This window comes from Pristis pectinata, chromosome 10 (genome assembly GCF_009764475.1).
Source record: "Pristis pectinata isolate sPriPec2 chromosome 10, sPriPec2.1.pri, whole genome shotgun sequence".
NCBI lineage: Eukaryota > Metazoa > Chordata > Chondrichthyes > Rhinopristiformes > Pristidae > Pristis > Pristis pectinata.
The window spans coordinates 44,292,796-44,581,153 of NC_067414.1; the positions used below are offsets into that span (position 1 = coordinate 44,292,796).

Here is a 288,358-nt window from a genome sequence, read left to right on the forward strand (position 1 = left end):
ACTTAAGGTAACAATTGCATAAGAATCAATTATAACAAAGATCTGAGTTCATAAGCTGGAAGACAGGACAAAATATTTTGAATGTATTTTGAAAGAGACTGCACTTTGTCATTGTAATAAATGAACAATACAAGCTTTGTCCTCTGCACCAGTGAATAGCAAAAAGAATAAGATTGAAAAATATTTCATGGCCATCTCTGTTGATTGTTTCTCCACATAACATATGAAGCAATTAGCTCAGATTACATACAGAAGTTACGGGTCAAAAGGTGACCTCATTGATATGCTTATTAAAAATCAAATTCCATTACCATACTTCAGCTGAACGACAGAGAGAAACATTCTATTAAGCTCCAAGTAGACCATGAATTGTGCTTTTGCTTTTGATGTACTTCCAGAAAAGATTTGACATTTATGAAACATTTCACATTTCAGATGATATAAACCATATTTCCATGCTTGGAGCTGCACAAGCGTCTAAATAATATTTTCCCAATCTAAATGACAACAATGTTTGCAAAATGAGTACTTACCCATCATAACATTCACAATAGCAAATATAAATCACTCTATTGGTCAATTAGTAATGAAGGAATTTAAGTGGAGTGTGGTAAAATGCATATCACTGTGGGAAAAATACATTGCCAAATACTTGATCCTGTGTGGAAATTAATGTTTCAGTATTTAGCTTACGATATCATTGTGCCAAAGTTCATTTGCTCCACTTATGACAATATGTTAATAGTCATAATTGCTGAAGTATTCCTTTTAAACTAAAAACTTAGTTAAGCATGATGCATTATTCACATATGGGATCACAATTCTTTTCTAATAGTCCTACCTAGAATTTGTCAGATTCAAAATCCATTGCATATCATCTAATGCATGATCAATCACCTCACTTTTCATAAACCCTTTTAACTCATGGCAGTTTATATTTCTGAGAAAACACCCTATAAAAATGTCTTATTATCATAATAGCTCAGTGAGTTTATTGAATGAGTAGTTGAGTTATATAGACCAAAAGATTTCTGGATTCACTTCCCAACCTGATAAATTTATTGATCCTATTTGAAGAAACAATATAATGCTGTAATTAGTCTTAGTTTCTGTGAGATAAAAAAGAACAAAATTGGTAATGTTTCTTGCCTTAATTTAAACAGAAAGTTAACCAATTCTGATGAAAGGTCATCAACCTGAATTACTACTCTTACTTTCTCTGACCACAGTGCTTGTCCTATCTGCAAATTAGTTCCATATTGGCTCAAGTTTACAGCGCTTGCATCATTTGATTATGCTTCTTCTCTTCATCACAATCTGATAATTACTGCAGAAAGCATGGTTGAACATTATGAAGAACCAAAAGGACCTTGGTTGTGAAGATCCAAAGTTGAATGGCTCGCTTCAATCACATTCACATCTCACAATGAGCAGTGGCACTTGCCTCTGAACTGCTACCTGGTAGGTAAAGGAGTGCAAAGCAGAGGTCATTGAAGTAGCTAGAAAGGATGATCAACAATCTTAACAAATTAAAAACTGATGATGTCATTTGGCTCTCAGTATCTTGAGAATGAGTAAAATTAGAGGACTAAAAGGATGAGTTATAAAAACAGAATGCAGGAAATAACAGATCAGTGTGTGGAGAAAGAAAGAATGTTTCTGGTGGATGAAACATTAATTCAGATCAGATCAGATATTTTTATTGGTCACATGTACATCGAAACACACAGTGAAATGCATCTTTTGCGTGGAGTGTTCTGGGAGCAACCCGCAAGTGTCGCTATGCTTCCAGCGCCAACATAACATGCCCACAACTTCCTAACCTCTACGCCTTTGGAGTGTGGGAGGAAACCAAAGCACCTGGAGGAAACTCACGCAGACATGGGGAGAACGTACAAACTCCTTACAGACAGTGGCCGGATTTGAACCCGGGTCGATGGTGCTGTAAAGCGTCACACTAACCGCTACACTTTCGAGTTCCTGCTGCCTAATTTGTTCTTTCCTTCCAGCATTTCCTGGTGTTTGTTTCAGATTTCCATTGCCTGCAGGTTTTACTTTGGAGTTAATAGATGAGTTGCTGAGCTGTGATAACATTCTGGATCTGTGGATATACATTGATGAAGCAGCCAAGTTGTAAACAGTAATAAAGTCAAAATCAGAAAATGTTACGTCATCTTCAATGAATTTACACTGCTCAGATTAAGTTAAATGTGCTTCCTGTATGTACCATTTGTAAACAGAACCATCTATGTCTCTTATAAGTTCATTTCCAGAACTCACTGTCTCAGAGAAAGTTATTTACACTTCAATGATGTAGTAATGTGATTAATCTGACATTCAAACCACACCAATAAATGCCACGCAAAGTATTTAGATCAACAGTTTAAAACAAAATCAAGTTCCCTTTGAGACCTACTGTTAATAACGGAAGGTTATGAGGAGTTGTGGCTCAGTTTAAGAACAGAGAAATTATTTTAATGCCTCATGTAAGGGTGATCAGTTAGTCAGTTATTCTAAGCTGACTCATTCTCCCCTTTGGACAAACAAGTTTTGAGTTATGCTCCACTGAGCTGTTTACTTATTTCCATCTATCATTGAATTTTGCTGACAGAAGGGTAACAGGACAAAGGTCAAATTGAACACATTTTTAAATAACATATGTGATGAGATACAACTGAAGTACAAGGTGTTATTTCCCTCCAGAGTTTGCCACAATACAGCCTATATGCATGCAAGTTTATTCATGGATTCCTCTGTCCAGGTTTTCAGTACAAAGCCTAAGTTCTCAAGAAACCAACAAAACCGATCCATGTTGTCAAAAATTAATTTCAGAGCAATTACTTCTAAACCGACCGGCTTACCAGTTCCCAAAAAGAATACCTGCACATTTCATCCAGACATCCTGATAATTCACCCAATAAAAGGGACAGTTGCTGTACTCCGTCAAATTAAAACATGCAGAACAGGAAGACTATTCCGACTATTTAAGCTGGTTAGGCTTTAAATATTTTATTGAATTCTCACATCCTCACAAGCTTAATGCCAATTTAATAGGAAATCACCAACTGGACCAACATTCACAGTTGATTTCAATTGAGGCCATCTTGAAGTAACAACTAGGAAGGAAACCTTTCCATTGTTGCAAACTTTCAAAATTACTTGATATAGGAGAGTGACAATGATCAGATCTCCATGTAAGCATGGTTAGCAACCAAATGGTGTACACGTTCTTCTCCTATATTTTTTCTAAAATATTGTCGAAAGACTGCACTGAAATATCTTGGCTGCACTGTTGTTTGAAAATTTGGATACTTGGTCAATTAAATATTTTTTGAGTAAGTAACAGTTCAATCTAAATATACAATAGCTAGTTGCAAGAGGAAAAGATGAGCAGTGCAACTATTTGAGGTGTTTCACAAATCTGAGTATGTTTAATTTAGAAAAAAACATCTTGTACCTAATTACTGCAAAAGGTTTGTGTGATGTTAAACAACGTCAAGCCTCGTGGATATCAGAGCACAACAAAAGAGGCCCTTAGTTGTAACTGGTGGCCACAAATTGATTATCCCACTTAAAGGAAGCCGTTAAGCTTTCCAAACAAATCATTTCATAAGGCCATGACAGATCAAACCACTTTTGTTCTGTTTCTCACTTTTTGCAATATGGGACTATTTGATCTTGATTCAGAGCTTTCTATGTCCACAGGGCAATCTGTTCCAAATCAATCTCGGCAGATTGCAGTACATCAGAAAGAGAATATTGAAAATGCCTACAGGAATGGTAAACTGTGAAATATTCCAATTACTTTGTTCTCAAAATTCCATCAATTCATTAGCACTTAGGTTCTGGAATGGGAATATATTACACAATTTGTTAGCACACTCATAATTTGTATTTAGAGTTCATTGCAGTTCATCAAAGAAGTTGCTGCATCTCTCTTTAATCAACAAATACTCTCAATTGTTACTCCATTTCTGAAACATAGCTGTGTAAAACTGGAGATAAAATAACTGATGGAATGATCAAAGGTACACTTACTGCAGGCAGAGCTGTGTTAAATATCAAACTATGCTGAGAGCCTCTGGTTAAATATGCTTCAATTTATCTTTGGATGTTTATTGTCTCTGGCTTTACTAGCAATTTAATATTTTAAAAAATGACTTTCCACTTGTTTCTATGATTATTTTATTAGCTGTATAAAATGATAATCATGAGGCAGTCTCTTAATATAAAGTAGATGTCAGGAAACTTCAATTGTTTAACTTTTAAAAGAAGTTACCATCATTCCATTTTGAATTACAGTTGTTTGCTTATTTTTTAAACTGCAAAGTAGACCTTTTGTATGGAAGAGGCAGGTTTGTTTTATTGAGTTTCCCTAATTACACGGAAGCATCATTCAGGGACATTGGATGTATAGATCATTCTTAACCCTTAACCCTGAACACCAAATAAATGGTTACTGGCCTGCTGTGCAGGATCTTTAGGAAATGCTCAATAAAATGAGGAATTTTGAATACAATCAGCACTGCCTTGAAGTTCCCAATTATGTTTGATGTCTGCCCTCTTCTAAAGTTGAGTTTGAAATGGATAAATAACTTGTGTAAAGTCTTTTCTTGGGATAAAAGGAATCATGCCAATATGTTAGGAGCAGTATTTCACAGGAAAGACTTCAAGTACTTTTATTCCTTTAATGCTTTTGGTCATATTAATATATTCTGCATTGTTTAATGTGTATTTTCTTATAAAAAGTATGGTATATAAATGGCGTATTATGCAATCAAAGAACTTGCCAAAACAAATTATAAAATAATTGATGTTTAGGTCAATTCCTGGAGTTTCTTTCTTCAGTCCAATGTTTAAGTCCCAAATTCAATGAATTATACTAGATGAGTTATACTTAGTTCCAATAGTTGGCCAAGCATATGTAAAGTAACCCCATCTGCTCTATAGAAACATGGGTGGACATTAACATTGACCTGGTTTATTTAACTGCTCTTCTATTGATGATCTTTTGGTTTTACATATGGCAAAGGAATTAACTCAATGCTGTTGAATTTCCAAAAGATTTTAAGATTTCTTTATTAGTCATATGTACATCGAAACACACAGTGAAATGCATCTTTTGCACAGTGTTCTGGGGGCAGCCCACAAGTATCGACACACTTCCGGTGCCAACGTAGCATGCCCACAAATTCCTAACCCTTACATCTTTGGAATGTGGGAGGAAACCAGAGCACCTGGAGGAAACCCACACAGACACACGGGGAGAACGTACAAACTCCTCAAGTTACCACATTGGGTCTTGATGTAATAATCATGGCAGTGGCTTTCCAACCAGGTAATACATTGGAAAAGAGACACACCACATTTTTTTACAAGTAGAAGAAAAACTTTCCTTGTGTTATCAGGAGGACCAGGTATACATTTTTGCATTCAAAACTTCAGTGACGCAGTGTACCATGCCCACCAACTCATGAGACTCTCAGGCCTAGCAATGTCAAAAATAGAGAAGGATAATTCAAAATGGCATTCACAACCTGGAGTCCCATTGTTAGCATCATACCGAAGCCCAGCGTAACCTGCAGAAGGAATACATTATTTCACAAACTATCTCCCTACCCAACCCATCAAACACTCATCCCTGACTCCATGAGTTGGGGGAGGGGGACACAAGAAGAAGAAGAAGAAGAAGAAGAAGAAGAAGAAGAAGAAGAAGAAGAAGAAGAAAAACCTTCTCAAATAACCAAAGTTGAGAGCAGCCACCAACTTACATGTCTTTGGAATATGGGAGAGGACTGGAGTACCAGAGGGAAATCCATGTGGTCACAGAGAGAACATACAAACTCTATACAAGTAGCATCAGAGACCAGAATCAAACCTACTGTAAATCACTCTTAGTGTATGTGGGTGGTAGAAAAATTAGACAAGCTGTAAACGGGCATGTAGGAGTGAATAGGTTACGGGGAAATAAGTAGGGCATTTCTCGTGAGCTGGCATAGACTTGATGAATTAAATGGCCTCCTTCCAAGAAAACTATATTTTCATGGCAAGAACATTGGTTCAGACAATTGTCCACAAAAATTCAAACATGCAATAACTAATAACTTAGAAAATAATCAAAGCCTAGACCCCAAACCTTCCTGGACATCCAGCCATAAAATTCAGGACAAATGTGGATCTTTTTTTAAAATGAACAGTGGGAACATTCAAAGGCGAATAAGAAACAAGAGTCAGTACTGTACTACTGTGCCACAAATTCCTCAGTAAATGGCTTAATTCATTTCGTCATTCATTTCCATTCGATTTAATTTGAACCTTGGTGTCAATCCAGCAGAAACAAGAAGACCTTTCATTTTCCAACTTTTTATTAGGGTTTCTTGTGTCCTGTTTCTTCTGAATCCTTATTACTTTTTTGTTATTGGCAGCATCCTTCTATCACTTTATCAGATCGAGCCTTACACCGCATTAAGTAAGCCTTCTTAATTCCCTAATCACTGGTTCCGAAGTCAGTTTGATTTGTTAACATTAACAGGTTAGTTGTATTAACTTCCCTTCACATAAGGAAATGCAGTTTCTGAATGTGCCAGGAAGCTGTTTTGGCATGCTGTTGAGAAGTTACTCTGTGTGAAAATGTCAGTGTGTTATTGCAGTCATTTTAAATTCTTTGTCTTCACTGCATTAATGAGGATGTTAATATTTTAAACTATTTTTGGTAAAGTAACGGTAAAGGAACTTGATGAATATGAACAAGATTGCAATTATCTTCTGTTGTGGGAACTGCATACATTTGACTTTATCAATCATGCAACTTAGAATGTGCTGTGATATTACAGTTAGCAATATTGGAATTTTACTGAGTTCATCTGTTATTTAGCATGCAAAGCAATTTGTATCATATTTTAAAATTCAATAATGCATTCATTCCCAATCACATTTAACATGAATTAATGTAAAAGTAGTTGAATACATAAAATATGCACAAGGACCAATCTCCCATCCCAACAAATGCCTTTAAGCAAAATGTTTTGTTTCAATTCTTACATGGGTTAAGCATTAAGATGGCATTTATTGTCCATTATTTGCTTTCAGTAGGTGCTGAACTTCAAGAATCTTCTTGAATTATTGCACCCCGATCTGTTATCTGAGAAATTCCAGGATTGTGACCCAGTGATGAGGAAGAATCATCAATAAAGTAGCAGCACGGTTGTGTAGCAGTTAATATAATGCTATTACAGCGCCAGTGACCCGGGTTCAATTCCTGCCACTGTCTGTAAGGAGTTTGTATGTTCTCCCCATGTCTGTGTGGGTTTCCTCCAGGTGCTCCAGTTTCCTCCCACATTCCAAAGATGTACAGGTTAGAAGTTGTGGGCATGCTATGTTGGCGCCGGAAGCGTGGCGACACTTGCGGGCTGCCCCCAGAGCACTCTATGCAAAAAGACGCATTTCACTGTGTGTTTCAATGTACATGTGACTAATAAATAAGTAACTTAATCTTAATCTTAAAGTTCCATGTGAGGTTGATGAAGAACTTGGAGTGAAAAATGCAAATGGTGTTGTTCCTACGAACTGCCTCCCTTATCCTAGTATGTGGAAAATGTTGTAAAACTGGGAAATACTGTTAAGTAAATTTCAGACCATTACTGCAGTGATTTTTATCAATGGAATACACCACAGGCATAATGTCATGGTTGGAATGATGGGTGGTGGACAGAGGCTGCTTTGTGTGTTGTTGGAGGTAAGTGAAGAATTTTCATTCACACTCCTGTCTTTTGTCTTGTGGATGGTTGAAAGGCTTTGAGGATTTGATGGGTGTGGGTCAGGGTGAGGAGGTGAGGAGGGAGGATGGAAGGAAGAGTCATTTGCTGCAGAATGCCCAGCCTCCGATTTGGTCTTATAGTTAAGCTTTTGAGCCTTGGAAAGTCTCCCAGGCATTCCCTGGCACTCATACATGTTACTTGCCAATTATGTGCCAAGCCTGATTTTTTGTCAAGCTCTTCATGCATTGGGGTTGGACTACTTCATTATCTGAGTAAATAAGAAGTGTGCAATCATCAGTGTGGATCCCTATTTCTGATGTAGTATGACAGTGATTTTCACTGATGAAGTTGTGTCTGTTGAACCTAGCACACCGTCCTGATGGATTCCTACAGCAAAACCTTAGGATCAGAATGATAATTATCCAATAAACACAATTAATACTCTTTATACTTGTTTTCAAGCTGCATTGGACTTCTGGTGATGAAAGAAGAGGTGTGAAAATCTTAATTTATTCCCCCCTCACACACAGCCAAACCATATACTCCTTAAGTTTCTTTATTGCTTTAAGCCAATTTACTCAGCATAAAAACTTATCGAGATGAACGTTTCAAAATATGTTCTCCAGTTTTTCAAACTTTGAAAAAGCAGGAAAGCTGTTCCACCCAATCAGGCAACTGACTAAATGCAGGAAAATTAATGGAGTAGATAAAGTTAATTCTTCAAAACTACTTAATAGTTTCATAATGTTTACTTTCCATTTTGGACCTTAGTTATTTCAGTTGAGAGGAAAAAGGAATCACAACTGGATGTCAGAGAAATAGAAAAAGGGTGCACAAAACTCCTGTACTATAAAGACCATATTCTGTTGATAACTAGATTTAACAGACCTGAAAACATGTGCAAAATTTGTTAATATCCCCTGGACGAGATTTCCAACTTCCGAACAGTTGAATTTCTTTGGCATTTTGTAGACATATTTTTGGGCTGCAGTGTCAGTTTCTATGTGTATGATGATAATTTTTAGTGTTACCTTACAACACCTCTCAATACCAGACTGCAGTCTCTAAGTTGTCAGACGACTTGTCCGATATCCAGTACTGAGTGAGCAGAAGTTTCCTCCAAATTTTCAGCAGACTGAAGCCATTGTATTCAATCCCTGCCACAGCTCTGTTCTCTAACCACCAAATTCATCCTTCTTCCTGACAACTGCCAAAACCGAAATAGACTGTTTGGAACCTTGGTGTCATATAAGTCATATTCGTCATATTAGGGCAGGCATGGTAGTGTAGCGGTTAGCGTAATGCTAATACAGCGCCAGTGACCCGGGTTCAATTCTGGCTGCTGTCTGTAAGGAGTTTGTACATTCTCCCTGTGTCTGTGTGAGTTTCCTCTGGGTGCTCCGGTTTCCTCCCACATTCCAAAGACGTACGGGTTTGGAAGTTGTGGGCATGCTATGTTGACGCTGGAAGCATGGCGATACTTGCGAGCTGCCGCCAGAGCACTCTACGCAAAAGATGCATTTCACTGTGTGTTTTGATGTACATGTGACTGATAAAGATATCTTATCTTATATTTGACTCTGCGTGCTGAATTTCAGACCTTACTGGTCTAAATAATGACACTGAGATAATAATCAACTTTTACTAATGCTGAGGGCTCAATGACAATATTATTTAAAGATCCAGTCTCATTAAACCTACACTCATAGTCAGCCAAGCTGCTTTGCACCATTCTACACACTCACAGGTTACTCTACAGATGACTGTAGTGGATATTGAACCTTCTTACCCACTTCACTTTCTGCAACAAAAACTGATCTGCAATGGCCAGTTGTCCAGAGAAAAATTTCACTTTTTGGATGGCATGGGTTGCAGAAAAAAAGTCTCCTGGATATCAAAGGCTCCCACGGAGACCAGGCCACCTTCACTCTCAACCTACTGGCCTCAGGGTCATTTCAGTCTTCATTTGCCTCATGTCAAATCTGGATAATCCCTGACACATTAGGCAGACTGCACTGCAGGCAAGTGCAGTCTGTCCAGCTGGGTAACAGTGAAGGGGAGCTGGAAGTGAATGACATGGTCAGCCTTGTGTCGAAGACTAAAGACTGGTTGAAAAAGGACAGGGAAAGAAAGATTGCATTGGTTACAAACTTGCAGGCTGTCCTTAGTGATTTAGATAATTGTATGTACTGTAATACAGAGGTAATACAGATTTCTTTATTAGTCACATGTACATCGAAACACACAGTGAAATGCATCTTTTGCATAGAGTGTTCTGGGGGCAGCCCGCAAGTGTCGCCACACTTCTGGTGCCAACATAGCATGCCCACAATTTCCTAACCCGTATGTCTCTGGAATGTGGGAGGAAACCGAAGCACCCGGAGGAAACCCACGCAGACAAGGGGAGAACATACAAACTCCTTACAGACAGTGGCCGGAATTGAAGCCAGGTCACTGGCGCTGTGATAGCATCATGATAACTGCTACACTACAGTGCCTACCGGTGCTAAGAGAATGCAGCATCCTCACAGCTACGCAAGTCCATCTGCCCTGAAGTGGATTACTCAAAGAGCAGGGACATTCTCCTAGTGTCTTGGCCAACATTTATCCATCACCTGATATTATTTATACCAATTCTCTTTGTGGCACCCTGCCATGTGCAAAAAAGCTACTGCTTTTACCTATGTTGGAATGATGAACTCACTTCATTTGTACCGAACTATTAGTGAAGTGCTTAAGGATGGCCCAAATAATGCAAAAAACCCAAGCTTTCCTTTGCAAGTCAGCGTTTTGAATTTACATTAGAACACAAGCATTGCCAAAGTATATTAAAAGGAAATTCTTCACTTGAATTGTGCACACAATATTTTATAACATATAACACAAGAAATTCTACAGACGCTGGAATTTGGAGCAATACACAAAAAGTGCTGGAGGAACTCAGCAGGTCAGGCAGCATCCACGAAGGGAAATAAAAGTTGACATTTCGGGCCAAGAACCTTTATCAGGACTGGAAAGGAAGAGGGCAGAAGCCGGAATAAGAGGGAGGGGGAAGGGGGAGGAGCGGTGAATATTTTATAACATGATATTATTGCAAAAAAAAGGTTTGCTGACAAGTCTATTCAAACAAAAATATATTAATTATGTCAAAATGGATGACTCATCTGAATTAATTATTTTTTCTGGGAATATTTCCCATCACTTGATGGAAAAAGATTTTTCTCAAGTCTAGTTTTGCTCAAGGATTATGAGGTTGTTCGCTGCTCTAATTCATTTCCAACATTGTCAATAGAACAATGCAGCACAAGAACAGGCCCTTCAGCCCACAATGCTGTGCTGAACTAAATAAACAAGTAATCAAATGTCCAAATAAACTAATCCCTTCTGCCTACACAATGTCCATATCCTTCCATTTCCTGCACATTCATATCGTAAGACTTAGACCACATTCAGTCATGGGTTGATATATGACAAGCAACATTTACACTACAAAAGTGCCACGCAATGTTCATTTTCAAAAGAGCAAAGCACCCACTTTTGATATTTATTGGCATTACTATCGCTAAGACCCCACCATCAACATTCTGAGGCCATTATTGACCAAAAATTCAACTTTTCAGCCACGTATATACTGCGGATAAAAGAGCAGGTCAGAGATTGGGTATCCCCCCCCCATGGGTGGATAACAAGTCTAAATGACATTAACAGAAATTTAGGACTTCATCTCAGTTCCCACAGGTTTCTTGAGCTTTCTGATAATCATCATTGAAACCATGGTGGGAATACCGGAGTATTGGGCAGGGGCACCCAGAAGTCCTGTGTAAGTGAGGAAGGACACACCATATCATAATCTACTTACTCACCCACTCATCCCATCAGATACCTCCTGCTCCATCTGCGGAAGAGAGGACGGTTCTCCTATTGGCTTCTCCAGCCACCTCAGAACCCAAAGTAAACTGGAGTGGAAGCAAGTCAACCTCAATCCTAAGGGAGTGCCTAGGAAGAAAAAGAAGGGGGAGGAGGAAGAGGAGGACTGTGGAAACCGGGGAGGATGATAATGAATAGCAAGAGCTTTAGGAGCAGCAGCTGGCTGTTTTTCACATGCCCTGCAATCCTCAATGAGAGAGAATCAATTCAGAGAATGACACAAACCTTACCCTGGGTGTACAGTACTCGGAACTGATCCTCTCCCTTTGAGATTCTTTGCCTGAACAAGCCATGGAAGATGTGAGCTGCAAGATGTCTGGAGGACCACCTGGTCTTGAGCTTTCCTTTCATTTATGGAAGGAAATTAAAGGATTATCAACAAAAGAATGTCATAGAGGAATCATCCACTGAGTCAGTGTGGGTAGAAGTCAGAAAAAGGAAGGGAGCAATCACTCTATTGGGAGTATTCTACAGACCCACCAACAGCAGCAGAGATGCTAGGGAGCAGATCAGAAGGCAGATTTTGGAGAGGTGCAAAAATACCAGGATTGTTGTCATGGGTGATTTCAACTGCCTTCATATTAATTGGCACCTCCTTAGTGTAAAAGGGGATAGATGGGATGGAGTTTATCAGGTGTGTACAGGAAGGATTCCTGACACAGTATGTGGACAGGCTGACTAGAGGAGAGGCCATACTGGACCTGGCACTAGGCAATGAGCCTGATCAGGTTTCAGATCTCACGGTGGGAGAGCATTTTGGAGATAGTGACCATAACTCCTTGACCTTTACATAGCCTTGGACAGCAATAGGAGCAAACAATATGGGAAAGTATTTAACTAGGGGAGGGGGAATTATGATACTATTAGGCAGGAACTTGGGAGCATAAATTGGGAACAGAAATTCTTGGGGAAGTGCACAGCGGAAATGTGGAGCTTGTTTAAGGAATACTTGCGTGGGGCTCTGGATAGGTTCGTCCCATTGAGGAAGGCTAAGGATGATAGAGTGAAAGAACCGTGGTTGACACGAGATGTAGAATATCTTGTCAAGAAGAAGAAAGAAGCTTACCCGAGGTTTAGAAAGCATGGATCAGACAGGGCTCTGGAGAGTTACAAGGTAGCGAGGAGGGAGCTTAAGAATGGACTTAGGAGAGCTAGAAGGGGGCATGAGAAGCCCCTGGCAAGTAGGATAAAGGAAAACCCCAAGGCGTTCTACACATTTGTGAAGAATAAGCGGATGACTAGAGTCAGAGTAGGACTGATCAGGGATAAAAGAAGAAACTTGCCTGGAGTTGGAAGAGGTAGGGGAGTTCTTTAATGAATACTTTGCTTCAGTATTCACCAGTGACAGAGACCTCGACATTTGTGAGGATAATGTATGACAGGCTGTTATGCTAGGGCATGTTGACGTGAGGAAAGAGGATGTGCTGGAACTATTGAAAAACATTAGGATCGATAAGTCACGAGGGCCAGACGGGATATATCCAAGGTTATTACGGGAAGCGAGGGAAGAGATTGCTGCACCTTTGGTGACGACCTTTGCATCCTCACTGGCCACAGGAGTAGTGTCAGATGATTGGAGGGTGGAAAATGTTGTTCCTTTGTTTAAGAAAGGGAGTAGGGATAACCCTGGGAATTACAGACCAGTGAGGCTTACTTCAGAAGTGGGCAAATTACTGGAGAAGATTCTTAGAGACAGGATTTATGGGCATTTAGAGAAGCATGGGCTGATTAGGAACAGTCAGCATGGTTTTGTGAGGGGCAGTTCGTGCCTCATGAGCCTGATTGAATTCTTTGAGGATGTGACAAAGCACTTTGATGAAGGTAGAGCAGCGGATGTGGTGTACATGGATTTTAGTAAGGCGTTTGATAAGGTTCCTCATGGAAGGCTTATTCAGAAAGTCAGGAGGCATGGGATCCAGGGAAACTTGGCTGTGTGGAGTCAGAATTGGCTCACCCATAGAAGACAGAGGGTGGTGGTAGATGGAGCATATTCTGCCTGGAAGTCGGTGACCAATGGTGTTTCGTAGGGATCTGTTCTGGGACCCCTGCTATTTGTGATTTTTATATATGACTTGAATGAGGATGTGGAAGGCTGGGTTAGTAAGTCTGCTGATAATACAAAGGTTGGTCATGTGGTGGATAGTGTAGAAGGTGTTGTAGATTATAAGAGGATATTGATAGAATGCAGACCTGGGCTGAGAAGTGGCAGGTGGAGTTCAACCCGGATAAGTGTGAAGTGATACACTTTGGGAGATCGAATTTGAAGGTAGAATACAAGGTTAATGGCAGGACTCTTAGCAGTGTGGAGGAACAGAGGGATCTTGGGGTCCATATCCATAGATCCCTCAAGGTTGCCGCGAAGGTTGATAGGGTTGTTAAGAAGGCATATGGAGTGTTGGCCTTCATTAGTCGGGGTATTGAGTTCAAGAGCTGCGAGGTGATGTTGCAGCTCTATAGAACTCAGGTCAGACCACACTTGAAGTATTGTGCTCAGTTCTGGTTGCCTCACTATAGGAAGGATATGGAAGCTTTAGAGAGGGTGCAGAGGAGAGTTACCAGGATGTTGTCAGGATTGGAGAGCACGTCCTGTGAGGATAGGTTGAGTGAGCTAGGGCTTTTCTCTTTGGAGAGAAGGAGGATGACAGATGTCTTGATAGAGGTGTGCAAGATGATAAGTGACATATATTGAGTGGACAGTCAGAGACTTTTTCCCACGGTGACAATGGTTAACACAAGCGGATATAATTTTAAGGTGATTGAAGGAAGGTATAAGGGGGATGTCAGGGGTAAGTTTTTTACACAGAGAGTGGTGGGTGCGTGGAACGCACTGTCTGCAGAGGTTGTGGGGGCAGATACATTAGGGACATTTAGGAGACTCTTAGATAGACACATGGATGATAGAAAAATAGGGAGCTATGTGGGAAGGAAGGGTTAGATAGATCTTAGAGCAGGATAAGATGTCGGCACAGCATTGTGTGCTGAAGGGCCTGTACTGTGCTGTAGCGTTCTAACTTCTAACTCTAAGAAGTAACAGCATGTGTTGCTTGATGGACAGAGAACATTTGTTATATTATGAGGGAGAAGCACAACTTTAGACAAAACCTGGATAACATTTCTATGGAGGTCACACGGATGGAGAGTAGTTTGGGTTATCTGCAGAATATGTATGTGTGTGTGCAAGTGTGAGTGTCTCAGTGTGAATATATGCATGAGTATGAATATGTGCGTGTGATTGTGAATGCGTGTGAATGAGTATGTGTGTGTGAGTGTTTTTGCAAGTGTGTGTGTTCCCAGCAATCCTTTCATCCTGACACCTTATCCATCCAGCCAATGACTTCTGCCCATATCTAATGAGCTGACTGATCCCAAATACCTTGACATTCATGACACCTGATACTCCCGGTGATCAATAATACTACATCTATCTATTTCCCGATGCTCCTACTCCCACCAACTCCGGACCTGATCATGCCACAATGACTTTCCTCCATCAGTTCTCTCTCTACCCCATTGTCACACTCTGGACCGCTTGACTTTCTCTTTCAGAACCACAATGGTGGAGCTCGTGGAGGAAGGGCCTTTCTTTACACAAAGTGTATCTGGTTACATGGCTTCTTGTGCCTCTGCTGTGATGGAATTGAGGTGGGTGATGTCCCTTTCAGGAATTCTTTAATGTGCCTTTTTGGACACTTGAAAATTCAAGCCAACCATGTTTAAAACTTCAAATAGAAAAGCAATCTTCCATAAATGAAAACAACTTTGCATATCTTATTTAATTTTCTCTGTCATTAAATCTGTTTCTGTATTGTAAAATATCGGCAAGTTAGTTGTAATTGAAGGGAATCAGGTAATAGTCCAACATACAGTATAACTAGATATTATTTTCTTCTGAGTGGCATGCTGCACACACTAAGGCTCCTGTTCATAGTTTTCACAAAATACTCTGTGTGTTTATGGAAGAAATTTTTTTCTATCGATTTATTCCTGTGTGAAGTTCAATTTCATTGTATTACTGCTTGATTGAACAAATTTACTCCTGAAGAATTGTACAATAATTAATATTCTGCATCCTATTGGTCATTTCTCCTTCTTTCGTATGCTTGTGACCCTTTTCAAGTCCAAGCCTACTGTACGTTTTAGATTAATCTGCCAAACCCTGAAGGCATATGGGCAGGAAGCTGCTGTGGACTGTGGACTATTTGCAAAGTCTAGGTTTTGGATTTGAGAAGTAAACTGTGAGACAGAGGCAGCTGATGGAAATATGAGAGAGAGCTGAACATAAGAAACTAAAGCGGAATATAGGCTCAGTCTGTATCCTGATGAAATTCAGATAAGGTAAATGGGAACTGCTGTGTTTTCCTGCAATACAAATCTCTTTTGACAGAGTTTGTTCCAAGTACTGCCCAGCTGTATGTTGTTTAAGAGGAGCCTCTAGGGGAAAATCAGAGCAAAAGCTGGGAAAGGAAGTGAAAGCATTTTTTTAGGACGATCGTTAAGACTGCCTTAAAGTGGTACATCTGGCAATTGAAAGCAGGAGGTAGGAAAAACATCCACAGCTACAAGACAGGAGTAGCAAGCAGACTCCAGAGAGAGTCTGACAATAACCTGAAGAAAAGACTGTCAGGAGAAGAGGAGGAAATGGCTTGGATTTCACTCTGGCAGCGTGTTTTCTACCTTACTGTCTTTGGATTGCTTTACCCAGCCACTAGCTCTGGGGAAAGCAGTGGGCTTTCTATTAACACAGAAGATAATCTCACTGGGAAATCTACCATCTTTAGAGATCAGCATCCAGTGGATGTAGAGAATCAGTCTGAGAAGGTAACCAACTAATTTTACATAAAAAAGTTGTTAATATTAATGCTCCTTTCAGGTGAATATTATCACTATTTAAATGGTCTAACAAAAAATATCTCTATCAGATTTTTAAGAAGCAAATATAATTGAGAAAAGAAATCTATACTTCAAATTCCAGCTGCATACAACCCAGTAATTTAAATATAGTCAAGCTTTTTTATAAATGTCTGTGGTTGTTCTCAGTTTTTTCCTCTTTATTGTGTTAGTAAAAGGAAACTGTTGCTGACCTTTCCATTGCCTGTTCTCTCTCCTGCCTCTCCCACTGTGCCACATTCCTTGCCTATATATCAAATCACTTCAGTTTATCTGTAAGATTAATGACGTATGTATGTAGTTTTGGGGACAGTTTGGATCTGTTGAACTGCAGGTTAAGGATGAGGAGGAATTAGAAATCCCATCCATAATGAATAATTCGAATAATTCAATGAATAAGACATTAGAGTAGTAAATAAAAGGCAGAGATACTAAAAAATCCTATAAATTTATAACACAAAGAAGATGGGAAAATATAAAAGGACCGTGGAGATCAAATAAAGAAGGAAGGAGCTGAAGAATCATTAGTCAATCAGATAAGGAGAGAAAAAAATAATTCCAAAAATATCAAACTTGAGTCAAAAGCAAAACTACAAAGAAATGGTATTATGGAATTTTTTGAAGATGGAAAAAATGATGGAGCTTTTCCACTGGGGAGTAACTCACGGAAGTGTTTATCTTAAGATTTATTTCCCCTTCCAAATCAAAGGCATATGTGCCTGGATTCTTTTGATTTCCCATAAAATATGCAGTAATTTCTAACATAATGTAAGAAGGAGTTATTAAACATGTGGCTTTCTCGATATGTCAAATGATATCAACATCAGGAATTCTTCTCTGCAGCTTACTTGCTTTGCAGTGTAGGCAGAGACACATGGAAAGGGGGCGGCAATAAAGAGAAATAATGATCAGTGGGAGATGTAATAAAATCTCAGTCCGATGGGAGTTTCTCACTAGTCTGGAGAAAAACATATCACTGTTTCTTGTGAGAAAATGATTAGCAAACTATCTGAGCTATAGACATCTGTGGAATGTGCTACATACTTTTAGGGTCACAAAAAATGTTTTTAACATGACACAGGGACCACAGTCACTGAATTTAAACTTCTGAGCATGAGCACAAAGTCAGTCTTAAGTTGCTATATATTCCACTGAGGCAAGTGATCTGAATTCTTCAAGTAATTTCCATGTCTGACCCTCAATTAGAAAATTGAAGTCAGAAGAACGATGATTCTCTGATGAAACAAGAAAAGATAATATTGATAAAGTTGATGTGAAATCAAAATCTATGCTTTAAATGTGATGCAAATGTAAGTGCTTGTCTTGTTTGAGACTGAAAAATCTACCTTAGTGAAAGCATTTTTGCGCAATTCAAATTGCAGATGTGAAACTAATTTGTATTTTCTGATAACACAGAGTTTAATGCAACCAAATACTCCTGTACCAGTAAATAGACAAATTTGAAGCATAACACATAACCTTAGAAATTGAGTACTTACTTTAGTAATGTGCGTGGCTGCCTTTGACGCCCAATTTATTTAAGCAGGATTAGGCTCTGTTTAAGTTAGGAAATACAAACAATTGGGGGGATATAATGGTGACTGTACCCAACTCTCCACACCAAGTGTGTCCTTGTATTAGAAAAAGCACTTATGAAAAGTTGGTATTGGAATTGGTATTGGTTTATTAATGTCACTTGTACCGAGGTACAGTGAAAAGCTTGTCTTACAAACCGATCGTACAGGTCAGTTCATTACACAGTGCAGTTACATTGAGTCAGTACAGAGTGCATTGAGGTAGTACAGGTAAAAACAATAACAGTACAGAGTAAAGTGTCACAGCTACAGAGAAAGTGCAGTGCAATAAGGTGCAAGGTCACAACAAAGTAGATCGTGAGGTCATAGTCCATCTCATTGTATAAGGGAACTGTTCAATAGTCTTATCACAGTGAGGTAGAAGCTGTCCTTAAGCCTGGTGGTACGTTCCTTCAGGCTCCTGTATCTTCTACCCGATGGAAGAGGAGAGAAGGGAGAATGTCCCGGGTGGGTGGGGTCTATGATTATGCTGGCTGCTTCACCAAGACAGCGAGAGGTAAAGACAGAGAGGAGGGGAGGCTGGTGTCTGTAATGTGCTGGGCTGTGTCCACAACTCTCTGCAGTTTTTTGCGGTCCTGGGCAGAGCAGTTGCTGTACCAAGCCGTGATGTATCCAGATAGGATGCTTTCTATGGTGCATCAATAAAAGTTGGTGAGAGTCAAAGGGGACAAACCAAATTTCTTTAGCCTCCTGAGGAAGTAGAGGCACTGGTGAGCTTCCTTGGCCGTGGCTTCTATGTGATTTGACCAGGACAGGCTGTTGGTGATGTTCACTCCCAGGAACTTGAAGCTCTCAACCCTCTCGACCTCAGCACCATTGACGTAGACAGGTGCATGTACACCGCCCCCTTTCCTGAAGTCGATGACCAGCTCTTTCCTTTTGTTGACATTGAGGGAAAGGTTGTTGTCATGACACCATTCCACTAAGCTTTCTATCTCCTTCCTGTACTCATCACTGTTTGAGATACGGCCTACTACGGTGGTATCATCTGCAAACTTGTAGCTGGAGTTAGAGCAGAATCTGGCCACACAGTCATGAGTGTCCTTGCCTAAGTTCACCTCCCAAATAACATGATATGTAGTATCTTCAATTAAAATCTTTTCCTTTTACTTGCAAAATGGAGAAATTAGCAAAGTATGTTTGGATCTTTCTATGTTGGCAACCTGCAACCTTGTGGAAATGAAACCAATTAGAGTGGCCATGGCCGCCTTGTCAATTGTTTAGCGTAAAAGGTACTGATTATCCAATGCATCTGATTTCATTCAGACTAAAATGTGTCGTTACATTGGAGGCTTGTTGTGGTTAATTTCCAACATTGTAGAAATGATATCTTGTGGCATTTATTCCTATCAGAGATTTTTGGACTTTTCCAGCCAAACAAATTTGAGGTTTGTTTTTATTTATTGTCCTGTTAAACATTCACATCATTCTTTTTACTGTTATTACAGCAAATAAAGCTATGAAACATATCTTCCTTTATTTGATTTTGGACATAATTAACCCTGCACATTTGAATAAATTCTGAAGTTCACATGTCATTTAATTAGATTCAAATCCACATGATAGTAAGTGGATGGACAATATACAGAGGAGATCCAACTACAATCTCACTGACATATAAGCTAATATTGAGCTGCCTTTTTAAATCCACTGATGTTTCCTTGCTGCCCAAAACCATCCCAATACCAAATGGTAATGTCCAATGAATGGGTATCATCAGTAAATTCCAGACTGTGAAACAGGTGAAAAAGCTTTGACAACTGGCTAAGACACTCCACTGTTCTTAACCAGCTATCAAAGCTGTCAAGAATGTTCAATGCTTCTGAAAACTCCTATTATTTAGAAACATTCAAAAGCTATTAAAACAATGAAAACATTGTTTGATTTAGAAAAATATTTCAAACCCCAATTAAAATCACTAAAGCAAACATAATTAATGCAAAATACGTAAACTATTTTCTTACCTCACTCCCTTACAGTCATTCATTTCCATTCAACTGAACATTTTCATTGTTTGCAGTCTCACTGAGATGCCCCAGTATAAGTGTTGGAGAATTGCATTGGGTTTGTGCTCTGCCACAGGACTCCATGAGAAATCCCACACGGGGCACAGAAGGACAATCACTGGTGAGACTTGGTCAGCACATTTGGAACTTCCATGTTTGCTGGAAATCTTGAACTTGGTGGCCCTTTTGCTAAGAAATTATGTTAGCTTGCCATAAAACTAAGAATGTTTTAATTTATCCAGAATTCTTTATCATTATATTTTTTGATGTCAGAATTGACATCATCATTATATTTTTTATAATATAATTCATCAAAAATGTACACAATTTGATTTGTCCTATGGAACCTGATTTGACTTATCCCTTTTAAAAATGTATATTAAAACTAATTTGCAAAAATAATGTAGATAATAGAGCTACTGATGAAGACTATGAACTTTTCAGTCACTCTGGAACAGTGTATACCTGAAGCTCTAAAGTAAACTGAGTTTCATGTGGGGACATAACTCATTTAAGCTTTTGCCTTGAAAGCTTAACTTTAACCAATTAACAGAAATAAGGAAGAAACAAAATACTTGCATTCTGTAACATTTTCACAGCCTCCAGGCACCTCAAATGAAGTAATGATGTACTCTTGAGAATTAAAACTCTCTTATGTTGCAAATAACCAAGTTGGACTGGCTGGAGGTTAGTGTTAAATGCATAGTAAAATGCATTGTTAAAGGGTATGTATTGGGCTAACATTCGGAAGTGCTAAAATAACATTTTTCGAGGAAAGCAGCTGGATTTTGTAAGCTATAACTTGGACTTTGGAGTTAAGGCATGACCTTTATATGTTATTATTAACCATTAAATTATGTGATCATATGACATAACATAAATAGAAGTTTAATTAATCATTGGGATCTGGACAGACAGAGAACAATACGATAACCTATCATAAGTTGAAACTGGAAACTCAACAATTCTTCAGGTTTGTTCAAATTATATTGTTTCTTTTTCCTTTTTGAGATCCCCTACAGCTTATGAATTCCACGTTTCAGCTTGACTCGTTTTTACAGGTTGGAGGTATGCGGGACAGAAAAGAAGAGATTTAACAAGAAGGTTAAGATGGTACACTGACCTATTCACATATCAATCTCAATTGACTTCTCTCCCCATTCCCACAGAAACTATTTTGATTACCTTTGTCACCTTCCAACAGGACCACTCAACAGGATACCACACTTACTTTAGAATTAAAATGTCTCTTATTCATCTGAGAAACCTGGATGTCACCGATTGAGTTCTGATTGACATCACTATCCACTGTCCTGAGAGTATCTGTGGCTTTGATCTTTTTATTCTGACTTGGCTGGAAACAATGGTTAGCATTTTTGATGATGCTAATGAGGGTCAGATAAGGGATAGAACATTTTGGTTTAAAGTATAACTAGACCAGGCGGTAGAAGCTACAATAATATTGACATAAAATAAGTTCTGTGTTTAGTTTGTGGATTATGAAAAGAATACACAAATTAAGGGAATTTTTAATTTTGCTTTGTTAAAAGAAGATTATTTTGTGCAATGTCTACAAAATAATAATCTTATTTCAAGATATAACTTTTTTTAACCAGATGTTTCACTCTTTGCCCTTGGATGGGTCAATGTAATATACAATAAGAGGAAAAGCAATAACTTGAATGTATGTCATTCCATCTGTCTGATGCCACTTTATGGAATGATGATGGTCTGTAATAAAGTGACCAAATAGTTGCAATATTTAATTCCCAGAAAGTTAAAGTCCGTAGATAAAACAAAAACTGAAGGCTAACAAGGTGCAGAGCTTTATGTATGATAAACAGTTAGAGCCATAGAGTTATGCAGCATGGAAACAGGCCCTTCAGCCCAACTTGTTCATGCTGACTAAATTGTCTACTTGAACTAGTCCCATTTCCTCACATTCGGCCCATATTCCTCTAAACTATTCCTATCCATGTACCTATCTAAATTGCTTTTAAATGTTGTAATTGAACCTACCTCTACCACATCCTCTAGCAGCTCATTCTAGATACCCACCACCCTCTGTGTGAAAATGGTTCCCCTCAGATCCCTTGCAAATTTTTCCCCTCTCACCTTAAACCTTTGCTCTTTAGTTTTGGTCCCCTACCCTGAGGAAAAGACCTTATCTATGCCCCTCAAGATTTTATAAACCTCTATAAGATCACCTCTCAGCCTCCTACATTCTAGAGAAAAAAGTCACAACTTATCCGCTGTCTCCTTAAGCCCTCCAGTATGGGTAACATCTCTGAGAATTAATGACAAATTAATGCAAAAAAGTCATTATTTCACAGTCAGAGCACTGTATGCTGTTAAGGACAACTTATTATTAAAAACACACTTAAGCCATTAGGATAGAAGTGGGCGGCACGGTAGCATAGCAGTTAGCATAATGCTATTACAGCGCCAGCGACCTGGGTTCAATTCCCGCTGCTGCCTGTAAGGAGTTCATACGTTCTCCCCATTTCTGTGTGGGTTTCCTCCGGGTGCTCCGGTTTCCTCCCACTTTCCAAAGACGTACAGGTTAGGAGCTGTAGGCATGCTATGTTGGCACCGGAAGAGTGGCGGGCTGCCCCCCAGCACATTCTCAGTAACGCAAAAAGACGTATTTCACTGTGTGTTTCCATGTATATGTGACTAATAAATAAATATCTTAAAATAAGTTTATTAAGTGATATTTACTCAAAGAAAGCAATATATTACTAATTTATTCTACTTCCAAAATTTGGTTTTATCGAAAGTACTGTTAAACTTCTATTATTCATGGTCTTAAATACAAACAGCAAGGCATAAAAATGAAAATGTTATTTTCTTCCTTCTATTTATTTTGTAGCTAATTTTGTTAGTTGTTTGGCATCCTTTCCCTCAAGCGATTGTGTAATGTATTAAACCCCAGTTCAAAATTAAGCTGTGTACTGAGAGAAATACAAAAGTAGTTTAGCACAACCGGCCAGGGATTCTTTACTAGCCCTAGGAATCAATCAATATGCACTTGGCTGGAACCCAGCTCTTGAAGTTGCATGCCATCCTGATTTGGCCATATGTGATTGTTGGACTAATGTTCAGGAATAATTTAGCAAATGCCATTTTAGGAACACCATAACCACAAGGCTTGCAACCATTCAGATCGAAGTCCTGCTATGGCTTTCTTTGAGAGCAGTAATGAATTCAGCCTTGTAGGAATTATCCACATCATGAAGATAAATCTATTTTAAAAGGCATAGCCAGAACAGGATTATACAAATGATCACGGTTATTGTATTGAGGAGACACTTGGTTTACTAGAACTGTCTCCAATGGAGTAGAATTATTTTCAGGCTGTCATGATTTGAAATAAATGACCCTTTGTGTCCTGAAAACTTATATTTTTAAAGGACTTGGAGAAAATGATGATTCAGAAATGGAGGTTTGACTGTGATATGCTGGAGGCAGAATGCAATATTGCACAAAAGCTTTGTAATAAATATGCTCAGAAAAAGAACAGATGGTTAAATGAAAACAGAAGTCACCAGACCGCAACATCTAATTGTTTGATCAGCTTTCAAAGAAGTGAGGCTCCATAGTGTGAGCATGGGTTAATATTTACACAAATTAATAGTTGGGGTTTCTGCTACAATTTTCCAAATACTGAGTCCACAAACTCAACTGAAACATTTATGGGGAAGTTGCACATAGAAGCAAAAGACAATTCAACTATTTTTATGTATCTTTCAGCACACAGTTTAATTCTAAACTGGCAATGTCTAACTGCAACAAGAAAATCAGTCACAGTGAAGATACTGCGATAATTGCATTTTCATTCTGGAGGTTCTATATTTAACACTGGAAATAGCATATGTTTTACATTAGAGAGGACAGTTGCTTGAAGTAAAGCATTAGGAATTCTTTATATACTTTCCCATAAGCACATATATTTTACATTGCTGTCAGATGTGTTCATTGTGATAAAAGGAGAAAATGCTGGAAACATTCAGGAGGTCAGACAACATCTGTGGAAAGGCAAACAATAAACATTTTAGGTCAAAGAACCTCTATGCATTATTTAGTTCATAAATACTGATAATTTAAACCAACAGTGTCATGAAGGAAACAAATCACAATTACTACTAATGTTATTACCCATTTGATTATCTGGTGAATCAACCATGCATTCGATGCGTAGACTCATTCTTAGAACTTAACTTCACAATGTATTTGCAAATACAGGAAAACAAATGAAAATGATGACATGTGGAACAATTTTATTTTTTGAGTCACTGAAACTAAAAGTTGCTTTTAATATACAGGTTTCTCAGTAAGAACAATTATTCAAAGGAGATAATAAAATAAATCATACTATGCAATGATATTTGCAAACCTGTCTTCTCCAAGTGAGTCTGGTGAAGTTCACAGACATAAATGCTTGGAAGACTGACAGTCAACTGATCATCTCTCTCATATCCTAATAACAAAGGAGACCATAGGCTAAAACCTGATGTAGCCAAGTGGAATTGCAATGGAGTCTGAAGCAAGCTGTTGAAATCCAAATGAAAACCAGTTACTTTTTAATTCAGGAGAGAATTTATTGCTCATATACCTGGTGCCTATGCTTGCAAGTAACTACACATTAACAGAATTCTATCCAACAGCGATTTCACTCATACTATTTCAGGCACAGTAGTGTAGCAGTTAGCGTAACATTATTACAGCGCCAGAGACCCGGGTTCAATTCCAGGCACTGTCTGTAAAGAGTTTATATGTTCTCCCCGTGTCTGCATGGGTTTACTCTGGGTGCTCCGGTTTCCTCCCACATTCCAAAGATGTAAGGGTTAGAAAGCTGTGGGCATGCTATGTTGGCACCGGAAGCTTGGCGACACTTGCGAGATGCCCCCAGAACACTCGACGCAAAAGATGCATTTCACTGTGTTTCGATGTACATGTGACTAATAAAGAAATCTTATTTTATGTTATTTTGCAATACTATGTTATAGCTCTGCATTTGGTTCATGAAACCACTCTCAATAGTTTGACATTTCTGAAGACAAGATCAGTAGAACATCGTTATTTTCATTTTCATCTTGTTCCTTTCTTTTATCTCTTTTAAGACTACATCATAAGAAACAGGAACAGGTGTAGGCCATTCGTTCCTTTAAGTCTGCTCTGTTATTAAATAAGATCATGAGTGATCCTATTATCTTCAAATTCACTTTCTTGCCCTCTCTTCATACCTTCGATTGCCATAGTGATTAAAAGTCAATCTCCCTTAACTTTGAATATATTCAAAGATTGAGCTTCCACAGCTTTCTCTGGTAAAGAACTCCAAAGATGCACAGCCTTTTGAGGGAAGAAAATTTTCCCCATCTCATTTGTAAATATGTGCTCCCTTATTCTGAGACCATATCCTCGGGCCCTAGACTCTTGTCATAAAATGGAACCTTTTTTAAGCATTTACCCTTTCAAACCCCCTAGGACCTTACATGCTTGAATAAGATCACCTCTCATTCTTCTAAACTTCAATCAATACAGATCCAACCTGTTCAATCTGTCCTCATAACTAGAATCATCCCAGTGAAACTTCTCTGAAGTGGCCTCACTTTTGTCATGTACAATTACAGTAAGACTTCCCTACTTTTTTTTACTCCAACTCCCTTGAAATAAAAGCAAGCATTTTGTCAGCCTTCTCAATTACTTGTTGCACTTCAGTGTTTCATGTGCAGGGAACGTCCAAACCCATTTGTGTTGCAGCTTTCTGCATTTTTTTTTATATATAATTTCACCTTCCAAACTGAACAACTTCACGTTTTCCCACATTATACTTCACATTTTCCAAGTTTTTGTCCACTCACTCAATCTATCCTTAGGTCTCCATAAACCATTTGTATCCTCCTTGCAATTTACCTTCCCATATTCTTTTGTGTCATATGTAAATTTGGATACAGTACATTTCCTCAAAATCATTAATATATATTGTGGATGACTGTAGTGCCAGCACTGATCCCTATGACACCTCACTGGTTATAGGTTGCCGATCTGAAAATGACAACTTATCCTACTCGATGTTTCTTGCCAGTACTTTAATTCCCTATCCATGAGTTTTTATCAGGTGAAGTAACATTTCATGTGGAAACCTTTGAAAGCCTACTTTTATCAGATGTAAGTTCCCCTCTATGAGCCATTCTGACTCTGCTTGATCAGATTATGTTCTGCTATTACTTCCTTAATAATTGATTCCGAATATTATTTCAATAACAAACATTCGACAAACCAGCTTGCATTTACCATTTGTTTGCCTCCCACCCTTTTTGAATAAGGGTATCATATTGGCAATTGTGATACTTCCCCAGAATCTAAGGACTTTTTGGAAGATTGAAACCATTGCATTCAATATCTCTGTAGCCACTTGATTTAGGATCATCCAGGGGACTAATCAGCCTTTAGCCTCATTAGTTCGCCTATTGTTTTACCTGCTAATCTACCTGCCCAATCTACGTTAGCCAACTGTCTCCTCATTCTTTTGCAATTCCCTTATATAAATTTAATACAATTGTTTCAGATCCAGCTTTTTCAGTCTCAAGCTGAATGGTAAGATCTGTTGTGGTAAATTGGTAAATTGGTTTATTATTATCACATGTACTGAGGTACAGTGAAAGACTTGTCTTGCATTCTGTTCACACAAATCAATGTATTACAACAGTACATTGAGGTACCACAATGTAAAACAATAACAGAGTGCAGAATAAAGTGCTACAGTTATAGAGAAAGTGCAGTGCTGGTAGACAATAAGGTGAAGGTCATAACAAGGTTGATTGTGAGGTCAAGAGTCCATCTTATCGTACTAGGGAACCATTCAATAGTCATAACAGCAGGATAGAAGCTGTCCTTGAGCCTGGTGGTATGTATCTTCTGCCCGATGGGAGTGGGGAGAAGGGAGAATGTCTGGGTCTTTGATTATGTTGGCTGCTTTACCGAGGCAGCAAGAAGTGTAGACAGAGTCCATGCAGGGGAGGCTGGTTTCCGTGATATGTTGAGCTGCGTCCACAGCTCTCTGCAGTTTCTTGTGGTCATGGCAGAGCAGTTGCCATACCAAGCCATGATGCATCTGGATAGGATGCTTTCTATGGTACATCGAAAAATATTGGTGAGGGTCAACAGGGACATGCCAAACTTCTTCGGCCTCCTGAGGAAGTAGAGGCACTGGTGAGCTTTTTTGGCTGTGACATCAACTTGATTGGACCAGGACAGGATATCAATGATGTTCACTCCTGGGAACATGAAGGTCTCAACCCTCTCAACGTTAGCACTGTTGATGTGTACCACCCCCCTTTCTGAAGTCAATGACCAGCACTTTTGTCTTGCTGATATTGAGGGAAAGGTTGTTGTCATGACACCATGTCACTAGGCTCTCTATCTCCTTGAATATCTAAGATCATTCATTAAACCAGCCTAATTACACTTTACCAAATCCAAAACAGTCTGTTTCCTGGTTGGCTCTATAACACATTCCTCTGGAATCAATCCTGATGCATTTTAAGAAATATTTCTTGTAGCCATGATTTTTTATTTGATTAACCCAGCCTACATGAAGATTAAATTCACCCGTGATTAATGCACCACTCTTTCTACATGCTCCATTACTTTTTGATTTTTTTAAAATTTTATTATAGTGTGGCTACTGTTTAGGGGCCTACACACTACTCTTACCACTATCTTCTTCCCCATGTTTTTTTTTAATTCCATCAAAATGGGCTCTACATCTTTTGAGTCTAGATCACCTCTCTCACTGTACATAGAACATTATAGCACAGTATAGGCCCTTTGGCCCACGATGTTGTGCCAACAATATTTTATCTCTCACCATAAAGCTACGCCATGTGCTTTTTCTTTCCACATGACCTTCCTAGAAGTCAAATATCTCTAAATATTGAGTTCCAAGCTGTTTGCTTTTTTTCCACAACCATCCAAACAATTTCGTAACTGACACTGTGCAATTAATTCCCTTGATATATTTCTTGAACCTAACATCTAAAATATTTCAAAATTGTGGATATAAATTTTCACCAGTTACTGTAACTTCTAAAATCATTATTTTGTATCTTCTTAAGACTGGACTTCAAATGACCAAAATACTTTTTACCAAGAGTGTCTCCTGAAAATAAATGTTTCATTGTTCTTATCCCAACTCCTAAAATATCGTGCAACTCATTTTGAAAGAAATTATTTGCATGAATTCAGTACTGGAGCGTTAAAAAACTTTGCCCATGTTTTGTAACATGTCATTGTCAGAAGCTAGAACTGAGTGGAAAGCCTCACCAAAGGTCAAGCACTGAGGCACTGAAGTAGGTGTCAGGCACTGGACAGGGCAGCAGACAAATGTAGTCAGCAGCCAAGGAAATTCAGAAAAAAGAATACTAGTCAAACTGAAAGCAACTTCCTAGATTATGTTACAGAATGAATTACCACATCAAGCTTAGTTATAAAAAAAATCTCTGTGCCCTAAAATGTTGAATAGATTCAGTGGTTTATATTATATACAGGTAGCCTTTTCCATCAATTTGGAAGTGTAACCTGGAGCCTCCTTTGATAATCACACATTTCAAAGCAGATTTGGGACAACAATGGAAAATAATGCATTTTAATGGTTACGACCTCAAATTTGCAATAAAAGAATTTCACCTGAATCTCCTCCCATAAATGTTGCGGTATCCTTAAAGGCAAAGTTTAAGCATGTTGCATCATATTTTAATAGGATCAGGAGGAGTAAACCATCAACTTACTAACCCCTATTTCTTCTCAGCCACTCACATAATTACCACAATTAAATCAAAGATAGTTGGAGCTTCTGCATGGAATGACTGAGGTGGATATCGTGCCAGGGAGGTCACTTACTCTTCTGCTGTTGAAGATGAATTTCACTGACTGAATCTTGATCTTTGATGTATCTTAGGAGCTGACCCAGATATTGTTTTGATAATTTTGCATTGTACTCCTCAAAATCCTACTTTGAGCATTTATTTTGACATAATGAAAAGAAGGATGATAAATCTCAGAAACATAGTACAGCATAGGAAAAGCCTTTTGGCCCTCCATGTCTGTGCTGACTATGATGTTAAATTAAAACTAATCCAGAATCCATAAACATAACTGCTAGAACGTGTATCGTGTTCGATCATATAACCAATATATTCTTTTATCTTATTTAACATGTATATCTTTTTCAAGACCAAATGCGGCCCAATTAATCCTGCAACAGACACAATATCCACCTGAAGCTAATTGATGATAATCACTCTATGCAATAATCAGAGAAGCATTATTTTGCCAAGCTAAATATTGAACATCTAGACAATGACTTTACTTGTGTCACCTCCTACATTGCCACCATAACTCTGGTGAATATTTCATGGAAGTACACTTAAGCATGCTGTTCCTGTTAATTTCTGTTTTTGCCAAGGCTAAAGCTACAGTGGCAAAAATAGTAGACAAGTAGGAAGAATTGTAGTTTTATCTTCCATCAAGATAAAACCAGCTCAAGACAAGACTTTTTGCATGGTTACATATTGATCATTTGTTCTTGATTACTGATTTTTATTTGGCATGCAACATTCACACCACAGTGCCAAGCAATGCCCATTTCCAACAATACAGAGTGTATCCTCCTTCCCTTTTCATATGGTCATTTGATTTCCCCAACATCAACATCTTGAGGGTATTAACTAAACCAGTCTGATTAATACTGTGGCTACAAGGCTGGGTATCCTGTGATAAGTGGCTCACCTCGTGACACCCCAAATTCTTTCCATCACTTGCAAGGTACAAGCTGGGAGTGTAATGGAATTTTCCCCAATTGCCTGGATGAGTGCAGGACTAACAAGACTCAAGAAGCTGAACATCACTCATGACAAAGAAGCCCACTTGCTGTATAGTCAATTTACAACCATAAATATTCACTTCCTGGTGCACCATCTATGGAATGCATTTCAGCAACAAGCCAAGGTGCCATCATGAGAAAGGCACCAGGCATACTGAAACACTACAAACTGCACATTTCTATCTTTTTAAAAGACCAGTTTGACTTGCAAGCATATTGTCATTCCTTCATTATTGCTAGATCAAATTCCTGGAACACGTTAGCTAACAGTACTGAGGAAGCACCTTTACTGTGCAGACTGCAGCAACTCTCCACCATCCCCTCAAGGAATCATCACCATTTTCTCTAAGGAAATTAGGGAAGGACAATAAACTTTGGCTTTGCAGTAACACCAATGTCATATATGAAAAAACATATTTTTAATTGTAATTTTTCCCTGAAATTCTTTTTGTAAATATTTTATGTGGATGAATAATTGATCTTATTGGACTAATTTTTGTTTTCCGCAATTAATTCAACTTAACACAGTTAATTCAATTTATTCCCAGACAACATCTATTATTAGTGAAAGGATATTTTAACTCAGGATTTCTTTATTACTCAGAATTACCATAAACAAAATAAATAAAAATGGCTAAATTGTACAAAGTTCAAAAGTGAATAAATTGGAAAAAGCATTGGACATATTACATTTTTGATCAGTTTAGTTGGTTGGTGCCAGGCTAGGATTAAAAAAAAGTATAAATTTGTCATTGATGATTCTTTTTAATTAAATCTGAATCCAGTTTGCTGCTCTTTTTCAGAACTGCCCTGTAGGTTTCTACAGCACAGATAATGGAGTATGTCTGCCTTGCAACTGCCATGGACATTCAGAGCAGTGCCTTCCTGATTCTGGAATCTGCATTGTGAGTACTTGCAGCTTTTATGCATCTGATATTATTGTTAGATGTTTTTATCTGGATGGGTTTAACATTAGTCAGTTCCATATGACCAAAATGTATTTTATAAGTTCCTCTGGCTGCTTACCCTTTCTCCTTATTTATTTCATTTCCATCTCAGGCAGTTCTAATGACCATCAGAGTCATGTTTTGCCAGCTGCTTCTTTTCAGATTACACTCTCTGTAGATAATACATGGCTTTACTTCTAGACAAAAACAAGCTGGGAATGATTGCCGTCTACATGGATTGGTTGGACACATTTAAAATAGAACATTCCCTGCCAAATGGCCATGTTTAGTATGTTTTATTTTTGATGACATGTCAAACTGCTGGTAAACTCTGACTTAATTCTAAAGGGGAATAAGAGGGAAATGGTCAGTTCACATTTTCACATTAGTTGAATCTAAAGTTACTTCAGGCCCTGAACTGCAAAACTGTTTCTAATCATTGAAGTAAAGACTTAAAAATTAAGTGAAAATAAACCCTTTGTCTGCATCCAAGGAGTCAATTACTTGGGAAGTGATTTATGAGTTAAATCAATTCAAGAATTAATCAGCATTTTGTAATTCTGTCCCACTCCAACTGAGGGAAATAGATTTGATTGATTTTGACTTTTTCAGTCTGTGCTTTCTACTGCTGGAAATCTCTTACACTGTTAGGCATGTCTGTTGAGGCTATATATTACTCTCATAAAACAGGTGGTCTTTGTTCTAAGTGACCAAAAGCCAAGGCTAGACTTTCTTGCTGGGAAACTGTTGAAACACTCTCCTTGCGAAATCATATAAAACACATTATAGAGTTAGCATTTCCCCAAAAAGACTCTGATAAAGTAGCTGAGGTTACTGCAAAGTGGAGGTAAGAATCCAAATCACGAGCTAATAAGTATTCAACAGATGCTTATGTGCATTGATGCATATGATGCATAATGCAACATATGTAAACAGAGGAGCAAAAATATACAGACTGCCTGGAACTTGAAATTAATAGGGTTCAGTAATATGAAGTATCTACAGGACTACTTAAAAGATTAGGAATAAGATGCCAGAACAATAGGGAACTGAAGGTATGGTTGGAATTTTAAAAACATGGCACAATCCAAAGGTTGAAAAATATATATATATAATTTAAGGGTGTAGACAGTGTTATATAAAAGGAGTTAATGTATTCTGTATGGGGCCCCGAGTTGAAATGAACTTTCAAATATCCTAAAGATAGAAAAGTCAATACCAGGGGAATGAAATGCATCTGCAGGTCAATGTAAAAAGGAGGACAAAAATAAGAAGTGAGAAACAAAAGATTTTTATTGGAGAACTCCATCATCAAAACATAAACTGGAAAACCCAAGAGGTTAAGTGGAAAGGTAAATGAAAACATAAGAACATAAGAAATAGAAGCAGGACTTGGCCATTTGACCTCTCGTGCTTGCTCCACCATTCAATGAAATTGTGTTTGATCTTTTACCTCATTGCCACTTTCTTCCTCTAACTTCATGTCTCTAGATTCTCTTAATATTTAAGGTTGCTTAACTAGACTATGTGTTAAGGGAATAATGAGAGGCAGAAACAACTTGATCTGGTATTTATTAATGCCTCAGACATGTGCTGGAAATCTGTTCCCTCTGGGCAGACCACATCCTGAATATTATGCTCAGCCCTGTTTCCTAAGAAGTAAGCGAGACATTCAAGGACTGGACACATTCAAGGTTGAGCTCAATGAGGCCCTACCCCATCTGAGATGGACAAAGCTGGACATCGGAACTTCCAGAGCACTTTTTCTAAACTCCAAAACTTCACAATAGACAGAATGGTAGCCAGGCTGAATACATTGTCAGTGTGAAGAGAGTGAGTCAAATACCTTTGCTATCCTCAATTTGCATCCCTACACATCCTGTCCTGTGGCTGCTGAAAACAGATTATTTATATGTAATACAGATGGTGGTCACATATGTGTCACACCCAATATCAAATTTAATATAGATTATGTTATGAGTTTAAAACTGGTTCCTGTTCAAGTCAGCTGAGATTTGGGTTTGATTTGCAAGTTACTTTTGTTTTCTTTTGCCTTTGTGGTCTCAACTCTGAATATTTTTAAATTTAAATCTTTATAGACAGCAATAAAGTTTAAATGTGTATTTTAGGGTATGTACTTAGCACAGAAAGATTTAGAAGCAGGTCTCTAATCATATTGAAAGGGTGGCAATTAACAATGATATGTATTATTTCTGAAGCACAAACTGTCCTTTATTCCACTGTAAAGTGATTAAACTCTGTTGTTCATTTGCACCAAACACAATTCCTCACAAAAGTCAATATAACAATACATGAACATGTGAAGATTTGTGCTCAATTCTTCTGCTACACATACAGAACTGGACAAATTTGAAGAAGATCAGCAAGGACGTTTTTATTGAATCTTTTGGAACATTAGATTATATGTACAGTGTGGTATCTAATTATAGACTGCAGTAAAAACTATTCCTCCACCCACATGCAATTTTCGGCACTATTTGTGAACTAAAATAATATTTCATGTATGAAATTTATCATTTCCATTTGCATTTCTCCCCAGGACAGAAGAGTTAATAGTGTAACATAAATTAAATGCCTTAAAATAGCGTTGACTGCTCCAACATAGGAATGTTAAATGGGAAGTTTGAATCATTCTCCGATTGACAATGATATGCATCTAAGGTTGGACAAATGGTCACAGGCCTTGATAATCCATTATAAAATACAGATGCAAAATATCAGTTAGAGCCTTTTCTATCCGCAGTGAGCAGGTTTTCATCTCCATCAACTCTTCTCTACGTTAAAATTGTCTTGGCTTCCTCTTCTACTTCTGAGTCTACAATGAACAGGTTTGTTTTCTTGTGTTTCCAATATGAATCATAGTGTCTCCAATGTTCACATCTGAGGCAAATGCAGCATTTTAGAATAATCTACTTTATGTTGTTCCTTGACATCGGCCATAGTTAGCAGGGCTGTGCATGCACAAGTTAGTACAAGTTCAAGAGGGATACATTTCATGGGTGTTGGGATGGTTTATGTAGTATAACACATGGATTTCTGCTGGAATGGAGCACTGAAAACCTATTGATTTTCTCTTCTTCCCCATGGGCACAAAACTCCTTTCTACAAGACTGTTTAATGTTGTGTGCCCCCTAGCATACAGGTTCACAAAGCTTTGGGAGATTGTTATCACATTTCAGGATCTGGGCATCCTTAATTGCAGTGGCTTGCTAGGCCATTTAAAGTCCACCACATTTATGGATTCGGAGCCAGATGTAGCCCCAATTGAGTAAAGACAGCAGATATCCTCAACTATAGAGCGTTACTGAACCAGAGGAGGAGTTTACATAAATGCAGTGGTTTAATGTCATCACTAGTCTTTTCTTTAAATTCCAGATTGTAAACTGAATTCAAATTCCACAACAGGATTTGAACTCAGGACTTTGGATCATTAGACCAAGGCTATTAGTCTGGTGATTTAACTGATATATCAGCACCATAGCCACAGGAAGGTCAAAGGAGCACCGGCGGTCATAGTATTGCACAATATTGTTCCTTAGGTTGAATCATACTTTCTCTGTATCTTTCTCGCAATCACTCACTAAGCCATAGTGGGTAAGTTAAACCAACAAAGTGCTCTGTTAAACAAAGGAACTTGCAGCGTGCCAAAATGGTGTTTTTATTGTGTGCTCACTCCCCACAGGCAACCAGCTTCTGGCAGGTTCTGTACCAGAGCAATTACACAACACTGAACAGAGCATTTGCTACAAATGCATATGTTACAGAATTGTATTCATTTCAACAGCACCTCCTGGATATCAGTGTGTGGCCAGTCTCTAGTTGCTTTCAATTCCTAACCCAGGATACCAGCATCAATCATCATGTCACACTTCCTTGTTCCCATTGAGGACGGTTGGCTCAAAATAGACTAATCAGCAAATTTGGGACTTTGCTGACATTTGTGGCTTAAATGTACACTGAATAAAACTTCATAATTTGGTTGAAGTCATCCGTGATTTCTGTTCTAATAATATCTTAATTAATATGTTTTAGACACATCTTTATTTCCATTTTCTCAACTGCATGCTTGGTTTAATGTGATAATTATTGCCAGAAGAATCTCTGACTGCCTTGAGTTTGACAATCCAGGGAAGAATACTAGTAACATAAACTAGTATTTATTTCTTCTGCTGGTTTCTCAATCAATTCCAGTTACTATATTACCAACCTCCCTGTTTATTCTATCCTCCAATCCTCTCCAGAAAATTTATCATACAGACACCAAGAAGCTAAAGTCATTTATTATTCTTAAGCTATGGCTCTGAGCTCCATTAATCCTAACATCAACAGAGGCCTGAAGTATTGCGGACAGGTTTAAGACCTGTTAAGTCTACCAGAGGATCATTGCACCTAGTCATCCTTTAATCTATCCTTTTGCCATCTCAGCACTCAAGAGAATTTGTTAACCATCTTTTCCCTTGGAATATGGTCTCTAGTTGTTCATTAGGTAAATAGCAAGCAGAGCTTTGAGGCCTTGCTCAGTGGATAGTATATACTAGTAATTTCTGTCTGTAGCATTGTAATCAGCACAACTGATTGACAGGATCTCGTTCCTCAGCACAGATACACAGCATTTATGTTCCATTGAGAAATGGTTCTATTAGCTGCAGATTACAGTTGAAAGTGGGGTGGGTAGCATACCTGATCACTAGTGTGGATAATGAAGACTAAAAGTGGTATTAACAAAGCTCCTTCAAATATTATTGAATTTTAAGGCAAAATACTGTGGAGGTTGAAAATCTGAAATAAACACCAAGAATGCTAGAAATACCAAGTGGGCCAGGCAGCATCTGTGGAGGGAGAAAACAGGGATCATTTCAGATCAACTCAAATGTTAACTCTGTATGTTTCTTAAACAGATGATACCTGATGTTGAATTATTCCAACATTTTCTATTTTTGTTGTTGAAGTTTAAGGCCCTTGTGAACTTGCAATTATTGAAAATGATCCGTTGAAAATGATCCATTTTCAATACCTTATCATAAATGGACTGTAAAATTGCCCGATGAGAATAAAAGATGGTCAATAAAATTGAAAAAACAGTGGACTTACAATGCCTGCTTTTACATTATAAATAATTTACAAATTAACTGACAGCCTATAGAGAAAAACAGTGTCTGGCCAAAAAATGGACTTTGGTATCCTAATACAGTTATTTTATATTTAATACATTTAAGAGCCTGCTAAGTGATACCAGACAACCCTAAATTGGTATTTGGAAACCAAGCAGGAGCCTCTGATGATGTCATTTATTAATTCATATTATCCCCATTAGGTGGCAAGTTGTTTTCCTTTGGGCCATTATGGTTCTCTTGTCTAACGTCACATGCAATTGTTTTTTTTTTCCCAATCAACTTCATTTGAAAGAACAATCAGTTTATTATAAAACATGCAGGTTTTATTTTGGAAGTTTCAATAAACTATACTTCCTTACATGTAGTCAGATGCAAAATCTCTTAAAAATCTAAAAAAATTATTCAATAAACCAAATAATTGTGGATTATCTTTTATGTTGTTCTCCATATAACCAGAGAACACTGATTTGAAATCTCCGTGTACCAAGTGTCAGCTATCCACTGCACCTGTATCAGGAAAATGGAGCAAAAATTACATTTATTTTACTAAGTATAACTTTAAGTTGCTCATTTGTTGGAAACAATGAATTTTTAAACCCTGATCTGGAATACTCATACCATGCCAGACTTAATCAGTTAAAAAAATGGTTTGCAATTTTACAGCAGCTTTACAGCGTCTCAAAGTGCTTTATAACCAATGAACACTTGCATAGTTACAGATATAAGATTGGAAACAGAGCCACCTGTTTGCACATATCAATGTCACACAAACAACAGTGCAGTAATGTTAAGGAATATCTTGTTTTAACAATGTTGGTTGAGGGGTAGATATTTAACAGAATAACTCCCTGCTCTTCTTTAAATAGCGACATGAAAATTTTGAAGTCATAAGCAAATAAAAATTAAAAGCAGTAGTCGCCTATTTGGATCTTCAGACCTGCTCTGCTATTCATCAAAATCATCACTGATCTACCTGTGCTATTTTCCTGCACTTTCCCTGTATTCCTGTTAATGTTGAGAAATCTATCAATTCCTGTTTTGAATGAACTCGATGACTGAGCTTCCACAGCCCTCCAGAGAAGAGAATTCCATTCATTTACGATGATCTGCATGCAAAACTTTCTCCATCTCAGACCCAAATAGCGTCGTCTTTATTCTGAAGCTGTGACCTACTTACTACAACACAGTAGGAACCCATGCAGCCCATCAAGACCAACCAGCTCCTGGCAGAGAATCAGAATCAGGTTTATTACCACTGACCTAAATGTCAAGAAATGTGTTGTTTTGCGGCATCAATACAGTACAAAGATGTAAAGTTACTATAAATTACAAAATCAATAAATAATGCAGAAAGAAAGGAATAACGAGGTAGTGTTCATGGGTTCATGGACTGTTCAGAAATCTGATGACGGAGGGCAATAACCTGTTCCTAAGTCATTGAGTGTGGGTCTTCAGGTTCCTGCACCTCCTCCCCGATGGTAGTAATGAGAGGGAGGGCATGTCCTGGATGGTGAGGGTCCATAGTGATGGATGCCTCCTTCTTGAGACATCGTCTCTTGAAGGTGTCCTTGACGGCGGGGAGGGTTGTGCCCGTAATGGAGCTATCTGAGTCTACAACCCTCTGCAGCCTCTTGCAATCCTGCACATTGGAGCCTCCATACCAGGCTGTGATGCAACCAGTCAGAATGCTCTCCACCGTACATCTATAGAAATTTGCAAGAGTCCTTGGTGACATACCAAATCTCCTCAAACTCCTAAAGAAGTAGAGTTGCTGGTGTGCCTTCTTCATAATTACATTAATGTGTTGGGCCCAAGATAGATCCTCCGAGATGTTGACGCCCAGGAACTTGAAGCTGTTCCCTTTCCACTGCTAACCCCTCAATGAGGATTTGTGTGTTCTCCCGACTTCCCCTTCCTGAGATGCACAATCAATCCCTTGGTCTCCCACCTGTCTCACTCGCACTCCCTTTATCTTTCTGCAGCCTTAGGATTAATCTTTCCTATTTATTTATTTGTTTACTTATCTATTTATCAATCTATTTCTTATTTGTTTGTTTGTTTATTCTCTATCACTATCTCTCTCTGGCAGAAACCTATACATTCACATGGACAACACCCAAGTTTAGGATCAAGGCTGGATCTCTGGAGCTGAGGGAACGGCATTAATTACTGCACCACTATGCCACCCTAAATCTTAACTCCCCAGTAAGAAGTAACATTTTCTCTGTATCCAATCTATCGAGCCCTCACTGAGATCTCCTCTCATTCTTCTAAACAATAGAGAATACAGGCCTGGTCTACTCAATCTCTCCACATGTGGCAAATCCACTATCCCTGGACTCCTTCATGTGAACTTTCATTGGACTTCTTCAACGAGTAAATTTTTTAGGCAAGGAAACCAAAAATGTGCACAATACTTCAGATGCACTCTCACCAAGCCTTATATAATTGCAGTAAGACTTTTTTAATCCTGTATTTAAATCCTCTCATATTAGAGACCAACATACTACTTGCTTCCTATTTGGTTGCTGCATGTACATGCAGGCTTTCAATGTATTGTGAACAAAGACAACCAAGTTCCTTTGAAGATTAACATTACCCAATCTGTCACTATCTGAAAATTACCGTTTTTGTTTCGTGCACCAAAGTGAATAACTTCACTTTTTTTCCACATTATATTGCATCTGCCATATTCTTGTCCAGTCACTTGAAGCTTTTTTTTATATCTTCCTATTATATATTCACAATTATATATTCACAATTTCCACAATCCCACTTAGTTTTGTCTCATCAGCACACTTGGAAATATGACATTTGGTCTTCTAGGTCATATCACTGACAAAGATTGTGAATAGGTGGGACCAAAGGCTGCTAACCCGATAAATATCCATTTATTCCTGCTCTTCGTTTATTTACTTCATAACCATTTCTCAGTCCATGTCAGTATATAGTACCTAATCCCAAGCAACCCAACCTCCTTTCTGAGACTTTATTGAAAGCCTACTGAAAGTCTAAATACACCACATTCACTAGTTCCCCCTTTGTCTGTTCAACTTGTTACGCCTTCAAAGAACTCCAACTGGTCAAACATAATTTTCCTTTCATAAAATCATGCTGACTCTGCTCAAACTATTATTCTTTTTAAAGTGTTCTGCAATTACATCCTTCATTGTAAGTCTGAACTCTGAACATAAATGTAACTAGTGCCCCAGACGACAATCTCTTACAAAGAGATGGCTCCTCCTATTGTACAGCAAACTCTCAGTGCTCGGTGAAGTATCACTTCAGGTCCGTGTGCTTGAGTCTGTGGAGGAGAACTCAAACTCACAAACTTCTAACTTCCACTTACACTACATTAAATGCAGTGCTCTGAGATTCAGTATGTGCCAGCTTGAACCCGGAATTCAGTTAACAGCAGAAGCACATGATAGAATTAAGCTTAAAATACTTATATATAAAGCATTGTCAATATGATTATGAATAACAGACTTTACTAATGAAATGGTATCTGAACTGCTATATATTAATGCAGTAATAGGGTCATAGAAACTAACTTATCTCAGTTACACCACTGAATTGCAAAGAAGTATGTAGGTTTTGATTTATACTAAACTAGTCACTCATAAAAATGGGTCTTTTCAGTAGTAATAGGCACCATGCCAAATTTTCAGGAAGCTGTTTGAGGGAGATATTGTGTTCCTGGAGCCATAAGTCTGACGTTCATGAAAAAAGTCTGTTCTTCTTTCCTCTATTCTGATTATTAATTATGCTGAAAAAACAAAGCTAAGAACATATTTGCGGTAAAGTACATGGTATCTTAATTTTTTTAAAGTCACATGGGATCCACAGTCTAATGGTAAATGGGTCTAAAATCGGCTTGGTCATCGAAGATGGAGGGCATTAGAGGGATGTTTTTCTGACTGCAGGTCTGTGACCAGTGGTTTTCTGCAAGGATCAATACTGGGACCGCTGTTGTTTGTAATATATATTAAAGATCTGGATGAAAGTGGAGGTAGTCTGATTGGTAGGTTTGCAGATAACATGCAAACTGGTGAAATACGGATAGTTCATAAAGAAAGGTTGTTAAAGGATACAGCAGGATATAGATCAGCTGGAAATTTGGGCAGAAAAATGGCAGACGGGGTTTAATCTGGACAAGTATGAGATGATGCATTTTGGGAGGTCAAATGCAAGAGGGAAATACAGAGTAAATGGTCGGAGCATTGATGTACTGAGGGATCTTGGGGTGCAAGTCCACAGCTCCCCGAACGTGGCAACACAAATGGATAGCTTGCCTTCTTTGGTCAGGGGATTGAGTATAAAAGTAAGGAAGTTATGTTGCAGCTGTATAAAACTTTGGTTAGGCCACTTTTGGAGTATTGTGTGCAGTTCTGGTCACCACATTACAGGAAGGATGTGGAGGCTTTGGAGAGGGTGCAGAAGAGGTTCACCAGGATGGTGCCTGGATTGGAGTGCAATAGCTGTAAACTGAGTGGAGACCTGATGGAAGAATATTAAACTATGAGAGGCATAGGTAGGGTAGATAGTCAGAGTCTTTTTCGCAGGGTAGAAATGTCAAATATTAGAGGGTACAGGTTTAAGATGAGAAAGGGAAAGTTTCAGAGAGATTTGCGAGGCAAGTTTTTATACAGAGAATGCCAAGTGTCTGGAACACTCTGCCAGTGGAGGAGGTGGTGGAAGCACATATGATAACAACATTTAGGAGGCATTTAGACAGGCAGGGAATGCACAAATATAGACTACGTGCAGGCAGATGGGATCAGTTTAGTTTGGCATCATGGTCGGCACAGACATGGTGGACTGAAGGGCCTGTTCCTTCTGCAAGGATCCTGTGCTGCACATTTCTGTATTCTATGTTCTATTTTCCATGTTCTAAAATGTGTATCTTATTTTGTGACATTGAATTATCCTTAGAAATCTAGCTCACACTTCTAACAAGGAATAAGTTACAATACTGCAAGAAGCAAGAAATGGAATCAAACCAACATTTGTCTTTATTTAAATCATGGTAATTACCTCCTAGTATGTATTGTATACAAAGCAGTTAACTCCTTATTACAGGACTAGATAAATAAAGGACCCATTTTAGCCTAATCCAACAAAACATAATGTATATCACATCCAATATTGACCTCACATATTTCCCCCCCTCCCTCCCAATGACAAATAAATCAAGGACAATTTAAGAAATATCCAGACATGGACAAGCATATTCAGTGAAAAGCCAGCTGAGCAATCCATTGACAAAAGCTGGCCAGAACACAAAAAAGTTCTGTCACATCTTACTTTCCTCTGTCAAACTCATCCATTTATCTAGAGGCATTTAAAGATAATTCTTCATCTTTTTTACCTCTTTACCCAGTGTACCATCAACAACATCCTGGTGGTCATGATTGAAAGAAGCTCGGCTAATCTGGCTTTGTGAGCTGAAGCTACATGAGCAGATCAGAGGTCGAGTTCCATGCAGCAAATGGCTCTCCTCCTGCCACGCCAGAGCCTTTCCACCATCTACAAGGCACATGAATGTGATAGAATATTTTCCACTGACCTGGATGAATACAGCTCCAACACTTATGAAGTTCAGCAGTGTCTAAGACAAACCAACCCAATCAGTGCCCTATTCATGACCCTGTATATTTATTCCCTCCATCTCCAGCACACAGTGGCTGTGGTGTGTACCATCTATTATAAAATGCACTACAGTTACTCTCCAGGCTACTTTGACAGCAATTCCAAAGCCCCTGACCTCTACTTGAGCATCAGAAAAATGGAAACACCACAATTTGCCCATCATCTCCTACCCATCTGGTTCCACCTATCACCTACCAGCCTCTATTCCCCCCTCTTCCCCACTGCCCCCAACCCATTTGTTCGGCCATATACTGGCAACCTTTCCTCTTCTTTCTCAGTCCTGATACATGGTTGGTTAGCGTAATGATTTACAGCACCAGCGACATGGGTTCAATTCTGGCTGCTGTCTGTAAAGAGTTTGTACGTTCTCCCTGTGTCTGTGTGGGGTTCCACTGGGTACTCCGGTTTCCTCCCACGTTCCAAAAGCGTACAGGTTAGGAAGTTGTGGGCATGCTATGTTGGCACTGGAAGCGTGGTGACACTTGCGGGCTGCCCCAAGAACACTCTACGCAAAAGATGCATTTCACTTTGTGTTTTGATGTACATGTGACTAATAAAAGATATCTTATTTTATCTTATCTGTATGTTCCTCTTCAAGTCACTAATTGTCCTGATTTGGAAATACATCATTTTTCTTCATTGCTGTTTGGTCTAAATTCCTGGAATTCCCTATCCAACAGCACAGCAAACTTCTCTCAACCATGCAGGCCCATGGACGGGATGGGGCACTCTCACAGAAACATGGGAGTGCTTTGAAGGTGTGGTCTGCTTTGGTGATACTTAATAGCTGAGCAACGTCCAGGCTATGCAATCTGGTGTTGTCAACTAGTCATAAGAAGTCACCCCTTGATGCGAATCTCCATTGGGACCATCCACCCCCAGCACCTCCACCCAAACCTCCACTCCTCAATCTCATTGGGAACTGCAACAACTTGCACCACTCCAGCATTAGCTTCACTAATGCTAGCTGCACTCTGAGTGTCAAGAAATCACTACATTCATTCCACTTTATTTTGTTCATTTATTTATGATAATCTTGGCCTTGCTGTCAAGAACAGCACTTATTGCTCACCACTAATTACCCTTGAGAAACATGATGGTGACCTGCCATCTTGAATTGCTGCAGTCCTTTTGGTGAAGACAATACCTTCTCAGTTAGATAATCATTGTGTTATATGAAAAATTCCTGTGCCTTAAAGCATAATAAATGAGTAATGAATCTGAATACTATTTAGTATATTTTCCGTTTCTCTAATCAAATCAAGCACAGAATGTTCAATAATTTAGAAAATAGGAGTTCTAGAGAGGGGAATTTATCCCAGACTGGGATGACATCATGATTGGTGATGCTGTGAAATTGGGAGAGGAAGTGAAAGTGAAAGAAATTCTTGGATTTGTTGTTACCATGGAAATGTCTACAATAAATATTCACATCACCTACCTTGTTGAGATTATGGTTGTCATGGGAACATTACTTGTTTTGCATCTAATTTTACATTTACATGAAGTTGAAGGAAATATTGCTGCTGGAGTATGAAACGGATTCACCAGAAAAAAAAGCAAGCCTTCCAGGCTGAGTCCTGTGCTGAAAGTAGTCTTAGAATGGGATCTTTATAATGCAATGTTTTCCAACTGCCAAATTAGATTTCAGAACTTTGGAAATAAAAATCGTGTGAATAAAGGTTCTAATCTTGGACAACAGCAACATCGATTCAAAAGACTCAATTTTTAAAAACCCCTTAATGGCTCACAAACAGGCTTAATTATTGAAAAATAACAATTAATTCATTCTCAAGGTGTGGCCAATGATTTGCATGGCACACATTTCTTGCACCTAATGCAAAAGTTTACAGAATATATGCTCTAAAGTAGAGCATATATTCCGTAAACTTTTGCATTAAGTACTAGAAATGGGTGCCATGAATCAGAGTAAAATGACACTAAGAATCATACTATGATTTTTAATGGCGTTTTACTCTGATTTTAGATGAATTATTCCAAAACAAACCAATGCAGCTGTATGGAAACTCTAGGCAAATATATAAAGAGATATTAAAGCAAAGTACTATCAACAGCTTGTTTCATCTTCCTCACCCAAAGTAAAATGGAATTGCATTTTATTGGATGACATGTAAATCTGGGCCAGATCACGTTGGACTCAGCTCGTATCTCATGTCTGTAAACCCCAGACCTTATGCAGACCCTACACCGACACTAATTTTTTCTGGCCTTGAGAGTCCAATGAAACTTGAGACATCACTGCCATGGTGACCTTACAAAAAGGAGTGGTCCAGGAGCAGCAATTAGCTCTCAGATGTTGAAACCTGAGGCCTGGCCCACAGGTCACTTTTATGGTCTTTTAACAGCCTGTGCTGTTATAGGCCTTTTGCTCTATTTCTATAGGTTTTCACTAATCAGAAACATTTAAAAACAATTAAAACAGTCAGTAATACTAAAAAACAACCAAAGAATTTTAATTTAAACACTAAAATGATTTAGAAATATAGTTAACATGTAAAATAATTTAAAATATATAATAAATAAAATGAACAGGAAAGAAACCATGTACCTTCATTTACCTATTCTATCTAAGCTGGTGGCTGAGTGGTCCACAGTTAGTTTTTCTATGGAAACAGTGCCCACTGGCCTATGATCAACTGTCTTATGATCAACTGTCTCATGTCTAATCTAAGTAAAATATTAAAAATTATGAGAAGCCAATCTAATCTTTGTTGAATTGCAATTCACTTCTTGTTTTATGAAATTCTAGATTCATGAATTGGTACCACAGAAATTATTCACAATTTTGACTTTTTCACATTGAAGATTGAAAATGCTGTCCATTATATTTATCAATCTTGTCAATGACAAGATCAAGATTAAAAAAATTGGTCACTGTATTAACAAGAGACTATTTTCTACAGTGAATTCTGTCACTGTACTATGCAGTAGAATACTTATTGTCAGGCACTATCAAAAGACTTGATGAGAAAGTACCTACTTCATCATCAAATCAATCATCTGAAATAACTAGGTCATTTTTACAAGAATGAATTGTTGCAATGTTTTTAAAACTTTACGCTGTAATTTTTTTTTAATTAGTTCCCATAAGACTTGATATGGAAACCCGATTTTAGTCTTGAATGGTAAAATCGTACGAGGCCATCAGCCACCAGCTACTCTCACCTCATATACAGTTTCAAAGGAACTGAAAGTGCAGGGGTGAGAACCACCCATGGCCAATAAACTTGCACACATTTTGCACTGGAAACCAAATACCAATTTCCATCTTCCAACATTCGAACCAGCAACAAAAGAAACACACTGAGCATGATTCAGTGTTAAAAACTATTTTATTAATTACTACTTATGATAATACATAAAATAAAAGTAAAAATGTTAGCATGTTAGAATTCAAAAATGTTAAACCTCGGACGTTAACCCCAAAACTAAACTCTTCGTGTGTGTGTGACAAAGTCCCAAACTCCAAGTTCCGGAATGGTTCTTAAAGTTCAGTTCCACAAGCCATAAGGTGAAACATGAGCAAGGGCTTCTTCAACAACCACCGTTGTCTGAAGATAAGACGTAGACATAGAGAAACATAGAGAGAGTAAATACGAAATCCAAATGTTCCACGATGGAACCCCAGTGACACTTTAGTGTTTACTCGGTAGTGACTTCCTCACCCCGAAAAGCATCCGAATCGTGGTCGTCCACACACAAATACCTGTTTCCTTCTACAGGTCAACAACAAAGTGAACTCCACCGGATTACTTCCAACTTCCATACATGGATTTCAGTGGCAGACACAGTTATTGTTTCTCATCCATCGATAGAGAAAACTAGCAGGCTGGTGTCTCTCTCCCTTCTCTCTCTCTCCTTCTTCTTCTTCTTCTGACTTCTTCAACATCATTACGTCCTTTATCTTCTATTGATGTAAGCACGCCCCACACACACACACACACACACACACACACACACTCTCTATCTTAAAGGGACTTTCACTGAGTCCGTAACAAAGCCCAATAAGTTAATTAATTCAGAAGTGAAGACTTCCTTTATAAAACAACAAAAATAATTTCAAATTCTAAGCAAAATACTACACATGCAGTAGAGTGGAAGAAACAAAAGGGAAGTTGTGTGATGGGGTGGAGACCAGAAGAGATTAAATGAAAGATGTGATGGGAATGTCAGCTGAGAGAAGGTGGTTAAGATTAGTGGACAACAAATGGTATGCCTGATAGTGGACTCAATAGAATAAGAATGAATTCTATTGAATGAGTTCTACCAGAAGAACAGAGAGAAAAAATGATTTCTGGAAAGGTGAGAGACAGGATTGGAAAGGCTAATTACCTGAACCTGTTACTGTGATCATTCCTGAGGCTGTACTATATCTAAGTGGAAGATGAATAGCTGTCCCTTCATCTTACATTGAGCTTTGTTAGAACAGTGTAGGAGGTCAAAGACAGAGAGATCACAAAAGGAGTGGGATGGAAAATTAATGTAGCAGGCAATTGGAAATTCAGGGTCACTACTGCAGACTGAACAACAGTATTCTGCAAAGCCATCACCCAGCCTGCTTTTAGCTTCCCCAATACAGGAAAGACCACATCATGAGCACCAAATGCAGTATACTAAACGAGAAGTATAAGTAAATTGCTGTTTTATCATTAAGTGGAATTTAAGGCCTTATAGACAATAGGAAGGGAAGAATAAGATGTAATGTGTTGGGCCTGATAAGTATCAGAATTCTACTGTAGAGGTAACAACAGATGTCGACTTTGGGCTTGACAGACAGAAAAGCTGTAATTGGTCTGCTATTGGAATTGAACAAAAGCTGTGGCCATCGGACAAGCACATCGGAACTGTCATAACACTTGAATGGAGCAATATATTGAAGATATTTGTGTCATCATTTGTTCCTCCCACCACAGGCACTGCCTAGCCTGTTGAGTATTTCCATCGTTTTCCGCTTTGGTGTGGCCTCTTATCTGCACAATCTATAAATGCTTGCCAAATGTTCTTTTCTTAAAGCAGTGTTCCAAGATAGATTTGATTTTGGCTGAATCTGTACTAAGGTCAGAAGCAGGATTGTTTATAATCAAAGCAAATGTACTTACCAGGGAGATCATCTGAAAAAATAAGAAATCAAAAATTTAAACAGCAAATGCATCAGGTTCTCTTTCTGGTATTACTCACGTATGTTTCAAAGTGTAAACTAAATTAAGTATTGCGAAAGGAAAAATTACCTTACCCACATTTAGAACTCAGTTACAATATTTCACTCAGTAAATGATGATATCTGAATAATTTATCACTTTGCATTTCAGAATTGTCAGAATAACACAACTGGAGACCACTGTGAAAAATGTATTGATGGATACATTGGTGATGTTGTTCAAGGCTATTATAAATCTTGTCAGCCTTGTCCTTGTCCTCTAAGTGTACCTTCATACAAGTAAGTTGGATAAAACTGATCTATTAAGTGCAATCTTGCTTCTGCTGGATGCAACAGAAAATGGAAAACAATGTTTATAGCGTTACTCTAAGACATGTAATGAAAAAAGTCAAATGAAATTTCATTTTCAATGTATTATTGGCAGCTGATTGCAGAATCATCAAGATTCATGCACGTTTGTTAAAGATAAACATGCAAAGTCCTGCAGAAAAATATCAAACAAAAGAATGTAGCACCAATGAATTAGCCACTGATGAACATCAATTGGAAATTCCATCTTTTTGAATGGATATCACTTTACCGAAACTAGAAATATAATATTGCAGGTTCTGATCTCAACAAGTAATATTAGTTTAGAAAGAACATCAGGGATTTACAGCATATCTCAGAGTCTGTATTGTGAATCTTCAATCTTCTGTTTTTGATCTAATTTTAGATCAAGTAGCAAAGTTTATGTTTTAATGTGTTTCCATGTAAATCAAAAATAGCAAAAGCTTGAAAACTATTAGTGTTTTTTAATGTTTCTGGTATATAATAAATTTTGAGATATAAATTGAGATTCTGAGTAGAATAGCTTGATTTTTTGATAGATGGTTATACATAGCTTACGGCTTGTTTTGTACAGAATTAATGCCTTTTGTTCCTTCTGAGAAGGTAGTCGTTCATTATACTAAATCTGCACATTAATAACAGCAGTCAATGGATACCATGATGTCAAGCCTGGTCTGGCTAGTATGTCAGAACCTATAAGAACATGAAATTTATGTACATTTTTTGTGTTTCTTTATTTATTTTTCTCAGTTTTGCAGTTTCCTGTATGATTAAAGCTGATAAATTGCGTTGTGTTTGTAAGGAAAATTATGCTGGATCCAGATGTGAAAGGTCAGTATTTTTTTTTGGCTGTTTGCATTAAATTTTACATGTCAGTAGAACTGTTTTTTTCAAAACCTGGTTTACCAGATTCATGTTGAACTGCCTTGATGCTGTAATGTCAAAGGCGCTGCCTTTGGGATGTAGTTCCAGTCACATATTACAAATGTGTTATCTTTGTAGCACAGGACTGGCCATCAGTACTGTTGGTGTGTGTTAGAAACAATGTTACACATTGGCCCTTTTTACAACTGATCTCATGCTATTAACATATCCCTATTATTCCTTTTGCCCTCATGCACTTATCATACTAAATTTAGGATTGGATTATCTCATAAATTTGATGGATTTGATGGATGCAGTTTTGACACTGGAGATCATTATCATCCAAATAGCAAAGCTAGGAAACAGATAGAATGGATTGCATGCTCATTTCCAACTTATCATGAAAATAGTTCAGGCTGTGTAATAAAGTAGCAGGTAGTCTGCCATTTTGCTGCTTAGGCAATGAAGGTGATAATTATCCTCAATGACCGGAGAACAGACTTGCATATTCAATTAAATAAACATAACCCATGCAAAATAATGGTTTTACTGGATTCAACTGTAATCTTACTGAGCCCTAAAGCTCTTTCTATGAAGTGATCCATTTAAATGATTTCTCTTCTACACAAAATTAGCCGTCAATAATAGGATAGTGTGTGACCTATGCTACAGCAGATGCTGCTATGCCACTAAAGTGACTTCCTAGTGTAATTTTTTGGTGGAGTATTTCACCTATTCCATTTTCTGCAAATTTTATAGTAACTCAACCTAACTATTTCACCTGTGATCATGATGCATTTTTAGTGTTAGTAAGTGTATTGGCCCAAGCCAGTGAATGGTAAATTAGACTTGCCCTTAGCCCTTTCAACTCTGACAGAGTGGCAGGTGGAGATAGTGTTATACCTTCTATTGGGCCTCTCTGACTGGAGTGACCAGGGACAATTAATTTGCTTCTTGTTAACCAATTAGAGTTGTTAAAATAACAGTCTAAGATTGGACAATGAAATGCAAATTGGAGTGGGCCAATTCATAGAATTGTCGTACTACAGAAAGATTCCCTTTGGCCCAACCAATTTATTCCAAATCCTAATACAACAATCCCATCGGTCCCATTCCCCAATCTAGGCCCATGGCACTGCAACTTATTGTTTTACAAATGCCCAAAAGATGCACCTTTGAAGGCATTGATTGATTCACTTTCTATGGGCAATTAATTCCAGATCATTGCTATTCTCTGAGTAAAAAAAATGTATTTGTCACATCTACCTGCACTGCGCTTTCTCTGTAACTGTAACATTATACTCTTCATTCTTTTTTTTGTTCCTTTTGTGCTACCTCAACGTACTTATGTATGGAATGATCTGTCTGGATGGCATGCAAACAACAGCTTTTCGCTGTATCTCGGTACTTGTGACAATAATAAACCAATTACCAATTACCATATGCCCACAACTTTAAAGTCTTAACTCTTGGTCCTCGAACCATCTGCTAACAGGAATAACTTCCTTGCAGTTATCCTATCAAAACAGGTCATTGCCTTGTTTAACATTATTAATTCTCCTCTCAATGTTATTTGCTTCAGGGAGAAAAAAATGTATCACCAGTCTAACCTTAATGCCAAATTAAGTGTAGAAAGATGGAGAGAAAGAAAGACTGAATTAAGAAAATGAGAAAGTGAAAAAGGAGACTGAAAAGAAATGTAGAAGATATTTTGTTCTCCCCAAAATCAATCAAAAGTTGGTTAAATTAAAACAAGTGCAATGAGATTTGCACTTTTTATGTTTAATTTATGCTGCCAGGAAAGTTGACTGGCAGTTACAAGCATTTATGATGTTGTTAAAAAGATGCTTTGACTGAAATGTGCATATATTTGGAACATAACTAACCCACAAATACAGGACCATCATGCCACTCAACAACATTGAATGGGAATCAAGGCAACAGGATGCCATTTTTGCAAAGTTGTCAGGGAACAACTAATGGATTTCTGCTCTACTTGTGGCCTGCTCTATTTTGGCAGGAATTTGCTTATTATTTGGACAATTCCACATATTAGTCTGGAGCCAGTGTAGGAGAACATAGCAGAGAGATGAGGAGGAGGCTTGAAGTTACATGCAAATCCTCCTTAGTTGGTCCAGGGGTACGTCATAATGGTGCTCAGTACAAAGGTAGAACATGTTTCATTTCTAGCAATGGTAACCATCATTTAGTGAGGCCTACTTCAAAAAAGGCAAATGATTTTAATAAAAATGGAAATCTTCCATATATGGAAAGATACATCTGCATCATCAAAAAAAAAGTAAAGTACATTTGCTTATAGTTTTAAAGGATGTGTTTTTTATTCCAGATGTGCACCTGGTTACTATGGATCACCTTTAGCATTTCAAGGCAGTTGCAAAAAATGTAACTGTAATGGCAACTCCGATCCTAATCTAATATTTGATGATTGCAATGAAATAACTGGACATTGCCGTAATTGTCTGCAAAATACAACTGGAATCCATTGTGAGCAATGTGCCCCAGGTTACCATGGAGATGCCATCAATGCCAAGAACTGCACAGGTATATATGTCCAGTTGCATAATTGTGCAACACTTCCTCTGACTTTCAAATAAGTAAAACAAAATGAATAATGAACATTTTTAATCCATTTAGTTCCAAGTTAATATTTTGCAGTGAAATATCAAAAGTAAAAGATATGTATAAGCCAAATATTTTAGAAATTAGATTGTGATTTTCTAGGAAGGTTATTAAGATGATCATTGCTCTTACCATCTTTTAGAAAATAAGAAATGATTTTATTTTTCAGCTTTCTCATAATCCTTTAACAATCACTGATGAAATTTAGTAAATTTCCTGATAAAAACAAGGTGCAGGCTGTACCTATAAATCGTGTTGAATATCATCAGTGAAAATTTCCTAGTGGTGAGAATTCTGTGGGTGAAGTACAATCAGGTGTGTAGTCATTCACTTGGTGAAGAGGCATGGACCAAATTACTAGTATTGTATTCATATGGAAGACTTTAAGGATGTCTTGGATCTTTATTGGTTTTGTAATGGCTCAGAAAATGAAGTAATCCATTCCCTGCATACAGCAAAACTTAGACAGCTTTCAGAGGTGGGCTGTTAAGTGGCAAATGACAAAATTGCCAGGTAATGACCACCTTTAGCAAATGAGAGTCTAATCATCTACTCTTGGCCTTCATTGAATTTACCATCATAAATGTAAATATCATAGTGGAGAGGGAAGACAGGCTAAGTCATGATTGACAGAAGCTTAATTGGACCAATGACATGAACAGAAGAGCAGGACTGGATATCCTGAATAGAGTGACTTACCTCCAAAGAGCCCCATATCTTACCACCAACTAGGAAGTATAAGTCATGAACACTGTAATTTATTTTCCTCTTGCTTGGATGAGTCCACTTCCAGCAGTACTCAAGAGGGGTTTGTTTAGATCTTTTCATCAATAAACAATAGCTCAGAAGGTTTTGGCGGAAAGAAGCCACCTACCTGCACTGTACTTTCACGTACCTGCTAAACACAGGGTTTTCGGAATATACATGGCATCAACTAATAGGGAAGAAGAGGCATGGTAGTAGATGAGAACAAAATTGCTGAAAAAAATCTTCAACAATCGGTTAAATCACACCACCAAGCTTAGTCAGCTGGTAAAGTTCTCAGACATGCAAAATTATTCACAAATCAAAAACAAATAAAATATAATGAAACTCAACTTTGTAAAATACTTATTCATTTTGAAAGCATAAAAACATTAAAATACTTAAAACACTTAAAAAACAATTATAAACATTTAAGTAAATACAGTTAATTAAAGGAAATAAATTACCCTGAAAATTACTCTTTTCCCTCACAATCATTCCTCTCTTTTGAAATAAGTGTATGGCTGAGACTATGCCAGTTTAGTGACCAGCTACCTGAACAACAATGCAGGTGGACTGCAGGGATCTGGTATTTCACCACTGCACTCAACTGGAGCAGTTCATCAGTAGAATGTATTCAATACCCCACTGAGCACCTACCAGGAAGTTTGGATGGTGTGTGACTTGGACCAGTCAGGCAGGTGGTGGACTTCCTCCACACCTGATGCCCCTGTTTTTCTTTGAGGTGATGGTCACAGGTTTGGGAGTTTCAGTAAATGCACTGTAAAGTCAATAGCAAATGTACATGCAAACATTTTGAAATTCAAGACATTTTTGAAAACCACGTGATTCTTTTAATGCCGATTTTTCCAATTCGTAAATTGTGCCAATATGTTCACAGAAGAATTGCACCAGTTAGCACAAAAAGACTGACATAAAAAAATTTCCTTGATTATTATATCACTTCCAATACATGTCATCCTCGACAATCTACTGTTCATTTACATTGATCCATGTCCTATAGAGAAGGAACAGACGAGCTACCTTCCTGCATTTGTGCATTGGCACAATTCCTGGAAAGCATTTAAGAGCAAACCTTTTAACTGAAATACTATCAACCTCAGTGAAACCAAAATAGTGCAGCCCAGCCTTTTGTTCTTTATTCCTTTTTCCTTTATATTTTCTCCTTCAATCCCATGACTACTACGCTACCCTACCACACACATTCACAACACTGTCCAAAGGTGAAAAGGTGGATTGTAACAGTAGAACATCCTTTACAATTGAAAACTAAAATATGCAGATGCTGAAGTTCTGAAATAAAACAGAAAATGTTGGAAATGCTCAACAGATCAGGCAGCATCTGTGGAGAGAGAAACAAAGTCGATGTCTCAGTTGATGGTTTAGATGACTGTCAGCAGAACTGGGAAAAGTTAAAAATGAAACAAAAAATGGAGGGGCAGCACTTTCTCATCTAGGGTCATTGATCTAAAACACATATTCTGTTTCTCTCTCTATAAATCCTGCTATGTAGTTCCAGCATTTTCTCTTTTTTTTCTTTCTAAGTGTCCAAGTGTCCTTCTTCAGGGACATAGACTGGATTTACATAATAACGGAAGGGAGCAGGAAAGGCAAAGTTAGTTCTGAGAATAAGTCACTGTTGTGAACCATAACCCTACCCTTCTCATTTCTCCTGCTAGTGGAAATGCATTTGCACCCTTGTTATACTGGGTTTTATGTTCCATGTAAATGATCCCTGTTGAAATTTTGACCATAGGAGGTGTTTACAGGGGATTACTACTGGGATGTTCAGCTTGAGTAATTTTTGCTTGAGTGTAATTCAGGAAATTCTGGGCCAACAAATGTTTCCCTAAAAGCTTGTTTATGATAGCAATGCAGCATTGAACTATGTCAGATTTCTTGTAGGCCATCAGTTCTCTTTTAAATGATGCAGATCTTAAATTGCCCTGGAACTAAAACAAACATCTTTGATTTCTAAAAGACTGTCCCTGTCAGAAGTGTGGCACAATTGAGTGTGATCATGTGACTGGGCATTGCCACTGTAAGCCAGGAGTAACGGGAGCCTGGTGTGACCGTTGTAAGGTGAGTACATCAAATAATTTTTCAACACTATTGGATTAAACCAGTCAATCCCGCATTATATTGAGAATAATGTTTTCCAATCAAGCAGAGATGGAGGGAGATAAATGGTCTCAAGAACTAGAAGTAAGAGGAGAGAAGGTTAGCAAGGAAGTGATTCATGCAAAAGCAACTGGGAGAGTTAAAAGGGAGGGAAATGTAGAAAGGAATTCAGGAAATGAAAGACAGGGAAACACAGGAATAAGAGAAGATGGAAGAGAAAGGAGAGAGGTCCAGTGAAGAAAATGTCCAAGTTGAAGGAAGGGGAACATGGTGGAGCGGTGTATGGATTTTTTCATTGGATATGTGAGGAAGGGCATCCAACATGTTTCATCAACCCGAGATATTCTTCTTGGTTTAAAGTGTCTGGTTAGAAAGCTTGTTTACCTTGGGGTAGTGGAGATGGAGGTGTGCTATGGACTACAGGGAAATTTAAGAGTGGTAGGAATGATTTTCCAGCTGTATGGAGAGAGCAGGAATCTGTTTTTCTGGTAGAAGATAAGTACCTGGTTGGTTTGACAGCTTATCAGTGGGCTGTATTCAATTGTTTTATTCCATTTTATTAGATCAAAACACAGCATGGCATACTTTCAGGAAATATGGAGCAGTTGGTGGTCGAGTTAAATTTAGGAGGGGACAAGTTAAAGATTTGGCAGGTCTGGGTCTTGTGTAGAGACATCTCGCTGCTCCTCAGAAGTGAGAGGGAGAAAAGAAAGTACCTTCAGCTAAGAACAGAATACCACAGCAACAAAACAGGGATTTGCATCAGCAACACTTAAACCAAAAGGCATAAATGTGCTTTTAATTTCTATTCCTCCCAAAGGTTGGATAATGACTTTATAATTCAGATAAAATTATCTTCAATTCATGTCAAATGAGAAAGATAATTGTAAAGTTCAGGAAATAACCTCCAACTGACAGGAATATGACGGTGTTGGGACTCGGGTGTGGAGTAAGATGGCACTGACTCATTTTACATCATGGGTTACCTTGTTGTCTACCTGCAATGCACTTCTCTGTAGCTGTGACACTTTACTCTGTATTCTGTTACTGTTTTTACCTTGTACTACCTCAATTCACTGTGTACTAACTCAATGCACTGTGTAGTGAATTGATCTGTATGAACTGTATGCAAGACAAGTTTTTCACTGTACCTCGGGTACAAGTGACAATAATAAACCAATACCAACACCAATAATGCTGACATGTTGGAATCACTTACCATTTTTAATTTATCATGGATTCACAAATTATTATTTTGGGAAAAATAATTTGGTATTGAAACCATTTAAGTTATTTTTTCTGTCTCACATAAGGCTCGAATACCACATTAAAGGTTCCAAATCTAGAGTAAATATACAAACAGTGTTTTATATAAAATATTTACTAGCTGTTTGGTTTATGAATCAGATCAGAAAATGCATTGAAAAATGTACTTGCTTTTTAAATAAACGTTGTCTTGGTGGATGAAATCTAAGCTAACAACATCAGAATTAACAACATCAGAGTTTTTTATCTAAATTAACAACATCAGAGTTTTTATTTGTTTTGTATTTTGTTTTTTTTTTGCAGATTGGTTACTATGGATACAGCAGCTGTTCTGGATGTTTGAGATGTGACTGCGCCCTGGCTGCTAAGGATGAATATTGTGACCCTTTGAATGGCCGGTGCACATGCCTACATGGAGTTACTGGAAGGCGCTGTGACCGCTGTTTGTATGGGTTCTGGAACTACGGACCAAATGGGTGCCAGAGTAAGTTCAGTCCATTGAAGAAGAAAGGCTTTAATGAGAATAAAACTGGCCAAAGAAAGCAAAAGAAGGAAGGGAGTAGAGAAAGCAAAAGTGTTTAAAATTAGTTTATGTGGGTATTGACCAAAATCAATTTACTATGGGAAGCACATTGAAACACCTTGAGCTGGTAAACCACTGTGCAATTGTAAGTATTATCGTTAATCCATACAGAAAAATAACTTAATATTTTTTGTTGCACTGCTTAGTTAAGATATTGTGTGGAATTCTGAGTACAAATCAAATGATGCTCATAAAGTCTAAAACCAAACAGTATGCTTCAGAATTTCATATATTTTTCCTGTCTGTAGGGTGTGAATGTGAAGGACACTGTGACAGTGAGACAGGAGAGTGCATGTCAGCACCCACTGAGTCACCAAATAATTGCTCAGTTGTCAGTAAGTACCTTCAATCAATTCAACCTTCCAATGATAATTTGGATGAACCCATTGAACCCTGGTTGTGCTGTCCTATAAGTCTGTCAAGTGAAAACAAGATGAATCATGATATCTACTATAACCAGTAACAATCTTAAATACAACTGTGTGATGCTTTTACAGAGGATTATATTGACAATGCTTTCAGGACTGATCCACCAATTATGACATTTAGCAGTGTACTTAAATAAATGATGTGAGTATCCTAACAATTACGTAGGGTTGAATTTTATTTTTTATATATAATGAGTTCAGTGTGGGTATTCTAAGCCTTTTAAAATAACAAGTATATGATCTTATAGACCTTCTATGATCACAAGGTCTAAAGTCTCAAGTAAAAGAGTATGGAAGCTTGGTAATTACAGGCATTGATGGTAGAATATTTGAGGAGAAAAGCTGACAAGATCCTCAAAATGCTGCTAACTATTGTGTTCAGTTCTGGTCACCTCATTATCGAAAGGATGTGGATGCTTTAGAGGGGGTGCAGAGGAGATTTACCAGGATGTTGCCTGGATTGGAGAGCATGTCTTATGAGGATAGGCTGAACGAGCTAAGGCTTTTCTCTTTGGAGAGAAGGAGGATAAGAGGTGACTTGATAGAGGTGTACAAGATGATAAGAGGCATAGATCGAGTGGACAGTCAGAGTCTTTTTCCCAGTGCGACAATGGCTAACATGAGGGGACATAATCTTAAAGTGATTGGAGGAAGGTATAAGGGGGATGACAGGGGTAAGTTTTTTTACACAGAGAGTGGTGGGTGCATGGAATGCACTGACACCAGAGGTTGTGGGGGCAGATACATTAGGGACATTTAAGAGGCTCTTAGGTAGACTCATGAATGTTAGAAAAATAGGGGGCTATGTGGGAGGGAAGGGGTAGATAGACCTTAGAGCAGGATAAAATGTCAGCACAACATTGTGGGCCGAAGGGCCTGTCCTGTGCTGTAGTGTTCTATGTTCTATTCATAAGTAGATCTCACAAAATGGTGCTTTTAATGACAGAAGTGTTTTATCTTTAGTCACACAGCATGTATAACAATCAAGCATTTATGAAAAGTTTTACATTAAATTAACCTTTGTTAAACATATTCAAGTTTATTTTGTAACATCTGAAATTTATAAACTTTGCATGCTTCGAGGAGCAAATATGGCAGCAATATCACATTTACTTTTTAGTCTTAATGTAAAATAATTTGGCATTCAATATTCCAGCTATCAAGATGAAGTTCCAGGATCAGGTAAAGTGGAGCTCAATGCACCTGTAGTAAATGAGAGCACACAGTTCAATTCATCAGACTTTAGCTGCTGCAAAAACTGTTAGCCATTTTAAAAGAAGACAGTTAAAGTCACTCTTGGTGTTGTTCAAGTATATATTAAACATTGCAGTGCTGATAATGTTATTACAGCTGTGGAGACCTGGGATTGCTGCTCCAGAGGCAATCCATGTACTGGGCCCACTAATGAACTGAACCTACCCCACTCTGTGAGGTCAACTCAATAAAATACTTGGCTTCTGCTCTGAGTGCACTGCTGAAGATGCATTGAAAGAGTGCCAGGATTGTGGTGTGGAAATCCCAGCTCCAACAATGCAAAAGTCAATCCCAATCATGCCAAGAAAGGACATTCTTGGTGTGGTGTGGTTATGGGTGACAAGGCACATATTGTCAGGGGAAATCAACCTTTAAAGCCCAATAGTTCAACTGGAGACAAACTGGGTGGTCCAGTGATGAATCAAAACATCATTAGAAAGGAATTTGCAGACAATCCTTTACTGCTAAAGCAGTCCAGTAATGTCTTCTGCAGCAGACCAAGTTCCAAATTAAGAGCCCCTCAATGAGCACAGGCTTCCAGGCCAATGACATGAGGATGCATTAGATATATTAGGTATGCATCCAACTAAACAGAAACTCTGTATCTGATTATAAAGGAACAGGCAACTTATAAGCATTAACTGATTTAAGTTTTTCTTGTAATTGCAGAAGGAAGTAAAAATTATTCCTAATTACACTCAATGGCGCATGTGGGAAATATCATGTAGATGGCCTAGAAATTAATTGTAAACTAATCATTTTTCATATAATATGCAATTAGCATTATAATAATGTAAGAACATACCCTGGATTACTAGAAATGTCCAGTGTAAGTTGGGCAATAGCCATGAGGCAATCTATTCCATTAATGAGGGATAAGGACTTCCCCGTCTCCTACTTCTGCACTTATGTTAATTACATAGCCAGATATAATGATATTCCAGAAACTGATTCAGTTTTGTTGGCATCCCACTCATAGTTGAAGGATCTGAGGAAAACCAAGCTGAAGGACCACCTGAAAAATAAGCACAATTTAGATATTCATCCAGAGAATCCTATATATTATTGGGTTCTGGGAATATAAAAAATAGGAGCATGAGTAGGTCACTTGGCCCTTTAAACTTACTCTGCCATCCAACAAGATCATGGCTGATGTCCATTAACATCATTTTCCTGCCCCAACATTCGCATCTTCTTCTGTGCCAGTTTCCAGATAGGCAGTCTTCTCATGCAAAGCTCCTTACTGCAAGTTCCAATGCCTAAACCTTACTAAATTGCTATATATGAAGAACTTTAAAAAGTAAGTATTTTAGTGATGCTCTAAAGATATTATCAGAGAGAATATTAAAAAGAAAGTATATTATTAGCAATTATAAATTATTTTATGCAATTGATAAGGCTCTGATTCATGAGAAGATGCCATTGGCATACTATTCATGTGGATTTTTTCATAGCAAATTTTAAATGGATTTTTTTCTGAGACAAGTCATGGCCATAGCATTTTTGCTGCTATGTTCAGTAAATGCCAATTATCAAAATCGCATGTTAAACGAAAATTCGGGCAGTTTACTAGATTCCTTGCCCCTCTGTTTCCTGAATTTCGATTCTTTGTTATGGGTTTTCTCCAGTGTATTACCCATTATTCTAACTTTTTCCAAGTCAGAGAATATTGTTAGGGCACTAACTAAAAGTGTCCCCAGAGTAATAGTGCAGTCATTTGATAGCAGCAAACGTCAGTTTCATTAAGATATATATAATGATAATGAAATCTAGAAACTCTGTCTTTTCCTCTTCTCAGGGTTGGGGAACCCAGTCTCCTTTACTACTTTGACATAGATGGTCTAATTTATTCCATAGGGGGAATCAAGCAGAGCTAAATCCTTAACTATATAAAAATATAATAAACATTCCTGAACATTATATGCACAACAGGTTGCGTCTCCTTACAATAGGAGAGCCATATTTAGGAGAAGTACATGTTGGGGTGGATACAAATATAGCTCTGATTAAGGGATTCACATTCCCCCGGTCCTCCAGGTCAATCATATTTTTCAAAGAAAGTAAACTGAACTATTACTATTACTGATAACATTGGATACTGTTGGCTCAAACTGCATATCTGTCCTATAATTTCAACAGGATGTGACAAGTGTATCTGGGACTTAATTGAAGATATGAAAGTAGCAGGATCATCACTGGAAGAAGCTAAGTCCACCGTTTTGAATGTTATTACTGGTGATGCCTTTAACAGCCAATTGAACAAATTCAATTTCACAGCAATCCACTTCAATGTAAGTGTTAGCAATAATAGTCAAATAGCACTCACAAACAGATTAGTCAAAATTAAAGTTTAATATATTTTTGTTCAAATTTGACATTTTATTAAAAACAAAACATAGTTTGGTTACTTAAGGAAAATAAATCTTCTGGCATTAATTTATGCCTACAGATCTTCCCTGAGCACGAGTCATCAATACCTACCCATTTTACGTAATTCCTAATTTTTCTTTTGTAAAACCTTTCTGTATTCTTGTCCCTTGACTTTATAGCGAGATGTTAATTTGCCCCAGCACTTCTGTTTCAATGTAAAAATATCCTAAAGGACGTTAACAGCAGTAAGCTCATTGGTCTGCAGAATAACTGTTCTTATTTATTCAGAGAACAAGTTCTGTGTCCTGAAATTGTGCTTTTTAGAAGGCAAATATTTAAACTGCACTATTTGTCCTCACTGAAATCAGGGATCTCCTGAGACCTCAAGTACTGGGTCAGACATGTGCTTGGATTGATTTGTCTGCAGACTCAAAGGCACTGTCAATCTGCATTTCCTTGCCTCAGGACCAGTCCAGGCTTCTGCTGCTGATCTCTGCCACTTCTCATTGTTTGTTGATCACTGTTGCATTAGGGAGGTCATCCAAATTCCAATAATGAGATAATATTTCACCTGCTTTCCCTGCTTGCTAAAGGGAGCAGGCAAAGTGTGCATAGGCATTGAATTCCACTAAGTATAGGTATTTGTAGACAGTACATGCCCTTTCAGAAACCTCCTTGCAGTTACCACCAGGAGTGCCCAGCTGTAGCCCTGGACAATATCTGAGATCTCCTTGCACCAAGAGCATGCCTCCTGTGAGCATTGTTCATCTCCCGCCTGTTTAGGCCCCTCTGATCCACCAGAACACTCTTTCAACACCTTCCTATCCTTCTCCCACCACCTCTGCAGTACCCATTCATTCAGCTGGAACACACCCCAGCAGTTAGAAGAGTATTGCTTGTATTGTGCTATGTACCTATCAGGGATGCAAGATTGCATCCATTGGGCAAAACGCCAATAGCTGCAAGAACTTGCAATACATCAGTAGAGAACACTGGACTGAAACCAATAATGTTAGTTTCAGCATGGAGTCACTCAACAATACTGTTCTGTGAACCTTGCAACTAAAGCTTTCATTCTTTATGCAAATCACACAAACAGCATTAGGATGACCTGCAATGTTGCTTTAACACAATCAGAAGGTTGTGGTGCAATTTCTAGCCCTGGGTCTATGTTCGTACTCTTTGACCCCAAATGGTAGGTAACCTCAGCTGCTGATATCCTCCAGGTTTGGCCGACGAGACTTTACAAGTCAAATGGGAAGCACCCTATTCACATATTTACATGGGGAGGAAGGCATTGCTAGTACTACAAATGCCCATTTACTCAAGCTACTGAAAATCCAGTGCCTGGTTGCAGTAATAGTAAGGGAATGCTCACGTCTCCTTTTCGAAAATCCCCTGATGAACATCTGTAATCCCTATCAAACACCACAGAATTCCCAACACCACATGGCTGTCCTTGTAAGGGACAAAGGTTCCGCTTGCTACAAGATCATTCAGGATTCTCCAACTGATGTCATGACCTCAGTCTTTTTTGCAGATTTTCCAACATTGTTCTTTGAGTGTCACAACAAGGAACTTGACTCATTTGTTTTTTTGCTGTTGTGTCACTTTGAAGACAATTTTATACCAGTGAATTGTATCCTATCAAGAAATGAAATGAAGCTGACCCTTGTTAAACTCAGAATGCATACCAAATATGACATGTTGTGCAGCATTTAAAATTAGACCTGGGTAATTAGAAGATTCTGATAATAGTAAGGTTTTTTTTCCCTGACATACCAGTTGCAACCATATTTCCTTAAGAGATAGAAGGAGGCCATTTCAGCCCTTTGATTCTATGCCATCTCTCAGAGCAAACCCATTTTCCCAGTAATTTCCCCTGTAATCTATTCTCCCTGTAGTCCTATTAATTCCCCCTAGGTTCTGCCACTTACTTACACGCTAGAGGCAATTTACAGTGGCCAATTAATGTACAAAGCCACATGTCTTTGTAATATAAGAGGAAACCTGAGTACCTGGGGGAAACTCAAGCCATCACAGAGAGAATGTGAAAACTCCATACAGACAACACTGGAGGTCAGGACTGGATCTGGGTCATTGGAGCTGTGAGGCAGCAGCTCCAACAGTGCCGTCGCCTTCATCGAAAGAGTGATCTTATTAAAACTCTTCTATTGAAATCTAAGATTACAATGTTTATATCATAGTAAACATGTATTTATCATTTATTGTTTCTTGCAATATAGAACCAAATAATAGAGATGAGAAAACAATCAGAATCACAGAAACTTTGGATAGAAGATATTGAAACAGCAGTCACGTCCCTGGTTACCGATCTTAATGCGTTGGCTGAAAAGGTACAGGTGTTTGATTTTATTTTACAGTAACATTAAAGTTACATATGTCTTTAAGTACGTAAATAGGATCTTAAAAATACAACTAATTCTGAATGATTCATGGCCTCATGTTAATTACAAATCTAATCTACCAAACACTATACATATACATCTTGCAATGAATGATTTTGCAAAATAACCATGTCTTATATTCTTCCAAGTTTTATAATCTCATTAAACATTAAAGATCTGGAGCAGGGGTCAAAGTAACTTCAGTTTCTTACCAGAACAGTCATACTACTAACATTGCTAATTCAACCCTTTCGTTGTGATTGCATCTGCCACTTTTTTACCAATTTGCTACATCAGGTCATGTTGGCTTACTTTCTGGAGGAACCATATCACCTAAAATAGAGCCAACAAAAATGTTTTAATTAGTTTAGCCATGTAGCCTAAAAAAGAAGAATATTTCAGCTTCTGGCAAGACAGAATTACCAAGCAGCATGTTCCAGAACTTTGCTGTCACATCATTCAATGTCCTTTCACCAAATAGATAGGCTAATTAGGAAAGGACAATTTGTAATATTATAGCAATAGTAAAAAATGAAGTTGTTAACATAGCAATTAATGGGAGTTGAACAATTCAGTATCAAGAGCCTTCATGATCTATGTTGCCAGCCCAATTCTCCAATCCAGCTTTCTTATCTCATTTCCAGCTACAGAGGCAAAACAACTAATAGCAGTCTGAGCAACGCTGTCTATGATAATAATGTTGTGATACGAAATGGTGCAATTGTCTACCAATACATGCTTTGATTACTTTAAATAAATAAAACCCTTTAAATAAATAAAACTTTCATTACACAATAGTGTGACAAATGCAGGGTGGTAGTGATAGGAGACTCGATAGTTCGAGAGAACAGACAGGAGATTCTGTGGCTACAAAAGAGACGCCATGATGGTGTGTTGCCTCCTGGGTGCCAGGGTCAAGGACATCTCAGGGCAACTGCAGAACATTCTCACGGGGGAGGGTGAGCAGCCAGAGGTCATTGTACCTGTTGGTACCAACGACATAGGTAGAAGGAAGGATGAGGTTCTGCACAGTGAATATAAGGAGTTAGGAGAAAACCTAAAAAGCAGGACCTCGAAGATAGTGATCTTGGGATTATTCCCAGTGCCATGTGCTAGTGAGGGTAGAAATAGAAAGATAGCTCAGATAAATGTGTGGCTGAGGAGCTGGTGCAGGGGTCAGGGATTCAAGTTCTTGGATCATTGGGATCTCTTCTGGAGTAGGGGGAGACCTGTACAGGAGAGACAGGTTGCACCTGAACTGGAGAGGGACCGGATCAATATCCTGGCTGGGAGATTTGCCAGTTCTACTCGGGAGGGTTTAAACTAGAGTGGCTGGGGGGGTGTAATCCTCAGCAGTAGAGTGGCTGATGAGAAATCAGGGGATAATACTGTAGCCAATGAGAGCAAACTTAGTCATCAGGATAGACTGGAGCACAGTAAAGGAAGAGGAAAGACTAATGGGTTAAACTGTATTTATTTCAATGTAAGAGGCTGAAAAAGTAAGGCAGATGAACTCAAGGCGTGGATTAGCTCTGGGGACTGGGGTATCACAGCCATAACAGAAACATGGCTGAGGGAAGGGCAGGACTGGCAGCTCAGTGTTCCAGGATACAGGTGCTACAGGTGTGACAGAGGTGCAGGTAAGAGAGGAGGGGGAGACGCAAGAAATTCTGCAGATGCTGGAATCTGGAGCAATACACAAAAAGTGCTGGAGGAACTCGGCAGGTCAGGCAGCATCCATGGAGGGAAATAAACAGTCGACGTTTCGGGCCAAGACCCTTCATCAGGACTGGAAAGGAAGAGGGCAGAAGCCAGAATAAGAAGGTGGGGGGAGGGGGAGGAGCACACACAGGCAGGGGTTAGGTGAGTTCAGGTGATAGGTGAGCCCAGGTGAGGGGGAAGGTATATTGGTAGAGGAGGGGGGGAAGATGTAATAAGCTGAGAGGTGATAGGTGGAAGAGGCAAAGGGCTGAAGAAGAAGGAATCCGGTAGGAGAGGGCAGTGGACCATGGAATAAAGGTTGGAGGAGATGGGCAGATCATCAAGGAGGGGAAAGGGAGCCACAGGAGTAAGAGAAGACAAAGGAGTGGGGTTACCGGAAGTTAGAAAAATCAATGTTGAGGCCATCAGGTAGGAGACTCCCAAGGCAGAATATGAGGTTGGAGAGGAGGGGGAGTTGTTGATGAAAGAGGACATAATAACAGTCCTTGGAGAGGATATTCTTGGAGGATCATCCAGTGTGGCCATATGGGTAGAATTTAGAAACACTGATGGGATTGTATTATAGGCCCCCCAATAGTCAGCAGGAATTGGAAAAGCAGATATGTAGAGAGATTGTGGCTAGTTGTACGCATAATAGGGTTGTAGTAGTGAGAGATTTTAACTTCCCTGATATTGACTGGGCCAACCATAGTGTAAAAGGCTTGGATTGAGTGGAATTTGTGAAATGTTTTCAAGAAGGCTTCATTTATCAATATATAGAGGGACCTACCAGGGAGGGCGCAACACTGGACCTCCTCTTGGGGAATGAGGTAGGGAAAGGGTGGAAGTGTCTGTCAGTGAGCACGTTGAGCCCAGTGACCATAGGTTTTAAAATAATCATGAAGAAGGATACAACCGGTTCACAGGTTAAGGTCCTGAACTGGGGCAGAGCAAATATTGAAGCCATTAGGTGGAATCTTGCGGAGATTGATTGGATGAGATTACTTGCAGGGAAAGGACCGTCTGTCAAATGGGAGGTCTTTAAAAGTGTGAATTCAAGAGTTCAGAATCTGCATGTTCCTGTTCGGGTCAGGGCAAGGCTGGCAGGTTTCAGGAACCCTGGTGAATGAGAAAAATTGAGGCTCTGGTTAAGAAAACAAGGGAGGCATTCACTGTGCATAAGCAGTTGGGAACTAGTGAATCTTTTGATGACTACAAGAAGTGTAGGAGTGCATAAGAGAGAAGTTAGGAGGGCAAAAAGAGGATATGAGAGGGATCTGGAATGCAAGGAGAGGCAAAATCCCAAGAGATTCTATAGGTATACTAAGAGTGAAAGGGTGGCTCGGGGAAGAATAAGTTCCCTTGAAGATCAGCACGGCCATCTGTGTGTGGAACCAAAGAAAATGGGAGAGATTTTTAATGAATATTTTTCCTCAGTTTTTTACTCTGGAGAAAACAATGAAAGCCAAGGAAATGGGGGAAATGAGTAGTGATGTCTTGGACCACACACAAATTAGCAGGAAGGAGGTACTGGAGGCCTTAAAGTGCATTAAGGTGGATAAATCCCCAGAGCCTGACCTGGTGTATCCTCGGATCTTGTGGGAAGCTAGAGAAAAAATTGCAGAGGCCCTTGCAGAGATTTTTGCTTCATCTCTGGCCACAGGTGAGGTTCTGGAGGAATGGAGAGTGGCTAATATGGTACCATTATTTAAAAACAGAATCAAAAATAAGCCAGGACTATAGGCCAGTGAGTCTGACATCAGTGGTGGATAAATTGCTGGAGGGTGTTCTAAGGGACAGGATCTACCAACATTTGGAGAGACAGGGTCTGATTCATGATAGTCAGCATGACTTTGTGCATGGGAATTCGTGTCTGACAAATTTCTTGGAGTTCTTCAAGGAGGTAACCAAGAGGGTAAATAGGGGTAGGGCAGTGGATGTTGTCCATATGGACTTTAGCAAGGTCTTTGACAAGGTCCCTCATGGCAGGCTAGTCTGGAAAGTTAGATCACATGGGACCCGGGGGAGATAGTGGATTGGATTCATAATTGGCTCAGTGGTAGGAAGCAGAGGGTGATGTTTGGGGGTTGTTTGTCAGACTAGAGACCTGTGTCTAGTGGTGTACCACAGGGATTGGTGCTGGGACCTTTGTTGTTTGTAATTTATATAAACGATTTGGATGTGAATGTACAAGGTATGGTTAGTAAGTCTGCAGATGATAATAAGTGGTGTTGTAGATGGTGTAGAAGGTTATGAAAAATTTCAGGGGGATCTTGATGACCTAGGTATGTGGGCTGAGGATTGGCAAAGGGCTTTCAATCCAGATAAATGTGAAGTATTGGATTTTGGGAGATCAAACCAGTATAGGACTTGTACACTGAATGGTAGGGCCTAAGGGAGTGTTATGGAATAGAGGGACCTAAGAGTCCAAGTGCATAGTTCACTGAAAGTGATGTCACCGGTAGCTAGGGTGGTGAAGAAGGCATTTGGCATGCTGGCCTTCATCAGTCAGGGCATTGAGCATAGGAGTTGGGAGGTTATGTTGCAGTTATATGAAACATTGGTGAGGTGGCACTTGGAGTATTGTGTAAAGTTTTGTCACTCTGCTGTAGGAAAGATGTTATTAAACTAGAAAGAGTACAAAAAAGATTTGCCAGGATGTTGCCTGGACTTGGGGGCCTGAGTTACAAGGAGAGGTTGTGTAGACTAGAACTTTATTCCCTGGAGCGTAGGAGATTGACGGGTAACCTGATAAAGGTACAAAAGTTCATGAGGGGCGTAGACAGGGTGAAAGCACATTCTCTTTTTCCCAGGGAGGGGGTGCTAAAAACAAGAGGGCATAGGTTTAAGATCCGAGGTGAGAGATTTAAAAGGGGCATCAGGGGCAGCTTCTTCACACAAAGGTTGGTGCATATTTGGAATGAGCTGCTAGAAATAGTGTTTGAGGTGGGTACATTAGCAACATTTAAAAGCCATCTAGATTACATGTATAGGAGGAGTTTAGAGGGCTATGGGCCAAACACGGGCAGATGGAACTAGCTAGCTGGGCAACACGGTCGGCATGGACTTGCAAATTTCTACAGCTGGACAGTGGAGAGCATTCTGACTGGTTGCGTCACTGCAGCGTATGGAGGCTCCAATGCTCAGATTTGAAAGAGGCTGCAGAGGGTTGTAGGCTTAGCCATCTTCATCCCAGACACAACCCTCCCCGTCATCAAGGACATCTTCAAGGTGCGGTGCCTCAAGAAGGCGGCATCCATCATTAAGGACCCTCACCATACGGGACATGCCCTCTTCATGTTACTACGATCAGGGAGGTGGTACAGGAGCCTGAAGATCCACACTCAACATTTCAGGAACGGCTTCTTCCCCTCCGCGATCAGATTCCTGAACAGTCCATGAACCGATAAACACTACCACATTATTCCTCTTTTGCACTCTCTGTTTATTTTTGTAACTTATAGTAATTTTTATGTCTTTATGTCTTGTACTGTGCTGCTGCAAGAAAACAACAAATTTCATGACATATGTTAGTGATAATAAACCTGGTTCTGATGGACGTTGGGCTGAAGGGCCTGTTTCCATGCTGTATGACTTGTAGATTAATCACCACCTTCTTTGAAAGCTGTTAATTTACAGCCACCAGTTAAACAATTCTGTTTTTAACTACATGGGATAATGGGAGCTTTTCAATGCTGTTTTGAGAGTTCATTCTATGATTCTGTCTTGTTATAACTCGATCACAGATCTCAAGAGACTAAAAACAATTAATTCTGCATTTATTAGATTGGTGTTTTTGGACAACTTCTGTTCAGTTAAGATATAAATTAGTGACTTTTGTTTCAAACAACCTTAGATTGAGACAGATATTCATCATTGGCATTCAAAAGCTTATTATTTGTTGAGATTAGTGATGAACAGCTGGAAGTTTGCTTTCATTTTTTTATATATATAGGCTGTTGACAAATGCAGCAGCTGCCAGTTTTTGGTTGTGATTTCTGACACCCAGTTTTCACCAGTTCCATGGCTGCTACCATATTAATCTTCTCCATTCTTCGAAGTTGTTGATGGTCACTTGAAATTGGAGATGGATCGTTGTGCTTTCCCGTGTCCTTTTCCCTCCGCATGCTGTTGTCTCCCATCTCCTCTCACTCCTCCTGCCTTCTATCACATCCAGCCCCCTCCATACTCTGCCAATATCCACTCTAAGTGGGTGTACTGCCCAAGTCTGAGGTAAAGTATAAATTCGGCCTAGATGACTCTCTTGACTGTTTCACAATCAGTGCAGCCTTTCTTTCATAAGTACAAAACTTTTCAATTCATTTTATACATCAAGGATGGGTGCCATTTGAATCACCAGATTAACTGGCAGATAAAGATAATCAGTTCTGCTGTGAAAACCGCTGAACTCCGGAGGGATCTGTTAAATGACTTCCGCATAGTGCACTATGTATTCTTAGATTTCAAGATGTCTTTTCAGTGTACCATCCAAGCTATTTACACGTCCTCAGGATAAAGTTGAGCATCATAGAGCAGGACCCTCTCGTGTGGGCCAGTTAATAAAGTTAGCTGTTCCAACTCTTAAGTAATTATGACATGTTTATATAATCTGTTCAAGAGCCAAACAATTCTTCCCAGCTGGGTGACTATCAGCATTCATTTAACCTCAGCACAAGTGAGTTAGCATCATGTAAATTATAAGGAGAAAATACCAGAAATACTCAGCAGGTCAGGCAGAAGAGACAGATACAGTATTAACATTTCAAGTTTGCCTGATGAATGGTCCTTATTCTAAAACATTATCTCTGTTTCTCCCTGCACAGATGTTGCCTGAGCTGCTGAGTATTTCCAACATTTTTTTTCTTTTTTATATTTCAAACTTCCATTATCTGCAGTATTGTGCTCTTGTTTTAGAGCTCCATTTAAAATTGGTCTCTGTATTTTAGATAGCGTTTGCACATGCTTTTGCCCTCAGACCTTGGTTTTATGAGAAGTAAATTTCTTAATAGATAAAACAGGAGAAATGGTTCAATGCAAGCTGCTCTCTGCAGATCTACTCATTACTTTTACTATAATCGTTATACACTTTTAAATTTAAATTGTATTTCACTATTATTCTGTTATTGTTTTTACCCTGTACTACCTCAATGCACTCTGTACTACCTCAATGCACTGTGTAATGAATTGACCTGTATGAACAGTATGCAAGACAAGTTTTTCACTGTACCTCAGTACAAGTGACAATAATAAACCAATACCAATTTTAAAATTCCCAGTGCCCATCTTAAGTACAAACTATGATCATATAACATCTGGGTCTTCTTGGAAGAGATTCCATTCTATTTTAATTACTATCAGTTACTAATTTTAACCCAGTATTTTTGTTATTGTAGGAGAACATAACTCTCACCAATGCACAGCTGTTTGATAAAGAAACCACCAATACCAGTGACCATGCCACCCAGATTAATGGACAAATTACTGATATTGTCAATTTGACTCAAGGTAAAATCATAATTTCTGAACTCAAAGCATCCATTTTTTTTAATATATGTAAATTATATCTGCTGTTAATCAGGAAGATAATTGAATTAAAGTTATCTAGTATGTTTTTCATGTTGCCATGTGTAACTTCAAAATGAAGACATGAGGGAGAATTCTAAGATTATTTGTATACTCAAGCAACCACTAGCTTCTACTGCAGGTCTTATTTCTTTCTTTAGTTATAACTACTCACTAAGCTGTTCCTCATGGTCAGTTTGTGCAGTTATGCTTATGTTTTATTTACTGGTGATCATAATATGTCCAAACTATGCAATGTAGAAGGGTAAGGAAGACTTTCAAGTTAGGAATTTGCAATTTTTGTTAGTTTGTTGCCCAAATATGAAAGGTCTTCAACCTGAAACTTTGACTCTGTTTCTCTTTCCATAGATGCTGCCTGACTTGCTGAGTACTTACAGCATTTTCTGTTTTTAATTTGGATTTTCAGCATTTGCAGTCTTATTTTTGATTTCAATTATGTTTGAAATTAGCCTATTACCTTAACTATAACCTTTATATTTAAATTTACATAAAGCAATCTCATTCTGCTTTGCAGATATTATCGAAGGCTTAAATAAGTATGGAGTGGAAGAAGAGATTGCACCTGAGGAAATTGACAAAATCTTTTCAAAGGTAGAAAAACTGTTGCAAGAGATGAGAAAACGGAATTTTTCTGACCATGAACCACTTGCCGAGGATGAGAGAATAGCAGCTCAAGAATGTATGTTTTATTGATTTGTATCATTATACTTTTAACACTGAGAATGAAACATGTCTGCAAAGTTTTTACTAGGAAATAGATGAGGACATCGATATTCAAAGGCTTGCTTTATGCACAATTTTAGCTAATCCATAATATCTATGTGGTCTTCCCTGTTCCAGCCACCACCAAAGTTACTATTAGATAAGAAGAGCCCAGTTTAATTTCATTGGGCTAAGAATTCTGCTACATATTTATGCACCATGTGACATAATTTTATCTAAACTCCAAATGCATGCTCCATCTGGTTACAGTGCACTTCAGGAAACTGTAGCAGGGTTCTCCATGCAAATGATGCTTGAATGCACAGAACTCACTGGGTGTTCTTGAGTGATGACAATCAGTATGCAGTCCTGAATTATATTACTTACGCAATGTTATGACATGCACAATGACTCAAAAATGACACAGGCCTCAACTGTAACAGCAGGCTTTACCCAAAGATTGAAGCTTTACTCCTAAAAAACTGTTTGTCCCAATGTAGGGTCTGGCACTGAAGATTTGACCAGAATAACTCAGTGGTTGCTTTTCTTGAAGGAAAGTTTCTTGTTTTTCTGGGGCTCTACCAGCACCTTTAGGATGCATGTGTTGCACATATCTACAGCTTCCCCTTGCCACTTTAAGACACATCTGCCTCAAAGTGGCTCCAGAGACTGCATGCCATAGAGACCACTACCCTACAAGCTCCCACCATGTCAGGAGATCACTGAGACAAGGTCACACTTCCCATCCAACTTTGAGATTTGCTTATCCCGTGCAGTAGAACATCACTCCAAAGCCTCAAACGAAGCTGCTTCTGGAAACATTTTCTTGTATGCCAAATAAATTTCAGGTCATTTTCATTTACTTCTGATAAGAAGCACCCTGTAGTTATATAGCATCTCCCCTGGCAAATCCTGACTGAGATCAGAAAGCAATAAAGTATATGGACTAGCATTCTAGCCCTGGCACAACATGCCCTTAAATGGTTAGCTCCACTCACCAGCCTGGGAATTAACTCCAATTTGTTTGATTAATGATTGAAAATAATTCAGAAATCCTACTTCACAACTTTACCTTGAAAAGCAGTAGGATGGTCCTGGCTCAGAAAACTTACCCTTGTGGTCCAATGAATCACTGTATTCAATGTGCTGAAAGGTCACGTCCAATAGAATGAAACAAGCAAGATTTTTCACCATTCCGACAGTACTGTGGAATCCATTACCAATTTCCAATTTTATTTATGAACCTCACAAACTTGTCAGCAGTTTTCAAAATCTTGCAGGTTTCATCAAAAATCAAGTTCTAATTGTATAATATTAGATGATCTGATTGTAGGAATCCACAAAGTGATTAATTAAGAGTAAAGTTGCATGTTGAACTCACCAGAAAGATGAATTATTTTACAGTTACAGTGGTTATGATAAGCATCTCTCTTTGGTGGAGAGTTTCTATTGAGAAACAAAGTAAAGACTTTGTCAGTAGATATATTTAATAATGTCAATTAGTAATTATTTAAAAAATATCAAATATAACAATTACCAATGTCCACATGGATAGATTATGGCACATTGAGAAACATCCAGTTAATGAATGTGTGGACATTCCAAAACACCAATCTAAAAAAATGTTTGACATTTAATTATTTTTTAGTGTTCGATCGTGTTCGTGGACTTGAAAGAATGCTGATGGAGACCACTGATTCCATTAATAGAATATCGGACAACATTATCAATTATGATAGTAACCTCTTAAACCTGAAAGATGCACTTGAGGATGCAATCAAGACTGTTCACCAAACAGAGGAGAAGAACAGACAAAACATTAATGAATACCACAGAAAAAAGGTAAGCCTAACACAGCAACAATTTTAGTCCAAGCATTGAATAACTTAAAAATAAATTAACTTATTACATGTTAGGAAATTCATTTCTGATTTGTCATATTGAGATAATGGCCCAGTTCTCATTAGCACTGAAGAACCTCAGTCAGTGATGCACCTGAATATTAATGACCGATTAAATTTGTCTAAGGTGTTAGGAATATAAACAAAAATGTGTCGACAACCAAGGTTGTCAGTCAATAGCTTGACATAGATATGGTCGACGCAGGGTATGGTTGATGCAGGTTGTCAGCCAATAGCTTGACAATAGATATGGTTGGTGCAGGATATAGACTCACCTTTTGTGACCTGATCCTTCCTGTACTTCAGAAGTCACACACATATGCACAATAGATATCAGCTTCGGACATTGCAGATGGTTATGAAAGAAAACTTGCTACTGATGAGCAGGAGACAAGCTGCTGCTGCTGCAGGATGAAAACCCTGAAGTAGTTCACAAAGGCAGGAATTTTGATTTAGAAACCAACATAACTTTTTTTTTGGACATTGAAAACCATCAGTCCTGAAGGATCAAAGATGTTTTCTTTCTTCTTTTCGGCCATTGAATTTCTCTGAGAGAAGAAGCAGAGGATGAAAGTTTTTTTGGGGGTGGGGGATTGAATATATCTGGACTGACGGGGAAGTGACTTAATAAGTAATGGATGAAAACTAATATAAAGTTTTATTAGTTTTTAGACATTAACTGGAAAGTGAACTAGGGAGAAATAGTTGAACAAAACATTGATTAGACCGCACTGGGTGTATGTTGGCGCCAGAAGCGTGGCGACACTTGCAGGCTGCTCCCAGAACACCTCTACGCAAAAGATGCATTTCACTATGTGTTTCGATGTACATGTGACTAAAAGATATCTTGTGTACAGTTCTGGTTGCCACATTGCAGAAGGATGAAGTAGCACCACAGAGAGAGTAGAATATATTTACCAGGATGTTGCCTGGAATGGGGAGCTGTACTTATAAGGAGAGATTAGATCGGATGGGTTTATTCTTACTGGAATGTAAGAGGCTGAAGGGTGACTTTATAGAGGTTTACAGAATTATGAGGGACATAGGTAGGACAGACGGTCAGAATCTTTAGCACAGCACATGGGAGTCTAAAACTAGAGGGCACAGGTTTAAGATGAGGGGGCAAAATTTAAAGGAGATCCATTGGGTAAGTTTTTCACACAGAGGGTGGTGAATATCTGGAATGAGCTGCCAGAGGAGGTGGTAGAGGCAGATACTATCACAATGTTTAAAAGGTATTTGGACAGGGATATGAAAGGAGTAGAGGGATAAAGGCCTCATGGGGGAAATGGGATTAGTGTAGATAGGCATCATGGTCATAATGGATGGGGAGGGCCATAAGGCTCCATTTCTGTGCTGCACAATTCTATGATTCTTTGATAAGTTTATGAAAATCAAAAACTGCCAATGTGGGAAATAAAACAGAAAATGTTGGAAACACATTCATGGAAGAGGTCAGACCACATTCATGGAAGAGAAACAGTTAATATTTCAGGTCAGAGCCTCTTCATCAGAACTGGGAAAGAGAGAACAACAACATAGTTTTCAGTGGCAGAGATGGTGGAGGAGGGATGGGTGGAGCAAAGAGAATATCTCTGAGAGGGCAAGACCAATGACTTAAAGTAGTAGTTAGAGTAGCATTTAGGATTAGGTTTTGCTCCTTTGTCTGTGTAGTGAGTTGCTAATAGCAAGGTTTTGGGACATGCCCAGCAAGCCAAAGTGGGAGTGGGATGGTGAATTAAAGTGGCAGGTAACTGGAAGTTCAGGACCACTCAAATAGACTGAATGCAGTTGCTCTGCAAAATGATCACCCAATCTGTGTTGGTATAGAGGAGCACATTGTGAACACTGAATGCAGTGCACTAGATTGGAAGAAGTGCAAGTGAATCACTGCTTCACCTGCAAAGACTTGTTGAGCCCCTGGATGGTGGGAAAGGAAGAGGTGAATGGACAGATGTTGCACATCTGCCATTGCATTGGAAAATTAAAAATATATGATTGCATATATAATATAATATATAATAATTAAAGTCCAAGGTGGGGATGGAAGACTGGGCCAGGAAGTCATGAAGGAAGCAATCCCTTTGAAAAGGGGAGGGTCAAGGGATATATGGCTGGTGTGGAATCTTGTTGGAGGGATGATAATTGCAAAGGATGATCCCTTGAATATGAAGGCTGGAAAGCAAAGAATGAAGGAACACTGATTTACTTTGAAAGATTAATCTGAGAGATTTAATTCCCTGACTGTGTCACTCAAAAAGAAAGAACGGGAAAAGTAATTCATAAAAAAATGACCTATTCCATAAAAGTCTTCAAGGAATTCACTTAAAAACCATGACCATCAACCACTTAGGCCCTAGGAACCAGGAACATCCATTTTATCTGGACAGGTGGCTGCATCAATAATAACCCTGTTGGGAAAGCTGAGAATAGGTCATTTATTCATTAGTTTTTTGTTAAAATCATTAAGACTTTATTCATATGTGTAAACTATCAAATCAGTGAATGAATTTTGGGAGAATAAATGCTAGTGGACATTTGGACAGGATATTAAATCGATGACGAGCTGATTATGGTGTCCTCTTCCACTGCCTGTAGATTATCCTTTTGTGGAGTGGGTAGCTGTCATAATGTACATCAGCAGTTTTTTTCCCTCAAGGTTAAGGAAGAAAGCTACAGAAACTATCTCAAATTAAAACTTAACATATCACATGATTTTACTTTCGCAAAATTCAATAAATGTAATGTTTGAATGGCTAATACTCTGTTCTTATCTGCATCTGGGAACATGCGGCAGAGGATGTTGCGGGTTCACCAGACAATGCAGTTACTGATGACACTGAGCAACAACTGTCTCTCAGTACATAGTCCTAAATGTTTCAAGATGAGTAATGAACAATATGGAGCTTTTTTGACAGCAAGGCATTATTAGATGAATGTAAAATTAATTTATTTAGTACAAATTTTGTACAATTCCAAATGGAATCTGAACAAATATATTTGTAAAGCTGTCTGGAATATTATTTAAGTATTAAACACCAATATAAACACTAAATAATCTGTCTTTTTTCTACAGAGATTACATGATGAATTGAACAAACATTTTGACGCTGTTAATGTGACCCTTGAAATGGCTAATGATGATCTGATAGACACAAAGATTGCTATTTCAGAAATAGAAGACAAAATTGGGGTAAGATGTGTTATGAACCTGATAAATATTAATAATTAGTAAGTGTGAAAGTCAAGAACTGGGCCAAAATACAATTATCTGAATTATTTCTTTAAACATCTTACTGAGAGTGAAATTAAGATGGAAGTATAAACATAAGAACAAGATAGTTGCTGAAATATGTACTCTTTTCAGAATTAATTTAAGAATGTTTTAATAATATTTGAACAGATATGAAATTTTGAAATAATTATCTTTTAGATGTAAAATTCCATACATGTGAAACGAATGTTCAAAGGCCAGAGAAATTATCAGCAATAATATTAGTTTACCACACCTTAACAAATTCAGTGTCACCTCATGTGATCATGTGTAGCATTTTCAGGGTTCCCAGAGTGAGAATATTCTGTAAATACTTGAAGTTCACATCAGTTCACTGACTTCAGCTGGTTACACTGAAGAATACAGCAACAGCACATCTCTGTGGAGGAGTTTTCTTCTTAAGCAGTCCCTCCAGCTTAGGGGGTTCTGAGGTGGGTAATGAAGCCAATGTAGGAACTAAAGACTCTTCCACAGATGTGGCAGCAAGTATTGGGTAAGGCATCGAGTGGACATTTTACGCGGGGCCTCAGTATGCTCCTGACGCCTAGCCTTGAGATTCTCAATAACATCACAAATGCTTCTCCTCTACTTAAGCTGACATGGGCCAGTGATTCGATGGGCCTTACACCCAATATCCACAAGACACAGGTCCCCTAGCAACCTGCTCCTGCCGCACCACATGCCCTCCAGCAATACGTGTTTACAACAAGACCCTGGGAAATGTGAACTACTTTCCATATCTCAGGCATCACCTTTCAGCGAAGGTAGACATTATTGATGAAATTTACTGCTGCCTTCAATAGGCCAATTGGTCAACTAAGGGAAAGAGTTTTTGGAGATCAAGGCACAAAATTCATGGTCTATGTTTCCGTAGATGAGTGGAGAATCTTGCTCAGACTTTGGATTTATTAACTGTATGCTCCAAGCAATGGTAGCCCGGGTAAGTTTCAGATTTGGTGATTAATCATCAGGGTGGTAAAGAAGGCATATGGCATGCTTGCCTTCATTGGTTGAGGCATTGATATAAAGTTGGGAAGTCATGTTTACAGCTAACATTGGTTAGGCCATATTTGGAGTACAGAGTGCAGTTCTGGTTGTCACATTACAGGAAGGGTGCGGAGGCTTTGGAGATGGTGCAGAAGAGTTTCACCAAGATATTTCCTGGATTAGAGAGTATTAGCTACGATTGGAAGGATGGAGAAACTTGGATTGTTTTCTCTGGAGGGTCGAAGGTTGAGAGGTGACCTAATAGATGTACATAAAATTATGAGAGGCAGAGATAGGGTAGATATTCAGCGTCTTTTTCCCAGGGTGGAAATGTCAAATGTCAGAAGCCATAGCTTAAAGGTTAGAGGAGGAAAGTTTGAAGATTTAGGAGGCAATTCTTTTTTTTAAAAACACAGAGAGTAGTAGGTGCTTGGAATGCACTGCCAGTGGAGGTAACGGAAGCAGATACAACAGCAACATTTAAGAGGCATTTAGATAAGCTCATGAACAGGCAGGGAATGGAAGGATATTGACCATGTGATGGCAGATGGGATTAGTTTAATTTGACATCATCGGCTAAAGGGCCGTTCCTGTGCAGCACTGTTCTCTGTTTATGTCTATGTCTATTATTCTCCAGAAGTGCCATCAGATTTCTATTATAAAGGGCCCCACTGATAGGCTCACTGCAAATTCAGGAAGATTTCTCCTAGCCTTTAATTTTGTAAAGATATATCAACAAGCTGTTACAAGTAGTGTTCATGAGAAATCTTCCCCTAGTTGTGGTGAATGCCTTCATGCAACTGTTCATTTGATTATTTTCCTCACTATTGGATCTTTATACTACTCGGAGTATGCAAATACCCGTTTCAAGTTCCAGCATAAAGTAGTCCACTATATTTTTAAACACATGCTTAATGTTCCAATGTACTTCCCATTAAAAGAAATACTTTTTAATAGCATTTACTGTTAAGTAGCCAACAATAGCAATAACCAAACTCCACAAATAAAAATGAGATCAATTACCAATCTTTAGTGGTGCTGATTTTAAAGGAATAATGGTTAGGGCATCAAAATAGCTCCCAGCTCTTCTTCACACAGTAATAAGGGAACCTTTGCATCTATATGTAAAGGCAGACAAGGTCTCAATGTCATGTTGGAATTGGAATCAGTTTATTATTGTCACTTGTACCAATGTACAGTGAAAAACCTATCTTGCATACTGTTCGTACAGATCAATTCATTACATAGTGCATTGAGGTTGTACAAGGTAAAAAAAATACAGAATGCAGAATAAAGTGTAACAGCTACAGAGAAACTCCAGTGCAGCAGAAAATAAGGTGCAAGCTCATAATGAGGTAAGATTGTCAAGAGTCCATCTTATTGTACTAGGGAACTATTCAATAGTCTTACAATAGCAGGATAGAAGCTGTCTTTGAGCCCTGGTGGTATGTGCTTTCAGGCTTTTGCATCTTCTGCCCAATGGGAGGGGGAGAAGAGAGAATGCCCAGGGTGGGTGAAGTCCTTGATTATGTTGGCTACTTTCCTGAGGTAGCGAGAAGCGTGGAGGGGTGGCTGGTTTCTGTGATGTGCAGAGCTGTGTCCACAACTCTGCAGTTTCTTGCAGTCATGGGCAGAGCAAAGAACATGATCTCCATCCACCTATCTTGCTTACAGCACGACATTGTTATACAAGCTCATAACATTATTTTAAATGTCTTGTCTTCTACAGTCATGGAATCAGTGTATGGAAATGGTCCCTTCAGCTCAACTGGTCCATGCTGACCAAGATTCCCATCGAAGCTAGCCCCAATTGCCTGCATTTGGCCCATATCCCTCTAAACCTTTCCTACCCATGTACCTGTTCAAATATCTTTGAAATGTTGATGTACCTGCCTCAACCACTTCCTCTGGTGGCTCATTCCATATACTGACCACTCTCTGGGTGAAAAAGTTGCTCCTCAGATTCCTATTAAATCTTTCCCCTCTCATCTTAAACCTATAACCTCTAATTCTTGACTCCCCAACCCTGGGAAAAATAAAAGAGTGAACATTCATCCTATCCATGCCCCTCATGATTCTATATGCCACTATAAGATCACCCCTCATTCTCCTATGTTTCAATGAAAACAGGCCCAGCCTCTCACCATAACTCAGTCCCTTGAGTCCTAGCAAAATCCTCATAAATCTCTGCACTCTTTCTGGCTTAATGGCATCTTTCCTACAGCAGGGTGACCAAAGTTGAACACAATATTCCAAATGTGGTCTCACTGATGTCTTGTACAACTGCAACATAACATCCCATCTTCTATACTCAATGCCCTGATATGGTCTAAACACAGGATTTTGATACATCACTAAAAAACATTCATTCCTTGTTTAATGCTATTTGCCAAAGTTCTGCAGAATTGTAGAAGCCCAGCCAAAAACCACAAAGCCTTCATCTCAGGAAACTGCCATAAATTTGTTAGGAAAAACAGAAGGTCCTAGATTCAGGTCACAAACTGTCACTTGGGTGGGCCAGCAAATTGAGATTTCAGGCATCAACCCAACCTGCCGAACAAGAACAATTTCCACAAAGAAAATGTAAAAGAGTTGGGAGAGATCGAGGGAAGAAGTAGAAGGATCTGTATAAACTTTTCACAATGTGCAAAGCACTTAACAGCCTATGATGTATTTTAAAGTGTAAAAATTACAGTGGCCCATTTGAACACAGCAAGCCTGCACAAACAGCAGTGTGGTAATGACAAAATAATTTGGGTTTTCTGATATTAGTTAGGGCACTGGGGATAGCTGTCACTCTTCTTTGAAATACTTTGCGATGCTAATGTGATATTGGTAGCATTTCATCTGAAAGCCAGGTTCTCCAGTGGCGTGGCACTAACTTGGTACTGCACTGGAGTGTCAGCCTAGATTTACATGCTCAAATACCAGAAGTAGACTTGAACCTTTTGCCAAGAGTCCAACCAATTGAGTCACAGCTGATTCAAAAAGATAATGGAAGGCAAAATAAGATAAATTGCTTTTAAAGGCATGTATGAAAAGCTGAGGAGGTGGGGATAAGTCACGTAAACCACTACTGCTATCCCTGATTGAGGAGCCGATTATTTAAAGACTCAATATCTATCTGGCCACAAAAGCAACGCCCTAGTGGAAATAAAAGAAATAAAGTTGAAACTTGATAACATTTCCACTCATTATCTCTGTTAGCTTCTTTCTGTGGAATTCACTTAATACCCTTGTATTTAATGCAAAAGCTCATGAAAATGCAAGCCCAGATAAAGTTATGAAAAACCTAATTCCATGATCCTTTAGTGTTAGTTTGAGCAACAATGATGGAAGTTCACCCAGTATTAATTCCATTGATAAGTTTCCACCAATTGCACTAATTTGCTGACTTTCAAGGCAGCTTAGAAAATAAAGCTGATGTACAACAACAATAAAATTCACAAAGAAGTAGACTATTATAACATGAAAACAGTTCTGAAAAATGTTATGGGCATTTTCAATAATTTAAAATCAGATTTCTGACAGGTGGTGGACCAGATACTCCAATGAAGGTACTCTTTCTGCAATAAACCAATTTTCACCTGTATTAGCTCAATCTGTATTACCATTCTTCAGTATATCAAGGGGTACATTAAAATATTGCCTGATTTCACTGATTCACTGATTCATGGCAGATTTCACCTTATAATTACTGAGTTTATTTAAAACAAATTTTAATAGATCTTTGGATATTAAGGAAGTTCAGGAATTGGAGTTAGTGCAGATATTGATGTTGAGATAAAAGATTAGCCATGATCTTATTAAATGGTGGTGCAGGCATAAAGCATTGAATGACCTAATCCAGCTTCTGTTTCTTATGTTCCTACCTAAATCTCACATAATTTTGGTGCAATTTGCCCAGATCAGTAATTGTGCTGAAAACTGAAATCCTATGCCCAATTCTTTTAGTTCCTCCAGCACGGAGTATTGCTCTTTTAGTGTTAATCAGGGTTGGTCTGTAACCTTCCGTGTGATATCTGACTTATACAATGATTTTACCACAATGTAAGCATACATTAATATAACAGAATGAAAATACAGAAGTACTTCATTACATGACAAAGACAAGGCAATATTAACTACATCAAATTAATTACAAATACAAACAAGTTTGATGCAGGTTTAAAATATGGCAAGCATGACATGATTTAAATTATTCTATGTGTTTTATTTAAGTTAAATAAGAATGGTATTTATTACTATTTTGGAGTGTTTATCTTCCAATCAGGTCTGACCAACATTAAAGTATAGAATTATTGACTTATTTATAAACGATTCAGTTTGCTGGTTAAAAACTGAACTGAAGAGTCAGTGTTTCAGAGCCAGATAGATGGATATAACCAAAACACAAATAGCTCCTATATAGAGGCACATGTCACTTTTCCATGAGAGAGATCAATCCAGTTAGATTGCCTATGAGGGTCACACTGCTGTTGCTTTGAAAGAAAAAAAACTTTGTACCTCCAAGTTTGCATTTTTCAATACATATTGCAATTGCCATTCATTAATTACAAAAGAAATAATGAAAACTGTGCACTTAAATGTATAAAAACAAATGGATAGCAGAAAAGTCTTCCTGCACAGTGGAAAAGTCCCTAATGGCAAAGACAAACCTGATTGCAATACCCAAGACAATATCTAATTAACAAGTCTATACTTTGGCCAAACTTGATTGGTTGCACTCTTAATTATAGCTCAGATGGTTGTCCTCTGCAATTTATATTAGTAATAATTGACTGTTAGATGGTTGGAGGCACTGTTCCAGATGAAAATACAGAAAAATACATGAAAGCATTTTCAGGAAATAATTTGGATGTTATTCATTTTTTTTGCTAATTGGTTATTGTTGATTTGAATGTAATACTTAAGTTACTACATCATTTGCATTTAAACAGGAAGATCACCCTCCAGGCACTTATCCCTGCACCCGTGTCAAGTGTCACACTTGGTCCCTACACCTCCTCCCTCACCACCATTCAGGGCCCATAACAGTCCTTCCAGGTGAGGCAGCGCTTCACATGCAAATCCATCGGGGTCATTTATTTCATCTGGTGCAGCCTCCTCTACATTGGTGAGACCTGACGCAGATTGAGGGACCGCTCTGTCAAGCACCTTTGCTCCGTCCACCGCAACAGACAGGTCATCCTGGTGGCCAGCCATTTTAATTCCACTATTCACTCCCACACTGACATGTCTGTTCATGACCTCTTCTACTGCCACGTTGAGGCCACAAGCAGGTCGGAGGAGCAACACCTTATGTTCCGAATTGGAGGTCTCTAACCGGACAGCATCAACATTGACTTCTCCAACTTCTGGTAACCTCTCTCCTCTGTTTTGTTTCCCCCCCGCCCCCCCCATTCCTGTGGCCCCTTCACCCCTTCCCTCCCCTCACAATCTAGCCCACTTCCTTCCCTTTATTCCATGATCTACTGCCCTCTCCTATCAGATTCCTTCTTCTTCAGCCCTTTGCCTCTTTCACTCATCACCTCCCAGCTTCTCACATCATTCCCTTTCACCCCCCCCCCCCCCCCACCTGGACTCCCCTATCACTTGCCAGCTCGTGCCCCTCCCCCTTTATTCTGGCTTCTGTCCTCTTCCTTTCCAGTCCTGATAAAGGGTTGGCCTGAAACATCAACTGTTCATTCCCCCCATAGATGCTGCCTGACCTGCTGAGTTCCTCCAGCATTTTGTGTTTGTTGCTCCAGATTTACAGCATCTGCAGTCTCTCTCGTATCTAATTTAAAATTGTTCCATGCATGCAGTGAGTACCCTGTTTCAATAATACAGGCTAGGTACCTGGTCCAGAAAAAACAGCCTGAAGTGGTAGAATACCATGGATCGAAGGAACTAAATGTGTTTCACTATTACTGGTCCTGTTTGTTATTGTATTCAGATTTGGTCTGCAAAGCAAAAGGAAAAACAGTGAAATTGTGGAGGTGGTGCAAAGAAGGGTCAAAACCTGATCCCTGACACAAAGAACTGTGTTGCAATAGTTATATAGGTAGCTTGGAGATGTTCAGCTTTGAAAGTAGATGATTAGGAAAGATGATATGGAATGGATAATTCCATACTTAGGCCATATGACAGAAGAGTAAAACATTAACATTGGTTAAAAGAGATAAAAGAGCAACTTCAGGAGTAAATTTAAGGGAACACCTCCATGCAGGAGCCATAAATACTTCAATCTTCTCAGTGGAGTGGTGGAGAGGGAAATCTTAACTTTGTTTAACTTGCAATTTGATGACTTGACAAAGAAACACAAGTGATATTTCTAATTACCAATGCCCAATGTAAAATTGTGTGCAATCTGCTCATGGGGAGCAAAGAACAAAGGAACTGCGAGATAGGTTATAGATTACAGGAAATAGGTTTGGAGGAACTGCGAGATAGGTTATAGATTACAGGAAATAGGTTTGGAGGAACTGCAACCAAGATAGTTTTTAAATTGTTAATCTGTTACCTGAACTGGTGTTAGTGAGGTTGTGCGAGGCAAAGAATGATGTAGAGGTGGCCAGGTGAAGATGAGATGAAAGTGGAAATTAGCACAAAGTTGATGAAAATTTCTTGTTCCACAAGACAACATAAAGCAGCACAAATATGGTCTTTTTATGTGGCAGGAAAAGTAGTGAGAGAGGGGTCCAAGTAGGCCTGAAATAGAACATTCCACCCGTCCCGTAAAGAAAGATCTGGCTTGAACCAATTTGTGTTCCTAGAGGGCAGGTGGCAGAAGCATGTGCAGGGGAACACTTTGGATCTACTTGATCATAATTCCTTTGGTTTCAAGATACTTATGGAGAAGGATAGGACTGGTCCTCAGGTTGAGGTTCTAAATTGGAGCAAGGCCAACTTTGATGGCATCAGAAGGGATCTGGCAGGTGTGGATTGGGATGGGCTGTTTTCTGGCAAAGAGATGCTTGGTAAGTGGAAGGAGATCCAGTAATGCGATCTCTAGTTGGGACCTCGACATATTGATTAAGGAAACTTTCCTGAATACACTTGACAAACACTATCCCATCCAATCCTTTTACAGTGTGGGAGTTCCAGTCAATGTGGAAAGTTAAAATCACCTACTATCACAACCTTGTATTTCTTGCAACTGCCTGCTATCTCTACAAATTTGTTCCTCTAACTCCTGCTGAATATTTGGAGGTCTGTAATATAGTCCCATTAATGTGTTCATCCCATATTTTTTTATTCCTCAGTTCCACCCACATTGCCTCAGTAGACAAGCCCTCCAGTATGTCCTCTCTGAGAACCACCATGACATTTACCTTGATGAGTAATGCCATCCCTCCTCTTTTATCATGTCTAAAACATCAGAACCCAGTCCTGCCCTTCCTGCAACCAAGTCTCACTAATGACTACATCATAATTCCACATGCTCATCCATGCTCTAAGTAAATGGAGTGGAAAAATTGGAATGGCTGATGTCATACCACCAGAGTTTGGATAGTACAACATAGTGATATTAATATATTGTACAATATTAACCAGGAATGAATCTCTATGCAAAGATATATTCAAAAGCAGCTAGCAATCTTTCCTTCTCCATCTGAAAGTATTTAACTTTAATAACTTTACATTAGTGTGGTATTTTCTGAAGTTTTACTTATAATTTTACTATTAGCATTAATATTTCTGAAGTTTTACTTTTTGTTCAGAGTTTACAATAAAATTTTAGATTTCCGAACTTCTGATTTGCTTTTTGTGAATGACATTTCTTTCAGAACCTGTCCACATTCCATGCTTCAATAGACGGCGCCCAGAATGTACTACGGCAGAAACTAACTAATCTCTCCACTTATGATAAACCTTTGGCTCTCCGGGCTATAGAATATGCTGAAGAACTTCGTAAACTTGCCTCAGAATTGTCCAAGTAAGTTGCACTATCCCAGACTTCTACATAACAAAATTCAGTGCTGTTAGAGGCAGAAATAAAATCACAATAAAAAAGAGTAGCTCAGTGGCATACCCAAACATGCATTTGACATTTTCTTGTTAGCCGTTTATTCTTATTAAAGGTACATCTAACTCTCCATCTGGTATGGAGTCACAAGTTTTTAACCATACTACAGTTTTACCAGGAATGTTAGTGTTTTAATATGTCCCAGGGTTGTACCTTGTCTTCATAATATTTTGTCAGAAATCTGATATTTCCATAGACCATTTCCAGAATGCCTAATACTACACACTCTCTTCCTGATCTGTAAGGAAGCCTTAAAAAGGTAAAGAAAACACTTACTTTGGCCTCCCTTGATTTCAATCCTTCCTGGACAAGGCTGCAGTTTAAGTTGTGTGTTGTATCTAAAGCATTAATGGGTCATAAGTACCATTTCAGTTAATACTCTACTCCTCTGGCACAGGCAACCACCCCCTGCCTAAATACAGGGAAATAAAACCATCATGAATATCCTGTGAACCCATCCTGATATATTAATTCCCTGCCTGCATGATTCACATGAGGCAGAGGAGGATTAAAATCAGCTCATGAGTTATGTATAAAATAATCCTTTTCTTTCAACAGTATTTTGAAGAGTATAGATACAAATGGTATTGTCCAGAAGGCGATAAATGCTTCAAATGTCTATGATAACATTATCCAATATGTGGCAGAGGCTGAGGAGAATGCAACGACTCTGCTCAGTGCTGCACAGAGAGCGGAGGATGTAAGTGTTTCTGTATTTATTTTGTAAAACACACTAAAAAAAAATAAGAATAAATCTTTCTCTCTGCTATTTTCTTAGAAATGAGAAATTGCTGTCATGCCTGCTGTGCAAGCCAGCACTGTACAACTATCAGTACCTCTCAAAGAGAAGCGTGACCACATATCTTAAAGAACTTGATTAGCTGGGCCGAGAATGCAGCACAAGGTGAATCACATTCCACTACGGAGAAGGAGCAAGTAGTGACATTTAAGATGTTAAAAGCTCATAGGCCGAGTGGAAGCAGAGTTCTGACATCCAGCTGGCCACATTAGAGGCATAGAGAAACACAGCATGGAAGCAGACCCCATATCCCACCAACTGGGTATCAATCACCCACTTACACCAACTTTATATTAATCTCATTTTTTATTCTCCCAACATTCTCATCAACTCTTCCCAGATTCTGCCACTCACCTATACACTTGGAGAAATTTACAGTGGCCAATTAACCTACCAACCCTCACACCTTTGGATTGTGGGATTGGAGGAAACCAGAGCACCTGGAGGAAACCCACGCAGTCCAAGGGAGAATATACAAACTTTACACAAACAGCACCTGAGATCAGAATTGAACCCAGGTCTCTGGGTCTGTGAGGCAATAGCTCTACCAGTTGTACCACTGCTTCCCATGACCAACTTCAGCATGCTGGGAGATCATAAGGGGACAATTTCAGACAAGAATTCATTGCATAGTGGGTAGGTTAAGGAGTGCCCTGCATCAGAATAATGCCTGTAATAATACAGATTCAGTTTTTGTCATAGAACGCAACACCTCATCTTGCATACTAAGGATTTCTATGTCAGGAAAGGAATAGTGCTGGACATCATGACACACATACCTGACATGGATGCACGTGGCAATACCTGGAGCCACCAGGATCCCAGTGGTTTGTGAATGACAATTCCCCTTCACACATGAAAGTTACACAAAAAGAGCAATAGTCCTTTGAATGAGTCACTGTCACAAGTCAAAACCAAAATAAGCAAAAAGCAAATCATTCTCACTTCAACTAATGAATGAAATAAATGCACAGCATTGATTTGAACATTTTCTTCACTGTTTAGATGAAATTGTTTAGAATAATGAAGACCACAAGACCATAAGACACAGGAGCAGAATTAGGCCATTTGCCCATTGAGTCTGCTCTGCCATTCAATCATGGCTGATTTATTTTTTCCCTCTCAACCCCATTCTCCTGCCTTTAACCTTTGGTGCCCTAACTAATCAAGAACATATCAACCTCAGTTTTAAATATATCCAATGACTTGGCCTCCACAGCCATCTGTGGCAATGAATTCCACAAATTGACCACCGTCTGGCTAAAGAAATTTCCCCTTCTCTGTTCTAAAGGGATGTCCTTCTATTCTAAGGCTATGTCCTCTGGTCCTAGACTCTTCCACTACTGGAAACACCCTCTCTACATCCACTCTATCCAGGCCTTTCATTATTTGGGAGGTTTCAATGAGATCCCCCCTCATCCTTCTAAACTCCAGGGAGCACAGGCCAGAACCATCAAACACTCCATATTCATTAACCCTTTTGTTTCTGGGATAATTCTCATAAACCTCCTCTGGACCTTCTCCAATGGCAGCACATCCTTCCTTAGATATGGGACCCAAAATTGCTCACAATACTCCAAATGTGGTCTGACCAATGCCTTATAAAGCCTCAGTATTACATCCTTGCTTTTATATTCCAGCCCTCTCGAAATGAATACTAATGTTCCATTTCCCTTCCTTGCTACTGACTCAACCTGCTAGTTAACCTTTAGGGAATCCTGCAGTAGGACTCCCAAGTCCCTTTGCACGTCCAGTTTCTGAATTTGCTCTCTGTTCAGAAAATTGTCTGCGTCTTTATTCCTTCTACCAAAGTGCATGACCATACACTTCCCAACGCTGTATTCCATCTGTCACTTCTTTGCCCATTCTCCCAACCTGTCCAAGTCCTTCTGCAGACTCCGTTTCCTCAACATTACCTGCCCCTTCACCCATCTTTGTATCATCCACAAACTTGGCCACAAAGCCATCAATTCCATCATCCAGATCATTAACGTATAATGTGAAAAGTAGCAGACCCAACACTGACCCCTGTGGAACACCATTAGTCACCAGGAGCCAACCAGAAAAGGCCCCATATATTTCCACTCTTTTCCCCCTGCCAGTCAGCCAGTCTTCTATAGTGTAGCAGTTAGTGTAACGCCATTACAGCACCAGCAACCTGGGTTCAATTCCGGCCACTGTCTGTAAGGAATTTGTACGTTCTCCCCATGTCTGCGTGGGTTTCCTCTGGGTTCTCCGGTTTCCTCCCACATTCCAAAGACGTATGGGTTAGGAAGTTGTGAGCATGCTATGTTGGCACCAGGAGCATGGTGCCACTTGTGGGCTGCCCCCAGAGCACTCTACACAAAAGATGCATTTCACTGTGTGTTTTGATGTACATGTGACTAGTAAAGATGTTCAGCAGCCTCTTGTGCAGCACCTTGTCAAAGGCCTTCTGAAAATCCAATTAAAAAACACCCACCGACTCTTGTCTATCCTGCCTGTTACTTCCTCAAAGAATTCCAACATATTTGTCAGGCATGGTTTCCCCTTAAGGAAACCTTGCTGACGTTGGCCTATTTTATCACGAGCTTCCAAGTACCCTGAAACCTCATCCTTAATAGTGAATCTTACCAATCACTGAAGTCAGGCTAACCGGCCGATAATTTTCTGTTTTTTGCCTCCCTCCCTTCTTTAAGAGTGGAGTGACATTTGTGATTTTCCAGTCCTCCAGACCATTCTTGAATGATCACTAATGCCTCCACAATCTCTTCAGCTACCTCTTTCAGAACCCTGGGGTATAGTCCATCCAGTCCAGGTGACTTGCCTACCTTCAGACCTTCCCAAGCACCTTCTCCATACTAATAATAACTACACTCGTTTCTGCCCCCCCGACTCTCTCAAATTTCTGGCATGTTGCTGGTGTTCTCCAGTGAAGACTAATGCAAAATACTTATTCAGTTCATCCATTATTTCTTTGTTCCCCATTACTACCTTTCCAGCATCATTTTTCAGTGGTTCGATGTCCACTCTTCCCTCTCTGACTCTTTATATACCTGAAAATACTTTTGGTATCTTCTTTTATATTATTGGCTAGCTTACCTTCACATTTCATCTTTTCTCACCTTATTGCTTTTTCAGTTGTCTTCTGTTGGTTTTTAAAAGCTTTCCAGTTCTCTGGTTCCCCACTAATTATTGCAATATTTTATGCCCTCTCTTTTGCTTTTATGCCATCTTTGACTTCTTGTCAGCCACGGCTGCCTCATCCTCCCTTTAGAATGCTTCTTCTTCGGGATTAACTGATCCTGCATCTTCCAAATTACTCTCAGAAGCTCCTACCATTGCTGCTATACCATCATCCCTGCGAGGGTCCCCTTCCAATCAACTTTGGCCAGCTCCTCTCTCATGCCTCTGTAGTTACCTTTACTCAACTGTAATACTGATACATCTGATTCTAGCTTCTCCCTCTCAAACTGCAAGGTGAATTCTATCATATTATGATCACTGCCTCCTAAGGGTTCCTTTACCTTAAGCTCCCTAACCAAATCTGGTTCATTGCACAACACCAAATCCAGAATTACCTTTTCCCTAGTGGGCTTGACCACAAGCTGCTCTAAAAAGCCATCTTGGGATCCAGTAACAACCGGATTTCCCCAATCTACCTGCATATTGAAATCCCCCATGACCACTGTAACATTGTCCTTTTTACATGCCTTTTCTATCTCCTGTTGTAATTTGTACCCCACATCCTAGCTACTATTCAGAGGCCTATATTATAATTCCCATCAGGGTGTTTTTACCCTTGCAGTTTTTTTATAAAAACTCTACCCACAAGGATTCTACATCTTCTGATCCTATGTCATTTCTTGCTTTTCTTTTCATATTTAACCAACAAAGCCACCCCACCCCCTCTGCCCACCTGCCTGTCTTTTCAATAGGATTTGTATCCTTGGATGTTTAGCTCCCAGCTATGATCTTTTTTCACCAAGACTCTGATGCCCACAATGTCACACCTGCCAATTTCTAACTGCACTATAAGCTCAGCTACCTTGTTTTGTATACTGCATGCAGTCAAATATAATGCCTTCAGTCCTGTATTCACCACCCTTCTTCTCAAATTTGTCTCCATATTGCCTGAAGTTATATTTTTATCCCTTTTGAAACTTTCTGTCTTGTTCTTTATTCTGGAGATTTCAGTAACCTCTCCGGCACTCTCCTTCCCTTTTACTTTACCCATACTTTTCCAGTAGGTTGAATCCACCCCCCTACTATTTAGTTTAAAGCCCTGTCCACAGCCCTAGTTATGCAATTCACCAGGACCTGGTCCCAGCATGGTTCAGGTGGAGCCCATCCCATCAGGACAGCTCTGATACTGGTGCTAATATCCCACAAAGTCCCCTTAACTATACTATTCCCAATCACGACTACATTTCTCTTCTCTGCCCCCTCTTGAATGGCTCCCAATTTGGTTGCTCATCCTTCCTGCAGCCCCCCACTCTCATCTGCACAGGGAGCAAGAATCTCAGACCTGTTGGACAAGCTCAAGGGCTGAGGCTCCTCCAGCACTACATCTTGGATCCCCCCCCCCCCCCCCAACCTTCCTCACTCACAGTCACACACTCTTGTCCCTGACCACAGGCCAAATTTGAAGTAGTTAATCTAATGGGTGTGACTGCTTCCTGAAACACAGCATCCAGGTAACTCTCCCCCTCCCAGATGCATGAGAGTTTGAAGCTTAGATTCCAGGTCATCACCTTTGAGCCTGAGTTCCTCAAGCAACCAACACTTGCTGCAGATGTGGTCACCAGGAACCACAATGGGGCCCACCAGCTCCAACATCATGCAGCTACAACACATCACCCGATCCTGCATCCCTACTTTACTTAATTATTTATAATTTATTGTCTTTTTATTTAACTACTATAAAAATCCTTATCTGTTTTACCTACTACTCACCTGTGCCTCCTCACCAAAACCTCAGACTCCAAATCCTGCGCTAATCCAGTCCACTTTACGCTACCTTCCTTTTATTGGCTGAGTTACTACACTTGGCCAATCACACAACTTTAAATAAAAAGCTGATAGCTCCTCCCCTCTGCTGCTCTGGGTGCTGCAACTAGAGAAAAACAATGAAGACAGTAACAAAGAAAGTGGATAGGATTTTGAAGTTTCCTAATGCTGGTATTGTTGTTCAGTGACCAAAATAGTGAATATGTTTAATATATAACTCACCTTTGATCTCCAGTACATACAGTAAACTGACTGGCACTGGAGATATCCCAAGCAGTAACCTTACAAGGATTGGATACATAAATCTGAGGGTTATGGTTTAATGAGCGATTCATTCAAAATAGACCAAAACTTCTTTTGTTTATGCATACTATTTATATTTAGTAGCCTATTTTTTAATCTTACAGTAATTTCAGTCAATTGCCTCAATATATTCCATACATATGACTCTTGACAAAAATGAGATCTGGAATGCATGAGATCAAATCAAGAAACAAATTGAAGCAAACTGTCACTTGCTTAAAAATCTCTTCAGTTGAAGGATTGGCATTTAAAAGATTTGACTTACAGTTTCCTTATATGTCTCTGATGTTTCAGCAGAGGTATTCAACTAACTATTTTGTAAATAGGATTAAATAATAGGAAAGTTGTTGCCCTTGGCTCAGTGGGATCACCTTTGACCTCTGAGTCAAAGGTCATAGATTCATGGCTCACTCTTAAAACCATGATTTTGATGAAAGTTTGACTTTGAAGGAGCGTTGCATTGTTGGAGATGCTGTCTTTTGAAAGACACTTTAATCCAAAACCTTTACCAATTTCATTACCTGTTTCTGACTTGCAAGGGGTCCTTGCCACCCAGTATGCCAGTAACACATTGGATAGCAATCAGTCGTAAATCCAAACCCAAAGTTGCAAATCTGCAAGGGAACTGTGCATAAATACCAATTTGACAGAAGATTCCTGCCAAAAGAAAATTGCCTGCCAAAAGCAAAATCTGGTATCAGTGCCACACTGCCAGATTCTCTTTGTATTCTTGGAGAGCTTTTTGGAGTCTTCTGTGAGACGTAGAAACAGAAACATAAAAGAAAAAGGAGCAGGAGCTGGACATTTGGTCCTTTGAATGTGTTCATCCATCAATACAATTATGGGTGATCGTCTTTCATGAATCTGCAATAGATAAATAATAAATTCATGTCCAAAGTTGCAAGTTTGTAAGGGAGACACAAGAGACTTAAGATGGTGGAAATCTAGAGCAATACACAAAGGAGCAGGAGGAACTCAGCAGGTCAGGCAGCATCTAAAGAGGAAAATTAATTTGTAAGCGAGCAATGCATAATTACCAATTTGCCAGAAAAATCCAGCCTATTGTATTATATTATTCCATGGAATGACTTTTATTTGATAATTGATGTTGATTGAAACCTTCCTGGTCAAGGAAGGGAAGGCTGCTGATTATGTTGAACGTGTAATTATGATTGTTTACAGGCTGTAGAAGGAATTCAAACACAGAGCACATGGCTCAGAAACATCAGTGAGGTGCTTTTGAACAAAGTAAATGATTTACCTGAGACCATGAAAGACAGTAAGTACATTCAGTCAGAATAGGAGTGCACTTCTGAGCTTCTCAATGAATCCTTGGACCTTTTCTAATTCAGACCTCCTTCCAGTTCCAAAAATAGGCTACATTTTATGAGGGAGGGAATTGTTGGTGGTGGAAGTGATCATGTGGCAAAGGTGGGAATGGATGTGATTGTGGGAGATTGGTGGGAGGTGGGGAAGGTGGAAATCGATATGACTTTGGAAGGTTGGCTAGTGTGGGGAAGGAAGGTGGCTCCTGGTCTACAAGCAACTCAACGAGGCAATAAAAACCCACTTTTCTCACCTTCCTTTAGCTGCCAGGTTTCCTAGTGTAAATCTCTAATTATTTTATGAAACTCGAGGCATGCAGCTTTATCAATATATTTAAATCACTGATCCACCTCCCACTTTCCAATCCACCTCCACTGAAACCATTCATCTTCGTAGCTTAAAGTTTTCCTTCCTGCAAGAGTTTCTTTTAATAATAGGTCCATTTATGAGACACCAGGATGACAAGACCAGCACTAATTGTATTCCCTAATTGCCATGTTTTGATGATTGTTAATATCGGCACAATCCCATAATAAGCAGCCCAGTTTCATGGCCAGGCAGCAAGTTGAAAATCCGATCCAAGTCTCAAACAGAAACTTCTAAGGAGAAAAAGAACATAAAATGCCTCATGATTTTTTTATTATTATGGCTCTTTCCTTTAACTGATGTTTTCACACCCATCCAGGTAATGTGAAGGGCAGTAATACTTCAAGATATTTCCCTTGAAATGTGATCACATGGTGCTGTTTATTCTAACATTTATGAAGAAAAGTACACTTTGCCTGGAAACACAACAAAGGATTATTTCCAAGTCTTTTCACATCACAACAGGGCACTTCCCAGAGTGAGTTGTGCTGTTAGATGTGTATCAAATAATGCCATTCCTTGTGTAATGTTCCTTTTGGAGGGTTGACAAGGAAATTAGATTATATTGTTCCAGGAGGGTTTGCCCTTGGCCACTCCCAAAATAAAATGTTTTAATAGTGCAATGCTGGACTTAGATCCCAGTCTGTTAAATCCTGTTGCTTTGCTTCTGTTCTTTTAGGCCAACCCCAATTTGCCCCGCTGAATACCCCTGGGCCTGACCCCCACCAATTGTGCCTGACCTCAAGTGATCATGGACAACCACAAGGGGCACCAATTCCCAGTCATTCAGACATCACCCACCCACCACCCTTCAGGCCTTGACTGATGCAGCAACCCGTAGTCGCTGACTGAGCACAATACAAACCCCCACCACTCCTGCAGCCCCCCCCCACCCCAACTCCAAACCCTGGTTCCAGAAACTACAATAGCCCACCCCTTCAACCAACATCAAAGTCCTGACCAAAGTAGCAGCCTTCTCTCCTGCCAATCTACCCTCCCTCCATACCCGTGGGACCCTTCTACATCAATAATCCCAGCCCCCCACTCCCGTCCCCAGATCCAGCTACAAGCAAAAGAAAAATGACAGATGGAAGTTCAATTGAGCTCAAGGACTAGGCCTCAGGTACTCCTGTATCTTGGTGTCGAGGTCCATGTGCAAAACAACATGGCAGGCAATGACCACATAGCGTAGATTTAATAACGCATTACAGTTTCACTTTTAAGAGGTCAATTGAACATTTTTGGCTGTTAGATATTGGAAGTAAGACTTTAAAGTATTTGAGGTCTCCAGTGGATAAAAACATTTGTTTTGGGTTCTGTATAATATGATGTTAAAAAGAGAAATTAAGACAAGCGTCTGGGAGAATGTTTGGGTTAGTTTAAGAGTGTCTTGCTATTAATTTGATGTCACTTAACTTCTTATAGAAGGTGCTTTTCATGAGACCAGGCGCCACGTGGATGCAGTTATTTGGAAGAAAAATGCCACAATGAACCTTCTATTAAATGCCATGAATCAGTTGGCATTAATTGAGCCAGGTAAGTGCTTCTTAGATATATTTTTTCTTAAGGTAGGCTAACAACTTTCATTTTTAAAGCTGCTTTAACATGGAAAAAAAAAGCTGTGGTGGATGGGTGATATTAGTTGCATTTGGTCTTGTACCTGGCAGCCTCTCTACTGGCAATAATAGATCTCTTAATTCAATATAAATACCTGAGCTCATTGCAACCAATAACTTTATGGTCAAATGTACAGTCGTTCACATACTTAAACTTAAAGTAAGCCCCCAATCTGCCCACAGGTTGAGTGTATGATTTAAGAAGTGTGATTATGGATTCACCTCACCACACCCTATATTACTATTCTCATCCAGCTTTATATACCATATGCATCTCCTCTTTCTTCAACAGCAAACATCCCTTTAGCTCTTGCTCGATCTGCTAAATTAACGGTCACTCATTCTTCAGCCACTTTAATACTGTTTTCCTCTATTTCCACAGTTCATTTTTCCTTCCCGTATATTCAAAAACCTTTTTTATAACTCTTCTTGCTGATCACGCAATTAGGTTTTACACTAAACTTCCATTTTCCCCTTTACTTCTTTCTTGCTAGCTCCTAATCTCATTTCCTAATGTAAAGCTTTATATGAGGAATCATGTTTGAATGAAAATTGCTATACAGAAGGTGATAATGGAAAACATTTAGAAATTAAATAGATATGTCCTCTTCACAAAAAGCAGAACAAATCCACTCTGGCTATTTATTACCCAATCATCACCAAAAAGATGGAAGCTGTTGTCAATAATGTTCTCAAGTACACTTGCTCACTCATAACTTAATCACCAATGCCCAGTTTGGATTTCACAAGGACTACTTGACTCCAGGCTTCATCACAGCCTTGGTTCCAATGTGAACCAAAGAGCTGAATTCCAGATTGGAGATGAGAACAATTGCCCTTGATATCAAGGCAGCATTTGACTCAATATGGTGCAAATGCATCCTGGAAAAAGTGAGGTCAATAGGTGTCAACAGGGCAAAACTTCAATGGTTCATGTCATAAGGAAGAAAGGTGTCTTGTTGGAGGCCAATCATTCCAGCCCCAGACATTATTTGATAAATTTCTCCTGACAGAGTTCAAACATTTGCGACTGCTTTGTCACTGACATTTCTTCCATTATTATGTATAGTGGGAATGTTTGCCGATGATTGCACAATGTTCCATTCCATTCATAATTCCTCAACAAATGAAACAGTCCATGCAGCAATACCTAGGCAACACATGGTAAGTGACACTAGCACCACAAAAGTGTCAAGCAATTACCATATCTGACAAGAAAGAAACTTTCCACCTACTGTTGACATTCATTGGCATTTCCACTGTGAATCTCCCGTTGTCAATATCCTGGGGGTCAGCAATGATCGGAATTTCAACTGGACAAACTACATAAACAACATGGCCATTAGAACAGGACAGAAGCTGGGTATCCTGTGGCAAATGACTTGCCTCCGGATATCCCAAAGCATTCCACCATCTACAAGGCATGTCAGGAGCATGATGGAGTACTCTCCACTTGCCGGGATGAGTTCAGTGCCAACAACTCTCGAAGCTCGACACCATCCAGGACAAAACAGCCTATTTGATTGGCACCCTATCAACTTCCCAAAAATTTTATTCCCACCAGCACTGGCATACTGCTCCAAACCAACAATGAAATGTACTGCAGTGACTTGTTCAGGCTACTCCGACAGCACCCGCCAAAAACATGACAACTACTACCAAAAAAACAAGGGCTGCTGGGTTATCGGAACACCACTACCTGCATGGTCCCCTCCAAGTCACACACCATCCTGACTTGGAAATATATCCCTGTTTCTTCAATGTCAGAGAGTCTAAATCCTATCCCTACCCATCAGCTCCGGATAATATCTTCCCCAGAAAAAGTGCAGTGATTCAAGAAGGAAATTCATCAATACCTTCTCAAGGGCAATTTGGGATGGACAATAAATTCTGGCCTTTAGAGCAATGCCTAGCTCCAGAAAATGAATTAATAAAAATGGAATTTAAGTACTTACAAGCAGTTTATGTTGATACACAATCTTTTAGATTGTGCCTCTGTGAAATGGAAATAGTCACACCTTGACTGCAAAAGGGAATTCTTTCTGTACTAAAGCTATAACCAGATTCTGACCCGATGAAGGGTCTAGTCCAAGAAATTAAAGCAGTTCTTAAAATATAAACATTTCAGGTAACAACAGGTTGAACCGATCAAAGCTAATTGCCGAAGAAGCAAAGGATACTTCTCAGATGGTTCTACAGACTGTCAATCCTATGGGTGAATTGGTGAGAGGCTGGCTTCAGAACCTGAGCACTTCTGCTGACGATGGAATAGCTTTCAAGAAGACAGTGAGCTCAGCCGGGGACACAGGTACTCCGAGGCTATCTTGCAGCTCACATTCTGTTCATTTTTATACAAAAAATATTAAGCAGAAGAGGCTGATTGCAGAGCTTAACCCTAGCATCTCTGGTCCATATAAATAATAAACGGTTGTCACTGATCTCTTAAATTATTTAATCTGTATTATTTCTCAGTCCGAAATTGACTGAAAAATCACTTTTAAAATGAGGCCACATTTTCTGCATGAAAACGGGGAAAGCTAGAAACACTCAGCTTGTCAGGTAGCACCTATGTAAAAGAAAAAGGAATTAATGTTTCAGGTGGAAGAGTCCAGTAAAAGATCTTCCACCTAAAACATTAACTCTCTTTTTCTCTACCATACTCCTATAGCCAATCTGCCTCTGTCTAGAAACAGTTGTCCATTACGTGCTTTGTATTTACTAGGCACAATTATGCGATGATTTGTGGACGAATCATGTTTCCACTGGCATTTTCAACTGGTTATGGCTATTATTGTAACACGGGAAGTGAACAACCATCCACTTTTCACAGAAAGATAAATACAGAATTCTCATTAACTGCTGCTTATGGGTTTCTCGCCGTCATTTCAAATTCTTCAAGTCTAGTAGCCTGTAAATTTACATGTAAATGTCCCTTTGCATTTACAGTGAAAAATTTGACAGAAATAGTTCCACAGCTTTTGGATAAACTTAGAGTTGTGGAAGAAAAAAGGCCAGCAAACAATATTTCTGCCAGCATTCAGCGAATCCGGGAACTCATCGCACAGTCAAAGAATGTGGCCAGCAAGGTGAGAAATCCTGTTTACTGAACTAATGAGTCAAAAAGTCAGAGTAAAACAGCACAGAAACAGGCCCTTCAGCCCAACTTGTCCATACCAACAAAGATGCCACCTAAACTAGTCCTGTTTGCCTGCATTTGGCCCATATCCCTCTAAATCTTTCCTATCCATATACCTGTCCAAGTGTCCTTTAAATGTTGTTATTGTGCCTGCCTCAACTACTTCCTTTTTTTCTTATTCCAAAATAAACTTTATTCATAATAAAAGATAAACTATATACAATTATAAAACAGTGCAAGCCTTTACATTCTTGTACAGATCATTCATTAGTGTTAAAAACAGCATCGATGCCACACGTGTAGCTCCCTGGGGGCTACCCAGTCCCGTATTTACAATATTTAAGGGGCTTTCTCCCCTGACCCCGCCCCTTCCTCTCCAGTGGCAGAACCCTAAACTGTAGTCCTTCCCCACCGAGCCTTTACATTGGCTGCACCCAGCTTCAGTGCGTCCCTCAGCACGTACTCCTGCAGCCTGGAATGTGCCAGTCGGCAGCATTCCCCTACAGACATCTCGCAGTGCTGGAAAACCAACAAGTTTCGGGCAGACCAAAGGGTGTCTTTCACCAAGTTGATGACCTTCCAGCAGCAGTTGATGTCCGTCTCTGTGTGTGTCCCCAGGAACAGCCCGTAGATCAGAGAATCCTCTGTTACGCAGCTGCTGGGGATGAACCATGACAAGGACCCTTGCATCTTTCGCCACACTCTCCTCGCAAACCCACAGCCCGCAAAGAGGTGGGCAACCATCTCATCCCCAGCGCAGTCCTCCTGGGGGCAGCATGCGCTGGGAGTGAGGTTCCAACCATACAGGAAGGATCTGACTGGGAGGGCCCATCTCACCTCCAGCCAAGCGAGGTCTTGGTGCTTGTTGGTGAGTTCTGGCGATGAGGCATTCTGCCAGATGGTCTGGACAGTCTGCTCAGGGAACCACTCCACAGTATCCATTGAGTCCTTCTTCTGCAGTGTCTGCAGGATGTTCCGTGCTGACCACTGCCTGATGGACTTGTGGTCAAAGGTGTTGGTCCGGAAGAACTTTTCCACGAAGGACAGGTAGCGCGGCAGCGTCCAGCTGACAGCTCATTCCATGTAAGCACCACCCTCTGCGTGAAGAAGTTTCCCCTGAGGACCCTTTTAATTCTTTCCCCGCTCACCTTAAACCTCAGCCCTCTAGTTTTTGATTCCCTTTCCCTGGGAAAAAGGCTGTGTATATTCATCTTATGTATCCCCCTCATGATTTTGGTAACATTCTCATAAACCTTCTTTGAAAGATGATGAATAGAATATGGAGAACACTATGTGATATTCAAATGCAGTGTTTGTGTTATCACAACCTAATTTACACTACAAAGGATGAATACCAAATCAAATCAGTATGACCATTTTTTCAGTGTTCTTTCAAAGAGAACCTGTAGCCAAATATGCTCAAGGGACAATTCTTTTTAAAAAAAATAAATGATTGCAGGAGTCTCATAAAGAGAAATGCCAGGAAATAATCTGTAATTAATTAATCATGGCTTTATAAATCATAGGGTTGTGGTTTTTTCAAAGGTAGAACCAATTGACCGAAAATACCATTTTAAATAATTCATTTTCACATTGCTATACTAACACTGCAATTTTTGGTTTCTCATTTATATCCTTGACCCAAATGTTTCCATATGCTATGTTGTAGCTATGTTTGCAACCATTTATTAAATCATAAATATAAACTCTCCACATTTCTATCCAGGAGTAGTGGTGCCTATTTTGATATGATTTCTTTGCTTGTGAGCAGATTGAAAGAAGCATCATGATTAAATGTCGAGGCACTCTCAACTCATACAAAAAATGTAAAAACTAATCCTCTGCATTAATTTTAGTAACAGTCACTACAAGTAAAATCTATAACAAAAGATGTTACTTTCTGATTTCTAAAATCAGAAATTTTTGATTTCTAAAATCCATTGTTAAATTTATTTTTATAAGTCATATATCTATAATATAGTTCATACTGATTTTTCCAGGGGTGAATTGCAAACATAGGTGATGTTGGCCAGGCCTCTGTCTCAAATTTCTGTCTGGGATTTCCCTCTTCACCTTCCCCACCTCCTCCCATAATCATATAGTTCATTTCCCTAAATGTGCTCTTAATTCAAATTAGAGCCAGACATTGACTTTAAGCTTTGGTTAAGGCGTTCATAGCTTGTAAGTAGTCTTTAAGAAAAATTGTATGTTATGACATGGTACTCCTTAAATTGCCGTTAAATTTTATTAACTTTCTTTCTCACTTGGGAGAATGGAACGCATTGGATTGGGTCTAAGTTTCCATTCTATGTCAAATCACATGAAGTCGGTGAGTTTTATCAGTTTCTATCAGTCCTCACCCTTCTAGTAATAATAACAACAACAGTAGAGAAATCTTGAGTCCAATATTGTGAAGGCTACTACCACCCCTTCCCTATCACATATATCATGCATTTTGATTAAAATTGTTGCTTCTCCCTGATAAAGATATCTTATCTTTACAGATAGTTGTTCAACGACAAATGTATGGATTTTCAAACAATATCATTAAAAGGAATTGTTGTCTTTCTTGTTTCACCTCAGGTTCAAGTCTCCATGAAGTTTGATGGCCAATCTGCTGTAGAAGTTCATACAAAATCAAATTTGGAGGAGCTCAAGTCTTTTACTTCAATGAGTTTGTACATGCGAGTTCCTCCATCAAGTGAACAAGGTCAAACTGCCACCCAAGATAGATTCATTATGTATCTTGGAAATAAGAATGTAAGTGTACCTATTCAAGTCACTGTTACTCTCGTAGCTTCAAGAAATAGGGAAAAAAAAGATTAAGAATAAAAATAAGAATATTTTTGTCATCATGATTCTGCTGAATGGATTAAATGGATATTTTTGTTTGCATTTGTTTTTTGTTATGTTTTAGGGAGGGCAAGATTACATTGGTTTAAGTATTAAGAATGACAATTTGGTTTTTGTCTACAATCTTGGGAGCGGAGATGTTGAAATTCCTTTAAACTCAAAGCCTGTGAGCACTTGGCCAAGCTACTTCAATTTAATTAAAGTAGAAAGGTAACTTCCACTTCTTCTCTCTTTTGTAGAGTTTTTTTTAAATAACACAGAACCTTAAATTTCCAGGGTTGAATGTTGCAATATTTTAGAAAACTAGAATTTAAATATATAATAATTTTCAATTTATTCTGTTAAGACATTAATATGCAAGAAGATAACATTTATTAAAAACATGCCTGATGTTGTTTCAAAGGAATTGAAAACTGATTTTAAAATAGCATTACTAACAACCAGATGATCCATTTTGTCAGATGACATTCTAAGTATTAAGTTCCACTAAGCTACTAGTCTAAACGTCGACAACTTGTGTTCCGTGGCTGCAGTGTGTACTATAGGATCCACCCCATAGATCCTTAAGGCTTTTGCAGCTGTACCTCCCAATCAAATAGCCTGCTAGGATGAAGCTGTAACTGCATGGAAACACCACCACCACTGAGTTCAGCGTCAGGTCATGCATGGACATATGTCGTTGGTGCATTGATTTTGACACATGCTATTATTTTGTCATTGTACTTTAGTTTCCAACCTAATAGTTTTGAGGTAACATCCTCACTCAATAAGGAAAATCTTGCATTTATATAAGTGCCTTTCATTGTCAAGACTGTCTTCAGGTTTCAGAACTGACCGAGCTAAACAAGAATTGTATAGATGGAACTTCTACTGTTTTTTCTTCCTTTTCTGATAGAGTTGGAAGGCATGGAAAAATACAATTAACTGTACCCAGCCCAGGCAGCACAGCAGAGCAAAAATTCATCCAGAAAGGATCAGCTGAAGGTAATGATTCTCTGCTGGATCTGGAAGCGGACGACATGGTATTTTATGTCGGAGCTGTACCCCCAGGTTTCCAGGTATGCTAAATGAGTCAATTTCCACTGTCAATTACATATTTAAAAACAGAATATTTGCCATTTAAAAAACGTTAATATTTTACAATATTCTCAAGCTTGACCTAGATGTGCACATCCACTGGGATAGAAATTTATGTTCGGTGAGCTAGACATCACTTCCGAAATTTGATTTTATTGAAACTAATTTCAGAAGCAAAGGACAATATTGAGCAACATGTTTATGTGCAAGTGGATGGACCTCCACCCCATTATCTTGAGTATTGTTGCACATTTTGTTCCCATTTCTCCTCTGCTCCCTCCAGTTTTTTTTGAAACATTTACATTCCAAGATTGCCGTTTCAGCCTCTAACTCCATAAGATGCAAACATTGTATTTCACAAATAACAGATAAAATACAATAACAACAATAATATATTTAGTGACAGACATCTTCCTACTTAAATGTTCATTCCATGTGCTCTGTTGTCTCATCTCATTTAATATTTTAACTATTTCCCATGTTTCTGTATGTCAGGGATATTAATACGTCTGACAGTGGATCTTTCTGGGGGTGTGGCTTATCTAGCCTAAGCCATTTTGTGGCGGGGCTTCTTCTGGCCCACCAACTTGATGGCAGTACGTCTTTCAAGGTTTTGCTGTTTTACAGAGCCTCGTGATCTTGGATTGGGACAGGTCCTCCAAGCAAATTCAAAATGGTGGATATTGGAAAGTTAAGGCAGTTCCAATGAGATCACTGCAAGTGCCCACCCAATAAAATAATTTTTGCAATGGATATTTAGGATTTGAGCAATGATTGAAATTGAAATAATTTGCTACCCCTTATAGGTACAATAATTATTTAGTTAGCAATTGAAAATGACTCTAAATCACCTTGTGAACCAGTTATTCATAATGTCACCTAACCACAACTTTTAATTTCTTTGTATCCTTGCAAAGCTTTCTATTTTTCATTGAATTGGCAGATTATTCATAAGCCAAAGAACAAATAAAGTCCTGCTAATGATTACAGCAGAATGACATAAAATTAATCATCGTTTCTCTGCCTGGCCTACCATATGGTTCTGGATGTTAATGGAGATGTCTTAAAAGAACTTACTGTGTTTTGTGAATCACAGCTTCCTGGGAGCTTGGACCTGCCTGGCTTTGTTGGCTGCATTGAACTAGCCACACTTAATGGTGACATTACAAGCCTTTATAATTTCAAGCAGATATACAACTTGAACACAACCATCCACAGACCTTGCACAAGGTAAAGAGATCGTTGCATGTGGCATTCTTCAACAAAGCATAACTGAAGTCTTCACTTCGTGTATGCCTGGAGCTATAAGAGATGTTTCAATGAGCTGAACCAATCTTAGTCTAGTTAGAGATTAATTTCTTAATGATCCTTCAATCTGGTTTCTGGCAGCTGCCTGGCAGTATTGTCTTCAGAGGAATAGGCCATAACATCAGATTCAAAAATTTTTACCCCTTACCGTCAAGAAGGGTGCTGAATTAATGCAGACCTTTCAAAGTAGTTTTAGTATTAGGATGCATTGCGGGTTGGACCTCCAGTCCTGATCCTGCCAGCATAAAGAATCAAGTTAAATATTTTTGATGAATATATTCAGAGCTGTGGTACTTCTCTAACACCGGACATAGAACAACAATAGGTATTGCTATGCCTCAAAGTCTCCTAGTAGCCATATGTTTAGAAACATCTTAGTCATTAAGGGTTCTCATTCCCGGTGTCGTGTTATGTTTGCGCTAAGGAGTGCAGAGTGAGAAACAGGCACAGATTCAGGGATTAGATGTAGCTCATTACTCTCTCCTGAACAAGTAAACTAGTCAAACAATGGATCTCAAGCCCACGTCAAAGGAAACTCTAGTCTTAGAGTTTCTGTTTCTTCCCAATTCTCCACTAATTCAAGTGGTTTTGTTTATGTCAGTGGACATGTAAAAAAATAATGAATGACAAAGTGTTGATACTGATAAATATCTGATACTAGCAAATCTTAGCCCAGTTTAGAACACCATCAGGTCCATGCAGCCATAAATACACTGCTGAAACTCTGTCACTTGCATATAGAAATTGGGTTCTCAGTGCTGTTGATTATAGTATCTACCCAAACTGTAAGCCAACAAAGTGTTTTCAGATAGAGAGAAGTTTAGCCAGAAAAGTTGAAAGGCAAATGCAACACTATGCCAACTTAATTTTACCTACTTGTTTGGAAACTTAATTCCCATATTGTCAATCAGCAAATACATTTTTAAAGGAATTATTCCTGGCAATGATTTTAAGGCACTAATTATTCAATGAAAGCCTAAACATCAATTTTAATTGGTCTGCAAAAGTTCATTGAAACAGTAGAATGATGTTTCCAACATTACTGTCTTGTCTGATTCAGATTGATTTTATGCAACTACAATCTGTCAAGCAGCTGTTCCTGTACCCTCTCAGGATACTGCATCATCTGGCTAAAGACTTCTTTGAGGGAAGAATGCTTAAGATACTCACAAGCATAGATGGTATTACAGAAGCAACAGCTGGGGCAATATGTTTTCCGCTTACAAATATGATTCAAACTGCACATTATAATGGATAAAACAACATTAATTGCCTGTGAATTGGATGATGATGTAATATCTTAGTGCAACAATATTTTGAGCGAGGGAATATGAAGCATGGAAATAATCATAATAGTTTCCAGATAACTGTTACCAATGTAGATCAGGCTTCAAGATAGATGCTTTCCCACAGGAAAAGTGAAAAAGAGTCAGAAGATCAGTTACCAACTCAACCTTGGAACTTTTTCAGCCTTAATCACTAAATGACAGTTCAGTGAGAACTGTATTGCACTCAAAAAGAAGCAAAGTTTGCATTCAAAATGACTAATCTAAAGATTATGGACAGTATTTCAATAGTTGCATTCACCTTTAATAAAACACTTACAGATTCAAAAATACTAAATTGCATAAGGTGCAGCCATTTGAGAAAGTAGCAAAGCACAACCTTCTCAAGGGCAATTAGGAATGAACAATAAATGCTGGTCTTGCCAATGATGCCCAGATGCTGATAATTAATTGTTAAAAAAGAATGCTGGACACAATGATATCAGTATTTGTTTACAGAGAAATGGCAAGGAATGGGACTCAAATTACTGGGAAGAGTAGAAGACCCAGGAGTAGCTTGGGTCTTGCAGGCGCTTTTGAATTTAATAGCAGGAACTCATTAGCATTTTTGTACTGCCTCTTCCCTGGTAATTGATCATATTGAGTGGCTGGAAGGTTGTCAGGCAGAAAAGCAAACAGTAGTTGGTCATGATTGAGAACCTCTTGTTATGATCTCTGGCAATCCGAAATGATCAAGGCAAGTTGTGAAGCAAGAGTGGGGCAGAGAAAGAGTAAGGAATTGTATTGGAAGATCACAAGGAAGGAGGTCGATTGGAGGATCTGAAGACCGCTAAGGGTGTGAAAGAGACCCTGAAGATTACGGCAGCAGGTTTGCTTATTCGCCCAAGTATTTAACTGCCGCAGAAAACTATATCTGTTTTGCTTTAGATGCTGAAAATCTTGAGCAGTAGGGAAACTGGCAATCAACAGTTAAATTTAAAAAGCTGCGACATATAAAGAACAGGGAGATGGAAAGCACATCTAAGTGAATCATAAAAACTCCTACCTTTGATTAATTGCTAGCGATTGACTCACATACATGTCACTTGAGATGGTACTTACATAGAGAATATTATCTCACACCAAAGGTGATAGTGCAGAAGGAACGAAAGGAGAAAATACATTAATATTGGTTTGCATGCATGCAGCAAAGTTAGTGAAAATATGTAAACTAAAATTGCACATCCTGATTAGAAACAAAAATGTTGCCTTATTTACTTTTCAGGTACAAACTTGCTTTTGCCCAAAGTAGGGCTGCCAACTTCTACTTTGATGGTTCAGGCTATGCTTTTGTGCGTAACATACAAAGGAGAGGAAAATTCAACATAGCGACTCGCTTCAGTCTGGACATTCGCACGTCAGCTGACAGTGCCCTTCTGCTACTGATGGTGAATGGGGTAAGAACAGCCATCATCTGTACAGGAATAATTTACCAATACTTTTGGACTGTAGAGAGTAAAACTTACAGGAAAACAGTAGGGAATAAGTAAGAAAATAGTACTTCAGTCACAGTGTATATTGAGAATGCAGGTCAACCTATCAGTTAAAATTAATAACAGACATTAAAATTAATGGACGAAAAGTCTCCTGCCTGACTACATTCCCCTAGTACCTGAAATGAAAATTCATAACATCCGTCATCATATTTAAGGCATGGGAATTTATTTAAATTTATTGTTGAACATTACGAGCATTTATTAAACTGCTCCCCGCTGCAATTCTATACCACCATAAACCTGCCCCATGCCACACATGCACATGCAAACACATGCTAAACTCTGCTTATGATATTACCTCTTGCTTTGTACAGTATTTTAGGTGCAATTACAGTGCTTGTATGGTTAATAAATATCACTGTGAAACTCCCTTTGTCGATATATAAAAAGAATAAAACATGCACTTATTAAACACCATTAACATAGAAAAAGGTCTCGAGTATTAACAAATGGAGAAGGAAAATCAGCACCTTTGTAAAGGATGCAGTTTAAATTATGGCAGCAAATATAGATCACTATTTTCATAAAATGTCCTAAGATAACATAAAGCCTCAACCAATCATAAGTTGAACTTGCATAGTCATTTTAATAAGACAAATTAGTCCAGAAAATTTAATGGCATGTTAACAAGTAATGGTTGTAATTCTATCATGGTCTTATAAAAGCACAATTAACATTAGTAATAGCTGTGTTAATCAAAAATATTTGCACATTCTCCATCAAATTGAAATGTTTTCATCTGATCACAATCACATCTGTTGTTTTAACTACCCTAGGGTGAGAGTTTATATATTACTCAAGAAAGTTTTCCTTCCCTTATCACTATTCCCAAGTAATCCATTTGGAATGTCTATCAGGACAATCTGCATCTATCAGAAAAAAAGACCAAATATGTAGTTTTTAGCTGACTGATTTGCTATTCAATTCAAGCATTTTTGTTTGATTTTCTTATTTTAGATTTCCTGAAATTTGTGTGTTTTTTTGTAATTATCTTTAAAAAGATTGAAACAAGGGCATTATTTTTGCACATTTGCAATCTGCATTTCAGACTGTGGATGGAATATACTTTTATCCTCTTGCTTTTAACAGAGACGATTTTGTCTCATTTTCTCAGGATATGTTCTTCAGTATGGAAATGCAAAATGGTTACATACGGTTGGTTTATGACTTTGGATTCAGCAAAGGCCCTGTCGTTCTCGAGGATACTGACAAGAGGAAGCTTATAAATGATGCAAAGTATCATGAGGTAAATGAGGTGGCAGAATTTAAAAGCAAATTGTTTCAGATCTAAAACATATTGAAGATGTAAAATTAAAGCTTTGTTTTAGCTGAATCATAGAATATTGCATTATGATTTTTGTGCACGTGACTTTTGTAATGAATGTTCTGAACTATAAAAGTTCACCTTGTTTAATTTTTCCACAGTAGAAATGTTGTCCATCCTTATTTTAGATGGTTGATTGCATGGCTCAAATTGCAAAACAAAATTATTGAAGGACAGATAAAATCATTCAGTACCAAGAAGACTGATTGTTGAAAGATGGTGTAATTTTTACATTGGCTGACCAGTTTTATGTAACTTTTAAAATGAAATGTGATAGAAAACGCACTGGGATTTTGCAAGACCACATTATCGCGTGTGTCAAAGACAATACGTTCTTCTGGATAGATTTGCATCTCTTTGTTATCCTAACCAACATTTTTCCTTCATGAATGGCACCTAAAAATAAAATTATTTGATGAATTTGTGTCTTGTTATGGGGACAGATTGCTGCCCGTTTTGTCCTTAACGATAATCCCTGTACATCAACACAAGTTATTTTAAATGTTTTAAACATTTAGATGTGTAATGTACTATATAAGTTTGTATTATTTATATTCAATGAATTGATTCCATTTTTTGACATTCCTTGAAAGTTTACACGCCATTTGGGAGAGACGAAATATGACTTAGTCCAAAGATAACTTGAACTACTTATTGTTTCAGATTTCATCGCAGGCTTGGTTTTGGCACATTTGTTTACTGCTAGACAAGCAAGCAGTGTTATGCATGATTCCTATATTTCCTGTTTGTAAGTAAGGCTGTTAAATAAATGTATTACCTCCTTCAGGTCTCATTCATTTACCATAATTACAAGAAGATAATCCTGTTGATTGACAGAATCAATGTAAAAAGTGTTGAAAATGAAAAGAAGAACATGCAATTCTCAGATGTCTATGTTGGTGGAGCCCCTGCTGAGATCTTATCAAGGTTAGTTAATGTGGAGTGTAAAGGTTTAGAAGGATATGGGCCAAATGCAGGCAAATGGGGTCTGCTCAGGTAGGCAATTTGATCAGCATGGATGAGTTGAGTTGAAAGGCCTATTTCTATGCTATATAACTCTAAGACTCTACGACATTGTATGCATTGTTATCACTCTTGCATAATATGAATAATAGTGACCTTTGTAAATTACTCTTAATAAATCACCTAAAAAGACAAATACCACACTACTAAACAATAATTTAGTATTTAATCTTTTGTTTTCCCCCTTTGTAAAGGAAAACCTATTCAAGCCAAAGAAAATCAAAAACTGCAGATGCTGGAATCTGAAACAAAAACAGAAAATGCTAGAAACACTCAGCAGGCCAGGCAGCATCTGTGGAAGGAGAAGCAGTTAATGTTTCAGATCTAAAATGATAACTCTTTCTCCTTCCATAGAAATTGCCTTTTCATGTGTTTCCAGCATTTTCTTTCTTTGCACCTATTCAAGCCTTCCACTAATGGCAGTAAAAGTATCATTATGCATGGTTTGGGAAAATTGGACATCAGCATTACACAGTACAAACGCTGGGAAGGAGGTTTTAGACCAGATTTTTCACGGTCTAGATAGTTCTGGACAAGAAGATGAAAACCAAAGGAGTTTAAGTGGATGACTGAGAAATAAAAGGTCACCAGGAGGTATAATCAGCAAGGCATGTAGTTGATCAGGATCAGAGTTCTCCCTGGTATTATCATAGTCAAAATAGTTGGATGAAGAGTAGGTTTCCAAAGGGTCTTCCAGAAGGAAACAATGTAGAAGATATGAACCACAGCCATTGTATCTGGTGCTGCCTGGCTGGTTTTAACTGATCAATACCATCTAAAGAAGCAGTAAGCACAGGAAAAGACCAATATTATGACTGAGAAACAGATGGAAAAAACAGAGAGCATGTCAAGAACATAAATAATAATTGAGGATTTTAGCTATTTGGGCTACTCAGAGTGCATTCAAAACAGTTTTTCAACAATGTATGTCCATTGTATGCAGGATTCATTGTTTGACCAGACAAAAAAAAGAGACAAAACTGGAAGACACAAAATAATCACCGTAAATTAGAGATTCGTAGTGTAAATAGAAAACAAAAACACATTGAGAATACGTGTTAGATTGAAAGTTAATTTCAAATGAATGAGAGGGAAATGTATTAATCATTCTATGCTTTGAATAGAAGCTAATTTAGTCTAAGCACTTAGCTCTAACTAGTTGATTTAATTCAGACTGTATCATTTTGTTGCAGTAACATTGGAGGTTCAGCGAGTACATGTTCAAACCTAGAATCTTTGAATCTAATTAAGTCACACGAGCAGTTACATGTATTACAAGAATTTTTATTTCTTTGTCTTATTTGTCAGTTGTAAAATTTTCATGATGCATTAGATCACAAATAACAAATGTAAAGAACAATGGTGCATGAATAGGAATTTAAAATTGTGAGGGACATGCCAATACATCCTCAACATTATGTAATGAGCACATACATGTAGTTCCATAATCTCATTTTTTGTTACTATTACTATTATTTATTGTATATAATTATTTGGGTCACCTGTGTCTCTGCTTTGCCCCACCTTCCAGCCTTGTTTATGTCACTCAAAGTATGATAATTGTAGTTAAAACTCACTCATTTTAATTAACCACTCTTCCTGAAAAAGAATGGAAATACATTGTGTCATACTATTTCGCCAATTTGCTGAGTGGGGCCCACTACCCAAATTTGTTGGTCAGACTCCACATTTGCCCTGCACTTGGATATACAAAGTCAAACTTGCTGACCAAGAGCATTGTAACCCCCTTTGGCAAGATCAGGCTAGATGGCAGGCTATTATGTATGCAGATTACATAACAAGCAAGAAAAGCTCTGCCCAGAAAGCTGCCAAGACAGCTTTCGACAGGAACAAAGCCTCTTTCAAAGCTGCATGGTTTTGGCTACTTGGTCACATAGAAGTACTTGAAAGCCAATTAGATTGTTATATTTCATTTTTTTTTAAAACTGGAAATTATGTGTTTAGATTTAAAAGCATTTAAAATGTCTTAAAATAATTTTTAAAATATTAAAAATACAAATAATTAAAATGTGTAATTTTCATTAATATTGCAATTTCCCTAACAGCTACACAAGTTCCACTAAAGTGGATAGACACAGGCACGATAGTGTAGCGGTTAGCATAATGCTTTACAGCGTCAGCGACCAGGGTTCAAATCCGGCCACTGTCTGTAAGGAGTTTATACATTCTCCCCGTGTCTGCGTAGGTTTCCTCCAGGAGCTCTGGTTTCGTCCCACAGTCCAAAGACGTACGGGTTAGGAAGTTGTGGGCATGCTATGTTGCCACCGGAAGCGTGGCGACACTTGCAGGCTGCCCCCAGAACACTACGCAAAAAGATGTATTTCACTGTGTGTTTCAATGTACATGTGACTAATAAAGATATCTTATCTTATCCCAGTGCAGGCACTGTGAGAACAATTCTCAGCATAAGTGCTAGACGTCTGCAAATTTATGCTCCATTACTAGAGTCAATGCAGAGACCAGGAGCAGAGTGTACTATCAGCCCTTCCATATTTCAATGAACAGGCACCCAAGGCCCTAATGTGCTTGCATGTAAAGGAATAACTGCCTGCGATTCACTGTGAAACTGTTGGTATTTATCAGCAAAATTCAGCCCAATGAATTTATAACTTCATTGTTTCTTTTGTTGGATAGACTCAAGTCACACATAGCTGTGGATGCAGGATTTCGGGGCTGCCTTAGGAGTTTCCAGTTCCAGAGAAGAGACTTCAATATATTAGAGGAAGAGGAGACATTTGGAGTCAGCAATGGTTGTACAGAAGATTCTCTTGTAAGTGCATTAGATATTATTGATGTGTCTAAATGTGGGGCAATATTAAATCCGGGTTTTGTGAAATTAACTGGCATGTGTAGCTTACTTCAGACAGAAAAGTAAATGAATGAAAAATATGTATTAGCTACCACATAAATTTCCTTTGTTGTCAACAACTGGAAAAACTATGAAATTCAATAATTTCATGTAACTTGATTTCTTTGCATCACAACGACCAGTTCTGTTGTGGGTTCTCCATCTGTAAGAGTTACTCAGTTTTTCTCTCTCCACTGACACAATCTGCTGGACATTTCTCACAGCTCTGATCTGCAATTCACAACTTTACATATTATTTTGTTTGCTTTCTTTCTAACTCTCCTCACTAATCTGTTAATCCCATGGTTTCATAAACAGTTTACTCTCAGGCAATCCTGACTTCACCCTCACATAGATATTCCCTCTGTCCTCTCTAAGTATCCCCCACCCTCTCTGCAACTTGTTTTCTCTCTTTCCCAGTCCTGGTGAAGGGTCTTTGATCTGACATGTTATCTCTGTTTCTCTTTCCTGACCTGCTAAGTGCTTTTATTTCCAATTAGAGTCATAATGTCACAAAATAATACAGCATGGAAACAGGCTCTTTGGCCCAACTCATCTATGCCAACCAGGGTGCCCACCAAGCTAGTCCCATTTCCCTGCATTTGGCCCATATTCCCCTAAACCCTACTATCCATGTACTTATCCAAATGTCTTTTGAATGTTGTTATTGTACCTGACTCAACCACTTTTTCTGGCAGCTCATTCCATATACACACCACCCTCTGCATGAAGAAATTGCCCCTCTGGTCCTTTTTAAATCTTTCATCACAAACCTATACCTTCTAATTTTTAGTTCTCCTTCCCTGGGAAAAAGACTATGTGCATTCACCCTACCTTTACCCCTCATGATTTTATACACCTCTATAAGGTCATCCTTCAATCTCCTACGTTCCAAGGAATAAAGTCCTAGCCTGTCCAACCTCTTCCTATAACTCAGTCCCTTGAGTCCTGCAGATTTTGAGCATCTGCAACTTTTTTTTTCAAATTTTCATTGGAACATCTGTCCTTTCTTGCTGTACCACAAAAGCTTTCGATGTTTCACTTGTGCGTCATTCAGCAGATCAAGGACAAAAACTTCTTCCAAATCTTTGCCAAAGTTATTCTGAGCACAGCTACAGCTCCAGATGTAACCATTAACTCTTTTTTAACCTCTCATTAAAAGAAAGCCAGGCAATGCTGCAGCTATCAATTGTGTGATTCCATTTGTAGGCATTAACTTAATGCTTCATTGCACTTTTGTATTAGTATGATTTTTTTTTATTTTAGTACTTCTGTCTCACTGAAATTCTACCCAACCAATTGTAAAACATGTAAATTGAATCCCCCCAAAAAACTATATTTAATGGTTAAGGTTGTGTTATAACGGATAGACACTCCAAGCAAATTAAAGCAAAATATGCAAAATTTTACAATAATAAGATAATTGCCATTAATCTTCTTCTTCTCACTCAGGATTGAGGATGGTTTGCTTCCACTTTGCTTTAGTGGTTCTGAGGTAGCTAATGAGACAAATAAGGGACCAGCACATTCTTCAGCGGGAGGGGCAGGAGAAGGCTGACAGGGCAGGTAGCTGGATGGTTTATTAGGTGGTGTGCTCCTTCTGCTGGTTTCACAGGGTCCTGTGTGTTCCCAATGCATAGACTTGAGATGCTCAATATAGCCCTTCTCCACTTTGAGAGGTCATGGGCTCGAGGTTTCCAAGAGTTAGTGAAGTTGCAGCACATTCAAGGAAGTTTTTAGCATATTCTTAAATCTTTTTTTCTCTTTCCACCTGGTAATCTCCTCCCATGACAGAGCTTGGAATACTTTTACCCCAAGGGCACTATTGCATGTGTCCTACTGAAATTAGATTCTCAGGAAGATTCAACCATCTTTTGTCACAAATCGATATGCTATCCACACAAATTTCCAGACTCTTCTGAAGTCCTTAGATGTATCGTATGCAGGGCAATCATTGACTAAAGGAAAAGTCACCCTGTGAATGAAATGTTTCTTTTGCAACTAACATGGTTTCTGGGCTTGATTGATTCTTTGCAATGTGCATTTCAATATTGTACTTCTGGTTCACAGATGTCGCGCATGGCCTATTTCAACGGTGAAGGTTTCATCTCTTCCACCGAAAAGATCACACCATTTTCAAATTTTGAAGGAGGTTTCAACTTCAGGACCTTACAATCGAATGGGCTGCTTTTCCATTACAATGAAGGAGTGAGTATCAAAGAGAAATCTTAGAGGGAATTCTATAGGAAAGTACTCTCTAACATTTTTCACAAAATATGTTTCACAAAATTTTCTTTGATTTTATAAATATGTCAGTTTTATTCCCTGAATAGAATCCTTTAGTCAAGCCTACATCCATGCTAGTCTGTTCTGTTGATGCTGCAATAGGGATTGTCTTCAGGCATTTAAAACAGTGAATGTTATAATCAATAAACAAGAAAACACACATTGTTTGTCCACCATGCTATTGATCGTAATTTGTGAATAATTATCTATTTTTGATTTTAAAGTTGTTTTGCAAAACATTGGAATTCAAGTCAAATCAAATGATCTGAATGGTTCCAATAATAGATTCTCTGAGAACTTTCACTTACAGTTAATCTCTTACTTATCACAATGCAGAAAGTGGTCATTTGACCCATCGAGTCCATGCCAGCTCCGGGCAGATCAGTCCCATTCTCCCTCTCCTTATTTCCATGCCGTCCTACAACCTATTTTCTCTCAGATTTTTTTTTAACTTACCAACATTAGGGATAATTTACAGAAGTCAATTAACCTTCCAGCACCTCTTTAATATCGGAGAGGAAACAGGAGCAATTGACAGAAACCCATATGGTCATGGGGAGATCAAGTAAACTCTGCAAAGACAGCACCTGAGGGCAGGATTGGATCCAGATCCCTTAAGATGTAAGGCAGCAGTGCTAACAGCAGCACCACATCAACAGAACAAAATGATAAAGACATTGGGATGAAATCCATCTTAGTGTTTATGCAAAGTGAGCAACAGTGAATTGGTGCTCCGGTGCGTGGATCAGAAAAAGTTAGCAGGCAGGTCCAACAAATAATTAAGAAGGCAAATGGCATGTTGGTTTTTATTGTGAATGGGTCAGAGGTTTGGTTACAGTTGTACAGGGCGTTGGTGAGGCCACACCTGAAATAGTATGAACAGTGTTGGTCCCCACACCTAAAAAAGCAGATAGTCCACTAATTCCTGGGGTGAAAGGGTTGTCCTATCATGAGAGACTATTCAACTGGGTCTGCGTTGCATGGAGTTTAGAAGAATGAGGGGTGACCTTATTCAAAGATGGAGAATCCAAAGGGGACCCTTAAGATGATAGAGGCCAGATCATTAAGGTATCAGCCATGAATGGCAGGGCAAGCTTCAGGTGCCTGGTAGCCTACTCCTGCTCCAATTTTGTGTTCTTGTGTTCACAGCCTGATTTATATTCCATTCATTTGTAGGACCCATACGAGTACCTGTAGTATCTTAAGTTGCTCCACATATTACCACCTGAAATAGATTTAAAATAACACTTGAAAATAACAGGGATCCAATTAAATCAGATCTCCAGCATTTCCAGGATCTTTGAACTTGACTTGAATGAGACTGCTGCCCTTTCTTTACATAGCAAAGGTTGTTAGAAGATGGAACTGAGGGAGTTAAATCTGTTTATCAGGTCCCCCCACTGCCTAGCTTATTCGACAGCTAACCTAGTCATAACTGTCAATATACCAAGCAAACTGATACTTATTGGCACCCCATTTGACATAAACGGAGCCCACACTGTTAAAAGGTCTGTGCACATGTGTGCATGCCTGAAAGAAAATGAGGTGATCAGGCTGAACAAGTGGTCCACATTCTCAAAGAGTAGTTATTTTTGCTTTTGGCTGGCATTTTTTTTTAAGCTCAGCTCTCTTATACAGGTGGCCAAGGGAGACACAGTTAATGAATGGAGTTAGAAAGGAACCTAATGTTGGAATGGAATTGGGCTCTGCTACCTGTCACATCCAAATTAGATGCCTGCACACCCAATAAATCTGATTCTGCTATAAGCATTGAGACCACTAATCATTTGCAATAACAGGAAGGCTCAATATTCTGCTTTAAATATTAAAATAGTCTTGCATCACCCTTAGCTTTTAAGCTGTGGTTGTTGGTTTTTATGTGGGTATTTGTCATAGTGTATGTTGGCAAGCTCTGTTGCTGCTGGCTTGAGACTAACTTCTGTCTGAGTGCAATGTAACCAACATATGACTCCAAAGGCAGAACAAAAAGCAGACTTTTCAAGACAATACGTAAATAGTAAGATATTCATGAGACTTAAAATACCATTCGTCCACATGCAAACAGCAGCCAAGTACATTATTTGTATAAAATCCAACAGGTTTCTGGCAAGTAGGTATCAAGGCTCAACAGTTTCCTGGGAAAAGCATTGATCTGTTACAAACACTTTGAATGATTGGTGGACCAGGTCAAGGATAATGGCAGCAATCAACTCATGCATATCAAGGCATTACTGAACTCTGCACAAAACATTCCACAGATGCTGGAATCTGGAGCAATACACAAAAAGTGCTGGAGGAACTCAGCTGGTCGGGCAGCATCCATGGAGGGAAATAAGCAGTTGAGCAGTTTTGGGCTGAGACCCTTCATCAGGACTGGAAAGGACAAGGACAGAAGCCAGAATAAGAAGGTGGGGGGAGGGGGAGGAGCACATGCAGGCAGGGGATAGGTGAGATCAGGTGAAAGGTGAGTCCAGGTGAGAGGGGAAGGTAGGTGGGTAAGGGAGGGGGAGAAGATGTAATAAGCTGAGAGGTGATAGAAGAGGCAAAGAGCTGAAGGAGGAGGAATCTGGTAGGAGAGGGCAGTGGACCATGGAATAAAGGATGGGGTAGGGGAGGAGAGGAGATGGGCAGGTCATCAAGGTGGGGGAAGGGAGCCACAGGAATAAGGGAAGACAAAGGAGTGGGGGTGGGGTTACCAAAAGTTGGAGATGTTGAGACCATCATGTTGGAGACTCCCAAGGTGGAATATGAGGTGTTGGTCCTCCAACCTGCATCTGGCCTCAACGTGGCAGTAGAGGAGGCCATAGATAGACATGTCAGCATGGGAGTGGGATGTGGAATTGAAGTGGGTGGCCACCGGGAGGTCCTCGCAGTTGCGGTGGACGGAACAAAGGTGCTCGACAAAGCGGTCATCCAATCTGCATCAGGTCTCACCGATGTACAGGTGAACTCTGCACTACACCCTTTCATTCCTATGTGTTTAAATTTTTTTTAATTTAAATTTTTAAATTTTATTTACAGCGTGGTAACAGGCCCTTCCGGCCCATCGAGTCCGCGCTGCCCATTTTAAACCCAATTAACCTACCCGTACGTCTTTGCAATGTGGGAGGAAACCGTAGCACCCAGAGGAAACCCACGCAGACACAAGAGAACATACAAACTCCTTACAGACAGCGACGGTAATCGAAACCCGATCGCTGGCGCTGTAATAGCGTCGCGTTAACCGCTACGCTACTGTGCCGTGTGTGTGTGTCAGCAGAATTGGGATAGTTCTGTATTTGAACATAGATCCATATTATATTAGAGCTACAAACTGAAAAAAATGATAATTAATCCATCCATGACAATGTGTTTAATTTCTGTAACAACAAATTTAGAGAATTCTTTCAAGAAGCAACAGAAAGAGTGGTTGAAGGAAATATGGTGGATCTGAGTCATGTGTGTTTTTTAAATAAGTACGTGATTACGCACCATATAAGGAATTACCAGAAATTTAAGAGCCAGGGATTTAAGGGAGACTTGAAAATGAACATATTTCTTGGATTGAGCAGATGTGCTGAGTGGTGTCGCAGATGGCTAATGATGAGGACATTACTTTTTACAAATACGTAAATGATTCACTTGTGTAAATATAAGGATTTGGTTCCTTAATTGACCTTGAAATGGGTATTAATCAAAGGTATCAGGTGAATCTTTAACCATTATACCTCATTTCTCCAACAACTTTCACTACCCGTCCTGCCACCCTAACTCTCCACCACCTTCACCCTCCTTTATGTATATTAACTTTTAATTTACTATTCCTTTACAGGAATAACCATAAGTTGCAGTATGATTGAGTAAACTTCTTTGCTAAATGGGAATATGGAGCATAAAGTCTGAATTTATATTTCTTTATGATGCAACCTGCAGCATATTTATGTTAAATTATAAATGCATGCAAAACATTAAAGTACATATCAATTGACATTTACTCTCATATATTATAAGGGTAATTTAAAAATCTATTGCTGTAACTCAGGACTGAAATTTACTTGTAAATTGAAATTATCTAACAATTAACTGACTGAAGTATTTGAGGTTACAAAGGTAACTCTGGTATGGTTCTGAAACTCAGAATTAGCTAGGCTTTGTGTCACAGGTTGATATACTGCAAGACAGAAATGAAAGTGCACAAGTTTAAAATCATTACACTCAAAATCAAGGGAGCGATTTTAATCCAGAACTGAGAGGACTGTCTGGTTCCTAATGATAGGATGTAAACCCTGCTTAATATTGTGTCTGAGTTATGCACCCTGATAAATGTAGCGTCACAGGTAGTGAAAAGCCACCTATGTATCTCAGTATACATTTATAAATCTCTTTTCAGCCTGATACCTTCTCCCTTGCATTGGACAATGGTATTGTCATTTTCAAAATTAAAGAAATAACAATGCAATCTACAGAGAAGCAATATAATGATGGGCAGAATCATTTTGTTCGAGCAACTGTCACCCCGTCAAGGTAAGTATCTTCTGCATTAATGTACGTTGCAATGTACTGAAAGGCGTTGTCAACAGTTCTACCAAATGGCACTTAATAACATTTATTGCCTGTCCCAAATTGCCTTTGGTGGTGGTGAGTCATCCTCTTGAACCATTGCAGTCCTTCCAGTGAAGCTCAAGATGGTGGCTCACCCTTATGTTCTCAAGGGAAACCAGGGATAAATAATGTTGGTCATGCCAGAGATGTGTCTGTTATGAACAATGAATATATTATTTTAAAAAATCTCTTCACTGATACTGAGTTTCACCAGGATCACTTAATTCCAGACTTTCCATCATAATGTCAGAAGTGGGGATCTTTGCTAGTCATTGTGCAAATGTTCAATTTTATTTATAGCTCTTCAGCTAATGAAGCAGTCCTTGTCTGCATGCAGCAGGTTCTGGGCAATATTCACGCATAGGCTGACGTGGAAAGTAATATTCATGCCACAAAAAAGTGTCAGACCGTGAAAATCAACAAAAGTCTAACCATCTCCTCTTGACATTCAATGACATTACCATCAATGAATCCACCACCAACAACTTACTGGAGGTCACCATTGATCAGAAACTCAACTTGACCAGCCATATAAATACCATGGCTGCATGAGCTAGTCAAAAGCTGGGTATCATGCAGCGAATGACTCATCTTCATTTGGATGGCCCGGGGATATCAATATATATTTGCGTTCACAGTTCAGGGATAATGTCCTGACATCCACAAGCCTTTCCACAATCTTCAATGGTCATTTCAGGATTGTGATTGAATGTTCCCCACTTGGTTAGATAGTGTATTTCCAGCAATAATCAAAACATTCAATTCTATCCAGGGCAAAGTAGTCCACTTGATTGATAATGCCCATGCACCACCTTAAACATCCATTCCCTCCACTACTGTCACATCATAGCTGCAGTGTGTACTATCAATTAAGTGCACTGCGTGAACTTGCCTTGGCTCCTCTCAGATACATGACCTCTTCCTCCGTGAAGCATAAAGGTACCAAGTACATAGGAACGCAACAGCTTGCAAGTTTCCTGGTAAGTCATGCATCATCCTGTATTGGAATAAATTGTCAATCACTGGAACTATTTCCTGAATCTCTTTCCCCAACAGCTTAGTGGTAATGCTTTCACCAGAGCATGGAAGCAGTCCAAGAAGTTGGCTCACCATCAACTTCTCAAATGTGGTTAGGGATGGGCACCAAATGGCCCTGCCAATGAAGACCACATCCTGAAAAATGAATAAATAAAACACGCTCATTGATATTTGACCAAGGATTAGTTCTAGCAACATTATAAACAGAAAACTTGATTCATGTTTCAAAATGTTAAACAAGCTGTCTTGGAACCAATCTATGAAACCTACAGTTCTGGACAGATGTTTAAATCCATTGCTCTGCACAAATTTGTTGGTTGTGACTTACAGCTAGTGTCCTTAAGGGAAAGGAATAAATATCATTGTTAAAATCTTTTATTTGACCATTCCCATTTTCAGTACAATTTTAACTTTATTCTCTTGACAGTTTATAATTTTACCCAGAGGAGATTAAGGCTGTAGACTTTGATAAGTACAACCAGATGGCAGTCCCAAGTCTCACTAAATAAACCTATGTTCTCATGTTCTTTTAGCCTACAAATAGCTGGGTCCCCAATGAAACAATTGTTCAGCACATCCTGTAACTTGTGGGAGAGGCTTGCCATGGAAACACTGACTTGACTTCAGTAGGATCAAGCTGGAAGAATGCATAGCCGAGGCCTTTAGCCAGTTCTTCACCTGAACTGTGATTCTCTTCCCTGATAACCCCTCCACACCCTCCAGACTCCGTCCCCACCCCAATGGGTCTGTGTCATTTAAGACTTCCACATTCAAATGGTGCTGAAGGACAGAAATATTCCTGAAGGAGTGGTCCTTTTTTATTCCAAGTTGGAGCCAATCAATCATAATTTTGACAGAAGAGGTGATGAGCCCCTAAAATTTGGCAACTGCTCTGAAGTGATCTATAGTGGGAGCAGACCATGCTATGACATTCTCTTCAAATGACTTACTAATAACCTTGGTCACTTCATAGTCTTGGCTTGAATCTTTACTTTGTGGATTTTTCACACCATCACTGGTGGGACTCTCCATTTGTACTGGCAGGCTCTTTACAGAAGGAATACTTCATGGGCAACTGTTAGCACATAATATGTCATGATGAGGGTGGAATATGGAGGAGTGGACCACACACATTTCCACACTGGAGCCAACCTATGATGGAAGCATGGAACCAACGATAATAACAAGGAAGCTGCAGTTAAATTAAAGCTTTGGAAATGGGGCAAAGAGTCCATTGGGTGGTTATATATTTCAAGGTATTTGTGGTTCCTGAGGCAAATTGTTTGAACCCCACGATGCTGGTGCAAAACCTTCCTCTACAGTTACTTCATCAGTGCATGATAAGGACAGCATAGGTATCTATGCTGTTAATTCCACAGAATTCAGTTTTACTTGCATTCTTCTTAGATGATGAAATAATACCTTCCTGTATCCAGCAATATTCAGGTTTGGACTAAATAAGTCACAAAGAATGTCTGCGCTACACAAGTGAAGGAGCATCTCACCAGAGATAATCTAACCAGCTCCACTCCAACTCCCACCATCAACAAGCTGATTATGTCCACTGAGCACAAAATTAAATTAAAACTAACTATAAAGCAGGTCAGAGGTTGGTATCCTGTTGCAGATGAGTCATCAACTGAAGCTTTTTGACCATTTGCAAGACTTATGAGGATAGTGTTGGAATACTCTCCACTTGTCCTGGATGATCACAGGTCCAAAGTACTCAAAGTAGCCTGACAATATTCAGAAAGAAGCAGCCAACTCAATTGACACTGGCATAAGTATTTATTCCTTCCATATTTGGCACACATATTTGTGTGCCATCTACAAGATGCACTGCTGCAATTAATGAGGACTTCTTCAAGAGCATCTCCCAAAACCATATTGTCAACCACCAAAAAAAAGACAAGGACAGGAGACACTTAGGAAAAGCACCATGTCCAATTTTTCTTCCAAATCATATACCTTTCCGATCTGGAAAGATGTTACTATTCCAGTATTTAATTCCTGGAACTTCTGACCCAACAGGAGTGTAAGAGTTCTTTCAGTACATTAGCTACTCCATTAGAAATTGGATCAACTTCGCCTGAAGAACAATTAAAAATGAACAATTGCTGGCCCTGCCCAAACTCCTTAAATTAATACTACTGTAACAAACCTATTGAGAAACAATGTTTTAAAATATAATTAACTGAGATAGATTACAGAGCACTTGGGCTGTTTTGGCCATTCTTCCTCCACTTTGATTAGCACTATATTCCCCTTCCCTGATCCTCTCTCTTCCTCCAACAATTATAGGTACTCAGCTGCCAGTCTCAACGGCAAGTCCGGTATCAGAGCAGGAAATCAGGTACACTGGCATCTGATCTCCAACTCATCCTAGATTTTCATGTGTGCCCAAGTGTGTGTTTAAGTCCATGATGAGCTGAGCTACAAACAGCCACAATACCTGAAGAACAATTGGTTGTCAGAAAACTGAATCTGGCACTTGACAATATTTTAATGAATAATTGCTAAAGGAATAGAAAAAAGTTTTTTACATTCTGTATAAATCTTATTGTGTGTTACCTCATTCTGCAAATTTATTATTGAGTCTCATTGGTCTCCAGTATGCACTTTTTTCTATTTTCACAATGTGAGTAACCCTGAACTCCCTGATATGAAATAGCTGTGGTATAATTACAATTTTTCCCCCCACTTTCTTTCAGTTGCCTATTAATTGTAGATGATAAAGACACAGCAACAGAAGCCTGTTCCTCAAAAGAAACAGGCCAACCCAAAGGAAAATTCTACTTTGGAGGTTCACGGTACAGTCAATACGCAAACTTCACAGGTTGCATCAACAATGTTTATCTGAGCAGGTAGGATGTTTTCTATTTAATCTACATGTGGGTGTAACAAAATGGAAAATATATGATTTCTTCTTTCTGTATATTTCTTTACACCATAAAAGGAAACCATTTGGCCTGTTGAGTCTATGTTGGCTGAAAGAGAACTCTTTTCCCCACTAATATTCCCTGTAATCTATTCCCACCAAATCCCCCTGAATTATACCAACCCACAATCACAGAAATTTAGTAGCCAATTATCCAACTAACCTGCACACCTTTGGGAGGTGGAAGGAAACCAGAACCCAGTAGGAAGCACATATGGTCTCAAGGAGAATGTGTAAACTCCACATAGACAGCACTGGAGGTCAGGCTGGTACTCGGATCACTGGAGGTGTGAGAGTGCAACTCCACAAGCTGTGCCACAGTGCCATCTTTCTATACACGTGACCGTGTTACTTTTATCCTAAATACTGGGAATCTGGAAGAATAAGTTAATAAATCTTATAAACAATAGTATTTTAATACTGATGAGACACAAGAGACTGCAGATGCTGGAAATCTGGAGCAACGCAATAAAGGAGCTGAAGGGAACTCAGCAGGTCAGACAGCATCTATGGAGGGAAATGATTGTTGACGTTTTGGGTCGAGACGCTTCATCAGGACCAAGTTCCTTCAGCTCCTTTGTTGTGTTGCACTAGTATTTTAATAATGATTCCTGGTCATAAACACTTCATGATTGTTTTTAATATCTTAGCTCTCAAAGACCTCTGGTTCCTTTGAAGGCACTTGCCAGATTTTACAAGTTTTCTAAGTTCTGTTTCAAAGAGATTCCTGCCTAGCAAAAGGAAACAAGGTTTTCCAAGTGAAGCTTCAGCAACTTCATTGAACTTTTCCAGGGTGTTGCCTTGCATATTTTAACATCTGTTAAAACCACTTCAGTTTAAAGAATCTGGATCTAAAACAACATCTAGGATCTGACACTAAAGAGGTGCCCTTTGCACAATTAGCGTTTACTGCTTCTGTCTCTTCTCTGGTGTCTTTATTCGGTATTGTCAATAGCATGACCTGCCATATGCTAACATACTGCAATAGATTCATATGCTAAGCACGACCCAAGCTTAATTGTACTGTGAAGTATGGATGCTGGGCTCAGAAACTGAGAAAAAGATTAATGTTGCAAATGTCTATTGCTTCAAAAGTTCTCCAGCATAAAATTTGAAGCCTGGTAATTGTTAAAAGGAGTTCAACTATGAAAATCCTTCTAAAGTAAAGCCTCTATAGGGTGACAGATTATATTGGTAAATGAATGTACATCAAGTTATAGTATAAATAAATTTACTGGACTTCTGAAGAACCAAAAGCTATCAAGTTGCATAAAGATGAATTAGAAAATAACAATAATTATTACAACACATGTAAACATCAGAAAAAAATGTTATGAAATATAAAAGAAAAAAGACTCATCTCACAACATTGTACTATTCTGAAAGGGGTAGAGTCATTTTATTCTTCTTTGTATGTGAAATTATGTCCAACAGCTGTATGTAATATTTTTGAACAGTGTCTTGGCATTTTTATGATTTTTAAAGCATGTTGGAAACTGATGTTTTTTGTCATTTCTACAAATGTAACAGACTTGATAAAGATATTGAAGTTGAAGATTTCCAGACATACACTGAGAAAGTACGAGCCTCTCTACAAGGCTGCCCAGTAGAAACTTTACCGGCAGCAATTTTTCTTAAAGATGAAAAGAACTTTGTAAAATCCAAGAGAGGACGCGATAGAAAGGTAATCAATTTCTGCATGGGTATTACTGTCTATCAAAGCTTCAACAACTTTGAATTTGATCACAATGTTTACCTTCTAGGCATCCAAGCTAGCTTTGTACATTGCTTCAGTGAAGTAGTTCTGTAAATTCCTCTAATATGATGGATGAAATAGAACTGAAACAGGACTTGAAACACCTGTTTAGTTATGGATCTAAAATAGTTGTTATCAGAATTATATATCTATTGTTAACTTCTTTCAGGTTTCTTGTTTGCTATCCAGATGTCCACAATTTATAACTGAGCATCATTTATAATAAATTGACAATATTTGAACATACCTTTTCAATGTTTGAAATAACACGATAACACTGGATTTAACAATCCAAATATGAAGACATTAGAACTGAGACTTGTGATTTCCTTAAAGTGATAGGCAAAACTAATCAAGGCAACGTAAGTACCTCTCTGAAGGATCCAAAACAAAAGAATACAAAGTTGGGAGAATCAGAGGAACAGAAATTATTTGTTATTTTTACAAGGGAATGAGAATTCTATTACAAAGGAAGACCATTGAGAGGAACAACATAAATAGCTCGGCAGGATTAAGGAATACCAAGAGAAAAGTGATTGCAATTGTCATATCTTAGGTACAGTAAAACCCTGATACTTGAGCTTGCTCAGGACTTTGGGAGTGTCAGACTAGAGGATTTTTCAGACCATTGGATTATAATTAATACTCTCTAAATTAGGCAAATTTAAATAGAGCTCAGGAAGTGGGGCCCCCGTGAGTGGAGATGGAGCACAGGAAACCAGGTTTCAGTGACTGAAAATGGAGCATGGGAATCAGGGCCAGTGAGCAGAAGGGAGCATGAGAATTGGGGCAGCAGTGAGTGGAAATGGAGCGTGTAGAGTGGAAAGGGAGCCTAAGAATCAGGGTCCCAAAGAATGTAAAGGGAACTGGGGCCTAGACGAGTCTGAAGAAACCATGGCCCAGTGAATGGGAAGGGAGAAAGGAAAACATTGCCCGATGAACCAGATGCTGATCAATCAGAATTTACAAATCAGATTACCAGAGCTTTACAGAATATGTTTCTGCAGTTGAAGCCAGTAATCCCATTTCACAATGATGGTGCAAACTTGAAAAGAGTGGATAGCATCAGGATGCACATTATCAACGTTTAGACCCAAAGGGTAATTTTACAAGTTGAGGCTCAAGGGATGACAGTTCACCATATGGGAATGTAGGCTGCAGAATCAGTCTTGACTCGCACCGGATGAGCTTCCATGCCAAAAGCAGAGCTTCATAAAATAGCTCCTGTAACTGCTAGTTATCTATAATTTCAAGACCCTTTGTCAGAACACATTAAAATCTATTAATGTGTTCTGACAAAGGGTCTTGAACTGAGTTGTTAACTATTTCTCTTTCTGTAAATGCAGCCTGACCTTTTGAGTGTTTCCAGCATTTTCTGTTTTTAGAACATAGGACCGTACAGTATGGAACTGTAGCCCACAATGTTGTGCTGAACCAATTACATTAGTAATAAAATGCCCAACTAAACTAATCCCTTCTCCCTAAGTATCCATATCCTTACATTTCCCGCACATTCATGTGCCTATCCATGAGCCTCTTGAATGCCCCCATCACATTTGCCTCCATGACCACCCCAGGCAGTGCATTCCAGGCACCCACCACTCTAAACACCGCACATCTCCATTGAACTTGCCTCCTCTCACCTTAAGTGCATGTCCTCTGGTATTAGACATTTCAACCCTGGGAAAAGATACTGGCTGTCTACTATCTATGCCTCTCATAATCTTATAAATCTGTATGAGATCTCCCCTCAGCTTCCACTCCTCCAGAGAAAACAAACGAAGTTTGTCCAACCTCTCCTTATAGCATATGTCTTCTATTCCATGCAGCATCCTGGTAAACCTCTTCTGCACCCTCTCCAAAGCCTCCACACCATTCCTATAATGGGGCAACCAGAACTGAATGCAATACTCTAGATGTGGCCTAACCAGAGTTTTATAAAGCTGCAGCATAACTTCCTGACTCTTGAACTCAATGCCTTGAATGATAAAGGCAAATAAACCATATGTCTCCTTTACCACCCTATCAACCTGTGTAACCACCTTCAGGAAGCTATGAACTTGGCCCCCAAGATCCCTCTGCTCATCACTGTTAAGGGTCTTGCCATTAACAATGTACTGCCTCTTTACATTTGATCTCCCAAGATGCAACACTTCACATTTGGCCAGGTTAAACTCCATCTGCCATTTCTCCAACCATATCTGCAACTGATCTATATCCTACTGTATCCTTTGCCAGTCTTCTATGCTATCCACAACACCACCAATCTTCATAATCATCTGCAAACTTACTAACCATTCATCTACATTTTCATCCCGGTCATTTATACATCACAAACAGCAGAGGTCCCAGCATAGATCCCTGCGGAACACCACTAGTCACAGACCTCCAGCTAGAATAAGTCCCATTGACCACTACCCTGTCTTCTATGGGCAAGCCAATTCTGAATCCAAATGGCCAACTCACAGTGGATCCCATGCATCTTACTCTTCCGGATGAGCCACCCACGAGGGACCTTGTCAAACGCCTTACTAAAATCCATGTAGACAACATCCACAGCTCTACCTTTATCAATCACCTTCGTCACCTTAAAAAACTTGATCAAGTAAGAAACAACTTGCCCTGCACAAAACCATGCTGACTGTCCCTAATTACACCATGGTTTTCCAAATGCTCATAAATTCTATCCCAAAGAATCCTCTCCAGTAACTTCCCTACCACTGACATGAGATTCACCAGTCTATAGTTACCAGGATTATCCCTGCTTCCCTTCTTGAATAATGGGACAACATTAGCTACTCACCAGTCCTCTGGGACTTTGCCTGTGCCTAGAGAGAACAAGAAGATCTTGGTCAAGGCCCCAGCAATCTCATCTCTTGCCTCTCTCAATAACCTGGGGTATATCGCATCAGGCCTTGGGGACTTATCCACCTTAATGCTCTTTAAGAGACCCAACACTACCTTCTTTATCTCAAAGTGCCCCAGCATATCAGTACTGATCTCCCTATCCTCCATGTCCTTCTCCTTGGTAAATACTGATGCTATGTACTCATTAAGAACTCAACCACATCTTCTGCTTCCAAGCACATGTTCCATCCTTCATCCCTGAGTAGTCCTACCCTCTCCCTAGTTACCCTCACTCTTGATGTATGTATAGAATGCCTTTGGATTCTCTTTAATCCTACTTGCCAAGGACCATTCATAGCCCGTCCTGCCTTTCCTAATTCCCTTCTTGAAATCTTTTCTGGCTTCTTTATAATCCTGAAGGGCTCTGTTTGATCCTAGCTTCCTAAGCTTTACATACATTTCCTTTTTCTTGACTAAATTCACCACCTTTCTTGGCCTCCAAGGTTCCCTTACCCTGACATCCTTGTATTTCCTTCTTACTTGAAAGTACTTGTCCTGTACTCTGTACAGTTGGTTTTTAAACACCCTCCACATGTCAGATGTGAACTTGCCCAAAAACAACTGTTCTCAATTAACTTTCCCTAGTTCCTGCCTATTGCTCTTGTAATTTGTCCAATTTAATACTCTCCCGCAAAGTCCATACTTATCCTTATTTGTAGGAATCTTAAAAGTTGAGTTGTGATCACTGTTCCCTAATTGTTCTCCCACTAAAAGGTCAGTCACCTGACCAGGCTCATTACCCAACACCAGGTCCAATACAACCCCTCCTCTCTTTGGACTATCTACATATTGATTTAAGAAACCCTCCTGGCTGCACCTAACAAATTCTGCCCTATCTAAACCTCTTGCACCAAGGAGGTCCCAGTTTATATTAGGGAAGTTGAAGTCCCCCAAGACAACAACCCTATTGGTTTTATACTTTTCCCTAATCTGCCTGCATATCTGTTCCTCAATATCCTGCTGGCTATTGGGGGGTCTGTTGTATAATCCCATCAGAGTGATTATTTTTGAGTTCTACCCATATAGACTCAGTGGACGAGGCCTCCATTATGTCCCTTCTGAGTGCAGCTGGGACATTGTCCGTGATTAGTAGTGCAACTCCCCCCCCCCCACCCCCTCTCTTTTACCTCCTATCTTTGCTAAAAGATCAAAACCCTGGAATATTAACCACCCATTCCTGTCCCTCTTTCAACCAAGTCTCTGTAATGGCCACAATATCATAGTTCCATGTACTGATCCGCACTCCAAGTTCATCAACCCTTACCCATAATACTCCTAGAATGAAAATACACATACTTCAACCTGTCCATCCCATCATGCCTATTACTTTGCTCTTTCCTGTTCATACTGTCCATGACCTACTTTCCTCTGAATCATTTCTGACCCAGTGCTCTGGTTCCCATCCCCCTGTCAAACTAGTTTAAACCCTCCCAAGTAGTACTAGTGAACCTCTCAACCAAGATATTGATTCCCCTCCAGTTGAGGTGTAACCCATCCCTCTTGTACAGGTCACCCCTAACCCAGAAGAGGTTCCAATGATCCAAGAACCTGAAACCCTCTCCCCTGCACCAGTTCCTCAGCCACTTATTCAACTGTTCTATCATCCTATTCCTGCCCTGACTATCATGTGGCACCAGAAGTAATCCAGAGGTTATTACCTTCAAGGTCCTGCTCTCCAGCCTCTTTCCTAACTCCCTATACTCACTGCTCAGGACCTCTTCCCCCTTTTACCTACATCATTGGTGCCAATGTGTACCATGACCTCTGGCTACACACAATCCCCCTTGAGAATATTCTGCAGTTGCTCCAAGACATCCTCAACCCCAGCAACTGGGAGGAAACACACCTTCCTGGAATTTCTTTTGCAGCCATAGAATCTCCTGTCTGTCCCCCTAACTATCAAGTCTCCTGTCACGATTGCTCTGCCTGACTTTACCCTTCTCTTTTGAGCCTCAGAGCCAGTCTCAGTGCCACTGACATAGTTGCTGCTGTTGTGCCCTGATAGGTCACCACACCTTAGCAGTATCCAAAGGGGTATACTTGTTGTTGAGGGAAATGGCCACTGGGGAACCCTGCATTGACTGCTTACTCCCCTTACTTCTGGTTGTCACCTATCTATCTGAAACCTGTACCCTGGGTGTGACCACCTCAGTAAAAATCTCATCTATGAGGTTTTCAGCCTCCCAGATGGTCCTGAGTACATCCAACTCCAGCTCCATTTCCATAATCTGGTCAATCAGGAGCTGCAGCTGGGTGCACTTCCTGCAGATGTAGTCTTCAGGGATTCTGAGGTTCCCTGACATTCCACATATTACAGGAGGAGCATTCCACTACCTTAACTGCCATCATGCCTACACTGAATCAAGGACTAAGGACTTTTAGACAACAAAATAAAGATCTTACCTGTGCCTTCTCACTGAAGCCTTTTTTAAAGAGCTGCTCGCACTCCCCTCACCTAGGTCACTTCCTCCACCTTTTCTCACCTAACCCTCTTGACCTAAAGCATCAGCTCCCCCATTCATACAATGACCACTCCAAAATGGCCACTCAACTTGACGCTATCTTCCTTTTATTGGCTGAGTTGCCACACACTCAGCCAATCAGAAACAACTTTTAAAAAAAGCTACTGGCTGCTCTCCTCTGCTTCTCTGGCTGCTGGAACTGTGAAAAAAAATTGCCAGCTTGCCAGCTTCTTCAGATTTCTTTTCTGATTTTCAAATTGATTAGCATGCCTGGGGCTTCACCTATGATAGGTACGCGCCCCCCCCCCCCCCCACCCCCCAACACATTATATTGTGGTATCATCATGTTGTACTCTGGCCCTAATGTTCATTCTATTAACTGCAATGGAATGAATTTTGGAGGCAGAGCACCATGTGTTCACATTACCATGTAGCATGTTTGGTGCTGCCAAATGGGGTCAAGACTTAAGCATTGTATCTCTGTGAGGAAAAACTCGAATCATCAGCTCATTATATGTTTCCAGCTACAGCACCCACCATTATTTTGCTGTTCTTTTCTGACTACATGTTATTTATATTCTTTAGGTACAGTTGGGGACAGATAAAGAAGAATTAGTAATACCTGCAATAGCCCAGGAAGCAAAGAAAGGAGGAAATAACCTGCATGAAGATGTACACTGCAACCAAATAAACAATCTCAAAATAATCCACCATGCACATCAATATGGGGGATTTCCTAACAGCAGACAGGAGATTTATGGAATCCCTAAGTTTTTCAATCATAGGTAAGTGAATGATGTTGAAATATGTGTTTTTTTTTGAGTGTCATTTGCCAGTGACAACACCTCTAAAGAAAAACAAAAATCTTAGAATAGAATTCCTCCAGTATTATGAGAATGGTCATGCCTATGGTCTTAGGGTGTATTTTGTGTACTGCCCCCTTAAATGACTGGAAAATCTGTAGTAACTTTAGCTGATTGAGGGGAGTTGAAGTGAACCAGCCTACAATATTTTCCTGTTTCTAATGAGGGAACATTGAAATAATTAAGTGCTTATTTTCATGGATCGAGGCCATGATCCTGATAAGGATGCCTGGGTGGCCTCTGGTGTAGCCTTATGCAATGACTCTAAGATCAGGGATATATGGTTCACAAAATAAAGGAGTTCTTTCTCTATTTCCCTCACTTGCCTGTGACTCAATACTTTATACTTTTGTTCCTGAGTAGCTTAGTAGATTCTATGCTTTCCCACTGGAGCAATGCCAGTGTAGAATGGTATGGATATTTGACCTTAATAATTGTATTGAAATGGCTTCTGTTCAAAAAAGTTAATGGAAATATCAGCCTATCAGTGTGGATTAATTTTATTGAAGGTTGTAATGAACTTGCATTTTCAGATCTCATTTCTCCGTCAACGTGAGAACTCAATCTTCTCACGGACTCATATTCTATGTGGCGAATAAGAATGAAAACCAATTCATGGCACTTTTCATCGCTCGTGGTTACTTTATTTACACATTCAGCAATGGTCACAGCAAACTGAAAATAAAGAGCACAGAGAAATATAATGATGGTATCTGGCACAATGTAAGTCAGACAGCAATACCCTAAAAAATGTTTTCTAGTTCTTTGCTCTTCAGAAGGACACCATGCAAGTGTATGATAGTGTCTATTTGCTGAGCATTTATTTGTAACTACATGTATGTCGATATCCAATAACCCTATATTACATACCATTTGTAAGTTGCAATCTGTTATGATATCCCTCCAAATCAGCTATTTGATCAAGAAAATCATGCTATTACAGTGTTTATAATCAGTATATCAGCATTCAATACATGTTTACACCCCTGTATTTTATATACTCATTACACAAAGATGTATCCAGAATTTTTTTTTAAATTGTCCTCCTTGTTTCTGTCATTTGTATCTTGGAGAATGATATGAAATAATACTTCTTTAAAGGAAGGAGTGTGTGTGTACTCACTTTGAAAGTACCAGTTTCTTACTGGCCAGACTCATTCATCCATTGGTGGCACCATAAAGATTGATAACATTATTAAATTAAAAGAATCTTACTATTTTAACAATGTTGATGGGAAAATTTCTGTGTAAAATTTGTTTGTATTAGAACAGAGACCACATTTCAAAAGTATTATGTTACCTGTAAAGCACTTTGTCATGTAGCTATGAAAAGAGCTGGGAAATGGCAACTCTTGCTTTTATCCTTTCTAATTTTGGCAACGCAAAGGCCCAGATATTCACCAAGACCAACATAGGCTAACATACCTCTCATTCTATCTGCAACAGTGTTTTGCTGCTGGTAACTGAATTTAGCAATGAAAATGCCACATGCATTTGTTCCTAAACTGATTACCCATGTCTATTAGAGGGACTAAGTCCCTTGGAGTCATACATTATCATTTACCTTGCAGAGTTACAAAGGAAATTTAAATCAATTTAATTTTCATAGAATAGTTTAAAACAATTCATGAATAATTTTCAAGTTGTATAATATTTATTGATGATGGAGTGGAATAACATTAGACTCCCAAACCCTGATCAGAATACAAAACAGGTAGCGCTCACAAAATTCTTCAATGTATTGCTGTTACGCTTTACTAATTTCCAGAAGCACCAGACAAATCTTAGCCTGGTCTCTCCCCACTAATTTTCCCTTTTCCCAACATTTCATCTATTCAGGCTTCCTAGATGATGCAGATGGCATTCAGAATGAAGTGGACTTTAATCTATATCTATCCTTGTTGCATAGTTTATTGTTTTAACATCAATATTCAGAAAGGCCACTCAATCGGAAGGGCCACAAGTTAGGCTGGATTTAATACTGTCACGGATGGCAGTCCCCAGACATTTCCTGAATACCTTTTGAGCAGTGATACTATGGTCAAAAAAGACCATTGACAAAGGAACTGGAATTTGGGGTTTGAGTTCTCAGAGAGATTCGGAATACAATGTTATTCTTATCAAAGAGGGTAATTGGATCCCAGCTGGGGCCTGAGCCAAATAATGAACCCTGGATACCTGAAGAAAAAGAATATTTATCTATTTAATTTTATCCTCTGATAAAGAGAACAATGTTGGGGTACTTTGGCATTGTCTCCAAGGAATACACAAACCCATTAGATGTCTACTTCCAATACTGAATGTGGCTTCTTCCCCAGATTTAATCCTCGTGTTCACCATTGGCACACAAATGAAGGAACCATTGACAGAGTCAGCAGCAGAGATTACAGTTGGTTGATCTGGGCATTTAAATTGTGCAACATTCCCACCATCCACTGTAAATTTTTAACAATATATCATAACATTGAAAATAGTAGATGAAAATGATCATGTTTTCAAGTAATGTAATTTAATATACTATGATTAACTAAACTATTTTTTTATTCAGGTCATCTTTACACATGAAAATAACAAAGGGCGTTTGGTAATAGATGGTCTCCATGCTCTGGAGAACAGCCTCAACATTCCTATTTATTCATGGCAAGTACATGAACCATTCTACATAGGTGGTGTGCCTCTACAAAAAGCCAGAAAAAACATTCAGGTGAGTTGTTCCAGTAACCTAAATGTATGGTGCCAATAAATAGTGGTGGCACTGGGTGCATTTACTTTGAGTACATTTTGATTTTCCTTTGGGAAGATCTGAAAAGATATCTGTCTTCTGTGTACTTTAGGTCAAAGATTCTTTAAATAATATAGCAATATGTTAAAAATTTATCAAACATCTTGTCCAATTGACTTAAATTTCATAAATTTTATAAAAGGTCCCCATTATTATCAAGACCAATTTTCTGAAAACCCTTTTTGGGAAAGGACAAGGCTTATATCACTGCATTTTCTCATTAAACCCTTTATTTTTGATATTAAAATGGTTCAAGTAAGCTTTCTCTTGTTTAAAGTCAAATCTAGTGTCAGGGCTTTGCCTTCTTCAAGGAAAAGGAAAATCAGTGTGAAGTCATGTTTAGTGCTTGACTCCAAAGGGCCTGAAAAATCACAAAAGCTAGGTCTCTCAGAATACCAAAGGACAGACCAATTGGTCATCAGATCTACGCCAGCATTTTTCTTCCAAATGGCACGTCTAGTTATTGCTACTCTACTGCCTTCTGGTTATGTACTTCAATATGGTTTTTTTCAAACAAGTATTAAACTTTGTTTTCATAGGTTAGTGCTGTGACTACTACATCTGTCCACTTTCTTTAACAGTTAACAACAGGTAATTTCTTGTTGCTGTGGTTGCAGAGGGAGGATTGGAGGAACATAGAGGAGGGAATTCATTGCTTGGGATCTGGAGGGTTGCCTTTCTGATAAAAGGAGACATCATCTTTGTAGTGTGGGTTAAAAATATTCTGATTATCCATCCATCTAACTGGAATTACCAAATGTCAGGAATGGTAGTCTGGCAAAATCATATGAACCAATAAGCACTGCCATGATGGTGGGTACTTTGCTCTGTCTTATACCAGTTTCTGAGAATTGCCACAACTCCTGTCACTGCACTTCTTTCATCCTAGGGGAGTGTGACTGATCACAATAAATAATATCTAGGAGAACTTATTGCACTCCTGTTGTTTACTGCAAACAGGCCTGGAAGGAAAATGCTGTATAATATGCTAATATAAAGCTTTATCTAGCAATTCCTCCACTAAACTCTGCCAAGGCTGTACCACAAGTGAATACAACATGTAGATTTGAATATTTGGTGACTGTGAATAATTTCATAATGAGTTGATTAATTAATTAAGACACCTTTCTTTCTCATCAGGTCAAATCAATCCAAAGCTTTGATGGTTGTCTTCAGAACTTTCAGCTAGATGGACAGTCTCTTCCACCGGCTGCCCATACATTTGGTGTTACACCTTGTTTTGAAGGTCCAACTGAATCAGGGACTTACTTTTCTGCAGAAGGGGGATATGTGATATTGGGTAAGTCAGACACATCCCATCACTCATCAAGTACAAAGGGGCATTTAACAAGTTAATGGATTTATTTCAAAGTACAGAGGGTTCTCGCATTACAAAAGAACTGCCTTACGAAAATCTGACTTTACACAAATTCTCCCAGACTCTGCATTCCAACCTTTTTACCAGGAAACAAAGCAGAAATCATCCAAAACAACTGGGATGTCTTTGCCAAACTTTCCTTCAGGTAAATCAAATGTTATGAACCCCAAGGCACCTCTCATTAGTGCACAATTTATTTTGTTAAACTGCTGATAGTCCTCTCGCTGATTAGCAGATTAGCTCCCCCCATCACCCCACCCAGACTGCATTCTGAAAAATGCTTGTCACAGTTCACTTGCTGATAACAACTCCTATCACCTATGCCGACCTTCCCCAGTCTACTTGTTGCAAAACAGTCCCCAAGGACTGCCTCAGGAACAGAACCCTTAGATAACCCAGGGACACCCCTCTAAAGTGAACTACTCAGGAAATTATAAAATCAATGTCATTCTAGGTGCATTAAAGTGAAGGGATTATTTATTCTTATTTCAAATGAAATAGACTAAATAAATCCATGACATGGCTGTTACATCTCAGAGAATTGGCCTTGTATCCTGCATTTCCTGAAAAAGAAATATGAAACAGAAAACTGAAGTGCTAGCATAAGATGTGGATGTGTAAACTATGATTTCAACTTGATTTTCAGATGATTCATTCAATGTAGGATTACAGTTTGAGCTGGTTTTTGAAATCCGTGCTCGAAATCATTCAGGAATCCTGATACACATTCACAGTTCCAGCCATAAATACCTGAACGTCTTCATGGAACACGGACAGGTAAGGGAGTAAAGAACAAATTCTGATGTGAATTTCCCTCATTCTGCACACAATAACACAAAGCAGACGAGTCTGACTGTAAATGGTACATAGCAGTAATGGAGCCAGCCCATCAATTTAAAACTTGGTGCATATTTGGCAAGTTTCTATTCTAAATTTTATTTCTGTGCAGATCACATTAAAAGTTAGTAATGGAACTGCAGAGTTTGAAACTTCAGTAACTCCAAAGGAGAGTCTCTGTGATGGTCGGTGGCACAGAATAGCAGGTAAAGATAATTTTAATTACCTCATTAATACATATTTATAAATATTCCACTAAGCCGCTTAATTAAAAGCCAAAACCATTTCGTTATAACTTCCATCATTATGCCTGAATAATAGATGTAATAACCAGAGTTAGGGGCAGAATTATTTTTGCTATTTTGGCAATGCCAATTGAGTTAATTTATTGACACATCTGCTTTCTTTTTGCAATTACATTTCATTGAATTGAATGTATTCAACAACTATTTTGTCTTTGAAACTTTGTTATAACTTTTTTGTGTGTTTTTCAGTACAAACGATGGTGATTCTAGGAATAGGGCACTTTAAGGTACCCAGAGCTGGAATCAAGCTTTCCCAGAGTAATACAATTAAAATAAAGTTCCTTTAATATGCCTTAACAGAAAAACCAGATACATGGGTGGTTGTTTCCATATCTAGGAAGAATGTGTGCATTGATTCCTAGGTCAATATCACTTTGCTTGGCTGGATTGCAATGGTATATACTATTGATCCAATGAAGCCAAGTCTGATATTTGCTTCCATTAATTTTCTTATATCCAAACTTGTTGACATACCAGATATTGAAAATCAGATTTGGCATTTATCTATCATTGAGGGAACAGTGTTTAAAAAGGTCTTTATTAAACTTCAAGCTGAATAAACCAGGAAGAAATGGAATGAACTTGCCTGGACTTGATAGGTCACAGGTATTCACAAGTCACTGGGCTAGTCCCTTACAATGTTCTGCTTTTCTCTGAGTGAAACCAATTGATGACGCCTAATGATAATTTGTGCTGTGCCTTCCTAGGTGGTGGGAACTGGGCTGAAACTGACAAAAGTAATCAGCACAGTCATGAGCCTGTTCTAACTCATGTCCCAGAGTTGAAAACGCAGTGCTTAACCTACCCTGTCACCCAATCCATTTAATTGATGACATTCTGCAGCACATTCCAATCATTTCCTATTTGACTTTCAAAACGGAACCTAATGCATTGACCATTTGTGAGCAATGTCAGATGGCTAACATTATACATTCTATCAGTAATTTATCTTTTTGCTCATTTAGTCATCAGAGATTCAAACGTTGTGCAGCTGGATGTGGATTCTGAAGTAAATCATGTGGTGGGGCCACTAACATCACATTCTTTCTACTCCAAGGAACCAGTATTTGTTGGCGGAGTGCCAGGTAAATGAGTGCTTAAACCTCTTCTGCCTACCAGTGGAAAATGTTGCAAATGTACTACTTCAAACCAGAATTACTGGAGAAATTGTACTGTTTTAGCTCAGAGCTAACACTCTTAGAGATAATATATTGTGTTTGTCATTTTTTCAATTCACATAACAGGAAAATATAAAACTGAGGTATAGTAAAAGACACATTCAGATTTGTAATGGTTGTCGTTCAAATGCAGTCATTTCAGGAATAAGGAGTGTCCTTTTCATTCAAACTCAACCTATAATCTCAATCTAGCTAATTTTCATCAGAGGATTATTGGGGCAGATACTCCTGACATTTCCCTGCAGGCAATATTTTCTAAAAAGAGCCCAGAAAAAGGTGGACAGCTGCAGACAGAACATTTAAATATTATCCCAGGGCTTGCACAGGGAAGTGGAATAACAGCAAGTGTATTGGGGGTGTTTAGGTAAGCTCTCCAGGCTCTTGATTAGAACTGCAGCAAAGAAACACACAACTGGAGTAAGGCCAAATAAAATCTGCTATTAGGTATACATTTGTTGTCCCAATTTTGAGTTTCCACTTCTGTCCAAGGTTGGTTCAATAAAGCGCGTTTATTAGCAGTATACTGCGGGAGAATTCTCCTCAAACTCTCATGCAGAGTCTTTATTGGAGCTCTCCGCAGTCCAAAGCAGCAGGCAGTGATTTATACAGATACTGTCACACACACTTAATGAATTCGGCTCCACGAGTTTCATTCAGACCTCAGAGAACCAAAAACAGACATCACACCTATTGTCCAACATAATTGAGTTATAATCAAGAGATTCAAAGACAGGTCTCACCCTCATTGCTTAAAACAAGCTTCCTCCAGTATGTTTATTACACCCACCACCCTTATTGTCTAGTATATTGGCCTGCCACCAAGGTCCTGGACACAGCAATTACACCTTATCCATTGAGTCAGCAGCTTGCATGCTCTTGCTTGCGAGGTATTTTTTCTATCAGCTATAGGTATGGTTACAGTTTTTAACCCTTTATTTCCTCACATTGGTAATATCCATTATTTTCATGATCTGATGGAGCTTGGCTCTAGTTAAAGATTAATTAACATTTTTTTATCCAGAAGCAAAATAGTTCTGAAGTTGTAAATCTGAAATAAAAACATCTGGGGAAAGAGAAATAGAGTTAATGTTTCAGGTCAGTGACCTGATGAAGGTAAAGACCCATAAAAGTTTAAGTTGGCATTGTTGGCTCTATGTTATCATTATTAATTTGCACTGAAGCGGTTTGAAGAATAATTTTCTCTTCTGTTTTCTTAGGGTCATTGCTTAGCCCAAAATTGAGAATACGCCAATCATTCACTGGCTGCATGAGAAACTTCAACATCAATGGAACTCCTGTCATTTTCACCAAAGCAGCACTGGTCAGTGGCGGAGTCAGTATCAACTCTTGTCCAAGTCCAGCAGCCTAGTACTTGGCAACTCTGCTTCTGCAAACCATATGCAAAAACTTGAAAGAAAGCTAAGATAAATTACTTTCTCGTGTAGTTTTGAGGGTCAGGGAGGGGTCAATAATTTTTCTCAATTTGATTTGGTTGGGTTATTTCAATACTTCCATCCCATCAGTTTTCAGTTTTCTCATGTATTTATTTCACTTCATTTTACTTCCCACAAGTTAAATCAATTTAGAACCAATAAATGTTCTGTTTGCTTCTTCAGCCTTGAAAATGCAAAAAATCTAGGTTCATTGCAAGGTCACTAACAGTGATGAGTGTGCCATTTTGCACTGTGCACATGTAAGGACAGCAGTGGCTCAAACTAACCAGATCAGTCATTGCTTAGAGAGTGTCAATATAATGCCCACTCCTCTCTTCAGGATAATGAAGAGAAGCAGTCCTCTTTATGCAACCTCACACTATGCCGTTAGGCTAATGATACCATTCCGATTTCCCAACCAATTGTCCAATAGAGCTCCTCTGTTGTGTGATTTATAGATGAAGACCACTCACCTGACCATTGCAATGACCTGAGCTGGTTATCTGGCACGGAGTCAAAATCCTTAATTTTAATTAGCAGATATGCCATCCCATTCCACTTCAGGCAGCAGACCTTAGATCTATGGGTCTAATTTAGAGGCATTCTAAAGGAATTAAAATAATCACAAAAAATTCTTTGGGAATTGGGACATCCTTGCTTTAAGAAATCATAATTGTGGAGTTTGCTTATCTCAAAAGTGTTAAAAACCAGCCTGCTTGTTTCACATATGCAGTTGCCAGCTGGGTTTGCAGCTGTCATGTCACTCATGAGCTGACCCACGTTGTTAAAGATTTCTCCATGCCACGGAGTTGAGGGAGGATGGGGAATAGGAAGGGGGCAGATTGTGGAAACAGAGTAAGGAGGGGAAAACAGGCAGTGGAAGGGCGCATCAGCACATGGCCATTGATTTCTTTTAATTTGAATGAAAATTACAGGGGATAATCTGTTAAAACAAAAATAAATCTGGGGTGGGTGGGGTGGTCAATTTAAGTAAGGAGTTGCATCTGCTTACAATATCATCAATGCACAAAATGCTACAGGGAAATAGAATCATTGTTAGGGTGAATCACTACAGGGAGCACCTGTTCCAATTTCCCAATGGCAGAACTTGGAAAGAACATAAGAAATTGAAGCAGAAGTAGTCCATTCAGCCCCTCATGCCTGCTCTCCCATTCAATAAGATTATGGCTGATCATTTACCTCAGCACCACTTTCCTGAACTAACCCCTTATTCCTGGATTCCCTTAATATCTAAAAATCTATCGATCCATTTTCACTGCCAAGCAACTGAACCTCCACACCTCTTGTGGGCACAGAACCCCAAAGATTCACTCCCCTCTGGGTGAAGAGATTTTTGTCCCAAATGGCAAACCCCTTTTTTTGAGATTGTGACCCCTACTTCAAGATAGCACAGCAAGAGGAAACTTTGTCCCTGCGTCCAACCTGTCAAACTTTGTAAGATTTCAATGGGACAGCCTCTCATTCCTCTGAGCTCTACACAGCATGGGCCCTAGTCTGCTTAATCACTCTTCATCTGACAAGCCCACCACCCCAGGAAGCAATATGGTGAATGCTCACTGCACATACTCTGTCCCAAATATATTATTCCTTAGATAAAGACACCAGACGATTATATGCCGTGGTGAGACTACATCTGGATTTGAATAAAAGAGTAGAGGTGTCTTGCTGCAATTATATAAGGCCCCAGTGAGACGTATGGTCTCACCGTGGTGAGATCTATGGTCTCACCACAGCCTTATATAATTGCAGCAAGACACCTCTACCCTTGTATGCACATTCTCTTGCAATAAAGTTCAACATACCTTTTGCTTTCCTAATTGCTTGTTGAAACTGTAAGTTAACTTTCAATGTTTCATATGCAAAGATACCTAAATCCCTCTGAATAACATCCTTTGATCTCCCACCATTTAAAAAATACTCTACCTCTCTACTTTTTCTCCCAAAGATGACCTCATATTTTTCTGCATTATTTTGCATCAACCATGTCCTCACCTATTAACTTAGCCTGGCTACATCCACCTTACAGCCCATACTGCCATTCAGCTTTGTATCATCAGCAAATTTGATTATAATACATTTGACCCCCTCATTGAAACCATCAATATAGATTGTGAAAAGCTGGAAAGAGGAAATGTGTTAACAGGAAAAAGCAAACACCAAAATAGGCACAACTTTTTATTTGCAGTCTACATAATAAAAACAAGTTCAAATTGCCCAATTTCTAGGCACGTATCCTCTAGAGAATTTTGCAAAGTGACAAAATTTCCAAAACCTTCCAAATGTGAAGGATCTTTTCTGCAAAGTAAATTTCACGTTTATATCTCGAATCGGAAGTTTAGAAGAACAGAGCTTATCCTGTATGAAGACACTGAAAGTTAGTTAAGGATTCATTAAGAATAATGATATTTAAACTTAGTGAGCTGATGCATTCACATACGCAATCACTCCCGATATCTTATTTTTCAACAATTCAGCTTGTATTTAAATCAAAGCCAGCTTTTAGCCCCACTGGGTAAATGTTTGAAAATTATGCTGGTGTGGTAGGCTGAGTAAAATGTAGACTTCCTGTAATATTCCACATTTCCATGCAACAAGATGTTGGAAAATCTAGAATGAAAATGGAGGCTATCTTCCCATGAATGCTAACATAGAGTCCTCTTACAGGAGCAGACCAAATTAATCTGAAAACTGGGTTACAATTACATTGTTCTGGTCATAAACTGAATTATAAACCAACAGGTGTTTGGGCCACATATGCAATGTGAAATCTTTCGATTAATATTCCATGCAATTGTTGTATTAAGTAAAGGTAGCATTTTTCTCAAAGCTGGCGCTAGCTTGTGCTTTCTTTTGATATTAAGACTGAAAGGATATTGAATCCTGTGGGGCCCTCTGGTGGTAAGCTTACACTTCTACATCACAATTTTATAATTTTGCAACAGAATATAATGTTTTGCCATTTGCTTTGCCATTTATGGCCTTTCAAAAATAGGTTTGAATGTAGAAAACTTCTATCTTCATTTTCAACATTATATGAAACTCACTATTTCCATTTATATATCTCGACATTTTTTCACCACATCTTGTTCAGTATTTTGAGAGCATTTCCCGGTGCCTATCAGGTATAAAGCTTTCCTCCATAATAAAGTGGCATTAAAAACTAAATAGTAGATCTTCACATGACATCTTAGTTTCAAACACCTGTTGATATCTTGTTCTTTGACAGTCAATTTCTATCCAAAAGCCCCATTATCTTTGCCCAGGGAATATCATGGTCACATAATCAGGTTTGTATTGGGGCTGGAATTCTTGAGGAAGTTCTTCTAATACCGCCTGCAGCACCAGAAACCAAATGATAACAAGTTAAATGGCTGGAGATCAAAAAAACTTCCTTTAGAAATTCCAATCCCTTCAATCCTTTCCTGTAACAGCATTAATACCGTGCTTCTTTCTCTATTAGTAAATAAGCTAATTGCACAGCTTGACCATATACTTCAAATCAGTATTTGATACAGCCTCCTATAAAAGTTGAACAGAATATCATTAATAAGCTTGGCATTTTGGAAAATTCAACATAGGGAAAATCCTTAGGGGGAGAAAACATTGCTAATTCATTGGTTGGTCCTGAAGTGGATGTCATATTTGTCTAATTCTGGATGTACCACATGTTATTATAAATTCATGGTTGATATCTACTCTGTACATCAACTAATATAATGATGTTCATGGAACACACTATTATATTGGTCAAATCCAAAGCACAGTAATTTATCTCTGTAGTAACTGATTCCACAAGCACAAAACAATGTAAAAGTAAACAGGTAGTTTAAATTGGCATTAATAAATCTTTCATAAATAAAAGCTTTCATACAACCATTTCATCATATGACTCAGCATTGGTACCATTCGAGACCTGTAGCTTCTGTGAGACAACAATAGGTTCAAATATAAGGAGAGTAAATTCAAATAAAAACTCAGTTCATTATGAGAATATTTTTACTTCCAGTGTGTAACTTCTGTTTTTTCAATTGTCATGTAATTAAAAGCTTGTCCAATGAATACCAATTGATTGAGAAAGCAACCACCAGAATGAGAGATAGCAAAACTAATCCAACTGGGTGAACAGAACATTTAAAGAGGGAAAGATCAGGCTAAGAGACCCAGATATTAGGTGACAAACATACATACACCTATCCCAAAACAATGTGATATGATCCTTCAAAAATAATCCTCAAAAGTGTAAAGACAACCTATTCACTGAGTTATTGGCTCTCGCTCCTGGAATGCAGCCAGTTTTCCTCCAAAAATAAACATAACTTTTGGGCACTTGGGAAATATACAAACATAAACAGTTATGCTTTGAATATCTGCCAGTGAAGTTATTAGCAACACTGATTTAATAAACTGTAAAACCTGATGTGCAACTTTTTCATTGTGAGCTTTTCATTTGTATACATTGTGCAACACACTACTGATATTCAAAGAGAATTTTCAACTATTTATGAATTACTATTCTTTCCACTTTCCAGCTAATAAGTCAGAATATACTGAGAAATGCCCACATTTCTCAGCAGAGGTGGCTGCAATTGTGGGATTCCTGTGTGAATTCTGAACTTGCTGGCCAAGATCCACCAACAATTTCCGGGGTGCATCATTGTACAGCTGAACGCTACATGCAGTACAATGATGAAACACAAAATTGGCTGAATTCTACTGGGAAATCTACTCATGGATAGCAGAGACCCGACCAGTTTTCCTCCACCCACACACTCATTCGCCTGGCTGAAATTGTTCTCACATTTACAACTTCTTCAACAACTTTCTCCAGATCAAAGGTGTAGCTGTGGGCACTTGCAGGGGCCCAAGCCATGCCTGTATTTTTGTGGGATATGTGGAACAGTCTTTTTTTTTCAGTTCTACCCAGTTCTCCTTCAACTCTTTTTCCGGTACATTGAAGACTGCATTGGCGCAGCTTCCTGTACTCATGTAGAAATCAACCATTTCATTACTTTTGCTGGCAATTCCCACTCAGCTCCCATCTTAATTTGGTCAGTCTCTAAATCTTCCCTTCCTTTTCTGGATCTCTGTGTCTCCATCTCAGGATATAGGCTAGCTACCAATTTTCATTACAAGCCTACCAACTTCCACTGTTATCTCCACTACACTTCATCCCACCTTGCCTCCTTTAAGGATTCTATTCCTTTCCCCAGTCCCTCCACCTCTGTCATATTTGCTCCGATGAAGAGGCTTTCTGTACACGTGCCTCTGAAATGTCTTCCTGAATCCCCTCTATCATTGTTAACACAAAGCCCTCAAGTACATCTCATCCATTTCCCACACCTCTGCTCTCATTCCTTCTCCTTCAGGAAATAACAAGGGTAGAGTTCCCCTGGTCCTCACCTTCCACCCCACCAGCTTCTGCATTCTCCATGATTTCCACCATCTTCAAAGAGATTCTACCATCGGACATACGTCCCCCTCTCCTCCCCTTTCAGCAGTTCACATGGACCATTCCCTTCATGACTCCCTGGGCCATTTTTCCATTCCCACCAACCACCCATCTCCTTACAGCACTTTCCCTTGCAATTGCAGCTGATGGAACACCTGTCCTTTCACCTCTTGCCTTTCCACCATTCTGGGACCCAAACAGTTTTTCCAAGTGAAGCAGCAATTCACATGTACTTCTTCCAATTTAGTGTACAGCCTCTGGTGTTCACAATGTAGAAAACCTCTACACTGCAGAAACCAAACATGTATTGGGTGACCACTTTGCAGAGCACCTACATCATCTGCAGGGGCAACCCTGTGCTTTCCGCTGCCTGTCACTTTAATTCTCCATCCTGCTCCCACTCTGACCTATTGGTCTGTGGCTTCCAGTGCTGTTACAATGAGGCCCAACACAAGCTCGAGGAACAGCACCTCACCCTCCATCCGGGACATTGCAGCCTTCTGGTCTCAATATCGGATTGTACAACTTCATGCAACTTGATTCTTTTATCTGTATCAGTCATATATCTGTAATATTGGCTCATCTTGTTGGCTTTTATTCGGCTTTTTTTTTCCTCTTTCTCTGGCAGTGGAGAACCTGATCTGTCTGGCATGTCTGCCTGCTCTACATTCTTGTATATTCCCACTTTCTAACTGCTCCCATTCACAGTGATCAGAAAATCCTGTTCACAGTTTATCCCAGCTGTAAAACCGATGTGACCATATCAGAGACTTCCCCCTCCCCCACTCCCTGCAGTTTAACAAGGCTCTGTCTCCATTTCAGGTCTTCAACCTTAAACATTAACTGTTTCTCTTCCCACCGATGCAGCCTGACCTACTGTTCATTTCAGGCATTTTCTGTTTTTATTTTAGATTTCCAACATCTGCAGTGTTTTTGATTTTCATTCACTCATACATGCTGACCTAGTAAGACCATCACAATTTATTTAAATTGATGTTTCATGGTAGAAAGGTAAATTCCATACTTTAGTTATGTGGTTGCTGTAATATTTTGATTATATGAGGTGGTATTGTGTTTTCAAGTGATTTAATTTTTAGATGCTTACTTCAGTTTTAGCAGCTTTGAATGCTTCTAAATGAAGTAGGCATTGAAAGAATGACGACTTGACAGATTTCAGATTTCAAAGCTGAGGATATGGCTTTGATATCTGTCAAAGATGTTCTCATTCCTTTTATGGGTGGGGTTTGTATAATGACCTACCCAAGTAGCTAGATGATATCTTGCAAGGTCCTATCAGTACACAGGCCCTCACTGAAAAATATGCAGATTGTCTCTGCCAGTGAGCTTATCCTTGCAGATAATGAATCAATGGAACAATTGGGGACCTTTACTGTAAGTGTAGTTGGAAGGCCACATGCAGCAAGTTTTGGATGAGTAACCACTTCTCTGCTGAAATGTGATCTGCTTACGTGTAAGATCTGAAAATCAAAAAATCTCCAGCTGCTGGAAATCTAAATACTAACAGAAAATGTTGGAAACACTCAGCAGCAGGTCAGGTAAGATCTGTGGAAAGAGAAGCCTTCATATTTCCACAAATGCTGCTTGACCTGCTGTTTCCAGCATTTTTTTTGGTTTTCATATGTGTAAATTCTGTCAGTTGTTAATCCAACTGGATTTTCAAAGGTAAAATAAAAAAAAGCCTCTACATTTATTTAAATTCAGCTATGCAATCTGCAATGTGATAAAGAGCTGCAATCCTCACACGATATGTTGGATGTTGGACAATGCAGATGAAATTCTTCTTCCTTGATTCAGTAGTACAGATACTCTTTGTGCTTATATTAGTGAAAATCACTGATGCGATTTGCACTTGCAGTAATCTTCTGATGAGCATGTTTAGTGCCACAAAAACATTACATGCTAATACAAGTCATTACAGACACAGAAATCTGCATTTAGTAACAGCTTTACAATGGAAATTATCTCTTGTCTCACAGAAATATTAGCAAACAAAATACAACAGACAAGCAATATAAAAGATATTAGGTCAACAGCAGACTTTAAAGCAGCATCTGAAAGAAAATAAAAGCATTAGAGAAGTAGAAAGATTTAGAAGGAGAATTTAAGACCAAGCATCTGAAGGTTTTGTCACCAATGTGGGCTAATTGGAGGAGATGATCAGAAGTCAGAATTGGAGGGCTCCAGATATCTCCATTGGTTGCAAGTCTGGAGGAGGGTGAAGAGGTAGGGAGAGACAAGGCTATGAAAGATAAGAGAACAGGAAAGATTTAAAAATTCATACATTGCTCAATCAGAAGTCAATAAAACTTAACTAATAGAGCTGCTGCCTCACAGCACCAGAAACCTGGGTTCAGTCCTGATATCCAATGCTGCCTGCATGGAGACTGCACATTCTCCCTGTGACTGCACGAATTTCCTTCCGCATCCCAAAAATGTGCAAGTTAGTAGGTTAATTGGCCGCTATAAATTACCCCTGGTGTGTAGGTGAGTGTTAGAATCCAGGAGGAGAGTTGATGAAAATGTGGGGAGAATAGAATGGGTTAGCATAGGATTTGTGTAAAAATGGGTGTTTGATGATCAGCATGGATGCATTCTATCTTTCTATGACTCCAACGTAGGCAGTGAGTGAATGGAACTTGGTGCAAGTTAGAATACAGCTTTAACCATTGGATGAGATAAAGATTTTGGAGTTGGATGGTGTATAACCAAGACTGCAGTGGAATAGTCTGAGTATGGACCCACACAGCATTGGTGGTACTTAATATATTTCACATGCCTACACAATGGGCTGGGAGAGAGGGGTTGACTTGGATATGGTAATGATGGAGTGCCAAATATTGAACAGGACAAACACAGTGAGAGAGCTATTATTAAGTTTAGCAGCTTTAGAAATAGATAAATAATCAGATCCACAGGAAACGTATCCCAAGTTCTCAGGAGAAAAACTTAAAAAAAAACATTTTATAAAACTTAATCTTTAAAACTTTAAAACCTACTAACCAGTTTGTCTTTGGAACGTGGGAAGAAACTGAAGCATCTGGAGGAAACCCAAGCAATCATGAGGATAACATACAAAGTCCTTACAGACAGCGGCGGGATTTGAACCCGGGTCGCTGGTGCTGTAATAGCATTACGCTAACCGCTACACTAAGCAAGAGAGGAAATAAAAGATCATTGAAAACTTTTTCCCCAATCTTGGCTGATAGAACACAAAATTCCTGTTGAGGCAAAGTGACTCAAGAGGGCATGTTCAAGGGGTTAACCAAAATTTATTCCTATTGCAATGGCAAATCCTACAATGGCCCCTGAAGGTTTTGTAACTAAAGTTAATTGATGCCAGGAGAGGAGATTAGTGAGCCAATCTCCCAGCAATTGAAAGTGGGTCTATGAGAGTGACCATAGAATTCCTCTTCACTCCAGAATTTTGGCAGCACAATGTGTAATCTAGAATCTATCCACAGCCTGAAATTGAAACAGTTCCTGAATCATTTAATAATTGCAGAAATAATAAGAGCCTAAAGTTAATTTGTCATCAGACGTTTTACTGACACAAATAGACTAGCAACCTCAAATGAGAATCACCAGTTATGAAACAACTTTTCAGACGCAAAGAAGAAATGAAGATCCTCGGCGTCTGGCACCAACTTCAAGCTTTCATTTGCTGAAACTGAATCACAGGCGCTGATGTGATGAATTGTTAGGAAGCCTGTCCACATTGTAAGTTTGAAGGTCTTCCCATGGTAACATAGACATCAATAGGCACATTCGTAATTGTCAGGCAGTGACTCCCATTGCATCTTCTAAGTTGCCTGTGTAATCCAATAATTCCAGTTAATACACACTTCTATTGCCATAAAAAAAGGGCATAAAACAGTAACAATTAAAATGGCATATTTTTATAATGGAATTACACAAATTATCAGGGAAAACCGAAGACCAATATCAGAATTATTTTCCCCTTGCTCCATTTCATTTCATAGAGAATCACGGTGACAAAACTGTTGAAAACTGGTTACAAAAATTAGGGCAATAGTTATATGTTTCAATGATTTTTCAAATTGTTTTGTTTAATTACTTTTTAGAAAATGGTTTTAAAAATGTCAATATCATCTATTGACATAAAGTAAATTGAAGTCATTATGGATGGAGAAAAAACTTGTGATTAAATACAAAAGCTAATATGGCAAATTTGAATCTAGGTGATCTAAGAATAGTCACTGTGTATTCAGTATATCTGGAGCCTTACCCTTTGCTTACATGTCACCAAGTCAAGCACTTGAGGAATCTGCAAGCACCAGCAAATCTGCATTCATACTGAACAAAAAAAAGACTTTCTTGCATCCAAATAACCAATTCCAGAGACATAAGCAGAGCAGATAAAATGAATTACAGTCGCTTTATGCTGCTTGTTTAACTGCGGCCAGTTACCCATCAGGATATTTTAGGGCTACCTGAAGGCGACTGCGAAGAATCCAATGTCCTACTGACCTGTCAGTGGAGACATAAAAGGCTCCAGATACTGGAATCTGGAGCAATAAACAACCTACTGGATGAACTCAGCGAGTCAAGCTGCATCTATGGAGGCAATGGGAGTCAATGTTTTGGATTGAGACCCTGCATCAGATGATTCAGGGATTTGATCCCTCCATCAGTGGGTTTATTTAGTTTGCCATTTCCAATCCAGATGCATTCTACCTTGACTTTCAAAGAACAAAAAGAGCAGAGTCTACTTAATACTCACTGAGCTGAATCATCTGGATCCAGCCCACTACCAGGACTTGCTGTCCATGGTGTCCACCCATCAGCACTTATTTTCTCCAAATGCATAGGGCCAAATGAGCTGACCCTGTACACCTGGACATCCTCCTAAGAGCCTGAACAGATCCAAGTGGCAAATAGCTTGAGGTACATCTTAAGTCCCCACTTTTGGAATGCCCTGAGTCTTTGACAGCTTGCCGATGGTCAATATATTCTTTGAACATTTTTTAATGCATTTCCGAAAGTGAGAGATTTGCTCTATCAGAATGGGGTCACACTTTGCTAATAAGCACACCCTAGTGTAAAACTCAAGGATGGATGCAAAGTGCACCCTGACCATCTCTTTAAGGTGCCACTGCTCCACCACTAGATTCAGTGGTGAGTCCAGCGACACAGTGAGATTTGCCAGCACCTGATCTTCAGCTCATCTTAGACTTCAACCTTACACCAAACATTAGTTGCAATCTGAGACATGCTGAAGCCCAAATGGCTGGTAGTTAGTGTTTCCCTTTAGAACCTGTTGCTATCAATCAGCACAATTGGGGCCATTTTAATTACATGGAAACTAATTAGAAGGAAGATGAAAAACAGTGTATATTTATCATACCTGTTCAAGACTGCTCGTTAGCACAGCAGGTCAAAACAAAGTTAACAAAATACGGGCTCTTATCTAAAATAATGCAATATTTAGACACCTGACAGAGAAGTAAAAATGAAAAAAGAATATACAGATGTTCAGTCTATATGTATTATCCTATTTCATATTTAGTTATTGAAAAGCTGAATCCGTTACATTTTTTTTTATACGGGGCAGATATTGATAAATACAACATATCAGAGAGGGATGAAAACTTAAAATATTAGTGGCTATAATTTGTCAATCATAACAAAATTGGCAGTGTGAATTACAGTGGGAAAAAATTGAATGCTTGCAGATTTTTGCAATATTAACATATTCCAGAGTGCTATCCAACCAATTAAAGTATTTTGAAATGTCTTCACTGTCATCGCAGAGGGAAACACATCGCCAATCTGCAGCAAGGTACCACAAAAAATGAGTTATGCAATCAAAAAAATCTGTTTCAGTAATCTTAGCTGTAGGATTAGTAATGGACAGGTCACCAAGAGAATCTAACTATCTCCTTCAAGAAAAGGCATGGGATATTTTCCACACATCTGATAGGGAAGTTTATTTCCTGGTCCAAATAACAAAATGATAGAATAAAATGTTTACATGGACTTCATTTAAACTGAAACATTACAAAGGCATAAAATCTTAAAAAGGCCATGATTAAGTAGTTTATAGATCATACCAGATGTGGAAGCCAGTCACAGGAAGCAGAAAGGCATAAAGTCAGAGAGTAGTAGAGTCACAGAAGTATAAGTCACAGTGAGAAAGAAAATTGTTTCTGATGTAAAATATCAATGGAATGGTCAGATGAGGAAAAAAAATGGCAAATGGAATTAAATCTAAAAATGTATGTATTTAATTTGGAGATGGCAAAGACAACGAGTGCAAAATAAATAGTTGGATGTTGAAGAGCATAGAGGAACAGAGGCATTTAAAAGATCCTTGAAGGTAGCCGTACGGCTAGATAAAAGGGCTAAGAAGATAAATGGGATATGCCTTTATCAGCTGAGACATAAAATATATGTGCCAGCAGGTCATACTAGAACCATATAAAACACTAGTTAGATCAGAGGGAGAGTACCGTACACAGTTCTGGTAGTTATGAGAAGAAACTGGCAAACTGGGTTATTTTCATTGGAAAAAAGAAGATGATTTTCTAGGAACGCAATCCTCCCATAACAGGGGGAATGGGGGGGTGGGGGGAACGTTATAATGGGGATAGATGGGTCCTTTCCAGGGAGTCAATTTGTTGTGAGATGCCTCTGGGAACAGTCCTGCAGCCTCAGCTATTAATAATCTTTGTTAATGATTTACAAAGGGACTTAGTGTAATGTATCCAAAATTTGCCAAAAATACAAAAATTGGCAAAAGGTTGTGAGGTGGACACAAAGAGCCTGCAATGAAATATAGACAGTTGTTAAAACTCTAAGGGACTTTTTAATGAGACACTTATGGAGCACCATGTGTAGTTTTGCCCTCCTTTTTAAAAGGATATACTTGCTTTGGAGGTTCACCAGTTGATCCCTGGGATGAAAGGATTGTCATACGAGTCAAGATTGAGGAGAGTAGGCCTCTCTAGAGATCTGTGAATGCTGAGTTAATGATAATGTTCAGATTTTATAAGAATTAGGCAGGAAAATGGAGTTGAAACCAAAGATCAGAAGATCTACAAGTTTATTCAAAGGAAGAACAGTTTCAAGCGGCTGTTTGTTCTAGTTCTGCAATTAATTCTTGTTCTTAAGATCAACATTGTGAAAAATATTTCTTCTACACTTCCATCTCTGGCATCTCCTTCAAGTAAAGGCATGGGATACTTTGTACTCACCTGATAGGGAAAGTTTATTTCCTGGTTTAAATAACAAAATGATAGAATGAAATGTTTACTAGGATGTTCTCTCCTTTGTCCTTGAACAGAGGCCCAACCAGTTCTCCTCCACCAACACATTCATCCACCTGGCAGAACTCATTCCACCTTTGAACTTCTCCTACAACTCCACTCATTTTACTTAGGTCAAAGTTATAGCTAGGGAACTCACAGGGGCCCAACCTAAACTGGTAGTGTTGTAAGAACTCACAAGGACCCAAGCCATGCCTGTCCTTTTGTGGGGTGTGTGGAACAGTACTTCTTTCAGTCCTACTTCAAGTCTGCTCCCTCAACATCTTTCCTCCGCAGTACATTGACAGCTTTGTTGGAGCTGCTTCCTGCACTCATACAGAGCTCAAAGATATCATTACTTTTGCTGCTAATTTCCACCTTTCTCTCTTCACGTGGTCCATCTCTGACTCTTCGATTTCCTTTCTGGATCTCTCCGTATCCATCTCAGGTTAGACAAACATCTATTACTGGGCTACAGATTCCCATTGTTATATTGACTGTACTGCCTCTTGTATTCTCCCACTCCCCCAGTTCCTCCAAGTCCATCCTATCTGCTCCAATGATGAGATTTTCCATTTGTGTGCCTCTGAAATGCCTTCCTTTCTCATTATTTTTGGCTTATCTCCACCATCAACAAGGGCTCTTAATTGCATCTCATCTATTTCCCCACACCTTTTCTCTCACTCCCTCTCCTCCTAAACAAAGCAAGGATAGAGTTCTCGGTCTTCACCTTCCACCCCACCCCTGCCACATTCATTGGGTAATTCTCCCCCAATTTCTGCCAGCAGATCTGCTCTTCGAATGCCACCAACCACTCTCCTTTTCACAGCACCTTCCCATGCAACTGCATGGAGATACCTGCCCTTTAGTCTCATGCCTCCCCTCCATCCAGTGACCCAAACAATCCAACAGCAATTCACTTGCACTTCTTCCATTTTGGTGTATTATATTCTGTGCTCACAATGTAATTTCCTCTGCTTTGAAGAAACATAGATTGGATGACAGTTTTGCAGAAAACAGTTGTTCAGTCCACGGGGGTAACCCTGAACTTCCAGTTGCCTGTCACTTTAATTCTCCAACCATCTCCTATTCTGACCTTCCTGCATGTGGCTTCCTGTACGTTCTAATGTAAGCTTGAGAAACAGTACCTCATCTTCCATCTGAGCACGTTGCAGCCTTTTGTATTCAACATAAACTTCAACAGTTTCAGGTCACTCACTTTCTGTGTTTCAGAAAAGGTCACTGCTCCTGCAGGTCAGCTTTTCTCTTTCCACTTACATCACCTGTTGTGCTGGGTATTTCCTGCAGCTCTGAATTTCATAGTTGTTATGGATCCCTTTGTTTGTTTCTCTCTGACTTCCCTCATTTGTGTATTAGTCAGATGGCCTCATGATCCCCATGGCTCATCCTGGCCCCACCCTATCAGAGATATTCTTTTTGTATTACCCACCCCTCCCTTACCCTCTCTGCAGGTTAAAGCTTGCCCATTTTCTCTCTTTCCTAGTTCTAATGAAGGGTCTTCGATCCAAAACAATAATTCTGTTTCTCTTTCCACCTATGCTACCCGGATCTGCAGTGCATTTGTGAAAAATATTCAAAAGTCATGGACACTGTGGGAGAGAATCCAGGACCAAACGAACAAATGTGCATTGGTGACTGATTGTGCTCAATATTTCACTTCAATGAAGCTGGACATGCAGGGGCAGGTAAAATCATCAGCTGATACTAATACACATTTAACCCTGGTGACCAAAGACTATTTCCTGGCCTACATATCTATGGCTATTAATTCACTTTTTCATCAGTTCAACAGCAACACATTTCCCAATTCATAAAACATAGAAAAAATACTAAACTTGTTGGGTTGAGATACAGATGTCTTTTCCCTATAAACTAAATTCTACCCATATTAAGTGCACAAAATATATCTTGCACATGGTGCAACTCCAAATTGGAGGTCACAAAACAATTGTGAATTAGGGATATCCTCACTTTAAGGAATCATTATTAGGATTCTCTCCCAGTGGTGGGATGTGATCTACACATTTACAGAAGGCAGTTGTTGCATCATTCACACACCGCCTGCTGAGAAGCAGGTAGTTTAATTATAAGGCAAGTGTCCATAGCAGCCATACAGCCTTTCCTGGCCTGTACCACAAGTGGCCCTAATCCACCAGACACTGGGGCCAGAGATCGGAGGACCATGCCTTGAGGTGCACAACGTGGAGATGCGCAATCTGACTCGGTGCTGCTGTAGTGAGGTCAGCAAATGTAAGTTAAAGTGGGGGAGATGATGCTGAAATAAACGAACAATCTCCCAGCAAGAACTCTTTGATTCAGGCATAGTTCCCAATTTTCTGCATGCTTTACTCCCCTGTCTTAAGAATGATCATAGGTCATGACCTTTTCATCTAATTTCTGTCAGATAGAAAATAATGAGTACAGAGCTCATTGATGAGGTCATCCCATGCACAAACACCAGTAGGGAGATGACAGTAGGCTGAATCACATCTGGAAGTGCCGAATCCAATTTCATTTAGAGCAGAACTTCAACAGGTCATGGATGTAACATCTCAAAACATGTGCAAAATGATTTTTGTGTGACATTTACACATAAAGAATAGGCACAAATGTGTTCAGTTTCTGGACACATCTGTTCAAGCACAAAGCCAGTCAAAAATGTAATCAAAGAACATTTACGCTCCAATAACCTGAACACTGACACCCAGTTTAAGTTTTACAGGGATCCATTGGCTCCAAACCTCCATTAGCTTTGGTCCAATAATGGGTCAAAGAGCTGAATTTCTGAGATGTGAAAGTGCTATCCTTGATGTCAAGGCAGCATTTGACCAAATGTGATATCTAGAGACCCTTGTAAAACCGAAGTCAATGGGCTAGTGGTGGAGTTATACCTCACACTAAAGAAAATGGTTAAAATTGATGGAGGTCAATCCATAAATTTCCCTTGGTGCAAGCCAACAGCACAGTGGAGACTGGAGAAGGGACAACGTCTTTCCTTTACCCGTGAGATTTGAGAAGTAACCAGAGGAATGATTAAGGAGGGTAAATCAATGTCAAATCATATGCAAAAGAGGGAAGCAAAAAATCATAAGTGAAATTAAAAAACGATTTGAAATTTGACTTGTTTTCAAAAAATCTCAAATCAATTCACAAATTTAAACAAAGGAAACTCCACATTAAAAAGTATTTACTTTCCATGCAGTAAACATTGATGTACGTTCATTATCAGTTATCATTTAACTAAGAGCTTGTAATTACTAGACTTTAATTTCCTGAACCCTGCTTAGTCATTAATGTGCAAATACAGCAACTTCCGGAACTTCATGACGTAACTCAGTTGTAATAGTTTCACAGCTTTTTTAAAACAAAATGATATCACATGCAGTACCGAAATACGCGCAATGTCTCCACAGGCAATGAAACAACCAGAAACTGCAGGTTCTGCTGAGTGAGCTCGCCAGCGCTCCCTGCTGGTCCTTGGGGGTGGAATGCTGTCGATCTGCAAACTCCAGCTGTCAGCTTGAAATTCCTTTGGGTATCAAAGGAGACCGGTCAAGCGAAACACGAGAGACAGTATCTTACCGTCCATGACGGGGCGAAGGGAATATCTCAGCGGACGCCTCCCAGTCTGAGGTGGAGCTCGGGCGCTGCTGCATGTCTCCCGCTTCACCCTGGCGTTCCACCGACATCAAACAGTCCCCTGCCTCCAGAAATCTCCTGCACTGCACAGCAGTCAATTCACCCGTCATGTTGTTAGCTTACGAGCCTCAGCTGGGATGGGTGGTGGTTGGAATAGAACAGAACATTTAAATACAGAAAAATCTGCTTTCAACACAGCCCTATCCAAAGCCAGAAAACTGCCATTATTTTAATAGAAGCAAGAACTAAAATATTTGGTTTTGAAATAAATATCTTGAATAGAAACTAGTTATCAGGATCTCCCTTCGTGGAGAGAGACCCAGTTCCTTCAACAATTTGTTGTTAACTTTTCTGAAGTGTGGAAAAGATTTGTGTTTCGAGTCCTTCACGTGTCACGTACTTATCCCCCATCTACATTACCTTCAACGTATCCCATTGCTCCACCAAACACACCCAACTGAGATAGCTCAAAATGGTTACTTCTGCTAAAGGAATGAATTATTCAATCATCTGAATTGCCGGTGTAGACTGCGCTAATATTTAACCAGGCCCACCAAATCCCAGACCCCAGCTCTTTATGTAGACAGCCAGTCTCAAATCAGCCAAGAGTTATAAAACAATTCTGCAGACAGAAAGAGCAGAGTTCAGGTGAAGATCCTTGTAGGTGGACCGTGACATTTAGTAGAGAATAAACCCAAGTGGAAATGAAGCGCTGGCTTCCTAATGCACGACAGTTCCCAAAGGAAGGGTGGGGTTCATAATCCTCTGCCCCCGCCCCGACACTACTTGGCTTCCAGTATTTATAAAATTCTGCTTCAGATTTCCAACCATTATGCTGATCTTAGTTAAATAATTAGTAACCCAAATTTAAAGCACGAAAGTTATGTTATAACACCAATAAACAAAATAACAGGAATGAAACGGGCCGTCAATCCTTTAGAGATCCCAGGAGTTAAACAAAGTCAATGTCAATTCCCTCCCATTCCTACATCCATGCCTATCGTTACTGCTCTGGGTGCAGCGATGCGGACGTTCTATCACCGGTTTGGTCAAGGCTCCGTTACCATAAGAGAGTCCTCTCCGTCAGTGTTGTGCGGGGTCCGATAATGAACAGCTACGCCGTTGCTCCTGGTCACAGTGGTCAGCCTTTTGGTTGAAATGTTGCACGTTTTGCGTCGGCGCCGGGAGCGCGGCCGTGGCGCCAAGTGTCACAAAGACGCTCTGTTGATGCGTTAGCACCAGCTCCCGGCACAGCTGCCCTTTGGACGGGAACTGCTCAGGAGATAGCTGTCTTTTACCGGGACCTGTTCAGCGTCTGGGACATGCTCGTCTCCATCCAGAGCGCTCCCCTGCTGAGGGAGGGCGATGCTCTAACTGGCAGGGTGGCCCAATGGACCAGACTGTGGAATAGCGAGCCATGTGCCACGGGGGCTTGTGGCCGAAGCCTCTGGCCGTCCCAGCACAATGGGGTGTTAAGGGGGCTCATGAGTGTGGGATGTTCCCGACTGGGCTAACAACCCCCCCCACCCACCCACTCACTCACTCACCCACCCACTCACTCACTCACCCACCCACTCGGCCGGAATTACTCCTTGGACCCGGGCCCTGAAACAGTCTTTGGGAGCCGGTCCCCTACAACGGGAGCTCTCTCACATGGAGGAGTTTCCTGTGCAGGCTGCTTCTGCATACTCTCCACTTCCACACCCTTGCCTACAAAAAAAACCTGCTACAGTGGTCCATTCTGTCATCCAGCAATGAGAGGGTTCCACAATGGAGGTCTCTTTATGCAGGAGTCCTCCCCCACCCCCCTTTTCATTGGGGACCTGGGGTGGAGAGTGTTGCACAGAGCAATCCTGTGCAACAGGTTTGTAAGTTGTCCACAGACATTTCATTTCAAAAGCACCCAAACTTAAATTTCAGAGAATGCAAAGAAGAGTAGGGGGCTGTCAACTGCATCAGATTTAGCGTGCAGCACCAGGAAAGAATAGCATTATCTTAGTGTTACGCTGCTTTCAGGTTGGGTGGTCTGACAGCTTTTCTGGTGGATTTGCCTCTGGAAATTACTCTTCAGTCATGAAGCCGTGGAGCTTTCTTACCACTGCAATTTAAGTTGGAAGCAAAAAATTAGAGCATGCAAATTTCTGACTAGCAGAGAGAGTGACCGAGACTCCCAACTTCTTTGAAATAAGGCTCATTCCAGGGGGCAAATAGAAAAATGGTTAGACATTGACTAATTTTCTATGCACTTATCTTTAAAGCAGATTACCAACAGCTTTGTAAGGGGAGATCAATTTATGCAGCAGTTTCTGCAGGCAGTACTGGCCCTTCCCGGGCCATGGAAGCCCAACGTACATACAAAAGAGCTGACCTGACTTTTCTGATGAATTTTAAAATTATTTTTGAAACAAGTTTAGCTTATCTAACTTTGTGGCAGAGTTTCACAGGTGAGTGTGAGGCAAATCAAATGATTTGAAGTCAGCGCGGAGTCTGACTGCGCAGCTTTATGCTGCCGAGGCAGAGGTAATACTTTCAGCGGGAATTAATGATTTGAGCCGCTGTGCCAGAGGTTCAGAGGTCTGTCTGGGGATGGATTTGCTGGCTGCTGTCGTGTTGCAGCCAGTCTTTATCAGGGTTGGGCAAGGTATTTCCCTGTACATTTGGGAAACCAATGGGATGGATTTACCAACTGCTACAGGCATCTTCTGATGGGTGGAAACGGGGCATTTCTGCGTGCTTTCTCTCCCTTCCCCCACCCTGAGCCGCAACAGCCGGGGGTTGGATCGAGCCAAGCCGAGCAGGGAGCCCTGAGCTGTCTCACTCACTGAGTCAGTGAGGCTGGCTGACAGCCACTCTTCCCATGCCTGCTCACTCTCCTGTCACAGCTGTTTCTGTGATCCTCTCCCACACACTGTATTTGTTCATTTCCGATTTACAAACAGTTCAGGATATGAGGATAAGGAATCCTGAGGACTGCCTGTATTGTGTACTATTGGCAAATAGCTGACTTCAGGAAATATAACACAAGCATACCACTGATCACGTTCCCAGTGGGAACCTTCAGAAACCAGAATTTTTCTCTGGAGGAGGGTGTATTGGTTGACAAGGTCTTCCAGGTCATTAGAAAGTTGCGTAGGTGGCCAGAAGAAGAACACCATCGCCACCCCACAAGAAGAGATTTGACAATTTGCCATCATGACCACAGACAGAACTGTCAAACTTTAGATTATTTAAAAACAAGCCACAAACATTTAAAGCTTAAAACAAAATCCAAAATATCCAAAACAATTTAGACTCCTGTAAACATTTTAAAATTGCAAATTCACAAACTAATTCAAGCTAAATATCATACATAAGGAAGCATTTTAGAATAATGTTTTTAAAATTAGGTTCTCACAGTTGTTTCCACCCACTCGAGTTCAGAAGAACTACCATTTGCCTCTTTTCAGGCTTGGTGCAGACTATATGGTGAGAGTCCATCACAAGTGGAGGAGATTTAACCCATGTCCTCCCTCACATGCCAAAGTCCATGAGGAGTCCAGCCAGCTGCTTGGCAGTGGACCACTGACACCATTTTCCATGTTTCCATGTTCCAAATTGCTGAAGTTGCCATCAATTACATGGTGCAATGGCAGAAGGCTCATACTTTCACCACAAAATTAGCCAATAAGATAAATTCATATGGTAATACACCACGGAAACAGGCCCTTCAGCCCAACTGGTCCATGCCAACCACAGCATGCTTCCTGCTAGGCCCAATTGCCTGGGTTTGGTCCATAACTCTCCAAGCTCCTCCCCTCCATGTACTTATCCAAATGCCTCTTAAATGTTGCAATTATACCTGCCTCCACCACTTCCTCTGGCAGCTCATTCCAGTTACTCACTACCCTCTGTGTAAAGAAGTTACCTCTCAGGTCGCTTTTAAATCTCTCCCCTCTTATCTTGTATCTGTGCCCTCTAGTTCTGGACTCCACAATCCTGGGGAAAAGACTCTGACTGTCCACCTTATTCATACCCCTCATGATTTTATAAACTTCTATGAGGTCACCCCTCATTCTCCTGCACTCCAAGGAGTGAAGATCCAGCATGGCCAACCTTTCCCTATATCTCAGGCCCTCTAGTCCAGGTAGCATCCTCGTAAATCTCTTCTGCACCCTCTCCAGCTTGACAATGTCTCTCCTACAACAGGGTGACCAAAACTGTACACAATACTCCAAGTGCACCTCAAAAATGACTTATATAACTGCAACATAATGTCCCTACTCCTAAACTCAATGCCCTGACTATAGGCCAGCATGCTAAACACCTTCTTCACCACCCTGTCTACTTGCTCATCCACTTTCAACAAACTGTGCACTTGTACTCTAAGGTCCCTCTGTCCCACAAGCAGTGAATGGCAGGGTGCTGACAAATCCTACCTCGGTTTAACTGTCCAAAATGCATCACCTCACACTTATCCAAGTTGAAATCCATTTGCCATTACTCAACCCATCTCCCTAACTGATCAAGATCTCTCTGCAATTCACTGTAACCTGCTTCACTATCAACAAGACCCCCTAATTTAGTATCATCAACAAACTTGCTAATCGTGCCATGTATATTCATATCATTTACATATATAATGAATAACAGAGGTCCCAACTCTGATCTCTTGGGCACCCCATTAGTCACAAGCCTCTAGTTGGCGAATCAACTTTAACCATCATCCTCTGCTTCCTATCATCAAGCCAATTCTGAATCCACCTCACTAGCTCCCCCTGAATCCCATGCAACCTAACCTTCCAGATCAGCCTGTCATGCGGTTCAGAACAATATGATAAGATTTAGAACAATATGACAGCTCTCCCATGTGGATGGCCCATCAAATCTTTCAGCATTGCTAGATTCTACAAGATTATATGATAATCCTAAATATTTTCCTGAAAACTCTCAAAAAGATAGTCCATATTTTTTCTGCTGACGTACAAACATAGACAATGTAGATCGGATCAAGGCTGCCTTTCGCTTCTATCACTAAAATTTAATATTTTGTATACTTCTCAGTTGCATTCAATCACCTCATGAAACTAAACAATAAGTTCAAAATTACAATTATTTACAAGATGCTGTAAATTTGGCAATCATGTAATCCATAAATAGCTGACTCGATGTAGAATGCAGAAAATAGCAACTGATTGCTTGTGTGGGATGCAGTTACAAATGCTTTTGGGCAAATAGCTCTATACATAAAAGCAGAAAGGCCAAAAGATTTCACTTCTTTTCGCATACCCAATCTTCCCAGTCTTCGATTTCAAGCTGCAAAAAGAGGGAAAATAGCTTTAATTGTATTTTAGTGGCTAACTTGTAACCTATAGGCACAAAGACATTACAGATTAAAGCAAGCACCTCTCCCAAGTCTTCAGCTTGAGACAAAGTCATCTGGATTTCTTCTTCAGTCATATCTAGATCAATATCTTCATCCCAGTTCTCAGCAGAATTTAAAGTGTTTTCTGTAACTGAATAAAAAGAAACATGAAGCCAGAATTCCTAAGACAATTCACCAGATCTTATTACTGAGAAGAGTTTCCAATTGATTATCAATATTCTAGTTTGTTAAAAGGCATTAACCCCATTACTATACTATTCAAAATACAATGTCACAACCCTGAACAACCATGAAATGGCTTAGTTCTGAAAATAGGTCATCTACCAGAAACATTAAACCTGTTCCTCTCTTCATAAGTCTTGCCTGACCTGCCGAGTATTTCAAGCATTTTCTATTTTTATTCTTTTCCAGCAGTGCTAGAAATGGCCAGTTTCTAACTGTACTGTCCTCGATATGTTGGCACTTTGAGTAAAGCACCATAGACATACTTTAAAATCATTTTTGCTCATTACCCAACCTAACCCATTTTTGAAGATTTTAATTAGGTCGCCACTTATTTTATGTAAGCACATTGACTTCGTAAATCAAATCCTCACCACCCCCTGACTCCTAACTCTCAAAACTGTTACGTTGAACATTTCATATTTCTTTTCTACCATCCCATGTATGCATAAATATGAAGTGATGTGACTACAGTTGCTACCATAGTTTGACAATCCATTGCTATAAACCCGCATTTATTCTTCCAATTCTTGTTCAACCTTTGTGAGAGCTAAGTTGTTATCAGCTTTTCTAGCATCTTACTCTGCAATAAACAATAAGCCAATATATACTTCTATTGAACAATCTGTTGAAAGAACTCAGCACTGAGCTACCCTGCTTATTGATCGTAACTTAGTGCCACAGGGCTCAGGTTTAAGACGCATGTCTAGACATATGATTAATTTTAAACCAGAATAAAAATAGGTGGCTTTTCTGATTTATGATAATTATTTGTTGAGAAAAGTAAAAACAAATGTATTTTAAGTACTTATTATTCCATAGTTATTATTTGTACTTTTCAGGTTATTTCTAATGTCTGATAGGTTTTATATCTGAAACCAGATCTTATGACAATGTCACAGTGAGTACCCGAGTTTCAAATTCGTCAGGACTTCTGAGTATAAATTTCTAATGAATTAGAAGCTCTTCTCTATTTTAACTGAAAAAGATAAAAGCAGATTCAAGTTCTCTGTCATTTCTAACAAAAAAATATTTTAATTAGTGAAAAACAATATTGTGCAAGGGGGAATGGCATTATTAAGCTCTAAGTGCATCAGTTCAAATCTTTTACAGAATCATGTATTTTACATTTGGATTTACAAGCATTGGTCATTTTTTTTTTAAACCAGTCTTTAAATCTTTAATCTGTGCTTCTTATACAGTTCTCTTCCAGTATTCTGGTAATTGACCAGGTTTAAAGAAAACTGGTTATTTTTTTCTATAAACAACAGTCAAAGATAGGATTTCAGGTAGAGTTAAGTGTGTTCAGAGACTATTCCACCCCACCCCCCACCTCAATTTGATATTGTCATGTTATTATGTGCATGTTAACACAGCCATAATATAACATTAAAAAATCTCTAATAGTGAAGTTTTTGGATCAATAAATATATAGTAATGTTCTGGCCTTAAGCATATATCCAAACTGAAATAGATTATAAAATCCATGTCATTGTCAGTGGCTGATCTACATTGTAATTTGTTAGAAGCAGGATTTCAACTATCCTCTGGCAATTTTACATCATGTTAATACACAATGCTGAAAGGCATCATTGTGCTGAAACAGCTGTGTCACCTAGGAGAAACTTGAGCTGGAAGATGACGTTCAAGGAAGAGTAGTTCCATAAAGGAATGAAAGCCAAGGATAAAAACCAAGGCATAATCCAAGAATGAAAAAAATCATAACAAAAAGAAATTGTGAGCTAAAATAGAAACTCACCAGTCACAAATATAATCAGTAAACCTCCCATGAAATTGATGGAGAGAAATCAGAGAACAAGTTGCTTTAAAAATGAGAGGGATATTTTCAAGCCAAAGCAAAACTTGGACAAAAATAAAAAAAATATTGGTAATGAAAATAAAATACATTGGGGGCAAATCTTAAGGAAAATATTAGAGTGTTAACAGATTTGACACATTAGGGACTAAAAGAAATGCAACACATCTCTTTGCATTTATGCTCCAGTTACAGCATAAACAATGAGTCTGGAGTTTTAGGCTGATCGGGCTCCAGAAGCAAACAGAAGGAGACCCTTTTAACCAATACTTGATTTATGCTGCATCAGTTTGAAGTCAGCATGATTAAACCAAGAGTGAAAATGTACCCTTAAAAAAAAGCATGGAATTGAATCTAAAATGAACACAGAATGCAAACCAGGGTAAAGGAAAAAGTCAAGACGGAGACACAAAAAATTCTGCAGATGCTGGAATCTGGAGCAATACTCAAAAAGTGTTGGAGGAACTCAGCAGGTCAGGCAGTATCCATGCAGGGAAATAAACAGTCAATGTTTCGGGCTGAGACCTACATCAGGACTGGAAAGGAGGAGGGCAGAAGCCAAAATAAGAAGGTGGGGGGTGGGGGAGGAGCATACGCAGGCAGGTCAAGACAGTTTTGCTACAAACAAAACCAACACTCAGAATAAGACTGAAAGTACAAAAGGTAGGAGGAATAACTGAGAGATTTTTTGAAAAATAGAATGAGAAGTTTTAATGTGAAAACTGTGGGTGAGGTCAGCCAATGGTTAAAAGTAATTCTTGTTACGGGTTCTCACACAAGTTTTCAGCATTCATTGCTCATCACCCCATAACCCTCCTCGTTATGTTTATTCCCACAGGATGTTGATAATGGGAAGTTGGCAATAGTAATGTCATTTTATGTCAAGGGCAGATTGTTAAACACTTTCTAAAAGGAAATGGTCTGCCTGGCACTTGTATGGCAAAACTATTGCTTGCCACTGATTGGTCTATGCTAAATGTTTTCCGGGCCTTTCTGCTTGCAAAATAGATTGCTTCATTGCATGAGGAATAGCAAATGGAACAGAATGTTCCACAGAGAGAACACTGTTTTCACATTACTGTCTCCTGTCCCTTTGCATTAACAACCCTTTACCAGTTAATCTCTCCTTGTTTTCTTTGTTCCCTTCCCCTTCTTTTCCTCCTCCTTTTGTATAAGTAAGCAATAGTTTATCTACAGATACACAAAAATCTGCAGATGCTGGAATCTGGAGCAATACACAAAAAGTGCTGGAGGAACTCAACAGGTCAGGCAGCATCCATGCAGGGAAATAAACAGTTGACATTTCGGGCCGAGACCCTTCATCAGGACTGGTAAGGAAGAGGGCAGAAGCCAGAATAAGAAGGTGGGCGGAAGGAGAGGAGCACACGCAGGTAGGTGATAGGCGAGTCCAAGTGAGAGGGGGAAGGTAGGTGGGTGGGGGAAGGGGGTAGATGTAGTAAACTGAGAGGTGATAGGTAGAAGAGGCAAAGGAATCCGGTAGGAGAGGGCACTGGACCATGGAATAAAGGATGGAGGATACAGAGCTGGCCAGCTGAGGTGTTGTGATAAAAGGACAAACTCATAACTCCAGTATATCTAATTCTAATAAAAACAAAAGCTGAAAAGTTATATTATAAAAAGAGTAACATTGAGTGAGATTTAGGTAAAAATTTAAACTGATAAACTAATAATGATCAATCTTAAATTTTAAGAACAAAGAATTTGGCAGAAAATTAGAAATAAAAACCCTTTTCTGATTAATCATTTAGCCATAATCACAGAATTGTATGGACCAATCCCAAACATATTTTCTAATCTGGACTGTAAAGTTTGAGTCAATTTGCCAGTATTTTATTTTAAAAACCAGAATTGGTCATAGAATTTGACCTGTTGAGAAAAATATTACCTAACCCATTGCTCTCCAGAAACTGTGGGTTTCCAACTTATCTTGTGCAAGGTGTAGTTTAAAGTATGTTCAAATCACTCTCCAAGAGCCTGCTGGGACTCACCACCAAGCTACAACTGTGAATGCGACTTGGGACCTGTACTAGATATGATAGAATGCCAGGTGTCTAAGAAACTGCAGTCAAGCAAAATAAATAACACCTTCAGAGGGAGGAAGAAGGTAAATACTGCCAAAAAAAAAAATGTAGGAAAATAAATATGCTTGAAATTCAGTTTGATATATTTAAAGAGAATCTCACCTTTTACTAAAGTAGATTCTTTGATACTAGAATCAAATTTTAATCTTGAATTTTGATCAGTGTTTGATGGTGAAAGCATGAAATTTCTTAGGTTAGAAGTAGAGAGAGGACACTCAGAGTCTGAAGCATCCTCACCAACACTTTTGCCCTCAAACAGTTCATTATGCTTTCCTTCTTCTTTTGAAGTACTTTTACTGCTCTGCTTTCTTTCAATTTTCAGTAATGGTTCTGATATTTTGCTGGGTCCCTCCACAAGGCTTTTACATTTGATTATTTCACTGTCTTCATCAGAAAGCTTTGCAAATAGCTGGGTTTCATGTGATGTGCCTGCTAAAAGACTTGCCATGGTGATTCTTTGGCCTGCTTCTTCAAGACTGTTTCCCGATTTCTCAGATGTTCCTCTTGGGTTGAAACTGTTATGCATGTCTTCAGTTTCTAGATTTACATCATTTGGTCTACATTCAGCACCAACATTTATACTTGAGCTATTCAATTCATCTAAGGAGAAAAAAATTTAAAGTATCACATTCCTCAGTTTTTTTCCATAGTTTATTGTGGTCTTAATGAACAGACTTTATGATGATGCCACAACTTTTTCTTTGTTTATATTACCTGAAAGATGCATTACGTATGTAGAAATACTAATCATTTAACAATTAATTCCATTGATTTATCTAATATAGTTGGATTAATTAGTGGGAAAGGACATCAATTCAATCCTGAAAGCATTAATAAGCCAACTTTTGTACTTTGTTGATGTACATTAAAATGAGGCTACTGAGCCAGACCACATATATAATGTGGATGAGATGATAATAAGATCCAAATTAAAACTGCTGTTTAACTTACCTATGGATAAACTACCTAGGACTATGTATACATTGAACTCTTATTTCTCAATTGTTTTGTTTGACATGAGATTTACTTTAATTTACTCCAAAAACACTTCAAGAGGATTATTAAGGAGTTCTATACCTTCATCATCTTCCCACTTGAGGTCCTCTGAGTGTATAGTTTGCTCTGCTCTCTCTTTCAAAGCTGTTCTTCTTGCTTCCTCCTGGAAAAATGTTACAACAAGGAGTACAAAGACTAGAATGTAATATCTTGTCCTTTTAAATATTGCAGAACCATTATTATTTCAAATTTGTTCTTGCCATAGCAAAGCTAATGCATTAGTATGGGTGGAAAGGCCAAAAGGGAAGGACCTGAATTGTTGGCCTGCAGAACATGGCTGGATAAACAACATCTGGTCCCATCAGGAACTGCTGTCCATGCCTGATACAGAAATCATTCCTTGAGACCTTGAAAAACTTCCTTCAATTGCCCTAATTATGAATGGAATGATCCAACAGGTTTATCTGAGGGATGAGTTTCTCTCTACTTCTGAGAAGAAAATAATTATTTTCTGCACCGCTAATGCCGTCTCTCACTCCCTGTGGGAAAGCTTACTTGGAGGGAGATGAATCAGAAATAAGGTTCCAAGATTTAGATGTGATGCATCAACACACATCTGTCCAAGCTCGTGTCATTTCAGCTTCACCGAAATGTAAAAAACTCATTTAACCTAGGGATTCATTGCTAATGCCCCTGGGTACAGAAAACCCAATGGAGTGGATCTGCTTTTTTTTTTTGAGTTTCACCAATAACATGAGATTTCTCTCACACCTCAAATCCCAATGTTTGGACATTTATATCTTGTCACCTTTATTTTTCTTTTCTGTCAAGTTTGTTTTCTGATATTCTCTTCCTAACCTCCCTCTTCATTGAAAAAGTAAACTATGATTGAACCAATGATGATGGTCTTCCAATTATAAATAGTCAACAAATGAATCTCAGGGTTAAGCTGCCACTTGATCATCACGGTCATCTCACTCCCTTGCCTGGCATTCAAAAATCAGACATACAAACATTAGTTGTTTGATGGAGAATTACATCTACTTTTGCCCACCACCTCCCCCCACCCAACTCTGCCACAATATCAATGCATAATGATGATGAGATTAATCATAATTCTCAGACTCTGAATCGTTACTGTTTTGCCCAGAAATGTCAATACACTGCTGTGCTGACCTGATGAAGTTGATGTACTCTATAGAAATACCGACACCAGAAGTCATTATGAGCAACTTCACTTGGAACCTGTCAGAAACATATAAAAGCATAGTAGCCAGGTAGGAACACACAACATGAACAACAACAAAAGATATAAAATGTATATTTTGTATCTATTGATTAAAAAATGCTCTGAGCATTACATGAAAATGCAAGGTTAAATTAATTTAACCTAAATCTTTCAAAAATGTGTGATTAATAGTTTAATCCTTGGAAGAATATAGAATTATTGTTTCCCAAAAGAAGATGATTGTATTTCTTTGTTTGAAAAAACCATATTTTGAAGTTAAAGCAGATCTTTCAAAATGAATTAAGTATTTTTTTTAAAGCTCATTTAAAAATAAATACTTTTACTGAGCAGCCCAATTTTATTCTCAAACTAATACAGAGCTATTTGGAGTAAAGAGCTAAAAAGTGAAACAAGCCTTTGTATACATCTAACTGTATGCTACTTAGATTGGGTGTTTTAAATCATCATAATCACTACTAAGTAAACAAAGTATACCAATTTTGCATAAAGATCTCTTATTTCTGGACTATCGACCAGAAGACTGGATATTGTGCACTTCTCATCTTCCAAGCTGAAGCCTGACAGCCAGACATTATATTGCTCTGCAGACACAAAAGATTTACATTGAAGGAAATAATTAGACAATTCAAAGAACACTGAAAATAGGTCATCTTTCAAATTCAAAATATTTCAATCAAGTTTCTTCACAGTTAATATAGGGCAACTCAGTAAAGTTTTGCCAGTGTCTAATCCCAAGCATCTTGATTATTTTTTTCCAAAGGCTGAATCATGCAAGTCATTTAGGGAAATGAAGCCAATACTTGCAAGCTGCACACGAGGAGTGCAACTCATCTGAATGTCTGATGAAATACCTTGTACTGTAGTCATGGAGTTGCTAATTAATGGAAGGAAACTCAACAAACAATCTGCTGGAAGAACTCAGCAGGTCGAGCAGCATCTGTGGGAGGAAAGAAATTGATGATGTTTCAGTTTGAAACCCTCCATCAGGACTCATGCAGGGGTTCAGGCCGAAATGTCGACAATTCCTTTCCTCCCACAGATGCTGCTCAACCTGCTGAGTTCTTCCAGCAAATTGTTTGTTGCTCCATATTCCAGCACCTGCAGTCTCATGTCTCCAAAGGAAGGAAACTATTCATACTACTAAACCTGCATCAGCTCCCTGCCAGAGCCATCCAATTAAGTCTCAATCTGCAACTCTTTCTTCAGAATGCCAAAGTTTCTTGTTAATTCCTCAAGTATCTTACTTTCTTTTGAAAGGAATGAATGAATCTCACTTCACCACTCCTTCAGACAACAAATTCCAAATCATGATAATCATTGCATGAAAATGTTTTGTGTCGTCATCACCCCCAGTTCTTTTACCCTAAATGGTGGTCTTTGGTTTTCAACCCAGCTGTCAATGAAAATAGTTTCTCATCCTTCTCCTGTCTAGACCACTGACGATTTCCTCTTAATCTTCTCTATTTTAAGTAGAGCTATCCCATCTTCACTAGTCTATAAACATAAATGAAGTTCTTCATCCACGGGACCATTCTACTAAACATTTTCCTCACCCTCATTAGTGTCTTCACACCATTTGGTGATGCAAATTAGATACAGTATACTATGAAATTCTGATTTAACTACAGTTAGAGGTTTAGTATAACATCTTTCCTTTTGTACTCCAAGCTATTTATAAAACATGTTTAAAGCAGAGATCTTGTCTATCACACTGGTCACAAGGAATCACTTCTCTGCAGTATGCAGTCTTATTAACACAATGCATCAAATTCTGAGGCACTGTCATCTTTTCCTTATTGTAAGATAACCAAATTCTCTCTTGATTGTGTAACTAATCAATTCTCAGAAAAAAACGAAGAGAAGATCTAGCCTCCACCAGTCAGAAAGGAGATCTCTCCTGGATGTTGCCATTTATTATCATCCTCATGTATAATGTTTCATTCTTTTTGAAGGCATATAAAAACATTTTTGCAAATAACAGCGAGGCCAACAACATATGCCAACAACAAGTCATTCCAATGCTGGAATAGATATTTGCTTAATGATACACACTGAGTGATAATATTTGTTAAATTAATTTACTGCATATAATTATACATCTGAAATTACAGTCAACCCCCGTTGCATCCCTAGAAAACAGTCTGTATTGAAATTTGCTGTAACGCAAAGCCATGTCATCTGTGCATCCATAAAGAAACATGAGTTGAAAAAAGTATTTATTTATTTTTTCATACAAGTTCTCTCAGAGTGAATTTTATTCCGTATCTCAAATTTTTGGGTAATAATCTGTGAGTTCTGTAACAGTGAATTTCCATAACACAAACAGCTGTAATGGGGGTCATCTGTATGTAGTTCTATGTATTAGTGGAAGCGTGTGAAGGAATCAAAACAATCTCTTCCCCCTCTCCTTTTTTTCTTTTCTTTCAGTACCTTATTATTGATGAGGTGGAAGCCACCAGCAGCACGATGATATTAATAGCATAAAAAAAGGGACTACATCATTTTCAGAGTCACGTGACAGGTTCGACCTATTTGTATTGTATTCCAGATTAGGGATTCTCACAACTCATTGATATTTGTGCCAATTTCTGATTTTATTTTTAAAAAACACCAGCTGCTTCATAGCTACAGAAATACTAGATTTCCACATTATGCAAGTTAATTTTGCCTATGCTGTGCATTGGATTTAAAAAAATGAAAACCAATCAGGAATAGATAGGAATGAAAAAATCCTTGAATGAAGCAAATCACAGCTTTTCTCCATGAATATAGCTATTTGAGTATTTGTGATGAATAGCACATACAACAATCTAGAAAAAAAAAGCTAGAACATGGGAGCTGAAACCTTTGAAAAGATTATTTTATTTACAGGACTACTATAGATTACAGCATTTAGTTGCATCTTACCATCTGGTTTAGCACAATATGTTGCTGGATTAGTCTGAAGATTACATAATCGAACCTATGAAATACAAACATTAATTATGAAATGGTTACCTTTCAGTTAATTCCTGCTCTTCCATTCTACAAATGCCAATAACTTACATACTTTAACACCATCATATGGTTCGCCAATTCTCAACTGAATGTCTTGGACTGTTTTCACATGAGGCGTGTCTGGTTCTCCTACCACAGGAGCAAATGCTTCTGAGATGGCTCCAAGGAAACTTGAAAGCCCTTTGCTGACCTTATGAGATCCTTCTGTGGACTCCTCAACCTAGAAAAGAGGAAAACCACCAACATAACTCCTACATTGTTCTACAGTTTGTATTATTTTGGTAGCAAAAGTCTCTGGTCATACTTGAACAACGGGAGAACAAAACTGACTGCAACTAATTTCATGATGTTAAGATCATATAGCCCAGAAATCAGTGATCTCAATAACAGAAAGCTATTGGATACCTATGGATTTCACATTTGGTTTCATTATATACTTCAATACTCAGACTGATAAACTTGCTATTACTTTGTTGTGGAACACAAAATACTGAAAATTCTAATGGCGTTTTATCTTAGGTTTCAGGAAATATTGGTTAAATGTACCACAACCAGCTGAGAGAAAATCTTTGTAAAACTTAAACATTCAAAGACTATAAATAACAGAAAATGTACTTATGTCCCATTGCTTGCAATGCAAGTAAAATGAACAGAAACAAGATCCCTTTAAGGATCTTGCATGAAATCTCTGAATTTGTTTATATTTCCTTAAAAATAATATAGTCCATTTAGTAACAAATATGTATTCAGGAAGTTGGCATATAGGCTATAAACTCACATTCAGTTTTTCTTTGAATGCTAAAGCTGTGGCAGCAATAGTAGTCACAGTATCATTTTGGATAACCTGTGTGAATTCAGCCAAGTCACACTTCAAAAGCTCCATGGCTTTCGCAGACTGTGAATTAAAAAGAAATTAAAGATGTAACCTTGAAATAAATGCTTCAATGTGAACAACTATACTCCCTACAGTCCACCCATAACACCTTAGCAATGTACTGATTCTGCCCATTGATAGGATGGCAATTTCATCAAGAAGTATTAATTTATCCAACGGTTCTTTGTCCCTACAGAATCAAAGCTATGACTTTTGTTTGAAGCCTCCACTTAGGCACAAATAGGTTGTGCAATCTTAGCACCCTTGAAACCGCTACACTGAAATGATCTCTGCTAATGAGATTTAATCCAAGCTCATGAAAGACTTCCTGGAATCAACCATGCTTTTCACTGGGAGTTTGCCCAACAGACAGCAGGAAATACTATATTGCTGTGAATGTGTTTCTGATTGCAAAGGTAAAAGACCAAAATTTTAAACCACTTTTGCAAATATTCATGGTGGTAATGCACAGGAAAATATTATTTTTCTCAACAACTGTTGCTGCATAACTCTATAAGCACAAACGACAATGTCAGAAGAAGGATTTATAGAAGTAGATGTGGTTGCAGTGGTGCAGCTATTTGCAATGCTGCTTCATAGTTCCAACAACTGGGGTTCAATGCCAATTTCCAGTGTTATCCATGTAAATTTTGTATGTTTTCCTGGTGACCCAGTGTGTTTCCTCCTTCATCCCAATGACTTGCAACTTGATAGATTGCCCTACTGTGTAGATGAGTGATAGACTCGAGAAGTCAATGGGAATGTGAGGAGAATAAAAAAATGGGATGAGTGCGGATAGGTGCTTGATGATCAGCACAGACCCAATGGACCAAAAGGCCTGTTTCTATGCTGTATGGCTCTAGGACTCTATAATGAAATACACTAAACATTGATTTATCACTCACTCTTAAAGTCAATTGAATACTTCCTGTTAAGATTTATTGCAAAATATAACAATTTTACAGCTCATTTTTATTTCACTTACATACTAACATTCTATCCTCCCAATGGAATAATGTCAATAAAACTTTAAACTCTCACTTTTGTTTGCTGAAAACCTCTTTCCTCTTTAAGGGTGATGTCACAGTGATCAATGGCAAAGAAGGTCTCATGGAAATCGTATCTTAGTTGAGAGTTTGTACTCAGCTTCTGCTTTTTTTTGTGTCTTGTCACCATGAAATATTAAACGATCATGACTCATTCACGTAGTAGTTAACTACATTAAAAGCTGTTTGCAACAATAATTTGCATTTTTATTGCACATATAATGCTGTAAGAATATCTCCAGACATTACGCTGAACTAGATTTGGAGGAGCACACAGAAGTCCTGGGATTGCAAGGGTAGAGAAGGCACAGAACTCAAGGCCACAGAGGGATTTTAACACAAGACTGTTTTTTTAAAAAAATGGAGCACTGACATACTGAGAGTCAATCTCAATAAGCAAGCACAGATGTGATGATCAAAGAGGATACGGTAAAATCTTGGTTACGGGCTGAATCTTAAATGATCTCAAATTTATGGAGGGTGGTGGAAGGTTGGCCAAGAGAGCTGTCCTCCCTTCACAACCAATGCTTCCTTTCTGTAAACATCCGGATGCAGAGAGCTGGAGAAACCTCCTACTTTAGAAAACCCACCATTTCTCACCCTAACGTCAAGCACAAGTACAAGTAAATTCGCCGGAGATGATTTAAGGTGAGGACAACACATGGAATGATGCTGCACATTGAAAGCTGTTTAAAACAATAATTTGAATTTTTATTGCACATATAATGCTGTAAGACATTACTCATCCATACACAAGGGCAATCTACCAAGTTGTACATCCTTTGTGTCCAGTTTTCTTTATTTGATGATGCTATGGATTCAGCACTCAGTAGACCCTTTTATAAAGGACATCTTTTCAATACAAATTGTAATCTCAATGGACACTCCACAGATTGTCACATTTCATTGTGAAATTCTATCAAGTTTTGATCTCTCTTCCCCAGAGGATCCTTTGCTGTGAGATTAGTAATTAATTCATCCTTGTTACACACGACCAGATTTAAAACAGCCTATTCCATGGTTAGGTCTACTAGTTTTTGAACTTAGAGCAGAAAAGATTAATAACAAAAATTGACAAAGGTGATCAAAATTAAGGATAAACTAGTTCAAATGGTAGAAAGCTCAGTACCCAGAGGACAAAACTTAACATAGTTATCTAAATAAGATGAGGTAAACCTAATCAAAGAAAAACACATACAAGCTATTATGTCTAAAAATTCACTGCACTGAATGACAATAAAACGAGATTCAATGGCAGCTGTTGAAAAGGAAACCGGATAAAGTACCCAAAGGAGGAAAAGTCACTGGATTAAGGGGAAAGAACAGGGGAGGATGAGGGAAAATTTCAGAGTTTGGGGAAAAGAGCAAGGAAGTGGGATTAATTGAATAGCTCCTTCAAAGTATCAGCAGAGTTTTTATGGGCAGAATAGTCTCTTCTTAGCTTTTTAATTCCATGATGAATCTAAATCGTTTCCTCAATTGGACTCTCTATCCTAAACACCAGATGAGCTTGCTGATTAACCCGTGGGGTATTTCCAATCACCACGGATGCACATTGATTTAAAAGTCCATATACTGAACCAATGAACTGGAATAGATTTATCCAACAAGCAAGTTGTTTATTAGCAGGTCTGTAAAATACAACAACATTCTCCCTTTAACAGATCAATAAAGCATGCATTCAGTCAAGGAATAGATGATGTTAAGTGACGTAGTCAAAGCTCACTTTGGATCATGAGGAGGCTATTAACCATCTGGTTCAGTTTCAGACAGCTCGTGGTGGAACATATGTACTCGGTAGCTCGGAAGATTAGTTTGTGTTGGGGACGGAAAGAAATGATTTCAATCTACCCAAAATCTAGATGAAAGACACCAAGAGTACGGCCGTGCCAGGATTAAGGGGTTGGAAGAAAAAGCTGTTATCAAAACTCCATATGGTCTCTATAGCAATCTCTCAATTGACGTACTTGAGTTAAAGAGACGAGAATGAGGCAGTTTAAATAAAAGAGAAAGAAAAGGTCGACTTAAGACGCGAAAAAGCACTAAAAGCTCTGATAAATCAGCTCAGTAGCAGAGGTAGGAAATGACTCATCGTTGTCTCCAATTTACGAGTGCAATGCAATGGGGCTCGCGCAAAAAGATAACTGTCGGCACAACGTATAAAGAAACAAGTTGTTAAAATCCTTAACAAAGCCATTAGAAAAGTACTTTGATTAAAACCCCGAAGCAGTCTCACAGCGCACTGCATCATTCGGCGACGTTCAGCCAAAAATCTGATTTACCTTGGCTTTCACCTCCGCAATGTTCTGATGAATCCAACCTCCCCACCAACTGCAACGGAATCAGTAGAAAATAATACAACATTTTAATGAAATGCTGCTAGCTCTTTTGGTTATGAGTTTTTAAAAATATTTCAGGAAGACACCTACTTGTCCGCCATTCTGCAGGTACTGTATTATATCTCCAACCTTACAACTGTGGGATGATATCAGTTTGGGCCAAGAGAAAGTCTACGGTCAGAAACTTCACTGCCATCTGGAGGCTCCAACATCAGGCATCACTGCCACCGTGGCAAAAAGGAACCTCTGGGCTTAACCTTACTGAGAGTAAATAACAGAGGCAGGCACCAAAACGTAGCTTTTTTTTCTGCAACGGGACGTTGTTTACGCAAAACCACTGACATCAATTTTTCATTAAAATGAACGTAATTCCACACGAATCATCGTACAGGCAAGTGTTTTAGCACAGGAAGTTCTAACTCACTGGCCGTTTCGCAGTCAAAGGGGAAATAGCCTGCACGAAATTGCTGAGACTATTCTAATTAAAGTGGTGCAAGCGGACGTGAATGACTGCAAGAAGCAGTCCCCAGTCCCGGCGGCAGATGTCCGGGACGGCACTCTGGTCACGTGCTGGGATTCCCTCCCTCGCCCCGCCCAGACCGCGGCTTCCCGTTTCCAGGGGAACCTGACGTCAGGCGTTAGTGACGCCCTTCCAGGAAACAGCGCGCGAAGCCGACGAACCGGCGGCAAAGAGGCTCCGGGGTTGGTGCGGCGATGGGGGAGGTGGATGGTTAGCGTGGAACTGCATCCGTCGTCCGCTCGGTATGACCCAGTCTGTAGTGGTGCAAGGTAAGCGCTGGCGTTTCCTTTCAGTAGCAGTCGCTGCAGCGGGCTTGCTGAGCGTGTTGCTGCAGTCATGGTGACCGCCACCCCCAAGCCACACATATCCCGCCAGTGCCCTGTTCGGGGCAGATGATGGAGCAAGTGTTGCAGTGCACGGTACAGCACTGGCATCCGCTCGGCTATGTAGCAAGTTGGCCAGGTATGTGCAACTGAATATGGATAGATTGAGTGATGGGGTGAAAACCTGGCAAATAGAATTTAAATGTGGTGAAGTGTGAAGTCATGCACTTCGGGAATAGGAATTAAAAGACATTATTATCTAAATGGAGGGCGACTGCAAGTGAGTGAAATTCGAGTGCAGGCCGATGGGATTAGTTTAAAATTAGCATAATGGCGGGTCCAGGCATCATGGGCTGAAGGGCCTGCTTCTGTGCTGTGCTCCTTGATGTTCAGAGGGATCCAGGTGTTCTCCATGAATTGCAAAAAGTTAGCTGGCAGGTCCAACAAGTAGTTAAGAAGGCAAGTAGCATGCTGGCCTTCATCACAAAGGGTTTGGAGTTCAAGAATAGGGAGGTTTTGTTACAATTGTACGGGGTGAGGCCACACCTGGAATACCATGCACTGTTTTGGTCCACTGAAAAAAGGATATAGTAACATTGGAAGCAGTCCAAAGCAGATTCACGAGGCTAGTTCCAGGAATGGAACTGTCTAGCCAAAGGTGAGCTGAGAGTCATTGACTTTGATATCATGGTACCATTTGGTTAAATGTGTATCGAGGGATGCTAGTAAAACTGAAATTAATGGGCATCAAAGAGAAAATACTCCACAAAGTAAGATGGCTATGCTTGTTGGAGGTCAATCACCCCAGTCCCAGGACATCACTGCAAGCTTTCATCGGGGCAGTGTCCTAGGTCCACTCATCATTAACTACTGCAACATTGACCTTTCTTTCAATGTAAAGTCATAAGTGGGGAGGTTCAATTCTTTTCAAAACTTCTTGGCAAGTGAAATAGTCCATTCCTGCAGGTAGCATGACCCAGATAATATTCAGGCATGGATTTATAAGTAGCTGGTAACATTTGTACGACAGAAGTGCCAGGCAATTACTATCTCCGAAAGGAGAGTTTAAACACCTATCCCTGACATTAAAATTGTGTTATCATTGCCTAGTACACCTATCTTGACTTCCTCCTCTAAGCCCGGCCATCACTGAACTTCAGCCAATTTTTATTCACTCCATGTGATATCAAGAGATGCCTGAAAACACTAGATAGAACGTTTTTAGGGTCAGACAACACTCCAACCATAGTACTGAGGACATGTGTTCTAGAACTGGCTGTGCCTCTAGTCAAAGTGTTCTAGTACAGTGATAATACTTGTGTCTGCCTGACAATGTGGAAAATATAAAAAAAAAAGCAGAGCAAATGGCATTCAGATTACTGCCCAATCATTCAATCATCAACAAAGTGATGGAAAATGTCACTGTCAGTGCTATCATGTAGCACTTGCTCATCAATAACCTGTTCACCAGTGCCCACTTAGGATTTTGCTAGGACCACTTTGCTCCAGACCTCATCACAGTTTTGGTTCAAAGAAAGATGAAAAAGCTGAATTCCAGAAGTGAGCTGAGAGTGACTGACCTTGACGTCAAGGCACCATTTGACTGACCGTGGTATCAGTGAGCCCTGGCAAACCTGGTCAATGGTATCATGACAACAATTCCTCAGGACAATGTCATAGCTCTAACTATTTTCAGCTGCTTACCCAATGATGTTCATTACATCACAACTTCAGTAGGACAGATGATTGCACTACAGCAGATGAGGCAATCTATGTCTGCATGCAGCAATAGTGCATGATAAGTGGAAACCACACTTAGGCCATGAAGGTATTAGGCAATGACTATTTCCTTTAAGAGAGAGTCTAATCGCCTACCCTTCGCATTTGATGCAGTTTTTGTTGCTGAATATCCTACTGTCAACATTCTGGGTCATTGTTGCCCAGAAATAAATTGGACCAGCCATGTAAATACTGTGGCTCCAAGATTAGGTCAGAGATTTCCTGGGCATCTGACTTGGCTTCTTCCACTGCAAAGTGTTTCCACCATTTACAAACCATAAGTTAGAGGTGTGATGGAATACTCCCCACTAGTTATTGCAACAGCACCATCCAAAATCATGACCTCTACCATTAAGAAGCAAAAGAGCAGCAGGGACATGGATTCTCTTTCAGGTTCACAGCATCCTGGTTTGAAAATATGTTGTTATTACTTCTTCACAGGTTCTGAATTCTGAAACTCCTTCTCCAACAGCAGTGTGAATATGCCTTCACCAGAAGGACAGCAAAGTGTCAAGATTTCAGCCATATTTATGAATCAAAACAAGCAGAATTACATAAATGGCATCCACTTGTCTTGTGCATTGCCTTATGCATACCTCTAGCTGTCCTAAGTGGTCATACGTGGATTTAACCCAGAGGTTACAACATGGTCTTAATGCCCAACCCAGGCCTCTCTCCTTTGGAATCACCTTCCCACCAATTCCACACCCGAGGCTTGCCTGATTTCTTACAGACAAGGGTGTGCCACCTGGTGCTTGTCTGAATTTACCAGTGGCACACTGGATTAAAATATCAGCTTGTCCATTGCAAAGCATTTAACTTGTCAACAAATTCGAGACACTCATGATTTCATTCTTATTTTCAGTTGGCCAGTGTGGCAACCAGATTGGCTGCCGATTTTGGAATTTGGTTTTACGGGAACATGCAAACGTCAACAAGGTAAGTAAGCAAAAATTAAGTGGGGGGTTAAAAAAAAGACTTGCACGTCAGTCTGGTGGGATATCAGAGGTATTTTTGATTAAAATTCTGTTTAAATGTGGATGTTAACCGTATAAATGAAAGACAGTTAATTCTATAGCACCGTGTCTTTTTTTTTTAATATAAATGTTTACTTTTATGACCTCATTTACATTGGGGAGGGGGGAGAGAAAAGGAAGGAACAAAATGCACAAGCAGAGGATAATGAAATTTGGAAATGATCACATATGTTCCATCTGGGTGATTACCTTCAGAATCCCTCAAGTAGTCACTTTGGCATGTTCTGATCTATGAATCAATCTACTCAAGTTGCCTATTTTTCAATGTAACTCAGGTTATATGAAAAAAAAATATGGTACTACATATTCAGCTGCATTTATTTTATGCAGTTATTACGCAAATTAGAAAAAAGAATAACTAATTTTACTGCAACATGTACACTTGATGTGTGACTTTTGATGTAGTTATATTTGCAAAGCAGGACACTTTCAGGATTGTAATGGTGTATATTTCAATGTATGGTGTTGATGGTTTGAAGTGATTTGAGTTCTGGATTGTATGGGATGAACAGTCCTTCAGTGAATACCATTAGAATCGTACCGTAGCCATTTTCATGGTTTTGCCTTTCAGCAATGTATGATTGTTATCTTTATTATCTCCCTTTTAAGAATCTTTATCAGAATAAGTGTTCAGATTCTTCCTGATGTTGCTGCCTCTATTTTAGTGAAAATTCTAATTTATCAGTCAAAAGACGTTTGCTATTTCAATTACTTAGGGGAAGGTGTTGGTCAGCTTCTATAATGGATGAGTTGGATTTAACTACCAGCCCCATTATGAAATATTTTATTATTTGTTCTGTGTTTTTAATTTAGAAAGGCATCTATGATGAAGCTCTCAGTAATTTTTTTAGAAATGTAGACACAAGGTAAGCAATATAAATTTGCATACAATTCTTAACATTGAAAAACTGAAACATTTTGTTGACTTGGTGATTGAGAATAAACTTTAAACAATACTATTAGTGTACATTAAATGATATGTAAATAGGAAAGTAATTTTCAGATAGCATAAAGGAATACATCTGCAGCTATGTTACTTCCTTATTTTAAAAAAATTGTTCCATTTTATGGATTAATTATTTTTCAGATACACTGATGGAGGTGGTATAAATCTTCCTAAAGGACTAATTCGAACACTCAAAGCTCGGGTAACATTTTTTTACATTAATTTTGAAGTACAATTATAGTAGTGATTTTAAATTAGCAGTGATATAATAATCTTCTAATAGACAACTTACATTTCTTGATACAAGATAAACTTAGTCTGGAATACTTCATGAGAGGGATGATGTAAACAATCCTGTGTAGTATTGGTAAAGTTAAGCTTTGCATCTTAATCTTTATTGGTTGGTTTGATTTTTTATTATTATTGTCACTTGTACCGAGGTACAGTGAAAAGCTTGTCTTACAAACCGATCGTACAGGTCAATTCATTACACAGTGCAGTTACATTGAGTTAGTACAAAGTGCATTGACATAGTACAGGTAAAAACAGTAACAGTACAGAGTAAAGTGTCACAGCTACAGAGAAGGTGCAGAGCAATAAGGTGCAAGGTCACAACAAGGCAGATCGTGAGGTCATAGTCCATCTCATTGTATAAGGGAACTGTTCAATAGTCTTATCACAGTGGGGTAGAAGCTGTCCTTAAGTCTGGTGGTACGTGCCCTCAGGCACCTGTATCTCCTACCTGATGTAAGAGGAGAGAAGAGAGAATGTCCCGGGTGGGTGGGGTCTTTGATTATGCTGGCTGCTACACCAAGACGAGAGGTAAAGACAGAGTCCAAGGAGGGGAGGCTGGTGTCCGTGATGCGCTGGGCTGTGTCCACAACTCTCTGCAGCTTCTTGTGGTCCTGGGCAGAGCAGTTGCTGTACCACGCTGTGATACATCCAGATAGGAAAAGTTGGTGAGAGTCAAAGGGGCAAACCAAATTTCTTTAGCCTCCTGAGGAAGTAGAGGCGCTGGTGAGCTTTCTTGGCCATGGCATCTATGTGATTTGACCAGGACAGACTGTTGGTGATGTTCACACCCAGGAACTTGAATCTTTACCTCATTCCTTTGTCAAAGTGTGGTGTCACGTAATTTAAACTGTTCAGATCATTGTTAAGTTACATAGGCCTTAGTAAGACTACATACTGAGTACTGTGTATTGTATTATCTCCTTTTCTGAGGAATGATGTTAATGCTTTGGAAGCAGTTCAGAAAATATTTACTAGATTAATACCTGAAATAGGTCTGTTATCTTATGAGGAAAGGTTGGACCATCTGGGCTCATATCCACAAGCGTTTAGGAGAGGGGACGATTAAAATGTATAAGATCCTGTGGTATCTTAACAAGGTGGATGTGAAGAGCTTGCTTCCTCTTGTGGGAGAATCTGGAACTTGAGGTAACTATTTTAAAGTAGGGGATCACCAATTTAGGATAGAAATGAGGTGACTTTTTTGAACTCCCTTCCTCAAAGGGCAATGGAAGAGTCTTAGGATATCTTTAAAGCAGAGGCAGATACTTGAAAGATCAGGAGTAGGCTTGAGGGGGCTGAGTGGCTTACTCCTGCTTCTAATTCATATATTTGTTCAGTTAAATCTGATTGAATTGCTACTTCCTGAAATAGCAATTTTCCGGAAATTTTGGACTTTCCTGAAAATATTCTTTGCTTTTTAGGCAGTACTCATTGACATGGAAGAAGGTGTCGTTAATGAATTACTTCAGGGTCCATTGAGAGATGTCTTTGACAATAAACAGCTTATATCAGATGTATCTGGTTCAGGTAACAATTGGTAAGAAAACATACAACCAATGTAAAAGAGCTTGTTGCACTATTAAAGTTCATCTCTCCATTCCATAACTTAGCTGGCCTAACATCTAACTAGATTTTTATAAGGTCATAGTCATTGAGTTGTAGAGTTATACTACATGGAAATGGACTGTTTGGCACACTGGAGACTGGAATAAAGAACATATCAATAATCTAAAATTATTGATTTGTGCTTCCTGCATTTCTCTTTTACTGATTTCAGATCCATTCCCTCCATTTCATCTCCACAGTCTGGTAGTTTGCAACACACACTGCAAATTTTTATTATTTTCCCTTTTTATTTTTGGTTCTATTCATATAATATCTGTACTAATGTTAGAGCATTGGCATACTTCAACACTGATAGACTTTCACAAATGTTTAAGTACAAGGTTACTTAAAAATATGGATGCTGCAAAACATTTAGTCCTGCTTAAACCCATGTGCATTATAGTAACAATTCTCTTTTCCCCTTGTTTACTAAGTCAAAGTAGTTTGTTGTCATATATACATGTATGCACAGGTGCAATGAAAAACTTGCTTGCAGCAGCATCACAGGCACATAGTATCATATAAGCAGCATTCACAAGAAGAACATTAATTAAACATAATTTTTACAAGAAATAACAGCATTAAAACAAAAAACAAGTCCATTTTAGTGCAATGTGATCAAAGTGGTCATAACGTTGCTAAACTCTGGTGATTAGGGTTGTGCCGGTTGGTTCAAGAATTGAATGGCTGAAGAGAAATAGCTGTTTTTGAACCAGGTGCTAATATTAGGGTAATTGAAATCCCCAACCACTATGCCCTATTATTTGTACACCTCTCTGTGATTTGTCTACTTATCTGCTCCTGCATCTCTTGCTGTAGGTATGGCTTAATACACCAATGGAGATTTACTTAGATTTCATGAAGCAGACTGAAAGATTTTCAGAGATGAATTGTAAACAGCTTAAATTCACAGCTGTTATAGCGATTTCTCTTAATTCCATTGGTGAATGTTGCAAGTGGTACTTTGTTTGTTGTAATGATGAACATGTTTGCATACAAATTCACTTAGAATCTAGAAGAAGTATTAGACGATTAAATTGGAATGGGGCAATGAAGAGCAATGCTAGTGGGCAAGAGAATGAAGAGAAATTAATGACCCCATCCACCCGGGAATTCTCTCTTCTCACCACTCCCATCAGGCAGAAGATACAAAAGCCTGAAAACATGTACCACCAGGCTTAAGGGCAGCTTCTATCCTGCTGTTGTAAGACTTTTGAATGGTTCCCTAGTACGATAACATGAACTCTTGACCTCACAATCTACCTTGTTAGGATCTTGCACCTTATTGTCTACCTGCACTGCACTTTCTCTGTAACTGTGACACTTTACTCTGTATTCTGTATTTTACCTTGTACTACCTCAATGCACCGTGTAATGAATTGATCTGTATGAACGATATGCAAGACAAATTTTTCACTGTACCTCAATACCAGTGACAATAAGAAACCAGTTCCAATTTAGGCACTTCGATTTTCCCCAACGTACCTATTGTTGAAAATTGGGAATTGACATTTTGTGAAAGTTTAAGTATTGGGATCACTGCTGAGTGGACACACCTTGGTGAAGCTGCAGGGAAAAGCCTGCAAGATGTGTATGTCCATGTGTCTTGTATGATGTTGACATCTGGCCCCTGCAAAAAACTAGAGAAGTGACCAAACATGGGAAGAGTCTGATAGATGTGTAGAATGATTATGTAGTACAATGCTAGGACTCAGGGTAGTGGAGGATCTAAGAAAGTACAGTGGAGAAGACAGATGTGGATATTTTTAAAGGAAGCCTTAAGGATACTAGGGAAAAAGAAGCCACCGGATTGGCAGTACAAGGGAAAAGAAAGAATGAAAATGTGTGGTGATATAGTGGAGGGGGGCGTGAGAAAGGAGGAGTTGGAGGAAGAAGAATGTGTGTAGCCTAAGCCAATGGAGAACCAGGATCAGCAAAGGTGACCCCCATTTACACAGAAAAAAGGAAGGAGGTCTACTTGAAAATCTGAGCCCTAGACTACTGAACTGATAGAAGTAGTGAAGATCATAGCAAGAAAGCCAGCTGGTAAATGGTGAATACTGCAGGATTTGCAGTTAAACTAAGTTTCTGGAAATTACTTTTTTTTCTTTTGGTTTGTCTTTAAATTCTCTGGTGGAACATATTAATGAAGAAACATAAAAATTACAAAAATAATATTTTACCATAACTTGATGTGTACAATTCTGGCAGCTTGTTATATTTCCTAAAAATATTTTTTTTTCTTCCACAGGGCGGTGGGGTACAAACAGTATGGTAATCAGTACCGGGACCATATTCTAGATATACTGCGAAAAACAGCTGAACACTGTGATTCTTTGCAATGTTTCTTTTTAATTCACTCCATGGGAGGAGGTGAGTCTTGCCTCTTTACAATGCCTTGCCTGCAAATTGCCTTTTATTTTTGAAAATCAAAAACCGTAGGTGCTGGAAATCTGAAATAAAAGCAGAAAATGCTGGAAAAACTCAGCAGGCCAGGCAATATTGGTGGGAAAGTGAAATATTAATTTCATTTCTCTCTCCACAGACACAGCTGGACCTGCTGAGTGTTTACAGATTTCCCTGTTTTAAACCACTGCTGTGCCTAACAGCTCACGGGATCTGAAGGGGAGGTTGTAGCTTAGAAAAAAGATACTTTACAGACAACTTCCATGTTACAGGTGAGGGGGGTTGAAGAGTGGTATTTGCGTTCCTCGAAATCAGTCCGCATCACGATTTTCTGTTTCACAAAGCTGCTTCATCTAGACATGCGTTCAGAAACACAAGTTGAGAAAAAAAATAATTTTGTGTTTGTTTCTTTACTTTTTTTTACATAAATTCTGTGAGAATAAATTTTTTCCATATCTCAAAATTTTGAGCAGTGATTGGTGAATTTTCTAAGGGCAAATTTCTGTTACCCAAACAGCCTGAATGTGGGGGTCGCCTGTACTTTTAAACTGAGCTTGCTAAAGAAAGCAAATTTTCTGACATTCAAGATTTCCAGCATCTGCAGCTTTTTCATTTTCTGTCTATTAACTGCAGCTTTGATAATTTGTCTTGAGCAGCAGTAACATAAATATGACTTGTAACCTAAACTGAGAAATAAAAGTTTTTAACAAGAATTGCTGTACAGCTATTTTTAATGAAAATTGTTTTTCAGGGACTGGTTCTGGTTTGGGTACCTATGTGCTGAGCCTCTTAGAGGATGAATTCCCAGAAGTCTACAGATTTGTTACTTCTGTCTACCCTTCTGCTGAAGATGATGTTATCACCTCTCCTTATAATAGTGTTCTCGCCATGAAGGAGTTGACTGAACATGCAGATTGTGTTTTACCTATTGAAAATCAGGTATGCACAGGCTACATATTTTGACACAGTGTAATTGCAAATACTGCACAATTTATATAGGACCTTTAAACATAGCATTGGGCTACACAGCAGTTCAATTTGACAAAAATAGTGGCAAGCTAAAAGATGTGATGTTCAGAAAGGTGACCAAAGCTTGCACAAAGAAGTAAGTTCTAAAGAGCATCTTAAAAGACAAATTTAGTGAAAATCCCAAGGCTGATGGTTTGCACACCTGAAGCCGTGGATACTAAGTTTAGCATGAAGAGACTGAGAGATGTTTGAGGGCTAGGTAGACATAGTTTCTACCAAGAGGTGTGGCTTTTAATTGGTAGTGAAGTTTGCTCCTCAATCCTTTTGTTTTGGTGATTTTGAGCTTCAACTGCCGTGGGTTGGACTTCACAGGATTTGGGAAAGAAAAACATACAGCTGATGGGAAGTGAGAAGGCTCAGCACCAGAACTTAACTGCACTGTCTGTGGGCCAGGTGGAGCAGGAGTGCTGATCTAAACATCCCCAAGTTAACCTGCTCCCCTCTTTTAATCCTATGATCTCATCCAAGTATTCGTAATGTCCATCTTGCTTTTTCATCTCCTTCCACACTTCCTTCCGCTCCCTGTCTGTGGCCTTCCTGCTAGACTCTGCATGTTGCTTGTGTCCAGCTAAAACCAGATTTTTTTTTTAAATGGGCATCTGCTGTTAAATCCAGCAGAACATCGAATTTGCGGCATTTCAGGATTTCTTGGCTCCATAATCGTCTTGTTTCCTGATAACTATCAGGAGTTATCATGTGATTAATTTTTGTGTATGATGCCACATTTTAAAAGACAAATTTCATAACCTTTTCTTTTCTAAATCCAGTCCTTGGTTGACATAATCAACAAAATCAATCAGGTGGCCAGTTCTGGTAAAATGGCAGCCGCAGTGAAAGTGCGAAGTACACTGGCCTCTAGTCAGACTGAAGTCAAAAGACAGGAAAAGCCATTTGATGCAATGAACAATATTGTTGCCAACTTGCTTCTGAATTTGACCAGGTGAGTGATCAATTATATATTACTATAGATAAAGGGGAATCAATAGATATACTATACATCTGTATCCAGAAGGCATTTAATAAAGTATTGCATCAAAGGTTATTGCAGAAAATAAAAGCTGGTGTACAAGGTAACACATTGGTGTGGATAGAAGATAGGTTGGTGAAAAAGAAAGCAGAGAGTAGACATAAAGGGGCTTTTTATGGTAGGTAAGATGTAACCAGTGGTGTGCCACAGTGATTACTGTTTGGTTGTCAGGTTTTTACAATTTATATAAGTGACTTGGATGAAGATACCAAAGGAATGGAATCTACAAAGGGATATAGATAGGGTTAAGTGACTGGACAAAGGTTTGACAAACGGAGTATAATGTGGAAAAATGTGAAATTGTCCATTATGGTGGGAAATTTTTTTTTTAAATGTCTAAATGATGGAAGATTGCAGAGCTCTGGGATCTGGGTACCCTAGTGCAATGATTTGCAAATGACTGGTATGAAGGTGCAGTAGTAATTAGGAACATTACAGAATGCAATTCCTTGCTGGAGGAATTAAATTCAAAATCAGGCAGGTGCGGGTGAGGAGGGCAGAGCAGATCCACCGGGAGATGGGTCAAAGGGAAAGAGAAGGAAAAGGGGATAGAAAAAAAGAGAGGCTAGGAAAGGGAAGAAAGGAAGAGGCATGGTTGGGGGTGCGCGTGGGGATTACTTAAAGCAGGAGAATTTGATGTTCATGCCTTTAGACTGCAAGGTTCCAAGACGGAAAATGAGGTGCTGTTCCTCCAGTTCGCGCTTGGAATTCTCCTGGCAGTGGAGGAGGCCAAGGACTGACCTATCTGTGTGTCCTACCAACCTATGTATCCTCACATTTCATCCTACCAGCCTACATACACACCCATATCTCTGCCCTTTCCCACAACTCTGCTCTCACCCCCATCCCTCCCAGACCCAACAGGGGTAGGGTCCCCCTTGTCCTCACATTTCATCCCACCAGCCTATGCATCTAACACATCATTCTCCACCACTTCTGCCATCTCCAGTGGGACCCCACCACTAAGCATATCTTCCCCTCCACACCCCTTTCTGCCTTTCGTAGGGACTGTTCTCACCGCAACTCCCTAGTTCACTCCTTCCCCCCCCCTCCATCCCACTCCCACCCTGGGAACTTTTCCACTGCCCCCGCCATAGGTGCAACACCTGCCCCTACACCACATCTAGGGACCTAAACAGTCCTTTCAGGTGAGATAGATTCACCTGCACCTCCCTTAATATCATCTACTGCATTCGGTGCTCCAAGTGTGGCCTCCTCTACATCAGTGAGACCAAACGCAGACTTGGTGACTGTTTCGCAGAACACCTGCACTCAATGTGTAACTGCAATCTGCATCTCCCTGTTGCCAGTCACTACAACTCCCCACACTATCACAGATATGTCAGTCCTTGGCCGCCTCCACTGCCAGGAGAATTCCAAGCGCAAACTGCAGGAACAGCAGCTCATTTTCCATCTTGGAACCTTGCAGCCTAATGGCATGAACATTGAATTCTCTCACTTTAAGTAATCCCCACACCCACCCCCAACTATGTCTCTTCTTTTCTTCCCTTTCCTCTTTTTTTCTACCCCGCTTTTTTCCTCCCTACCTTTTGACCCCATCCCCTGGTGGATCTGCTCTCCCCTCCCTCCCCACACCTTGACTGGTTGCATCACCGCCTGGTATGGATGCTCCAATGCGCAGAATCGGAAGAGGCTGCAGAGGGTTGTAGATTCAGCCTGCTCCATCATGGGCACAACCCTCACCCGCCATCAAGGACATCTTCAAGAGGCGGTGCCTCAAGAAGTCGGCATCCGTCATTAAGGACCCTCACCATCCGGGACATGCCCTCTTCACGTTGCTACTATCAAGGAGGTGGTACAGGAGCCTGAAGACCTACTCTCAATGTTTCGGGAATGGTGAGAGTTGCGGTGAGAACAGTCCCTGCAAAAGGCGGAAAGGGGTGGGAGGGGAAGATATTCTTCCCCTCTGGCATCAGATTTCTGAACAGTCCATGAACACTACCTTGTTAATACTCTTTTGCATTATTTATTTATTTTTGTGACTTACAATAATTTTTATGTCTTTGCACTGTACTGCTGCTGCTGCAAAACAACAAATTTCACGACATAATGTCAGTGATAATAAACCTGATTCTGATTCAATGGTAGATGCTACAGCTTTTGTGTAATAAATAAGGCAGGGAGTCATGATCCTTGAATTTAAAATATTCAGTGAATTTGCAAGCCAGGCATTGTTAAATATTGTTGAATAGGTTAGACCAGAAGTGAACAACATCGCACATTGAAATAAAAATGGGAAACACTGGAAATACTCAGCAGGTCAGGCTGCATCTGTGGAAAGAGAAACAGTAAAATTTCAAGTCAAGGACTTTTCGTCACAAGTTCTTTGTTTTTCAATCATGGGAGATTCCATCAGTATAAATTATAGTAGGTCATAAAATAGTTACTTAAAAAAAATCTCTAATGTCATCAATTTTTGGTGAGATTGCTGTTAATATTTCATGTAATAAGATCTGGAACAGGTTATTTTGCTATTGATGTTGTAGAACATAGCCTGAACAGTAAATACAGCCAGAGCATTATTGCTCTGAACTTACTGTAATGGAGTTATATCCCTAGTTTGTACAGATTGTTAATTTTGCTAGTTTAACTTCTGCTGTCTTTACTGCAGTTCTTCCAGATTTGAAGGGTCCCTCAACATGGACCTTAATGAGATCACCATGAATCTGGTTCCATTTCCACGACTTCATTACCTTGTTTCTAGTCTAACTCCTTTATACACCTTGGCTGATGTAAACATCCCTACAAGAAGGTAGGATTTCCACCAGGAAAGTTAACGTTGCTCTGTGTGTTACTGGCATCAGGACTGGGGTGAGACATTCTCCATATCAATGCAAAAACTGGTCATCAGTAGCAACCTAATTTGTGTTGGTTAGTCTGCCACTTAACAACAAATTGTATTTTTGTGACATTCTAAATGTCATAAGAGCACTTCAGTTTTCAGAAGAAAAGAAAATGAACATGGAGGAAAGAGCTGACAGTGACCTGGATTGGACTAAAAGGGAAAAGAATTGAGAAGATTCTTGTTAATTTGAAGGGAAGGATAAGATGGGCACCTTGGAAAATAGTTCTGAAGGCTAAGACTGGCTTTCAGCTTGGAGTTTGAAAGACAGAGAACAAACAATAATTCAGTGCCAGGTACGTGTAAGCACATGGAGTTAAACAGAAGATTGCCACCGTGGAAAATGATACAAGGAACCCAGGGAAGCAGAGAGGATATAAAAGGTCAGGCATGCAAAAAGTATGTAGTGCCAAGTGAATAACGGCATAAGGGTTAGGATTCTGAATGAATTATAATTTATGAAACTATTTCTGCCCTCCTAGTTGGTTATCTTTGAGTATTAAGATGAGACTCTTTGAAGCAGTGGAGAAAAAGATGCAGCTAGTCAGGGGAGTGGGGAACAGGAGTTTGTTACAATATTTTGAAATTAGGAAGGGGATTCTCAGTGAGAGAGCTGATGTGAGGAAGAAAATATAAACTCCAGATCAAGGCATGTCAAGTGATGATGTGCAAAATTTAACTAAGTGAAGAGGAAACACCAACAAGAATTTGACAGGAAACAATAAGAATTTTACTTATGTGTTTAAGGAACTTTTGATTCATTCAGGCTAGATCTCAGTCTTTCAGAGATTTAAATGAAGACTTAGAATTGAAGGACGAAAGGTAAATAGTTGAAGCATAAGTGTGGAAGCTTGAATCAGCTAATTCAACATAGACAGATGTTCAAACCTTTGATTCAGTATCAGGTCAGTAGCACTGATGTTCTGACTCAACAGTAGGCCAGCGCTCTTCATGACCCTTAAGTTTAACAGAAAAAAGATTTTTTGCATTTTAAGGAACCAAAGATTGCTGCAAAAGATTTTAGTTTGCATGAAGTTAATATGTAGGGTCCATCTATTCAAAAAGAAGAGAAATCAAGACCATCAAAAGCTATAAGTACTTTGAGTTGGGACAAAACACAAAAGTGACTTTTATAATACAGATTGACTAAAAAGACAATTGACCAAATCATGTTAGGCTGGGCCTACTACCTGCAATCTATCTGGATGGTCCTCCACGACCTTCTGTTCAGCAAAAAGTTTCTCAGCAGCAACTGGACCATGGATGGTGTAATTCAGTGAACCTTCCTTTGACAGGCTGTGGCTGAAGGCAAGGCCTTGACTTTTGTAATAGGTACCATTTGATTTTAAAAGTTTTTAAATGCCTTGCTATTTTGAGATATTTAAAAACTTGAAATTGAAATAATTAAAAATATTAAAACTAAAAATTGAAATTAGTTAAGCACTTAGAAATAATTAAAATTATTGAAATAATTAAGCTTCCCCTTTGCCATCTAATCTCAGATCAAGAATCTGCATTAAGTTTAGTAGGATCTTGGATCACATGCCATTTCTGACTTGTACAGGATCTAAGAATTAACTTCCCCAGCAAGGCCAGGCCCTGCCGCCAACAACAGGATTTGTCAGAAAATCCAAGATTCTAAGTGCTTGCACTTTGACAATTCCCTTCAGAACTGCTGTCCACAGCCAACAATGTAACCCCATTTAAAATTGTGTAATCTACAGGTTAATAATGCCCTATTTTTGTGGAATTTTACAACAGGTGTGCTGAATTAGCAGTACCAGAAATACTGATTGTGATCTAGTCCTGTAGATTTAACAGTTTGTAATATGATAAAGATATATTTATTAAATTTGACATGTACCATGCTACAAAAATATCCCACCCATCTTTTGACCCATTGTCTATTTATTCAAACAGGTTGGATCAGATGTTCACTGATGCTTTCAGTAAGGATCACCAGTTGATGCATGCCGATCCAAAACGTAACTTGTACCTTGCCTGTGCACTTATGGTCCGGGGAAATGTTCAGATTTCTGATCTTAGAAGAAATATTGAGAGGTTTGTGGATATGCTAAACTTTTTTTTGTTATTCCTTTGTTGAATTAGCACTTTTGTCTTTTGATTTTTAAACTCCATATGTGAAATCCATTTTATTTGTTTTCTTCCAATTTGATAAGAACTGGAAATCTGATAGAGATGCTGCAAACCTGAGATTAAAAACAGAAAATGCAGTATAATATCTGACACAAAAACATGAGTTGTCCATTAATGAGCCTTCTCTATCTACCATTTCATGCTCAGGTGGAGGGGGAATGCTTGTTCTCAACGTGTGTAGTTTAAAAAAAAAAGAAACAGAGTTAACATCTCAAGTTGGACACTTCATCAGAACTTGGAAAGTAGGAAAACAATTTAGTTTAAGTTTAAGAGGGTGGTGGAGGGACAGATACAATGAAGAGAATATCTCTGAAATGGTGAGGTCCGGGTTGCCAAGGTGATTCTGCTGTTAATGGAGCCACCTAATTGATGGATTAATGAGAACAGTTAGAGAGGAGAAGGAGAAAACAAAATAACTTACAACTCTGACATCAAGTTATTTAGAATTCTCTCAGTTTTACAGCAATAATTACTTAGAAATTAACTGTAATTACAGTATAAATGCAATTGCTGTTGTCAACATGGTTATATAGACAGCTACCACTGAGTTGAGTCATGAGAAAATAACATCAATATTTCCTTCCAGATTGAAACCTTCCCTTCAGTTTGTCTCATGGAATCGAGAAGGCTGGAAAACGAGCCTCTGCTCAATACCTCCTGTGGGTCACACACATTCCTTATTGGCATTGGCCAATAATACTTGTGTTAAATCTACCTTCACAGATCTCAAGGATCGCTTTGTAAAACTTTACAAGAGAAAGGTAAATTCCAACCAACTCATTGCATCATTGTGGTGGTGATTCAGTAACTGGCTGAACAGCAGAGATATTGAGATACTAGGAAAAGGAATGGTTTAGTCTAGGTATCTGTGAGAGAGATGGCTTAATCCTCTTCTCTAGACAGTGGATATGCAACTGCACTGTATAATTATTTTCTTCTTTTGAAGATACATAACCTCACTCTGACTGACTTTGAATTTCATCTACCCTTTGTTATTACAATTTAATTGATAGTTTCTTAAAGCTCCTGATTTCTCTTCATGGCTTCCATTTTTATATTGTCAGCAAATTTCAATATCACTTCTTCCAGCTGCATTCAGTTTATTAATACATGTGCGTTCTAGAAATTGTGGATAACATCTTGCTGAGGTTGATGCAGTCACCAGAAATTAAGATGTAGGTTATTCAAGCCAACACATGCTTTCCAGTAGTTAAATTAATATATTTTAAACAAAAAATGTCTAACTTAAAGAAATGAAAATGATTGAACATTTATTGAATGTACTTTACAATTTCCATTTCAAGTGAATGATCAAGTGATATTAGAAATCTATCTGGATGGTTCATTGGCTTGTCTTAATTGGTAGTATTTGGTGAATATTCATTGTTAATTTGTTGCTTTCTTTTATCTCCAGTGAAGGTCATCACATCCTTTCAAACATGTCTGAGTTTTATATGGTATATTTTATTCTCAACACCGCTACCCCACAAGGCTGCGTCCTCAGCCCTCTACTCCCTATATACTCATGACTGCGCGGCCAGATTATGCTCTAACTCCATCTACAAGTTTGCAGATGATACCACTGTAGTAGGCCATATCTCAAATAAGATGAATCAGAGTACAGGAAGGAGATAGAGAGCTTAGTGACATGGTGTCATGACAGCAACCTTTCCCTCAATGTCAGCAAAATAAAAGAGCTGGTCGTTGACTTCAGGAAAGGGGGCGGTGTACATGCACCTGTCCACATCAATGGTGCTGAGGTCGAGAGGGTTGAGAGCTTCAAGTTCCTAGGAGTGAACATCACCAATTGCCTTTCCTGGTCCAACCACATAGATGCCACAGCCAAGAAAGCTCACCAGCGCCTCTACTTCCTCAGGAGGCTGAAGAAATTTGGCATGTCCCCTTTGACACTCACCAACTTCTATTGATGCACCATAGAAAGCACCCTATCTGGATGCATCATGGCTTGGTATGGCAACTGCTCTGCCCATGACCTCAAGAAACTGCAGAGAGTTGTGGACACAGCCCAGCATTTCATGGAAACCAGCCTCCCCTCCATGGACTCTGTCCATACCTCTCTCTGCCTTGGTGAAGTAGCCAGCATAATCAAGACCCCACCCACCCAGGTCATTCTCCCTTCTCTTCTCTCCTCTCCCATCAGGCAGGAGCCTGAGGGCACATGACACCAGGCTCAAGGACAGCTCTATCCCACTGTGAAAAGACTTGAATGGATCCCTTGTATGTTGAGATGGACTCTTGACCTCACAATCTGCATTGTTGTGACCTTGCACCTTATTGTCTACCTGCAATGCACTTCCCTCTAGCTGTGACACCTTACTCTATATTCTATTATTGTTTTTACGCTGTGCTACCTTAATGCACTGTGTAATGAATTGATCTGTATGAACAGTATGCAAGACAAGCTTTTCACTGTACCTCAATACAAGTGACAATAATAAACCAATACCAATTTGTTTTGTGAATATTAATTTCTAGCCAATTTTGTCAACCAATCTCGTAACCAAGGAGCTTGGTTTTGAGCTGTTGAACATGTAATATCCATACTTTATTGGTTTATCTCCCTTCAGACAAATCATGTACTTCTAGTTTTCTTGAGGCAAATGCCAAAGAAGTAAATACTAGCCATCCTTGTGTATGTCTCCTTCCTGAAACTGCAGTAATTGCCAACTTGATCTTGTTGCTCAGCTGTCAGATCTTGATTACAAGCATTCCCCCATCTGAGGCTCATTAATGAATGATCCTTTAGCATGGGTCGACCCATTCCAAATTAGCATGAGTGATGTTAAATGATCTTGGGCAACATATGTATAAAAATATGCAGAAGGAAAGCATGGGTCTTGTTCCCTTTTGGGTTACTATGGTTAGCATTTTAATCCATTGATATTTGACATGAAAAAATTGTTTTATAAATCCTGTCATAATCAACCTATGTATTTCCAATATTGCATTTGCCATATTAATAGGATATTGCTATTAATCACATGATATTTCGTGATTTATTTTTAAATGACCTATTTTAATTTTGTCATTTCAGGCTCATATTCACCACTACCTTCATGTGGATGGAATGGAACAAAGCTGTTTTACAGAAGCAACCAATTCTTTGCAATCTCTAATAGAAGAGTACAACCAACTGGATGCTACAAAAGGACAAATATTGAACAATGTTCCTCGTCTTTCCATTGCAATGTAAAATACAGGATAATGAAATGCAAGAACTGTTAATCCAACGTTAGACTTCCTGTAGTAATTTAGTGTTGTATAATACGGAAATAATTGGGTACATAGATACAAACCTTGAAGGTTTATTTAAAGTAACATATTGCTCAAGACAAAAATATGTCTGTCAAAATTTTAAATCTTGTGCAGTTTTTCTGAATTATTGCATTATTTATTTCAAAGCACTTTTTTTCCAATGATGAATTGATAGGTTACCCCAAACATAGTGCTCATCTGATGGTTAGCACAAGGAGCTTGGGAAGCTACTGTTATCCAGCAGAATCGTATGGGTTCAGTCTATGCATGTTAGGAAAGACAAACCTGAATCCCCTCTCCTCTCGGGTACTATTGTGTGGGGAAAAATTGTGGAAATTATGCTTGTTTATGTCGTACCAAAATACGGCTAGCAATAGCTGTTGGTGTCTTGCACAAATGAGTAGTTACATGGCTTCCATTCTGTTAATACTTTGGTTAAATGTGAAAATGAACTACTTTTATAATATAGCAGAGAACAATTAAGGTCCATGTATAGCACACCAGTATTGATAATCTTACGGAAGGAGAAAAACTGGCAATTGATTCTACCGTTGGGTTACAATGTGTAAGAATCTATTTCTAGCATTATCAGTTCCATATTCGTACAGGCTTGTGATTTTATTGCTGCGCACTACAGGAAATCAAACTAACACTTCACAGTAGGTTGAACTGCTTAGATTCCTCAGTGCTGTGAAATCAGTATATTAGAGCAAAGATATTTGTTTGCAAATAAACACCTTTCTGGATTTCATTAATATTTATTGTGGTTTATATTCTCGTTTGCTTCAATTAATTAAATTATAATTATTTTTATAGGATGATCTGTTGCTGAACCTTTTATCATTTTTGAAAAATGAATGAAATACCAAAGATGATGAGTAATGTTGCAGGTATTATAAATTGAGGTAGCATTGTTTAGCAAGTTGTACTGATTTCTGTATGCATATTTGAAATAGAAACAATATTTTGACATGTAAATCTGATTTGTATATATGATCAAAGAATTTAGTTGACGACAATATACCCATAATTATTCTAATAAAACAATGTGTTCACATACCCACTTCTCACTTTACGTATGCATTTTGGAGAAAAGTGATTGTGTACAATGCTACCTGGTATTCACCTAAGCAACTGCAAAGGAGAGAGACTAAAATACTTAAGTACATGAAATATGACATTAAAACTGAGACACAAGAAACTGCAGATGCTGCAATCTGGACCCGCTGGGTTCCTCCAGCAGTTTGTTTTTGGCATTACATTAAGTTCCAAGTGCATGGAGTTGAACTTTCCAACATGTTTTCCTCATGTAAGTAATATTTCCACATTAATGAAATGCATCACTTCCAAAATGTTTTTTTAATCTTTATTATATCAAACAATGTAATGTATCATTGCAATTCTTAAGCTTGAATTATAATAAGGCATTTACTTAATATATTTTTCTTAATCCAATAGGTATTAAATAAAATTTATCCACTTTGTAAAGTAAACCTCAGCCAAGACAATTAAGTGGTTCACAGGAACAAAGGGGTACAGGCAGAATTTTGCTGAAATTCACAAAAGGTTAGCTGTCTGATGTATAATGTCAAAGAGTAAAGAGAATAATAAAACTCCCACTGAAGAGAAATGTAATTTTGAGACATAAGAAACTGCAGATGCTGGAATCTGGAGCAAAAAAAAAACAAACTGCTGGAGGACCAGCGGGTCAGGCAGCATCTGTGGAGGGAAATGGACAGCTGACGTTCTCCAATTTCAGGTAACTTGCTCCCCCTCTGTCCCTCTTCTCTTCTGATCTATCCAATTCCTCCTACACCCACCCATACCCCAGTGCCCTTCGACCTGTTTCTTTCCCTTCCTTCACCCGCCCCAACTGTCCATCACCCCTACACTCCTCCCACTGGGTCCCCTCCCCTGACTGTTTCCTTCTGCCTACCTCACCTCCCTTATTTGATTCCCTGCTCCACCTTTTTCTATTAGATTCCATCATCTGCAGCGCTTTGTTGCCTCCACCTATCACCTCCCAGTCTCTGTCACTATTTCCACGCTGCCCTCTTCACCTAGATCCACCTATCCCTTGTCAGCTTCTGCTCCACTACTTCCCCTCACCTTTTTATACCAGCTATCTCCACTCTATCTTTCAGTCCATATTAAATGTCGACTCATTTACATCCACTTGACCTGCTAAGTTCCTCCAGCAGTTTTTTTTTGCTCGAGAACTATTATTTGTAACATCTGAGAGAATTTGAAATGGAAAATTGATAGATTTAATCCATTTAAAAAAAACATGAAGTAGCTGGCAATTCTTTGGGGGGGGAGAAAAAGCTACTTGATCTGAATCACCATTATATGGCATATGCTGTCTAAGCATAGTGGAAAGAGTTTCAGTGGGATTTTTTCATAGGGTGATTGGATACTTCCCCAAAAAAATTACTCAGATATGGAGAACTGCTGTAACTGGATAATAAAAAGTTGATACATAGTGGACTGGGCTCCTCCTGTACTGGATGATTCTGTGTTGCCACTTATTAGTTGCTTAGATGGACTATTCATTTGGTTTCTGAAAGAGATTTCATCTAGTATCTTTATTTTCTTACAATTTGACCTGAAGGGGAGAAAATGTATTCATAATGCACAAGATTATCAATCTTCCATGAAAACAGACAAGCTTGGTGATCATAATGAAAAACATCTACAGAAGCCTGCTTTATAATGTTCCCAAATAATGTTGATGTACTTTGTATTTGCTGTCTGAATCAGAAACCTTTGTAAGACTGGTTCATTGTCAGTTTTATGATGCAGGGTATGCACCAGGTTTGTCAATTAATGGGCCAAACTTACTGACTTTGATATGCTGCCTAGCTCCAATGTCTTGCATCCACCTGGTGTGAATCCAGGAAGGCTGACGATCACAGAATCGGCTTTCAAAGCATTTGGTATGGACTTCAGCCTTGCAGGACCCAATGATAAATGAAAGATAACACAAAGAGTGTGTGTAAGCCAGCCCCACACAAAAATTGCCAAATAGTCGGGACATTTGTCCAAAACCAACTTAAACTGCCAAATGACTTGTCTGAAATGGTTTCTCCCCATAGTTACAGGTAGAATGTGCAAACTCCACACTGACAGCACTCGAGATTCTGGGTCTCCGGAGCTGCAAGATATCAGTGCTAATCACTGCAATACTCTGCTACCCTACCACGAGGAGATTTAATGTATTATTGTAGTGGTTCAAAGTATCAAAGTGTCAGGTTGAGAAAGACAAAAATGGATACAACCAACAAGAAGAGGAATCCAGTTTATTCAAAACACTGCTGCAGAAAATGCAGGCAAATATCCATACTGCAGACTAATACAGATGCTTAAAAACAGTCATGTATGCACAGAAGAAGGAGGAGACCAATGTCCAGCAATGTTACCCAAACTCAATGTGCTGATGCCCCGAAACAAGCATAGAATTTCTATAGAAAAGAACAGCACATGCAGATGACAGTTTGGGTTCATAAAAGTGAAATTAATCTTACTGACAAACTTTGTAATTTCTATGCTTATTGCATTATATATTTTAAATTCTGTAGATATTTAGGGAATTTTAGGGAACTGAAGGATACTGAATTGAAAATGTAAATGTTGGTTGTATCCATTTCTTTGCCATCGGTGAAATCTGACCTAGTCCATATGAGAAGTAGGCATCTGATTCATTGAACATCTTTGCGACATCAAAATGTTGAATTATGCAGCCAGATGTTTAATAATTTACATATTTCAATATAACAGGCTATACAGTAAAACTCCAATAATCCAATATGCTTGGGACTTTGGTGGTGCCAGTAAAGCAGATTTTCCAAACTATCAGATATTATTCTTAATAATACCCCAACACTTTTAATTCAGTTTTTTAGATGTTACATAGCATTATAATAAATTTTCTAGTGAACCCAGTAAGGGAGCATGGGAATCGATGCCCTGGTGAGTCGAAAGTGTAGGAATTAGGGCCACAGTGAAGTGAAAGAGAACACAGAAAAATTCACCCAGATGTCAAAGCATCAGATTTCTGAAAAGTCAGATAGTGGATTACTGGAGATTTAATGTAATTTGAAAATAAATTATGCAATTCTGATCATTTTTACAACAAATATGTGACTATATTGCCATGCAGGGTATGTGCTCTTAAAAATAAAATCAATATACATTTATAACACTCTTTACAGCCAATTAAGTATTTTATTTTAATGAATAGTCACTCAGTTAATACAAGGAATATGGCAGCTGATTTACTTACAGAAAATTGCCACAGTCAACAATAAAATAAATGGTCAGTTAATTGGTTTTGGATGTTGTTTTGGGGATAAATGTTGACAAAGTAAATATCCCTGCTCTCCGAATAACGAAGTCTTCCCACTCAGATGCACAAAAAAGCACAAGGCATTGGTTTAATGTTTAATCTAAAAGGTAGATAGCATCAGACTAGATTATGTTCTTAATCTACAAGAATGTGTTTTAAACTATTAACCACTTAACCTAGACAAGATTGTTTTTCCTCAACCAAATAACAACCACTAAATGCTGACCAGCTAAGATCACTTTCGGTCAAGTGAGCAATAAAACCTGTGCAGAATTATAGATATTTAAATACAAGATTTGCAACTTAATTGTACTACCAAATTTAGATGTGTTCCTGTCAATGTTCTGCAGCAATTATGAACATTTGCTTTAAAGCCCAATGAAAATGTATATTAGTCAGTTTGTGGAATATCACAGGACCTTGTCTACTCCAAACTGATAAATTGTGTATCTAAAGCAGCGATTTTAATTAGACCAACTCCCTAATTCTTTTTTTAATTGTTGTTATGTTCTGGGGAGGAACTTTACTGAACTGTAGAGAGCTCAACTGAAATTTAAATTGACATAAGGCCCAGGCAAAGAAACTAATGATGCAGATACACTTTACAAAAGGATCCTATTTACTTACAGAATGGAGCAAATTAGAGCTTTGTGTGGAAGATGATTTATGAGGGATATATCTCAAGCTGTATTATGAAATTTGTTTGCCTTTCTGTGTAATTAAACTGTATTAAAATATAAGACCAAATTTACATCCTTTGGTGCAGAAGGCCTGCATAAATGTTTCTGTTCTCTTATGCCTCCCATGTTACAGGCAACAATTAACTACAGCAGTTTCAGATCTGAGAATATGTCCTCTGAATCAATACAGATTCGCTGACATTTGCAAGATGTGATCCACATCATCTTCCAAATGATTATTCCTCCATCAGTACAGTTAAACTCTACTTTCACAGTTTTTTCTTGATTAGGAACACAGCAGTGGGAATCGGAGCATGTACCACAGAATGTCGGTCTATAACTTCTTCTGCTTGTGCAACCAGAGAGAGAAAATCTTTCAGGCTTGGTGTGTTGGAATGACTGTAGGCACTTCTTGTCTTTCTAAAAGGAAAACACAAAAAATGTGATAACAATAGAAACCTTTAACACTGCTATTTTGCAATATAAATCAAGATTTTGGTAACAGTCTTTATTATTGCCTATCAGTCCAAAGTTTTGACAGTACAGTCAACTAAATCTGGTGTGCAAAGAGTCCATTCCTTCTTTGGGTGAAATCACAATATAATTGAACTAACAACACTGAAATTTGGGGCATTACTTAGGCTCTTCTTCCGTTCACTGCCCAATGTTCTGAATGAGGTTTAGAAGCATGCATCAAGGTAAAGGAATTTTGATCATTTATTTTTCATGCTTTACCGTAATGATTGGGAATCAGCTGTGTTTAGTATTTTTTAAATAATTTCAATGTTTTTTTGTTTCAAGAATCTACAGATTATTGATGATGAAGGTATGCATTTAAGTCAGTTCATGGAGCATCATAGGATCTAGTCTGATTCAAACTAATAATATATTACAGGCTTTTAGCCAGGATGACCCCCTTTAGCTTTGAGAATGACAAAGTATTCTCCTTAAACCTTTTACTTAAGGCAGTGATAAAGGTAGTTGATTTTACTGAAGAAGTCTATAGATGGATCAATAAGGATAGAACCAGGGGAGGTTTGATATACTGCTGTATGTGAAAATGCTGCTATTAATGTAAAACAGTGTATTGATTTGTATTTGACCACTACTGAATAAAATGAAGAGGAGAATGGAAAAAGACAAAAAAAAGTTCACAATCTCAGTTTGTTTCAATGTACTACAGAGCCAATGGAGTGCATTTGCACCACAATCACTGTTGTAGTTTGAGAAATTTGTGAACAAGGTCCCATGAAAAGAAATGAGATAAAGCTGATGTAATTGGTAAATTTGGTATAGCCGAGGGTAATCCTAGGGTAATGGATAATACACCAGCTATGTTTCTATACTATTTCTCTAATATAGGGATGTTCAAGAAGGGAGATACTATCTTGCATGGATGGGATTCCAAGTGATGTTCCAATTCTTTCACTCAAATTACACTTACTCCATTCTTGAAAAATACTAATTTGTGCCATTAAAACAAGTTCATGCATACATGCATAGAATTTCATCCCCAGATAATAAGGTAAAAACGGACTGTGCAGAAACATCGACATGTTTGGAATTACTTTGGAATTAATTTCACTGACTTTGGCAGAATGAATTTCAGACAGCTGGTTACAATGTGCTGATGCCACTATGGAGCACATTTATTATTCCTAACCAGAGATGAATTTGTGTCCTCACAAAATGACCCTTTTTCCATCTACTGGATGACCAAGGGAGTGTCTATTGTTTGGAGGTGTTTTTTACTGTAGTGCATGAATATATATCTCCATGCAATCAAATTAACTCTTCATCCTGCATTCGATCCTTCACTCTTGAAAAAAATGACACTCAGATGAAAGGTAATTATTTTTCCAACGTGATTTACCTTCATGTTTTTTAATATGCCTGTGTCGCAAGGTCGAATAAAGCACAGTCTACTTTCTCTCCCAAGTTCACACCTGCTGTTGTCATTTGTCACTCTGACTGAAATTCCCGTGTCACAAGATTTTGAACATTCACTCCATGGAGTTGTTTGAAGCATACACTTCTTCCGCCACACGACTGGTCTTGCCTTGTAAACTGATAATATAAATAAACATAGGACTGAGACATGTCAGCGCAAAAAATTGTCTTCAAACTTATATTAAGTGTTCATGGTGTACAAATGGCAGATATGGTTGAAGGATAGAAAGCATAGAGGAATTAAATACATGAATATAGTGGTGTGTCTTTGAGTTCTGAGTGCATATAAATGACTTATTCGCTGATGCAATGATTAATACCAAAATCTGCTAACCAAAGCAAAGGGCATAAAAAATAGTGGGAAAGAATCAGAAGGCTATAGGAAATACAGAGGTTACTGTATAAGCAGTCACTCCATTAAAAAAGTTTGGTAAGTAGAACAATGACAGTTTGAACTTATGTAGAACCTTTAAGGAAGTAAACTGTTCCTAGGCACTTCAAAGGGAATGCTATTAAACAAAATTTGACAATGCATCACATAAGATTTCATAACAGTAATCAGAAGCTTGATCATAGAAATTGATTTCATGGTGTGTCTTAAAGAAGCAAAGAGAGATAGAGGGGAAGAGAGTTTCAAGAAAGGACTCTAGAGCTTATGTCTGGGCCTCAGCACTTGAAGCATTGGCTATCAACAGTGGAATAATTAATTTCAGGAAACTCAGAGAGTCAGCAATGGAGAGTACAGATAGCTCAAAGAGTTGTTGGGGGTTATAAAAATAGCAGGGCAAGGGTCATGGAGAGATTTTAAAACAAAGATCCTAATTTTAAAATGAAGAATAGGAACATAATCCTGAGCCCACCGATAATCAGCTAAAATAGGTATTACTTTAGGTAATTGATGCTTATCAACCCATAATATTACAGATGTGTCAACCCTCTCTTTCCTCTGGCTCTCCCTGTGTGTCTCTCTCTCTCTGTCTAACCCAGTTATTGCTGGCCCTTCTTATTCTGCAGCTTTTACCTACCCTCTACCCCAGGTCTCGTTGTCTCTCTTCCCTGGCTTAGTTGTCTATTTCTCCTCCTAATCCTGCCATGAACACGACAACACCTCCCCAACTCTCTATCCCCCACATCCCTACTCCCTTTTCCACACACTCCACCCCCTCACCTCTTCCCCACTCTCCTCACTCTCTTCTCCCTACTCTTAGGAAGTTTAAAGGATCAGTGCAGCATACCTTCATTTAGTCAGAAGCAGAATTCCAGAGTGCCATCAGGATTCAAAACATGACACATCATAGGGAAAACAGGTTCAGTCGTTATGGGAAAAGTAAGAGTAAGGTCCGCAATTGGTGGAAGCAAATGTCAAGAGTGAAATGGGGTCTCTAAATTCCTCCCTTTACTTTCTCTAAATTAAAGAAATAATATTCTTTAAATTAAAGGGAGTACTTTAAGGGTAAGTCATAAAAGAACAGATTGGTCACATGGAATGTTCCTCCTTCACAAAATGGGGAGCCAGGGACATTTCCAGTGTCTGAGGTGAACACGTGCAGAAATTGTCTCAAGCTGCATCTACTGAAAGTTCACGTTTCAAAACTGGGACAGCAGCTGAAGTCACTGTGGAGCGTCCACGAGGTCGAGATCATCAAGGACAGCATATCTAGAGAGGAGGACACACCCAGACTAAGACTATACAGCTCTCTCCCCTTAGACTTATGGACAGAGATTCTAGTTGTGAAATAAGTTTTGGATTACTTGAGCGAAAAGGTGGCAGAAGTATTTTGAGTCAATTGACTTCCATCTATACTATAAAGTTCGGTAAGTCAGTGCTTTGGTATTTGTTCCATTTGATAAAAGTAGAAAACTATCATCAAACTCAAAAGGAAAATATTATTATAGTCTGCTATCCTGCAATATTTAATAAATTCCTTTATAACTGGAAATAGAATTGAAAGAAATAATATGGAGCATAAAAATTTTCTTTTATTTGATAAGTTACATTATGTAAACAGAACTGGAGAGGGACTTCTTACTACACTTTATAATGTATCCTGTGTCAATCTAACTTTATCTCAGTAGGTTTAAAAAGACCCTATTAAAATATGTAAAGATTTACCTATCTGATCATTCTGCTACCACAGTTTTAAAATATTTTAATAAGGAAACTACTGAAGGTTATGATAAAATAATATACAAATAGCATATTGGGAGATCGCAGTGCTTTTGAGAACCAATCAATTGAGACATATCAATGTAAACTCCATGTGGCATAAGGTTTTCACATTTTAAAAAGTTATGAAATTGTTGGCAATATTTTATAATTTTGCTGCTATCCTGAATCTTTACAAAAATCAGAACTCTTCCCTGCACAGGGCTGATTTTCCTGATTATCTCATCCGTGTAATATTTAAACAAAGTTATTTAGAAAATAAACATTAGTGTCCTATTCCCAGATTTCCAAAAATTCTCTTGTTTTATATAAATAAATTTACTAAAAAAAAGCAATCTCTGGTGTGACTTTCAAATTCATTTTCTTTAAATCATAAATTACCTTTCACTTAAAAAAGGGAAAAGCTGAAAATTTCACATTCCTTAGACATTAGAATCAACTATCGAAAAAAAACAATTACACACCATAACATAGTCTCTACTTGATGCCAATTTTAATTTATTTGGTTTTCAATTTCAAATTTGCTTGCTTAAATGTTTTTTTCCCCCTACTTCAATATCCACAGATTGTAGATTCCTTCAATATCAATGCTGCTCTGTCACTTTTTCTTTGAAAGCCCAGTAGCCATAAGGGACATAAGAGTAAGCCAGGCTATTTCACCTTGAATGGGAGTACTGTATCCTTTCAGCCAACGAAGAACTGATCAAATTAATCACATGCCCATCGCACAGTTGAAGGATTTAGCTGCATTGGACCAATTGTATTGCCAAACCCAAAGGTATAAATTTTATTTCAACTGCATCACAATATTCTGCACATTTATTTAAATGACCTACCAGACATTACTCTGTGGGCTATTGCTTGTTGGTTCTTCCCTCCAGTCTTATCACAAAGGGACTTTTCACAGCAATATTCAGATCTATTTATGACCTTGACATTTTTACACTGGCCAGCTGCCAATTTCTTTGTGCAGGTAGGTGTGCATCCCAAAGCACCATTCACGCATGTGCATTTATAGTGGCAGTGAGGCTGGAACGTTTGACCGTGTCTGTAATATATTCCATTTAACTCACACCCAACTCCAATAGTATCTAAAGAAGGCAAAGAGCGGTTTGAGAAATTAGTAGGTTAGTCTACATATATTCAGAAGTAATTGCTAATCCATATTTTTGAAATTTCACTGCTGTCATAGCCAATTAGCTGTACAATGTTCTAACTTCATGAATTTTACATTTATGTAGTGATAAAAATTACAGTTGATGGACAGTTAACTCTCATACCATGAGCTAGAGAGGGGAGAGCATATTCTAGATGTTGGGAACATTTCTGCTCACTTAATTTCTGTTAGCCAAGACGTTGTAAACTTCCCTAAACTAATATATATTTGTGTTATCTGTTACAGTTGATTGGATATATATGTTTGTGTTTGTGTGTGTGTGTGTTTGTTTACTTTTTCCTGGATCAATAGCTGCTTTTACACTGCCTTTTTCAGGGTTTCCATTACTCTTCCACCAAAATATTAATAAATAGGATAAACTGATTCCCCTTGACCTTTTTTAGTTCAATGCTAGAAAATGTCATCCCGGATGATTTGGTTGGGGATAAGAGCAGAATTTCTTTTTTTAAAAATCAGTTGGATATTGGTTCCTTATAATGAAGGTTTTCATGAAAAAATAATTAAATTCATCTTTTTTAAAATAATAATTACACTTCTTTTCTTGAGTCTAAGCAAAACAGTTGTAGCTCAGCCTCCAAAACTCAGACCAAGCAATCAGACGAGCAATGAGCCAAAGTTGTGCACTCTGCCTGCTTACATTTTGTATCAGGCAATACATTCTGCTTTACCCATCAGTATATGTAATGCTGACATTCAAGTGATTTCTCCAGCCTCTACAAAGGACAGCATGTGAATTCAGTCAAAAGAATGCAGGATTTTAGCACTGGAAGTTATCAATACAAAAATACACAAATACACACAGGTTGGACTGCTCTTGGAGTATTGTGTACAGATCTGGTTACCACACTACAGGGATGATAGGGTAGCAATAGAGAGAATGCAGAAGAGATTCACCAAAATGTTGCTTGGAATGGAGGACTGTAATTATAAAGAGAGAATGGATAGGGTATGTTTATTCTTACTGGAATGTAGGAGGCTGAGGGGTGACTGCATAGAGGTTTATAAAATTATGAAGGGACAGACAGAATAGATAATCAGAAATTTTTTTCCCAGAGCAGGGGTGTCTAGAACTAGAGGGCACAGGTTTAAGGTGGAGGAGAGAAATTTAAAGGATATCTGAGGGGTAAGTTCTTCACACAGAGTGGTGGTTATATGGAATGAGCTGCCAGAGGAGATGGTAGAGGCAGATACAACTGCAACATTTAAAAGGAAATTGGACAGGCACTTAGATAGGAAAGGCATAGAGGATTACAGGTCTAAAGCAGTCAGACGGGATTAGCATTCATGGGCAACACGATCAGCATGGATGAGGTGGGCTGAAATGGCTGTACATTTCTCTGATTCTATGACTCTATGAAATCAAGAATGACAGTATTTTGACCAATCTCAAGAACGAGGGGATGAAAATGCTATTGGCACTTTCTTTTGAGTACCTTATGATGTTCAAAATCTCCTGCCTCCAAGATTTACAATTCAGAGATAATACATATTTGGATCACTGTCATTCTTTTCGTTACCTCCTCAATCCTGCAGAATACTTAGATCTTGGAGCAGGTTAGGCAATAGAAGATCATCTAACACATGATATGGAATTTCACCGAACAAATCTCTTAAGTGGAATGATTCCATTTAAAACATGTTTTCTACAGTTCCTACAATGAATACCTAAGTGTTTATCAGAAATACGTTCCATTTGAAACAAGATGTGTATAATTTCCTCAATATATTACAAATATCACACCTTTGAATAAAGGTGATACAGGTGAAATACAAATGTATATCAGCCTCTGTTCCTGAGTGTCTAACTCTGTCTAATAAAAGTAACAAAAGTAATAATAGCATAACCATTGAATTCAAAATATAATGACAGATTACATTAAAGAATTGTGAGCCATTATTTACGTTAGACTTGAAGAGACAATATTGTTACAATTTAACTTACATGCACATACTCCAAATTCATACTTGGGTCTATCGCCAGAATAGTCACAGTACAAATCCTTGTGAGGGTCACAGGTGTCAGCTTCAGTACAGAGCTCCCCATATTGCTTTGCGCAGGTTTTGCAACATCCACAGCCATCAGTTACCAAACTTACTCCAGGTGCACATAAGGGTTTTCGTGGGCATTTGCATGGCCATTTGCAAAATTGTCTACGTTCAGGAGCTTCTTCAAATTCTGCTGCCTTCCTTCCACTTTCCACAACTGCTTGTTGTGCTTGACTCTGTTGTACCCTGCATAAGAACTTATATACAGTTTAAATCCTTGAGGAACACAATCTGGTCTCAAAGAGCTATTGTCACCATCTTTAAAAGTCAGATGGCTATAGGTAATTCTTATTTACTTAATGTTCAAGGAGTGGAATTTCCACTTGGTTAAGCCAGTAATCACAGTGTAATTCAGGCAGAATTGACTAGTCCATAAGATCAGGGATGTTTAGACATGAGTTATCCCAGTATCATTTACAGTTGTGGTTTCTCCACAGTCTTTTTTATAATAGTTTAAGGTGCAATTTGTCCAGAGCAACATATCAGATTGATGGGAATGGGAGGTTTGAAGCATGAAGAGAAATTAATTGTCTTGAGTTTAGCAGAATGAGAGGTAATCACATTGAAACATATAAGATTCTTGTAGTGCTTGACACACAGCCTGGAGTGTCCAGAGCCAGGAGTTGAAGTCTCAGTATTAGCTGTCAGCCATTCAGGATAGAGATTAGAACACAGAACATAGAACAGTACAACACAAGAACAGGCCCTTCAGCCCATTATGTCTGTGTCAACCATCATGCCAAATTAAACTCTCCCATCTGCCTACACATAGTCTACATCCCTCCATTCCCTGCCTGTTCATGTACGTGACTAAACACCTCTTCAACATTGCTATTGTATCTGCTTCCACCACCTCCCCTGGCCGTGTGTTCTAGGCACCTAATATTCTCCGTGTAAAAACTTGTCTCACACATCTCCTTTAAACTTTCCCCCTCTCACCTTAAACCTATGCTCTCTGCTATTTTACATTTCCACCCTGGAGAAAAACACTCTGACTCTAACTTTTATATATTTCCATCTGGTCACCCCTCAGCTTCTGATGCTCCAGGGAAAACAATCCAAGTTTGTTCAACCCCTCCTTATTGCTAATACGATCTAATCCAGGCAACATCCTGGTGAACTTCTTCTGTACCCTCTCCATAGCCTCCACATCCTTCCTGTAATGTGGCAACCAGAACTGTACACAATATTCCAACTGTGCCCTGACCAAATTTGTATACAGCTACAACATGACTTCCCTATATTTATATTTAACGGTCCAACCGACAAAGTTAAGTATGAGGCATGCCTTTTTTATTACACTGCCACTTGCCTTGCCACTTCCAGGGAGCCATGGACCTGCACCCCAAGATCCCGAGGTGCATCAGTACCCCAAGGGTTCTGCTATTTACTGTGTACTTTTCTCTTACATTTGACCTCCCAAAATGCAATACCTTACGCTTATCTGGACTAAACTCCATCAAACATTTTTCTGCCTAGATTTCCATCTGATCTCTATCCTGCTGAATCCTTTGACAATCTTCCTCACTATCCACAACTCTGTCAATTTTCATGTCTGCAAACTGACTAATCAATCCAATTACATTTTTGTCCATCTCCAGTTGGAATGACACCCCTCTACCACTACCCTCTGTCTTCTATGACCAAGCCAATTTTGAATCCAACTGCCCAAGTCACCATGGATGCCATGTGCCTTAATCTTCTGGATCAGCCAACCATGATGGAACCTTGTTGAATGTTTTACTAAGGTCTATGTAGACAACACCCACTGCCCTACACCCATCAATCATCTTCATCCCCCCCTCAAAAAAACTCAGTCAGATTTGTAAGGCATGACCTCCACCACACAAAGCCATATTGACCATCCCTGCTAAGTCTATGCCCTTCCAAATGCTTTGCTAAGGACCTGCATACACCCAGGTATGATCTTATTGTATGGAATGAGCTAATCTCAGTCAGGGCAGTGGTCAGAAAGCACCAACAGCTATCTTGTGGTTGTGTAGATTACTGTGCACATGACTTCTACACTGATGCACAGCAATGTGAGAATCAGGATCTGACCCCTTGCTCCATCTCGGGACTCAGTACTTGAGACTAGGAACATTCCAGTGATTCTAGGGCTGAGTTGTATGCCTGCTGCAGCAGTCACATCTGGCACTGCCCTTTTATTTGAAGGGATTACTGACCTTCATTTAAACAGGCACGGTAGTGTAGTGGCTAGTGTAACACTATTACAGCGCCAGCAACCCAGGTTCAATTCCGGTCGTTGTCTGTGAGGAGTTTGTACGTTCTTCCCGTGTGTCTGCATGGGTTTCCTCTGGGTGCTCCGGTTTCCTCCCACATTCCAAAGATGTACAAGTTAGGAGTTGTGGGCATGCTATGTTGGCACCGGAAGAGTGGCAACACTTGCGGCTGCCCCCAGCACATTCTCAGTAATGCAAAAAGATGCATTTCACTGTGTGTTTTGATGTACATGTGACTAATAAATAAATATCTATCTTATATCTTAAATCCTATCCCTAAGGATCTTCTCCAATAATTTTCCTACCGCTGATGTAAGTCTCACTGACCTATAATTTGGTGGATTATCGCTATCGTCTTTCTTAAATAAAGGAACAGCATTAGCTATTCCCCAGTCCCCTGGGACCTTGCCTGTGGCTAAAGAGGCTACAAATATCTCTGTCAAGGCCCCAGCAATCTCCTCCCTTGCTTCTGTCAATAACCTGGGATAGATCCCCTCAGATAATGGGGACTTATCCACCTTAATGTTCTCCTCCCTCTTGATATCAACATGCCCGACAATATCAACATACCCCTCCCTGATCTCACTGTCCTTCATGTCCTGCTCCTTGGGAATACCTAAGGGAAGTAATCATTTTCTACCTCACCCAATTCCTCTGGCTCCAGGCATAAATTCCCTCCTTTCTCATTGAGTGGACCTCCCCTTTCCCTAGCTACCCTCTTGTTTTTAATGTATGTATAAAATGCCTTGTTATTTTTCTTAATCCTTCTCCCCAAGGACAGTTCATGGCCCTTTTTATGTCTCCTGATTCCCTGTTTAAGTGCTTTCCCATTTCCTTTGTATTCCTCAAGGACCCTGAGAATCTTTGAAATTCTCTATCTAGGAGGGCTGTGGAGGCTCAGTTCCTGAGTATATTCATTTCAGAGACTGATAACATTTTCAGATATTGAGGGGATCAAGGGATATTGGACTAGTATTGGGATGTGATGCTGGGGTAAAAGATCAGCCATGATCTAATTGAATAGCAGAGCGGGCTGAATGGCCTACTCCTGCTTCTATTTCTTGTGTTCCCATGTTATCCTCTGCCTCTTCCGGGTTGATATTGCACAATTCCATTAATGACCTCAGGTTAGGAATGACTCTTCAAACTGCACTAATTTTATGAGACACAGACACCAAGAGACATGTTTTAAAAATGTCTTTATGTCAAAGTAATTCACTATGAAGCTGACTGGTGTACACTAGTAAAACTATTAAGGTTCAGTGGAGTATTTAAAAATAATTTGCAGTGACTTTAAATTGGATACTTACAGTGGACAGATTAAATGCACATAGTAACTTTTTTTTCCGCTAAAATATATTCAGCTGTATTAATGAAACCACAACATGTTACCACTTTTAAATACTTAAAAATATGATACAATAATGTTCTAATAAGCTGCTGAATTTTGTTGTTTTATTTTCACAGAGATGTGAACTCTAACCTAACCAGTACAAATCCTTGGGCACCTTGGCAAATATGTCTTTGTTTATAACCAAAGGGCTGATGATAAATTCTGCGGAAAATGACTCACATGGTGACTAACCCTTCTGAATGACTTTCATTTCTGTGAAAAAAAGCATATGAACAGCCAACTTGCTGCTGAATTAAAGTTCAGTTTTACTCCTCTTCCTGAGGTTTACTGGGTAAATATGCTTTGCTAAGGACTTGTGTACACCCAGGTATGATCTTATTGTGTGGAATGAGCTAATCTCAGTCAGGGCAGTGGTCAGAAAGCACCAACAGCTATCTTGTGGTTCTGTAGATTACTGTGCACATGACTTCTACACTGTGAGAATCGGGATCTGACCCCTTGCTCCATTTCTGGACTCAGTACTTGAGACTAGAAGCATTCCACTGGTTCTAGGGCTGTGTTGTATGCCTGCTGCAGCAGTCACGTCTGGCACTGCCCTTTTATTTGAAGGGATTACTGACTTTCATTTAAACAGGCATTTAGGTAGGTTTTCTGTCTTTTTCTCTTTATTCTCACTGTTTATTTATTTTCTTTAATTAAAAATAATTGAATATGTTTAACATTTTGTTTTAAATATTCAGTTGTTTGCAAACAGCAGAAAGTGATTAGGATGATCCACGAACAGGGTCTCAAGTTGTGCTGCTGGAGGCCTTCCTACCACATATGAATCAGCAAGGACTAGAAGAGGATGGGAGCACAGGGGAATGCATGCAAGGCATGGCCAAATCCAGTTTAATCCACCTCAGTGTCTTTGTTTTGGTGTGGAAACAAACTAGGTAAGGAGCCTTACCACTACATGTTAAGTTACATCCTGGCAGCAAGTGTACAAAGCTTAACATTGGTCAAGGAAACTCTGGACCCTGTTCAAGGTTAAACACACCTCTAACTATTACAGTCCAGATTTCCAATTAAGAACACTTTCAGTTGTTCCTGATAAATCTGTCAAATTGTTTTGACTGAAATTTGTACTCCACTTCCAAAATTTGGTTCTGCATTATTTAGTGCATTTGCTTATCACAAATAACTGAGGACAATTTCTGCCCTGCATGATTCCACTACCTAGCTCATAATCAGATTCAATGTGGATGCATAGAAGACAAAGAAAATTATTTAATCTTAATTCAGAAGACAGAATATGTATTCAAGCAATTGCAAAAATGTACAAGGTGAAATTAAAGTCATGCAGAATAGGTCTGTTTTAATTGGTAGCAAGGAGATGGGTAAGGAGGGAGTTGGGGATGGTGGGTTGAGTGCAAGATACTTATGGAAGCTTAAATTTGGAACTAAGCAGTTGGGGAATCCTGGAGGAACAATTAAAAACTGTTGTTTAATACATTTATTATGCTCAATCAACTACATTATCTAATGGATAAATGCACAATGTGACACAGTTCAATTTTGCAAAATCATGCTCAAAAATGGAGCCACACCAAATTTCAAAAGTTTTACTTGACTGGAAACCACTTGGAGTGCATGCCAGAACAAGTTTTGGATCTTTCCTTAAATATCCTCACAGATACAGTTTGCCTGGTCATTCTCATTGGCATCCCTAGCTTTCTAGTGCACCTCTCCATTCTTTGAATGGCAGGTTCAGAAGAAACTTCTCTCTTAATCATAAGATGACACAAAACTTTATGAAATGCCATAAATCATATTATAATGCAACATTGTTCAATGATCTCCCTTAGTGTATAATTTAAAAACCAAGGAGAGTACATTGAAACTAATTGGTAGAGAGATTAAAGGGGAGATGAGGATTTTTTTTACCCTACAGGCAGTAGGATTCTGGAATTCAATGATAGGGAGTTAGAAGTAGAAGCATCATAACATTTAAAATGTACTTGGATGTGTACTTCGTTAGCTATGACCTACAGGGCTACAAACCTAGTCCTGGAATGTGGGATTGGGCTAGGTAGCTCTTCTTCGACCGACACATACGATGACCTGAGTGGCCTCCTTCTATGTCATAAATTATCTATGATAACAACATTAATTTTCTTTGCTCTATGTGTGGAAAGTGTAGGAATGTCTGAATTTTGAGCATTTGGGTCACCTAAGAGGACAAGCAGGATAGGTGCAGCTTGCAGAACACCATGAATCTGGGGTCAGACAGCAGGTGTTAATAGAAATGCTTTTAACTCAGCTAAGTAACTGTCCAGTTGGAATGGAAGCATGGCCCTCTTTTAAACTTTCAGGGATTTACTTTGCGTCTGTAACTCTATTGCTTTCTCAGCCCACAGCTAAGTGCATTTGAGCTCTTAGCCCTTTAGATAGCTCTTGGCATCAAATTAAACTCCAACTTTAAAGATATTCACTATATTAAGAGATTACAGTAAAACTCCTGATAATCCAGCATGCTCGGTTCTTTCATGGTGGCGGTCTGGCAGATTTTGCGGAATATTGGATGCAATTCCCCATAATATCTAAACATACTTTTAATTTCACTTTTTAAAAATATTATACAGTATTATTATTTTTTTTCAGTGAACTCAGTATTTTCAAAGGGAGTGTGTAACCAGGGTCCTAATGAATTGAAAGGGAGCATGAGAACTAAGACTCCAGTGAGTTGGAAGGGAGCACAGAATTTGGGGTCCTGGTGAGTTGAGAGAGAGAGAGAGCACAGCAAACATTATCCAATGATCCAAATACTCATTGGGATTTCTGAATAGTTGGATTGCAGGTTATTGGAGATTTATTGTACTTGACTCTGCAATCTGCTACAGAAAATGTCAATGTAACTATATTCTTGCTTACGATTATTGCAGTTACAAATCTGATATAAAGACACTTAAATAAACATTGCAATTTTGGGATTTGCTCTTACTACTAACGGATATGGGAGAAAAAAAGTATTTCTGTGAAGGTCTTACAGACTTGTTTTTCTTTTTGTAATGTTTACAGAACATCTTAGCACTGCAATACTTTCATTTGACATGTTTTCAATATCTTAAATTCTTATGTTCAAAGGTAATTTATGTTTCAGACTCTCCTGGATAAACTGTTTTTTTAAAGTTTCTGGAAAACAGAAAGCTGGATATTCTGGTTATGGTGAATGATTAAGTTTCAAAGCAAAGAAGTATCATATGCTATCTATTTTCAAATTTCCAAACTTAGCTCACCCAGAACTTCCAGTGTGGTTTTGACGTTGCAAAAGAGGCATCAAATATGTGGGAGGGGCAATCAAATATCACAATGTGGATGATGCAGATAGAATCATAGGGTCGTGCAGCACAGAAGTACGCCCTTCAGCCCAGTACGTCCATTCAGATATTTTTGCCCATCTTCAATAAACCCATTTACCCACATTAGGACCATATCCTTCTATGTTTTGCCTATTTAAATATCTGTCTAAATGATAGTGCTTTCCAGATATCAACCACTCTCTGTGTGATATATAAAATTTGTGGCCTTTTAAATTAGTGCTGAGTTAGGGAAACAATTCCTCTGATGGATTGATTTGGAAACATTTAATATTTATATTCACTTACTCTTGCTTAGGCCCTGTGTACACAGAGAACCTATTCCAAGATGTGAATCAGATAATCTTATTGATATATATATATATATATATATATATATGAGGTCAGATGTGTCACTGGGAGTGCAGAAGCTGCACCACAGTTTTGTTTGAATTTGACAATGTTTCACTTATTAGTGAAATACCAAGAAAAACATCAAGACTCAGAATCATTACCAAGACATTCATCTCAAATGCAAATAGATTTGCAATAGGGAACCAGAAGATGGTGATAAATGAGGTAAGATAATGCTTGTGGACAGAGACCAATGGAGGGGTTCAGTTGTCCTCAGTAGTTACTCTGCTGTTATTGTAGACACTGTATGTGAAACCAGCACTGAGGTTGGTTGGAAGAGTACTCCTGTTTCAGAGCTGGGGGCAACCTGTCCGTAGAGTCACACATTAGCAACCTAAATGAAAGTTGCAATAATTCAGAATGCAGTAATATTGTGACCAAATCTTGGAAAGAATAGTGCATGCCAAATTCCAAGATAATTGTGTCCAGAATTTGCTTAAATTTTACACCTTGCCTTCAATATAAGCTTGATGGAGCATCAATGAAAATGTACAGAATTTTGGCAAAAGTTCAGCCTCATTTCAAATGCATGGCTCATGTAATGTAACAAATCAGAAACACCAAGCATTTATCTAACACATAATCAGTGTGTGATCAATGGCTGGGGCAGCGTGTCTTCTTTTGGATCTGTTATACAACAGGTAAATTACTTGTTGAATAAATATTTTTGATGCAACTGATAAGTAAAGTTGTAAAAGAGCCAGTGTTTGAAAATGGGCATTTCCAGGGATACCTCTTAAGAAGGTGATACCACTAAAAACAGATATACCCAACTCAAGTGGGGTCATAAACAGAACAAACATTAAAATAACTAAAATAAGTTAATTGTAAAGAATAAATAATAACAGTAAGTAGTATACCCTAACTGAACAAGAAAGTATGAGAAATTAGTTTTTTCATACAGCAATCAGAAGTCATAAGCTTGTTTGCATTTAAACTTACTCATCTGATATAAATATCTCCCATAAATTGGAAATAGCATTAATCTGACGAAGGAAAATACAGCAAAGTTTCAAAGAAATCAACAAAAAAAAATTAAGATAGTAAATTGATATTCACAGTTCACTGAAAGTTGCCTCACAGGTGGATAGAGCAGTTAAGAAGGTCTATGGGATGTTAGCTTTCATAAGTCGTGGGATTGAGTTTAAGAGCCGCAAAGTGATGATGCAGCTTTACAAAACTCTAGTTAGACCATACTTAGAGTACTGTGTTCAGTTCTGGTCACCGCATTATAGGAAGGATGTGGAGGCATTGGAGAGGGTGCAGAGGAGATTTACCAGGATGCTGCCTGGATTAGAGCATATGGAATATGAGGAGAGGCTTAAGGTGCTAGGACTTTATTCACTGGAAAGGAGGAGGATGAGAGGAGACATGATAGAGGCATATAAAATATTGAGAGGAATAGATAGAGTAGACAGTCAGTGCCTCCTTCCCAGGGCACCAATGCTCAAGACAAGAGGGCATGGCTTTAAGGTTATGGGTGGGAGGTTCGGGGAGATGTCAGGGGGAGGTTTTTCACCCAGAGAGTGGTTGGTGCATGGAATGCACTGCCTGGGGTGGTGGTGGAGGCAGATACATTGGACAGGTTCAAGAGTTTGTTGGATATGCATATGGAGGAATGTGAGATAGAGGGATATGCGGGAGGAAAGAGTTAGATAGTGTGAGGGTGGTTTGATGGATGGCACAACATGGTGGGCCAAAGGGCCTGTTTTGCACTGTATGGTTCTATGGTTCTATGGTTCTAAAAAGGTGGTTGCAAGAAGTCAGAAATAAGCTATTCTATTTTGCAGGATAATGAACTGTAGAAAAGTAAGAATATGTGCAACTAAATTATTATTCAGTTGATTTTCAATTAGCAAAAACACTGCAAATACTAAAAATATTTGCTCACAGCATTGTTTTGCAACATTTGTACACTTATAATTGTATTTATTATTTTGAACACCTATAATCATCCATCAGAAAGAACCACAGATTTTATCAATAAGCATGATTTTAGGGGTCTGCAAAATTAATACTATTCATTATAGTCTTTTCTTTCACATTTTGATCATAAAGTATTGGTTAAAATTTGAAATTCCATGACATTGACACATTCATACATCCATATAAATGAATGCATTCAGGAAAAGAGACAAATCCATTATTTTGGTGATACTGTAATGGTGTTGTGCTTTGTAATCAATAGACAATGGTTATGTTTCCTATTCCTCCTGTGTCCAGAGGTCGACTGTAACTTCTTTCAGCATGTTGCAGCAAACATGGTGAAAAGCCATTGGCCAGAATTTTCTGGTTTCCATTTTCCAGCTTTCTTCCATCAAGTAAAGTGAATGGATATGGAATAATGGACAACTGAGTGCAGAAGTGTAGGACAGAAGCCATTACTTCCAGATCGCAACCCTGCCCATTGATTCTCTGGTTATCTGACATGAGCAAAAGAATAAATGTATTTATAGTTTTGGTATGTTTACAGCAGAAGTGAGATATTGACTTAGAAATTTAAATCAGTCTCAGTGGAAAATTTTAACTGCTTCTAAACTGTTCGAAATTACAGGAATCTTGCTCCTGGACTAATCCTGATTAAGTCATGTAGACACATGACTGTTAAGTAACAGAAAAGGGTCCACCACTGTACAAATGATGTAAAGGTCAGATGAATGTCTGGGGACCAATAACCTGCCTTGTCATGTTAAGATTAATTAGAATTAACTAGCAGTTTAGTGCAATTTAGAACATAGAACAGCACAGAAACAGGCCCTTCAGCCCACAATATCTGCATCAAACATGATGCTGAATTACACTAAATCTCTTCTGCCTGTACATGATCCATATCCCTCCATTCCCTGCATATTCATGTGTCTATCTAACAGCATCTTAAATGCAACTATCATATCTGCTTCTACCACTACCCCTGGCAGCCCATTCCAGGCAACTACCACTCTCTGTGTAAAAAACATGCCTCACACATCTTTAAACTTTCTCCCTTTCACCTTAAATACTTGTTATCTAGTACTTGACATTCCTGCTCTGGGAAAAAGATTCTGACTCTCTACTCTATCTATGACTCTCATAGTTTTATAAACTTCTATTAGGTCTCCCCTCAGTCTCCAACACTCCAGAGAAAACAACCCAAGCTTGCTCAACCTCTCATAGCTCAATATAAGCTCTCAATAAGCTTGTCTTATAGCTTATTTGTCAAGCATTTTTTTCTTAATTATTCATTTGTCTTTTGTGATCTGCACATACATCTTTGTTAAGATTTTGAGAAAAAATGGGAACATGAATATTTTGCCATATTATTTATTTGGTGTGTTACTTGTCCAATGTGTTTTGAGTTTGATTTATCCTATTCCTATTCTTGTCAAGAGGGAGTAATTATTTAACTGTTCATTACTGCTTTTTAGAAGTTAGAAATAAAATATAATGAAACCATTGAAGTACGTTCCATTGGTCAGCTCTTTAATAAATGTGAATGTTTTTTCAAGCAGACACAAGGGAATTCATTCCACAAATACCCATAAGTAACATGAGATGGATTTTATATAATATATACCTTTATTTTGGAAGGCAAGTAGTCATGTAGTCTTCTTCAAACCAACCAGTTTGTTTGACAATGACCTTATTTTCAATATGGGCAAACATAAACAAATATAAAATTCTGGAATTTAAAAAAAAGTGCACAGTGTAACTTCTGGGTTGCCATAACAACCCATCTGGTTCACCAATATCCTTTTGGGGCAGTAATCTGCCCTCCTTGTTCTGACTGCTCTGTCTGAATCTCCAACCTCAGAACAACATGTTTGTTTCTTGCATGAAAAGAAGAAATGACTGGAAACACTCAGTAGGTCAGGCAGCATCCATGGAAAGAAAAACAGAGTTAATGCATCATCTCCAAAACCCTTTGTCAGCGTTGCCTCATTTCAGACCAGTTACCTAAAGGCAATTAAGGATGTGCAATAAACATGGGTCTTGCCAGCATCTGCCAATAAGTAAATTAAAACATTTGTGCCTACATGTTAGTAATACATCTGTCAGTGTGGTCTCTTTGCATACTTGTTCTCCTTTATCTGAAATCCAACAGATGTCATTTAATTTGAAGGCTGGATGGTTACTTTGCAGACAGTAGTGATTTCAGCCAAGAGCTGATACTTGCCAAACCAACAGTTCCAAAAATAATCACTGTCCCCGACAGAAAAAAAAAATTGAAAGCAATCTTTGAAAAAGTAACGATGTAATAGATCCAGCTGAGTTAATAAGTCCAGGCAAAAAGTTGCAGGCAAAATATAATTTTAGAAACTCATCTTTCTGCACCTCTATGCCATTAGCACAAAAAGTTGTTTACAGTAATACCATGCGACAACGTGTCAGAATACTTCTCACGAGTAATTAGTTATGCAGTTTCCTACAGTAAGGGCAGAATCATTCTCCGGAGCAGTAAAGTGAGATTTACTTCAGACGCTGGTAAATAGACCAAGTTGAGAAGACGGATATACGAGCAAGTTTAAGTGGGGGAAAATTGGCTGATTTCCAAAATAGAAATTCCTGGAAAAAGAACATACACTTTCACGAGTTTTAAGATATACCATTGTACATTCTAGTACTGCAGCGAGGTGGAAAAGTTTTCACACTGAAAATACAAAGACATGTGAGAAGCTTATTTCACTGCTGGCTCGATTTTGATTTTCGTTTAAACGTATCGGACAATTGATTGCAAGAAATATCTAAAATGTTGTGCCTTTAGAGATTGTGAATATTCTCAATGGTGTCCGTCAGTTTCATGTCTGAATGCAACTTAATACACTCCGAATTAGATTTATACGTTAATGGAGCAATCAAACAAGTGATTTATTTAAATCAGTTAATCAAGCGCGTTTTGACTGCCAACCGCACATTGGATGGTTTCCAATATACGGACAGAACTTGAACAAATGTGCATTTCAAAACGAGTTCTTACCAACAGCCCAACATCACAGTTTCAAGCTGTAATTTTTCGATGTTTATTTTCGCAGTTGATGTGATGTTACAGCAAATTAAGCACAACTAATGCTACATCAGTTAAATAAAGCGTAGGTGACTTGTAGCCATATAATAAGAAAAATACGAACTGGGGCCAAATGAAGGCTGAATAAAACGTTTAAATTCTCAAACTTACTTGATAAGTACCAGTGAAAAGCAGGATGCAAAGGAAGAGAGCCCGCATGGTGGGGATTTGGAGCGTAAATTGGCAGGAGCTGAGGACAAGCTGTGCATAAGGCGTGCCTCTGCCTTAAACCCACACGCATCTCTGTTAACCTTCATACTTCTTTTCATTCTCAGCACTTCTCCATGACCTTCCTGCAGCATTTCCCATTCATAACAACTGTCCTGCCAAGAAGCACGCTTTGGTCACATAGTTTCTATACTGCGTAACTTTATGGTTCCAGTGCATGTTTTTTTTAATTTAGTAAAGAATTTTATGCTTTATATTAATATTTTATAATGATAACTACAGCAATCAGAATTAATTATTTGTAGTTTTATTGCACCTTCAATGCTTCACGGGAGAGGAAAGACAAATGAATTGCAACAAGCTAAAGGAAGAGATATTGAGAGGCACAACTAAAATATTGGCCGAAGACTTGAGCTCATGGAAGTGCAAAGGAGAAAGAGGCAGAACTACTTAGAGAGGGGCAGGAGGAGGCTGAGGGGTGACCTTACAGAGGTTTATAAAATCACAAGGTGCAAAGGTAAGATGAATGGTCACAGTCTTTTTCCCAGGGTAGGGGACACTAAAATTAAAGGGTATGGAACATAGAATATTACAGCACAGTACAGGCCCTTCAGCCCAGGATGCTGTGCTGACATTTTATCCTGCTCTAAGATCTATCTAACCCTTCACTCCCACATAGCCCTCCATTTTTCTATCATTCATTTGACTATCTAAGAGTCTCTTAAATGTCCCTAATGCATCTGCCCCCACAACCTCTGCAGGCAGTGCGTTCCACGCACCCATCACTCTCTGTGTAAAAAAAAACTTACCTCTGACATCTCCACTATACCTTCCTCCAATCACCTTAAAATTATGTCCACTCCTGTGAGCCATTTTCGTCCTGGAAAGAAGTCTCTGCCTGTCCACTCAATCTATGCCTCTTATCATCTAGTACACCTCTATTAAGGTATAGGTTTAAGGTGAGAGGGTAAAGATTTAAAAAGGATCTGAGGGGCAGCTTTTTCACACAGACTGGTGGGTGTATTGAAGTGGTAGAGGCAGGTATAATTACAACATTTAAAAGACAGGGAAATACAGGTCAGTGAACCTGACATCAGTGGTGGGTAAGTTACTGGAGGGACTTCTGAGGGACAGGATCTATCAGCATTTGGATAGACAAGGACTGGTTAGGGATAATCAGCATAGCTTTGTGCATAGGAAATCATGTCTCACAAATCTGTTAGATTTTTTTGAAGAAGTAACCAAGAAGATTAATGAGGGCAGGGTAGTAGATGCTGTCAGTCTCGACTTTAGCAAAGCCTTTAACAAGACCTGCATGGAAGGCTAGTCTGGAACATTAGATCACATGGGATTCAGAGAGAGCTAGTTAAGGGGATACATAATTGACTTGATAGTAAGAAGCAACGGGTGATGGTGGACAGTTTTCTCACAGACTGGAGGCCTGTGACTCGTGGTGTGCCACAGGGATCAGTGCTGGGCCCATTGTTGTTCGTCATTTATGTACATAACTTGGATGAGAATATAAGCCATGGTTAGTAAGTTAGCAGACAACACTAAAATAGATGGTATCATAGACAGTGAAGAAGGTCATCAAAAATTACAGGAGGATCTTGATCAGCTAGATAAGTGGGATGAGGAATGGCAATTGGCTTTCAATTCAGTTAAGTATGAAGTGTTGCATTTTGAAAAGTCAAAGCAGGGTAGGACCTTCACAGTGAATGGTGGGGCCCTGAGGAGTGTTGTAGAACAGTGGGACTTAGGAGTACAAGTATATAGTTCCCTGAAAGTGGTATCACAGGTAGACAGGGTGGTGTAGAAGGCATGAAAAACGTGATGATGCTGGAGGAACTCAGCAGGCCAGGCAGCATCCATGGAGAAAAGCAGGTGGTCAATGTTTTGGGTCAGGACCCTTCTTCAGGACTGAAAATAGGAAAAGAAGAAGCCCAGTATATAGGAGGGAAAAGCAGAGCAGCGATAGTTGGACAAAAGAGGGGAGGCGGGGTGGGCACAGGGTGGTGATAGGTAGATGCAGGTAAGAGAAAGTGATAGGCAGGTGCAGGGGAGGAGGGGAGAGCAGATCCACTGGGGGATGGGTCAAAGGTAAGGAGAGAAAGGAAAAAAAAAGGTAGGAAAAAAGAGGCTAGGAAAGCAAAGAAGAGAAGAAGCATGATTGGGTGGGGGGGGGGGTGGTTGTGGGGAAGGGGTGTGGGGATTACCTAAAGTGGTAGAATTCAATGTTCATGCCCTTAAGCTGCAAGGTTCCAAGACAGAAAATGAGGTGCTGTTTCTCCAGTTTGCGCTTGGAATTCTCCTGGCAGTGGAGGAGGCCGAGGACTGTCATATCAGTGATAGCGTGGGAGGGGGAGTTGAAGTGACTGGCAAGAGGGAGATGTGCGTCGCGGTTACGGACGGAGCGCAGGTGTTCTGCGAAATGATCATCTAGTCTGCGTGCGGTTTGGTGCAGAAGGCATTTGGCACACTGGTCTTCATCAGTCAGGGCATTGAGTAAAGGAGTGGGGATGTTGTGTTGCAGTTGTACAAGACGTTGCTGAGGCTTCATTTAAAGTACTGTGTACATTTTTAGTTACCTTGTTATAGGAAAGGCATCATTAAGCTGGAGACAGTGCAAAGAAGATTTACGAGAACGTTGCCAGGACTTGAGGACCTGAGTCATATAGAGAGATTGGGCAGGCTTGGACTTTATTCCATGGAGCGTAAGAGATTGATGGGTTGATGCTATAGAGGTGTTTAAAACCATAAGGGGCATCGATAGGGTGAATGCACCCAATTTAATGGAAGAGGGGAAAGATTTAAAATGGACCTGAGGGGCAACTTATTCATGCAGAGGGTGCTGCATATGTGGAACGAGCTGCCAGAGGAAGTGGTTGAGAAAGGTACAATAACAACATTGAAAAGACATTTGGACAGGAATGTGGATAGGAAAGGGTAAAGGGATATGGGCCAAATGAAGACAAATGAGATTAGCTTATATGGGTATCTCAGCAGGCAATTTAAATGAATATGCCACTGCCATCACAGACTTCATAGGCAAGTGTGTAGAGGACTGCATACCAAGGAAGTTAATCCGAGAGTTCCCCAACCGGAAACTATGGATGAACCGAGAGATTCACTCCCAACTGAAGTCCATGTCTGGGGTGTTCAAATCGGGTGAGCCTGACTTATACAGGAAATCTAGATGTGACTTTTGTAAAGCTATCAGGGATGCCAAGAGACAATACCAGACCAGTCCAGCCAACAGTTGTGTTAAGGCTTACATGTTATAATGGGCTACCAAACAAAGTTGGGCAGTATTCCTGGCCAAAACACATCCCTTCCTGATGAGTTCAATGTATTCTATGTACATTTTGAACAGAAAGTTAATGAAATAACATCACCCATCCCGACAGCCCCTGATGCACCTGTACCCACAGTCACCATAGCAGATGTAAGATCTTTCCATGGAAAGCGACTGGCCCAGGTGGAAACCCCGGCTGTGGCCTTAAGAAAACCACTATCATCCTGGTACCAAGGAAAAATAAGGTAATGCACCTAAATGACCACTGCCCGATGGCTCTGACATCCATCACCATGAAGCGCTTCAAGAGGATGGTCATGGCAGACATCAACTCCAGCCTCCCTGACAACACCGACCCACAGCAATTTTCCTACTGCCAAAACAGATCCATGGTGGACGTCATCTCCCTGGCCCTACACTCATCTCTGGAGCATCTGGATAACAAAGGCACCTCTGTCAGATTCCTATTTATTCACTATAACTCCGTCTTCAATACCATATTTCCAAACATCTCCAAACTCTTAGACCTTGGACTCATCACCTCCTTCTGCAACTGGATCCTTGACTTCCTGACCAGCAGACTGTAATCTGTAAGGACAGGCAGCAACACCTTCGCCATGATTATCCTCAGGACTGGTGCCCCGCAAGGCTGCATCCTCAGCCCCCTACTTTCCTCCTGATACACTCATGACTGCGTGGCCAGATTCTGCTCTAACTCCATCCACAAGTTTGCAAACGACACCACCTCAGTGGGTCATATCTCAAACAATGACGAGACAGAGTACAGGAAGGAGATAGAGAGCCCAGTGACATGATGTCAAGACAACAATCTTTCCCACAATATCAACAAAAGAGCTGGTTATTGACTTCAGGAAGTGACAGGAGTGCATGCCCGTGTCTATACCAATGGTGCTGAGGTGGAGATAGTTGAAAGCTTCAAGTTCCTATGTATAAATATCACCAATAACTTGTCTTCATCCTGACAAGTAGACACTATAGCCAAGAAAGCACACCAGCAGGTGTACTTTCTTCCTCAGCAGGTTAAGGAAATAATTCAGCATGTCCCCAATGATCCACACCAATTTTTACAGGTGCACCATGGAGACCATCCTATCCAGATGCATGACGGCTTGGTATGGCAACTGCTCTGCTCAAGACCGTAAGAAACTGCATAGAGTTGTGAACACTGCTCAGCACATCGTGGAAACCAGCCTCCCCTACATGGACTCTGTCTACACTTCCTACTGCCTCAGGAAAGCTGCCAACATGATCAAAGACCCGTCCCACCCCGGTCATTCTCTCTTCTCCACCTTTCCATTGGACAGAAGATACAAATGCTTGAGAACAAATACTATTGGGCTCAAGGACAGGTCCTATCCCACCGTTATGTTTCTTGAATGGACCTCTTTTCAATAAACAATCTTAGTGTAGCAGTTAGCATAATGCTATTACAGTGCCAGCGACCTGGGTTCAATTCTGGCTGCTGTCTATTAGGAGTTTGCTCGTTCTCCCCATGTCTGCGTGGGTTTCCTCTGGGTGCTCCGGTTTTGTCCCACATTCCAAAAGACATACAGGTTAGGAGCTGTGGGCAAGCTATGTTGGCGTTGGAAGAGTGGCAACACTTGCGGACTGCCCCCAGCACATTCTCAGTAACACAAAAAGGACGCATTTCACTGTGTGTCTCAATGTACATGTGACTAATAAATAAGTAGCTTAGCTTATCATGACGCTTGCACCCTATTTGTCTACCTGCACTGTACTTTCTCTGTAACTGTAATACTATATTCTGCATTCCGTGATAGTTTTCCCTTTTGAACTATATTGATGTACTCATGGATGGAATTATCTGTCTGGATGGCTTGCAAACAAAGCTTTTCACTGTATCTCAGTGCGTGTGACAATAATAAACCAATTACCGATTTTGGTCAGCATGGGTGAGTTGGGCAGAAGGGCCAGTTTCCATACTGTATTACTCTATGACTCTATGCCTCTGAAGGACATTTAGACAGGCACATGCATAGGAAAAGTTAAGAGGGATATGGGCCAAACGTGTCGGCATGGACAAGTTGGGGCAAAGGGCCTATTCCTGTGGCTCTATGGCTCTGTGACTCTAATTGGTGAACTGGAAGTTAATGCAATTTGGTTACAAGCAATTTGGTGTGAATTGGGATATGGGAAGAATTTACAGAGAGTGGAAGATGGGAATCCAGCTGAGGCAGTATTAGAATAGACAAGCCTGGAGAGAACGAAAGCACGGAAGATGTCTTTGCTTGGAAATGGGGTGAGACCGATGGAGACAAGTGACATCACAGTCATGGAAACAGGCTATTCTTTTTTGTTGAACAGGAGTTGAAGTTGTAACCTTGGCTCAAGATCAAATAGGATGCCAATAGTATGGTTAGGCCGGAGACAGTGGCTAGAGAGGGGTGGGTAGATGGGGAGCAATTTGTCATAGCTGTAAAAGGCTATAGATTTGGTTTTCTTGAACTTTGATTGAAAGAAATATCTGGTCATCTAGATATTGAACAGGTGGTCAGGCAATAGAGAATTGAGAGGCTGACAGTGAAACGGAATGAGGCAGAGCTGAATATTAAGGCTCTGAAGTCTCTGACCTGAAGCATTAACTCTGTTTCTCTTCCCACAGATGTGACCTGACCTGCTGAATGTTTCCAGCATTTTCCATTTTTATTTAAGAGCTGAATATTGTCTGTGCAAGGTGACATATCTTACAGTATTTTCTACATCTTACATTATGGGTGTTACATAATTTAGCTGCTATTTGTTTATTACAGTGATTTTTTAATGATTAAGTTTTTAAATGTATAGAATTATTGTTAATAATTCCAGGTTCATAGGAAACAAGTTCTTATGTAGATTAGCAATGGTTCATATAACAAAATAAATATATTTTAAAAGTACTTCATCGGTTGTGCATTATTCTAAAGTCAAGAAGTGTTACATGAATTCAAGTTTTTCTCTTTATTGAAATGTGTATGTGAAGTGAGCATTGTAGGCTAGCAATTTTGTGTGTTCCTTTTAATGCTTCAGTGTTTCCCCCTTTAAATATTGTACATGTTTTACTTATTGTCTGTGTAAAGATCTGGGATTTAGGTTTTCTTTGCTTACTAATGTCTTCATGAATTGCTTCAGAAAATGATGGACAAATATATCACTAGCAATAAGATTAAAGCAAAAGGGAAGAATAATCATGGTGAGTAAATTCCTTGACTTATTCATAAGTCATCCATGAGGGAGCTGCCTACTGCTTTTCTGGTCAGAATTATACTTTACTGAAGTGTACCCTTCTAAGTAAGAATTGTGATTATGTTACACTCTACTAAACCACAAATTTAGGGCATTTACTTCCTGCCCTTTCTATGCATTCAACTTAAAATAATGAGGAGGGCACATACAGATATTTGATATTCTCTTCTGGAGGCTGTCTGAATTATTGAACTGCACTGTCAGTAAATTGGATTTTGTAATTATCCCTTAATTCCCTCACTTAGATCCCTTACAAAATGTGTATAGATTCTGTCCCTTTGTAAGTACATGGACCGAAAAAAGGAATTTGCAGAGATGGAAAAAGCCAATGAAATGAACTATCAAATGTATGCCACATGACATTGGCAGCATATGTAAACAAATCTATAAACTATTTTACAAAAATTGCAAACAGAAATAATTGATAAGAAATAAACATTAGATTGCTTTAAAGTAACAATTCAAAATTGAACAATGTTAATTAAAAATTAAGAGGGGTGAAACTGTACAGTTTTCCAGTAATAACATGGCTGAAAAGGGGTCTAATTTAGGGGACCCACCTCCCCAACAAGTCTGATAGCACATTTCTTTGAGTCCTGAAGCAATATCTCTGACAGTGACCTAAAACAGAGATTAGGCTGTTAAATATGCTATGAGGGCTAAATGCTTGTTTTAAGACTTGGACTGAAAATTTGTTTATCTTGAACAAAGTATATGTCATACCTTCTGTATCCACATCCAAATGCAGCTAAATTAGCAGACCTTAAAGACATCACTGGATACTGTTATCAAAATAAAAACGAACATAATCCAGAGGAGTGAAAGCCCTCTTTGTGGATCTGTATTAAACTGTTGGTCACAACAGGGCATCACTGTATCCTTTCCTTGCAATTTCCATACACCGCCCTGCTTTCCCTTTCCTCCACTAGCTCCAAACTCAGCTGAGGCACTTGGTGGCCTTTCTAGCCAGCTAAAGTCAAAACCCTTTCAAGAGTCAATCTGCCTCTGGTACAATGACTGGTAATGGCAGCTCCATGGTTCAGTGATATTGGTATTGGTATTGGTTTATTATTGTCACTCGTACCGAGGTACAGTGAAAAACTTGTCTTTCAAGCCGATCTTACAGGTCAATTCATTACACAGTGCAGTTACATTAAGTTAGTAAAGAGTGCATTGCTGTAGTACAGGTAAAAAAAAACAATAACAGTACTACAGTACAGAGTAAAGTGTCACAGCTACAGAGAAAGTGCAGTGCAATAAGGTGCAAGGTCACAACAAGGTAGATCATGAGGTCATAGGTCATAGTCCATCTCATTGTATAAGGGAACTGTTCAATAGACTTGAAGCTGGCAGGTCAATTTGTCCCTGTGTGCTTGCAGTGCCCATTGAACCAAATTATGACCCAATTTTTGGCTCCATATCATTTCCAGGACCATGTGTTCAAAAGACATTTGCAGCTTTTTCACACAGGGTGATGGGTATACAGAACAGGCTGCCAGAAGAAGCTGTAAAGGTGGGTACAATTACAACGTTGAAAAGACACGAGAAAAGTTTAGAAGGATATAGGCCAAAAACAGGCAAATGGGACTGCCTCAGGTAGACAACTTGGTCTGCATGGATGAGTTGGGCCAAAGGGCCTGTCTCCATGCTGTATGACTCGATACGAAGGGTACAACTGGAATTTACATGAGGATTCTACTGACCAACAACTGTAACTTTGGTGGAAGATCTTCAGAACCGACTGTTTACATTGTGGTTTTATGCTAAAGAATCTGAGGAAACTCGCAGTTAAAACACTTAGCGAGTATATAGTGTAAGATTTTTAAAATTTTAAATGTGTGCTCCTGGCTGGGAAACACAAATGCTAAGTGCACATGCTGGAAAATTCACATCTGTACTGCAGATGAAGATCACTTGCAGATCTTGCTAAAGTTTTCAATTTATGCTCTTGGCATGTGGGATATCCTGCCAGAACCATGAAGGTGGTCAAAAAATTTCTGTGTATTCTGTGCAGGAATTTCAAATATGTCCTATTGGAAGGCAAGTTTCCTTCCCGGATGGTGAGGGTGGAAAATAATGTAAACTACTGCTATCAAAATTACTGTATGTGGAAACAAAACATCAGAGACCAATATATTCAGACATTTGAGAGTGCAGAATAACACAAGCTATGTTATGGCAGATGGAGATTAATCCAGGCAAATGAGAGGTTATGCAGTTTTCCTCCTGTTTTGTTAATATATTTTATATTTGCAACCTTAACTCATTTGGTCTAAAGTGTTTTATGGATTTCTTGTGATTCCACAAACAAGCACATTCTATTCTCTCCCATGTAATCTATACATTGGCTGTGGATGTGGGAGGAATAATCAGTAAGTCTGCAGATGACACAAATATTGGTAGAGTTGTTAATAGTGTGAAAGGTAGTCTTACACTGCAGAGAGATAGCAATGTTTTGATGAAATTGGCTAAAGAATGGCAGATGGACATTAATTCAGGCAAATGAGAGATAATGCAGTTTGGGAGCACTAATGAGACTAGGACAAATACCTTGAATGGTGGGGCCTTAAGGAGTATTGAGGAACAGAGGGACCTTGAAGTGGAGGGACCAAGTCCATAGATCTTTGAAGGTGGCAACATAACATAATAACATGAATTAACATAAGAACATGGTTAGGAAGGCACATAAGATACTGGACTTCATTAGTCAGGGAATTGAAGACAGAAATAGGGAGGTTATGTTCCAAATTTATAAAATCTTGTGCAGGCCTCATTTGGAGTAATGCATGCAGTTCTGGTCACCCTGCTATAGGAAGGATGTGATAGAGCTGGAGTGGGTGCAGAGGAAATTCACCAGAATGTTGCCTGGGATGGAGCAGTTCTGTTACAAGGAGAGACTGGAGAAGCTAGATCAGTTCTCCCTGGAGCAGAGGAGATTAAGAGGGGACATGATTAAGGTATATAAAATTATGAGGGGTATGTTAGGGTGGGCTGAAGGAAACATATCCCCATATTAAAGGTAGATAAAACTAGAGTACATAGATTTAGGGTATGGGAGAAGAGATTTAGGAAGGGATCTGAGGGGGACCTTCTTCACACAGAGAGTGCTAAGTACCTGGAATGCACTGCATGAGAGAGTGGCTGAAGCTGAGTCACTGACAGCATTTGTCTAGATAAGCAGCTGGATTGCTTATGCATAGAAAGCTATGGACCAAGTACTAGGAGATGGGATTAATATGGAAGGATGCCCACTGGTCAGCGTGGATGAGTTGGGCCAAGTGGCCTGTTTCCATGCTATATGATTCTATGACTCTAGGACTCCATGACATTTCCTGAAAAAGTCACTAAATTGATAAGGAAGTTTATTCTGATTTCCTAACATGATCTCTGACTTCTATAAAGTGAAATCTGTAAACATATGTACCTCACATTTTCTTCTTGTCACACTTAAGCTGGAAAGAGTGCAGAGGAGATTTACGAAGATGTTGCCAGGACCGGAGGGACTGAGTTATGGAGAGAGGATGAGCAGGTTAGGACTCTATTCATTGGAGCGTTGGAGAATGAGAAGGGATCTTATAGAAGTGTATAAAATCATGAGGGGCATAGATGGGATGAATACACACAGTCTTTTCCTCAAGGTTGGGAAATCAAGAACTAGAGGGCATAAGCTTAAGGTGAGAGGGGAGAAACTTAATAGGAACCTGAGGGTCATCTTTTTCTCCCAGAGAGTGGTCAGTTTATGGAATGAGCTGCCAGAGGAAGTGTCTGATGCAGGTACATTAATAACATTTAAAAGGTACTTGGACAGGTACACGGATGGGAAAGGTTTAGAGGGATAGAGGGATATGGGCCAACTGCGGGCAAATGGGACTAGCTTAGATGGGAATCTTGGTTGGCATGGACCAGTTGGGCCAAAGGGCCTGTTTCAGTGCTGTGTGAGTCTATGACTTTGACTATGACAATGACACTGTTGATACCCCAGTTGATAAAGTGAATTGGGAATGTGACTTGGGGGCATTTTTCTTATTTCATGCATTTGCAGGAACTGATTTTACTACAATATATTGCAATCTGTTTGCAATCTGCTTCTGAACAATAGCTTTAACAGTATCAACATCACATCAAGGATGTCACTATGGAATTTGAGAATAATTAAGACATCCTTTCATTGTACTACTACTTTAATATACTCTACATTCATGTTATTATGTTTTTGTTAAAGCTTTGTCAGCATCTTGTAAAAAGTTAATTACCTACAACCTGCTGTTTAACATAACACATTGAAAGGCAAATACATACAATGACCTCAGCAGGAGGAGAAAATTCATACTCTCAGAACATAGATGTAAAATTTAGCTGCACAGTTGTGGAAAGTTGTTAAACAACATCTTACCTTGAAGCAGTGTTCACTATTATAATGTGAAATGGCAGTATTCTAGGATGAAAAACATACAATTTTTTTCTTTGGAAAAGAATGGACTGTAGCTATTTTTTATGAAAATTCAGTACTAACTCTCAGATCGTGTATCAGGACTCTGTTTGAACAACATGAATTTTCGACCATTAACTTCCTGATAACCCACTTCTCCCATTAAAATAAGAATTTTTGCTTAGTTATATTGACAATATTTTGTTTAATCTTAATGTTAAATCATTTTCTTTATTATCACAACTGATTACACTAGTGGTCACATCATCTCAGCTTTGTATGAATCAATTATCAAAAATTTCATAATATCTTTTTGCCTTAAACATAATCAAAGACTCTATTCGCTACTTCTATTGTTAGTTGTTCCAAAGATTCATGACCTCTAAGAGAAAAAAAACTCATTTCTACATAAATGAGCAACGCTTTGTTTTTAAACAGTGACTCCTACTTGTTGGAGACTCAAGAGGCTGCAGATGCTGGAATCTGGAGCAAAAAACAAACTGCTGGAAGAACTCCGCAGATCAGCGAACTCGGCAAGTTCTTCCACAGTTTGTTTCTTGCCGAAGCTACTTCTTCCACAAGAGAAAATATCCTCTTCACATCCATCTCAGTACACCTCAGTATCTTTTTGAGCAAAATGTATTTGATAAGAATGTGTTCATATATTTATAGCAAACAATAATTATGTAAAAGCTATGTCTGACTCCCCTCAATTAAGAATAGCTGTATTTTTAAACAGAATCTATGCATTTCTTTATTTAAATATATAAAATTCACAGACGTGTTAATATCCTCTGCTTATGGTACGAGGTTTTGATATACAGTACTAAAATCAAAATGCCATCTGATTCTTGCCATTTGACCTGATGAGCTGAAAGGCCTCCTCTGATGCGATTTCATTCTATGATTCAATGTTCATGAAAACCTAACAGTACAATGTCAGTGCACTGTTCAGACATTTTCTACACCTCTTTGCTTAATAAAAATAATGATCATTGCAACTTGGTCTTGCACATGTAACTGGGCATTGGGATTTATTCAGTGTTGCAACAGAAATGGTGAGAAAGCCTTAATTGCAATTTGATTGACTTCTGCTGTAGCTCCAATATTGCATTCCTGTTTAAGACCTTCCCTATTGAGCACATTCCCTAATATGAGGAATGTATTCTTTTGATTTTATTTGTTATCTGGCTCTGTTGGTCTCTAGTTCTCTGCCGTTTAATGATTTCTCAAGAAAGTGAGAATCATCCTGAGGTACAATTTCACATTTTCCAGGCCAGGCTTAGATAATTCATCACAAAAATTGAATTGGTCTTTGCTGATGATACAAGGATTGGCAGGAAAACAAATGGTAGGAAATTGGTGTGACTTAGGAGGTCGGACACAAGGGGAAAGTATACAGTAAATGGGAGCATTAATGTACAGAGGGATCTTGGGGTGCAAATCCATAGCTCCCTGAAAGTGGCAACACAAGGAGATAGGGTGGTAAAGAAGGCATAAGGAATGCTTGTCTTCATCATTTGAGGCATTGAGTGTAAAAGTTGAGAAGTCATATTCCAACTGTATACAACATTGGTTAGGCCACATTTAGAATATGGTGTGCAGTTTTGGTCATCACACGATGGGAAGGATATGGAGTCTTTGATGAGGGTGCAGAAGAGGTTCACCAGGATGTTGCTTGAACTGGCATGTATTAGCTATAAGAAAGGGTTGGACAAACTTGCCTTGTTTTCTCTGGAACATTGGAGGCTGAGGGGCGACCTGACAGAAGTATATAAAATTATGAGAGGCATAGATAGGGTAGATAGGGTCTTTTTCCCAGGGTGGAAATATCAAATATGAGAGGGCATAGGCTTAAGGTGAAAGTGGGAAAGTTTAAAGGAGATTTTCTGGGCAATTTTTTTACATAGAGAGTAACAGGTGCCTGGAACTCACAGCCAGGGGACGTAGTAGAAGCAGATATTTATAGCAATGTTTAAGAGGCATTCAGACAGATACATGAATAGGAAGGGATACAACGCATATACAGGCAGATGGGATTAACTTAATTTGGCATTGTGGTCAATGCAGACACAGTGGGCCAAAGGGCCTGTTCCTGTGTTGTACTGTTCTATGTTTCTAAATTCCGTGAAGTGAAAAGGACCTGAGAGTCTGCAATGGGATATACGTGAGTAATTGAGTAGGCAATATTGGTAGATGGAGTATAATGTGAGGAAAAGTTGAGTATTGTTTAAATGGAAAGAGATTCAGAATTCTGTGGTACCGATTGATCTGGGTGCCTTCACACATGAAGCACAGTTAGACTACATGCAGGTGCAGCACATAATTAGAAAGGCAAATGGAATGTTGGTCTTAATTCCAAGCGGGATTAAGTACCAAAGTGGGAAAATCTTGCTGGATGTGTGCCAGGCACTGGTGAAGCCACATCTGGATTGGATATTTAAAGAGGGATATACATGAGTTCGAGGTGGCTCAGAGAAAGTTCGCTAGTTTGATTCCAGAGGTTTATTTTGTCTGAATAATTGAGTAGTTTGGGCCTATCGTCAGCTGAATCTAAGAATGACAGTTGATCTTTTTGAAACAGAAATTTCTGAGGAGATTGATAAAGAAAATACCAAGAGGATGTTTTTATTCTTGCAGGAATTTAGAACCAGTGGCATAGTTTCAGAAAAGGGATGAGAAGATATTTTTTTCTCTCAGGGTTGTGAACGTTTGGATTTTTTTACTTCAGAGAATTGTCAAGGATGAATCATTGAATATGTTCAAAGCTGAGATACATTTTTGTTCTAAAGGAAAGTTGAAGTCTATGGAAAACAGGCAGGAAAGTGGACTTAACCAAGCTCAGATCAGCCATGCTCTTATTGAATGATAGATCAGGATTGATGGGCCACATGACCTACTCCTGCTCCTATAGATCCTGTTGTTATAATAGCTACAGTAGAGTAGTTAAGTGAGGTCATGGTAAGGGAAAACTGAGTGTCATCAAAGTCATGTCTTTGGATAAAATTATCGCAAAACATAGAATCATAGAATCAAGGAGCTGTACAGCAAAGAAACAGGCCCTTTGGCCCACCGTGTATTTACTGACCATCATGCCTATACTACTCCCACTCGCCTGCATTAATTCCATGTCCCTCTATGCCTTGCTCATTCAAGTATCTGTCAAGATGCCTCTTAAATGTTGTTACTGTTCCTACCTTCACCACCTCCTCTAGCAATTCATTCCAGATACCAACTACTCTTTGTGTGAAAAACTTACCCCTCAGATCTTCTTTAAACCTCCTCCTTCTTAAAGCTATGATCTCTAGTTTTAGACTCCCCTACCACAGGAAACAGACATTGGCCATCTATCCTATCTTTGCCTCTCATCATTTTATACACCTCTATCAAGCCACCTCTCAGCTTCTTTTGCTCCAGGGAAAACAGACCTAGCCTATCCTATCTCTCCTGATAACTTGAGTTCTCCATTTCAGGTAACCTCCTTGTGAACCTTTGTTGCACCATCTCTAGTTTAATCGCATCCTTCCTATAGTGTGGTGACCAAAACTGCATGCAATACTCCAAGTGCAGCCGAACCAACGATTTGTACAACTGTAACATGACGTCCCAACTCTTACACTCACTGCCTTGACTAATGAAGGCAAGCATGCCACTGTGTTGCCACCTTTCGGGAACTATGCACTTGTACCCCAAGTTCTCACAACACTCCCCAGGCCCCGTCATTCATTTTGTATGTCCTCCACTGGTTTAACTTCCCAAAATGCATCACTTCACACTTGACCCAGTAAAATTCATTCCCTTTCTTACTTTCCCATTTGATCAATATCTTGTTGTAACCTTAGAGAACCTTCTTCACTGTCCACTATATCACTAATTTTGGTGCCAATTGTATATAGATGAGGAAGAATGGAGCTACAAAGCACAGATTCTTGAGAAATATCATTTGATGTACTGGAGTGGGAAGAGAAGGCATTACAGGAAATTGGCTTGCTGCAGAAAGGGTGGACTGAGGCTAAGGTGGACACACGCAGCTGGGTAACAGAGGGATGGAACGGGACCTGTCCTGAAGAAGGATCCTGACCCAAAATGTTGACTGCCTGCTATTCTCCACGGATGCTGCCTGGCCTGCTGAGTTCCTCCAGCATCATTGTGTTTTTCATCTAGATTCCAGCATCTGGAGTCATAGAACAATACAGCACAGAACAGGCCCTTCGGCCCACAATGTTGTGCCGACATAGCTAATCCTTCCTACCTACAGAATGCCCATATCCCTCCGTTTTCCTCTCATTCATGTGTTCATCCAAGTCCTTTGTTTCTCTATGGAATGGGATGCTGCAGTCAATCATTTCAAAGGCTGAGATGGATAAAGAGGGATAATCCATCACCACCGCCGACACAAAGGTTGGAGGGCATGTTTGAATCAGTTTCAGGATTCGGGTCGGTCATAGAACTGTAAATTAAGAGGGTTTTATTTTCAATCCTCACATCATACTTTGTTTTTTTTTTCGCAGAAAGCATGGGTTGAATAGTTTTTGTTTAAATCTGCGATGTGTTCGATTCATGCAAGGAAGTATTTGGCGCAGGGCATACTGTTTGTGTATTAAGCCAATCACATTTAAAGCAGAAACAGAACTAACGTTACAGATTGTTGGATTTTCATCGGGGCCGTTCGGAAGAGGTGTTCTCTGTTCCTCTCTCCAAAGATGCTACCAGTTGAGTATTGCCAGCGCCGATCTCAAAACCTTCAGATGGAGCTGATAAATTGAAACACTTACAAGCACAGGTGGCGCACTGCACTGTTTCTGAAATGCGTCCTTCCATCAAGTGGGAACTAATCCTATCTCTTAATAAGAGGAAGTTGCCAGCTATCGCTGATAATCTCGACCCCACCGAGCAGGCAACGGCACCAGTGCTGATTGATCCAAAGGGCCTCGAGATGACAACGTAATCATATCTCCCGACCAAATGTGGAATGAGAGAGTTTGAATGAAATAACAAAAAATAAGTTAAAGGAGAAAAATGAAAATGGGAGAAAAGTTCAGAAATCAGTTATGTTACTGGGGAACAAGTAATGACCCAACTTTAAGTAGAGGACCAGATGGGACAAGGGACGTATAGCAGGGACAAAGGGTGGAGGACACAAAATCGATTAGCAAGATAGGAAATGAATTCTAAGTATGTTGCTTGCTCTTTAATTTACCATCTGTGATAATCTTGTGTGGGAACATTGTTCTCGTGAAAGAGGATATTTTATTTTTTCCCTGTGTTTCCGCACAAAGTTTCAAAATGTGTTGATTCTTTCTACTCTCCACCACGGATTTAGCTATCTACCGCCACACATAGAAAACTGTACGATAAACACAAATCTGAAAGGTGCATTCAAAAATGATTGTTCCCCGTGGTTAATCATTAATATTTGCTGAGTTCTGCTCTCCACATTTCCTTTAAATGATAAATACGCGTGATTCATCACTCGGTCGTATCCGCGGGTTTAATTAACAATGTTGCGGTGCCTACCTTCACAGTAAGAGCTCTTCAGATTAAATTCACCCATCTGCTACTTATTGCAGACTTCGTTTTTGATATCTGCCCAGCGCAAACAAATAGGCGTGCTCGGGAGAGTTTAAATAGCTATTGAAAGTGCGCACCCTGGAGCTGGTAGATTGCTAATCTCGGATCCAAAAATAGGGATGGTTTCCCACACCAAGGGGAGTTCCAGTACCGTCTAGCCATGACCTGTGATGATTTCCAACTCATCACTGATAGTGGAAACATTTTCCAACTGGGATATCGAGACTCAGATTGAGGAATTTGTTATCGTGTAACGTGAAGACCCTGAGATTATACAATGACCTACCTTCTCAGAGGGGTCATGGGCCATTAATTTGACCCCCAGCGAATCCCAATCACGGGAAAAGAGAACGGACTGGTCTAGTAAATCCTCGTTGTGCTGTTCGCTATGAAGATGCCGTTGAAGAGGATGCCTGAATCTCAGGAGTCATCTATGCTTCACCTGCAGCCTCCGCACAAAGTGGCAGCCAGGATTCACGACCAAACCTACATGACTCTGATCGGCAAACACTTGGCTTCGTTTTCGGAAGAATGCGGCGGCAGCGAGGAGCCAGAGAGTAACTCGGTGTCACTGCCTGGATGTGGAGAGGAGGAGATAGGGACCGATCTAGGCATTAAATCAGGTGAGGTTCTGTCGGTCAGCTCATAAGACGGTTTGCTGTTACACGCACTTCAGAAACTAGACAGGACATTTCTATATCAAGTGCACTGTGACTTATGTTACAATTCCAAGTATCTGAGTTTCCATCAACGAATACCAGAACGAACGAGAGATCGACTGTTCACACTCAAAATAACATCCATGCAATTGAATTAATTTTTATAGAGCCGCTGTAATTTCGAATCAAAACATCGGTTAAGTCCTCTAAGCACATCGATTCCTTTATGAATTTGTTCCCTTCCATAAAAAATGATGCCGTAATAAGGTATTTAACGCCGACAATTGCAATTTAGGATTTAAGGTAGTGATTGATATTACACTAAATGACCGTAGAATTTTACTATGCGAATTCTATTTGTTGGGTTTGAATAGAACCATCCGCAATATGGCAACAAATTTCTTTCTCTCGGGCAAGCTGGTGGGAATTAACGGTAAAAACAACAGGAGATGTGAATGCGAAGTCCTCTCTCTGGCAGTTTAAAATAATTCATGCTCCTACCTTTCAGAACACTGAAGAATAGCATGCAGATGGACGCAGTAAATTGATGTTTTGAATGGTATAAATAGACCACAGAAAGATTGAATCTTATCGTTCGCTGTTTCCACCAGAATCAGAAAACTGCAACGGATTCGCATCGTCGGACGAAGAGGATGGGTCTGAAGGAAAAACTTTCTTGAACGATAAGCAGCAGAGTCCGAAAAAAACCATCACTCAGATCATCAAGGACAAGAAGAAGCAAACGCAGCTCACATTGCAATGGTAAGGGACGGATCGGACAGTGGACCCCAGCGTTAAATTCTTCGTTTCATATGTGCGAATATACATTTAAGAACGTCGAATATGAATGATATTACAATGTAGTTTCGAAGCAGAGTACGAACCGAGTGTCTTTAATTCGTTACATTTTGGACGAATTCATTAAATCTCAAACAATCTAGAGCAATCCAAGTTTTGGGCATGATGGAAGATTTGTACCCAAGTGTTTTAATGCTCCGAACTAATGGGATTGCGTGTTGTTAATCTTTCCTTCGTCAGGTTGGAAGAAAACTACATCGTTTGTGAAGGGGTCTGTTTACCCAGATGTATCCTCTATGCCCATTACCTAGATTTCTGTAGGAAAGAGAAATTGGAACCAGCTTGCGCAGCTACATTCGGAAAGGTAGTATCTGCGGGCTCGCGGGTATTTCTGTAAACCAAAAATAAAACTGATTTTTTAAAAATGAAAAATAAGTAAGCACTGCAAGTAGGAGTCATCTTAAAATATATCACGGTATCAGAGCGATCTCTTCCTCTTCCAATTGGCAGTATGATAAGTTAAAGCAGAGAAACGATTTTTTACACTACATGTAAATGTAAATACATGTATGATATGGAGTGAAGATTTTCTGTCTTCAAATAGAGTTTAGGCAAAGATACAAAGATCGCATTTTTTTATTCAATGTTTTACATTTTCCTTCATGTTTCGTTGATAGACAATACGACAGAAGTTCCCCCTTCTGACGACCAGAAGACTTGGAACGAGAGGTCACTCAAAGTGAGTCATTTAAAATCCTGTTGGGTAGTGATCCTTCATTTATCATTTCGTCTTTAGGCTTGTCAAAGCTCGAAGCCCTTAGATTTATTAGCAGTCATTATTTTATCGGCACCCGTTTATTTGATGTGAGTACTGTTGCCGTCTAAACAAATCTGCTTCCTGAGAACCCTGATAACAGTGGCATAACCCCGTTAACCGTCTCATACCAGGTAAATAAATCGATACGAACAATTCATTTGACGGATATTGTATTTTATTTTTGTTTTAATATAGATTTAACATAAATATAATTTAGAAATCTTGGCACTGTCTTGCAGGTATCACTATTATGGTATTGGCATCAAAGAGAGCAGTGCATATTATCATTCGGTATATTCTGGTAAAGGCTTGACAAGGTACCCTAATCCTTTACATTATATGCATCATACTAACATCTCTGCCTCGACTGAAAGTAATTATTAGTGTAATCAGGAGTTCTTTTATTAGTCAGCTGTGTGCTGACTGTAATTATATTTGCTCAGGTGAAAGTTTGACAGGATTTGTACACTATCTGTAGCATCAAACAAAAGTGCAGAGGAATTGAGGATTATGGGGAATCAGCAGGAAAGAGGAGTTGAGGCCAGCATAGATCAACCATCATCATATTGAATGGTGGGGCAGGTTTGAGGAGCCTGGTGGCCTATTCCTGCTCCTAATTTCTTGTGTTCTTGTGTAATCTGTTGCTATGCCGCATGAACAGAAAAGTAGTAATATAACTTGAGAGGCAGACTTGCAAGCTAATCAGTGAGTATACTGAAACAAAAGCATCAATTCTACTTCATGTGAACATTTGCATCCTGGTCAGACACACTCTTAATGGTAAATAAAGGTGAAAATATATTAATGTTCAGCATCTGTTTAGAGAGAAACAGAGTTAACATTTCAGGTGTTTGTTGATTTAAAACATAAACTTGGTTTCTCTCTCCATAGATGCCGCCTGGCCTGTTGAATGTTGCCAGCATTTCTGTGTTACTTTAGATTCTCAGCATTTGCCTTGTTTCTGAATATTTTAGTTGGATTTCATTTCTAGTTCATTGTGTGAATCTAATATGGCTTGTTTGTTTCAATAGAGAAGTTTTAGTATAACTGATCCATAGAACATTTTATTATTTCATTGTCATTATAGTTACAACAACATCAACAAAATTACATTTATATTAACATTTAAAAGCAGTGGTAGTTTAATTTCAGTCAACTGCTGAGAAATAAAATGGATATACATTTATGGTGTGGCCCATCCCTTTCAGAATGATCCAGTGCACTTTACCACCAGAGAAGTATTTTTCAAGTGTGGTAACTGCTGGAAATATAGCAGCTAATTCATTCTCACTACCTGCTCATAATCAGCAAATAATAATCTTATTACCTATTTTGTTTTCGTTGTCTGGTGATTGAGGGTATAAGTATTCACATAATGGATATTTATTCTTCATTGTAATGGTGCCTTGGCACCTTTTACACTCACCTGAAAGACCAGGTGGGCCTTAAGGTAATATCTTAATGGAATGAGACACCTCAAACAGTGCTGTACTCTCTCAGTCCTGCACTGGAGGGTCAGTTTAGTTTTTTGAATTCAAGTCTCTGAATTAGGATTTGAATCCAAAACTCTGAGCAAGAAACAGAAGTGCTACTGACTGAGACTTGCTGACACCATACGCACAAACTTTTAATGCTTATCCCCTCCTCATCCATAATCCAAAAATTACAGGTGTTATTACTAGTAACTTATTTCATTGGATAATTTCTGTAATAGAGTCATAGAGCAATACAGCATGGAAACAGGCCCTTTGGCCCAACTCATCCATGCCAACCAGCATGCCCATCTAAGCTAGTCCCATGTGCCCTCGTTTGGCCCATATCCCTCTAAACCTTTCCTATCCATGTACCTGCCCAAATGTCTTTTAAATATTGTTATTGTACCTGACTCCACCACTTCCCCGGCAGCTCGTTCCATATACCATAGAACCATACAGCACAAAACAGGCCCTTCGGCCCACCATGAACAGGCCCTTCGGCCACCCTTTGGCACACACCGCCCTCTGCCTGAAGAAGTTGCTCCTCGGGTCCCTTTTCAATTTTTCCCCTCTCACCTTAAACCTATACCCTCTAGATTTTGATTCCCTTTCCCTGGGAAAAAGACTGTATGCATTCACCTATCTATGCCCCTCATGATTTTATAGAGTTCATAATGTCACGCCTCAGTTTCCTACACTCCAACCTCTCCCTATAACTCAAGCCCTCAAGTCCTGGCAACATTCTTGTAAATCTTCTCTGTACTCTTTCCAGGTTAATCACATCTTTCCAACAACAGGATAACCAAAACTATGCACAATACTTTTGGTGTGGCCTTATCAACATCTTGTACAACATAATATCACAACTCTGAAACTCAGTGCCCTGACTGATGAAAGCCAGCGTGCTAAATGCCGTCTTCACCACCCTGACTACCTGTGATACCACTTTCAGGAAACTATGAATGTATTCCTAGGTCCTTCTGTTCTACAACACTCTCCAGGGTCTTACTGCTCACTGTGAAAGTCTGACCTTGATTTGACTTCCCAAAATGTAACACCTTGCATTGTAATGAGATGTCTCATTCTGAAAAACATAGAGCTGATGTGGAAGATTTTACAGTTAGGCAGGATAGCATGAGTGGAAATTTGGCAACATTTATATAAATGAGATTTAAGACTCATTAAGTCAGACTTTGTCATTTAATTTGAAATTTATACTATTTGAAGATGTCATGTTCAGAAGATTCATTTAATTGATCATGGACATGCAATGTATATGATTATATTAACAATTAGTTATGTTTTGTTTTTATTTTTCACAGATTTTCAGGAAGCAAATTGAAAAATGAGGTATGTTAAATTAAAACCACATTAATGGTCATTATAAGACCTCTTTATTCAGAATCACACATAAATGAAAGTTATATTATTACAAATAAATAAATCTAATGTTAGAATAAGGTATTGCATTCTTTCCATAGCAATCTACAGCCAGATATTTAAAAACAATCGATTGCACAGCACAGTAATGATTGAACTTGACAAAGGGCCACAAAGTAATGACTGTAAATAATGAATTTAAAGTAGCATGTGTGGCTGTGCATAAGTAAATATTTCACAATGTTAACGTGCAATGAAGACTTTAAAGATAAGCAATTTTTCATCTAAAATAAATGATTATTGCATTCTGTCTGTTACATGCTTTATATTTAGGACAGTAAATGGCTTGAGATTGAGTATCAGGGTGGAGAATCATGCTTCAGAGGCACATATGGCAATCCATATGCATGTTAAAATGCCACGGCCATGAATATAAGATAAGATATCTTTACTAGTCACATGTACATCAAAACACACAGTGAAATGCATCTTTTGCGCAGAGTGTTCAGAGCGCAGCCCATAGTGTCGCTATGCATCCAGTGCCAACATAGCATGCCCACAACTTCTTAACCTGTGCGTCTTTGGAATGTGGGAGGAAACCGGAGCACCCAGAGGAAACCCACGCAGACACGGGGAGAATGTACAAACTCCTTACAGACAGCAGCCGGAATTGAACCTGGGTCACTGGCACTGTAATAACATTACACTAACTGCTACACTACTGTCAATATATAAACCAGACCAAAAAATGTCAATATATGTTTGTATATTTCAGGATCAGTTATCTAGGTGTAATGTATTTAAGACCTCTATGATGCATATAAGAAGCAGCTACTTCATTTTCATCCTTGGGCAATACTGTGTCAGGACATTAGTTGTGCAATAATGCTCATTTGACTTTACATCAGAATCAGAATGTTTTGCATCAGAAGTACAGTGCAAAGGTATATAACTTCAAAATAAGTAAAAAGTGCAAAAATAGAATAATGAAGCAGTGTTCATGCATTCAGAAATCTGATGACAGAGGGGAAGAAGCTGTTCCTAAATCATTGAGTGTGGGTCTTCAGGCTTCTGTACCTCCTCCCCCATGGTAGTAATGAGAAGAAGTCATGTCCCGGTTGGTGAGGGTCCTTAGTGATGGATTCCACCTTCCAGAGTTACCTTCTCTTGAAGATATCCTCCATGGCGGGGAGGGTTGTGTCTGTGATGGAACTGGCTGAGTCTACAACCCTCTGCAGCCTCTTGTGATCCTGTGCATTGGAACCTCCATACCAGGCTGTGATGCAACCAGTCAGAATGCTCTCCACCACACATCTATAGAAATTTGCAAGTTCTTTGGTGACATACCAAATCTCCTCAAACTCAAGGAAGTAGAGCTGCTGGTGTGCCTTCTTTGTGATTGCATCAATATGTTGGGCCCAGGATAGATCCTCTGAGATATTGACACCTAGGAACTTGAAGCTGCTCACCCTTTCCACCACTGACCTCTCAATGAGTGCTGGTGTGTGTTCTCTCAATTTCCCCTTCCTGAAGTCCACAGTCAATTCCTTGGTCTTGCTGATTGTGAGTGCGAGGTTGTTGTTGTGACACCACACAATCAGCCGATCTATCTCACTCCTGTCCACCACCTCAGCACCATCTGAAATTCTGCCAACAACAGTGGTGTCATCTACAAATTTATAGATGGCGCTTGAGCTGTGCCTAGCCACACAGTCATGAGTGTGGAGAGAATAAAGCAGTGGGCTTAGCACGCAACCTTGAGGTGCACCTGTGTTGATTGTCAGTGAGGAGGAGATGTTACTACTGATCCACACTGACTGTGGTCTCCTGATAAGGAAGTCGAGGATCCAGTTGCAGAGGGATGTACAGAAGCCCAGGTTTTGAAGCTTGTTGATTAATGCTGAGGGGATGATGGTGTTGAATGCCGAGCTGTAATTGGTAAACAGCACCCTGACAATGTTTTAGTATTTATTAACATAATATGTGCCTGATATCCAAAACAAAAACTACTACAGAAAGGGAAACCACTTCAAAAATTCAGAAGGATAAAGTTAATGAGTTGTTATTTAGACAATTAATAAGGTTTTCAAAAAACAGAAATATATATAAATAAAAGTAAAATTAATAATAAGAGTGTCAAAAGGTAAAAGGAAAAATGATGGTCATGTTATATTGGCTTAGTAATTTTTGTATTCACCCATCACATGATTACTAACAATTGTTTAAAAATTAATTATTTGTGCAATTTTATAAATGCAATTGGACAAGAAGAGTTATTTAAAAAAATACATCCCTGAAGCATTCTGCTTTCACAATCAGACTCCATACTACCAAATTTATTGTGCATAAATTAGAAGACGTGCAAGAGATCTTTAGTAATGCTATCACAACTTCATAAAGACGCAAAAAAACAGACAAAATATCCAAACATGATGAATTATATTAAAGTATAAATATTTGGTAATACTAGAAAAAAATGTGAAACTGCAAAGGGATATGTCCTTTGCCTTTGTACTTTTTCCCTCATAATTTATGAATATCTTCAGGTGCCTTTAGGAGAAAGCTAGAATTCTGTTCATGACAATGTAAATCTGCAGGAGATTTGCTATGTTTCATTTCTAGCAAAGCCATCAAAGGGTTTTTTAAAAAAAACTTTAAGTTGCTTATGGAGGGAAAAGATGGAACTGATTGGGCTGGATCATACTGGAACCAAACTTGCTGCCCGGAATCACCACCCACGCTCCCCACATGGGCATACTTACCATCAGTGGATATGGAGCTCTTCTCTGCCTTTCGTCCAGTGGGTGCTCCACGTAATGACGGTTAAGCCCAAAAGCCAAAACTAGGATGAAGATATGCCTTCTATCAAAGCCGTCAATATCCTTGACATTCAGAAGCATTAAAAATTATTAAACTTGAAGTTGTCATTAAGAATTAATAATGTTATTAAATAATAATACTAACTAAAACAGAAATAATTAAAAAGGTTTAAACTACACATTTTGTTCATTATAAAGTAACATCTTTGGCTCCTGATCAGTGCCCTATAGGTACCATTGAAATCAGTGGGTTTCAAATCCTACATCAGCTTAATGCTGGGCAATCCCACCGATGACTCCATGGAGAGTGTAGCAGCAGAGCAATCTGACAGATTCAACACTACAAATCTGTAAGCAAGTCCCACAGTCACAGTAAGTGTGTGTAAATCCAGGACTTAGTTCAGTTTGAATGGCTGAGTACTACAGCTTGCACTATTTGACCCATGGTATTTTTAGAACACCTCTCAGAATGCTCCAGAGCACTTCACATACAGTATATTGTTTTGAAGAGCTAATATTTGGCACAAGATCGAGGAAACCATGCTGAGATAAATTATTAGTTCAATTGTCATCAGCAATGTTGATTAAGAGAAGAGCACTGGCCAGAAGTCATTGCTATCTTTAATCAATGTCATAAAATCTCTCATGCCCATTGAAACAAACACACAACTTATTCATCAGTTCTGAATCACTTTAGTCTTTTCCTTTTTTCTTAACTTCACGAATTTTGCTGTGATTTATTTGGGCATATTGAAGTACTGTCAAATGAAATAAATATAAGCTCTCATAAAAATTATAATTTCTTGGCTCACGAAATGCACAGGATCGACTAAAACAAATTCACTCCTGAAGCACACAACTTATTCATCCACTCTGAATCACTTTAGTCTTTTCTGATATTCAAAGGGCAATGATTTATCACCAGAAAATATATAGCTAAAGACAGATTTTGGCATTGTGCAAAATATTGGCTTTTTCAGCTTTAGCTTTCTATAAGTGAGAGTGACCTACTTTAAGGTGCCAGCAACCTTGTTTACTTGGCAAATTTGTTAATTATTAAAGGTTTCACAGCTAACTAAGCAGAAGATATTACAATCATTATATAAATGCTAAATGGTAATTAGAACCAGGTGTCCCTGGACAAAAGGTGATTTGGATATATTTACACCTTGGAAAAGTGATGCAGAATTGTTCATTATGCACATTCATTAATTTGATCTAAATTATATTAACACTTGCTTTTCACCAACAAAATTACTTAATGTAACGCACTTTATCAAAGCTTCAAATCCATTTGCACATAATCATAATATGCTACCCATTCTAACCAGTTCAGTAAAATTTTAAAGAGTTGATTAAGCTGATATAAATGACTGAACTGCGCTATTTACATTGTACTAAGAGTAAATTGTATACGATTAATGGGCTAAAATTCATGGATGAAAACTTGGAGGACTAGTCCAGTTCTGTATCTAATTACAAAACTAACCAAAACAGATTGGGCTGGGTCAGATGAAGTACACAGTTGGAAATGGGATTGGTTTATTATTATCACATGTACCGAGGTACAGTGAAAATCTTGTCTTTTTTTATAAAACATACCATTCATACAGATCAATTCATTACACAGTGCATCGAGGTAATACAAGGTAAAACAATAACAGAATGCAGATTAAAGAGTATCAGCTACAGAGAAAGTGCAGTGCAGGTAGACAGTTAGGTGCAAGGTTATAACAAGGTAAATTGTGAGGTCGAGAGTCCATCTTATTGTGCTAGGGAACCGTTCAATAGTCTTGTAACAGTGGGATAGAGCCTGGTGGTACATGCTTTCAGGCTTTTGTATCTTCTGCCTGATGGGAGAGGGGAGAAGAGAGAATATCCGGGTTGGGTGGGGTCTTTGATTATGCTGGCTGCTACACCAAGGCAACGAGAGGTATAGATAGTCCATGGAGGGGAAGCTGGTTTCCATGATGTGCTGAGCTGTGTCCACAACTCTCTGCAGTTTCTTGCAATCATGGGCAGAGCAGTTGCCATACAAAACTGTGATGCATCCAGATAGGATGCTTTCTCTGGTGAATCGATTAAAGTTGATGAGGGTCAACGGGGACATGCCAAATTTCTTTAGCCACCTGAGAAAATAGTGGCACTGGTGAGCTTTCTTGGCTGTGGCATCTACGTGGTTGGACCAGGACAGGCCCTTTGTGATGTTCATTCTTAGGAACTTGAAGCTCTCAATCCTCTTGACCTCAGCACTATTGATGTAGACAGGAACATGTGCACTGCTTCCTTTCCTGAATTCAATGACCAGCTCTTTTGTTTTGCTGACATTCAGGGTAAGGTTGTTGTCATGACACCATGTCACTAAGCTCTCTATCTCTTTCCTGGACTCCAACTCATCTTTATTTGAGCTACGTCCCACTACAGTGGTGTCATCTGCAAACTTGTAGATGGAGTTAGAGCAGAATCTGGCCATGCAGTCAAGAGTGTATAGGGAGTAGAGTAGAGGGCTGAGGACACACCTTGTGGGGCACCAGTGTTGAGAATAATTGGGGCAAAGGTGTTGCTGCCTATCCTCACTGATTGTGGTCTGTTGGTCAGGAAGTCAAGGATCCAGCTCCAAATGGAGTTAATGTTCCAGGTGCTGCCTGCCCTTCTGAATTATTCAGTATTTTCTGTTTATATTTCAGAGTTTCAACATCTGCAGACTTTTGCTTTTGGGTTGCAAAGCGCAGACCCAGTCCACCCATCAGAATTGCAGCCTGTGATTCATCACACCCACTCTTACCTGGGCCAGATGTCTAGAGCCCTTTTCACTGTCCCTCACGTGCTAGAATCCAAAGAGGTTTGGACAATGACTAGAGCTCAGGTGGTGTAATATCTAAGTCCTGCTTTGGAAATGCCCCTGACAGCCATTGACGTTTCAAACCATTAAAAATGAAATTTATTATTATTAGTTTAATATTATTAATTTAATATTAACAATTTTAAAATAATTGCCTTTGCTTTGTGTTTTCAAATTTTCAATTGATTCAGAATGATGGTGTATATTTAGACACTAATTGGACATTTTTATTTCATTATAGGGAGGTTTTACTCGGAAGTATTCACTCAGTTCAAAAACAGGAACCTTGCTTCCAGATTTTCCCAATGCACAGCATCTTCTTCTTCAAGGGCATATTTCAAAGGAGAAGGTACAGATTCTTAAAGAAGTTATTAATTTAATTCACTTCATGAATCTTAATAGAACATCAAACCATTATGAACATCTATGACAATAAACTTTGTTATCATTCATGAGAGACTGGGAGATCTAGATGCTTATAAGACCAGTTCTTGAAAACAAATTAGGAATTATTGTTGGCAACATTAATAGAATAATGCATATCCTATACGAGTACTTCATTTATTTTAAAGCATGGTATTATCCCACTTATTTTGACTTGTTTAAGTATGTGCAACTAGCTTTATGTTCATATTTCAAAAATCTATAATTCTTCATGGAAAAGTTATTTTTGGTCTGAAATACAAAAATGCATTGTGGTTCAAATGTTTGAAAATGCACAGTGGAAAATCATACCTACCACATGGTTTTCTCGAGAAAATAACTATGCAATTCTCTGTTTTTAACATTGACTGATAAATGCATTTCTTTGAAAAGTAAAATCACTTACATGACAAGTGGTCAAATGTTGGACATACCTGTAACTTATACACTTATCCGCCCATGATTCATTACAATTGTAATGCACCTTTACATGGTATAAAGCTTATATTTAGGATTTTTAAGGTATTATCTTTTCTAGGACTATGTGGTTTTCTAGATCAGTGTGTGTTTAGCAGTATGTTAAAATGTAATATTTATCTGTATATGTTATATTGATGGTTATCTTGCAAGATACTGCTTAAATATCATTTTAAATCTCAAAAATAATCCATTAATTAATTGAGATCACTCTACCTTCTCAGGATTACACACTCCTTCATTGTTCTGTTTTTCCTCCAGTTCTATATACCTGTGCAGCTCAGAGAATTAAGATCTCACCTCATTTTTTTCTAGTGCACAGTTTCTTTGCCAGGATTTAATTTGCACCAAATCAAAACTTTGTGTCTTGTTCCTTAACTATTCACTAGGACATTATTCTATAATGTACTTGTCATCTGAAAAATGTGCCAAAAATAACCACAGTCTCTTGACTATCAATAGCTTATTTAGCTTGTTAAGCCTCAAGTGAGGCTATTTAATATCTTAGTTCTGAAGTTTTGAAACAAAAGCTTCATTGCTTCAAATTATACTGAATTGGGAATATGTCCACTTAATGGCACACCCGTACAACCAAACACAGGAGATTGATTTATTGAGAGAATCTACCTGAAACAATGCCAGCCATTTCACTCTTGATAGGAGTCTGTGGACATATCATTTATCCATTAACAATTGAGCAGGTAGCAGTCTGATTACAGGGCATGCTGGTGACCTGGTGTCCAAGGAGAGGGAAAACAGGCAGCAGGTTGGGCTGGAGACTGTTTATCAGAACAGTGTGCAAGTGAGTGGGGTGAGGTTGGTGCCCTTAGTTTCACCCTATTTCTTTCTTTTCTTGTATCGGTAGGGATACAGGATTTCCAACAGTTGTGTTTAATTAGTCTGTTTCTACATTTGTGAATGTTTTCCTCATTTTACGATCTTTGTTATTGGCTTTTTTAATGTATTTAAGGTTTCCCTCCATTGCCTGGGACCTTTTAGTGTCATCAAAACATTAGCTGCTTTTTCTTTGAACTAGCTGCATGTTATTCAAGCAATTGTACATTTCTGTGCTTGAAGCATCAGCTTCCTCAGATTTATTTTCTGCTTCTATTAAAAAAAGTCCTTCCCTCATTTTCATTTATCAATTCTGAAAAGGGCCAGGCTAGAAACATTGACCTTTTCCCTCTTCCCTTCTTCACTGTTTGTTTCCAGTGTTTTCAGAGTTCACTTCAAGTTTTCACCCTTAGCAGCATTTGCTTCTCTTTCTTTGCATATTATTAAAGCAGACCCAGAACCAAGTCTAAACAATTAAAACTATACATCTTACAAATCAAAGTTCTTATTGGATTTACGTGACTCAGTGAGATAAAATTGAATTGACGTGGAAGTGGGAGGTCACAGGCAAATCAACTGAATGAAGTATTGATTGAGGTTTCTGTTTGCTTTCCCAACATTTATTGCCCATTTATTAGGGACTTCGGTTGTAAATTGAGCTGAGGTATTAGCAACTTTCCAGCCTAATGGGATGGCATCTGCACACTTGGAAGGGTAACATTTCTAAATGTGGTTGGTTGTCTGGTCTGCTTTGAGTATATGATGGGAAACTGCAAAGGATGCATGTAAGACCTTCCCCTACATACCTTGCCAGACACTGGGAGTCATACCATGGTTGAGGACTTAGAAAATTAACCTTAGACATGGGTTCTTGAAACCCATTAAATAAACTTCAATGGCAATGAAGTAGGGTGCTTTCTATAATTCACAATATTAGTGCTCGGGTGGTGAGTTGAAAATCTGCCTTATATCTTCAAAATTCTGCAAGCTTTACTCTTTGCATGAGTTTTTGGATTCTAGTTATGTTATTTGATGGTAAATAACAACCAAATTGTTCTTAAGGTGGAGAGTTCAAGCGGAATGCAGAGCCCCAAGAAGTCTATTGGTATATTCTGTCAAAATGCATAGCATTTATTCTAGTGGATGATGGCAACTATTACAAAAATTTCTGATTCAATGTGTAACTAACATCAAGCCTTTGCAAGAAGACTTCCATGAGTGCAACAGATAACAATGCTTGTGTATTGCATTCTGTTTAATTATTTATGAGCCAAGGAAATATTGGAATGTCTTTGAAGTACTAGACCACATATGGGGTCTCTAAATCTACTCACCTTATCAACTGGGGCCCACTATCCTATAGCTAACTTCTGAGATGCTTCATCTCAGTTGGTGTATCCACAATGCAATGATTCTAAATGTGTTAGGAAATTTGAGTTCTTAGCGTCGTGAGTCTCTGCTTCAGGACACACCCTGTTGATAACATTTGTTTTCAAAGAGGAAAATAGATCTGTGTATCTTCATCAATCCTAGAAATGGTGCTATTTTAGCTGGATCCTGTCTTGCCATATTTTTGAAGCCACTGAGTTTAAATACTCGGCAGTAAAAAACAGATTCATGTTGATTTTTAGAACCGGAATGCAACACACAACCTTTGCCATATTTTGCATTTAGTTGAAGTAGCTGTAAATGAAATTTAACTATTAGATAATCTTGAAAACTGTAACGCAAAGGAGTAATACCTGTGCTGCAGCTATACAATACTTTGTTGCGCCACACCTTGAGTACCATGGGTAGTTCTGGGCATCATTCCCAAAAAGAATGTACTGGCCATTGGATCAGCACAGTATAGATTTACTAAAATGGATTCAGGTCTCCAAGGGCTAAATGAGGAGTTCTTTAAGCAAATTAGACTGCATTTCCCAGACTATAGAGGTGATCAATGTTTCGATGATGTTGAGAAATGATAGGGTCGAGAAATTATTTCCACTAATAAGTGAGTCTTGAACTGTGCTAGAAATTAGAGACAAGTCTTTCAGGGCTGATGTAAAGGAACACTTCTGTACTCAATGTTTGTTCAAAGTTTGTAACTCATTTCTGCAATTGGCAGTTTTTGTTAATCTCAAATTTGAGGTTGAAAGATTTTGTTAACCAAAGGTATTAGGTGGTATAGTAAATTTGTCATATTAGGCCACAGATCAGCCATGATTTCAAGGAAAGAGGGGAAGATATGGAGGACAAAATGGTGCAAATCTATTCCTATCTTGTATTATCGCATGCATGATTATAAAATGTTACAGTGAGTTATATGGGTTGTCATTCTAATATATTTCATGGTACTTTTATCAACACAGGTAGATACATTAATTATGATGTACAAAACACATTGCCAATGTATCCTGGATAATGCAATCAATGGAAACTTTGAAGAGGTGAGATTATATTAAAAAGTATTGCAGTTTTAGTTTATTTATGCATCCAAAAAGGAAAGTGATTCCACAATTTTCAATTTAATTTTCAGATTCAGAACTTCCTATTGCACTTTTGGCAAGGGATGCCAGACCATCTTCTTCCTTTGTTGGAAAATCCTGTCATCATTGATATATTTTGTGTCTGTGACTCCATACTTTACAAAGTGAGTTTTGACTAAAGTGATCATTAATAAATAAAGGGTGCAGCGTGGCTTCGTTGTAATATGGTGCAAGGTTTTTAAAACAAACATTAAAGATCATGCAAAGCTCTTTAATGCTTAATTACTAATGCTTAACATTATGAATTTTTATGCTAGTTTATTCATTTTCAGGCACATTATTTTGGCAAAACCAATGCAAAAAGCAGGTACACTCATGACCTTTTCAAAAATAGTTGTATAACCATTACATTTTATGCAACTGGTAAATCCCATGTAAAGTAAACTATTCTGGAAATAAGAGCACAGAAAAGAAACCTATCTGAAATAGTAAGAATTTAAATGAAAGTGAAGCAGAAAGCCTTTGTATATCACTTTTTAAATTGCAATGTAGAAACAAAAACAGCATCTGATCTACAATCAGCAAATATCTATAAACACCAAAATGTTAATCAACAACTAATTTGTTTTAATAATATTGATTTGAGGGATAAATACTGGACATAGTATTGCTAATGACTGCCCTACTCTTCGACAAAGTAGTGTCATGGGATCTTTTCCTTTTACTTGAGAGAGCAGATGGAGCCATAGTTTAGTGTTTCATTTGAAAGATGACACTTATTACAGTGCTGGCCTCTCTTTGAACTACTTTGGCCGGCTAGCCTAGAGTTTTGTGCTCAAGTCTCTGGACTTGAACCCATAACCTTCTGATTTGGAAGTTGCAAATAATGGAGCCATAGTAATACCTTGATATGTACATCCAGAGGTTTTTAAAGATGGGAATACAAGAAAAGACCATGACTTCTCCATGGATAAACTGTGGAGCAGCATTAAGTGTTGCTTTGGTCAAGGTTAATTAGCAATGTGTATTCCAATCATATGATTAACTTAAGGTGATATCTTAAGCAAGATCAAGGCTCTTAATGATGTCTTTCAGAGATGGCATAAATCCACTCAGGATAGACCTTTCCTGTTACATATTAGATAGGGAAGTAAGATATAAGATCCTCCATTGAATGCAGTTTGTAATGTTAAATTGGTCACTTGATAAGGCTGCATCAAGCTGTGCTTAGACCCAAGGTGCACAAACATCAAGGGTTCTATCTGTCTATCCATCTATTCTATCTGTATCCAGTGCTGCAATGATTGCATCTGACCACATTGCTGTGGAACATTCCTTTTAAATGGACTGTACAGTTCTACCTGTCACCTTATAGAACATACTGTGCAGAAAAGCTACAAGTCCATCAGGCATTGGTCTGCACAGAATGTCCTCAAAACCCTGTAGGAAAAGGAGATGATGAACCCTGCGGGATGGTTTCCAGAGAAAACTTCCAAAGTCATTTGGCAAAATGCCTCATTACTACAAGTTTCAAACAAGCACCAAGACCTTACTTGGCTGGTGGTGAGCAGGGCCCTCCTTGTCAGATTTTTATGTACAGCTGGAGTACCATGTGCTGGAGACTGCTGGGAGTGAGATCATCATCTATCCCTTTCTGGATTGCATGTGTCCCAAGAAGGTCTGGAAAGAGATGTGTTCAAGGTAAATCCTGAAAGCTGTGTAAAACTGGACTCTGGGCTCTATATGATATTTCCAGGACAACAAATATCAACTGCTGCTGGAAGGCCATCAGTTTGTTGAAAGACAGCCTCTGGTCAGTCTGAAGCTCAGTGGTCTTCCAGTGCAAATTGTTGTCCCCAGCTGAATGCTGCTGATTGGTACACTTAAGATGCAGATCTATATGTGGCAATTAAGAAAGAAAGGCCACAGTTTCAAGTTCTCCTGCCATTGCACCCTGAGGAGCTGAAACCTGTGGGGAAAAAATATTCCAGGTAGTTTGTGCAAGGAATGTACATAAAGAAAAAAATGATGTAATGCTGCTGTAATCTGTGTAGTATATTAGAATAATTTATAATAGATAAGTAAAAATATAAAACAGTTATAATGAAAATAATATTAAATAAGACTTGGCTTTTACTGAAAAAAGTGACATACGAATGTTCTGCATTGTATGTAGTTGCACATTTTGTGAATGAACTAATATGTTGAAATAAATCAGAAAACTGGGAGATGTCTATTCCACATTGATTGGCAATCTTTTAAATTCACCTGCATGAAGTACAACGAAAAGGTTATATTTTTTAATATTTCCCCAAAGGTCCTGACAGATGTTCTCATTCCAGCAACAATGCAAGAAATGCCAGAAAGGTAAGAATATATCCCAGAAGAGGAAATAATTATAAAGTTATTCACTTACTTTATGGGAAATATAATGATATCACAGGCATACATTCTAAAAAGTATTAACTGGAAGGTTTTATATAATCATTAATAAAACTTACTTGTGAATTTAAAGGGGCTCATCATCAATATGTAATTAACATTACAATGTTAATTGATATGACATACATCTTTATTGACCAATTTTTGCTAAATTTATAAAATGGAATCTGATCTTTTAAATAGATTTTAATTTGAAGAAACCTCATTATTTGTCATACTGAGACCACTGTTAGGTAGCGGGATACTATATTTAGCTTTGGGCCATTCGGGGTGCGATATATGTTTACAGCGTTGGAAGGTGTCTATCCAAACAAAGTAGGTTCAAGCTTATTATTGCACCTGTCCTTTCAGTGGAAACTAATCTACAGAAAATGGATGAGGGGTATTTTTTAAAATATGGCATATGAACATCAGAACCTACCAATTAGGAGCATGAATAGATCATACAGCCCCTCAAGTCTGCTCTGTCATATAATTAAGGCTGATCTGAGTATAACTTCAAACCCTGTCTACCTATGCTAAACTTTTTACCCCTTTACTTATCAACCTTTGTCCTTAAAACATTCAAAATCCTACTTCCATGGCCCTTTGAAGAACATAGTTCCAAAAACTCTCTAGGCTCTGAGAGAAATAATTTTGCCTCATTTCTGTCTTAAATGGGTGATGATTTATTTTTAAACATTGACCCCCCCACCCAGTTTTTCATCCCACAAGAGAAAACATCTTCTCCCCAAGCACTCTGTCATGACCCCTCAGATGCTGTATGTTTCCACCAAGTCCTTCTAATCTCCAGTGGGTACAAGCCTGGCTTATCCAACATTTTCTCAAGTGGGAACCCACCCATTCTGAGCTTTAGAGTCTTAGAAATATCTGCTGCTTCCAATGCATTAACATCCTTCTGTAAAGAAGGAGACCAATACTAAGACGAGTAATTTGGATGTGGCTTCACCAGTGGCCTATATAATTGAAACATAATTTTATTCAAATCCCCACACAATAACTTTCTTTTAACTTTCTTAGTTACTTGATGCACCTGTATTGGGCTTTTGCAAATCATACACCACAACACCCATATCCATTTACAGTTCAGAGCTCTGCAATCTCTCACCTCTCAGAAATTGTTTTTTCCCTGCCGAAATGGACAATTTCACATTTGTGTACCTTATAATCCATTTGCCAGGTCTTTGTCCAGCCGTTCCTTTCTAGAGCTTAGTTTTGGTACACTTCTGATGTAAATAGATCTGTTTCTCAGGAAGCATCCTTTGCTCTTATGAGCATTTCATTTTTCAAACCATTCTGGAGAAGGACACTTCTCCTGACTGTAGTGATGACAATCTTCCTGCAAATATTTGGACCAAATAGCCTGTATGGGTCAATTTAAGTACAAGTTCAGTGCAATTTAGCAAATGTGACTTTGAGTGTATGGTAATGGATAAAGGCAGCTTTGTGACTGAAGCACTTGGAACCTTAAAGAAATGAAGAGGGAGTGCATTTACTTACCTTGTATAATAATAGATATAAAATCACAAATTACATTTTTTGTCATTGTGATCATCTTTTGAACAGTTTGGTGCAGGGCGTCTTGACTGTGAGGAAGGGAATGTAGAAAAAACATCAGGGTAACATTTACGACTTAGTAATTCATGTTTTCTTCTTTTCCAGTTTGCTGGCAGACATCAGAAATTTTGCTAAGCATTGGGAGCACTGGATATCTTTGTCACTGGAAAATCTCCCAGACACTCTGGCAGAAAAGAAGTTGCCCATTGCACAAAGATTTGTGTCTTCTCTGAAGCGGCAAACTTCATTTTTGCATCTTGCACAGGCAGGTTTTGGGTTAGTTCTTTGCCACCAAATATTTGATTTCTTTTGTGTTCCTGTTTACAGCTCCATCAATTGGGTTTGTATGTTGTTCTGCACAGATTGCCAGGCCAGCTTTATTTGACCAGACTGTTGTGAATTCCATGGTGGCGGACATTGAAAAAGTGGATCTAAACAGCATTAGTTCACAAGCCCTTCTTGCAGTATCAGGTGGAGCTGACCAGGAATTTGAACTGTATTCTGATTGTAAGTATAATACTTGATATGCTGTAATAGTGATCAATTTTAATCTGCTGCACATTATAGCAGATAACATGACAAATGGATAAGTACAGATTTATGACAAACTTGTGAGAGAGTTACTGCAAGCATCAGCTATAATTGTACATATTAATCCTTTAAATAGGCTTTAATGTAATGGTTTATTTCCAGTAGTTTGCTTTCACATCATCAATGCTTTTAATTGGCCGGTGTCTTCCCTGTTCAATAGTGAATAGATTTCTGCCTTGCCTTCAAGATCATTGGCCCAAAGCATCTCAGTTATATAAGGATTAACAAATTCACAAATAGTTATGTGCAGATACATTAGTTAAACATACAAGTAACTAATGAGATTCAGGCTCATCCCTGGTACACAGGATAACTGCCGTAATTGGCCAATGCATAAAATGCTACTATCTCACAACTCACAACAGCTTGTTCCTAACATGGGTGCTGTCTATGTGGAGTTTGCACATTCACTCTATGACCATGTGGGTTTCCCATATGTGCTCTCATTTCCTCCCACATCCCAAAGATGTGCTGATAGTTCAATTGGCTATTGCAGGTTCCTCCCCAGTGTAGCTAGGTGACTAAAGAATCAAGGGGGTGTTGATGGGTGCGTGAGAGAGAATAAGTTGCAGGGCTACTGGAAACTAAGAAGGGCAATGGGGCTGATAGGATAGGCTGTTGGGAGCTGGCATGGACCTGATGGGTTTAATAGTCTCCTTCTGTGTCATAATGCATAAGATAAAAGTAGAGAGGTTATGCTGGAATGTGGTATGATGGTGGTGCAGTGGTTAAATTAGTAGATTAGTAGTCCAGAGCCTAGAATTCAAGTCCCACCATAGTAGCTGTGGAATTTAAATTAAATTAATAATTAGAAATTAAAACAAAAAGGTCATGATAACTGTAGAAAAGCTACAAGCATGTTGTAAACAAAAATGCATTGGGTTCACTAATGTTCTTCAGGAAAGTTAATCTGCTAGCCTTGCCTAGCCTGGTCCAAATGTGACCCTTCTCTTCTCCCAGTTTGGTTTACTCTGTAATGGTCTAGTAAGCCATTCAGTTTTAGGGCCATAAATGCTGGCCTTGCCAGTGATAACATGAAAAATGAACTAAAAAATCTGGATGAAACTCAAATGGGAACATGGCTGTAGCTCAGGTCTGATCACCATGATTGCTGATGACCTGAAAGAGAATTGATGAATTCGCTAGGGCAAGATAATCTTTGTAAGGGGAAGGTGGCTAGGCTTGGAGTTGTTTACTTTGGGACAAAGGCAGTTAAGAAAAATTTCACTTATCATGTAACAGTGTGATTGGAAAGAGCAGAAGGATCAAAAACTGGGAAACAAATATGTGAAGTAGAAGTAGAAGAATTAGAATGGAGTTGAGGAAAATAGCTTGGAACTCACCAACTGAATCTATTGTCAGAGGTGGCCGGGCAAGGGCAAGGCTCTGGATTTCTAATCCTAAGGTCTCCACGTTCTTATCACTTTTCCCACCTTTTAAACTGCCCCTTAAAATCTACCTTTTCAACCAATTTTTTTGTCATATATCCCAATATCTCCTTATGTGTCGCAATGTTAAATTTTATATGACAATTCTTCTGTAAAATACCTGGCTATATTATACTCCCAGTTGTAGCTGTTGCCTTTAAAATGACCATACTATATGGAGAAATAGTCACAGATGCCTAAGTAGCAGATGATGTTTCCCTACAAAGCTGACAACAACTTTGGGGTTTCCATGTGAATGTGGAATTCCTCAAGTTGGTGTTACCTGTTTGCAGTATTTTGCAAATTTTTCACTTCATGGAGACCAAGCAAAAAGGTGTGGCAGTTGTCCAGGACTTACACATGAGAATCTACTCAAACAACTTGCATCAGATTATTAATGATGCAAGAACAGCATTCCCATGTATTTGGAGAGAAGCAGGTAAATTTTATTTAATTTACCTTTCTAAATTATAATTTATCTAGTTTTCTTTCTCTTGTGTTTTGATTTTTAATTTACCAATACACTTTTTAAATAGCCTTTTAGTAGTCTTGGAAAGGCTTTGAATGTTTCTGAATGTTGAATCTGTTGGAAAATTTATAGGATAATCAATTTATTATGATGTCACATCTCACTGACAAAGTTCAGGGGATCAGGGGATGTGTTTTGAGTTACAGTACATCTGGCTATGTCCAGAACTTGCTAGAAAAATGCTTGAAATAGTTGATAGACTGCCAGCTGATTTACTTCCAGTGTGTTATGCTAATTTTTAAAATTTCTGATTTGTGACCACTATAACATTTTGTTTTTGATCCTGGTGTTTCTGATTAGTGTATGCCATTCCAGCTTTTGTTTGATATAAAAACTACCTTGCCCTTAGCCACTCTGTTATTTTTAAGAATGTATTGGTTTTGAATATTAAATTAAATTTACCACAGAAATGGAGGTTGAAGAAGAACAATGGAAGCACCTTTTTACTGAGGTGACAATTGATAATGTAATGGCACTCAATTTCTTAGGCTCAGAACAGAATATTTTAAATTTCATGCTTCATGGGATGTGCGCTGTTAGGAATTTTAAACATGTTAGATTTAAAATTATTATTTTGTATTCTCTGCTCCTGTCATTTTGCTGCCCCCAACTCATTATTCAGTCCTTCATTACTTTTATTTCTTTTTCCATTTCTGATTTGACTTAATTATCACTCCATCTCAGTCTACCAATCTTTTTCAGTTCTTAAATCTCCAAATGGCTTCTTGGACCCACCACTCTGTAAAAAAAAACTTGTCTCTCCAGCAAACTATGCTGCAAGAGCATCTCAACCTGCGGTGAAAGGAAGAGCTGAATTTATTATATGCAGTACATGTCTTGGCCAAATAAGATGTGAACCATATAACAGTACCTGCTATTAAACAGGAACCAGCTAACACTTAATTAGTAGCTCTCTTAAGTTTTTGTTCTCTTGCCATTTGAAGTTGTCTGCTTCTGATTTTTTTTCAACTAGTTAGAGCAATCTCATATTTTCCTTTTTTACATGCTAGATGACTCTATTACAGTGTTTCAAGAACTGAAGGATCTGTTGAAGAAAAATGCTACTGTCGAATCATTTATTGAATGGTTGGATACAGTAGTAGAGCAAAGAGTCATCAAGGTATGTTTTAGCAATATGATTAGTTGCATTAAAAGAATTCAAGTAAAAAAAACCTTGCATTATCTTTATTTAAATGGTGACTTTCAACGTACTGTCATTTTTAAGCCAAGCAAACAAAATGGAAGATCCCTTAAGAAGAGAGCACAGGATTTTCTTTTGAGATGGAGCTTTTTTGGAGCTCGGGTCATGCATAACCTTACTCTCAACAATGCTTCAAGCTTTGGTAAGCTTTCATATTTATTTTTTTAAACTATGGCCCATTGCCAGTGAGTATTACAGGTATACCAGGATAAGGCTGTCCAACAAAGTATAACAAGTTTCAAACAAAATTCAAGAACTATTAAGCATGAGCACTGATCACCAAGAGCACTTTTTTGGGAATCAAAGATAGAGATGAATCATGTAGAATTTTTATCAGGGTCACAAGGCGATGATGAAAAAATTCCCAAACAAATTTTCCCTTTCCTACTTAGATTGCTGTTTGTAGAGCCCACCTCAGTCTGGTTGGCATCACTTAAATCAGCAACTGGTGAAGGTCAAAACAAAGATTTTGTTATAACATAACAGTTCAAGGTAGTTCATAGGTCCATTTCTAAACAGTGCTCAGGATGATCCATGAATATCAAACAAAGCCATCAATGCAAGTAAAATGTACATTTTCCTTTGGCAATTCATTATAGAATTAGTTCCTGTTCCTCGTCAAGACAACCAAGTGAGGGAGAAGTTAGCTACACAGCCCTAAAGCCTTATGATTGTGCTTTTTAGTACAAGGTGTTGTTTGTAATTACTGCTGTAAATGGTCTTTAATTAAGGCAAAGCCTCTTCATTGAAACAGGTATCTAGTGTCAGTTTAAAAAATATACAGAACAGAAAGTGCACACAAACAAATACTCAAAGTATAAATATGTACCTTCTTTGTTCCTGAAGTTTGGCCTACTTTCATCAGTGATTTCTTTTCATGTAATTAGTTGTCAAACAGTCTGTGGAGGCAGTAAACAAATTAAGAGGTAAGTGAACCTTACAACAGATTAGGATCAGAATAAAACAGTGCCTTGTTTGAGATAGAAGGAGGTCCTTCTCCGTCAAACAATGATTTTTATTTCCTTTGCTTCTTAAAGTGAACTGATGGTCACTGAGATAACTTTCCTTTACTCCTCTCCTTCTAGGCTCCTTTCATCTGATTCGAATGCTGCTGGATGAATACATTCTGTTGGCTATGGAGACTCAGTTTAACAATGACAAAGAGCAAGAGCTACAGAATCTCCTGGATAAATACATGAAAAATGCAGGTACTTGAATAAGTCAGCCAATTAATTCCGTTATCATAAACATCAGAAATTTTCCAACTATTTGATCAGTTTTACAAAGATCATCTGAGGTAGGCTTAACAATAGGCCACACACCCCTTAGAGCCTATGCCATCAGTCAATAAGATCATGGCTGCTCTGAAGTAAAGCAGTCAGGCCTGCTTTACCTCGCATCCAATGCAATAAGCAGGATAGAGACTGAGCAGAGGTGAATCAGTTTTCAAGTACTGGTTTGGTTATTGAATTTATTTTTAAATACCTAATGCCTCCTTATCATAAGACTCAATATAAGTGCAGGGAAGATTGTTTTTAGAAGTTCAAGTCTCTTCGTCTACCATTAACCTTACAGTTGGCACGCAAAGATGCCGACCTGCATTTCCGATGAGGCTGTAGTGGGCATCCTTAATTCCTGTAGAATAAAGATAACAGTTCAAAATGATGAGAGGGCAAAAGGCTAATTTTCCAACTTTGAATGTAAACTCGATATAAACACAAATTTAGAAAAAAGCAATCCAAAAAATTTGAAAAATGCTGGAAATATGAAATAAAAGGAGAAAATGCTAGAAAATCTAAGCAGGTCGGGCAGCAATGGTGGAAGGGCAGGCCCTTCAGCCCACTGTGTCTATGGCAACTATTATGTCTATTCTAACCTCCATGCCTGCATTAGTCCCATACCCTTCTCAGCCTTGCTCATTCAAATACCTGTCCAGTTACTTCTTAAATGTTGTTATTGCTCCTGCCGCCACTCTCTTTCCCATGACAGAGAAGTTGTTACCTCTCTCAGCCTCCTTTGCTCCTGGGAAAACAGACCCAGCCTATTCAAGCTCTCCTTATAACTCAAGCCCTCTAATCTTTTCTGCACCCTGTTGAGCTTAATCACATCTCTCCAATAGTGTGGCAACCAGAACTGGACACAATACTTCAAGTGCGGCCTAACCAATGTTTTGTGGAAATGTAACATGACGTCCCAACTCCGGTATTCAATGGCTCGACCGATGAAGTTACATATGCAATATGCATTCCTTACCACTCTATCCACCTGTGTTGACACTCACGGAACTATGCACTTGTACCCCTTGGTCTCTCTGTTCTACAACACTCGCCACGGCGCTGCCATTCACTGTGTATGTCCTGCCCTTGTTTAACTTCCCAAATAATTCCTGTCTCCTAGAATCCCATCCAATATCTTTCCCACCACTGATGCAAAGCTTACTGGCCTGTAGTTCCCTGACTTATCCCTGCTGCCCTTCTTAAATAAAAGCACAGATTAGCTTTCCTCCAGCCTTCCAGTACCTCATCCATGGCTAACAAAGATACAAAAATCTCTGCCAGGGCCCCAGCAATCTCCTCCCTTGCTTCCTATAACATCCTTGGATACACCTGGTCAGGCCCCTGGGATTTATCCATCCTTAAGCATTTCAAGACCTCCAATACCTCCTCCTTTGTAATGTTGATATACTCCAGGATATCACCTGTTCCCTCCCCTGAACTCCCTAGCTTCCATGTCCCTTGCCACAGTAAATACAAACAAGAAGTATTCATTTAAGACCTCGCCCACCTTCTGTGGCACCACATATAGACACCAATACAGATTGTTAAAGGGACCTGTTCTGTTCCTAGTTGCCCTTTTGCTCTTAATACACTTATAATATCTTTTAGGATTCTCCTTTATCTTATTTGCCAGGGATATCTCATGGTTCCTTTTTGCCCTACTGATTTCCTCGTGTGCTACATCCCTTGTGCTCCTCTCTTTCATAATAAAAACAGAAAATGCTGGAAAACTCAGCATTTGTGGAAAGAGAAACAGTTAACATTTTGGGTTGAAGAACCTTCATCATTTCTATTCCGATGAAGGGTCTTTCACCGAAAACATTAACTGTTTCATTTTTCAAAAATGCTGCCCGACCTGCTGAGATTTTCCAGCACTTTCTGTTTTAGTTGATTTCAGATTTCCACCATCTGCAGTCTTTTTGATTTTCTTTTTCTCTTTGTCAGTTTGACGAAGAGTCTCAGACCTGAAACATTAACTATTTCTTTTTCCATAGGTGCTGCCTTGTCTGGAGGTTTTTCCAGCATTTTCTGTTGTTATTTTAGAAAAAGATCCATTGTCTATCATGTGAGAAATTGCTGGGGTTGCTGAACTCATTATTATATAACACACATTTCTACTTGAATAAAAAGAAAGATGGATCACCATAATCTAACATGCTAGATTGTACATCCTGGAATTTGTACTGTTAACCCCAGGAGAGTACGTGGTTGGAAAAAGGAACTTATCTTGCAGTGGTCAAGTGAAGTAGGGGTTATCTAGGTTGCCCAAATTAAGCTGGAAATAAAAACTGTGGTTTAACTTGTAGGTTCAGTGGGTGGGGCGTGAGATGCTGCTGCAATAAACACATAACCCTAGAACTCACTTTAAAGGAGACCACATTTTATATATATCTACCTTTGGGGGCCACAATCTTGTTCTGGTCCATATACTAGTGTTAAGTCCTATCATTTAGTGGCTGACATACCTGGTCTTTTCAGATGTCAGTGATAGTTGCAAGTCTTTGATAGGTAAAACATATATGTACATGGCCATGTAAATAAGATAACACTGGATCTCCAGTCTATCAAAGCAACACTTGTACATTTGAAAGAATAGCACAGCATCTAATAACAATATCACTCCTAATGCAACAAACCATCTGACAGTAGTTCACAAGCCGTACAACACAAAGCTTGACATGAGTCAGAAAAGGAGTGATAAGAGCAGATATTAAAAATAAACTGTGGTAAAAAGGTAGACATTAATGAGTATTTTAATAAAGAGGCGTTAAAAAGGTTGAGAGGTTCAGGGAAGAAATTTCAGATATTAGATCATTGGCAATTGAAGACTTGGATAAAGTTTTAAATTCATAGGCCAGAATTCCAGGTGTGCATTCAGGTTAGGAGTGCAAACATCCCTGAAGTTTAGAAGCCTGGAGGACATCACAGAAATGGCTGAGGCAAGGCCATGGACTGATTTGAAAACAAAGACAATTTTTTTTAAAGAAATGAGTCAATGCTTAATCAGGAGCCAATGTTGGTCATTTTGCATAGATTGATATTTAACATCATTATAATGTTTTAACAAACACAAGATGCTGCCAGAATATAGAAAAAGTAATAAAAAGTAAATATGCAAACTTCTAAAAAAGATCCGATGTCCAAACACCATCGTAATGAAGAATGGAAGTTCTGCAGTTAAAATGGATTAATGAAAAGTAGACATTGCATGTACTTTGGGCCATCTCACCATGATTAATGCAAAACAGATAATGTTATTGCTTAATGAAAATATATTTAGAAAGAAATTTTTATTTCATAGCATACCATTTTAATTGTTTATTTATTTAATAATACCATAGTGCCTCAAAATGAGGTGAATTTGCAAAATGATTTACCAGATAGATTATTTTTTATATTATAATCTGCATATTCACAGTGGTTTATACATGTTGCAAAATGTTCACCAATTTCGATGTTGCATAGTTCTTCCTTAAGACAGTTAATAGCCTGGATTTTGCAGGTAAGTGCCTATGCCTCCATTTGGAAATGTTGACATTTACCTGTTCAAATGGAGCAAGCCCAGGATGTCTGTGCATGCAATTAAAGGTGAAGACCTAAACTTACTGCACAATTTGGGCCATGAAGTTATTCACTGGAGCTCAGTTTTGCTGGGATTACCCTTCATTTGCATCCGAAGGAGTATTATTTTCAGGGTATTCCTCTGCCTGGTTAACTATGGTGCAGAATCTGTCATTTTATCGGTTTTCATGGGCATTGCAGGGCTGTGGAGAAGAAAGCATGGGGAAAGCAAATTAATGTGGATTAATCCTTGAGGGCCAATATTGAATTACTTAACCAGAATTTGTTAATTGTGGGCTTTAGCTCTTCCTGTGTGAATTGCAGGTTTTAGGAACATGATGAGAACAGGACAACAAGCAGAATAACAGCATGAATTATATGAGCCATTCTGTTTACCACAGCATCAACACATACCATACTGGGGTTCCATCAAATTAAGGTGCATAGCTTCGGTGGATTATTTTACATAGTAAATTCTGGATATATCAACATAGTTATCCATAGTTGGCCTTTGGATAATGCCTTCAGAAATTGCTTCACAATTCCCAGAAATTCCTCATTAGGTTTGGAAAGGGCAAGCACTTACATTGTGGTAAGTCGACAGGGCTTTTGCAGGCAATAATCCTAAAGCTGTATTGAAATATATTTAAATATATTGAGAAATATACTAAAATTACTTTGCTTTCAGTTGAAATCCAACAAAGAACATACTGTAACAGCAGTATTATGCCTAGTAGGGCAACTCAGTCTGAAAGTTAACTCGTTTCTATATTTTATCAAGAAATTTCCTTCAACATTTTAATATTTTCCATTATTTTCTGCTAATTTGTGATAATGTTTTTGCTTTCTCTTTTTGCTTCTTACATTAGAGATAAGGTTTCAAGATAATATCTCTTAAGTTGTCTTCTGTTTAACTTTACAGAATCTAGCAAAACAACTTTTACAGCACCTCCAAGTTCCTGTTTTCTTGCAAGCCGAAGTAAACATGCACTGCTTTCTAATGATGCCATGGTAAAAAATGAATCTTTGGCAGAGCAGCCATATACATCTCTCTCGGCAAGCCAACACAACCTGGCTACTGGTGTAACTCCATTTTCAAATGTGGAAAACAGTGCTCTTCAAATGGCAGGTAAGAAAGTAATCCCATAATCTTATCCAAACTGCATTCTGATTATATTGATCTCCCTTATACATGAAATACTTCAGACTGTGTTGAACTAGTTTTCATGCTTGCTTCTAATTCACCCATGTAAAACAGTCTCTTCCAAACTAGTATAACTAAATAAGAGAAATGGACTTCCAACAAAAGCAAAAGGTCCCAATAAATATAAAGCAGGACCACAACAATGTTTAAAGAATAGATGTTTATGAATCTACTATTTTTTTTTCTGCTAATTTATTCTTTTGCAAGCCTTGCATTTTGTCCAGGTGATTGGATCTCAAAGAGTCTGGAAAGGGAAGAGAGGGGAGTTAGCAGACAGGGATTGTAAGGTGGTCAGTTGGTATGGGACTGCCAAGGTTCAGTGAAGCTGAAGGTTGATAATGAGAGGGGTGGGCATGGCAGATCAGTAGTTAGTGGGGAAAGGGAGATGGAGGGTTTGGTGTTTGGAGAGGGGAGATGGGTGAAGATCATTGGGGTACTGTGGATCTTGAAGGAGTGAGTAGGTTATGGGGAACTTGAGGGTGATCTAGGTAAGTATAGTAACTAAAGGGGACTTAGCTGGGGTGGTTTCCTTGTGCAAGACTAATTTGGCTGGGATGTGCTCAGGCAGCATCTAAGTAACACAGGCCTCGTAAATTCAGTGAAGCCTAGGTTCAGGGTGCTGCAGATAATAAGTCAATACGGTCCATAATGCACTTATCAATACCATAGCTTTGCTGTGCACCAAACATTGGTACAAAACCAAAGCCGGAGATATGGAGCAACGGATTCACACTGTACTTGATAAAGTATGGATCTGCAGAAGCATTGGCAATGTTAATATCCCTTTCCCAGTAGCAGCATGAACCCAGTCCAAAACTCTTTCAATATCAATTTCCCCAAAAAGAAATCTATAGGTATATAACTAATCTGGTTGCACACAATGTTTATTGAAACCTCCTAAAAAGCTTAAATTCAGGCCAAACCTCCATTACAGCTGGAAAATCTGACTTTTCACATCAAAACCTCTTCTCGCATGTTAGATCTTTGTTCTTTGAGGATCCTCCTTCATCAACATTTACGGCACCTTGCTTGATAATTTTGTAAATTTTTTGCTTCTTAGTTACCCTAATTTAATGCTTGTTATTTGAAGCTACACTACAGCCAGAAATTCAATTAATTTTTCCAAAAATATTACCCACTGTGTTATAATGGGATGTCCTGCAATTATTAAAGATATTAAGTCCAAGCGCTTTTTAACTATCTAAAATTCTTACATATTAATGAAGTCCAGCATTAATTGCTAACTCTGGCAATCCATCACATAATCTTAGAACCACTGTGATTTAAAAACTATTATTAGCATTCTTTCTGTATTTAGAGTTTGCATAATTGAGAAGATAGGAATTGCTAGACAGTACATTTGGGTCCAACCATCAAGTTCATCTTTGAACATCTTGGAAATTGCAGTGATAATGGAATTGTTGACTAATTATAGCATACTCAAGGAGATTTTTAATTGTTTAAAAACAAGTGGTACAAATAAAAAATAGTTGGGAAGTTCTTTAAGATCAGGGAAGATGCATAGACTGAAGAATCAGTAATTGAGATAGAAGAGTACATGTGACAGAATTAGGAAAGTTCTAGTGAAAGCTTTTCATTAACTCAGTGGTTCTGAGGTTATGGGACCTGTCACTAGGGTTAGTAATTGTTGTTGTTGAGACTATAATAATATGTAAGGATGTTACTTGGTTAACAAAGTAGGGAGATGTTATAATCTTGTGGCACTCTACAGCAAATGAAGGACTTTTCATTGTGCAGTCACCTGAAGTAATGCAGCAGCCACTCTGTACATTAACTAAAATGTATTGAAGGGCATAGTAACATATTATTACAACATTCTGAAGTGATAATTGTGCAAGAACTTACACTCGTCAGACTGGGTAGTTGATTTATTTTGACAGGCATGATCCAAACAAGAATCAGATTACATTTACAACCTTATAAAAATTTCTTATGTTCACTTGCAAAACTTCCTTCAGGGTGAAAAGCAATTATTGTTTCAGACATCATTAGTTATCAGTTCAATGCTAACAATAAACTGTGCCTCACTTTATTGACATTGTAGCCAGTTAATACATATGAGCTGGGTTTTAGGTATAACATTTGCAAAAATAACTGTCTTATTACAAGGCATTTCTTCTATTAAATAATATAGGAACACTTCCTTCCTTGAGAACACATTAATTGTCTGATTAGCTATCAAAATTAGAAATTTTGCACAGAAAAATCTTGGGTAAAAGACTGAAACAATGTAATGTTTTGTTTGCACTGTATTGACTCATGGTTCTGTATAATTCAAATTGAATCCAGACATTTTTCTAAACTAGATTTGGATATTTATTAGTAATTGAGCTCTGAAAATGATAAAGAATATCTTTGTGGGAGTTGCATTATAAATTCAGAGAAAACATGTAATTCTTAACATACATGAAAGAATGATGAGATGTTTTTTTTCTAATTTCATTAGTAGTAGCCAATTGAGGCATATTGTAGCAAAAGGTAGTATGTTCCATGTAATTTGAGTGTAAGGAAATTAAAAAAATACATTACTGGGACAACAACATAAGAGTTATATTGAAGTAAATTTGATTTGAGACTATTTAAAGGAAGTCATTACTCCCTTTTTCTCCCAATTTATTCATTCTGGGAAGCTAAAGTTCTATTTATGAATAGATTCTTTATTGCTGAAAATTCTCTATCGATGTTCAAATTGGAATGAAGACTGTGAGTGTCATGTTCTCTATTACAAACTTATTTCTGAATTTAACCTGGAATAGCATTGTTTTAAAGTATTATTTACTAAGGTATTCAAATGAGTGACAGAAACATATTTAACCACAATATGATTCTTTAAATTCACAGTGAATTGCAAACTTATAATTACTGACTAGATAAACCAATTGACCATTTTAGTTCATCCAATCAGGAAGGCCCTAGAATACTCCCATCACAGCATACAAATTGTTTTAAAATTACTTCAAGGACTTCTCATCCTACCAGGAGGACAGTGTCTACTGAATAGATGAAATGTTTGAGCATCAGTGTGTTACTATTGAGACGAAATAAGCGTGGAAAAATATTAGCTGCAGGTTTAAGTCAGCATTGAGAGTTGTGCATGTTAAAGAAAGATTTGTGAACAGAATTTTTGATTACAACCATATTGTCTATTCACCTAACGCTACATTTTCTTTAAATACTGTTTATATCTTTCATTTACAGATCCTATGGAACTTGCTCACAATAATGGTCATGTGATCACCCCACCTCTGTCTCCTGCATTGGGCAACAGAGGAAGCGTAATCAATCAAGGACCAATGGCTGTAAGGTCACAGAATGGCAGCTCAGCATTATCTGTCCACACGCATTGCCACTCGTACCCAGATTCACTCTATCAGACTTTACCCCAGCCCGGTCAAAACTTCTACGGCACTAGTTCCAACTATCAAACCATGTTCAGAAATCAGACTCATGCCAGTGCTGCAGTCTACCAGCATAGAGTGGACCCCAGCCGTTTCACTTCTTTCAATGAACAACCTGTTTCAAGAGACTTCTTCAGAAGTAGCTGTGCCGTGTCACCCTATAACTCCAGACCTCCGTCTAACTTTGGATCATCTTCAAATCCACAGGAACCACACAATTTGCAGTTGCTGAATGCAGGCACCTTTAACTTTTTGGGGAATTCAGTTGCATGCCAAGGAGCATCATTTTCTTCCACTGGCTCAAATGGTAAATATTAACAGATCAAATCAAAACCATCAAATCAAATGCTGGGAAAGTCCTTTACCACCTTCTGCTGAGAATGGATTTGAACTCAAACATTTGAGCTGAAAATCATACCCTAAAGGATGAAGCTATTCGATAGTCCATTATCTCTAATCCTTTTCTTTAGATGAAAGAGAATGAGAGATTTCTTTTTCTATTCAACATATTTTTCACTTTGTTTCATATGGAAGAAACTTCAAAAGTTTCTCCTTGCTTTAAATTTGTTATTTTAATGCCAAAACATAGTGAAGATCTTTATTTAAATGTACCTGTCCAACACAAATTTTGCTCTGTAGTGGCCATGACTTTCTCAATTTAAGAAATGCAGTTATGGCGATAGTTAAGATGATCTAGTCTGCCTATTGTGGAACTCTTGCTAATACTGGTCCAACTACTGGTAAAGTACAGGGAACACGGGCAAATTCATTGATAACCTGTTTGATAACTGATCTCATCTAGTGAATGATCCAGAGCTGGCTGAGCAGTAAATTTAGAGCTGCATCATTATGAGCTGGTATGTTATAATGTAAAACATGTTTAAAAAAAACAAGTGGTAGAAATACAATGAGTGTATTGTCAAGAGAAGGCTCTTTGGTAATGCTTTTTTTGTTAACTGCAGTTTTGGGAAGTAAAGAGTCTTGTGCAAAATACAACCTGCATCCTCATCATCAGCATTTTGATATTAGTGTGGGAGGATGCAATTATTAACTTATTTAATACTCATCTGAGAACATTAGAAATACACATCAGATAAATATGGTAACTCAAAATGTGAAAACTAAACCACTGATGAGACTTCTGTGTACATTCTAAGAGAGGGTCAGATTTAATTTTGACACAATGTATTTGAACTGAACTGTCTGTTTCACAGTTTAAAATCGTCATTTCTGAGAACTTGCTCATTTACCCAATCAAGCAGAAACTGAAAAACTTTGACTTGCATTGGGGTCTTAATCTTCCCTCTTAGTGTATGAAGTCAGAAAATTAATCATCAAGTTCCAGGAATGATGCAGGACTTTAAATCTAATTGTTTTTGGGATAGAATTCAAAACACCCATATGTTATATGTACAGTATATGTGCCTATCAGTTACCTGTTTAATGATCATTGGAGGGGCATACCCTTGCTGCACCTTATCTCATTACTGGGAATATATTGGATGGCAACCATGCATTGCAGTGCTGTTTCTGGGGGCAAGTTTGTAAGGAGGCCTAAATGTCTATCAAAGATGTCCTTTAGGTATAGATTCCAGCATCCAGCCCCAATCACTCTGTTTATTGAAAAACTGCTCTAAGGAGGCCAGAGTCGTATCACTTGTGGTGTAGTTTGAAGTACCCATTGATTAGGGAGAAAGAGACTGCCTAGGAAGATGTTTCTTGGCATTAAGAGATGGCCATGCTCGCAGATGGCCTTGCACAGCCAAGAGTAAAACATGGCACATAGTAGAAATCTGAAATCCAGCTTCTCCAAGATTTTGCTCTCAAGTTATTTTTTATTTCAAAATACTAGATCTGATGAAATGTCATTGACCTGAAAGTTTTGTTTCTCTCTCCAACCCTGGCTGTTGATCTGCTGACTGTTATAGAATATTCTGTTTTTACTTAAAAATGTTTCATTAGCTGGTGCTGCAATTTGCTGCCAGTAGGACAAATTGCCTTTTAAATAACTGTTGGCCCCACTTCTATCAGAAAATAACCTCTTCAGCTCATTTTGGATCAGAGCCACAGAGCAGATTGAATGGTGGCACATTGGGTGAACCATGTCATCTTGCTGGTCTTAAAACCTTGCCACTGTAATATGGCAAATAGAGTCCTGCTGCCATTTCGATTGAAACTTTCTGCACTGGAAAAGCTGCAGAATTTGATATAGCTTCCTATTGCTTCGAGTTCTGCCCTATCCTTTCCAGATGTACCTTGAACATTACGGAGCCAATGTTCATTCATTTTTGTTTTCAAATTTCAGGATACTATGGCAACAATAACTACACAGAATCTCACAGATTGGGGTCCATGATTGACCAACACGTATCTGTAATTAGCAGCGTTAGCAGCATTCGGTCAGTAGCTGGTTACAACGACATCCACGATCCACTCAACATTCTGGATGATGGTGGAAGGAAACATCCAGGATCATTCTATGCAGATTCATCACCTTTAGTCTGCCGAACTCCTGCAGGTGAGTGGAAGAAATAAGGATTATACACCAAAACATTTCCATTTTACTCTTCATAGTAAGCATTTATAAAAATGTATGTGTAGATATTAGCAAATAAAATTGTAAACACAAGAGGATTATTCCACTGGAAAGTTGAGTGCCAGCATACTACTGTAGTCAGTTAACATGCTTTCCTTGCCCCCAGTCTAATTTCTCTTTGCTTCTCCTATGTACTTAGAAAAACACCCATTTTTAAAATCAAACAATCTGCTGGAGGAGCTCAGCAGGTCGAGCAGTATCTGTGGAGGGAAAGGAATTGTTGTCAATCAGCAGGGTTTCACAGTGCCCTTATGCAGCTGCAGTCTGGTTGCCGGAAGACGATTCCGTTTTACTTTGAATCCATAGAGTTGTCCTTGATTATCCGCTTGAACCTCTTTCCTTTTTCATTCTACTGCCATAGCCAATTGAAGGAGCAGTCCGACTAGGTCATGGGTGAGTGCACTGCCTAACAGGCTATGGAGAGAGGTGATGGTGTCCTTGTGAGGAGGGACAGGAGTATCCTGAACCTGCGCAGCAGGTGACCACTTGGTGATAGGCAATGATGCAAGGATCTGCTGACAGTCAGACTGCTCCTCCAATGTTTCAACCTGCAGACCTGGAGCTGACTCAGCCAACATGCTCCTTATCATAGTTTAGGTCTCGTCCCTGTTCTCGACCTTCTTGTCCTCTGACCTGCAGCTTCCCTCCTTGGTAAAGGAAAGTTAGCTGATTATATGCAGCATCAACTTTCTTTTGTAATTTTGTTGTGGAAACATCCCAATCACGATCCTCATATGGGGAGGGACATTACTTGGATTGCCCCGATACCCTGCAACAATAATAAAGGACTTGTAAACTGCAGCCAAACGCATTTACAGCAAAGTAGGTGCACTCATGGTAATGAGGATGTCTCCTGAACATCGAATCCAAAGGAATGTGGTGATCACAATGAAACATTTTTGGTGATGATTGTGCATCACATTTACCCCAAGAATGTTTGCTTGGTGGACTTCTACCTGTGAGGTACAGGATGGTCTCCCTGAAATGGGTCAGGTCCACTCCCATGTGGGTTCTTTCTTCACTTTCCTTACAGTCATTGCTTGTCTAGATAGATGATGGACACTGAGTGACTTCCTCACTCAATATTGTTCCTTAGCAGTTTTGGCGTGGTGGGGTGGGAATGTGGTGGGATGACTGGTCAGAATGAAAGAGCTGTACTTCATTTGTCTGAGTTCCCCTTGATATACCATGTGACATCTTGGAATGCCTTCCATCATTGCTGTTCTTACTGCTGGAGAAGATGAATTTAGCTACCTTTTGTCTTGCTCTTCTGATAATGGTCCTAGTGGATTTCCTAGCTCAGTAGTGATAGTGCTTCCTTCTTCGTTTCTACCACATATTCATCAGGACTTGGAGTCCCTTTGATGTTTTCTCTATCTCTTTCTCTGTAGTGGTCTCTCTGTCCACTATGGCAGTCAGTATGTGCCACTAGTGTCCATCTACTATGGGGCGACATGACATATGGATGAGAATTTCAACAGAGTAGAATAATGAAAGCACTAAACAATTACATTTTAAAAAAAAAAATTTAATTTTATTTACTGCGTGGTAACAGGCCCTTCCAGCCCAATGAGTCCACGCCGCCCATTTTAAACCCAAATTAACCTACCCGTATGTCCTTGCAATGTGGGAGGAAACCGGAGCACCCAGAGGAAACCCACACAGACACGGGAGGACGTACAAACTCCTTACAGACAGCGATGGGAATCGAACCCGGATCGCTGGTGCTGTAATAGTGTTGCACTAACCGCTATGCTACCGTGCCGCCATTGCTCACCATAGATGGGAAGATGACAGTTCTTCTCTCTAATCTCTTCTAAACACAAGATACCATGTCTCTTGTACCAAATTTCTTTTATCTCCTGCCCTGAATACCATCTTTGTAGCACAGATATCTTCTTGCAGTATGGCAGCACAATCCAGCCTCTGCAGGTGCAGTTAGTGTTGCTCCCACTAGGAGTCATAGATGAGTATTTGGCAAAAAACTCATAACAGGGCCTCTTCTTTTGCCTGGTTAACTAGTACTGGGCTGTGTACGTCCCTTCTGGAGAAATAATATTACTCAGTTGAACCTGGCTTGCATATCTAACTTCCGATTCTTTGTTAAAATAGAGAAATGATGGGTAAGAATTCCACTAGCTGCTGAACCTGTACCATCCACGGCTTTGTCTCTGCCATGGAAGCCATAGGTCCTTCAGGTTGAAGACTGTAGGTTTTTCAGAGTGCATTATTAGGTTCTAATCTGCTCCAGATCTCCATGTCATGCATTCCCCAGAATCCCATTTCATGGAAAGGTAAAATTTCCACTTTACATATAGAGTACAGAGACTGCTCTAAAGATGATGGCAGTTTAATCGTATGAGTTAAATTTCAAAATATAGTAAGCTGTACTTTCAAAACAAATGTTGGTCCAAATTTATGATTAACTTGTCAGGATTTCAAATGTGGCTAATTATTAATCAATAAATATGCTTCCAGAAATTAATTTAACATCTCCTTTATAATTCAGAAGCAATCAATCAAAAGATAAAGACATTTATTAATGTTTAACATCAAACAAAAGAGGACTGTCATTTTATGTGGAAGCAATAAAATAGAAAGCACTTTTTATTGCTACGTCTTTGTAATGAGACGGCATTGGTAAATCACACAAATAATAATACTAGTACTTGAGTGGTGGTGCAGCAGAGAGGGAGGGAGACAATGATTCAGCAGATCGTGCAGATAAATTAGGTTGAGATTAGATAAAGGGTGCGGAGTGGTAGATGGCTGGGAAGATTGTTTACCACACTATTGCAATGAATACTCATTCCAAATGTGACTGAAGTGCAGGCCTGCTGTTCAGTTGCATCATGAACTGGTGAACAACCTTTAAGAAACCAGATTGGTCCAGGCTGACCTCAAACACATCACATTTGATGTCATGGCCCTTGTGTGCCATAAGATTTCGCGATGGTGCGCCCTTATTAAAAGACTGCTGTATTTCTCCCAAATAATGTGCCTTTCCCTCTGCCAAAGAATTTCTGGCCTAATAAACTTATCTGGGCATCACTTCATATCTGTCCTCCAGTTTCCTGCCAAGTGATTATTTTTCATGAATCTAAATAGCAAAAATGGACTAGCTATTTGCTTAATAGAGCTAGAGTCTATTCTGATCCGATATCTACACAGTGGCGGTTTCCATCAGGGTTACAAGCTAGAAAAAAGCAAAAAGTCTTGATGGATTTTCCATTGGTCAAATGCACTGAGTTAAATTGCAGTGAGTCTTGTTCCTCTTCAAGAAGTCACTCTTGTTCCTTTTTCCATTAAAAGTGATTTTACCCATTATCTCTAGTTGGTCCTCATGTATCTACATCAAATGCCAACTAATGAATGTATGAAACTTAATGTTTCAGGAGAATGAACAATATTCTGTGGAATGGTTTTGGTAGGGATGTTATTGTATTTTCCTTTTTGTTAGCAAACAATATTCTGTAGAAGAATATTTGAAAGGACATTATTGTGTTGTTTTGTTAATTTACAATACATCCAATTTCATAAACCTCAAAGGGCATAAAAGGATTGCATTAATCAGCACCATCAAAGATGCTGATTTGCCTTACTTTTTGTGTGTTTTATGTACTACCTTATTTTTACCGGTTGATGTTATGAAGGATTCTCATCCCCAAATTTGCAAGCATAACTTAGGTTTTCAACACCAATAAAGTCAAAAGGATGTACAGAAATGATTACATAGGCTTAGTGCATTTGGTGGATTGGATCTTTAAATACCATCATTTTTGTTCATGACAGTCTGTAAGAGCATCAGGATAAATGAAGAGTAATTCATTTTGCAACTAAACATGACATTTATTACATAATGAGAGTCCGTCTATTGCACTTCAATGAAGTCCTTTCTTGATATCTTGTTTGATTTAATTTGTGTTGCATAAATGTACCTTGTATTATATAATGATTCATAACCTTCATTTGAAATATTGACAATAATCAATTATATCTGACGCTTGGTAGTTTTACTGTACCAAAATTTTGAAATAATCAATGTAATAAATTGGCTATGCCAAATTTAAGTGCAAACATTCAATACATTTTGGGTTAAGTAACCTTAGATCAACAGTAGACTGTAAGTAATATTATACTTATTTAAGAAAATAAGTAGAAATTGAATTTTACCTCTCTGTGCATTAAAATATCATTGTGTTTGTTGAGTGTTCATGCCAAATAGTCTCCCCAAAATTATTTCAAACCTACTTAAAAACAAGTGTGTAACGGCATTTTGAGGTTTCCACCTCAAAAGAAAAGGCACTGAACCATGACCAACATAGATCCTATGGGAGCAGCATCATTATTACACAGCTTCCACTAATTTGCTGCTCCTAAAACTCAGAAGAGAATGTCTGCACTAAAAGATGCGACCTCCACAATGAGCAGACACCAGCAGCACATGGGATGCTATGGAGAAGTAGGAAACTACAGGGAAGAAGGCCTTCTTCATTTCAATCCTGCATTTCTATCCTTTTCACCCAGGGTCAGCCATCCTCCCAGATTTGCCTGCCACACTTTGGCCTGCAGTTGTACTACTTGCCCAATAGTCTTTGAGCTCAATGTAACATTTTATTTTTCATTAGTTACATTCTCCAAAAAACACTTCTTAATTAGAGCACACAATGAGTAGAGGAGCTGATGTGCCTGGATGTCAGCAGAATATCCCTTTGAGTCTCAAGTAAAGCAAAAAGTTAGTCTGGTGTAGTCATAGTTCTCTGGAAACTGTGTCCCCAGAGGTAGTTGTGTGGAGCTGTAAGCTCCAATTTATGCCAATATGCAGTCCAATGATTAATGTCATTTGGTGCACATACCTGACATCAGGAAATGGTCTGGCATGCCAAAGTAGATTGTCACCGGATGTGACCTGACCAATTTCATAATTGGTGCAATTTCACATGGAAATGATTGCTAATTCATTTAGTCTTGATAAAATTAATTGTGGGCTGTGCAGAGCTAAAAAGAACATAATGCAATCCAATTTCTAGGCTTGTGTTGCAACAGTTTTGCTAAAAAAAAAAGATAAGATGAGATATTTTTATTAATCACATGTACATCGAAACATGCAGTGAAATCCATCTTTTGCGTAGAGTGTTCTGGGGGCAGCCCGCAAGTGTCGCCATACTTCCGGCGCCAACATGGCATGCCCACAACTTCCTAATCCGTACGTCTTTTGGAATGGGGGAGGAAAACAGAGCACCCGGAGGAAACCCACTCAGACATGGGGAGAACATACAAACCCCTTACAGACAGCGGCCGGAATTGAACCCGGGTCGCTGGCGTTATAATAGCGTTACGCTAACCGCTACTCTACCGTGCCTGCCCTCATTATAGTATTACCCTTCTCAATGATATTGAGAAGAAATTACTTTATAGGCTTTCCATTAAATATGCTGTTAAGCTATATTTTTCCCCCTTTTTACAGGTTCACATATGCAAAGTGTGATTTCTTCATCTTCTTCCCAGTGCATGTACAGCGACTCTGTGCAATATAATTCTCAGGACACTATGGATGCTCGCAGACAATCTGGGGAGGTGACAAACATTGTATCATCTCTACCCCCTATCAACACAGTGTTCATGGGAGCCACAGCTGGCGGAACATAAAGGGCTTGATTCAAAGCTTAACAATTCCCATCAAGTATAAAGTGTATCTCAAGCATTTATTCGGTTGTGGTGTTATCTGAACAATATTTCAGGAAGTTCGACCAGCCGGCAAATCCAAAACTGTGACAATATCTTTGTTGTATATTTTTCTATTTGACTTTGACATAGAGAAATTGAAAACATAACTGGAGATTAATGGATCATGTTTAGAATCAATATTTCTTTCTAAAAGTCAAAAATAATAAATTATACAGATTATAATTTAGAAATAGTAAAACTGTAATATTTGTTTATAATTATTTATAATTATCTGATGGAATCATTTCTATGTCTAATTAATTGTTAAATAATGCATCACCTTTTATGACCAATGTTCAATCGTTATGGTGTATTTTTCCTATCTGGAATATTGCTTTATATTTTCTGCAGGGTTCAGTTAAGCCTTGTCATGTTGGTTTCAATTACTTCATCTTATTTTAGCACGATTATATAAGTCTCAGTACATGAAGTTGCCATTGAATATGTTTTCTTGAGTAGAATATCCTACTGTGACAATATAGCCAATGCACGTTCCAAATGGTGCTGTTGTACATCACTATTTTGCTGATGGTAACTTGCTCCGTGATCTCTTAATTTTATTATTAATTTTTGCCACAGCAGGTAGTATCACAGTGGCACTGCTAGTAGAGCTGCAGTCTCACAGCTCCAGCTCCAAACTCCACAATCCTGACCTCTGATGCTGTCAATGTAGAATTTGTACATCCATGACAGCATGAGGTGTCCAATTTCTTCCTACATTCCAAACATATGCAGGCTGTTTGGTTAATTGGCTACTGTAAATTGCCCCTAGTGTGTAGCTGAGCGGTAGAATTTTGGGGGGAGTTGATGAGAATGTGGGGAGAATAAAATGGGTTGTGGTGGATTTAGCGTAAAAATGGGTGCTTGATGATCAGTGCAGATACAGTGGGCCAAAAGGCCTGTTTCTGAGTAACTCCATGACACTAGAAATGGCAGCTAATCAGAAGAAACAGCTAATTGCAATGTTCATCAGCTTTTACTACTTGCATATAATGGCTCAGACTTTGCAGCTGTAGCAAAACAACAGCAAATACTTCTGATCCAGGAAACAATTCCCCACAGACTATGGAACAACTTTTTTTATAGAAACTTCCCTTTTTCTGATACTTGTGCCGATGAGGCATCAACTGAACAGCATCCCTGGGTCAGTAATCAGGCTAAGTAGCCAATCACATTGAAGAATGTTCATGGGCAACAAAGTAGGAAGGAAAACTAAAATGTTTCATTAACTTTTAAAATATTATGCAGAACACTAAATAAAGATTGAAAAGCACATATGACTAAGGTGGAAGCAAAATGTACAAATTTAATAAATAATGTTGTGGACTTGTATTTCGTGGCCTGGACTATTAAATCTCAAGCTATGAATTTGAATCCCAGCACAGCAGCCAGCAAATTTAGAGTAATGATATAAATCAGGAATAATAGTGGTCACGAAATGGATTTTTAGGGGGAAAAAGAACACCTGGTTTAATTTGTTCTTTAAAGAAGGAAATTTTTCATCCTTATCAGTGTTGACCTATAATGAAGTCAACTCTTAAATGCCATCTTAAATGACTTAACAAGAATCTCAACTCAGGGACATTTTGCAATGAATGATAAATGTCGGCCTGTCAAGCAGCACATATATCCCATAAATAAATATATAAAGAAATTAAAATCTCTTCTATTTGATGATTCCACTGATGATGGCACATTCAAAACTCTTATTACAAATTTGCAATCAGATATCACCTCCTGTTTGCCCATTACCCTGTGTTTGCTGAGCTACATTGGCTTCTATTGGACTGCTTTCCCCAATGCCCATTGACTTTAGTTTTACAAGCCACCTTGCTGCCACACTCAATCATATGCTGCCTTATTACCTTTGGAACTTAGCATTTGATCTACATTTGGACCAGGACTGTGACGAGGTTTGGAACTGAGTAGCCCTGACAAAACCTAAACAGGTTATTGGTGAGTAGGTGCCACATAGCACCAACCCAGCTAATTGAAACCCAGTTACTTACATGATTTTGCTGATGATTGGGAATAGATTCACTGGGCAGTAAAGGTTCAACTTGTCCTACTTTTAGCGGACAGAATGTCCTGGAAAATTCTTCACATTGTTGCATAGTTGTAGGTAGAGACTGGTTAGCTAATTTAAACCCCACAGAATCTGACGACATGTGTCATGTTCAGATTGGATTTAGCTGGGATATCACAAAAGTTATAAGTCCTCAGGCTTGGTTCACATTGGGCTAGAATTCCCCTAACTGCACTAAGGCTCAGTACCCAACCTAAGCCTGCTGGGACCTAACCATGTAGTTTGGGTTTGGGCCAGGTTCAGCTTGGCTTCGCCATAATCAGCTTCAGGGAAGGTCAGTTTATATTTGGATCAATTAGGTTCAAATTTCTACCTACTCAGGGAGTGACTAACAGAGATTCAGGATAAATTGAATATTTTCAGATTGGCAATCAGTAACTAATGGGGTGCCAGAGGGATCAGTGCTGGGGCCTCAACTATTTATAACCTACATTATTGACTTCCATGAAGGGACCAAGTGTATTGTAGCCATATTTGCTTATCATACAAAGATAAGTGGGTAAGCTGTGAAGAGAGCACAAAGAGCTTACAAAAAGATAAAGATAGATTAAGTGAGTGAGCAAGATGTTGGTAGATGGAGTATAATGTGAGATTTTTTTTGTTATCTATTTTGGAAAGAACAGTGAAAAAGCAAATCATTAATTAAACAGAGCAAGACTGCAAAATCTTGCAATACAAAGTGATCTCAGGGTCCTAGTACAGAGAGAGAGATACAGCATTGAAATAGGCCCCTCGGCCCACCAAGATAGATATGTTAGCATGCAGGTATGACGTAATTAGGAAGGTTATTGAATGTTGTTCTTTATTGAAAGGTGAATGCAATATAAAAGTAGGGAAGTTTTGATGCAATTTTATAGTGCACTGTTGAGACTGGTCCTGGAGTACCGGATCCAGTTTTGGTCTCCACACTTAAGGAAGGATATAATTGCACTGCAGGCAATGCAGAGAAGATTCACGTGGTTGATTCCTTAGATGAAGAGTTCAGTAGTAAGAAGACAGGTGGACTAGATGGACCCTATACTCATTGGAGTATAGAGAATTGAAAGGTATTCTTATTGAAACATATACAATTTAAGGGGAATAGACAGAGTGGGAGGATGTTTTATCTAGAGATAAAAGGTATAATATCAAAATAGGGAGTCACCTATTTCAGACCAAGATGAGAAGAAATATTTTCTGTCAGAGGTTGTAAAACTTTGGACCTCTCTACCCCAGAGAACTGTGGAGGCAAAGTCACTGAATATATTGATGGCAGAGATGGACAGATATTTAAACTACAGAGATGTCAAAGGGAATGGGAAGAGCATGGGAAAGTCACTTTGAGGTCGACTGGACTCGGTGCAATTTTATTGAATGGAAGAGCAAACTGGAAAGGTTGATTGGCCCGCTGCTGCTCCTATTTCTTAAATAGAAATTTAAATAGTCTCTGGGTGCCAATGTCATTATTGTACTGGAACAGCTTGGCTGGAGATGTGGCGAGTTCTGGAGTTCAGATGTTCAGTGCTATATCTGAGGTGTTGCTTGGACCCAAAGCTTTTGCTGTATCCACTGCTCTGAACTGTCTCCTGATATCAGGTGGAGTGGATTGAATTGACTGCTGTGATAGCTCAGTTGGAAGCTGGGATGGATAATCCACTCATAGATCTGGCTGATGGTTGTGAATGTTTCAGCCTGGTCTTTAGCTTTCATATTTTGGGCTCTCATGTTACTGTGGATGAAGATGCTCTTGGAGGCTCCTTCTTCCATTTGCTGTTTAATAGTCCACCAAGTTTCATGCCTAGATGTGGCAGGACTGTGGAGCTTTGACCCGATCTATCGATTATGGAAACACCTAGCCTTGTCTACTACATGCCGTTTATTGCTGTTGGAACATGGATTTAGACGTGTTGCAGTTTCATCTAGTTGGCATCTCAGTTTTAGGTGCACCTGGCACTCCTTCAGGCATGTCCTTCTGAACTCTTCATTGAATCAGGATTGACTTTACTACAATGGTAAGGTGAGGATACACTGGACCATGAGGTCACAAATTGTATCAGTGAAACATTCTTATTGCTGCTGCAGATGCCTTATGTTGACTATTTTTGAGCCGCCAGACCTTCTTCTGTGTCTATCTCATTCAGCAAGGTGTGAGTGCTAGACAACATCATGGACAATATCCTGGATCATTCAACCACAGTCGGGAGACCACAGTCAGTACGGATCTGTAGTAACGTCTACACCTCGCTGACAATCAACACAGGTGCACCTCAAGGATATGTGCTTGGCCCACTGCTCTACTCTCTCTACACTCATGACTGTGTGGCTAGGCACAACTCAAACATCATCTATAAATTCACCGACGACACCACTGTTGGCGATGAAGAGACGTACAGGAGTGAGATAGATCGGCTGGTTGAGTGGTGTCACAACAACAACCTTGTACTCAATGTCAGTAAGAATAAAGAATTGATTGTGGACTTCAGGAAGGGGAAGTTGAGAGAATACATACCAGTCTTCTTTGAGGTGTCAACGGTGGAAAGGGTGAGCAGATTCAAATTCCTGGGTGTCAATATTTCAGAGGATCTATCCTGGGCCCAACACATTGATGCAATCACGAAGAAGGCTCACCAGCGGATCTACTTCATTAGGAGTTTGAAGAGAATTGGTATGTCACCAAAGACTCTTGTAAATTTCTACAGATGTACGGAGGAGAGCATTATGAATGGTTGCATCACTGCCTGGTATGGAGGCTCCAATTCGCTGGATCGAAAGAGGCTGCAGAGGGTTCTAGACTCAGCCATTTCCATCACGGACACAACCCTCCCCACCATCGAGGACATCATCAAGAGGCGGTGCTTCAAGAAGGTGCAATCCATCATTTAGGACCCTCACCACCCGGGACATGCCCTCTTCACATTACTACCATCGGGGAGGAGGTACAGGAGCCTGAAGACCCACACTGAATGTTTCAGAAACAGCTTCTTCCCCTCTGCCATCAGATTTCTGAACAGTCCATGAAACCATGAATACTACCTCATTTTCCTCTTTTGTACTATCTATTTATTTTTGTAACTTATAATAATTTTTACGTCTTTATGTCTTGCACTGTGCTGCTGCCACAAAACAACAAATTTCACGACATATGTCAGTGATAATAAACCTGATTCTTATTCTGATCCTGATTCTGAAATTGAGACTTTGACTCCATAATAATTATGTGGGGTTCACTCCTGCCAATAGTGTTGCGGACAGATGCATCTGCCACAGGTAGATTGGTGAGGGTGATGTCAAGTAGGATTATTTCTTGTGTTAGTTCACTCACTACCTGCACTGACCCAGTCTGGAAGCCAAGTAATTCAGGACACAGACAGCCCAACATGAAGAAGCACGTATTCATCAACAGAGGGAGGACAGAAAATGAAAACCATCAATCGATGTTCTTCCCCATGTTTGACCTGATGCTGTGAGACTTCAATAGATATGGAGTCAACGTTGAGAACTCTCAGGAACACTCCCATCCACATATTCAACTATGCTCCGATCTTACTATCTAGGGACAATGAAGACCCAGGAGAGGTGATGATAAAGTAATGCTAGGTGTATTCAGCATTGCATTTTGAAACTGATCTTGCGACCTCTAATGATGTGGCTGAGGGAGGCTTCCAGGTGAAATAAGATACAGAGATCAATAATTTTTGGATATTAAGGGAATCAAGGGATACGGGGTTATCACAGGACAGTGGTGCTGAGGTAAAATATCAGCCACAATCTTACGGAATGGCAGAGCAGGCATGAATAGCCAAATGGCCTATTCCTGCTTCTGTACCTTTAGTCTGCTTTTATTCTTATTTTGTTTTAACATTAGTTTGGTAGGATATTAACAAACTTTATGACAATTATGTAGCTTTTGGCCACTGTTACAGATTGTTTCATTAACTGAATTTAAATTCCTAGCTGCCACGGTGAGTTTCAAACCCTTGTCTCCAGATTTCAGCCCAATCATCTAGTCTAGAAAATTATTCACCATGCTATTAAAAGGGAGTCAGACTCAGGATGTGAGTCTGCAGTTTCTGGGGATACACTAGTTCTTCATCTGGAATGCCAGATTAGGGAATTGTTTCCTTTCATTCCAAGTTGGAGCAAATCTTTTTAGCCCTGTATTATTTGTAGAGCATATTAAGATAAGAAATAAGAAATGAGCACTTGAGTCACCAATGCATAGAAGGCAATAGGCCAAGTGATGGAAAATAGCATTAGTATTGATGGGTACTTGATAGTCAGCATGGATATTGTATTGGTTTATTATTGTCACTTGCACCGAGGTACAATGAAAATCTTGTCTTGGATACTGATCGTACAGGTCAATTCATTACACAGTGCAGATACATTGAGTTAGTACAGTGTGCATTGAGGTAGTACAGGTATAAAAAAACAATAACAGAGTACAGAATAAAGTGTCACTGCTTCAGGGAAGTGTATTGCAGGTAGACAATAAGGTGCAAGGTCATAACAAGGTAGATTGTGAGGTCAAGAGTCCATCCCAATGTATAAGAGAACTGTTCAATAGTCTTATCACAGTGGGATAGAAGCCGTCCCTGAGCCTGGTGGTATGTGCCGTCAGGCTCCTGTATCTTCTGCCTGATGGGAGAGGAGAGAAGAGAGAATGACCCGGATGGGTGGGGTCTTTGATTATGCTGGTTGCTTCACCAAGGCAGCGAGACGTAAAGGGAGAATCTTTGGAGGGGAGGCTTGTTTCCTTGATGTGCTGGGCTGTATCCACAACTGTGCAGTTTCTTGCGGTCCTGGGCAGAGCAGTTGCCATACCAAGCTGTGATGCATCCAGATAGGATGCTTTCTATGGTGCATTGATAAAAGTTGGTGAGTGTCAAAGGGGACATGCCAAATTTCTTTAGCCTCCTAAGGAAGTAGAGGTGCTGGTGAGCTTTCTTGGCTGTGGCGTCTATGTGGTTGGACCAGGACAGGCTATTGGTGATGTTCACTCCTAGGAACTTGAAGCTCTCAACTCTCTCAACCTCAGCCCCGTTGATGTAGACAGGTGTATGTACACTGCCCCTTTCCTGAAGTCAGTGACCAGCTGCTTCTGTGCTGTATGGCTCTACATGTGGTTGATGAGATACATATTCCAAAAGATGCTTCATTACGTGCCATACAATAGACTTGTCATCAGTATTGAAGGTTATGGAAATAAAAGGCATGTGGCAGTATGAATAGAAGATTAGCTTGTACATTGGAGTACCCCAGGGTTCGGCACTGCTTTCTTCAACATATAATAATGATGTGGACTTGGTTGTACAGGGCACAGTTTCCAAATTTGGAGATAACTCAAAACTTGGAGGTGTCATGAACTGTGCAGAGGATGTTGATAGACTTCAAGGAGATAAAGACATGCTTGTGGAATAAACAGAAAGGTTGTTGATGGAATTTATTGTGAAAGCGTGAAGTGTTGTATTTTGGTAAGAAGAATGAGAAGAGGCAACATTAACTAGAGAACTCATTTCTAAATGGGGTACAAAAATGGAAGTATATGGGAGCCTACGTGCATAATTCATTGAATGTGGTTGGGCATGTTAGGAAAATGTTTAAAGAATACATATGGAATCCTGGGAAATAAATGCAGAGGCATAAAGCACAAGACCCTGGAGGTCATGAAGAACCTTTACAAAACATTGGTTTGGCCAAAGCTGGATTGTTTTGTCCAGTTCTGGGAGCCATACTTTAGGAAAGATAAAAATGCTTCAGAGAGCATGCAAGAGAGATTTACAAAAATGACTGAAGGATTGCAGGACTTTAGTTATATGGGTAGGTTGGAGTAGTGGAGTTGTTCATGGAACAGAAGAAGTTGCAAAAAGATCTGACAAGTACTTAAAATCAGGAAGAGCATGGACAGAGTGGATAGAGAAAAGATTTGTTAGTCACAGTTGATTTGTCTGGAGGAGATACAAATAGAAGGAGGTGAGCAATCCTGGTACTGTGAGTTTCATAACACCAGAGAAATAGAACACTGCAGATGCTGGAAATCTGAAATAAAAGAGAACGCTGGAAATATTCATCAAGTTCTGGTAGCAACTGTGGAAAGAGAAAGTAGTGTTAATATTGCTGTTTGATGATACCATTAGAATTATTTACTTTTGATATGAACTGGAACCTCTGGGTATCCGAAATTGTTGAATTTAATGTTAAGACCTAAGGGCTGTAACACTGCTAGTCAGAGGTTAAGGTGTTGTTCCTCAAGTTTACATTGGTCTTCCTTGGATCAGGGCCAATAGTCAAAGACAGAGGGGTCATAGTGGAAGTAGGATAGACACGTCAAGTGACAAGCAACTGGAATCTCAACTTCACCTTTGCTGATTGAATGGAGGTGGTCTGCAAAACCATCACTCAATCTGCACTTACTTTCTTCGTTGTAAAGGAGACTGCATCGTGAACACCAAAAGCAGTGCTCTACATTGTAAACATGTTAATTACTGCTTCACCTGGGAGGAGGATTGGTCCCTGGATGGTGAGACTGAAAGAGGCAAAAGGATAGATGTTGGACTTCCTGCAGTAGTATAGAAATGTGCTTTGGAAAATGGAAGAGTGAACCAGGCAGTCACAGAGGTAACAGTCCCTCTGGAATGCTGAAGTAGAGACAAGGTGAAGATGTGTTTGGTGGTGGCATTACATTCAAAGAGATGGGAATTACAGAGATTGTGTTTATTGTGGGATGAAAGGTAAGGACAAAGAAAACCTTATCTTTGTTCTAGGTGGAAGGATGGTGGTGGAGGGGAACTAGTTGGGCCTCTGTTCAAGGAAGAAGCAAAGGGTGCTCATGACATCCTGGTGTTGGACGGAGATGTAGAGGGATTGGACGTCCATGGTGAAGATGAAGTCAGCAAAGTGCCAAAATGGCAGAGGGTATTAGAGGTGTTATGGATGTAGGTGGGAAGACATTAGACATGGGGAGAAAGAATAAAGTCAATGTATGATGCATTCTGTTATGTGGGACAAAAGAAGACTAAAATAGTGGTTTTACCAGGACAGTCTTGGTTGTGGCTCTTTAAGAGGAAGTAGAATAGATGCAGTTTGCATGTAGTTGGGATCTATGAGACTAGAAGCTGTGGGGGTTGGTTGCTTTCTGATCAATTTTACGGTCTACATGGAATTCGTTGCATAATGAAATTGGGGAAAGGGATTGTAATTTCCCAAACACAGTTTTGATCTTCTAATGTGTATTGGTTACTAGTAAAGCTTCTTGTCATGGGCTGTAAACTAACTGATCCTCTGGCACTGCTAGAGCTCATGGGTGTCCGGTAGAAAAGGGTTTATTCCTTTCACATTATCATGAAGTTGTCAAACAGATTGAAACTAGAACTCTTTTTCCAAGTGCTGCATCTGACCTGAATAAATTACCTTACAAAAGCACCATCTGTTTGGATGCAGGTAATAAACACTGTAATAACCATTGTTAGAATTAGTTAGAGATAAAACTGTTACCTCTCACTGTCAGTGTATGATAAGAAGGAAGATTTACAATTCATCTGGCTCCAGGCACATGCAGCACACCTGACCTAGAATCTACATGGCTGACCAAATCAGTTCAGTAAACACTGCCTCACATACTTGAGACAAGGAGAGATATTTGCAAAGGATTTGATGCAAATACTCAGACTACAATGCATCTTCTTTACCTGTAAAGAATAAAACAAATTCACTTAGTTGCCCAAGGATCTTAAGTTCAATTTAACTGACTGTCCAAGAGCCCAGTTTCCACATGGCTGAACAAACTCAGCACATATTGCTCATTTCAGATTTGAATTCAAATTATTCTATTTTTCCCCATTTGGATTTACTGACAATAAACTATTATGTATTACTTATTATTCTCTTATTTCTGTTAATTGGGATGATTGGCTGTGAATTAAGAAAGGAATAGATTGTTAGACGTGGGTGTTCTTTCGCCACAGTTTTTCATATACTAATGGCTGATCCGTTTTTAAATAGAGCAATGAGTAAGTGCTTAGTTTCTGATGTGGTAAAAACATGAAGCCTGCATAATTAATTCAATGATCCTGCACACTCTTTTGAGCATTGGAAAGCTGAGAATGTTGAGTGTCAAAATCCCCACTTCCTCTGAGTGACACAATGTGCTGAATGTACAGGATTAGACTGATGACTTTTTGCATATTTTTGAAGCTGTGAATTGAAAAAGGATGAATTAAGTTTCCAGACCAAACTCAATAGAATAGAGTTCCTAAGAGTACGACAAGGTTGTCAACCGAATGCCTTAAATCTTTTTTCAAGGGCCACAGTAAAGCTATACAAATTGCCATGGACAGGTTGTAAATACTGTAATAACTTCAGTTTAGAAAGAATACCCAGCCCAATGCATGCTTCAGAAATAAAGCACAGATATTTGTGTTTTATAACTTGGCTTGTTTGATGGTTAAAGTATATAGATGTTATTTCCTCTAGCAATATACAATATACTCTCAGCCATCTGGCATTCATGAGGAAAGGGGGTTTCCAGTTGCGTGAATATGCCAGTTGCATGAGAATTGCTCAAAATAAACATGACTGCACATCACATGCTGGTATTCTATGCATAAACCTTTAAATACATTGTGGAAAGTCATGCCTGATGAATCTTTTAGAGTTTTATAGAGGTAATCAAAAGTGTAGATGAGGGTAGGGAAGTGGATATTGTCTATCTGGACCTTAGTAAGGCCATCAACAAGGTCCTGCATGGTAGGCTGGTCTGGGAGGTTCGGTCTCATGAAATCTAGGCAGAGCTAATTAGATGGATTCAAAATTGGCTTGGAGGTAGGAAGCAGAGGGTGATGGTTGAAGATTGTTTCTCAGAATGGAGGCCGATGACTGTTAGTGTGCTGCAGGGGTTGGTGTTGGGACCCTCGTTATTCATTATTTATATAAATGATTTGGATGCAGATGCACGAGGCTGAATCAGTAAATTGGTGGATGACACGAAATTAAGCAGTGTTCTTGATCTTGAGAAAGGTTATTGTAGACTACAGGGGGGATTTTGATCAGTTAGGGAAGTGGGTTGAGGAGTAGCAAATGGATTTCAATACAGATAAGTGCAATGCATTTTGGAAAGTCAAACGAGCATAGGACTTATATTATGAATGATAGGGAACTAGGGAGTGTAATGGAACAGAGGGACCAAGGAGTACAAGTGCATAGTTCGTTGAAAGCGGCGTCGCAGGTAGACAGGGTGGTGAAAAAGGCATTTAGCACACTGGCCTTCGTCAGTCGGTATAAGAGTTGGGACATTATGTTGCAGTCGTATAAGTCGTTAGTGAGGCTGCACTTGGAGTACTGCGTACAGTTTTGGTCACCCTATTACAGAAAAGACACAGTTAAACTGGAAAGAGTGCAGAGAAGATTTACAAGGATGTTGCCAGGACTAGAGGGCCTGAGTTATAGGGAGAGGTTGGCCAGGTTGGGTCTTTATTCCTTGGAAAGTAGGAGAAAGAGGGGCAAGCTTATAAAAGTGTTTAAAATTATGAGAGGCACGGATAAGGTGGATGGTAACAGTCTTTTCCCCAGGGTAGAGTAGTCCAAAACTAGGAGACATACAGTCAGTTTAGGGCAAGAGGGGAAAGATTTAAAAGGGACCTGAGGGGCAACTTTTTCATGCAGAGGTAGTGAGTATATGGAATGAGCTGCCAGACGAAGTGGTTGAGGCAGATAGAATAGTATAACTTAAGAGGCACTTGGATAGGTACATGGAGGGGCAGGGCTGGGAGGGATATGGGGTGAATGCAGGAAAATGGGTCTAATTAAGTGGACACCGTGGTCGGCATGGACTGGTTGGGCCGAAGGGCCTATATCTGTGCTGTATTGCTCTATGACTCTATGATTCTAACTGTACGTCATCTCCTTACCCTTTTAAATAACAATGTTTATTTTAAGACTGAACAGTATTAATGTAAAATATAGCAACAGTAAAACAAATGAATGACTGTACTCACCATCACATGAAGCGCCAAAGCTTCAAAGAAGATATTGATGTTAATCAGCCAACAAATGTACTGCCCTTATGAATAAACTAAAAATGTCTTATTTTGCATAACACTTGAAATAAAATTCACCTTTTAAGCTTATTTTAATACAAACAATCCAATCTTATGTGGGCTCTGCATAGGCTTCTACACATACTGCAGACTTTCAGGATACCACTTAAACTAAATTCTAAATGCCAAGTGAGCAGTGCAATTTATTCACTGTATTCCGAATACTCTAATGGCATTTCATCAGGTTCAACTGAACTTTTGTGAGTTGAAGTCAAAGGCTGAAGAGATTTAGAAATTCTTAGATATTTTTGCGGGTTGCTTGAGAATTCTGGATATATAATAAACAGATAAATGAGAGTTTACTCTATAACAAATAGCATAGTGATGAACAGAAGGCTGCAGGGTGGCAAATCATAATCACTTTAGATAGGTAAATCATCTCCTTATAGAGTCATCACACTCACAAAAATATAATTAATGGTTACCCTTTTCAAAGCCGTTCCTATCTTGAAAGCTGTGGCTGTCTGTAAACGCCCCATAAAACAGGTAGAATGGTGAGAAAAGAAGTCATATAATCTTACATATTGCCATCCTGTTCTTACCTACACTAATTTGTGTCTAGCAAGTCCTGACAAAATCATTGCTTGGTCATGCCGAAATGTCAATTGCCTAATGAATGGGGTGGGAGTTGGATCAAACAATCCAAGGCCACTCTCTGCCCACATTTGATGATCATGTACTCATCTTTGGACCAGTAGGGGCAAGCATGGGTTATGTAAAAGCTGATACAAAACCATCTAATAAAAAATGCCAGCATCCTATCCCTTGAGGTAAATGCTTCCACTGCAGTGATATTTTGTTCAATCAGATACTTCCAGTCAAGCACAGAGGATTTTTGCAAAAGTTTCTGATTGGAGGATTTCCAGCTGATACCAGTATCCCATTGGGTGATGAAATTTAATAATAACAGTAATATTTTATAATTCAAAAATCCTGAAGCTTTACAATTGGCTAGCTACTGCAGTCAGTGGCAAAAGAATGTCATCAGCCACCCCACTACACCAACACTAGGAAACAAATTATCTACTGGACCTTGCAATGGAAGTTCTTGTCAGATAATCATTAAAACACCATAGTGTTTTCTATAATACTGGGATTGTGTATCTCATAACCAATCACTTTAAATAATTGCGACTGGGAAACATCCATTAGCACAAGTAATTCAGTGTCAAATCCAGTATAAAATACAAAATAGAGGGGAAGAACAATAAGGTTAAGATAGATAGAAAAAATATTCATTTTCATGATATTCTACAATAATTAAAACCTGAAGGACTCCAGGCTTATGACAGTTAATTTTCAGCATAAGGTAAGATAATATATCTTTATTGGTCACATGTACATTGAAACACACAGTGAAATGCACCTTTTGCGTAGAGTGTTCTGGGGGCAGCCCGCAAGTGTCGCCACGCTTCTGGCGCCAACGTAGCATGCCCACAACTTCCTAACCCATACATCTTTCGAACGTGGGAGGAAACCGGAGCACCTGGAGGAAAGCCACGCAGACATGGGGAGAGCATACAAACTCCCTGTGGCAGTTTGACAGTGGCCGGAATTGAAGCCGGGTCACTGGTGCTGTAATAGCGTTATGCTAACCGCTACACTATCATGCCTGCCACCAGAGAAGTAATGTGATTGCAACCTTTGAAGTCAATAGATGGAAATTTTAGAACCATACTTAGTCACTACTAAGTGTGTATTGAAATAATGGACAGAAGGATGTTTATTGAATACATTATGTCTGTGGCTGTTAATTTTTTGCCAATTTCTCAAGTATTTTGCATCAAATTTATGACATGTTGTACTAGAATCTCTTATCAATCTTTTAGAAATAATAATGAATTTTGCTGATAGTGTATATCATTTAAATATATTCGATGAATGAATGGCAATCTGGAGGCCAGAAAAACAGACTGACTCTGCTGAAGCCATTGCTGTTACATGCATTTTATCTAGTTATGAATTTGGATAGATTTAGCTTTAGGGAGAAAATATCCTAATTATAAACCTTGTGCAATACACCCATCAATGCCATTGCTAAAAATTACTTTACACCAGCTGTTTGTTAAAGTATGTATGGCATTAACCAAATGCTAAAGCTTAATATTGTGGACACGACTAGGAACATCCCAAGATAAAAAATCAGAAGAACAAAAAACTACTTTTTTTCATTTTCTTTAAACACATTTTATTATTTTTCAAGAAACAATCAATACATTATCTCAACAACATTCCATGGCATTGATATGAATTCTCACATAGAAAAATACAGCACAATACAGGTTCTTCGGCCCACCATGCTGTGCCAACCAATTCTAATTCTTCATTAGAGAAAGTGACAAACAACAACTTTAAAGAAAAAAAATCTGGAAACATTTGATAGGTCAGGTAGCATCTGTCAAGAGGGAAACATGGTTGAAGTTTCAGGTTGACAACTTTATTTAAGATTTCCATCATCTGCAGCCTTCTAATTTAGCATTACAGTAATGTATGATTCTCAGCTTAAATCCAGATCTCATTGTGCAAGTTGTGTTGCCAATTGTAGATACTTAATTAGTCTAATTTTGTTCCCATAAATTGGCAATTAACACATAGATTGGATATAGTTATCCAAGCATATTACCTCATAGTTACAAATCTGTTTGCAGATTAAAAGCTAACACCATAAGTTTTAACATTGCAAAATCATTGAGATAATATAAATGAATTGTTCTCCAGTTCTAACTCCTCATATCATAATGGGCTATAAAATACCTCTTAGTGATAAATAATATACACAACCCAATGTGACTTTAAA

At 38.9% G+C, this 288,358-nt stretch overlaps 5 protein-coding genes across 9 annotated transcripts; 3 read left to right on the top strand and 2 right to left on the bottom strand.

Annotated features, from left to right (window-relative positions):
- The first annotated feature begins 15,854 nt into the window (after positions 1–15,854).
- On the top strand, positions 15,855–141,151 carry lama4 (laminin, alpha 4). The gene is made up of 40 exons (XM_052025061.1): positions 15,855–16,502; positions 30,862–30,963; positions 47,123–47,250; positions 48,052–48,132; positions 50,513–50,727; positions 53,552–53,652; positions 55,261–55,441; positions 55,789–55,875; positions 59,362–59,513; positions 61,839–61,949; positions 69,095–69,206; positions 69,799–69,963; positions 71,635–71,828; positions 74,964–75,080; positions 83,921–84,069; positions 84,718–84,859; positions 91,433–91,529; positions 93,368–93,478; positions 95,687–95,866; positions 96,505–96,644; positions 99,278–99,454; positions 99,612–99,757; positions 100,443–100,605; positions 101,721–101,854; positions 104,483–104,654; positions 105,868–105,999; positions 106,865–107,004; positions 109,756–109,891; positions 112,040–112,177; positions 116,625–116,758; positions 120,586–120,738; positions 122,343–122,496; positions 128,523–128,722; positions 129,334–129,523; positions 131,349–131,504; positions 132,723–132,882; positions 133,607–133,737; positions 133,910–134,003; positions 135,068–135,187; positions 136,498–141,151. The coding sequence occupies exons 1-40, from the start codon at positions 16,323–16,325 to the stop codon at positions 136,647–136,649; spliced, it is 5,727 nt and encodes a 1,908-aa protein (XP_051881021.1). The 5' UTR covers positions 15,855–16,322; the 3' UTR covers positions 136,650–141,151.
- An 11,959-nt stretch (positions 141,152–153,110) lies between these two features.
- LOC127575000 (BSD domain-containing protein 1-like) lies at positions 153,111–172,349 on the bottom strand. Of its 4 annotated transcripts, XM_052024582.1 has the most exons (12): positions 172,223–172,349; positions 172,076–172,124; positions 168,652–168,768; positions 167,926–168,093; positions 167,784–167,838; positions 165,351–165,457; positions 164,804–164,872; positions 163,709–163,790; positions 162,734–163,231; positions 158,512–158,621; positions 158,395–158,421; positions 153,111–153,261 (listed from the first exon to the last, which is right to left on the bottom strand). In XM_052024582.1, the coding sequence occupies exons 1-12, from the start codon at positions 172,231–172,233 to the stop codon at positions 153,244–153,246; spliced, it is 1,311 nt and encodes a 436-aa protein (XP_051880542.1). In that variant the 5' UTR covers positions 172,234–172,349; the 3' UTR covers positions 153,111–153,243. The 4 variants fall into 4 exon arrangements, with proteins under 4 accessions (XP_051880542.1, XP_051880543.1, XP_051880541.1 ...); XM_052024583.1 differs by lacking the exon at positions 153,111–153,261 and having other exon boundaries at positions 156,341–158,421; positions 158,512–158,615; XM_052024581.1 differs by lacking the exon at positions 153,111–153,261 and having other exon boundaries at positions 156,341–158,421.
- Positions 172,350–172,783: 434 nt separating this feature from the next.
- tube1 (tubulin, epsilon 1) lies at positions 172,784–192,149 on the top strand. Of its 2 annotated transcripts, XM_052024579.1 has the most exons (12): positions 172,803–172,921; positions 175,620–175,693; positions 176,605–176,657; positions 176,879–176,939; positions 178,453–178,568; positions 180,888–181,009; positions 181,794–181,981; positions 182,839–183,011; positions 185,731–185,871; positions 187,882–188,022; positions 188,705–188,879; positions 191,174–192,149. In XM_052024579.1, the coding sequence occupies exons 1-12, from the start codon at positions 172,897–172,899 to the stop codon at positions 191,330–191,332; spliced, it is 1,428 nt and encodes a 475-aa protein (XP_051880539.1). In that variant the 5' UTR covers positions 172,803–172,896; the 3' UTR covers positions 191,333–192,149. The 2 variants fall into 2 exon arrangements, with proteins under 2 accessions (XP_051880540.1, XP_051880539.1); XM_052024580.1 differs by lacking the exon at positions 176,605–176,657 and having other exon boundaries at positions 172,784–172,921.
- A 2,530-nt stretch (positions 192,150–194,679) lies between these two features.
- On the bottom strand, positions 194,680–216,435 carry LOC127575254 (cellular communication network factor 6-like). The gene is made up of 4 exons (XM_052024978.1): positions 216,261–216,435; positions 201,373–201,627; positions 198,293–198,486; positions 194,680–196,839 (listed from the first exon to the last, which is right to left on the bottom strand). Exons 1-4 carry the CDS (start codon positions 216,388–216,390, stop codon positions 196,564–196,566), a joined length of 855 nt encoding a protein of 284 aa, XP_051880938.1. The 5' UTR covers positions 216,391–216,435; the 3' UTR covers positions 194,680–196,563.
- Positions 216,436–233,270: 16,835 nt separating this feature from the next.
- Positions 233,271–274,733, top strand: rfx6 (regulatory factor X, 6). Its single transcript, XM_052024903.1, has 19 exons — positions 233,271–233,499; positions 234,147–234,297; positions 234,574–234,697; positions 235,011–235,072; positions 235,390–235,467; positions 237,948–237,975; positions 243,908–244,015; positions 247,755–247,832; positions 247,922–248,035; positions 250,189–250,238; positions 251,976–252,135; positions 252,233–252,377; positions 255,428–255,537; positions 255,643–255,760; positions 256,704–256,826; positions 261,379–261,585; positions 264,880–265,386; positions 267,385–267,597; positions 273,143–274,733. The coding sequence occupies exons 1-19, from the start codon at positions 233,271–233,273 to the stop codon at positions 273,322–273,324; spliced, it is 2,787 nt and encodes a 928-aa protein (XP_051880863.1). The 3' UTR covers positions 273,325–274,733.
- The last annotated feature ends 13,625 nt before the right edge of the window (positions 274,734–288,358 follow it).

Bases quoted from the DNA above. Each gene is read 5' to 3' on its own strand.
- lama4 (XM_052025061.1), top strand. From the start codon at position 16,323: ATGGCTTGGATTTCACTCTGGCAGCGTGTTTTCTACCTTACTGTCTTT. The intron at 84,070-84,717 runs GTAAGTTGCACT...TTCTTTCAACAG, and splicing joins CTTGCCTCAGAATTGTCCAA to TATTTTGAAGAGTATAGATA. The intron at 135,188-136,497 runs GTAAATGAGTGC...CTGTTTTCTTAG, and splicing joins ATTTGTTGGCGGAGTGCCAG to GGTCATTGCTTAGCCCAAAA.
- LOC127575000 (XM_052024582.1), bottom strand. The intron at 165,458-167,783 runs GTAAGATGCAAC...TTGTGTCTGCAG, and splicing joins ATATTGTGCTAAACCAGATG to AGCAATATAATGTCTGGCTG. The intron at 163,232-163,708 runs GTATAGAACTCC...TTTTCTCCTTAG, and splicing joins CAAGTGGGAAGATGATGAAG to ATGAATTGAATAGCTCAAGT.
- tube1 (XM_052024579.1), top strand. From the start codon at position 172,897: ATGACCCAGTCTGTAGTGGTGCAAG. The intron at 181,982-182,838 runs GTATGCACAGGC...TTCTAAATCCAG, and splicing joins TTTTACCTATTGAAAATCAG to TCCTTGGTTGACATAATCAA. The intron at 183,012-185,730 runs GTGAGTGATCAA...TCTTTACTGCAG, and splicing joins TTGCTTCTGAATTTGACCAG to TTCTTCCAGATTTGAAGGGT.
- LOC127575254 (XM_052024978.1), bottom strand. From the start codon at position 216,390: ATGCGTGTGGGTTTAAGGCAGAGGCACGCCTTATGCACAGCTTGTCCT. The intron at 198,487-201,372 runs GTAGGTCATTTA...TTATATTATCAG, and splicing joins AGCCCACAGAGTAATGTCTG to TTTACAAGGCAAGACCAGTC. The intron at 196,840-198,292 runs GTAAATCACGTT...TTTTCCTTTTAG, and splicing joins GCATATTAAAAAACATGAAG to AAAGACAAGAAGTGCCTACA.
- rfx6 (XM_052024903.1), top strand. From the start codon at position 233,271: ATGCCGTTGAAGAGGATGCCTGAATCTCAGGAGTCATCTATGCTTCAC. The intron at 237,976-243,907 runs GTATGTTAAATT...ATTTCATTATAG, and splicing joins GAAGCAAATTGAAAAATGAG to GGAGGTTTTACTCGGAAGTA. The intron at 252,378-255,427 runs GTAAGTATAATA...TTTACATGCTAG, and splicing joins ATTTGAACTGTATTCTGATT to ATGACTCTATTACAGTGTTT.